Here is a 244,361-nt window from a genome sequence, read left to right as displayed (position 1 = left end):
ATGTAAATGACCTCAAAGTCAGAGCGTAGCCTTTCTGTTCAAATTTATTGACATATATTGATGTTACTATAAAAAATGAAATGAGTTAATATTTTTTTGCAAGCCTTGCTTTTATCTGTTTTATTTTTTAAGCTCTCGTCATAAACGATTAGCACCGAATCAAAGAAAAGGCTTCTGTTGAACAGTTGTTATCTCATTTCAAGCTTCGTTAAGAGAAAACAGTTGAAAGAGGCGATTCGAAACTCAATGATTAAATTCTGAATATAGCAGTATCTTTCATAATTCAGTCTACTAAAGAAAGTAAAAAACTCAAAATATTTTTAAACAAATTCAAGATTTAAGATGGAAGGAATTTTTGTTTTAGAAAGTTAACAGAAATGTATACTTTAGAATTTCAATTCTCTGTTGAAGTTGACGAAAATAAAAATAAATAAAACAGGAGGAAACACATTTGCTTTCACCCAAATTTGTTATTATTTATATTCCAAGTTAAATGAATTTTTAAGGACTTCTTATTGATATAGTCAAATCAAGTCCTTACAACAATATAATAAGATTTTTGCGATTTTTTGAAATTTTAATCACCATTGTTGTAAAGACTGGATTTGACTATGTCAATAAGGAGTCCTTAAGATTTGAAATTGGCTATAAAATTTTCAAGATTTTTAATAAGTAAGTAATCATTTGAAATAAATTATTAAAATTTCTGGTCCTTTAACTGATAATCAGTGGTCTTGACAATGAGTACCAGATTTGGAATGTCTGTAAGCGCGCGTATGGTATGGTAAGGAGCTGCTGGGAGGTCAAGACGACGCAGCGATCTTATCTTCGGTTGTCAGCGCGGGATATAAAGTGCTCATTTCATCCCGTGTCCTCTTGTCGACGCCCAATCGCACCGTTTCATCTCCGCGGACGCACGTGCGTGCGACCCAAGTCCATCCAATAATGTATACAATTGACAAAATTTCCTGACCCTGCTTTTCCTCTCGAAAAATTCAAGTTATCAAAGGGCAAAAATTATAACGCTTATCGAAATGGACGGCAATGAGAACGTCTGGCTGCAATTAATCAGACGCGATGACCCCGCGACCAGCAATAACTCAAAATTATCTCTCGCCCGTCTTCATAATTGGCGTCTGCACAAATTTATTGCCGACCAGACGTAAATCACGCTTGGTCCATCAGTTTTGTTTGAATTAGCAAATGATGCCCTCTTCAATCAATGTCACGTTTTTTTATTGCAGACAAATATAATTATACGCTTCTCTTCGACCAAAATTTTTATTTCGGATAAATTTTCTGTAGAAAAATATTTAAACTGAAAAAAGTGGTTGTTTATTGACCTCACATTTTTTCTGTGCCACCAAATGATTATAATAATTTGAAATTTAGGACTGGCCAATGACGCGTGATGTGTTAAACAAGCCTCATTATGGGTGCTAAGCATTCAACGGCCCACGCGGCCGGGCTATGAGCAGCGCCCACGCGCTCGTCGTGTTAATTCAACATGGTGCGAAATGATCGCGACGACCACGATTACACACCAGTGAACACAATCGTAAATTACAACTCATTCGCTGCTCAAATTTCACGCTGGAGAAAAGTGGTTCAATTTTTTCCAAGGTTGTAATCGATAAGCAAGACAAGGTAAATACTTAATTAGATCATTAGTATTCATTCAAAATTAATGATTATTTGTATCATAATAAATAAATTCAATCATTTTATAATTGTTCAAAAGCAAGTAAAGAAGTATTTGAATTGTATTTTGCCAAAATAATAATTAAATAACTAATTTTGTTACTTTAAATTTGGACATAATCAATAGAATTCCTATATTAAATTGAAAGTGAGGATACAAATTAAATTGAAAAATTTCTGCGATTCATATTATTTGTAATATTGCCATTTAAAACTTCAATCTTTTTTTGAAAGAGGTCGTGGTTCACGTTCACGGTAAAAACTATTTCAGCTGCCCTCTTTTTTGTTTACAAACATATAAAAATAACAAAAGATAAAATCAATTTAGTCTGCTTTTTCCTCCTTGTGGATTTTTTGCCGTGAATTTTTTCTAATAAAAGTGAAAATTGAAAGAAATTTGCAATTAAAATTAATAATTTTTGTATCAACTGTTGATCACAAAATTATTCTAAAATAGTTACGCCCGCAATGGTATTTAATTATTTTTTTTTAAAAAAAAGTGTAATTAAAGAATTAAAATAATGAATATTTTAATGTTTTTATTACAATATTTGATAGTTAAAGGAAGGTGAAGTATGAATTATAATTACTTATTGTTAGTAACTAAATTAAGTTCATCATTTTTTAAGTAATTTTTAATTTAACTGAATATATTGAAAAAATAATTGCATAATTTAATAAAAATAAAATAAACAATGAGAATAAAAATACCATAATTTTAATTATAAATTATTTAAGAAAATTCGCTTATTTGAAATAAATCGTTTTTTTGCCGCTAAATATGAGCTGAAAACAAAATCCACTGTCAGTGCAATAGTGATCGGGAAGGTATGGTGTTTTTACGCTCGGTGTTTGGCTTTTGAGGGATGAGAGAGTGGCACTTAGCGGGCTGTGCAAACAAGGGAGCACCTGTCGCCGACACATCCTGCTTGAGGGCCACTTAACGAAACGCACCCCCGTTCGCGGGCGGCTCCTTTGATCACGCGAGACAGATCAGTTGCTTATTGAATTAAAAAAATCAACACCGAAAAATCGAGAGGAGCCGCATCAAAAACGGGGGTTTGGCGCCGCGAACTCTGCCGCACCAGAGGTCGTTAGGCGATTTTTTGCGTCTCGACGGAAAATTAAGTCGTCGTGTGGGTGCAATGGCGCGTGCTGCCGAAGAGACACACGGGGTAATTCTGCAGGTCTAATCTGCGCCTTTCCACTCGACAGCGCCGCAAAGGCATATTGGTGCCCCTTCTTTTCACACCTCCTGACCGCACCGCGCCGCGCGAGAGATTTTCGGCTAATCGTCTGGAAATTTTTATCTCCACCCTGGCAGCAATTTGCCCGCGAAAACAAGTAGAATCTCCTCCTTGAAACGATCGAGAGGGTAGAAAATTATGTGCACGCGTGACAAGGCCAACTCCAGACATGTAAAAAGGATGAGGCAAACACAAAAATAATTAAGAAATGAAGTAAAGTGTAGTGATAAAATAACAAAGAATAAATAGGATCAGGATAAAAATTAAAAAAAAAAAAATTAATCAAGTTTCAAATTTAAATAACGTAAATATCGGGAAAAATAATTAAATATAAAAATCAGTTTTGATACCTTTTTTTTACGAAGTTGCATTAATTTTTATACGTGATATTATTTGAAATAACACAAAACAATAAATTTATTTAGAGTCGATTTTCCTAATGAATTTATCTTTCATTTTCATTTCATTTCAGGCAAAATTTATTTGCTTAGAATTATTTGAATAATTTTAGGGTGATTAATGCCATAAAACAAAACAAAGCGATGATTATTAAAATAAATATTTTTATTTTTTATTATAAACCTATGTAAAATATATTCAATATTTGTGTAATAATTTTATAAAAAATGGATTATTTATAATGAAACCATTAGTTACAAACAAAACAACAAACTGCTGAAAACTCACAATCAATGCCATTTCATCCGGAACCATTAAAATATTCTCTTGTCAACTTTTAACAAATCCAAGAGAAAAAATATATGTGTACCGGTCCGATAAAATCGACAAGTAAAACGTACAATTTCCTAAAATGGCTGCTGCACTGGTTCAATTAAGAGTGCCAGCAGCATTTTTATCAGAACGACTGCTCTTTTTGCGTATTTATTATTTTTTTGCGAACGCTCATCAGTGGCAATAATTCAAACAAGAGATAAAAACAAAGCGAGAGCGTCATTTTTTGCCTTCGTTATCTGCCGGAAAATGGAAAAGTGCGCGAATTATTTCATTCCACGACCGTGACAGTTGTATTTTTTTTGTTACATTTCGTCAGGGATAAATTGCGTTCACCCCGATAGCAACATATGCACCGCAGTAAACCATACAATATGTTGTGCGAATAATTGATGGCAGAATTCACACCAAAATGCTGGACATTTGGAATTTTGCCACTTCGAAAGCTAAAAAATAAATAAATAAAAGAGAGACATAGAGGTGATTAGCGAGTTAAAACGCGTTAATCCCTCTTTAAAGCGGCGCGTCTTGTTGCTGCCGTCAAACAACGGCCCTGTTAACGTAGAAACATAAAGACGGCTGTTTGTTCTTGTAATAATTTCAGCGTCTCTAAAAGGCGGTGCCATTGTTTTGCAGCCGCATGGGTTCTTCTAATAATGGACAAAAGGCGCCGACCTAATGTCAGAGGCCTCCATACCAAGCATTGCCAACCAAAAATAAAATTGTAAATGTTAATAGGCCCATTCTTAATCTTCCGAGATTAATTGTTTGTTGAGAAGTATCTGGTGGTCTATGGAGTCAATTTATTTTCATAAACATCATCTTATAAAATGACCTTACAAATATATGGGAACTTCAGTCCTGATAATCCAACGGTTAATTTATTTATATACATATAAAGGCGCCCTGGATTTCCGCTTGTGAAACTGAGGAAGTTCAATTTTTTACAGACAAGTTTTTAATAATTCATCATTAGGATTTATTATAAGATTGAGAAACAGAAATTTTGATAGATTTTGATTATTCAAACTTTTCAAATCAGAAAATTTAAGGAAAATATATTCTATTTTTAAATTGACTAGGATGTTTGGCAAGAAGAGGATTATTACAATTAATTGAAATTTTATTTGCTATACAACGTTTTCTACAAACTTCCAACTGTTTGATAACAAAAATTTAATAATCCCAAAAATAGCTTTTGATATGGGTTTTATTCAGATTTTAGGGAAGAAATGTAAAAAGCAATTTAAAATTATAATTCATTCATAGTATTGTAAAGCCTTCTTTTTTTAATAAAACCTTCTTGCATTTCTTTTTTGAACACTAAATTTCAACCTCATTCTTTCTCATTTCTTTTTTTGCAATAAAAATGATAATTTCAAGTGAACGTTGCTGCGGAATGTTTCCTCCTTGCAAGGCAATTTCATTCCAGAGATTGATTAAATCTGCTCAAACCCAGTGAAATATTATACACCCCTTTACCAGGCAATTTAGAAATAACAAAAATTAATAAAGGCCGGCGTGATATGGCGTCGTCGACGAGGCATTCGAGCGAAATTAACTTTATAAATTCGCTGCTCGTTATAAACAAGCGAGCAGCAGGTATAACGAGATGCAATATAACTCTCTGAATAAGCCATTCACTCTCGGCGGTCGTTTTTATTCACGTACATGCTATAGAAAGAGAGAGAGACGAAGAAGGAGCATCACGCCGCCCGCTTTATTACATTCGAAAACGTCTTCATGAGAGAGGCATTATTGTTTTTTGTTTCTCGTCTCTCTCTCGTGCGCTCTCCGCGAGAGGCAAATAAAAAGCCGGCCGTATCTCATAAGTCATCCCGCGAATAAAATTTATATTATTAAATACCACTGAAGGGGAGTCCAAGAAGCAGCGTCGTGCTGCCGCCGTAAAAAGACCCGCACGGAGAAACCATGATCGATTTCGAAACGTATGGGAAAATCAACTTTGAATTTTGCTCAAAATTTCAATTCCAATTTTTTTTCAGTGAAGCGGTAGGTGGTTATTTAAAACGACCTTATACGAAAAACTGGCTAGCCTGAATTGGTCTGGAAGAACGCGTTTTAATTTGAGTGTTGTGTTGACAGCGGCAATAAAATAAATCGCAGATTCACGGCGACCCTGCGATGCATGCTGGGCGACGAAATTCTCGTGACTGGGAAAAATTGAATGATATTTTGAAATAAAATCAATCCGTTTTCATCACTCGAGCAATGAAAATATCACAAAATGATTGCCAGAAATTTATTTAGGCAATTTAAATTTGGAGAATTAAAATAAAAATGATCTTGCGCACTTTGAATAATCTTTGTTTGTGAGTCGATCAATTTCCCGCCACTTAACGCTGGCGAAACGCATATATGTGTGTTTTTATCGCTCAGCACTTAATGCCCGTGATTAAAACAAATCGCGCCGTGTGCGCGCCGGTTTCGGTTTTATAGCGGTGCTAATTAACTGCCCCGCGTATACACACACGCAGAACGAACCGGCTCTTAATTTGCAGGCGAGTTTTATGAATGAAAAGAGGAGCCTTAAAAGTCTGCCCGGAGGACGATAAAAATAAAGAAAAAGTATCAAGTGAGGCTCGGCAAAATTTAGCTGGTTTTATCACCTAACAAAATATAATATGTGTGTTTGACGTACGTTCTATCTTGAAATGTTCTTTCCATGTGTGCCACTTTGGAACCCTGTTTTCAGCCATAAACAAAATATGTACAATCCTAATTCTTTTAAAACACCTCATTAGAAAAAAAATAATTTTCTATTATTAATAGCAAATTCTGCAGTACTTCTTAACTTTGGATTTTGCCTCCAATATTTTTCTAGATTTTAATTTTTAGATTAATTTGAATAATAAATGCGTTGAATTTCAATAGAGGAATGTAAAGTAGGCAACATCTTTTCACATATGACGCTTGTGTTGCCTAATTTTGACAAAATAAATTAAAAATTCAAATATTTTGATGATTTTATTGTAAGTAATTTCCTACTTCACATCATTTTACTAATTGTAATTTTCTTCTAGATGTAATTATTTTAAATTAAATTCCAATCACTCAATTACTTAATTGAAGAGAATGAGCAATCAAAACCAGTTTTGAGTTTTAATTGCGCTGCAGCCTGCTAATCGAATTAATTCTTAATTAGCCTGTTCGCATTTAATGGCAATTTGTAACGCCCTGGTCGAGAGGCTCCTGCTTTTTCACGGATTCCAGCCGCGGTCGGCGGGGACACGCATTTCACATTAACGAGCGGCCGCATAACTCATGCATTGACAAGCCGAGTTACATTCGCGCGCCGACCGGGCAATAAATATTCAATTTTATCAGAGGAATACCGGTTGTTTCAGCGCGGTGGCGCTGTGTTTTAATGAGAAAGACGCCTTATCGCGCGCGGCACGGCTAAATAGCACTCGGAAAAAAAATACACATATAAATATTCGCTGCAACGCGAAAAAGCTGCAGCGCTGAAAAACAACACAAAATACGAAATTAAGAATATGTTTTACCTTTATTGCAGCTTTCAGCAGTTTTTTGGATTGAAAGTAATGAGGTTAAGTTGGTACACAGCATAATTAAACGAAATTGGAGGGTTTGAAAATTTTATTGTTCTCAATTGCAGCTAAAACTTCACTAAAAAAAGGATGATTGAAAAATTAGTTCCATTAAATTTCACCCAATAAAACAATTTATTACATTATTTTTTAAATTATTTAACTTTTATAAATTTTCCCTCCTCGTTTTTTATGAGAAATGTTTGTTTGTACATCTACACGCAGAGCTAGACGTTTTAAACCCTTTTTAAGTCTTTGATTTGTGTAATAAAAAGAACTTTCAAATTATATTTATTTATGGACGCTCCCGCAAATAAGAAACCAGTTACATAAAAATTAAACTTTTATTCGCAACAACAGTGATGGGGATTCAATTCATTAAATTCAGCAGCAGCAAATTCAGCAAGAGCGCCTCCTCTTTTGGCTTCTTCCTTTTCGTCCGCGTCTCTCTCGTGGTTTTTATTTAATATATAATATATTTTTCGTGCTGCGATGCTAAATAAGGCTTTAGTTTTCAATTTATTTACTCGTCTCTCTCGAGCATCGCAGCGTCCGTGGGCATGCTAATGAATGGAAGAGCCGCTCCCACTACTGGTTATTCCACGACGACGACAACGAGCCGAGCAGCTGTAAGTCAGCTAATTACTGCTGAAATGCTGCACACGGAGACCAATAAATACACACGACGGCAGGATTTATGTTTAATCGCGTGGGCTGCGGCCGGTTTTAAATAAGAGACGCCTCTTTTTGTATTCGAAAGCTCTCCGCTTTTTTTATACATTATTATTTTTTAGTTAGCTCGTCCGTCGTTTGTGTGTAATTTTTCTTTTGCAAAAGGGGTTCTACCATATAATATAATACGTGTTTTCTTTTTTAATCCTCGACGGGATGGATTTGTTTATCCCGGCCGTCCAAATAAATTAAAGGCAACTTTTGAATGAGGATAAATTTTGAGAGCAGAACCACACGCAGATTTTGTTAAGCTGGCATTAAATTATTTTGTGCGTGTACAATTCAGTTTAATTCGTTGGTTAAAACAAAATGTTCATAAAAAAAGATGAAATTTCTATCAATTTTAGTTAAAATTTCAGGACTAAAAGAACATTAAAAAAAACAATGTAAATTATTTAATAAAATAAAAAAAGAAATCAGTCTTTGACACTTTTAAAAATTTAAAAATTTTATCTAGCTCATTTCTTCTAGAAATGTAAATAATTCAGTGGAATGTTCAAAATTTATACAATATTCTTTCTCTTAAATTTTTCAAAACCACTTAACTTCTAAAGGGACTTTTTTTAGTTATATTTTCAAATAAAATGTGAGGCTAATAAAATTGTTTTAGATGCTTTCTAAATTCCCCACTTGATGGCACTGGCGTTGTAATAGCTCCAAAACCAATAGAAAAAACGCCAAGCAAACAACACATCACAATAATCGTCCGAGGGGAATTACAAAGAGTGTAATCGAATAAAAATCGCGATAAACTGACGCATATACTGAGCGCACGTGTTGGTCCCCCTAACTTCGGCAGCCACCCCCGCGCTCTAATCTCCTTTGGCCCATTAGCGGGCGAGTTGGAGAGAGATGAAAAAGCGTGCGTCTCGCTTATCGGCGCGCAAATCGCCCATCACTATTCATAGCCGCTTGCAGCTGATTGTCGTTTTGTGAATAATGACGACGTGGCTCACACAGCCCGATTAACTTAAGCTGTGATTTACGAAAGGGGACTGTAATTGGTCCTCTTTGCACTCAGCTTGTTTGCCGTATCTTTGCTCAGAATCAGTCAAAATAGCTGATTTCTATTATCAAAGAATTTACGAATTATAATGGATTTTCTCCACATCCATTTTTTTATGCAAATAAATATGTTGTTTCCAATGAATTTCAAAACTTAATTGCATTGTTGTGGTAGAAATTTCTTAAAAAAAAAATCATTATTGAAGAATTCTCTTATGTCAATATATATAAGAAGGATCCACTGCATATTTTGAATTGATAAACTACCCCATTTAAAATTGATTAGTTCCATTCCCAGCCTAATGCAGTAAAAAAAGGAAAACAAATATAGAAAATAATATTTTGATCTTGTTAAGGCAAGAACAAATGTGATCCAGGTCCTGCGCTCGTCATGCGATACGATCGTCAGATTTTTATTAATCGCTCGTTCGGGACGAGGAATTTTTCTTCGCATTGTCTTTCCCGCGAGACCGTGACATAATAATAATGATTTCTTAAGGGGGGCGGCGCTTTTTATCAGCGCCAGGCATCGCGAAAACAATCCCTCTCGCCTGCTTTTGTGTCCCTTATCGCGACGACCCGTCGCTAACCGGTATATACGATATTGATGGGGCCGAGCGCGTGAGATGGGAAGAAAAATTCATTTACATTATATATTCGGCCGACCCGCGGTGACAGAAGATGAGAGGCGACCTCTCATCGGACTGGCGCCAAAGTCCGACAGATTCTGTGGGAAAATATTACCATTTCAGCCCTATATGAAAAGGTGAAAGTTAACCCTTTGTGATAAAGCGAGCCTAAAAAAAATGCACCGTAAAAACAGAAGTTTCTTAATTAAAACAAAAAATGCATTTAAATTAGTGAGAATATTAGCAATTACAAAAACTAATTAAATTGCTAGAAAATATTTATCATTTATAATTGTATTGAGACTGCGTATTAAAGAAAGTTGACTGCTCTAGTTTTATTAATTAATGAGGTTGGGATTAAATTTGTTAGGACAAAAAAATCACAAAATCAGCACTTGTTTATAGCAAAGAATTAATGAAAAATTTAGATACACAATAGAATTCCAGTCTCGGATATTTATTCATATATTAAAAACAAATGTCAAAAAATCAAAGCATATATTGTTGTTATACTTTATTGATCAATAAGCCAAATAAGTGTAAGAAGAGGAGAGAGCCATAATTTTTATGAGTTAAGTTTACGCTCTAAATGCGTTTATGAAAATTATATATTTATAGAAATATAGAAGTTTCAAACGATAAAATAATGCAAGAAAACGTCAATACCTCCCTACATGTTACAACTCACGGAAAATGAAATAAATTATTAAATTTTATTGAGTGCTGAATTATTGGCATGAGTATGTATGTTTATTTTTATATGGCGTGTGTATTTATTACAAGTGTTTTCCGGTGTGTGTGTCAGCGCGTGAGAAGATAAGGTGACAAAATTCCAGAAGCACCTGCACTCGGATCGGTCGTAAATTCGCGCCAAGTGAGAAAACCGGCACTGATAAAACAAAACGCGCAGCTGCGTCTCCTGCGTTGGCCAAACACAAAATACACATAAATATCAACAAGAAAGTATACGACTTATTTTGCGACGAATACATACAACTTCTGGATATAGAGGAAGCAGCGAAGGAAAGAACAAAGAAGGAAAAAAAATTGGAAACTCGATATATACCTTTTGTTTTTTTATTGTCGCTTTATGCTAAAATTATTGCCCGCGATGCACCCACCTGTGAGCGCCGGGCTGAATTATTCATGACGTGAGCGAGGCGGGCGGAAAATTATTTATGGGGGTGCAATAAAAGCGCAGCCACCCCGCCGACCAACCCCCTGACACCAGGGAAGTGAAACAGCAAAATTTGTAGGAAAAATATCAATTTTTTGAAGGATGGAAAATAGTTTTTTAAAACCATGTGTCATAAATATGCTTTTTAATATTTAAAAATATTAAGCATATAATATTTAATTTTGTTTGTAGAAAAAGTTAGATTCCTACTAATTTCATTTTCCCAAAATTTTATTTGATTTTCTTAATAATCATTTTATTTATATTTATTCAATTAAGTAAAAGTTTTCATAGAACATTAAATAATCAATTTAATTCATCCCATTTTCATTCCATTTTTTATCACTTCCCTCAAAGTTTTTCCTATTATTGCTCCGTGCTGTGTGTTTTTATTTATGAATTTTTCCAAATTTAATTAAACCTGCACGACCTGCGAGAGCGACACTCTGCTCTGAATAAATTTCCTTTTGGAATAAGCACCTGCACGTCTCTCGTCGCCGCTTCTTTTTCTCATATCTGCGCTTCTTTTGTCGCCGCGCTGCTCCGCTGAAAAATTACCCAACAAAAGGAATCGGGAAATTTACGACTAGAAGAAGTAATGGCTATGGAATTCCTCCTTTTCTATGAAATTTGCTGTCGTTTTCACGCATCGTCAGCGGAGAGAATTATGTGGGAAGACGAGAAAATTTCTATATAGACGGTCCGCTGACAAATGACTTTTCATTGAAAAAGTGCTGGGACAAAAAAAATAAGCGATATTCTTGAGTGAGTGTGTATAAAAGTGAAAATTGCCGGCCTCTTTAGTCATAACGGTGGTTAAGAGGGACCCTCGCGTCAGGTGCATAGAAATTCCATGCTTACATCAGGGCAGAAATTTTGGTTAAAATAATAATTCCCCTCTGTATATCTTAAAAATTATTTCTAAAATTAACAGAAACATTCAAATTCTTAAATTGAGTCAGGCCATTTGAAATTTACAATTAACTTCTCCATATTCCCTACTTCCAAAATACAAAACACAGTTTAATAATCATTAAAAAATGAAAATTAAAAAAAAAAATCATTTTAACTCTAAAATGTTCTCTCAATTTACAAATTTTATCATTATTAATTTTGTTTCTTTACATTTACAGATGTTAATCTGTGTTTTCATTTTTTATCGCAAACTTTTCAACACTCAAAATTTGCACTTAACATTGTAATTTGAGGCAGTGAGGCGAGCGGCTTTTAATTTCCTGCCCGTGTTATCTCCGCAATCACGATCCATTTAACAAATCAAATCGCTTCGGACGCGCGCGTGTAATGATGATAATCGGGGGGCGGCGGCGGTGCACGCGATAAACGCAAACAACATGCACAAGCAGCTTTATAGCCTCCCCTCGCCTGCTTGCGACAATGAAAAGAAATCCGTCTGGTATTTAATAACGCATTTTTTTCGCCGCACCCGCCAAATTGATTTATGCTCTCGGCTGGGGATTTGGCTGCTGCTTTATTGCACCGAAATATGATGTGCTCCTCATAAAACACCCTTAATACGACGAGAGACGACCAGTTTGCTTTTCCCACACGGCGCCACTGGCAAAAAACACACGCGGCAGGGTGATTGCACTAAAACTTGATCAAATAAAATAATATTATACTTTCCCGTGCAGAGATCCAAGAGGAGGAGAAGGGGGATATTATTGAGCATATTTTTAAATTGCAGCAATAACATAAAATATAACTATGAAAAAAAAATCAGCCACTTATACAATTAAGAATGTAAAATAAGGTTTACAAAAAAAATTTAAATCTTTTATATTGTATATAATTTAATTTTTTATGTCACTGGAATTGAAAAACGGCACTTCCCTGAATATGTTTTATTGTTATTTAATCTTGATTGCATTAAAATCGATAGAAATAATGAGGGATTTAAAATTTAATATAGAAAATTCTCAGAATTTCTCTGACATTAATTTTTCGAGCAATTCTTACATAACTACAGATGATTATAAATTCCTGGCCATATCAAAATAAAAAAGGATAAATTGAGTAAACAAATATAAACAAAAAATTTAAAAATATCACAATAAAATAAATAAATTATTAAATTTTTAAATTATTAAAATCACAAAATCATTTTTGAAAGTTGTCAAAATTGAATTATTGAAATTTTTAACTGGACTGGATTGATCAGTTTCATCACAACTATCATTTCTATTTTTATACTAAAAGAAATATTTAAATTTTTATTCTTTAAATTTTGTGAAGCATAATATTCTAAAGAATAAAGTTATTCTAAGAAATAATATTTTTTTTAATTTTAAATTTGAATTAAAATTAAATTTTTAGAAACGTGAAAGTATTTGATGTAAGCAATAATCACCAGAATAATTGATATAAAATATCCAGAAAAATCTAGAAAAAAAATACCAACTTTGGCTGGCTTTAAATTTAAAAGTATAAAGTTTTGAAATATTCAAAGTAAATTGGGGTTAAAAGTTTTGAATAAACTTGTTTAAAATTTAGTTGATGATGATTATTCTGCCTGATTAATTCCTTAATCCAAAATTAATAAACCTTGAAAAAGTTACGGTTTGATCAGCACTTTGAATCTCGGTCCATTTGTTTATATCAGAGGCTGGCTAAACCGGTTCGTGTGTGCTGGGCTCGCAATGAAATCAGCATGCGCACATTCATTCCGCTCGTCATCGGCATGTTAACATCCTTATCTTAATGCGCGCGCGATATTAAAGCTTAATAATAAAAAGCACGGTCTCGCAGGCGCGCACCATTGTGTCGCTCTCGATTATTCATCTCTCTCGGCGATAATTAATTAGGCCCGTCAACGAGGAGGCGCGCAGCGGCGGGTCCGCGTCAACGAAAATTTCCAAACGGACCATTTTTCACCGCGCGCCCTGCAGGGTGCCCAGGCTGAACCGGCAGCCTCTATTTATTTTGCCTCCAACCTGCTTAGCTGCCTCCCCGTCCCGCACGAAAACCAAACAAATTGATTCTTATGGCCCATTAATTGATTTTGAAAAATTGACCGTGAAAATGTTGTTGAAAAATAGCCCAAACTTCGAGAGGGCCGATTGAAAAAAAAATATAAAACCATCTCTGATTCAAATGAGAAGCGTCTTGAGAGTATAAATGAATGGTTCACTAGTCGTCGACCATTTAATTCTGCTCGCTGCGGTTAATAATGATCATCATTAAACAATACACGCCGCAATGGCCGCTCGCTTGATCAATGTCACCAATACTGGGAATTAATCCTCTTGAATTATAACGGCGATTTATGTGAATTTCATCACTTGAAACGGCATTTCTGAGCAATCATTAACATGTAAGAAAGATAATATAAAATTATAATTATCCGTGTTATGAATTAAACTGATAATTAATTTGATCAATTTGAATAACTGCAGACTTATTCTAATTCTTGTTGAAAGTGTTTTTTTTTCTATTAATATAATTAATTTGTTTCATTACTTCCCTTTCAGCTCTGCAGTTGAAAGGTAAATTATGCATAATAAATATGTGACTAATTGTAAATGCATACAAATTATGCTTTAGCTCATCGCCTATTATGGTAAAATTATTCAAAATAAATTTCTTTGCCCTCTCGCTTTTCTTAAAAGTTGAAAATTTCTAAGAAGCACAAACTCAGACGGTCTCAACTGCCTTTGCGTGAAATGATTTTTTTTCACCACATATCCCATTTCATAAAAAGACACAAAGCGGCGCTAATTGGAGCCAGACGAGGATGCATCTCTTGTCAAAAAATGTGGCCTGCACTTGTTCCCCAGTTTTTTGTTTCATATCGTGAATGCGGGGCTGGCGCCAGCCGAGGGAAAACGATCGCGATCGCCGCGTTTGTTCAAACGACGCCGCTCCGCGAGGAGAAAAATACGCCAGAGATGGAGACCTGCAGTTGACAAATTGCTCTGAATTTCTGCGCCGCCGACCCACCGACCCCCGCGGAGTGCTCAGCCGAACCCAGGCTTTGTTGTTTTTGTGCTGCCAAAAGTGAAATCGAACCTTAAGAACCTCTCCACAGCAGGCACCTTCAGCTCAACACACATATTTATTTTTTGTAAAGGTTCTACTGGACAATCAGACGCCTGATATTGAGGTTTTTAGAATATATTTGTTTGGTCCTTTCCAGATTTCTTTGAAATGCATTGCGAGAAATCATTTGAAATATTTTTTATGTTGAAATGTTCAACGAGTATTTGAATAAAATGAAATATAACTGAATCAAGAATTTTTCTGCATTTTAATTTCCAATTTAATTTCAATTTAGTTTATAGCATTTTATATTTTTTTATCTCTATAAAATTAACTTTGATTATTGCCCACATCGATTAGAAACATCACAAAGAGACTAAAATATCTGATTTTTGTCAATGTGTACTTAATTAAGAAGTAAAAATTACTTGAATTTTTAATTAGTCGACTAATCAGGTATTTAGCTGCTTTAAATGGACTGGATGTGTCAAAACTTTTGCGATTTTTTTTGTACATCCACCGTGTGCGTTAGCATTTAATTATAAAAAATTTTGATACACATTTAACTATAACTTTTGATATGTAAAGTAATGATATAATAAATTAAAAATTTAATATTAAAACATCCAATATCTCTGTCATCCCGCATGTTTGGGGACAAACCGTTTCCTGCCCGCGAATATAAAAATCCGAGGTGGTCAGCGGGTGGGTCGAGGTGGTATGTTAATTAAGGCGGTTGACAAAGTCAGCGTGTTTGGGCCGTAAATCCGTGGGATGGTGGCCGAGGGCCCGTTTCGGAGAGAGGACCGCGTGGGGCCCAATAAAAAAGCCTGTTGGTGGCGCCGCGCGCGCCTTGTAATTAACGTGAGTTTCCAGACCACCTTAAGGGGACGGTTGTTAACGACTCAATAAAAAGCGGCACTTGATGTTCTCGCCGAGATTTTAATTTCGCCCAAGAACGTACGAGCGCGAGCGTCAACATTTTAATTACGCCGCGTAACTCACCGCTTTTTATCTCCTCGCACGAAATTGGGAAAGTTGTATGGCCGAAATTTGGGCTTACACATTATGCGTTTCACTATCCGTGTTTAATGAGGAGCAGTCATAAAACGATATTATGCGAAATAAATGTTAATCTGATGTCTAAATTTGATTATCAAATGTATACAGCTTTCAAAATAATCCTTTACTTTGATAATTAGGCCAATTTTTTTTCAATTTAATCAATTTTCTTTAAAAATAAAAATAGTTTTAGCATGAAAGTCACATTGTTCCAGAGAATCATGTAATGGAAATCATTATATTTCTGTATTCATCTTGTTATATTAAAGAAAATTAACTAGGAATCCCCTTAGTGTACCTAAATTCAATTTCCCTAATTTAACTGCTGTTAGTTGGCACCCCTGAAAGATTGAAAAGAAACATTAAAAAGGTTTCCAAACTAGTAGAGATTATGCAACCTGCATGACATGCTCATCCATTAAGTTTAATACATGAATAAAAATCAATTTTAAATTTTAGAAAACACTGAAAAGTTTAAAACGTCTGTTTTTTCTATATTGCTAACTAATTTTTCCAAACTGTTCCAAACTTATATTAATATAGCGCTCTGCATAGCCAATTATATCAAAATTGCAAATCGCAACAGTGAAAACTTCTTTTATCGTTACATGAGTTTTAATGTTTGGTGTACAGTTTTTACCCAATCAGAACTCTCTTCAAATATTAAAATTTGCTCCGATTGTTGTGATACATTTTGGGCTACACAAAATTCTGCAAGATAAATAATTTTCAGTTAGTGAAAGTAGTGTAAGGGAGAATGAAAGAACTTAAAAACATTAGTGCGTTTTATACATAATTATATAAAATTACTTGAAGAAACTTGCAAAAATATTTAATTCGCCATGAATTTTACTTTTCCCTATAAAATATTTTTTTTAGGTATTTCAAATAGTTAAAATATTTGAATATAATACCTTCGAATACAAAATTTTGTGATTTTTAAATAAGGAATAAGCACAACGTGTTAATTTAAGTAAATAAAAATAACCAAGAATCATATTTCTTTTAGTGGCTTTTTAAATAAAAAAGGCGTGAAGCAAGGCTGCACACTTAAATCTTATATATTCAAATCAATAACCACGTGTGGCCGCCATATTTACGTTTACGACGGACAAAATAGGATATTAGAAAGTCGGTCGGTGTCATTTCCTGCTGGGAATGGACCGACAGAGTGAATATAAATCGCGCCCGGCTTCGGCACAAGCGATGGAAAAGAGAGGAAATTTCTGCTCGAGCAATTGCAGCCAAAAGGGGTTTCTTCTTTTCGCATTCGGGTCGAGGAATAATTTTGACAGGCGTCGATCCTAAAAATTCAATTCCGAGCCGGAGGCTATTTATATGAAAATCAGCTCTCCCTCGAAGGGTGCGCGCGATTCCAATGTTGTGTGCAGTCAGAGATGCCGGCGCGGAATAAAGCGATTTTCTCCCGGAGCGGTCGTAAATTTTAACTCGCGCCACCACCTGCAGAAAAATCCACTCAGCTCGCGAGTGCGAACGCAATTTCCACCAAGCGGCGATCATTAGAGAATGAAATTGACTGAGAACGGGAAATTTGCATTTGAAAAGAAAGATTGCCAATTTCCAGCGCCGCTCAGATTACAATCGTCAACGAGTTTAACTCCAGCAAACGAGAATTTTCTCTAAAAAGCTTAACGGCGCAAAACTTTTTGGTAAAAGGTTTATGAATTTTTCAATTCAACATACAATTTGTCAATAAAATTTAACAATTTCGAGTGTAATTACTTTTTTATTTCTTCTTCTTTGATTAAATATTTTATAAATAATTTCAGGAATAGCAGATTAAATTAATTAATTATTACTTAAAATTACTGAAAAACTTCATATGAAACATTTAAATTCATTTTAGTTAAATTTTAAATTACAAATAATATTTTTTTATTAAATATAGTTATCATAATTTCATTAATTTTTTTAACCATTTTTTGTCATGGGAAAATTTGTGAGAAATTTAATTTCATCTTCATTTGATCTTCATTTTAAACTTTTGCAGAATTACGATTAATTAAAAATTTTTCTTCTTTATTTAATTTGAAATTAAAACTCTCAACATCGTTGCATTTTTAATAAATAAAAATTATGCAAAATATTATTGTTGGCTTGGCTCATCATCTACATAAATAATCTTCCAAAATATATTGCCATTTGATATCACTGAAGTTATTAGGCGATGTGAATTATCACCCTCCGAGATGACTCATTACACAATTTTGGCCGCGAAATTTCTTCATTACTTCATTAGCATACCAGGGGGTGTAATGGGAGGGCGGGTGTTGCATTTCAACAAGCGTTTGTATGGCGCTCTGGGAGATTTAGGGCGCAATAAAATTGCCGCTTTAATAACCGCGCCGCCGAAAACATCCCCTGCTTCTTCTTTATCATTTTAATATTTTAATAACACGGCTGCTTCTCGCGGCTAATGTAATTTTCAAGGGAAAACCGATATTAACGAGCACTTTTTATTGCGCCGCGTCGATAACAACAGGCTCTGATGATGATGAATATTAAAAAATGGTTATGGCCTCGCTTTTAATTTCACTGATAACGCTCTTTATGACCGCCACGGTACATTTAAAACGTGCGATTGTTTGCGCATTAACCAAAACCAACGCCTCAGAACTATAATATAGCGACGGCAATTTAATTCTCTTGATGCTCGTTATCGTGATAATTTGAAAAGAGCAGAAAAGTCTGCTGTATGAAAAAATAAACGGTGTATTTTTCAATTAACCATTTAATTCATAATTATTTTTATTTTTTATTTTTACAAAATAAATCTAAAAAAAAGGCAATTTTAGTTATGATTAAAAATTTATGTCCAAATTTTAACAAAGGTTTAATTTCAATATTATTTGAAATTAATTATGCTTTCATAGATTTTTATTATTTGGCGACAAATTTAATTGAGAACAAATAGTGGAGGTGCTTTAATTGCACGAGTTTTGCATAAAGTCATGTCTTGTGCAGTCGTCGGAATGTATGGAGTGGCCAGTTAATACGATTATTTGAAGCAACAATAAGCCTACAAGGATTATTATTGCTGCTGTGTGCGTGAAGGAGAAGTTGTTGCTTATAATTTGACTAATAAGGCTCACATATATGCCCTGTAAATTATTTTATGCGACTTTTTGTGCACACACAAATACCTCTCTAAAATTACTTTTTTCTAATGCTATATACATGAAAAATATGATCACGGTGTTTAAAATAAAATAAATACAAATTTTAATGAATATTAAATAAATTTCTGTGACAATCAGAAGGAGCTTAAAGTAATTTCGATTTTTAATAAAATGTTATAAATTGAATTAAATTTAAAATCATTATTTATTTTTCAGAAAAAATCAGTTACTGAGCAAAATAATTTTCCCGTGGGTTTGAAAATAATTTTTTTTTAAACATCCTCGTTTTGAAGAACTTTTATTGAGAGTAAAATATACCAAATTTACATCTTTCTCGCCCTTTCATATATACATGACGCCACGTGATTTATTTCGAATCTAATCCACACTTACAATCTTCTTCTTTTTTTTTTTTAATTTGATTATAAAATCTTCGATAGCATGAGTTAGAGCAGAATCCAATTTCACAAATTTATATCCCAACGCTCTTGGCTTGACTGAGCTGGAGCGTAAAATCGATTTGATTTGCAAATTTATTTCGACCAATTTAATTTTCTGCGTTGTTATGGCAACAAACTGGCTCGCTCGGATTTGCATTCAAGGCTGCAGTAGAGAGCGCGAGAAATGGCGGCTCGTTCAATTTATTCCACTCGAGCGCTGGATTAAACGGCAACAGTGATAAAGCGGCGCGCAAGGAGCCGTAAAGGAAAATGAGAATCTCTTTCTCTCTCTCTTGGCTCGAGAGTCTCTCTCTACAGCGCGACGAGTGCGCGAATGCAAATAAGTGTTCTCTGCATGCAAATGAGGGCTGCACGTCGTTCTCCGCCGAGCAGCACGTACTATTAATTAAAACACGGCGAGCGTCCGTTAATTAGCAAGAGGTAATTGTCAAGATTCGCGCGCCGTCCGCCCACGCTAATTAAGAGCGCGAGAGAGAAGAGAACGCCTGCTCGAGAATTGGATTAATTAGCGAGCAATCGCGCTCTGGAAAATGAAAGTAATTTTAAAATATAATTCACTTCACCTTTGAATTGAAATAAATTATTATTGCGTAATTCTGTAAGAAATATGATTTTTAAATTTTCTTTTTATAAATGAAATTGTCAATAATTATATTAAATTCGAATAAAAAAAGTGATTAAATTGATTTGATTTTTAATATATAATTTAATTTGTAAGCAAAGATTGTTTTTCAAAAAATTAAATTATAAATTAACATATTTCAATTTTGAAATTACCTAAAGAAATTTAATTTCTATTTACATATTACTTTTTAATTTTTCTGCTTATTCATTCATTTATTTTTATCAAATTAAAAAAACTCAATTGTTAAAAAGATCAGATTTAAAAAAAAAACTGCATATCAATGAGATTTTTATTGAGCTAAACCAGGCTTCTTTGTCGACAAACAAAAATTATTTTATACCGAGAGTCAATTTCAAAGTCGGCGGGAGTCAAGCAGGGGTCTTTTTTGCGGTGTAATTGATAGTTAATCTATGGGGCCCATTATTATGCGACACTCTTATTTATTGTGCGCTGGGGGCAGCACGACGTTTGATTAAATTACTCGCGGGGGAGGTAGAGGGGGACGAGGCGAAAATCACGCCGGCGGCGTTGGCACGCGGCTGCGTTTATTAACTTAATTCCCGGCGCGCACGGATGGATGGATTACGTGCAGCGAGCGCACTTTGGGTCATTGTGTTGCTCTCCGTCAATTAACGAGGGGAGCTGAGCTGCTGCAGCAACAAAAGCAGCGGGAATCCAACGCCAAAGCCGCAAAGTTAAGACGCTCAGCCGCTCGATTAATTTCACGAAAATAAGCGCTCGTTCATTTTGCAAAATTGTTGATGAATAACCTTAAATTTAAATGTCCAATATCTGTAAAATATTTTTTATTTATTTCTAGAATATTGCTCAAAATATGAAATTATTTGAAAAGATAATAAAAGAATAAAAAAAAATTATATCCACTAAAAATAATATTCTGTGCTGCCTTGAAATATGTTAATACATAAATATTTCATATATTTCATATTATTATATATTTTGAAATTTGAGTTTTTTTTTTAATTTAGCCGAGAGACTGAAAAATGGCTCATTTAATCTGAATTGAATTTCTAAATTTATAAATTTGTGTACATTTATTATTAATTCAGTTGTATTAATTAATTGTTAGAGTTTAATATTTCAAAAAAATTTATACGAACCAGAATTATATAAAGTTGTTCCTTGTAATTGGATTAAGGTCGTCATTGTTTGCAACAAATTTCAAAATTTAAAGTCTCCTTAGCCACTCGGATTATTCGATTAGCATATTATATATTCAAAAGGGGGACCACCGCGAATTCGGGTGCCGCACGACTGACCATTCTACTGTCGTCGCTGGAATTCTGTGCCGAGAGCAGTCCTGGATTTATTGGACGCGGGGTACATAAGGCAGGGTCCAAGTGCACACAGCTCGGCCACCGCGAGCATTGTGCGGTGGAGAAGAGGAGACGATAATAATTTAAAGCTGCTGGCAAAGACAAATGATGCGCCCGGATAGAGACGTTCGCTTATTTTTATTTCTTTATTCCGACGCAAGGACAACAATGGATGCGGTCGTGATTTAGGACTCGGCGTGGAGGGCATGCTCATTGCATTTCGTCCACTCAATAAAAAGTTATAAGTAGTGCTCCTAGGGTTGGCCATCATGCCAGTGCAATTAGATTTATATACCAGTCTTTCCAAAGGTTTATTGAATCAAATTATTGATACAAATTAAAGATATTTTTGCAATTAACAACTTATATTATTGCTATTAATTTAAAATTTAATCAAGTTGGCAGCCCTAGTTGCTTAATAAGATATAAAAGCAAAATGGGCTTTAAATTTAAGTTTATTTCTCATTTTTTAGGTTATTCATTGTGATGAATAAAAAAAATACACGTATTACTTTAAAATTAATAATTTCTTATAAATTTAAATTATTCCAAGCAAAAATAACGTGAACTAAACAGAAATAGGCGTCCCTCTAATCTCTGATTTGAATTTGCAAACACCGTCATATGTCGTCATGTCCATTTCCGGTTGTGGGTATGGTTGTTGTTTTATACGCAGTGGTGCTCCATTTGTGTTGGTTTTTGTCACCCGATGCGAGACAAAAGCGCACTAACACAACGAGCAGAGCGCGGCAATAAATCGACGAGTCAATTCATCAGCTTATCTAGCTCGCAACTGCCAAGCGCACCGAGTTTTAATTTTCGCGCGTTGTTATCTCACTGATGGAAAAAATGGCCGCTTCCGCTTTAATCAAGACACTTTTTCAAAGTTGATAACCGTGTCCACAATTCAAATCCTTTAACACAATTTTTATTTTAAATATTCAAGGAAGTGCAAATTTATAATGGAGATTTTAAATCAATTTCGAGAATTAAAGTGGCTACTTTTTAACAAGATTTTTATTTAAATGCGGTTTAATTTTAATTTTTTCTTATTGCTGGATGCATTGATGATTTATTTTAAAATTTATTTTGGATGTTATTTTCATGGCAAATTTGGCAAAATCATTTATACTGATCTTATAAACTACTTTGCGTGCTAATATATTTTATAAAATTAAAAAAAAGGCGCCTACAACATGCAGTGTTCCCAGGCGGTCACCCATCCAAGTACTGACTGCACTCAACGTTGCTTAACTTCGGTGATCGGACGAGAACCGGTGTGTTCAACGTGATGTGGTCGTAGACATTCATAGAATGAAAAATATTTGGTATAAGACTTCTGAAACTTCATCGGCGTGGTTTGATAGCTTTGCATAACACCAATAAAAACATTAATAATTTTATTGTTATTCTTAAATTTCACCGATTTTTATTCCATAAGTCTTATTCTTGTACAATGAAAATTTTAATAAAATGTACAAAAAATAAATTATTATATAAAATTATTTTATTCAATAATTTATTTCAATTTCATCCCTAGTTTCTGGTACGTTAATTTATTTTTGATTGAATCAACCCTTGAAAATTACTTTTAAAACGAAAAGATTAATTCAGAGTAAAATTTGACACACTAATTAAATTGTTTGGACGAATTAAATATGAAAAGAAAAATGTTCCAAATAGTTTCTCAGCAAAGGCTGAAAAAATTCATCAGATATTTCAATGTGGGAGTTTTTACAGAAATCAATTAACCGTCCTGCACGAGCCGCAGGATGATGACAGAGGACAATTAATATTGAACAACGGGGAAAGAATGAATTTTTTTTTGCAACAAAGGCGGCGAATGGTCAATTTATACTTTTTTTCTCCTTCCCATCCCTCGCATCAGTGCCAACGTTTAACGAATTTTTTCTGTTCGCCGAGCAACGACCCCTACGCGAAATAAGCTGAAAGGCTCAATACATGAGTCCTCTCAAAGGGCACTTTGTAGCGAGGTGGCTGCTTTTGTAATTGCACGGCGTTAACTTCCAACCCTGTCTCTCTGCTAACAACACAATTCATACTTTGAATCTAAACAGTAGCGACGTTAAGCAGGTTAAAATACACCTCTGTTAGCTGGTGATAAAAAGTTGGACTCGACCAAAGTATAAAGTAATTTAGTTTAATAATTAAAAAAAAATATGCTTTCATTATAGGGCTTTTGATTTATTAAAATTAAAATTGGAAGCACACATTATTCTTTTTAAATAACAAAGAATGTGAAGTTTCCTACAGAATCTTTCAAAGTTGAAAATGATTGAAAAAAATTGAAAAGTTAAAATTTTTTAAATAATTTGGATGATTTGGATATTATGTTAACTAATTTTCCGGTCAAAGTTTGTTGAGAAATAATTGTAAAATTTTCTATTGAAATTATCAATCATAAGAGCTATTGACCAACTCATTCATTGCAAACTTAACACGCAAAAAGTTTTTGATCTCATGTGAGGCGGTCAAAATCGTGTAAAGTAGACTTCCCGTCAGGTACAGATGTCAAGATATTGCCTATTCGTTGGAATTCAGGTAGTTTTTGATCCCAATGCTTATAATTATTGTGTTCAACAGCAAGTATACTTTACAAGACTTTGGCAATCTCTCCTATGACCAAAATTAAAAGATTACTTATTTTGACTACGCATTTTTTTTTTTTTACCCAGGTTGCATTGAAGCATTTTTTTCCTTTAAGGCTTAGCAAAAAAGTATAAAATATGATCTTGTCCTTCTTTTGCCCGATTGGCTCTTAAACAGGTATGGAAATCTAGCCGGAAGTGAAGGACAAGAAATTGGCGTCAGTTTTGTCAGCACCCTTATTCCCGCCAGATGGAGCCAATCGCGTGCACCGGCCGAATCAGGTGCGGATCTCGAAGGGAAAGAAGAGCGGCGGGTTGCATACAGCAGGGTCGATACTTGGGTCACCATGGCAACCCCCTTGCGCGCGGCAAATCAGTGCAAGTCGCGATTGGCCGGCGAGACAATGGCGAATCGGGCGATAAACGAGGAGAAATGAGCGCCTCTCTGCGGTCGCTCGTAAAGGGCCTCCCGCCGCGTCCCTCGCCCGCTCGCGGCGCCAATCAATCATATCGAACGCGATCGTTTTTCACTGGCAATTAAATAAATATCGAATGACCCCCGCCGATCAATCAAGACGCATTTCGTCGCCCATTCATCATTGCCGCGGCGCGGCAACACACAAAACTGTTTGATTAATTCCGACAGCTCCACCGCCTCATTTGTCGGTGATTTTCAAGAAATTAGATTAATTCAACACTAATTTGGGAAATAATTTAATTTAATATACTATTTAAGTTGAAAGGCTTCCGAAAATATGCCTAGCATTATATTCTTATCTGAAAGGCAAACAGCCCAATATTTTTGGTGTAATCGGTGGTTAACAACCGCCTTGGTACGCCGGTAATGGGCTTCCTTTTCAATAGGCGTGTTAATAAATATTTGCCCTCGACTCTGGGGATCATAAAAGCGCGCGGCGGCGTTTTTTCTGCCCTGCGGACGCTCTTTTAGGAGCGCACACAAGAGAGAGGGCCATTAACATGCCCGATCCTAAACACACAGAGGCTGCTGCTCTTTGAAGTGGGCAAACTCTTGGATAGTAACAATTGATGAGAGTAGGCACTTTGGCAAACAAGCGGCCAATTCAACTGGAAAATGATTTGTATGTTTATGAGAGTTGCAGAGGAAAATTTTAACTTATATAAACTTATAAAGGCGGCTGTTTGTGAAATTGAATAGAATTCGAGGTTTTACAGCATTATTTTTAGGACTGTTAATTTTTATGCAATGTTGATCCAGTTGAGAAATTTAACTCCAAGTTTAATTTTGATTTGTTATCCTTTTGTATGCAACTATCAAGCAAGATTTTCAGCTCTGGGAACATAATTTTAGTATCGAAAAATAAATTTGTTGTTAAAAAAAAATTAATTAATTTTCACTTAAGTGAAATTTCTTAATTGTAATTAATAATTATATTGATTTATTTTTATTGAAAAATTTTAAAGCGCACAAAAACAAGGCCTGCTTTTTTATTGATTCGAAACATTATCGGGCGTGAGTCATCGTCAGCAGTTGGGTTAACTAATCGCCAATATGGCGGAGGCTAATCCTCTGGCTCGATGATCTGCGCACCGCGGGGTGCAGCCTGCGGAGGCGGAGGGGCGTCATAATTGCCGCTTTATTAGTCGGCCGTCCGCCTCCAGCTCTCTCGGCGGCGCCGATTTTCCGCCTCGATTAAGCCCTGCTATTTTATTTCACCACTCACAAAAAGCCTCGGCCAAAAACAACAAAGCTGCGTCACAAGCAAAGACATAGAAATTAAGAAAGTATCTGAATTTAATTCTTAATTTTATGGAGACCGGATTTCCTTGCAATATTTGCACAAAATTATTGCGGAGATGAATTTTCGTTGATGACGTTTTCCCTCGGATACGCAGTAATTAACAAATGTTCAAGTTAAGGGCTTTTTTCAAATCGAAACTTTGAAGGCAGCAGAGCCTCTAATGAGTTGGGAACACAGAGGGTAAACGCGGTGGCCGGACCAAGATTCGAGACGTGCTAATTAAGACTAATAGCCTTCAAAGCGGCACTCCCCAATTATGTAACGAGCGTGAAAAAACAAAGGACGAAGAAGTGGTTAATTTTGGGACCTGCTCTGGCTCGACGATGAATAGCGGTGCACCATTAATAGAGACCTCACGCTCACACGCGTGCACTCGGCTTTAAATAACTAAAAAGAAGCTTGGATGACGTACTTTTATAATTATATCAAAAATATTAGTAAAATTTAATTTCTTTTTTAATAATATACAACTAGGTATTTTTTATGAAGAAAATTATTGATTCAATTAAAACCATCAATTTAAAAAAAATTAATTGTAACAGCTGGGTTTGTGAACATCTCAATATGTAATAAAGCAATTTAGGTCAATTAACACCATGCAATTTTGTATTCACCCGTATTGTTTTGACTTGGACCCCTTTCAAAAGAGAAATATTATCAGAATAAATATTTCAATTCAATATACTTCCACAAAGAAAATTAAATGAGGCCTTAATCCTTTTTATAATGAACCGAAGGTATAATGTGAGGATTAATTAAGGTTCTATGCTCAGAAATTATTCTAATCTTCAGGCAGGAAAATAATTATTCACACTTTTGCCTTGCAGCGGAATTGTCTTTTCTTATAGGAGAGGGCGAATGATTTATGGCGAGGCGTAATCTGCGCCCTTCCAAATAATTTAACCCGACGACCAACCGGAGCAGGATTAATTAATTTCGGGGCGCGCGCGACGCAAGAGGCAATTAAGACGACGGTCTTTGCGCCTTGGTCTTATCGGGGTGCAATTAGTTGCATGGCGAAATTGCCTTTCTCCAAATCTACCCCCGCCCGGCCAAGGATTAAATCATCCGACTAACCTGCGCCGGAGGTGCAAAATCCCTTCTCCATGCTGGCGGTCGAAACTTGGTGGTTGATTTCGCTGGTGCCCAGATTGTCGCTCTCCAGTTGATCTGCAAATTTTAACTAAATTATGTGATAATATAAAAATAAGTTTTTTTATAGAATTAAAACGTTTTCTTAAATTTTCCTCTCATTAAAAATACGTTAAACAGAGGAAGATATAGATTTCATTTGGTTGCTTTATTAAACCAGAGCAATGTGGAAAACTTGTGCGTTCCACCTAATCGCAGGCACCACGTTTTCTGAGAAACACCTCTTAATCAACATAATTATTATAAAATAATTAACCTCACCAACTTGCCATACAATCTGGAAGGAAGAATTTCTCCAAAGCTACCCCCGCCGAACTAAGGATAAAGTCATCTGATTAACCCGGAGGTGCAAAATCCCTTCTTCATGCTGGCCGTTGAAACTTGAAACTTGGTGGTTAATTTCGCTGGTTTCCGCAAATTGTCGCTCTCCGGTTGATCTGTAAATTCAAATTAAATTAAATAATAATATTCAGAAGTTCATTGGTCTCTAAAACAAGGAATTTTGTATGAAATTAAGTCTATAGTTTGGTTAGCTTTTTTTATTAAAAAATACTAAAAAAAAGGAAGTATAATGTTGCTGGGTTTTCAAAATATTTTTGCTTTAATTATTTTTAATTCAGGCAATTTGTGTAGGCATTCGACAGAAATGATCAAAACAAAAAGTCTCTCTGTTATGAACATTATATAGCTTTTTATGCAAATAATTTGATTAAAACTTCATTAATATAAAAATTAAAAATTTTAAATATATAGAAAAAAGCAAGCTCTAGTAAACACACCAAAAGATAAAAGGAATGGAATAAAGCTCTATCTTTGCTTATATAAATACTGCTTTGGAGCCAGAGCAATCCTTCGTATAAATTTGTACAGTAAAAAATTTGATTAATAAAATGTTAAAATTGGAAAAAAGATATATAGGGAATAACTCCCTCACTCACTCTTTTATCAAATATACGATTTCTCTAACCGCTCTAGAAGGTTTTGGCCCTTTAACTTTGTAAAAAAATCACTCACCACACTGGAACAGACATCAGACACTACATAACTTGGTGATCTTTCCTCGTAGAATTTCGCGACTTCCGAGGGCTCCTTGTGACACAAATCACTCCACAACATTCTTGGAAACAGTTCAGGTCATTGTCAGGCACTTTTGGAGTGTTATTAGCAGTAAAATTAACGTTAAAAGTTCACTACACGACTACACATTCGACCTACGAAAAAGAAAAGAATCTTCACATCATCAGTCATGTCATTTTCTCGATTTGGCGCGAAACATATGCCATAATTATGGTAAGCAAATGACGCTATTGGCCACAACTGTCACGTGACGTTCATCAATCACATGTGTATTGTTTTGTTTATTCCTGATTCCTGATCCTGACTGATCTTGACTGTGAAGTGTGAAAATTATGGTGCGGCTCCAAATTTTCAGTCTCATTTTTGTTGTTTGTTGAAAGTTGATGGACTTGTTGCGATGTTAAATGTGCCATCAAGAACCTGTGAGGACCCTCGGGACAGTTTGAAGAAGGCTCTGGTGGAAAAGCAGGCAAGGTAAGTGCCAAAATCTGATCTGACCGCAATCCGTTCTCATTGTCAGGGGTTTTATTATGCGCTATGATGATGTTGATGGAAGGTGCAATGCAGAAAATAATCTCATTTGAATCAGATTTGCATGATTTAAATCAAAGAACTTAAAAAATGTGAACGATCAAATAATCGCTACATTTATGTCTCATCCTGGGCTCGTTCGCAAACCCCATTCGTGTAAAACATTGAGTTGAATGCATAATCTCAACTCTCAATTAAGGAATATCTTTAAAAAAAATAGAACTTTAAAGACATATTTTGCATCTTTTAAAAATATTTAGGGCGTCAAGAAAACTTAAAAAAAAACTGCTAGTCTTCTTTGTCATTGTTTGATTATATTTTGATTTATCTCCAATTCTATTGCGAATAATTATAAAAAAAAAAACGTAGAAGTTTTTCCTGTACTTTTTAATTATTCTTTTACAGTTTAAATTAAATTTTTCCAATGTGCTGAAAGTTCTTCTTTTTCAGGCCTTATAGTTATTGTGTAAATGATGTAACAGATCAAGTGTGTTTCATTTTAATCTAAAAAAAATATGGAAAAAGTTACACAATTTTGATATTTGTATTTATATGTAAATTTATTCCTATTAAAGAGTTCCAGTTAAAAAAATATTAAATATCAATTTCACCAAATCTTATGATAGAGGTCAAGGAAAGTCTAAAGTCAATAAAAATAGAGATAAAATAAATGTAACCACATCGACTGTTTTGGGTGTTGGATGATTAATTCAACGTGTGATGCGAGCTGCTCACGCGGAAAAAGGCTGACCGCTCTATAATGTAGGATTTTTTTCATCTCTCATTTGCCCAAAAGGCTGTAAACATCTGCCGTGCGTCCAAATATTTTTATTAAATAGACTCCCGACTCTGGCGGGTATAATTATTATTAATAACTTAACTTTATAATAATTTATCGACGGACTGCTCGGGTTCCCATGGACCGGGCTCTCAGCGTGATTTTCCTCTCCCGCCGCCAACTTTAATGTGATATCCATGCTTTCTGCTCTTTTCTGAACCGAAGAGAAAACCAGACCGTAATGTGGAAGACGTGTGCGTTCCACCTAATCAGGCACCACGTTTTCTGAGAAACACCTCTTAATCAACATAATAAAATAATTAACCTCACCAACTTGCCATAAAACCTTGAACCAAGAATTTACATAAAAAAAACTTAATAGCATTACTATCAGTAACAAAAAATTCTAACACAAAAGAATTTTAAAATTACGATTAAAGTAGTTTTATGATCAGTGTTATAGATGTTTATTTTTTGTTTAAAAAATTAGCAGTAAAGGAACCTAAGAAAACATCTGCTGTGAAAATAATCTAATAAATAATTGTTAATTAATCACCTTGCTGTAAAAAAAACATTCGGTTTGAAGTCTGAATAATTTTTTTGCAGAATTCCACTCCTCTATATTCGGCTCGTTGCTCTTGTCGGGGCTCTTTTTAAGCCATACATTTAAATTCACCAAGCGCGAGTGTCCAATTAAGGCAATCTAGTCATTAATTAGGCGAAAATGTATCTACAGCTAATTTGCCGCAACATAATAATTTTCGTTCTTGCTTATCTTCATCTCCACCATCCATCAAAATATGTCACCGCCGAGTCGCGGCCAATTAGCCGACAACGAGCGGCCAATTAATAAAGGCGGATTCAACCGAAATTCCTCACTCGCCCAATTAACATTCCGACTCTTCACATTAATTCGGCAATTTATTCGTCCAACGAGAAAGGCAGGTTGAGTTTGCGTTACTACAAAAGTTGTAAAAATATTGTACTTCAGAAATGAGTAGAGACAGCTAATTTAGCCACCACGGTTGGCAACACTGCGATTTTAATTTACAAGCGTGAAATATTTTTGTCCAAGACTGAAATAAATTTAACTGAAAGTAATCCTGGTGATTTTAGCTTTAATCAATAAATTTAAATATTAAAAAAAATTCAAAACATTTAATGAAGGTTGGTCCACAATTGAAAAGCAAAATTTAACGTAGAACGAATTAATGCAGGAATCATATTTATTAGCTGCTACGCACTTTGGACACATACACATATTTACACACTGGAATGTACCTCACAATAAATATCTCGTAACGAGAGTTTTTCTTTCAATAGTTCGTTTGCCCACAAAATTTCAGTTCACGAGTTTCCGCTTGGTGGCGAGCTGGCAGCGGAAACTGCGGGGGGTGGCGCGGGGCCGAAGGAGAAGGGGTGGTTGCCCATGACTCCGGCCAGTGCGGCGGCCATGGCCCTCGGATGGTGCTGATGGGCCGCAGCCAAAGGGCCAAGAAGGGCGTGGTGGGCGTGGCTCTGCAACAGGCCAAACGGCGGCCCGTACAACGGCCGGGCGGCCATCTTGATTTTCTCAATTTCGGCCTCTTGAAGGCGTTTGGCCTTGGCGCGGCGGTTCTGGAACCAAATCTTGACCTGCGTCTCCGTCAGGTGCAGCGAACTGGAGAACTCTGCCCGCTCGGCAATCGACAGGTACTGCTTTTCGCGGAATTTCTTCTCCAGTGACATGAGCTGCTGTGTTGTGAATGGCGTCCGGGGTTTCCGATTCGGTTTGTGCTTCCGCAGGTTGCATTTGAGCTTTGGCGGCTCACCATCTGGAACAAAAAATAAGAAAAACTTTATATATAAACCAATATTTAGTTATTAAGAAGCACTAGCGCCATCTAGTACTGGTTTATTTTGGAAATTTAAATTTAAGTAATTTGGTCTTGTGATATATCATTTTATTCGTCTGTTTAAGTGAAATGCATATGTATAAAATAACAGTGAAGAGGATCAAATGATAGAACAATTCGTGTTATTTAACCCCCTGATAATTCTTTCTTGAGGATAATTCAAATTATTATTAATTCTCTAGCTGCGCAGTATTCAATTCTAAATTTAAGATCAGTGCCACGGAAATTTAGAAAGGGCATGTTTGTGGATTTTTCCCAGCACTGCCTCGAGGATGACTGTATGGTTTCGGGCGGCCAATTAGACAAAAGGGCAATTGTGAGCGCCTTGATATCTCAATCACGCTCGTATTCGTTTTTTATTCCGTGCGTGCGTCCGCAATTGGGCTTAATTAAGCGGCAGCCGGCGATAATACGAGGCATTGTGTTTGCACAATGGCATAAATAGAATCGCCGTCGACACTAATGAGCCGTTTGAGCGCAACAAATGGTGGTCCGCGCCGTGGACCAAAGAAAAAAGCGGCAGCGCATGCATACATATAAGTACATTCCGTCCGATATAATATAATATCAGGCGGCGCTGAGAGAGAACCTTCGGCAGGTAAATTGGGGGAGGCGCCGCCGTCGCATGACTGGCAGGAATGCAACGCGCCGACAATCGGTCTGTTGATTTGATAACAAGCCGCCCTGCGAGTACGATTCAATAAAGCAGGATGCGCCTCTCTAGCTCGCGAATGTGAGTAATTAAGCTTCGATTGATTCGCCGCCGGTTATTAGGCAACAATCGGTGGGCTAATTGAGATAAATCATCACCGCCGCCCGACGTAAATTGAGCCAATTAAGACTATCGAAACTTCCAAATGGGACCTTAATTGAATGCTATTGTTATTGTTTATTCTTCATTACAAGAGTCGGTTAATTTACCACGGGCATGACAGCAGCAAAAAAATATTTAAGTAGTGCGATTATCAGAAGTATAAACTCCAGTTAATGAGTCTCTATTATCCATAAAATGAAAGCATTAAACTATAATTATTTGAAAAGTGACTATATGAAATTTAAAATTAGATAACTTTGATAGGTTAATTGTGAGTCTAAATGCAATTATTGTCGTTGTTTTTATAATTATATCCAAAAGCTAACAGTTTTTAAATTGCTTCATATTGGGATATAAAGTTTTAGTTTATCAATACGCATTTTTTATAAAATCAAAATTCTTCATCCAGCACCGATTGAAAAAATACATTGTATTTTCGATAGTCATATGTGACTTATTGGAATTTTTAAATAAAAATAATTTACAACAAATTTTTAAGTCGTACAATTTTTTCCCTGAAATCATAATGAAGCAAATATTTATGTAGGAAGCAATTCAATTAAATTAAATTTAAAATATATTGCATAATTTACTTTTTGTAATCCCAACAACGCAACGTTAAAGATTTTCGCTTCAAACATTTTGAATTATTTTACCTTTTTTATTTTCAGAGTTTTGCATTAATTAATGATATCTTTATCATTTTGTATGCAAAAAAATTTATTTGTAAACCAACCCGTTACACTCCATGGCTAACAAGCCGCCCTCGCAGTGGCGCACTAAGATATCTCGCTGATCGCGTAATTAATTAGCCTTGATAGGGCTGCGCGATAAAATTCAAATTGCATACACATATAATATTTATTCGCTCGGGGCGCAATTGGCTCTCGCGTGTCGTGCTTGATGGTCACGCGAGTCGCGCCGCCTTTTCTTCACCTCTTATTGCTGGCAATCGCCGCAGCTCACGGCACCCCCCGAATTTATTTGCCTCTTTCGCAGTCAAATTGCGGCCGAGATAAACGTGAGTTATGCTGATGACTTAATCGCACGACAAATACCGTTCTAATTCTGGGGACTTTTTTCTATTTAGGAAAAAAATTCTGTTCTGATTGTGGGCATGTAAGGAATTCTTTATCCTTCCAAAATAAATTATTCATATGAAACTATTTCCGAGCAATTTATTAACTTTTAATTTTCTTCCTCTATCAAAAACACGTGCGCGGATGTCTCAAGTGAGGCGGAAAAACGGATGTTATAAAGAACAATTTTTAAGAAACAATGCGATTTCCTTCTATTTGTCCCTCGGTCAGGGTCAAGGTTGTGGGAAATCGCAGTCGGTTCCCACACTGTCGGCGTCACCAGGTATACATTATAATACACAAAATACCGCCGTGTTTCTGATTTCTGATCGATCAAATCGTCATGCGAATTACAATTCACTTTTGCAGGTGCGTCGTTCTAATTAAAAATTACTTCCTCTTCAAGCCCGACACATTATTCATGAGCTTTAATGAATAATACCAATAAATGACATCATCCTTTGTGACAATTCTTCATTGTTTTAAAAGCACATAATATACAAAATGTGTTTTGAAAAAAGGTAGAAAGTTCTATATTTAATTCAAACTTTGAAGGGGCTGCAAAATTTTATTTTCTAGGAAAATTGTAAAATTGATATTTAAGCTTGGATGTTTCCCAAGCAGGTGAAGAGATGTAATGCTAAAATGATAAACGTGAATAGAATTGTTTATTGAAGTTCTGAAGTTTATGCATGCTAGCGCGGGTGAGTTATTATACGGCTCTATTTGTTCACTGCATGGCTTATAAAATAAACCTCTCTCTCTCTCTTCGTTAAACGCGATCAAAGTGTCTCTCTGGCTCAATCCGGTTTTGTTTCCCGCCAGCAGCAGCAGCTCTCTTGCTTCTTACATAAATTTTAACTCATGCTGGAAATGGTAATAATAAGAGACCGTTTAGTTGATCGCCTGGAGAGAATAAACCGGCAGAAAAGTCGCCAAAATCAATTTAATATTTTAGTCCTTTTCCGAGAAAATAATTTTAAACAAGTTTCAAGTATTAAAAATTTAAATAAATATTATGCAAATATTTACATTATTGATATTCTGTGTAATAAGTTTTTATGCTGATGATATTTTAAATGCATCAAATTCAATAAGAACTGTAAATGTTGTTTGAATCATGAGCAATTAATAATGAAGTGTCTTTATTTGTCACTCGGAGGAATTGAAAAGCTTTTTCTTTGTTTTCACAAGAATTCAAAAGAAAATGGCTCTTTCAAATTAAACATGAGAGGCCAATTAAAAGTTACAAATTGGAAGCGGACGCCGAGAAAGAGAGAATCGGTTACTTTTTTAGCGAAACAAGTTGGAAATGAAACTCGAATGACGGGATTTCTGAGCGCTGCGAAAGCGGCAGAAACTCGTCATAAAATTAAGCAACTCTCTCGTTATAAGGCGATTTAGATTTTTTCCTGCCCGCCGTCCAAACATCACAAGCTTGGAAAGCATCTGGCAACTCCACTTAAATATTATTACACGTGTTCTTACTAACTTCTATTGACTTTTCTGCTGGAATTCTTGAATGATTGCAAAATATGAAATATTATTTTATATAAAAGAACACTCGAAATGTTTCAAAACGATTTCTTGAATTTCTTCATTTAAAAATCCTTCAACCTAGACCCATTTTGAAATAAAATGTCTCTCCCTCGGGTAAATAAATTCAATTTTTTGCTGCTGATATAAAGTTTAGGGTGAAAAATTTATCGTGCTTGGCGTCCGTGCCAAAGCGACTAACAGTCCAATTAACCGGCACTTGAATGCCAAACATTTATCCGCCAACCCTCTCTCTAATAGCCAAGCTTTTAAGTCGGTGCTACCGCTTTTGAAAATTTTAAATTTCATCCTCGTTAATTAAAAGATGGATTTGCTTTTTAATTGCGCTTAATAACTCCGGCGTCCCCGCACGCCGCTTATAGCTTTTATTTCTGGCGCCCTCCGAGCAGCGCTGCCGACTGATCAAAGAGTGTTTATTTTGGACCCAATCAAAATACCTCCCGCAAAACAAATAGAGACGCTTTAGCCAAGAATCCGCTGTGAGTTACGCGCCTGATTTATTTCGAAAACCAGCCTTTCCTTTTTTATATTATCTTCTCAAGTGAGAGCGCAATGCACAGCGCGTGTTTTAAATAAACAGTTTCAAAGCCCAATTAGCCCCTAATTCACTTTGATTTGTCTCCTCTAAACCATTCCTTAGCCATACAGTGTGTATTTAAATTAATCGATCAATTATTCAATCTTGTACTTTACTCTAAAGAAAAGCATTAAGTAAGTTTATTAGACTAAACTCATCTATCATAGTAAAAGCCAAAATTATTTCACCAAAACATAGTTGACAGTAATTTTTAACTAAATACATACATATACTAATGCAAATTAAGTATAATCAAGAATTTTATGTGGTGTATGACTTTTGTTAATGCACTAAGAAATCTTTTTCATTTTAAATGGATTTTAAATTTAATCATTTAAACCCAGTTGGATTGACAGAAGTGTAAAATAGGCAAAATCATTACACAGAGGACACTCTTGTTGCCTATATAACGTTTCATATAACATCGTTTGTGTCCATTTTGATTAATTTCGAATTATTTAAAATACTTTGAAATAAAACCACAAAATCTCCTGTTAGTGCAGGTTAGCAGTAAATTTTAATCAATATATGATCAAAATCGGAGGTGCTGAAAAAGTGCTTAATTCCAGCATCAAGTGATGAATCGTTATTCAGCTTAAATCTGATATTTTTTTGTCATTAATTCTAATTATTATTTAAAACTTTGGAAACTTTGTAGCGCTTTTGTAGGAAATTAAAATCTAAATTAACTGCTGGCAATAAGATAGCAAGGACAATAAAACTTGACCTTTTCAATCTCATTCCACTTTAACTCTTTACACTATTTTGTAGACGCGCTAATACATCTAATAAAACACAGAGAGAGAATCTAATTATTCGCGGGCGTTAAATAGTCCGTGAATAAGAAACAGAGAGAAAGGGGCGGGTCTTGTTTTAATTCTTAATTATACGGGGAGCTTTGATGCAGCGCTCACACTAATAATTGCCTTTACGACCGGGTAATTAAGCGTTTAATTAAAAAAGATGAAAGAAAGGCGGGTTTCCTTTTTCTCTTCTCGTGATTCCCAGCTACAAATTATATATACGCGCCGCGCGTCTCGTTTCGTATTTTTACTTTAATAATTTTCCAGCACCACTCGAGCGGTAAAACGTTTTTTTATTGCAGCGCATCGCAGCAAAGAAAGATTTGTAATTAATTTTTCGGCCAGCTGTTTTCGCACCTCGCAATTAATTGCACGTCATTTCACATCATTTCACCGCAAATTAGTTATCAGTTAAAAATTTATAATTTTTTACACCTTCCTCATAATTATCCAGTATAAAATTATGTAAATTGAAAAGTGAAGACAAAAATAGCTATGATGAATGATAACATTTGCTTTTTTATTTTATTTTTAATGTATTTTATTGAAAAAAAAAGTCGTTACATAGATTTTAATTCAAAATTGAAATTATTTTATGGATTTATTTTTTTACCTTCCAATAATGTTGAGAGAAAATTAGTTAAAGTAGGATAAATAGCGCGGCGGCACCGGCGGCTCAAATAAAACCCTCAACAATTACGAACAATAAACATTTTCGGCTAAGTGAATAAGAAAATTTTCGGGTTCTCTTCACGATTTGAGGCCGCGCGCGCAATAAACACTTGGGCATCTCGCTTTGAACGCGGCGAGCATTCAATAAAAAGAGTGCCGCGCGTTTTCCCCGCCGCTCTTTTATTAATTTACGACGACGACAAAGTGGCTGCTGCACGCCAAGCGCCGAAACTCCTGCGCACGCAAATGCTGCAAACGCGCGGCTCGTTAACAAAACGAATTTGTCCGCAATAAAAATTTTGGAAATGGAAAAAAAAATCGTGCGCGTCTCGCAGGCAGAGTCAAAAGCAGCGGCTTTTGGGAGAAAATCAACGAGGTGATCACGACGCGGTTGTCCGACATGGAAATTAATTAATTTATTGCGCTCTTCTCACGACGCCGAAAGTGTTACTCCGTTCGCACCTCTCGGCGCTGAAATGTAGACCTCCTTTCCAACCATTACATCAAGTACATACTGTGAAAAAGATTTGCCGAAAATCATGAAACGAAAGAGAATATTAATTTATTTGAGCTTGTCAGAAAATATAACTTTGATTGCGTTAGAATTTAAATCCTGTTCTAAAAGTTAAAAAATTAATATAGAAATTAAAATAAATAAAGATTAAATTCCGTAGTTAAATATTCAAATTAAATATTCATTTCTTTCTTGCAAAAATCTATCGGGTTTCATTTTTTATTGAAAATGGAAATAATAAGCCTTAAAAATTATGCAAGTTCATGACAGAAAAAAAATGACGAGCCGCAATGAAAAAATTATTGAAAGTAAATATTTATTTCAATTAAATTACCATCTCTACAAATCTAAATTATTTTTAATTTTATCAGTCGAATGAGTTTGAAATCCTTTAATAAAAATATTAAGCTTTTTTACAATTTTTGTGTTTAGTTTTGTCAGCTGCTATTTATAATTGATTCTGGAAGTAAATCCGTCTCTCGCGTTGAAAGCACTTTTGATGTGCTCGGATTAATTCAGTTTACGTTTGTGCTGCCAAGATCTTAAGTGTAATTTGTGCGCCTTAAGAATGTTTAACAAACACGCGGAGACTTAGAGCCGCGATAAAAATACCACTCCTATACCCCTTAAAGTTGATGGATTGCTTTAGCTTCTCGCTCAATTGGCCTAATCCTTTTCAAATTAGCAGATTGGACTTAAAGTTGCTAATCAACTGCGCCATCTTGCCCAGTTTCTGATCACGGTGCTAATCGACGCACCAACCCATAGGTTTCTACTCGGTTGTGGTGCTAATTTATCTGTTTTTGAGCAGAGAAATTTCGACAGTCTCCTCTAATGGACTTTCCAACAAGCTAATTTCCAAGTTGAACACACAAAACTTGCTAATTTGAGAGAAAAGAAGGGATATTTTAAAAGAATTCCAAGGCATGTTTCAAAATTTTATTTAAATTTGAAATAATTATTTAAAACATTTAACTTCCCTCTTTTAATTTTCTGCAAAAGTTAAGATTTAAAGAAAGATAAAATAATATTAAATTTCACAGAATTGTATAATAAATGATAATTATTTTTTAAATTTCATCGAATTATGAATATGGGGTTTGGAACTGAAATTAATTAAAAACTATGAAAAATGATAAATTATTTAAAATAAAAACTTCCTCACCTGAACCAGGTGTGAGCCCATTGGCAAAGGGTGAGAGGCCAGCGTGCGCTCCGAAGGGCGAGCCGAAGGGGTTGTGGTGCACGGGGTGGAGCGGCCACGAGGCTGAGGGGTAGAGGCTGAAGGGCGTCGGGCGCACCACGTGCGCCATCAGGCCGGCGGCCAGTCTGGCGGCCGAGGGGGCAGGCGACTCTGCACCGCTGGTGCTGGGGGCAGGGCTGCCCGGCGGGGTGCCGAGGACGCTGACGTCGTCATCGTCGTCGCTGCAAACAGTGTCCTCGACCTCTTCCTCCGGGGGCGGCGGTCGACGCGTGTCGGCCAAAAGCGCGGCCACGCTGAACGAAAAGCGTTGCTTCGACGACGCTTCCTTCGGAATTTCACCGTCTTGCTGCATCACCGTCATCACTGCACCCTGCTGCATCCAGTCAACGCCACAGCACCCAACCTCTGCAAAAACCCAATTTCCATCAATTGAAATCTTGGATTAATTTGAATATCCCTTTGATTTAAAGATTCAGTTTAGTTCAATTATTTGAATTATACAAAAAAATTTAATTTGAAATTTTTACATAGATGCAGTTTATTAAAGATGGGGCAAAGAGAGGATTAATTTTTGCGTAGAAATTTGTAATTAATTTAATAATGGAGCTGTAAAAATTTATCAACCAATTTTAGATTTAATTTTCATCATTGATTTAATTAAGAAACCTGCATGTGTGATAATTAAAAGTTATGTAAAAAATTAAAATTCTTTTTGAATTCTTATTATAAGGCGACGGTAGGATTTAAAAATCTAAATCTTTTATTTTCGTCGTCAATAACTTGATTTTTTGCAGCAGTCTGGTTTAATATTTTTCACAGATTTTTCATTGAAAAGAGATCTTATGAGAAGAGAAAATATTTTAAAATATTTAATTGAGTGGTAGGAAGTTCCCTAAGTGGAAGTTGCCGAAAGTGGAAGTTGCCTAGTAAAATGGAGGCAAAAGGTGGGGCCAGGGTAGCATGGGGAGGAAATGGGCAACATCGACACATAATTTGACAGTAGCTGAAGCCAATGAGTGAATGGAAATCCACATAAGTGTAAATGTAGGTCGAAATTGCGAATTTTTGCATTGAAATAAAAAATCGCATGTACATTGAGGGTGCAAGTGGAACCTCCCGAAAGTAGAAGTTCCCGAGAAAGCTACTCAATTTCCACTTTCGGGAGTTTCTACTTTTGGAGGTATATTTTTTATATTTTCTGAGCTTTTTAAAATTTCATTGAGTGGAAGTTCCCGAGTGGAAACTCCCTAATAGTGGCTTCAAGTATTGTCGGAACTGGAAGGCAGGTGGCGCTGTTGAATCTGCGTGAAGGCAGCAACACCTCTGTTTATCAAATAGTATTCAAAAAAGGTGCACTTGCTGGCAAAAGTGGCAATTTTTGCAGGTTGTACCAGAGAAAGATACGCTTTGGCAGCTCTGGGCCTGCGAATGAAAGGAGAAAACATTATTTCTCTCCTCGGCCTCGTTTCTCATCAGCTGAGATGAAATTATCTGATTTTGTCAAACAAAACATAAGGCTTTTTTGCATTTGAGTTTTCTAAAAATGCACTTGCATTGCTTGTCTCACTAAGCAGAATTATTTTTTTTAATCTCCAAATCTCAAATGAGTTTGAAATAAAATCATGTATGATGATAAATTATTATGATTTTTTTTTTAATTATTCTAAATTATTAGCTGCATTTCATAATTTTGATTTCAATAAACACAAAACTTTAAGTTAAATCAATTGCTCATAATCAAATTCTATTAATCTAAATTCTAAATCAAATTAAAAATAGTGGAAACAACAATAAAAATACTTCAGCCTTTTCAGAGTTTTTTATGTTTAGTTTTTTTTTTTTGCTGTGTGCTCATGAACTGCATTGAATGGAAAGTAAATAAATACAAGAATTTCATAAATCGGCAATTTCATTGCTAATGTAAAGCCAATTTTTTTGGTTCAAAAAGGCACTAATTATTTTTATTAAATGAAAATATAATATAATGTATTCCATGGTTAAAATCTTGAAATATACATGTTTTGCGATTTTTATAAATATTCGTTAATATTTATAGAGTATTATATTTAATTATCTGAACTCCAGTTGCAGTCACGAAAAAATTCTTGGTACCAAATTTAATGCTAGAATGAAAATTGAACCCCTTTTTCAAAAATGAACCTTTTATTATAAATATAAGCAAAGCTATGGAAATTTGAAATCACGCTTACAAGAAATCTAAAAGTTCTACTTTGCTCTGCAGCAAGCTTACGGCTGGTTTTTCGCGCCGTTAGAATGGGGCGGGTCAAATAGTATGTTGTATTAATTGCTCATTTCTCATCTTCCAAATTTTATGCATTTTATCATTTTTGCCGCATCTATGTCTACAAATTTTAAAAAATATTCCAACGCGAGCGAAAGATAAAGTGAAAAACTTTAAAAAATTAGCATATAACTGAATAGTGCACTTTCTTTTGTTAATTATAGTTTTTAAAAATCACTGAAATTTAGCACATATTTACGCACAAAAACCCGTTGCAAAGCAATTTATAACTCTTTTTGTTTTTTTAATATTAAATTTGAAGTGAGAAAAAATGCGTCAAAAATGGAAAACTATTGAGCGTGTTATTAAGATAACCGCTGGTCAGAATTTTACGAACAAGACGTTTACCATGCAGCCATGCAGAATAATTATATTTTTTCTAAAATTTATCAAAAATCCATATTTTTTAATTTTAATGACACTTTTAATATAAAAAATTTTGAGAAAAACAGGTAAAGTAAAGATATTTGTTTAGAATTAAATGATACATGTCTTATATTTTGCTGTGCTTAGAACAATTGAAAACTGAAATGGATTTTTACCGCTATCAGCTAATTCCACAGACCGTAGGAGAGACGAATAAGATTATTATTTCCTTTTGCTGCCTCTCCTTTAACTTACATCATTATTAGTTCTTTATCTGACGGAAATATAAAACATCAAGTTAATTTAAAAGATTGAAAAAGTCATTCAAATAATTTTATTTTATGTTATAAAAATAATTATGCTTATCCTATTACCCATTTTAGTGAATACACGTAGATCTACAAACCTCTAACTACGCGCCATGCGCACCATTTGGCGATGCTTCAAATTTTTTGAAATCAATGTTTAACATTTAGAAAAAACAGTTTGCTAATTTTTATTTGATTTTCTCTAATCAAGAATTCTTAATTATAATCATTAGAGTAATAATAGTTTGAAACCGGTCAATATAGGCATTATAACCTTACAAGAAAAATTATCTTTTGCCATATTAGGTTGTATCAAAAATATTTTGTAATTAATGCTCATTGCAGACATTTTTCAGAAATATATTGGATACCTGATTTGAAAAAGAAATTTGATCTCCCGAAGAGAGAAAATTAATTAAAGCTCCTTGAGAGCTTATGTATATTTGAGAACCTAATTATTATACTTTTCGTCCATCAGACATGAATGAAGTACTTATTTTTATTTGCCGTTGGTGTCGTAGAACAGTAGACTTTTTCTACTCCGAGCAATCGCAGACAGAGGCAACAAATAAGAAAAGTGTTTAATGCTCTGAAATGTAATAATTAAATTTGAAATATCGTCGCTTACTCTGTTTAGTACGAAATAATTAAAACAAAATATAATATTTTTTTAGAAAATAATATTATTATTTTTCCTTTGCATTTTCATATTCAAAAACAAATTTAAGTTGTTTTTATTTGGAAGTCATTATATAAATTTTTTCCACGGCGAAGAGGTGCCTTCACGCAGATTCAACAGCGCCACCTGCCTTCCAGTTCCGACAATACTTGAAGCCACTATTAGGGAGTTTCCACTCGGGAACTTCCACTCAATGAAATTTTAAAAAGCTCAGAAAATATAAAAAATATACCTCCAAAAGTAGAAACTCCCGAAAGTGGAAATTGAGTAGCTTTCTCGGGAACTTCTACTTTCGGGAGGTTCCACTTGCACCCTCAATGTACATGCGATTTTTTATTTCAATGCAAAAATTCGCAATTTCGACCTACATTTACACTTATGTGGATTTCCATTCACTCATTGGCTTCAGCTACTGTCAAATTATGTGTCGATGTTGCCCATTTCCTCCCCATGCTACCCTGGCCCCACCTTTTGCCTCCATTTTACTAGGCAACTTCCACTTTAGGCAACTTCCACTTAGGGAACTTCTACCCCCCCTATTTAATTGCTTATAGAAATTTCATAAACTAAATATACAATTGAGAACGTTTCCTCTGTGTGGTTAAAAAAGCTTTAAGTTGAATTTAAAATGCGATCAATATTATGCAGGACTTTCGGGCCGGTAATTTTTTTATAACTTATTATTCGTATTTTATAATTTGATTCGCAATAAATCAATAACCTTGGAGCATTATTGTCTAAATATTTGATCAGAAATAAGGGATAAAAAAGAGATAATTAGCATAATTTAAATAATGTATTTATTGAAATATCATGGTAAGAAGCCTGACCCTAATGCTTTTTTCAAATTGAAATAAAATTATTGGGTTTATTTTTGAGCAGTTTTCTTCTGAATATCAGACAAGTATCGCAGGGATTTATTTTAATGTAATTAATGAATATCGGATGTTCGCTTACTTAGAATTTAATTTGCAAACAAAACATTGCTTGGGTGTGTGTGTTTTTTTAATTTGTTAGATGATATGCCTGTCTTACTTCCAGTCGCAAGCAAGTGTATAAATTTTATCCTGTATTAAAATTTAAATTATATGTACACAGCTTTTGTGATTGAACAAAAATTGTCTTTCAAATGAAAATCGTCGCATGCTATCTTTTGGTCCAAAGGTCCACGCACCACAATAATACGAAAAAAAACAATGTTGCAGATTTAGTTGCTTATGAGCTCCTTATTACAGGCACAAGTCAAGTTGTACTTGATGCAAAAGCTTTGGCAGCAATACAAATTTGCCCCGATTGTTATGATTCGCATCAAGTCGATCTTGTTTTTATATTCACATGAAAATTTCGCTTCGGCGCATTTTAAACAACAACTTTATTCTATTGAAAAACTGACGGTCATGGTTTGAAAATAAATAAAATATTCCACCCTCAACCCTTTTTCTCACCTTTTGCGGCGCCTGTAGAGGTCGGGTCGGCACTCAGGGCGGCACCTTTGGCAGGGTTGGAGATTCGCTCTCTCGGATTCCGCTCCTTTTCGCTCTTTCTGGCTGGCGTCTTGGGGTCAAGCTAAGACCTGACGAGGGTCATCCTTCAGGGCGGGGGTTTCTGCAAATTCGGCAAAGTGGCACCCTGGGCAGGTCGACGGCAGGCGCACGAAAGGGTCAGGGCGTCGCACTCGACACTCACTCGGTCTGTTCGCGTCCGACTGCGGCGAGCGACTGCGACGGGCCTCCGTGGGAGGAGCCGTGGCCTCCGGAGGCCCCGCCCCTTTGGCCGCACCCTCGGACCAATCGGCGGCAGCTGTTGCTCGCTAATAGACCCGTTTATTTGTACTAAGTAGATAACAAGCCTGTAATCGTCGTCGGCCGCCGCCGCCGGTGTAATTGAGAGGGGGGACTGCTGCTAATTAACGGCCCGGCGCTGCAGAATTAATTAAGCCCCAGCACAAAAGGGACAAAAGCGACGGTAATAGAGCAACTTTCCCTTTGTCAGCACAGTTTCCAACTCGAATTGCGACGACGAGATGAGTCGAGAGAGAAATTTCAGTTGGGATCGGATCTGCCAGTGCAGCGATATCAAGTATAATGAGTTTCCCAAAGCAGACTGTGATGGCACAATTGCAAGCTAGAAGTTTAAAATTGATTGAATTTGTAAATTAGAAAATAATTATCAATAATAACTGAATCCAAAGCAACAAAGCGACAAAAATAAAGAAACAGGGAAAATATTTGAATTTTATTGCTGAATTGAAATCGATAGTCTAAAGGGCCATCAAAACAGAGTCCAAAAAATTGTATTATTTTATATAATCCTTAAATTTGAATTTGGAAATTTTTTTATTTTATATATCATTCCATCTGTAACTACTTAGAATCAAAATTTGAGATTTGCGCACTTGTCTTGCTGTATTAAACTCTATTAAAATAATAAAAAATTATTCAAATTTTCATACTTTTGAACATAATAATTGAAAATATGACCAAAAAATATCAATTAATTATCATTAGTACTTAAATTACTTGAATTATTCTTTGTCTATTTTTCTCATTGTCAAACCTGCACAGGATAAAACAAAATTGGAGCTTAATTTTCGCAGCAAAATCCTTGCTGGAGCGAATAAGAGATGGAAAAGTGCTGGTTTTTGTGGTGCTGCTTTTGGGTTCGGAGAGAAAAGGCAGTCGTAAATCGTCGGCGGCGGCAATGAAAGGGCATTAACGAACGTTGCGGTCCTCTCGGGCGCCTTTTTCAGACCCTCCCTCTGCTCTCACTTGCTCTCCTAAATTAGATAATGTTTCAAAATGAATTGAACATAATGGACGCAGCGGCTCTCGTTTACTGCCGCGCGCGCCAGAGATAAGCCGCGCAATAACAAGGGCCGTTTTCACGCCCCTCTGCTCCGAATGTGCTGCCCTGTATGTTGTTAGCTCGGGCGTTTATCGATTCGCCGGCACGCACACAGAATAATCACACATCAAAAATAATAATTCGGCGCGATAAGCGCAAAAATGACGCGGGGGTGCAGCAGCGTTTTCGCTTCCGTCAGAATACATTATATAAAACGCTGCAATAAATGCACCCTCGCCGCGCCGCAGAGATGAATTCATTCGTCTCTCTCTCTCTCTCATGACCAGAATTGCTTTCTTTCGGAAGTGGAAATTGCACCGATAGGGGAACTAAGTGCGCTTACTTTTTCGGCTTTTTGTTTCCAAATGGCTCTCTCTTGCAGGTACTCTTTACTTCTTTCGTAAATGGCCACAGCAGCAAAAGTTTATGACTATAGCACACTAAAAATTTCCCGCAAATAAAACTACATCTCGATCAAATGTTTGTTGCAAATTGCTTTTTGGATTCCATGCATTAATTGCAAACGAAGCAGCACTTGATTTTTTAATATAATTTTTATTTGGGTAGGGAAATGCTCGATGAGCATTTAAGAGTTATTTTTAGACTTTCCGAGTTTTATTTAAATATTTTAGAGAATTTTCATTTTTTTTATTAACATTATATGCAACCTGCACTACTTTTGGGGACTCTATGCTATAGCACTGCTCTTAATATTTTAATTTTTGCCCAACTTACCTTGGAATGTTCATTTACATTGTAAAACTATTAAAAATTTAGGCAACGAAAGTGTCTTCTGCGTAATATATTTAGCCTAATTTACAGATAGAAGAGATTTTACTGGGAACAAAAATGTGCAAAAATTATTGGCCGTTCTTGAGTACTCAAAGGAGCTATAAAATTTTCACTGAAGTCAGAATGTTCTCATCACAAACAATAATTTGTGTGTAAAGAGCATGTTGAACAAATTTGATTTTTTTCCGTACTTCAAGGCTGCAGTGCGGCGAGTAGGCGGGTATTTATCGCCTCTCGGTGAATACTCGGTTATGAGTTTCTGTGAGTTTTGTTCACTAGCAATGTGTGCCTATTTTTCTCTCAACCAATTTTTTTTTACAATTGATTGTCCGACTTGTTTGGAGTAAAATAAAACAAAATTGAATATAATTATTACAGACGTTTTTCTGAATTAAAAAACCTGTAAATTGTATTAAGAAGATAAAAGAATCCTAATTCGTTTGTAAAATTATGTAAAAAAAAATGTATTTTATTTAATTTTGCAAAAATTGATATGAATTGCTAGATCGATGAATTGCTCTTCCTCCAATTAGCTCATTGCGTTTTCTGCTTGTTACACACGACTTGTGCAGAGGAAATAATTAAATTTTTATTTTTACAACATGCGGAAATTATTAACCTCCTTCCTAATCCATAAAATCTACAGTGAACATTTTAATCATTGAATTTTAATCGAAAAATATCTATTCCATTATTTTCTAAAATTTTAAAGAAATTATATTTTTGTCAATAGAAGGCTTCAATAAAAAAAACCTTGATATCTATCGTTATAAGATTAAATTAACTTTCCGTAGAAATTCTGGCAAAACCTCTAAAAAACAAACATTTTGTGGGCCTATTTTTCTCCATCCCCTATGTGCAGCTCAAAGCACATTAATAACCCTTTGGCGAAAAACGAAGCCGGTTCCCCTGGTGGTGCAAACGACCGCGTCGCGCGCTCTAATCCCTCGAGCTCTACAATAACATAAGCGAATGCAGATTTGAGAGCGCGGCGTTTAATTCCTGTGCTTGCGCTGCTGTGGTTTGGCGTAATGAAGCCTGAAGAGGCGCTGCTCTGCGCGTTTGTTGTTATGTTGTCATGTCGTTTGCGGTAATTACGCACGCACACGGCTTAATTACGACGTATGATATTAATAATACTGTGCGCATAGAGAGAGCGAAACCACAGAGCAAAGCAAACGTACGCAATTAAGGCGCATTTATTTTTGATGTGGTCCCTCGCGCTCCTCCCTGCGCGCAAAGCCTCTCTGGAATTAATTTGCAGGAACGAATTTCGCTCTCAAAGTGGTGAGATTTCTAAACAATTCCCTGTATATGTCATGGAGAAAATAAGCTAAAAAGGTATTAAATTAAATTTTACAAATGTTTTTAATAGTATAAATCATTTAGTTTTGCTAAATTTTCAATAAAAGTTAAAAAGGTTTTCTTTTTAAAACATTCTTTTTAAACATAATAAGTTTACCAATTGAATTAAATTAAAAATCCAATCCATAATATCACAAGAATAATTTCAATAAAAATTTTACTATCCTACAATTTTTTTCAACATTCATTAAACACTATATATTTGAGTCAATTACAATCATCATATTAGAGCTAAACACTATATTGAGTTGGCCTTTTATGACACATATAAGCGGATCTTGCTTTTATTATTTTTTGATAAATGGAAGTTTTCCCTTATTTTTTTTTATCGATTGTATGCGTATATTTGAGTGGCAGCAGAGCCGAATGTTAACGTCGTTTTGACTGCGCTGCGGTGGTAATTGAGAGAGCGCCGCCGAAGGGTGACGGTGCACATTGTAATTTTTCCGAGGTGCCGACGAGAATGAATGGGTCTCCGACCGATACACACAACCCATTAGGCCCCTCTGGCTCTCGCTGCGAGTGCGAGAGCAGCCGAGCAGAAAAACTGGAGAAAATCAATTAGGACGCACCAAAGGAGCTGGCGGCCGGCTTTAAAGGGGATGATGAACGCCGCCTTATAATAACTCTGATTTTATTTTGTTCCATATACCATAAAGAGGAATGCACAATCAGAAAAAAATTATAATGCAAAATATTAAATTAATATATTTAAAAACTGAAGAAAAAGGAACAAAAATATTAATTAAATATTATTGAGCGGGAACGGCTGTTGTTAAAATTAAAAATTTAATTTGAAAAGGAGTCACTTAAGATTTAATTGTGAAATTTCTGAATAACTTTGACATATTCAAAATTCTCAAAATAAGTGGAACTCGGAACAATAATAAAATCTGCAGCATGAACAAATTGAAAAGAAATTTGGAACAAAAAAATATTGATAAAAATCAACGTTCTTAATTGGTGGAAGATTAATTTTTGGCATAAATTCTTTTTATCAATTCTGTTCCTGCAGATTAGTGACTTGCTTTTATGCTTTTGAACATTTCGCGTTCAAGTTCACTTTTGGCTCTTTTTAAGAGGTGCGGGGTGGGTATAGTGAACGGCGGATGTTGTATAACAAACAAGCAAAGCGGTTTGTAATTGTATGAAATTGATGCTCGTCGAGGCGGCGTCTTAATTAATAGACGCTTAATGAGTCTTCAAAGGGGAACGCGAGAGCTTAATGGGCAGCATCAGTCACACGCTGCTTTTTGGCGCCGACCCAGCTGCTGTTTGTTTGATTTTTTGCCCCGACGCACACACGAGGGGCCTTTTAACATTCCTCTCCACCGAATTAGCCCGTAAATTATCTATTTTTAAATCATATTTATTCAAAGACAGCTCAGAAAAATTGCACTTTTCTTAATATTTCCAACAATGGACGCGTGTTGTCCCTGTCTTTACGCATTTAATAAAACAGACAGACTTTTTTTAAACACCTGCGTCTATTATTTTGCCTAGATCAACGTCACCCTGTGGGGTAGGCAACCATTTGACACTCGTGCTCAACAATAAGCCTACTTTACACTTAAATTAAGAAATATATTCTGGAAATTTGAAAAGGAAGGCAATTTTATTGCACGGAAGTGAAGGATTTCTTAAAAATTAAATACAAATCTAATATAAAAAGTCAGCAAAACACTAGAGAAAATTATAATACTTTTGCGTCCTCTAATTTTAATTACAAATCTTGAAAGGACAATTAGGCTCGTCTTTGTGTAATTAACCAGCGAGCAAGCGTCCGTGTAATTAAGCTTCTTTAATTAATTATTTCACTTGATTAGCACAATAAAGGGCGTGCTTTTTCTCCTTTCCCTCTCTCGGCGGAGATTTAATTTCCAGCAGCAGCTGAATGGAGATAAGGGCCAATAATTATCCTTTGTTAATTGTGCGCTGCGACGACGGAGGAGCTTTTTGCTCACAGTCCTACGCTGCTTTATTATGCATGCAGAGAAGCTGCCGAGAGAGCTAGATGTCGGAGGGCCGATAATAAAGGAAGGGGAACTCGCAAGAGACGGCCCATCGCGATCGTAGCCATGGCAACGCCGGCCGCGGGTAATTATTCTGCGCATTTCGCTCTCTGCTGGCATAAGCCGCCAGCAGAGACAACACACTGCACAACGCCCCTCTTGAGCACTGAGAGTAGTTTTATTATACACACTGCCTCTCCACGATCGGCATTTAGCACCTCGTATATAATTCACTTTTCTTGCCGAGTCAGACTTATAGCTCTAACTTTCAAAATTAAAAGTCATCCTACACCTTTTTATCATTTTTTTTTCACTGCACAAATCTGCATAACGCTCATGGAAAAATGTAGACAAAAAATGATAACTGAGATTTTAATTAAAAGTTTTTTTTATGTTTTATTTAATTTGCAAATAAAATTGTTTCAAATTTAATAATTTATAATTTAGTTGCAAATTGTGTTTAACTCAGCTAAAGTTTTTTTCTGAAAAATGTTGCACACAATTAATCCAAACACAAATGGAGAAGATAAAAAAACCCGTTTTGCTTCCAAAAATTCAATACAACCAAAATTTAAGAAAGTCAGCAAGGAATAAAATGTACAATCGTTGATAATTTATTGATTAATCAAAAGGATAGAACTTGTAATTTTATTTTGAACAACGAGGCGACAATTGATTATATTTTTCATTGTTTGTGGACTTATCAGAAATGGTGCCTTCAAACTGGTACCACTTCTGCGAAGAACAACAATGAAAACTAAATTTCATTGCAGGGTTTCAGACCCCAATGGGTTTGAAGTAAATTCTAATTATTATATTAAACGTTTGTTCAACAGGACAGGATTTCAAAAGAAGCCTCAGTGCTTTTCCCCGTCACACTTAATTTGACATTCAGACTTTTTCGTGTTTATTTTGGACGAGAGCGTTGAGAAAGAGAGTCCAAAGACAGAGAGAGACTGGCAATCACTCGACGCGATTCATCTGCGCGGAGACAAAATATTAATGGGCCCATAACTCACGCCGTAAATCATCTTTCAAAACGACTCGTGGTGTACCATTAATTAAAGCGTTAATTAAGACCCCAGCGGGACATTTTTAAGTGACACACGTTTTACATAATTAATTACTGAAATTTCAGCTCGCGTACTTTGGATCAAATGCCGTGTTTTGTGATAAGACCACAGAAAGCTGTTTGAATACTCTGCTGATATAGGTAGACAAGTTTCAATTATTATATTATTAATGAATATGTATTACAATAAAAACATACTGCATAATTATCCCATCAAAAAAAAAAGTTTGTTTAAAATTCAGACAATTTATATTAATTTTGAGTTGACTTTTTTGCAGAAAATAAATTTAAAAAAAGATACATTTGAAAAATATGCTCACCGAGCCTAAACTATCAATATTACATTTTATTTTTCGATAAGGCACTTTTATTATCATTCCAAATATCCAAATTGATTTATAATCTGGAATAGCCACCTAAAAAGTTACTCCTTGGAAAATATGCAAACAGAAAGCTGGATTTGTTAAATTCTTTCCAATTTTGTTTAATAAAATGAATTTTCACATAAATTTTGCGAACACAATCCGAACATTAAATTAAGAGTGAATAAATATGGTCTTTATTGAAAACTCAACTAAGTACAACTTTCAACTTACATCTGAGAAGGTTAAGATTAAGAATCACAATTTATATTATCACTCTGCGCGACAGGGGTTTCAAAGTGTTTTCACCTATTTTTTGAATAGTCATTAATGCTAAGTACTTATTTTTTGCACTCGGATATTTGGTTTTGCACTCGGAACCAGCTATTTTTTTTTTTTTAATTTTTTGCATTTCAAATTGAATTCGATCAAAAGTTCAGGTTTTTCTGCGCCATTCTAGCGAGGCAAAAAGGGTCATTTTCCGCGTAAATCCTCTGCTAATTGCCGCTCGTTAGCGCAGAAAAGTCTGATTAATCAAAGATTAAATTTCCTTTTGTGCCGGTGCTGCTTTTTCTCATTACAAGGGCGGCTCATTTCCGATGCGCGTTTGTTGTCTCTGCGCCGCAAAAAGCGAACGCTGCGGTAATCGGATCAAGAGCAGCACAGCGAAAAAAGCAGCAGCTTTGCAATTTCCCAATCGAAGGCAGCGCGCGCTACAAATTTCAACTGTGTGGTCTCTGCAGAGCCGGGGAGAGAGAGAAGAGAGATCGGTATCGGGCTCGTTATTTTAAATTGTTGCCACGGTTAATTGGGAGGAGAGTACAAGCGGCTCAGGTAGCACTGCGGAGATGTAAAAAGATGGGGAATTTTATTTGAAACAACGCGATGCAGACGAAATAAAACTCAACCGAGTTGCCTGATGTTCTCATTTGTGTCTCTTTCGCCCTCGGAACAACGAAAAGAGACCAGATTTCCAGCTGCATGAAGACAATATATAAAATGCAGAAATTCGTCTTCATCATTCTTTTAAATATTGTTCATTAAAGAGAGGCTTATTTCTCTTTGAATGCTTTAAATCAATATTCGCAGTACCATAAAATATGAAATTAAAAATATATTCCGAGATTCAAATCTAAAATCAGCCAGAAATCTAATGAAATTTTATTAATAAACTGGAAAATAATTTTTGCAAGTCAAACTTAATTTTAATTGAGGAAGTTTGCAAGTTTTAATTATATAATTGATCTAAATTATCTTCTTTTTTCAAAAAACATTTAAGCAGTTTATTCCATCCATCAGCTGGACATTCCAATATTTATGCACAAAATCCAGTCCCTTTATAAAAAAAATATATTAATCCACTATATAGAGGGAAACCGCGCCTTTTTCCTAATTAAATCGTAGCCCATTAGTATTAAAGCCGTGCGTGTGTAATTTGGAGAAGGAGCGACTTTGCGTTTGAGAAAAAAAGGGAGATGCATATCTCGGGCCAAAAACCACTCACGTTTACCAAAGTGAATTCCGAGAATGCTATATCGTTCCCAAAAACGGTCCAATTAGCTTTAAAACGCGCATTAATTTCTTAATTAATTTACTGGCGATGCGTATTTTCTTTTCAGCGCAAAAGAGAAGAATAAAAAGTTATTGTTTCCCCGATTCAGCAGTTTTTAGGTATAATTATCGTTTTTAAAATTTTCAAAATGCTTCGCGCTCACACATTATTTTTATGAAGCGTGCGGTTTTATCGTTTGTATTGCTCAAAGTAAAAGAGCATCTCTCGTCTCTTTCTCTCGCAAATGATGGAATAATTCGGATTATCTCATCTCGATCTCAGTCGTCTCACTCGTCTTCTTGTCGTGTGTTTGTTTTTGTAATAATGAGACAGCGCGCGTGTATAAATTACACACAACACACACGCTGTCGGGATTATTTTAATCGGCTCCCTCCGATCAACAGAGCTCTGTGTGTCGTTGTCGTGCTGACAACTCGCAACCGCCGCGTGCTCCTCTCCAATACGGAAACAAAGAAAAACGTCGGACCACCGGCGATGGGTCAATAGGCAGATTGTTTATTATTGAAATTTGGGAAATTCGGATAATATGACTTATCTTGATGTCGTTTATTGGAAATTAGTCAAAAATTATATTTTTGCGCACTGAAGACTTAAACACATATTGTTTGAATAACAAAATGAATTTTTCTAAAGATTCGATTTACTTTTTAAATTTATAATTATTTTTTATATTAAAATTCAACTTTTTGCCGTGAATAGGCATCAGTGTAAAAATCTGAACAATGAAACATAATTAAAACGATTCTCTCTGCTCTTTCATTTAATTTTAATGCTTATTTTATAGATATTATAGCGCTTTGAGAAATGCTTTGACTGTTTTCTCAATTTTTAACACTTAATTTGAATTTTTTTGTTTTGCTCTTATATTCCGCCGGTCCCTTATTTTATAAAAATTGAGAAAGCAGTCAAAGTATTTTTCGAAGCGCTATAAAAATAAGCTTTAAAATTAAATGAAAGAGCTTTCTTAACACTTAATTTGACTCAACGCATGCTTAGTATTTTTTGTTTCGCACTTATTTTCCGTCAATACCTGAAAATACTAAAACTTGAGAAAACAGTCAAAGCATTGCTTAAAGGCCTCAAAGCGCTGTAATATCTAGAAAAATAGATTTGAAATTAAATGAAAGAGCAGCCTTAACACGTTATTTGACGCGACGCAAGCCAAGTTTTTTTGTTTCGCACTTATTTTTCGACGATATACCTGTATTTTTTAAAAACCGAAAACAACCAAATCTTTGCTCGAACCACGTTAATATCTATAGAAAAATAGATTTAAAATTAAATGAAAGAGTAGCCTGAACACTTAATTTTACGGCACAATTGCTGAGTTTCTTTGCTTCGCTCTTATTAATCATAGATTCCTGTATTTTTTAAAAAATGATATAAGAGCCAAATCTTAGCCAAATTTAAATTTTCAGCAAAACCTTGAAAATTTACAGAATCTGATTATCTATGAGAATATCATTGTTTTAAATATAGAGTTAAATTTGCTGTGGGCATCTAACATCTTCCAATGCCATCAAATATTATTCAGTTCTCTACTGTTTGCTGTTCAGGATGAGCCGAGGGATGCAGGATGAACCAAAGAGCGAATATTTTCCCCGTTTGATTTCCCATATCCATCATTCACAAGGAGCAAATTTCCTCCGTGTTTTGTTTTTCTCGCGCTCACGTATATTTATTTTATCCTCCCCGGTGCATAATTCAAACGCGTTTCGAGAGAGTAACTCGCTCGCTCTTTCTCTCGTCGATTTCGGTGAGATACGTTCGGCGGAATCGGAGTATTCGATACGCGAAAACTCGCAGGCAAGGACATGAGTTACGACTTGCGTGTCGCGCTGATCCCCGGGCTTTGTTTCTCTTTTTCCTGCCGCAGATTTATGTCTTCGATTTGCATGTTATGGAAAATAGTGCCGATCCAGCACCGATCTTTGTGCATTAAACAGCAGGTGCGCCAGATTTGCACGTCAATTTCCAAGTTGAATAAATAAGAATCGCGAAAATAAAAGAGAACGACAGGCAGCAAAGCGCTGAACACAGGAAATCTAAAAAACATCAAGCCGATTTTTGCAACAGTTCTTTCAAATTTTAAGTTAAAAAAAATTATCTATCAATAAATATTATTTAAATATAGACTTAATATTTATATTTCTATATAATTAATTTAATTAAAATTTTTTGTTTTAATTCCAGATTGCTTAACCCTGATTAATATTCATCATTTTTAATTGCCCAGAAACTTTATTAATTTAATTATTTCATCTGATACTTTTATAATGGTTTCCATTTAGTTTTTAAATTTTATTTTAAAATTTAAGAGCCTTTAAATAATACTCACATTGAGAGGAAACTTTTATTTTATCCAAGAATGAAAATATTCTCGTTAATATTAAAATTAAACTACTTAATAAGTGTTAATAAATTTTTGTATAGTTTTTTTTTATTAAATTGAAATTTAAACTCCTCTCACTCTTATTTTAGTATCTTGAAAGAAAAATAGCTTTAATTTGATTGATTTTCAAGCTGTGCGGTTGGATGCTCGCTTAATTAATTTGCGTCCCTTACACAGCAGTTGTGTTTTGTCGTCTGCAGATAATTGGCTGCTGCTCAGTTCTTGGCCACACATAGTTTTCTTTTATCTCTCTGCAGGTTCGGTTTTACGCCAATTTAGCCGGAAAACGAGCGTCGTGTGTGGCGTCGGGCGCGCGGGTGACGCTGAAAATCTCCCTTTGAGGTTCGATCGACCGTGCGAAAGAGAGCTGGCTATAATTAAAGGCAATCTAATTAGGCAGCTCGCGACGTGACACGCTCATTTGACCGCTGTGCTTAATTTCGCTTTTGAATTACACGTTTCATTAATTGAATATTAATCTGGGTTGAAAAGTCTGCCTCTAATTAATTCGACTCCCGCGAGAGCCTCTTTGCAAGAACGATCAAAATACCATAACGTTTAAAATTTAATTTAACAAATTCCAATTTTACCCACTCTACTGATCAACTTGTTTTGAAGGTTTTTTGTTATTGTTGTGACTGTAAATTTTGCTCAAGTAAGTGAACAAATCAAATCTTAAAAAAAAATTGTTACATAATATTTCTGTGTTTATTAAATTGATTGATTATAAATAATTTTAAAAATTTCTTTAGGGGACGGCGGCAGCAACAACGAAAAAAATGCATAGACCACGCAGTTTTAATAATTTCTTGTGCGGACGGCGGCGGCAACAATATGAAAAAGAATGTTGCTATTATTTGCTAACATATAAGAAGAATTTATAAGGATTTATAATCGTTATTAGGTTGCAAATTTGTTGCTAATAAACACGTAATAATATAACAAAAATTAAAAATTAGTAGATTTTGTACTTAGATAGATGTGTTGAATCAAAATTATCTTATAAACTCATTGTCAATCAAGGAATCAAAAGTTTGTAAATGAGATTTACATATATTTTTATTATTGGTTGTTCTTCATAAATCAATTAATCATTCGTATGAGGTTTTGAAACTGTATTCTTGTTTGTTTTTATACTTTCTTGTAATTAAATTTTTATAAATATATTTGAATTCTGGATTGAGGATTTTTTAAATTTAAACAAACAAAACTTTAATACATGATAATTTTGTTGTCTTAATTTAGTCATTTTCATTTAATTGATTCTAATTTAATTAATAATTATTGTTTTTCATGCAATCGTTATAAGTCATATTGATTACACATAGAATTTAATAAATTTAAATTATAACGAGTTATTTGAAAAGCGGCAAAAAGTAGCAAAAATAATTAATTAAGCAGTAAAAAATAAATATTTGGCCGCAGCAATCCCTTTAAAAAAGAATACTTATTACAGGAGCCACTCTTAACTAATTGCAATCATTCTGCTGGCAGTTTTATTTGAAGGGGCTTTAGCACTCTTTCAAATCAAGGTGTATTTTACGTGCTGTTTGACTGCGACTCGTGGCTTTTTGAACGCGCTGCGCGATTAGTGAGAGTTTCTGTCTGGGCTGTCGTGACAAAGTACAAATTCCTCTAGTCTATTAGTGTGTTTGCTCGGCCGCTTAACTTGTCACTTAGCCGCTAATAGTGGCGCTGGGGATGAGAGAAATACGAGCCTAACGACGGATGAGCACACGTGCGTTTGCGTGACACCGCACACCACTCTCAAAGATCAACCGCAAAAATCATAATGAATCACAGTCAATGGAAATATTAACTCTTAAATTCAATTAAAAATACAATCATTTTGTGGAGAGGAAGTTCTTCAAGTTCCGGCAGGCTGATGAGGGAAAAAATTTTACGGTTTCCTGCGCTTTTGCTCGCCAGTGGGGCGTGAAAACGGCGATTAAAATTGCACGGTCGCGTTGTTTTGCAGGAAAATAACAACAAAATAATAATATATATGATTACCCGATGTGGAAAGAGCGGATGAAGCCATCAGCGGCTCAATTGAGGCGCAATCAACTGCCGATACAACAGGCGATCGATCGTCGAGAGCCGGATGACTAGACACGTCGCACAATAATGCTTAATTAGGCCTTTTGTTGGTCTTCTCACTTCGTTCAATGGCAGACAGAAAGTCAATAATCCACAACTATGCCGGCTAAATTAAAAAAATGGCTGAAAATTTTCAGCTTGATTAGAATTCTATTTAAAAGTGCTGCGCAAAAAGTCAATAATTTATTGAGGTATTTTTAAATTATTTACTCTAAATCAAATATGAAGTAAATGCATAACAATCATTATAAATTTTAATTTAGTTTAATTAATTGGTAACATTTGCTTAATATTTTTTATTTAAAAAAGGAGAAATATCATTTTCGTTCACTTCAAAAAAAACATTTAGATGAATATAATTCGGTCGCCCTCCAACTCCATCATTAAAACGTAAATATCTTCATCAGGAATAAAACGCTGGTCGCTCTTTTTGAAAAAGTGGACGTGTCCGAAATAGAAACACTCTCCCGCACGGAATAGGTTGTCCGGAGTTGTAATTCTGTTGTCGCCTCTCTCTCGTGTGCGTGTCGAACACATGCCGCGGTTTGTGTGCGTAGCCTTTGACTGGCGTGCAATTAATCTCCCTTCATAATGGGCTCCTAATGAGACGCAGGAAACGAAAATCTCCGCTCCGCAGCAGGAATTCACAGCAGATCTCACAATGTTCCAGCAGGCAAAAGTGTCGCTCCAATTACGGAAGCAAACGCCCAATTAACACCTCTCCGAGACTCAAAATTTTCCCTAACAACCCTTAAGTGGCAGCAAAAAATCTTGACTACCATGAATGTAATGTGAGGTTTTAAATAAATATATCCATATTTCGAGTGTCCTTGTGAAACCATAGGTAGCATTTTTGGAAAGTTGTCGTAAAAAAGTTTAAACTTTTTGTGCATATTTCTTTTGAAAAAATAATTCATTATCGCAAGAATTATATTTATTAAAATTTGTTTGAAATATTTAATTTATCTGGAACTTCTCAACTACTTTAGGTATTTTATATAAAAATTTGTTGATTCTTTGTTGATTTCGCATCATTGGCAAAAAAAATTAGACTACACGCCAGGAATAATTTTTAGGACGTAAAGTTTGATTTTATTTATTTTTTGCCATTTTTTTCTCGCAGTTTAAATGTATATTAAAATCTGCTTTCAATTCTGGTTTTAATTGGTTTTTATTTATTTCTTCCAGTGCTGCTAATGTTTAATTTTTGAATGAGAATTTAATCTTTGCATTCAACTTTAAAAAACCGTATGCGGAGCATTTCTGTAAAATGTTAAACATCGAAATAACCCTCTTGAATTTTCACGGTGTATTGAATTAAACTGGCCCTTTTGGCGGTTTGAAAATCATGACAAGTCGACAATAATTTTAGTATTGACAAAAAACAGCCACCACTTGAAGGCGTAATGGGTGTCATCGTGCGTATCAAATTTCCATTTCGAGGCGAGAAAAGCGCGGCGACACCTGGTTATATTTTATAAGTCTCGAATTATATGAAAATGGGATTCTTCTCTCTCGCTCACTCGTTGGCCGGTGAAATATGAGCAGAGGCAAATTTATTTCGTCTCTCTCGTAATCGGCGGCGGCACTCCTGCTAATACACAGAATCCGTATGCGTGTCCCTTTGTGCGTCGGAATGTCATTGAGAGGAGGGCCTCTTCGCTTCAATGAAATTAATCAGTTGTGCGCGCCTGAAAGCTGAGATTTACGACCCATTCAAAAAAACTCCTCGCTATAGCAGAGAGACTCTGTAGAGAAATTTGCTCCCACCAAATTTTTTATATGAAATGTTGCTGGTCCGGTTGCGTAAAATTTTTCAACAGCAAATTAATTATTTTTCTGATAATTTGAAAAGATGTTTAATTTCAATTGCATTTCTCGAATTTGGTTAAAAACTTTTGGAGTTTTAAACTTTGTTGCAATTTCAACTGCGAGAACCGGTTGTTGCTAAGATCGGGTGTAACCGTGTGTTAACAGTAGCGCGCAATCAAGTGGGTTTTCTTTGTGAATGCAAGTAATTTATTTATTTGCGCGCGGCGTGAAAATTGTTTTCGGCAGCGTGTGGGTTTGGCGGCAAATTTATTCCTCGCAAGAGCTAGTAGCGTGGGAAGGAGAAGCAAAAAGCAACAACAACTTTTCTAATTTCAATTTTATTAGGCAGTAAATATTATGATTATCAACATTTCATGAAAGAGCTATATGAATTTCATAAATATTGAGCTTTACTTTTGTGGTTTTTAAAATTGTTATTTAACAAATACATTTGGATAATTTTTTTAAATGAAACTTAAGACCTAAATGTTTTTCAAAGTTCAAAGTTTTAATTATTTAAACAAAATTTGCTTAGTAAAAATTAAAATGCAGTTGACCAATTTCACAAAAATTATTAAAAAAAAAAAAAAATCAGAATTTATATCCAATATTTGATATCCATCCTTTTTCGCACAACAAATTATTTTCTCATCATGATTTGACTCTCACGTGCTATTCTTGTTCAGATATTTTTTCAAACAGATGGAGTACTCGAGAGACCACCCCAATGTCACTGTATAGAATTTGTCGCTTTTGTGACGCTTCATAGAAGCCGAAGTAGAAAAAGCAAATCTCTGCTTGTAAATAATCGCACGGCACATTGTCCCTTTTTTCTCTGTTGCCAAAGGCCACAGCACTCGGTCTTACTCTCTTGGTGGTAATTGATGAGCCATGGATAATAGACTCTCTTGCAGCAGAAGGCGCATCATAAAATTTAGAGTACAATGCAGGGATGTGTAGAGAGAGCACCGCCGGCAGCTGTAAGTCTTGCCGCCAAGTCAATTTTTCAGCCAAGACTCTTTTGACCAACCGTCTCTCTTTAAAAGTCATATAAATAATTTGAAATAACAAAAAAGTCTTGATTTAATAAAGCCTCAATTTTTTTTCATCCGAAGTGATATCAATTAAATTAGACTTTATTTATCACTCGGTGTGCCAACCTATTCTCCAAATTTGAATTTAATTTATGGTTTAATGTTGTGAGCAGCCGAGAATCACACGGTGTGGATAATTTTTCGTTCCAAATTGCTCCGATTGTGCTGCGAACAATCGGCCGGCTAATAGAATATTTCCCATTCTCTCCTGTAATTTATGTTTTTCTCCTCACGGGGGCAGCCACAATGCGCCGGCAATTAAAAGAATTAGAAGAACGGCAGCAGCCTCTTTTTCTATTTACGCTTTTAGCACCTGCCCTGCCTCTGATGTGAGCAAGTCCACCAAAAGAGCAGCCAGAGAGGAAAAGAGAAACCGAAGAATAGCTCTTTAATGAACTGGCGGCTGCCTCTCCTCCACGAAAAAAATACACTTGGAAAAAGCACAAGAGACTTGTGTTATTATTTAAGAAGTCAAAAGAGGAGCGACCCAACGAGATGTACAAACTCTCTAACTACAGGGGCGGACGAAGCTCTCAGATCTCGACAAACATTAAAATAAAATAATCACGGCAAATTTCTAATAATCATTAGATAAAAATGTTTCAATTTAGGGACTGGAGAAAATGATGTCTGTTCAAATTTGTAAATATATTCAATGATCAGAAGAAAATGATGTGGAAAAATGCTTCAAAATCCGACAATAAATGAAAAGTGAACATTAATGAATTTTCTTTAAATAAGACAAAACTTTCACTCGGCATAGCTGTGGTAATCTCATTTTAAATTTAAATAATTTTATTTATTAATTTAAATAAAAATGAAGATATTTGGTTGAGAAAAATTTAAATTTTGTTAAAAAAGTTATTGAAATTGTAGATAATTTTATGGAACATTGATGACTGAAGCTATTTAGTGAAAACTTTTGCTGAATCCGCCGCTGGTGGACCTTTTTGGTAGGCCGGTGTTGTTTTTTCCCTCTGTTGGAGGGCTTTGCAGGGCAGCAGGCGGAAAATAGGGCTGCTCTCGCGCCGCGCGGTTTTGTTGCCGCACAAAAGAGCAATAAAACTCGGTACATATACTCGCTCACTCTGCGCTATAGCTGCGGCACGCAAACACAAATAAACGCAGAATGAAGAGATTTTGTTCCGTTTTCAAAGAGCGAAACAAATTCGACCCGCTTAATTGGCCTGCATTGTCCAGGCAGGAGGCGCAGACGCCAGCGTGCAGAACCGAAACCGTTGGACGTGAAAATCATTTCGTTTCAAAAACATATAAAAAAAAATATCAATATTACTTTTACACATCATTTTTAAAGAATAATTGGGGGGAAAACTTTATAAGTGTCTCAAAGTAGATTAAAAAAATTGCAACAAAAATTTTCAAATTATTTCAATAATTTTATAATTATATAATTATTTAAAACAAAAAATAACCTAAAAGTGAATATTTTGTATTTTATGAGGTAGAAAAAACTAATTGGAGAATTCTTAAAGTTTTAACAAGCGTCACCATGCTCTTTTATTTAATTTTGGGAGTTTTTATAATTAATGTGCCACAATCACAGCAATTAAGCGAGAGAAGTTAAATAGATAATTAAAGTGTGGGGCACATGTGGCTGGAGGGAGAAATGAAATTCGGTGGAGGCGCTAATTAGGAAAAGAAGTGCGTCGTCCCAGGGCCAATTAAGCCGCAAAGTGTCAGGAGAACAAACCGACCAGCGAGAAGAGAGGATTCAATTTCTCTCTACTTTTGCTGCTCCCTCATTAGTTAAATTCAAACTCCAGGAGCCCGAACGGTGTTTGTTTTATTTTATTGGGGGCCCAGCTTATCTTAACTGCCACCCGAGTCGTCGTAAAAATAAAACAAATGCCGCAGATCGGTTAGGACAGATTAGGCTTAGATTTTTATGGGCAGACGCCAATTAGACGAATTTGGGGAAAATTTCGATCGCTCAACGCGTGAGGACATAAATTTCAGAGGCTTCGTGGGAATTCGGAAAATTATTATTTTATTTCTAGAAATAATCGAATCGGAATCAAAACTAATAAATTATTCTTAATTAGCTCGGAATGAAAAAAGGCAGCTTCTCAATTTTTTTCTCTATATCTCTCTTCAACTCAACAACCAGAGTTTTGTTTTGCTCCTCTTCGGATCAAAAGAAAACAAATTGGCCCTGACGTAAATACATCGGTTCTTTGCTGACGGGGGCTGCAAAGGAAACAGGAAAAGGCGCGCAGAGTGATTAAGGGCCAATTATTGGACTGGTCTCTCTCGGGTTTCCACTGGCGCCGGCCGCAGCAAAAACGTCAGACGGGCAAAAAATTAACGCTGCGGTCAAGAGTCAAGTAATTACGGATGACCGGACACGAAATTGACGCACCATTTATCTGTTTTGCTGCAACAGAGAGAAGAGCCGACCGACTATCGGCGGTTTCTCTTTAATCAGGGTGTTTTCAAAGTGAAGAGACGATATTTACCTGGCTGCTGGTGTAGGGGATGGAATTGGTTACATTTTGTAAAGGCAAAGACCCGTATGACTGAAAATTCATACCTATATATTAAGAACCTAAATTTCAACAAAAGTTGTATTTTTTTTACTAAAAATATTAAATATATAATTTTTATTTTCACATCAATTTGCCTGAATTCAGTGCAAATATATGCAGAAGATAATTTATAGACACTTTTAGTGTATTTCATTTTTTTTTTTTATTAAACAATCTCAAAAAAATTCACTGTAAAATCAAGTCCCTCCATCAGCATACAAGCTTAAATTTCCATTGTGCCAAAAATTTCAATAAATTTGGAGATGTAATTATTGGAAAAACATTTTAATTAGTCAGCAATTCGTTTTTGAAATTTAAAAACGAGCCTTGAATTAAGAATCCTTATGCAATGCAATAACTATTAACATTAAAAATTTTATAACCCAGCAAGTAAATGCCAGATTAAGATCTTTAATGTTAAGATGTGATCACCATTGATTTCTAAATCGCCGCAATCTTTTAAGACAAGTGTTCCCCGTTTATATATCTTACGACATATCCAAATAATAAATAATAAAAATCAAAGGCGGCGTTTAATTAATCCTTTAATTACACAAAGTGCGATTTTTCTCCCGTGCGTATCCGAGAGAGATTTATGATTTAATTATCCAAAAATTAATTAGTTAATTAAGGAAAGCAATTAACGGTGATCGCGGTGATTTGTAGCGCCGCGAGGTGGAAATTTTTATTTGTAATTTGGTCGCAGGTGCGAGGGGGCGTGTCACGATGGGCAATAAATCGGCTGTTTACACACTTTGACCGCTAATTGCGTCTCTCTCGGCCTCGCGGGCTTCATTAATCCTCGACGGCCTCGTTTTCCCTTTAATTCCACCTTAATTAGTCATTAATTACATTTTCTCTGTGCAAAGCTTTCCTGCACGCAAATTGATATAATGCTTTTATATAAACACACAGTTTGACCGGACTGACCCATATTATATCGTCGAAGGAGAAGTCGTTCTACCTTATTGTGAATTGTTTTATTTAAAAAAGTCTCCGATACAAACTTTCGGAGCGTCGCTTTTCTTAATTTTGGTGCTGCTAATTGGCAGGAAAGAGACGAGACGGCCACTGGAATAATAAAACGCGCCTTCCAACGAGCTGCTTCTATATATCTAGTAATTTAATGTATGCGCGTGTGTGGGCCCTGACCGCTCCTTATTATGCTTATTAGCACCTTTTTCAGCCGCCACCACTTCTGGATGTAAGACGCTTTGGCGCGAAAAACCACCAAACAGTTATAAAATTATGTTTAAACTTCATTAATATAGAAACACAATTTTATTAGAGTTGAAAATCTTTCAGTTAATGTCAGAAAATGTATAAAAAATAATTTACTTGGGAAAGAAAAATTGTGAAATATCAATTATTTGCAGCAATTTTTTAATTTATCTAAAAAAAAATCGGGATATTTTTGTAAGATATTGTCATTTAAATTAGAATTTTACTCACAATCAGTAGCTTTTTCAATTTTTTTTTTATTTTGAAGGTGATATCTTGAAGTTTTTATTTTTATTAATTACAGTGAATTTTTAAAACTGATCTCAAGCTCGTTTGAAAACGGACAAAAAGGTCCGTGTCAGAGCCACCTTGGCGCGAGACCGGTAGCCACCTGATTATGCAAATGAGTTTCAGTCGTGGCTTCTAATAAAGCATCTCGTTGATAAAATCATCTCGTCTTCGGCCAGCACCGCAGCAGAAGCAGCTCATTTCACATTCAAAATAAACAAGACCTGCGCTGTCGAACGACCGCCGTAAATTCTCACTCCTAATTAAATTAAATTCCAACGACTCTTCTCTCTCTCTCTTGGTCGAATGAGGTGCTTGTTGTCGCGACGGACACACAACCGAGGGCTATTCACTTCCAATGTTGGTGGGACGAATAATAACGATGCAAATATAAGCCTTAAAATTTGTTGATAAATGTTTTTGCAAAAAATTAGCACACCACAGACTATATGAACGTTTTTTAAACAAAGCAAAGGTTCATTTTCCAAATAAATTTTGATAAGGTATTTTACATTTTTAAATATTACTCATAATTTTTAAAAGAAAACAATCACTAAAATCAAAGTTAGGGAGAAAGACATTCTTGAAATCCCCAATATTATTTGTTTCAATTTGAAACTGAAATTAAAATACTTTGATTGTATTGATTTGTAAAGTTAAATGAGACTTCACACAGAATTTAAATTTAATTAAACATAAAAATTGCAATGGTTTTTTTATGATATGAAATAAATATTGTTCTTAAATTTTTTATCTTCAAAGAAACATTAATCATACTTTTTAATTTGCTTCTTTTCCGTATGAAAAAGAATAAATTATGAAAAAAAAAAAAACTGTTAAAAGTTATTTTTGTTTTCAAAATTAAAAACAATGGAATATTTTTTAAACAAAAAATTTTAGAAACAAATATTTCCGTTATTTTTTTTTTACAATTTATTCCTAATTTTTTCTTAACTTTTGTATATAGCATTTTTGATAAATTCTAGTGCATGTCACCATTATGTAGCCAAAGCGGCAGTCCTGCCATGACACCTTGAAGCATCGCAGTCAGGGAATCACAATAATGGCAACAATAAAGTGCTTTGCATTATTTGTCCGGCGCAGCTGCAAAATGTTCCGCACCAGCGCGTCCCTGCTCTTTTTGACATCATTAAAACGCGACGCAGGGTCTATTAAGCGCGACAGATTTATTTACCCCCCGACCGGTGGCCCATCATTTGCCCCGGCAAGGCGCGGCAACCCCTTAGAAAGCGACCTTTATTTAGTTTGCGCCTATTGATGGGCCGGCAGCTTTTATATTATTTGTCGGCTCGGCTTTTAATCAAGAATAACTCGTTCCCCAATGGTCCCCTTTTAAAAGAGAATTAATTACTTTTGTCATGGAAATTTATAATTAAATACAATTAGGCATCTAATGAATCAGAAATTTCAACTAGTGTTATCAAAGTTGATCAAATATCATAGAAGCAAAAAAGAAAAAGATAAAAACATAAATCCAGAGTACGACATTTAAAATATTATAAAAAAAAAATACTAACGAAGCATAAATGGGATTTAAATAATTTGATTTTGGTCTAAAATTGTGTAAAAAAATGAATTTATGGATTGTTAATTTATATTTATACAATAACAACAATCATATAAATTGATATAAATAATTGAAGACAATGTTCAGTTTGTATTTTTCTTTGAAGTTTTCGCTATTTAAAATATTTTATACAACAATTTGATTTTTTTTTTTTTTTTAATTAAAAGTAAATTTTGAATTTATTCTTGTATTGTAACGTCAAAAAAATTACTTTCGTTTACTGAAATCGTCACGATATAAAAAGGTAACTGTTATGAAAAGAGATATACTGATGAGCACTTCCCTTTCATTTCAATCTGACCTTTTGGGGCAACTCCAGAGCAAAGTGTGAATCAGAGGGTGGGAAAGTCGAGTGAATTTTTCCCCGTTATTGAGTGGGATCGAGATTCCGATGAGAATCCAACGCGATTATTTCACGAGAAAGGACGACACACTGGAGGAATTTCATTCACGGCCGCGCGGCTTTTGATGGTGCCGCTAATCGATTTATCCGTCATGCGTTTAACCAAGTAAGCTGCACCCCTGCCCGTCCCCGCCTGCCGCCCCTTTGATATGGCGCGTCCCCTTCGGCGTGAATGGCCACTTAGGGAGAATTATGTAGCGTGTAAAAATGCCACTCGTCGTCTTTATTTATTCGATTGAATCGAATTGGCAGTGCGAGAGCTGGAAATGAAAACTTTCCATGAGCAACCCCTCTCGCGCGCCGATTGCACAAAACGCGCCACTTTATCATCCCTTTGTAGCGGATACACACTTTGATTCACTGCAAAGGGGAATGAATAATAATATATAAAACGTTTCTGTGACACTGAATATGGAGTTTATTTTATTCGTGTAATCGTCTAATGTAGCTATAATCGTCTCCGGCATGTGTCCACATCTGTGCTGCCCTATTGAGTTCGTGATTTTTAGAAATTGATGCGGTCTTTTGAACGTCAGCTATATATGCGGGATAATAAAAATTGAATGAAAAGCTAAATAGAATATCTGATATATGATGGTGTGTGTTTCAAAATTAAATTCTTTTTTCTGATAAGAGCAGATAATAAGAATAATAACTGATATAAAAATAAAGTTCAACCAGCTTACAACTTCGAATAATAAAAAATTTGAATCTTCAATGCTAAATTACAAATTTGATTTGTGTAATTAAAAAAAGCAATTGTCTCGATTTGAAAACTAACAATTTCACATTCGGCAAACGTTTAAAATCAATTTTCATCATAAATAGTTAATACGCCCTTAATTCCAGTTCTAATTATTTTTCCACACAAATTTTTCTCTACTTCAAAAAAATGTTTAGAAATTTTAAATAATGTTTGAATATGCCAATTTTTTTTTATTGGAAAGTTTAAAACGAAAATAAGTTCTTTAAAAATATTCCAAGACTTTTAAGTTTCAAGTGTTAGTGAAAAATTACAATATTGACAAACAGGCAATCATCTTGTCTCCTCTCTTATTCCTGCGTTCCTGAATTTTGGGGTGTTTATTCTGCATCATCTCAATCAATGCACTCGCCCATAGAAAATCAGCTGCTGTCAAATTCCGTTGCTTTTGGCTCTTTCACTTTTCGGCCGCGAGATTGGCAGCAGTAAAAAATTTCTCCCTCATTGTGATCATTTTATTGTCCGCTGTCAAAAGTGGCAGGAGTGCAGCATGTGACACAAAATCGACGGACTGACTGACTCGCTTTTCATATAACCTTTTGAGGTAATCCACACGCGCTAGAGCGACCTGTGTGGCCGCGCAAAGAGAATCGGTTTGTTGGGAAAATATTTGCTCCCCTGACAAGATCGCTTGGGAATTGTGCCGGATTTGCATCCAAAGCGATAACGGGTTTACAGTTAAGAATTTTCCACACAAACAAACAGAAAAAAACGGGGCTGCGGACGAAAAGAGAGTAAAATAAGCTCCACCACATGTTTATGTTTTGGGTGCCAACAAATAATACTCGCACCAGTAAATTTTTTTTCTAAAAAAAGCATTTATTAATATATTTTTGTTTTATTTTTACGCAATTTAACAATTTCAAATTAAAACACATTAAAAAAATTTTAATTTCTAATTGGGCTAAAAATTTGAATTTTTTTTTCTTCACTTTTATTTAAAATATTGATAAAATATTTCCCAAATTTAAGCATTTTTACTTTCTACTGGAAACTCTATCGTTATAAAAAAAGGAGACCAAACTTTCACAACATCTCTGTGATAATTTATAAAATTATATTAAAAGGCGGCTCAGCCTCATCTGATGTAAACGTATCAGTAATTACATTAAACATCTTGCGCTCTTTGGCCATAATTTAACGCAGCAATCTTCTCAAAATTACGGTTATTACCGCTGCGATATTAAAAGAGGCGCTATACAATAATTACGGACCAAATTGCCCCAAATGACTTAATTCGATTCCGCGCGATTAATTTCGTCGCCGTTCGCGCGAGATCAATTTTTCACCGGCGTAATAGAAGAGAGAGCATTATTATTTCATAAATATAGCACCTATATAAGCAGCTGCGCCTCAATTCTCTCTCTTTTTGACTCTGCAACACGGAGACGAACCCCTGAATGCATTTATATTTATTTGTTAATAAAGCGAGGGTCCATTATGCTCTCGGCGCGGCAGTCAATGATCGCGCAGCGTCACGCTCGAGGGAGCAAAAAACAGATGCTCGGATGCTCGAAGGGGCCCCTCGTCGCCTCTTCCTTTTGCTTTGCGCAGATTGAATAACAGCTTTTTAATACGATAACGAGAATGTTTCTATTCACATAATCTGATCATCAAAATGTTTTTTCTTTCCATTTTGGGAAGTTAGTTGGCTCTGCACAGACCTGATTATTTCAATTTCCGGTTTGATTATTCTTAGATTTGAAATAATTAGATCAAAGATTGAAAAGAATGGAATCAAATAAAAGAGAGGCTAAGTTTATGCTAATAATAATTTCACTTTTCACACATACAATTGCACATTATGTAAAAATTAAAAACCAAAGTTTAACTTAATATAAAAATTCAAAAAAAAAAATTAATCTCTATATGAACAAGAGCAATGTCACTTTATATTTATGAAAATTATTTTTTATTTAATTTCCTGCTCTTTTTAATGTTGTGATCCCCAAATTATTAAAGTTGTATGGTTTTCAATTGGAAATTTTAAATTTGTGAATGCAAAAATTCATATTTCTCTTTGTCACAGATATGAAAGATTAGCTAATTTGCAGGAAAGAAAATTACACATAATTATCGATTAATTGAATGAAAGTTTTCACGGTCGGAATTAAAAGCTGAGAACGCGCCGGCTGCATGTATAATTTTCCTCGCCTTGACGGAAAATTACTAGGCGCTGAGCGACGCGCAAATAGGGATCAATCGAGCCGGTAATATTTCACAAAGCAATTTGCCTCCATAATTGAGTTATGAACGCGCGCACCGGACTATTATTAAGCCACGCATTAAATCCCAGTCTTGTTTATCGTGTCGTCAGAAAAAAATATATAATTAAATTTATATATCTAATCTCAGCTGTTCACTTCCGGCTGTTTCTAAATCTGAACTGATTATTTTGCGATTTTAGGAAGTGACTTGAGAGCTGATAAGATTAGGAAAAATAAAACTTAGTGCAGCAAACTTATACAGAGGCACTTTTTTCATTTGGCCTCAAAAATGCATTTGAAAACGGGCCTCCACTTGCTTCTGGGAATTTCCTTACACTCAGAACCTTTTTTACCTTTTTAATGTTGGATTTACCTTCAAAATAAAGTTAAAAGGGTCTCAATAGCTCCTGTGAGTTAATGTAACTCTCAGATGAAGGTAAAATGTTTCTAACCCTCCCATAGAGTACATCCAACACTTGTGTGAAGGTAATTTTCCCACCGTACACAGAGCAGTGCAACCAGACTAAAGAGTAGTTTTAACTCACCGTGAAGGTAAATTTTAAAATACTTGAGAGTAGTTTTTATTTCTCGTGAAGGTAAATTTTAACGCACTCAGTGGTTGTTGGTACTCCTTGAGATGTTGAATGCTACTTTGCTTAGTGTTACTTTTAACTTTCATATTCAGTCACATTTATTTTTCTTATTGGGTTGTTTGAACTATAAATAATATTCCAGGTTTACCGAAAAATTTAAGTTTATTTTAAGAAAACCATCAAGTACAATTGCAGGCATAAATATTAGATTTTTAACAAATTACAATAATAAAAAGTTGCATTAATTAAACTTACAATTCAACGCTGTTGCTTGTATAGCTTGTTCCAATTTGATGATGGAATTTGGCGACCTTCTTTCTTCATGAACACTTCACTAAATCTACAAAAACTGACCACTGAGAGTACCAGAGAGCACTTTTTAAATTATGACTGCTGGTTTATTTTTGCAAGTCCACTTCCTTGCGCAGAAAGAGCCAAAACTGAATAGAAGGAGCACTTCTTGTTCGTTGTAGATCATCAAATCCTAAGAAATTAAGCCCCTGAAACAAAACATAAAAGTTCAAAATATTAGTTTCATTTATAGAAATTAATATACCATAAAATAAAAATAAGAAATAAAAAAAATTATTATTTTACCTGAACAGTTTTAGTCCTTTTGTGTGTCTTGTTTGCATCTATTGCCGATGTCAACTGCGCAGGCTGCAACAAAATAATAATAAAATTCAATTTTAATTACTGGAATTTTTTAAAACGCTAACAGGTGTACAATACCTGCAGAAAATTCCATCGAAGGTTGGTGAAATTCGAATAAAGATTCAATCTGTATTGCAGTATGGTTCTCCTAAAACAATACACAAGGGGAAAATAAGTCATGATCGGCTAGTGTTTTTTCAAAAATTTCTTACCAGGGAACTTCTTGGTTGTGTTGGTCTGGTAGTGTCTTCCTCAGAGCCGAATTTCAGAGTCAAATTTGATTAAAATAAAACAATTTTAAGGATGACGCCGAAATGTGCTTCTTCGTGCAGGGCGCAGAGCTCAAATGAGGAGGCAGAAGATGCTGACATAGGGCGTCTGTGCCGCGATTTACTTCTGGTGAAGGTAAAATTTACCGTCACTCTGGGTTGACGTTACTCTGCGGCATTGGGTTATAAGCCAACGGACGCTACATTTTGGCGGACTTTCTCAGATTTTTAACTTTCCATGAAGGTAGACGTGATTATTTGAAAATTGTTGCGCGGGAGCAGAGCTTCAGTTTTGAGAAAATGCTAATTATTATGGAAATTTGGTGATTCAGCTGGCTTGTAGAATTTTAAATAGGTCAATAAAAAATTAATTTATTATTTAATGTAAAACTCAGGACATAAATCGCTATGATAACATTTTAAAACCATTTTGAAGATATAGGAGCAGCGAATATTTTTTGAGCAAAAATTTTATTTGCAGCTTATGTGAATCGCTGTAGATATATGTATATTGTGTTCTTTGGAATTTGTTCAATTTCGTCATTTCACATTTCCTTTCAATTTGAAGTGGGAAATTAATTACTATCTACATTAAAATTGTTTCAAATGTTAAATTACTCAATTTAAGTAAAATTAACTAATTTTAAAATACTGTACAATTTTCCGTTGCAATATTAGCCTTTCAGTTTTTTTGAAAAGCTTTTTTTTAATTACAGCTTAAAAATATTTTTGCTTATGATTTTTGTGCAAGGAAATCTTGGATTTTTTAAATAATTTTTCTAAAAGACCCAAATGCAATGATTGCATGAAAATTCTAAGTTTTCTAACCTTTATGTAAAGGTAAAAGACACATATTTGCTAAGGTAGATAGACAGATCAACTTGTATGAGATGTTAATTTTTACCTTCACTCAAAAGTTGGGCAAAATCATTTTACCTTCACGCAAACGTTAGGAAGCATCAAACAGCATCCAACCTACCGCGACAGTAAAAACAATCTATGCGCGCCAGTAAGAAGAGACGCTGCAACATTTAGTGGAGGTAGAATGAACCCTAAAAATATTTAACTCTTGGGCGCGTCAAAATTTACCTTCAAGGAGAGTAGAATCAACCCCTTCGACAGTTCATTTAACACAATTTAAAAGTTAGAAACGCGTTAACTTTTATCGAAGGTAAATGGGGTTCTGAGTGTACAAAGTTGTTTTCTTCGGGCGGAAATTGACTATTCGAAAATAGATGTAAGTTTTCATTTTAACAAATTTATTAAATTTTTTATTGTTATTTCGCACGAAGTTCCACTGCGGACCATATCCAGATTGTGTCATTAACCAGTTCAAGAGACTCGAGTCCAACAAGCAATGCCCCAGCAAAATCAAGTCGCCCGAAAATGAATACAACAAAAGGAATTATGATGGTTGTGACTGCGGTAAGAAAAATTATTGAAAGTTTAAGATTATTTTTTCAAAACGGATATTTTAGAATGTGGTCAGAGTGTGCATAATTATATAGAGATGGATGCAACCTCAAATAAATTTCCATGGGTTGTTCAAATCGCTGATTGGCGCAAAAGCTTGAAAACTCTTTGCTCTGGGACTCTCATAAACGGACATTATGTGCTAACCACGGGTAGCTGCGTGGCCAGTTTCAAAAAGTGAGTAGATTTTGGTATCTGAAAACAGAAGAAATTTTGTCACACTTAAAAAAAATTCAATTCAATTTAACGCTGACCAAAAGAATTTAAACATTAAATCTATAAAAATCATGTAATATATAAAGTTTTATTTTTTTTAGTTTTGTCCTGAACACCTTTTTTTAGTAAATTAAAACTCATGATTTTGATGTGAACAATTAAAATTATTATTGACTGCAATTCTGTCGTGTTTAACTTTTTTTTATTTTTTTTTTTTATTCTTAATGTGTACTCTATATTTTTTTAAGTGTACCTTTAAACTTGATTGTCATCACTGGTACGAAAAAACGTCTTGCAAACGAAATAATTTTGCATGATCGTTACAATCCAGCGTCATTTGAGAACAACATTGCCTTACTCAAATTTTTGATGCCATTCAACGTGATCCCAGCATGTCTACCATCGGAAGGTGGCTAAATCCTAATTTACTTATCTCTTTATATACAAGAGTGATTATGTATTTTTTCATTTTTATAGAAATTTCCTTTGCTGGCAATCAAAGTGGAGCCGTTTTCGGTTGGACTCAAAAGAAAGACTTGGAAACGCATGGGACAAAATCAATAGCAAACAGATGGGGTGAACTTGTTCGGTCACCAGTGCTGGTCACAAAATGTGGCGACAACCAAGTGCACTCCACTGTGCTCTGTGCCAGTGAAAGGGATTATAGTGATGAATCTAAAATATGCAAGCAGGTAAAAAAATAATTAAAAATTTATGCAGTTCCGGATATTTTGAAATAAATACAACGATTTATTATTATTAAATTTCGACAGAAAAATTTTAAATTGAAAAAAAAGGTTTTGAGAAAAGGCATATAATAATATATATAATTTTTTTAGACCACGGGTGGCGGTCCGCTTATTCTTGCAAAGCATCCACGCTCTAGATTCAAATTGATTGGTTTGTGCACAACTTAATTAATATGCAACTTTGTACAAATGTTTAATTTGCTTTTTAGGTGTGAGTAACATTGGTGTCGAATGTGGCGACGCTGCGGAAAAAATAATCACTTTTGCTGACATTCAAAAGCACCTTGCGTGGATGAAACGCATCACCAAGACCACCTGCATCACTTGTTTGAAATAATATTTGAAATGAGAGCGAATTTAAAATTTATCATATTATCACAAGAAAAAAAATCAGCTTTCCAAGACGATCTCTGGGGTTACATGTATATATAATTATATGTGCTTTAAAATCATATATTATTAAGTTGTAGATTTTTTTCGCTGTAAAAATATGTAATATAATTGCCAATACGCAGAGAAGAAATACTGCCTCTTAGAAATTTATCTTGTGGACTATGTTTTATTATTTACATTATGTTAAAAGTTTACTAATTTTTTTTTTTTTTAATTTCTACGCTCATTATTTGTTATAAAAGCGAGCATCAGTTATCAGTTACGTTATTATTATTGTTGTTTTTTATTCAATTGTTATGTCAGATTGCTTACGTTCAAAGTATTTTAAAGAACCTTTTGTTTTGTAATTTCATTTTATTGATACACTTTTTAACCAAAATGCATTTGCAAAGAATAAATTAAAATGCCATATGATGGTATGTCTTCTCTATGTTTTGAGAATAGCCAATTTTCATTATTTCCCCTCCCAATTAGGGAGCATCGTTAGAAAAAAATGTGTCTAATTAACGATGAGGACCCTAATTACCGCTGCTAATATGGTAATTAGCAAGCGCACCTGCCGCTCTTTGAATTAATTAATCGGTTTTCTTGTGCGCTGTGTGTCATTTTTTCTCTTTATTTCAGCATTTCTTTGGAATCCGCCGCGCCGCGCAGCTAATTAATGGGCCGACGTGGAGGCGAATTAAATTAAACTCGGCGCTCTCTTGGTTAATTGACGTGGCATCTCATTCAGGTCACGTGCAACGGCCGAGTATATAAGAGGATCATAATTGAAAAGAGGGATTAGATGAAAGAGAACGGTCCGCGTATTTTATTGTAAAAACAATGAGACAGGGGTCAATTATGGAGTCAGAGCGAATAACTCATCGCTATAAATTAATATTTAATAATTTTATAAGACATAAAAGGGGAAATTATATACGTTTTTCTTGTGGAATTCATGCATCCTTGGAAGGTAAACAGTTTGCATTTAGATGCAAATTGCTTGAAAAGTGCATTCCTCAGGGACACCCTGACACAAAGGGCTCTAATCTGCTGACAATGAGTGACAATCCGCGGCCAGTCGAGTGGACGAAAGAAACTTCGCCACACAAGTCGCGAGTCGCGGCAGGTAACGAAAGTCCCTCGTTTACCTGTCGCCCCCTGACCAGTCCAATTACGCGCCGCCGTGAATAGTTGGAATTTTTATGGAAATGTCGTCGGTCCGTCTTTCAGGATCGCATAACTGTTAGTTTTCGGTTTCCGCCTGAAGGATCACATGCACATGTGAAGAATGGGGAAAAAACATAATAATTTGGATTTGACACATGTCCTGTCAAAAAGTCCAACTTCGTTTTTTGTCATGGCAAATGCAAAAGCGCTGCACTCTTGGCATTTTTTAAATTATTTTAAATCTCTCTTAATAACATAAAACCACAAAATTTGTTATGTTTTTGACTGTAAAAGCTATTTTATTTATTTTAAAATTTAAAAATATTTTGACAGCGGGGCATTTGTTATTTTTAAGAAAATAATTTAATTTCTTAAAAAAATTTCTCATTTTTATATTATGGAGAATTTTAAAACCACCTTTTATTTTAAAAACATATGTTGCAAAATTAAATTTCAAATAATTTAAAGTCTTTCTCTGTTGAGAACTATATAAATCTCAATACCAGAATCTTTTTTTTTTTTTTTAAATTTATTAATTCATATATTGGAAGTCTCGAGTTTTGTATAGCCTCATTAACGAACAAGCTGAATCTTTTTGTAATTCTTTTCGAGAGAAACCTTCGAACGTATTATCGATCCGATTGAACTTGTATTGTATAATAAGTGGACGTTGAATTGTCTCGCTGTGGTTATTGATATTATTGCGGGTCGAAGGAGCAACAATTCAATTACGAGGCACATCGCATTATGCAGCAGTCGCGGGGCAAAAAAGCGATCATTGGCTGCATTCGCAATGAGCACGGCCGCAAAAGGGCCTAATTTAAAACGTCCCTCTCATTCATTATTATTCAGCAGCAGCGATAAATTATTGCTTTTGATGTTTCAATTATATCGAGCTGCTTAATTCCGAACGGAATGATATAAGTTTTTGTTCCAACACGGCTCTCAACCGCGATCGAGTCGAAGAGAACAGTATAAATTATAAATGTTTCTCTCTCTATCCGCCGTGTATGAAATTTATATTCATCCTTTTGTAAATTTATGCGTCACGAATCTCGCCGTCGACGCCAATATTTAAGTTCTCATTCTTTATATTTAACATCAACACATAGATCAGAAGAGGCTTTGTTTATCTAAAGAGAGGGGAGGCAAATATAAATGTCTAACTTAATGCTAATGCTCAAAATTTCATCTTTAGTAATTTCGATTTGAATTTGCAGCTCGTTTTTCTTAACAAAAATAAATTTGAAGTAATTTATATGCAATAAACACCATTTGAAATATTTTTGTTATATTTTCAAAATTATATATGTTGAAATAAAAGGTTAAAGAAAAAATTTTGAAATTTATATTAAGAGTTGCTCAGAAAAAATTTTAAAAGAGGTAAACTTTTGTAAATTTTATATTTTTTTTTTGCTGTGCACAAATATTTGGTGATGATAATTGATATTAAAAGAAAATTATTTTTGGTATAGATTTGCTCCGTTTCTAACCATATAATTTTTTTTTAGTAAATAATTGTTTATTTTCAACCAATTTGTGAGAAGGCGCAGCTGAAGCGGTTTATCAGGATTTACTTTTCTCACCCCATATACATTTTCAAGTGAGTGCAGCAGCAGCTTTTCTCGTTTTGTCCTGATGCTCCAGGTCAATTTTCGTAATAGTCGATTAGTGGAGAGAATCCCATTCAAAGTGTGACTAGATTCTTTTTCTCAAAAGGACGATTTTATGTCGTGCTCGAAAAATAACTTTGATGAAGTAGTTTTCCTCCCTTTCCAAAGAGCAGCAGGCCAATTGAAAAGGAATCACTCTGCATTCACCATAATAAAAAGGCGACCGAGAATATAAATACGCATTCTCGCGCGCGAGTTAATATAACCGTCGGGTTCATTGAGGAAACGGTGCTTTGTGTCGAATACATAATAATAATCGGAGAGAGAGATCCGCCGAAAAAGGAGCTTTTTACGCATTCAAGAGAGCGGGTCCTTTGTGACAGGGTAATATATCGCGGGGGAGGAAGAAAACTTTATTCGATTCACATACATGCGCGCAGAGGGTTGGAATTCCTTCTCAGCACCGCAAAAGTCACAATATTGGCCGGTCAATGAGACCGTATACCCGCTTGAATGAGACGCGCTGAGTCATTTTTTACGGTCAAACACGCTGTGATATCTGGAGCGGCGATTCATTCATTCAAAAGTGCCGAAAAATGCGTCTTTTGTAGAGAAAAATTCTTCATTGTGCGAGAAGATAAGTGTGAAGTTAGTATATTGTCGTTCATGACTTTTAAAATGTTTTGAAAAAGTACTTAAACATCTGTATGAGAGAGTCGATCGGTGTTGGAAAAAGTATAAAGAGATAAATACTTTTCCTAGTTGATTTAGAGGTTTTTTCTGCAGACCACAAAAGGTGCAAAATTTTTTTGTACCTGAGACAGAAGAGTCATTTTTGAGTGGATTTTTACCAAAGCCAGCAAACTTTACAATTAAATTCGAAATGATTTGATTACATAATTAAAAAATTATATATTTTGACGCTTATGTAGTGTAGCACTTTTGGTGATAAGTTGGCAGTTTATAATTTTATTAGTATAAAAAACAGCTCACAAATCAATTTTTATAATAATCAAAAGATATTTCAATATCTCACAAAAAATTTAATGGAAATGTTGATCTTTTATTAATTTATTTTGTTCATACTTTATAAGGAACAATTATTCTCCGAATTGAATGAGCAGTTTTTAGTGGCTGAAAAATTTTGTATTATGCAACCTGCACTCTTGGAGTTCTGAAATAGATCCTTTTAATAACTTCTCCATTTTAAAGGATGCTAGTTTCTTATTGACATATTCAAATGAAGTATTTCCAACAATGGTGGTTAAATTTCCAATAATTGCCAAAGGCTCCTATTCTTGTAAAGACTTGCTTATAGGCTAATGCCATTAAGAATTCATTATTAAAAGAGTTAATAGGCAACAAATGCTTCATCTGTATATAAAATTCGCCTACTTTAAAAAATCCTCCCTGCAATCATTAATTAATGATAAAAAAACTGGCTTTTTTTCAATTGCAATGTATTGAGGATATATGAAGAGGACTTTTTATGGATATTTACGAATATTTAAAATTGTTGCAACTCACAGCATATTTTATATTTTAATAATCGCAAGAAATAGACTGCCAAAATTAGAAATACAAATTACTTTTTTAAATTTATATCTTATCAAGAAATTATTTTACATTAGAGATTATTAAAAGATAATGTGGACATAAAATGAATTTTGATAATGAAATTTTAACTGCTGCATTTAACTCGTACATATTAATTGGAGCTTTACATTTGACAATTAAATTGCACAGCAGATATTTGGATCAAGAACTTTGAGAGATCTTTGAAAATTTCAAATTAGAAAAAAATTTATTCAGAAAATTTTTGCTGTATTTAAAAACATATCAGTTTGCAGGTTGGAGTTTTTCAAATTATTTTCTGCCATTGAAAAAGATTCCATTTTGAAAGTTTATAAGGTTCTAAGAAACGAATAATAATTGTAATTATCTACCTTAGTCGACGCATTAAATTTTCATTTATTTATTATAATACACTGGGGCGTTGAGTATGATAATAGTTGTCTCTGTTCGCACGGAGGCGTCGTTTTTCCCTGAGGTGTATTCATTCCGTGCGCTCTCTCGCTCGGTAATTGAATTCGCGCTAATTGACAATTAAACGCGTCTGCACGGCAATCGAGTTGGAAATCAAGTCGAGTGCGACGTAAATAACGCGCCGAGGGGCGGAGCGTGGAGCTGGGGGCGGCGTCGGCCCCGGGGGCGGCGCCGAGCGGCAGCGTCGCTGGCCGAGTGCCGGGCCTCCGCAGCCTCCACAGTGCAGCGGCGCCGCTTGAGCGGAATGGTTGCGGCGATGACCACCACCAGACGCATCTCGTTCAGCGTCGACGCCCTTCTCGGAGGGACCACGACGTCGGTTGCCCCTGAGCCCCGGGCCAGCCCTGACGCACCCCCGGCCAGCCCGGACTCGACCTCGAGTATTTCCATCGGCAGCCCCCCCAGCAGCCCCCCTGCCAGTCCGCCGCTCGCCCATCCAAGGGCGCTCCACCAGCGGCCGCCCAGTTTGGCCGTTTGGCCGCCGGGCTTCCCTTTGGCACCACCTTTCACCTGGATGCCGCACTTTGGTCAGGCATCGCCAAACAGTGAGTTTCGCATTATTTATTCTTTTTTTTTGCCAAAATTTTTTATAATTTTTATTGCTCAAAAATTTGTTTTTCATTGTGAGAAATACTCTTCCTTCCATTATGTAAAATGATATTAATATAGATGCATCATTTGACATTCAATGCAAATTTTCTAATTCCCATAATGTGATATTTTATAAATTTGCGTATCTTAATTGATCTCTCTGGCCTTCCTTATGGTTTTATAAACTTATCTGAAAGTAGGCTTAAGCAAAGTAATTCAAAATAGATTTTTCAAAGGTTGCAATATTGAAATCGATTTAAATTATTTGAGATCTTTGAGGACAATTAAGATTTATCTGTTATTTAATTTTGCTTATTTCAAAAGCATTTAATAAAAATTTAAATATTATCTTATTCTGGCTACAGCTCAAAAGTTGGATATTTTCACAATGAGGAAACAAATCGACTTGATTAAATTTCTTTAGATCATCTCGATTGTTCTGAATGATAATTGTTATTTAAAAAATATATTTGATTTATTATATCGTAACTTATTTCCTCCTCTTTGAATAGAAGTTTTGTATTGGTTCAGTCATGAAAATATTGAGTCAAAATCCACTTCTTTGTATGTAGTCAATAATTTCTCAATAATTTCATGGAAAACGCTTCTCAATTTGAGATAACATAATATTATATTGTTTCACAGTAATTATTGTGTAAAACTAATGTTATTAAACAAGGTTCGGCAAATATAACGTGTTCAGGATAGTGATAACAAGATAAGAGAATATAAAAAAATGCAAAATAAATTATTTTGTAATCAAACACATTTTAGCTGGCCAAAAGAGACAATAATTGGTTAAAGTATATAACTTTTTTTACAAAAAAAAAGAGAAGCTTTTGACTCCGAGCTCAGAATATGCCAAAAGAGAAATGAAAATATGAAATTCAGAAACAGAAAGTCATGTAAAATACAACTTAAAAGATTGTATTTTTTAAATAATTTGTGCAATCAAAACCGATCAAAATTCGAATAAGTTTGCTATACATTTAAAATGCAAAAATACAGCTTGTATTTTTTACCCTTTTTATTTTAACTTATCTTTTTCTCTCTTTGATAGCTATAATTTTGATTCCTTCAGTTCAGTTTTAAACTTGTATAAAAAAAAAAAATTCAAAAAATTGTAATTAATCCATTTTTCTCTCCTAGGACTGTCTCTTGGAGGTGGAGAAGGTGCTCCTCGTCTGACTGTGGGTCCCATGCGTTGCACTTTGCGGAAGCACAAGCCGAACCGGAAACCCCGGACGCCATTCACAACGCAGCAGCTCATGTCCCTGGAGAAGAAATTCCGCGAAAAGCAGTACCTGTCAATCGCCGAGCGGGCAGAGTTCTCCAGTTCGCTGCACCTGACGGAGACGCAGGTCAAGATTTGGTTCCAGAACCGCCGCGCCAAGGCCAAACGCCTTCAAGAGGCCGAAATCGAGAAACTCCGACTGTCCGCTCGACCTCTCCTTCCACCCTCGTTCGGACCCCTATTCCCAGGCCCATTTTTCGCCGCCGCCGCGGCGGCCGCCCTTCAGCACCACCAGCACCATCGACCTCCACTTTTCCAACCTCCGCCGCCCCCACGGCTTGAATAGCCCAAATCACCTCATTAAAGTGTTGGACCCAGTATAGGAGCCGAAAACCGGCCTTTTAACAAAAGTGAAGTCAAATTATCTCGACTGCACGGTTTTTTTCTTACAAAATCAACCGGCTTATCGCAAAAAATGCACTGCGGGCCACATCCGACTGCAAGCAGATCTCAACAAAGTGCGCGACTTTAAGGTGCCATATATAAACTTTCCCTGCGGATCGAACTGACAAACGAATGCGTGTACAGAAAGAAATAACTCTTATAAATATTAAAAAAAGAAAATGTATACCGATTAATGCGTAAGTTCGATAATATGTATCGATAATAATTCCGTAATGTGATGTTCTAGCATTTAAGTGTAAATTTAATTATTGTAAAACTGTGTGAAAAAAAAGAAAAGTTCCCTAAAATTTTAAAATTAAAATTTAATGATCTACTTTGTTGGTTCTGAAATAAAATTTGTAAAGTTCAAATCCTCAAAAAAATTATATGGAAGTCATTTATTAAAAAAAAAAAAACACCGAAAAAAAATAAATTAAATTTTAATTTCAATAATATATTGCAAATGAATATTTATCATCATCATCATCTCTCTTTAGAAACCCTTTCTCAACATTATTCAGAAAAAACCATTGATTTATTGGGATTCATTCTCCACTAAAAGTAAATAAATGGAAAAATCTAAATAAATATATTTAATTTCAACTGATAAGAAAATTCAATATTTAAATTTTTTTGTGTGAGATCAATAATGTAATTTTGATTTTATATAAAATACATGGAGAATGAAATAAGCTGTAAAAAAACGAGCTGCTTACGAAAGTACAAAAAATATATTCCAAGCAAGAGTACCAACCTAACACCGTTTAATTGGCTTTGTCAAACAATACAATATATAAGTCATGCGATGGAGAGCAAATTAGAAGCAATATTCCGCCATTACTACCGATTAAAAAACAATTTCCCGTGAATTTAACGTATCGCGGTTGTCGAGCAGCGCAAAAACCGGCCTGGGAATGCTCTCGCAGTTGAAATTTTAACGAGCGCGCACACAGAGTTTGGAGCGTTCTTAGGCAGGCCGGTCACGTGCGAGAGGCCGCGGTGCGGCGGCGGCTAATTAGACGTACGTACACGCGAAAAAACAACAGCGGCCACGTCCACCCTCGGAGACAATGCAATAATTTATTTATTTATTACTTCTGGCGGAACGGACGGACAACTATTTTAATTGGTGCATGCGGCGAGCGCGGAAAAAATCGCGCGCCACTCCTGAAATGGAGAATTGCCGAGAGAGAGAGAGAGAAAGAAGAAAGAGCGAAAGAAAAAGACAGACAGGTGGTACTCAAGCAGCGGCTGCCCAATAAGCGCTGACAAATAATTGGAGCCGATTGCGACAAATGGTGAATGACAATTGCATCAGGCGCTCAATTATTTTTGAACTGAAAATTATTTGTTTCATTAATTTTGCAATATTAAGAGTAAAATCTGTAAATAAATCGAAAAATCCAGTGAATTTATAATACAAATTATACAGAATTTTTTTCTAGTTCTATGCATCTCAACAATCAGAACAAATTGTGATTGTTACGATTTTCCAAACAATAGAATAGTTTCATGTTGCTTGCGATGTTTAATATTTAAATTATAGAAAAAAGAAACTGACTAAAGCTTTTGGTAGTAAGAAATGGAAACCTTGATTTAGTTAATTATTTTTTATCTATTTAAATTTTTAGTACGATTTGGAACTCTAATTTTGAAAACTTAATTTGGTGGTGAAGGAAAATACAATATTATTGAGTATTTTCTTAATATTTTTTAATTGTTTATTTTATTTTGGGTATTTCAAAATAATATATTAATCTTTTATACATGCGGCCTGAGGTTGGTGAAGTTTACAAGTGCGAAAAATTTGCACAACTGCTCGATTGCTGCAAATTAGGACGAGTGCTGGAAAACGCTTCGATTTATCTGCTGCGAGAGAACGATCGTTTTCGGGTGTATTTTTTCCCGCTCGACGAGTCCAATTAGGCGCTCGCGGTTGCTACTGGATTTTTCGAGGGAGCGCATATACAGCAGGTACGTCTTTTAATTAATTGGCCACTGGTGCCCCCACCCGCAAAAAAGCATCGCACGAAAAAGTACGAGCGACGCGAAAAACGAGTTTCTTTCTTACATCTTGATGCCAAGAAAAAGAACCCAGCCTGCCGCACCAAGCTGCGGAAAATTCACCACTTTTTGCAATTTCTAAACTTAAAAAATACATTTTTGTAGCTCTTATTGATATTAAGGTTAAAATGTAAATTATTTATAGTTTTAAAATTTGGCCGAAAATATTTGAAAACTTCTATTTTTATTTAAATTCATTAAGATTTTTCTTGGGTAAATATTTTGATAATGAATACTTTAATTGTTTAAAATAATGAATTGAGCAGGAATGCCAACATTGAAAAGTTTTCCAGGTAAATGTCTAAAGTCGGTCGATTGGTCGCAACTTTGGAGAAGAGAATTAACAAGGCCTAATGGCACTAAATAAGCAGCAGAGATGCCAATCGGCGGTGCTGCTGCCGCTACACCCACTTTGCTGCTGCTTATTATACAGCAGCAGCAAGGGATCGACGGTAGCCGGCCGGCGCTGTCCTCGATCGTGTTTGCAATTTATTGGCCCAATTAGCAGTACACTCGAGAATAAATATGTATACGCGTCCGATAAAAGTAATGCACGATCTGTTGCCTCAAAGAAGAGTTTTCAGGCGGACGGGCAGCATTCGATAGCACACATTTCGTTCTCCACGTTGCCAACATTATTTATCTGCACATGACGTCAAAAATGCCTTTCCACTCGAGAAAAGTAATTTGAAACGGTTCGTTATCTGAAAGGTTGGTATCTCTAGCAAATTGTTTCTAATTATAGCAACAAGAATATTTGTTTTTTAAACAATTTTATTCAATATATTAATTGCTAATATTTAAAATATATATTTTTTTTATTTACTAAGTTATAAAATTAATTTTTAACTAAATTACAATAATTATTTAGCTCAAGATTTATATTCCTATAACCTAAAATTTAATACAAATTTTAATTTTTTTTTGCTATATATATTTTAGGATTGATCAATTTGTGCATATCATTTTTTTAGCATTCAAATGCTATTTTTGGGTCAATCAACTTGTTTTTTTTTTGTTTTAGTGAAAAATTATTTAGATCTCCTAAAAATTCTTTAGAGTAGTAATTTTTATCAGACAAACGTATCAGCCACTGAGCACAATGGTGCAGCCAATGAATGTGAATAGTGTGATTCGAGAATTAATAAAAATCAGAGTTGATTAAAGCGGAGTGTTTGTAAGAATGACTTTTGGGGGCGGGGGTGGCTTGATCGCCGACAAACCGCACGCGACCGCCGGCTCGATTACCAGCGAAAGCAGATTTTCGGCCCCTCGCCAGCCAATTTCAATGACAATGCAGTCATGTTTGGCAAAGGGGGACGGCGCATGATAGCATATAAATGTTAATAAATTTTGTAATCATCCCTCGCACGTCGCGTAATTGAATCTTTTTCGCTCCCACGGGTTTTGATTACTTATTCCATTGCTCTGTAAATGGAGATGACAATCAACCCGAATGTTTTTATCACTGCAGTATTTTTTAGTACAAAAAGTCATTTTTTTGTTTTAATTTTTACTTACAATTAGAATGTCTTACATTCATAAAAAATAGCATATTATGAACGATTTGTCAAAATTTGTGTGCCTTTATCGTTAATTTGTTAATAAATTTATTAATTAGTTTTTAAAATATAATACTGTCTGTAAAGCGGCACAGTATAACTTCCAGGCTATTAATTTATAATGCCACCTTCTTTGATTACTAAAAAATAATATGGATAGTAAGAAAATGTCCTGATGATTTAAAAATTAATATATGTATTTAGAATTTTTATCATTTAAATAGAAAACTAAAATTTTCAATTTATTATTTAATTAGTTAAAAAGGATTCATGTAGGCAAGACAAACAGTATGTACACGTTTCTCTATTTTATTGAGACATGCATCATAGTCATAAATTTTGGCACTTGTCGTATTTTCTCTGTATATATATTCCAATTTTGAGAGCAATTCAAGAGCAAACAATATAAAGCGTTCACTTCCAAATTTGAAATTTTGTAAACGCATGCAAAGGGGTATACAAAGTTGACAAGCTGAGTGGTGAAACGCAGGGAGAGAGGGCGGTGGTTGTTATCGTCCGCTTGTTAGGCCCTCGTCGCATCGTCGTCGTGTGTCTCGGCTGCAATTCCTGTGCTCGCGCGCGCCAATTTCTGCGCGTTCGCCAACCACACTTGAGGCCTGCACAGCCATGCCTTCTCCAAATAGTGCGAAATACTCTAATTTTTATATCTTTGAAAGGCACAAAATGCTAAAAAAAATTAAGCTTTCATTTTTTTTCTACCTGTTATAAAAGATTTTTTTGATTAAATTATGAAGAATTAGGAAAAAATGAAAATCTTCAAACATATATCTTCAATTTTTTTTATCCATAGCCTCACTCGTATTACTTAAAATGCAAATTTTAATAGAAACAATAAAATTCAACCAAATTTTCAGCTCTTTGCTATAAAAACTGCCTGTGATAAAAATTGCAATGTCAAGCGGCAGTTTCAACACTGAATGTTTATGTTATAATATTTTTTGTTTGCAAATTCAGCAAAACGTATTGCAGAGAGTTCATTATCAAGGCCAATTTTACTTTGAAATTTGCATCAGACAGTTCCTTTTCAACTCTCACTCATAATGGATCTATCGGTGCTTCTTGCTTTTTTGGTGGCAGCGTTATTTGTGTGGCTACCCTGTAGCTGCATCTTACTGCCCAAGGTGCCCATAGTCGGCACCCCTTTGCAGACGGCCAAACAATTCAAGCCATTTGAAAAACTTTTTCAAAAAAAGACACCTGGACTTTTAGGTATGTTAAATTTTTTTAAATATTTCAAATATTTATTTGAAAAATAATTTAAATAAGGATTTAAACCGACAAAAGAGGATCTCCTGCGACGAGAGAGTCCTGACGCATACGACTCTGCGTCAGATGAGGACGCTTCCGACCCTTTAATCTACCAACCTTACGACGTCAAGTACGTTGAATTCCTAATTAATCACCAGGAGACGGATTTCGACAGAGAAACTCTGCGTTATTGGAGAAAGGACGCCAGAGAGAATAAATTTACCAATTTTGACCCGTAAGTTTCCATAAAAAAAAAATAATAATAAAATTAAATTAATATTTCCTATAGTGGTCAAATCCTGATATAATTTTTTGAGTTAATTTGCAAATTCTGCGTTTATTTAAAGCATTCAAAATTTTTATTATTTTAAATTCCATTCAAAACCAAATCAATTAATTTCCTCATTACAGGACCTGGTAAATTTGGACAGCCATCCAAGTAAATTGTAAGACATTTTATTGAGAAATAAATTGCAGTCCTTTGCCGTCCTCCAATATGGCCGCTTTCTTTGGGTAAACGGCACCCTGTGTGTAGTGTGTGTGTAGTATTATAACCATAGACGGGCCCTATCTTTCATTCACGCCGAATTTCTTATTCCAATTTCCTGCAGCGTCTGTCACCGCGAGCGAGCGAACTAAAATGAGTAATTTTCTGATAAGCCATCGCGAACGTGCGCGCATAAAAGGCGGGGTTACATTGTCCGCACCGCACCCCAGCTCTCTCTCCAATGTACCCTCGCACAACAAGAGGAAGCAGCAGCGTCGACGCGGCGACGACGGCAATAAAACTGCTCGCGACGCCGCTGAATTGAGAGAGTTTCCAATTTCGCCTCTTTTGTGCGCAATTTGGACCGATTGCCTCCCCATTCCGCTACATAATACAATAAGGGCCTGTGTATAAAAGGGAAAACAACTCTTGCAAATTATTTTGCACTTTTGGAAAATTGAATTATTTTACTTTCTCGTGAAAATTGCGTTATAAAAACGGTGTGATAACTTTTTGCTGCGAAAAGAAATCTTGAAAAATGCGTCCGAGTAAATATGTGGAGGCAGGGTGCGGTGCCTGTCTGCTAATCGACGTATAAATCATCTTAAGGGGGTGTGAAAAATTTGCGCGAAAAAAATTACCGCTTATCTGGTGTGGTGGTGCGGCGCCCAAGGGTTGTAATTCGGTCCGGCAAATAGACCTGATGCTTTCACGCCGCGGCCAGAGGCAGATAAGCGACCCTCCAGCAGGCACGGACTGCCTTTATATTTTGTGTTTGCAACCTTGACCTTGATTTTATTTTGAAAAGAATATTACCAAAAGCAGTAGCTATTCTGTTTAAATGAAAAATTAGGCTGAAAATTTCTTGAATTGAGGACACAAATAATTAATTGAAGAAGTATATTATAATGCAAAAAAATCTTGGCTTGACAATTTATCAGATTCGTTGGAAATTTTACAAGATAAATAATTAAGAAAGAAGAAATACATTTTTTTAAGAACTCGTTAAAAGGATTTACAATTAGCACCACTTTCAAAACGAAATTTTTTTTTTTTTAATATTATCTTAATTCAACCTGAAAATGTGAAAATTTAATTTAATCTGCTGGAATTAATCCACTTCTTTCATAAATCACTATTTCCGAAAGGAAGTGAAACCTTGACTTATTGTCAGAAGTTACTATGCAAATTCCGGCAAATTCATCGCTTCTCATTTTTTTGGTCCCTCAAATTTTAATTGGAAATCTCCATCAACCATATTTGGTGAAATGTAATTTTTCCAAATTCCTGTAAATTTTAAAAAAAAAATAATATTTTTGAATTGCATTCTTGGTCAGGACGAACAAATGAACTGATGGCTCATTTTTTTTACTCAAATTTCTCCGAGACCCTTCAGATTCTCCCTTTGGGGGCCACAGTCCGTACCTGGCAGGCGGGTAATAAGGGCTGTTTGCTTCCATAATATGGTTAGCGAGCGCCGGCGGCAACTGCTGGCGTTATCAGGACTGCCATTGTGCTTTGAAAAGAGAGAGAGAGAGAGAGAGAGGGTGGCGGCCATCAAGCGTCGACGACATAACAACACACGCTGCTGGGGCTGCAGAAGGGCAATTTCCGCAGCCCGATTGGCTGTCTTCCCTTCGCGCAGTGACGTCACGTTTATATATTGGCATCTCCTGCTGCTCGAGAGCGAAAATTGCCTCTGTAATTCACACGAGCGCCGCTGGTTAATCTGCATGCATTAAATTCCAGCACGCCCCCACTAAGCAGTCTCTCTCGTCCCTCGCCAGATCGATCCCCGCTGCAACCTGCCCTCTTTGAAATTCAAATCGGTGGTTTTAAATGAAATTAACTAAAGTACTTTATTTAAACCTGAGCTTATGTAAGTTGCACACGTGTTGGGCGAGTGAAACGTGCAAAGTGTCGCGTTTCTTTCGCGCCTCCCGAGGTACACATCGTGCCGGGGTAATTAGCCTACGAAAAGACAAATATTTGCGTTGCAACCGGACGCCCAATTACAACACGACCACTGGCTGTCAGTCAAATTAAAGTTAACGAGCTGCCGTTGTAATTAATACACGCTCAAGAAGCACACAGCCTAATGATCCTCTTCATCGGCTGCGATAACATCTGTTTTACACTTGACTAACCGCTTGCCTCCGTTTTCCTTTAATTCATCTGTCTCAAAAGATTTTTCCAAAAAGGGGGGAAATTTGTTGGCAAATCTTCAAATATCAAAAGAATTTAAGTAGACGTTAATGTCCATTTTTATTATTTATAAGTTCATTGTCTTTACTGAATGGATATATGTCAAATTGCATTGATTAATAATCCCTTGTTAAATTCTTTACAACAATGGTGGTTACTTTCAAATTTAAAATTGTCTTCCGATAATTGCAAATATTAAATTACATTGCTGTAAAAACTTGTTTTTCACTATGTAAACAAGTGATTCAAAGGTTTCTAATGAATTGGGATTATTTTAAAAATCTAAAAAAGGAGGAAATGAATGAAGGATTTAATTAAATAACTTTTTTTTTTTAATTTGCTTAAATTTGCAATAATGTTCAAAATTTACGTTATTTTCAGTTTGATTAAATTTGCAGTAACATTTAAAAGAGTGAATGGTGTAAAAAATGTGGGTTGTTTCCTATTGGGTATGCTCATTTTTCCTCTTTTTAAAAGAGTTTACAAATCGTCTCTGTTTTTCGCATTCTTGTCATTAAATCATGCAACACAATCACCAAAGCTTCCTTTCCAAGTATTTAATCAATATAATTTGCAACCAATGTCTGATTTCTATATAGACTTGAAGGTATCGCAGGAGAAGGAAAAACAATCAAACGTTGACAAAATTCTGTTTTAGGTTGCGCGGGTTGCATAACGTTTTTTTTTTTATAGAAATTTAGTAAATTAATTTATCTGTGTTTTTTTTTTTGTATTTTGTTACTGCTTTTCAATTGTTTGTATCGAATTTGTAATAACAATTTTATTTACAAAAAACTTCGCATGGCCTGAGTGATTTGAAGTTGCGGGTTTTTTGCGATTAGCAAGGCGGGCATCTGTCTGGTGCCGCTGGGTGTTGGGGCGGCTTATTGGAAAGCAATTTCTTGCCCCTGGCGGAGAATATGGGAAATTTGTGCTGTTATCGGCCACTTTCACTCGGCTGCCTCGAGGGGCCCTAAAGCTTTTCTTGCTGCAAAAATGGAGTCGCCAAATGAACCGCAGCGGCGACGAGAGGTCCCCTTCAACAACCGCAGAAAATCACCGCCTATCGCCGCCGCATCAGACGTCCCATATTGGCCCGAGGATAATTCCGGACAAAATTGATGCCCACAAAGGTTTGATAAAAAAAAAGAAGTAAGAGGTGAAATTTATGGAAAATTGCGATTAATAAATTAATTACAAAATTCGGCCAGAGGGATTACACAATTAGAATTAGCGCGGAGCTGCTAATTGGAAATTAAAGCGGCGGTTAATTAATTAGCGGCGGTCGATCGGGCCTTGCGAAGGTGTGTGCGTTCGTAAAATTGGTCTGGCGAGATTTATCGCCCAATTAGTGTGCGCGGCGCTCAATAATGGACCGGTTGTCTGCTGACCACTCTCCAATCGAATTTGCAGCCGACTCTTTTAACGTGTTGTTTTTACTTATTTCCATGGCCGTCTAATTAACATTCGACACTCAAACCTAACTAAGCGTGTATGGGCACCGAGTCAAATTTAAAGCTTGGATTTTTCAAGAGCACCACACCACACCAAGGCCACTTACTTGCAATCTATAAAATTTAAAAAAAGGAGAGAAAATGCTAATTAGCTAATATGGAATCAAATCAACCTCAGTGAAATGTTCATTTTAAAGAATGACTATTTAAATGATAATTATTCAGTCAAATTGATTTTTTTTTAATAAATGCGTTTTTAAAGAGCTCTACTAATATGGTAAAATAATTTTCCAGCCAAAGTATTTATAATTTTTATAAATGATTTTTAAATAAGTTTAATTTTGTCAAGTCAAAAACTATTATTTACTTCTATTGTTTTCTGAAAATTTCTTATAGAAAAAATTGTTTCCATTGTTATATTGGCTTTTTTCACTTGTTAAAACATTATAATCACAAAAAAGAAACACGAGAAACAATTTATCGCAATACAGGGCAATTTTTGATGTTAAACAATTAGTTAATCAAATAATCGCTACCATTTTCATGGAATTTCCTTTAAATAATAACTATACAAATATATTTAAATTGAAAATAGGCAACTTTCTGAGATTTAAAATATTTCAAAGAGAAAATTAAGTTTTAAAATTTACTTAGGAAAATAAAATTGGAAATGTAACTGAAATTACAAATTTTAAACATTCCATTGATATCTACACTTTATTCTTACAAGCAATTTATTTGCGTGGTCTCTATGTATGAATTATTTTCCTTCAAAATCAATCCCACCGAGAGGGCCTTTTCATCAACGTCTCCTGCCCTTCCGTGTCGACAGCCGTGTACAGACCCATCCGTTCGTGCTGGGTACGCATGTAGGCCATGTAGCCGATGCTGACACTCAGGCCCACCAGTCCCAGAGCCATGATTATTTTATTCTGCAAAGCAACTATTATGTAAAAAAAGACTAAACTTTTAATTCAGAATTATCAAACCGGTTTAGCGTAAAGCTCAAAATTTGTGGCTCGGAACAGGGTGGACGAACGCATGGAGCGAATTCCATCTCCAGGCTTCTCATTCTTGCCCTCCATCGGCCGGAAACAGCCCTCAAACGAGGTCACCTAAGGCAAGGGACAATCCGGCATCCTCGAGGTTTTTGTTTTGGTTCGCAGATGGTAGATTTTGCTGAAAAGGTACGTTTGGCGCCCTCTAAACGTCGCCGCTCGAGTTCGGCTTTCACGAGTAGACACCTCACTTCCTCTGACGGCCTTTAAGAGAACTCCTGAATAGCAGTTTAATGGGGTCTGTGGCGCGAGGGGAAAAAATTAATATTATATCAAACAACAATAAAATAGGTCGAATTGAATCAATCAATTTCATTTTTTGATCACTATCAGGCGAGCTCAAAATTTTTCACATTTATCATAATTACTCATCTGATTGATCAAATTCAAATCGTTTTTTTCTTCATATTTATAATAGTAATAATTTGAGATCAAAATTAGTTTAGTCCTAGAAAATATTTTATTTAATTTGATTCAAATGAAAAAAAAGCAATCAGACCGTCATGTTTTAATTTGGCCACAGTTGGAGAATTTTTTCATCATTTTTACCACGCGGGTTGTATAAATTCCGAAACTGCAGGGGCCGTCTGAAGATCAAGTGACATGCGGGCTGCATACTTCAATAATCTGCAGGCGCCAGTGGTGCAGCTCTTTGGGGTGCTGCAGGTTGCCTATATTTTGTTTCTGTAGTTTTTTTTTTTATAAAATTGCATAATAAGCAGAATGATATCAGAAAATTAACTTCCATTATTTCAAAAAAAAAAAAAAAAAATACAGTCAGCTTACAAAGAAGCCAAAACGTTTATTAAAAGTTCATATTATTTACCTTAATATTTGTGTTTTAGTTTTAATAGAATAAAATATTTCTAGTTTAAATAACCTATGTTGTAATTGCTTTATCTAAAATTTTATTGCTCAATACAAAAATTCCAAAAATTATGTATTTACAAAATACATATTATATGCGCGCGCTTCCTCACATACAATTATATCCCTGACTCAAGTACAAATTATTTCACTGTTAAAGAATCTCCACGTGCTATAATTGTTAATTTCAACATAATTTAAACTAAAATATATAATTTACAACTTAAAGTATTTTTTGAACAATTTGTTTTTCATAAAAGTATTTGAAGTTGGCGTGCTCATGCTGGGTTGCATTTTATGAGGGTCAATTTTGAGCTACACAAGCAATATCTGCTCAAAAATTTTCTGCGGTTTTATTTTAGCGTTGACTTCCTTTCGATCCACTGCTATAAAAATGGCGCTATCAGTTTTGTTCAAAATTGCAAGATGTGAATACAAAACCCCCATTGAAGCCAACAATAATAATATTTTTTGACTCCGCAGAACAGAAATTTGCAACAATCAAACTTTTGATTCGATTTCATCAGATGAGTTTCTCTTTAAGTAAAAATACTTTTGGCAAATTCACCAGCATCTGCTGGGTTGCTGAACGCTGTGGAGGGTGGCGTAGGTGGGTTGTTCAAAGTCGGTCATGAGCTGGTGATGACTGGGGGCGGCATACGCAGGCGGACAGAAGTATGGGGGTGGCTCGAACGGCTGGTGGTGCACTGTGGCCGAAATGACATTGTTGTTGTTATTATTGTTGACACTGGCAGGAGGCGGCTCTTTGGCGTAGACGCATCGGCTGGGGGCAGCGTTGGGGGCGGAACTCGCGTCAGGAGGGAAGCGCTTGGACTTGTACCGCCGATTTTGGAACCAGATTTTGACCTGGGTGGAGGTCAGCTCGAGTTGAGCCGCGATTTGGTCACGTTCTGGCGCACTTAAATATCTCTGCTGGTGAAACCGTCGCTCTAACTCCTGTACTTGCACCTTAAGATAAAAGTTTCAACAATTAAAATTGAAAAAATTACTCCCTTTTTAAATTGAAACCAAACCCAATATTCAACCAAATTTATAGAATGTTACAAAAGACAAAAACATTTCTGCTTTTAATCATAAACCAGAACTCTAATTTAATTTGATCTTAAAACATTGAGTAATAAAATAATAAAATTGTGTTTCTTTGCTCGCCAGAATTTTACAAAACTTTTCAATAAATAATTGAAATTTATAGACTTCAAATATTCTCTGATATATCCCATATTAAAAAACTTTCTCAAACTGCTTACCTGTGAAAAAAGTACTCTGGGTTTTCGTTTGATCCTAGGTTTGCTTGTTGATTCAGATTTTGATTTCAGAGGTGTTTTTTCAAGTTTTGCTGCATCTGCCGTAACTGCAACCACGAATTTGCCAAATTTTTATAGAAAATAATTAAAACCTATCTTTAGGAATTAAAATCCTTTATTGTAAAATAATAACTTCCCCACAGTATATAAATAAATTTTATGAATTTGAAAATTCAAGACCATATGAATATGGAAATGAAAGTGACTATCTTTATTTACATCGTGCGCCCCAATTTATAGTTTTTTTACGTACACAGGCGGGCTTAACGCACACGCGTGTAATTTTATATGTTGTGCATCAGCGGATCTTTACTGCCTGATGGACGGTCAGTGATAAAAAAAGAAAGAAACGAAGGCGATGTTGCATTAAATTTTATTCATCGCAATTACGTCACTGTCGAGATTCCGTTTCAAATAAAATCTAGGGCCGCTTGCAAACAATCTGACAATGAGACTTTCCTTGTGTTTTACGGTGCTTTAATTTAGGCTTTTTAATATTTTTTTTTTTAATTTCATTTAGAGGAAATTGTTTGAATAATTCTTTAGGATCCAACAAACTGAAGAATCATAAAATTTCATTTAAAAATTACTTTAATTTGAAAACCTATGATATTTTTGTTTGGAATTAAATTTTTAATTCACAATTCACCTCATTTTTAAATGGCTATAATTTAAGAAATTAAAATTTATTATTCATAATTGGTTCTCCTAAGATATACTGTTTTAATATAAACAAATTTTTCGCATTCGAATAATTACACCGCAATACAATTAAATCTATTTTTTATTTTCAATGAAAATTATTCCATTTAAAAAAAAAAAATAGCCTATATGTCTAAAACCGATTATTTAAAAAAAAATCTTTGCCAGTTGCTCAAGATTTCAATTTTGTAAAATAAGTCCAAGATTGAGTAGTTCGATTTCTTTGTAGTCTAACCTGGTGGTGGCAGGTGTGGTTGGACGTGATCAAGTGGCGCGAAAGTCGCATGTGGCGGCACTGAATCCTGCCAGCTCAGGTACTCAGGGTAGGGGTCGAAGGTCGGTGTGCAAGGGTCGGTGAAGATGAGGTCTCGCATGGCGTAGGAGCAACTCGTCGTCTGCTCGCCCAGCATCTTTCCTGCCAATGACTGAGACTGACTAACTTCTGGACCGATCATCTCTCGGCTGGTCGAGTTTCCCTCCCCCTCCCCCAGGCTGGAGAGTGAAACCCAAGACAGCCAAATTAGCCGCCTTTGGGGCTTAATGGACAAACAGACGCTGAACAGAGACGCAAAAAATAATATAGAGCGGGGTGCGTTCGTTTTTTTTCACCCCCTAGGCTCGAATTTTATTGCTGGGACAGGGTGAGAGAAAGGGAGCTGCTTTTTCGGTGTCACCAAAGCAGGTGGTTGGCGGGCGACAGGGATTTGAAGATTCCATTTTTCAATTTTTTAGTTCCAAGTTAAGATTTATTGGCTTTTTTCATTTTTTTATTTTTACTTACTTGAAATTTGTGTACATCTCATTATTTATAATTAGGTATTTAAATATTGCCTATAATATTTTTCACATATAAAAGTGTATAAAACAAATTTAGTAGGATGATTTTTTAAATAATTTGAAAGGAATATATAAATATCTTCCGCAACATGATGTCCTTAAATATCTATTTTGAGTTTGAGCAAAATGAAATTATTTTAAAACTTGCACTAAAATTTTTATTCCCCACAAAAATGTTATGTTTTTATGAAACAGTGGCGGTAAAGATCGATCAAGATAAGACTTAAAAGCTCCTCAATGCATCATACACATCACACACGCGATATGGGTGAAAACAAATTTCAAACTTTACGCTGATGGACTTGCGGCGCCTTATTGTGTGCGGGGGTGACTAAGGATCGACCGACCATGCATGCAGTCGTGGCGCGCCGCACATAATTCCACAACATTCACAGTTAAAACGCCAAACACGTGTTCACTTTAAGTGCAACGGCGGCGCTCAGTCGAGCCTTCGAATTTTTACAGCGCAAAAAACGCATTTTAACACGTGAATCTCGTACACAAAGAGAACAATATCAATGCGAAGCTTCACAAAACAATCTGGTTTTTAGTTGGAAAGAGAGTTATATTGGCTTAGTATATATGAATAATAATTGTTATATGTTGAAACAGATCTAGCATTCAAATAGACAGCCGTCTCTATTGTCAATATTATATTAAAAAAAGAGGCAGAAAATGTTGAGAAGTTGAATGAAATTCGGAAGCAATTATCCGATCTCTTTAAACTGAACGTTAAGATGAATTAAATTTTAAATTATTGTCTGTCACACCAAAAGAATATGCAAAAAAAAAATTATGCCAAAATAATAGTAAATAACTTTTATTCTGTCCGGTTCAAATCATTTCAGCATTTCAGCTAAAAAGAAGGGTATAGCGGATCTAGAGAATAAAGTTTAAAAAGAAAAGGAAATATATAACCAACTATTATTTATATTATTAACTTTATAGCTTCAGTTTTCAACACTTGTGCATAAATTTTGGTTGAATTCAATATTTAATTGATTTTGGAATGTTTTCACAGTAAAAAATAGGGAATTTTTATACATCCTCTAAATAAAAATTAATATTAACAAAAAAATCCCTAATGAAAAATGAAGACCACACAAGACTATATAGACAGAATTATTATTGATATTTTTTTATCTTCTATCATATTAGCTCTTTCTGTATATTTTCAAAACATCAAAACCACCAAAATGAATGAGAGGATCGACTTCCAAATTTAGATTTTTTGGCGCCATCCATATAAAGGATGGAGGTGGTGAGTCCGGAGGTCCCGGCCGGTCGAGGCGCAACGCGGATAAAACGCCAGAAAGCACGGGAGTCGCGCTTATCGCGTTCGGCCGGGGCTTTTAACCGGCGAGCTTCTGCTTCTATGCATAAATAATAAATTATCTCGCCTTTTAATTCACTTTGTCCGCGTGTGTGTGTGCCGGTTGCCTGCTCTCGCTGCCGCGCGGCGAGAAACATTTATTTTCGGAGCAAAACAGCCCCGCGCGTTGCAGGTTGGAAATTTATTCCCCGACCGGCGGATTATCTGCCTGCTGCCAGTGGGAGTACATTTAACAGACCAACACGTCGCCCAGATAAGCGGCCGCGGGCTAATTGCTTTGATCTCTGCTGTCGCTCGAATTTCAACCAGAGACTTTCTTCATTTCTCCTTGCGCTGCACCATCTTGCGGGCCTGCTTTACCACTTTTGGAGTTGAATTTAAAAAAATAAAATGACCGAAATTTTCATCCGAGTTAAAAAAAATACAAATTTTAATAAAAAATTATAATGTATAACTATATTGTTATTGAATTATAAAACATCTTTATTATTAATTTTTTTACAATAAATAATAGAATTATTTTATTATCATTATTATTATTAATTATTTTCATTATTTTGTTTAAAAAAAATAAAATATGAAAATTGGTTTGAACACAACCAAGTGAACAATTATTAATATTAAATCAAATTTTAAATTTTTAAATAATCAAAATTTCTTATCATCATAACTATAAAATTCGGAAATTAATTTTACTAGCAAAAGCCTATTCAACGTATAATAAATTTTCTTGTTATCATTTTTTTTTATTCTTTCCAATTTCTGTAATTCTTGATGGGTGGGCAAATTAATAGTAAATTTATTTATAATAACATATAGGATTAAAGAAAACCTCTCACAATCATTAGCTTTTAGTTTTAGTTAGATTTTATAACAAATTAATTTCAAGCTAACAAGCACTAACAAGTTTTGACCTAGTTTAAATCCTGATATAAAACCAATCGTTTATTAATAATAAATTTTATACGTTTTTATTTTCAAATTTCTAGGTTTATTTACAAGCAATAAAATAATTTTTTTCCTTCCAGTTTTTGCAAGATTGTTCATTATTATTATTGGTATTTATTTCTGCAGTTTTGCAATATTCAAGAAGTGACATGTCTTTCCCAAGCAATTTTGAATTGTTCACAGTTTTATCTATAAAAAAGATTTTTTTCTCCAGTTAAAAATTTTCCTGCTTCTCTATCTTTTCAACTTTTTTAAAAGCCACATTGCCGCGCGCCTTGTAGCTGGAGGCGTGTTTTCTTTCTGCGCTGTAAAAATTAACTCGGTTCTCACAGGAGGACGCCGGCGCCGAGAATTTCTCTTTTTTGTCCTGCGAACCGCGCACCAGACTGGCGGTGGGTCTGGCGGAGAATTAAGAAGTCGCAGACAAAAGAGAAGCGCTGCGCTCCAGAGGCGCCTTTCTTGAGATGACATCCAGAAGGCCCCTCAAACCATTTAACTGCCCCAGATTTTTTAGAGACCTGCCGCCACAATCTCGCACCCCTATTTACACAAGATGGCAAAATAAACATCTCAATTACCACTTAAGATTTACAAAAAAATATTTTTGAGCCATTTTTCTTCTTAATCCAACAAATATATTAGAGATTAAATTAAAAAAATAATGCTTCAATCCTGAGGTTATAGGAGTTGTTATAAATTTGTCAGGACTTTAAAAATTCATATTATTTCTGGGAATAAATACATTCAATAAATTTCAGACTGCAGACCTTTGAATTTTAAAAGAAAAAAGAAACAATCAAGTCCATGAAAGTGGTGATTTTTTCTTTGCAAAAAAGTAAAAATCAAATTTTTGGTTTATATAAACATATGGTCTTCTTTTTGCTATATTATGCAATAAATTTTATAATTATTTGCCTTCATTCTCTTCATGAACAGTTGCCCAAGTTTTATGTTTCCAAATTGTATAGAAAGAAACTATTGTTAAATATTTATTTGTTAGGCGTTTGGCATTTAAAAAAAAAATTTAGCATAATGAATTATGATAAACGTCTATTATATTAATACATTTTCTATTCTCAATTCAACCAGCCAATTTTAAAGTAGTTGGAGAAAAAAATAATAGTAAGTCTTTTCTAGAATAAATAATATGGCAAATAAATAATTAATTTAATTTTGCTTCGCAAATCGCCGCCTAACGTAAGCTGCACTATAAAAACATTTTTAAAAACATTGTAATCTTCACCGAACCCACAAATACTGATATAAATTTTTAAAATCGTCACACTCTCATATTTTTTTCCGGCTCACGATTATATGACTGATACGATAAGTCAATATGTGATGGCCGTTATGAAAATTAAATCACTAAAATAACAAATTGCATACGAAGTGCATTACAAAAGGCTGACGCAAACGCTCACGTTGAAAGTGGCCCAAATGCATTGGGTCGACGCTCTTAAGGTCGAGATTGTCACACGCGGCCGAGGAATTCAGCCCTTACAGCACTGTCTCACAACCAGCGGCGTAACTGGGATGATAATTAGCAATCAAAATTTAATTTCGCGCCAATTATAACAAAATTTCTTGCCTTAAATTTTGAGTAAATTGATATCATTATTATTTTTTTATAAAATGTAAATTGAGATTTAATTGGCTCTCATTAAATAATTTAATTTTCATAGCAATTTCATACAAATAAATTGACGTTTAAAATCTTAAATTAAACTGAAATTATAATTCAATTTTCAGAGTTGATGTTTCTTAAACTAATGAAATTCTAAAATGAACGAAAAAATTTATAATTAAGTATCACAATTTCATTAAAGATAATTTAATTAATAATTGAAGTCGAGGTTCGCCCCTGGCGGCGGCGGGGCGCGTGCCGCCGAACGGAGGGACGATAGGGGCGGACGAGTTTACTTTAGCAGAGTAGAGCGGGTATGAAGTCGCTCCTTCGACCCGCGGCCACCGGCAGAGTAGCAGCAGCACACCTTTTGCAGTTGATCGTTGCATAGTTGCCCAAAGAAGACCCAAGATGAACGCTTCGATCACCGACCCCGTGGCGTTCGCCAAGGATTTCATCGCCGGTGGTGTGTCTGCCGCTATCTCCAAGACAGCCGTAGCCCCCATTGAACGTGTGAAGCTCCTTCTGCAGGTCCAGCATGTGTCCAAGCAGATCGCTGCTGACAAGCAGTACAAGGGTGAGTGACCTTCATTTACCCCCTGGAAAATATACCCGATCCGGGGCTCAATGTGGTCGTTATTGATTGGGAAAAGTGGCCTAGTTTTGAATGAGAGGGGCTTTTGGCTAAACCTGGCTGAAGGAAAATCTGGGTCAAAAGCAACCCTCATCTTTTTAGGGGGTGGAATAATCAATAGAATTTTTAAAATGAATCTTTCACATTGTAATTTCAAAATTTTTATGTGTGAAGGAGAAGAAATATAGAGAATAGTTGAAGAAATGAAAAAATGAAAGGGTTAAAAGACAATTGCAGCTATTTTGATAAACGTTTCAATTATATAACAATGCGGAAAGGGTGTTCTTTGCCAAATATTTTTTTTATGAAATTCAGTTTTTTCCAGAGTATTCTTGAATAATTGGAGGGCAGTTTAAGATACCTTAATAAATTTAAACTTCTTTAAAATTAAATCTGAATTAAATTAAAATATTTTCAAGATTATTGATTATTTTACTGACCGAACGATTCGTTTGAATGTCAACCAATGACGTTTGTCTCATTTTTATTCTGCCCTTATTTCATCATCCATTTTTTTTTTCAATCTTCCTCCCCTACTATCACTGAAAAAAATCATTTTTTAAGTTTTTGAAAATACTTTTCAATCTATTATTTTATTCCTTACTTGGCGATTGCCCATTTAAGTTTCTTGAGGGCGATTAAGTGAAATGAAATCGTTGCCCTTTGGGCTTCGCAAAAGGGGAATGCGGTCGCGACGTGTGTGATGTGTTCACCATTGGCTCTCGCGGCGGCCCCGAAAATAGTTTTGGCCGCTTTTGACTCACATGACTTTGGCGAAAAAAGCAGCCCGGTTCTGACGTCATTGGGAGACAACGGTGCGAGGAAACCGCCGCCCGTCGAAACCCCCGGCGCGCGCCGCAGGAATCCCGCCGACGGCGAAAGTGCAAATGCTGCACTTTTCCTTTTAGAATTCCACTTTAAAACAATCCAAAGCAGCAGTCCGATGTCCTAATTAAAAAAGACCATTTGAAGTGCTAATTGTAATAAATAAAAAATATTGAATATTTACTTAAAAAATTATCAATTTACTTCAATTTAGGCTCTTTATATTATTTTCATTCAGAAACTTTTCACTTAAAACAGTTTAATTCAATATATATCAATCAAAGCTGAAGTTCTAGAACATTTTGAGGGCGTTTTGTTTCAATCATGCGCTGCTCGAAGCCCAGCCAGCAGTTATGGATTTTCCTTCTCCGACCGAGCTTTCTGCATCGAAATGTGGGACGGCTGCTTTTTTCGAGCGAAGCGCGTTTGATGCGGCGTTTGCATAACACTTGGCCTTGCTCTTTATCACACCTTGCTGGTTGTAAACTAATGTGCAAACAAAAAAGCTCTGACGAGCAACGCGTGAAAAGCTCAAATACAATACAACAAATCACCTCCCAGTCCCTATGTATAATTGCTCAAAAATGAAGTATTCTTTTAAATCAATTGACTAAATCTAAGCATTTTAACTCTATATTCCTTTTAATATCTTTTAATAAAATTAATTTTTTTTGTTCTAATTAAAAATAAAAGTTTCGTTGTCTAAAAATATTTAAAATTTGTTACAAAAAGGCAGTTTTAATTTCTTTGCCTCTGTTTAATTTTTTTTTTCACAATTTTTGAAGTAAATTGAAAATTTCAGTTATGAAACGTAGGACATGTTTGTAGCTCGGACGCGGCGATGGTTGCCCATTGCACTTTGGTGGTTACATGTGACCCACTTCTGACGCGGTCGATCAATGGGCGCTTAAAATTAGCACCGCGCCGGTCTATATGCAACCGCCTGCATCAGAGCCCGCGAGAGAACAATATCAATAGCTCACATAATTGCACACACACGCGTGTTAAGAAAGAGAGCCACAGAACGACCGCGTCCCAATAGCAGCCGTCCGAGGGCTATTCCTGGCGCTGGTGGCTCGCCAGCAGCCAGGCCTCGTGCGCCGGCGGACAGACGCACGCTTAAAAACCGCGCTGTCGTGCGTCCAAGGCCAACAATTCGGGCCCATCCGGTGCGCCAATTTTTTTCTGATATGTCCCATATTGATTCTGGATTATTTTATCACAAAATAAAAGTGCTCAAACAAATTGAATGAAAAAATTATAATAATTTTCTCTTTCATTTTTAGACTTGTTTTGAGCATAATAAAAAAAAATATGTACCAAAAAATGAACTGAAAATTTAAAAAATTTAGCAAAGCAAACCTTAAGAAGCCTACTTTCTACAAAAAGTTTTTGGCAATTTTTTCTTTAGCCTTTTATGAAGTTTACAAACCTGCACAACAAAAGCAAAAAATAATTCTAGAATATAAAATTCCTTAAATCTTTTATGGCTTCATTTTATTGAATAAGGTTCACATGCAGATCAGTAAATTAATGAAATTAAAATATCTCAATGCATATTTTCCCCACGAATTTCAATTTTCCCAGGTTGCAGGAAACTGCAGAAAAAATATCATCATTTAATTAATATTTTCAAATTTTTTTGTGAAATACATCAAAGTAAAATATTAAAAAAAAAAGTGAAAAATAATGACCACCATTGAGATCCGGAGAGAATACAAATATTAGAACACACTTTTTTTTTTTTTTTTTTTTTTTTACTAATTTCTACTCTTTTGGTGCATTCCAGGTATTGTGGACTGCTTCGTCCGCATCCCCAAGGAGCAGGGCTTCTCCAGCTTCTGGCGCGGTAACATGGCCAATGTGATCCGTTACTTCCCCACACAGGCGCTCAACTTCGCCTTCAAGGACAAGTACAAGCAGGTCTTCCTTGGTGGCGTTGACAAGCACACCCAGTTCTGGCGTTATTTCGCCGGTAACTTGGCGTCTGGCGGTGCCGCTGGAGCCACCTCCCTCTGCTTTGTCTACCCTCTTGACTTCGCCCGAACAAGGTAAAAAGTCATCAATTTTAAATAATTTATTTAGTTTATTAAAGAATATAATGTTAACTACTTGGAAATAATTGAATTTTATGGAAAAATCACATTTTTTTTTTAATTTAAAATTGGTTATGAATTATTAATTTTTGCAATGTTTCATATTATACACAGGTTAGCTGCTGATGTCGGCAAGGGAGGAGCCCGCGAATTCACTGGTCTGGGCAACTGCATCTCAAAGGTGTTCAAGTCTGATGGCCTCTCTGGTCTCTACAGAGGTTTCGGAGTCTCAGTGCAGGTACTTTAAAAACTTCTGAAACTTGTTTAAGTTCAGGCTTAATCAAAATTGCGTCCCTAGGGTATCATCATCTACCGCGCCTCATTCTTCGGCTTCTACGACACTGCCAAGGGCATGTTGCCCGACCCCAAGAAGACCCCCCTGGTCGTCTCATGGGCCATTGCACAGGTAAAATTTTTCTTTACAAGTTCCGATTCTTTACAAGTTCCGAAACTCAAATAATTCAGAAAAAGAAACAATTGATACAAAAAATTGTTACTTATTTTTAAATTTTAGGGTATTTATTTCATTTTATACTAAAAATTTATTTTCCTCCTGGCAGACTGTGACCACCGTTGCTGGCATTATCTCCTATCCCTTCGACACCGTGCGTCGGCGCATGATGATGCAGTCCGGCCGCGCCAAGGCTGACATTCTCTACAAGAACACCCTTCACTGCTGGGCAACCATCGCCAAGAACGAGGGCACTGGTGCCTTCTTCAAGGGCGCTTTCTCCAACGTTCTCCGTGGTACCGGCGGTGCCTTCGTGCTCGTCCTCTACGACGAGATCAAGGCCCTCTTGTAAACCATCCCGGAGTCAACCGAGTCCGCTGACGGGTGCGACGGGGTGTGCGCCCGCCGGCGGACGCGCGCCTGCCCGCTGTAGTCCTAGCGCTATTTTCGTTCCGAGCTCAGGAGTAATTCTTTTCGCCGACGCACGCGAAAACCAAGCGACACCGAACTATGTATATATATTTTGACCAGAAGTAAATTATATGCTGCAGATAAAGAAATAAAAATGATGGAAGGCCTTTGAAAGACCAGAAGAAACGAAAAAGCCTTGTTTCAATTCAGTTTTCATCCTCATATCAATATAGAACAAAAAACATCAGCCAAAGTGATAATTAACTCAAAATCATTGAAATGTTTGAAGTTTTGACGATAAAAATTATGTGCTCAAGTTATTTGAATTAAGCTGAAGAAAAAGTAACAAGTATGGTTTCAAATGATCGAGTTATGAAATTTGATGTGACACAATTGGAACTAGTCCGTTACTATTGCACAAGATGAGATGGAATTAGAACATTATTTAGCTGAGCCACAAGTAGAACAATTGTAAAATTGAAAATCTATTGTTTAACTCAAATCACATCATTTATTAATAAACATTTAAGACCTACTGACTAAGCAATTTGCCAGCTTCAACAAATGTCAGTCGCAACCCACTTTTAAACCCCGATAAGACTGAACATTATTTACATCACTCACTTCTTGAATTTTCTCAATTACTGCGTGTCAATTATTTGGATTCACAATTAAATTATGTTTAACTTCTCCATGCCGTTGATGCTTCAATGAAATCTTTTAATGCATCTGATCATTAGTCAGCATGCTCATGGTGGACTTCATCAGCCTCTCTCCAAACTCGCTTCACTCCGTCGATCATATGGCGCCAAAGAGTAGAACGTAATGCAGCGAAAATACCGCAAAAGGCTACAAAAGCCCAGGACAGTATCAACCACTGATCTGTGGACTGCTCCACTACATTTGGAAGGGGCCCAGCAAAGTCTGCTGAATACACATTCAACATGCCTTCAGGCTCGATTCCTGAAAATGAAAGAAATTATTTAAAAAATAAAACCAAATTGGTTCTTTTCACTAACCAGTCCACTTTTTGACAAACTTTGCAAACATCTTAAGATTGTAATCAGTCTCATTGAAGCGAGCGACGGGTCGCCCATTGTGAAAGAGAAGGAACGTTGGCACACCGACAATACCAAACTGTGTGTTCCAGCTGAAAATTTGACAAAAAATTCGATTGCAATCATTCGATTTGTATTTTCGAAGGACTTGTTCAAACACTAACAAATAAGCTAGAGTTTACTCGGACGATATTAAGTTTAGGAGGAGAAAGTTACTAAACCTGTAGTGCTTCATTGAATCAATTGCAGCAAACTTCACAGCTGGGAATGTCCTTGGAAGGGCATTGAAGAAAGGTGCGGCGAGACAAGAGAAAGGACACCAGCTGGCGTAAAACAGAAGCCCAACGCATCTACCAGGTGTCTTTCGGCTGGTTACATTGGCCTCGGTTTCAAGTAAAGCCAGAAGACCAGTTCCATTTACAAGCTGTTTAAAACGAAATTAATAATTATAAATTTAATAAAAAAGCTTTATATTTATAAATACGTAGTTTTTCATTGCAAAATATAACAATAAATTATTCAAGAATTTAAAATTGCTAATTCACCTCGACGGGAGTGGGTCCATCAGCGTATGGTTTGCAAGCAACAGAGAAGGTGCTTGTTGCATTGGCTGCTGTGACGTTCTTTTCCTCGATTGTTGGATCCACTATGGGCTCACCGACGGGGTTCTCCTCTGTAGCAATTTCACCCTCTTCCACCAGCACTTCCTCGTTCTAAAAATGCAATACATAATGTTTAATACGTTCAGTTTTTTTTAAAAATTTCTAAAGAATTCAAGAATTCAGACCTCGCCAGTGGGCAGAAGATTTGTGCTGTGGTCAATCTGCTCAAGACTGGCGGATGATTCAGCTTGACAAGGACAGAGGCTATAAATAATTGCCAATAATGCACCTAAAAAAAGGCGAAATTAAAAATAATTGAGTTATAAAGAAATATTTAATGAATTTAATTCTTACAGCCTATTGCAGGAAACAGCCCAACAAATCTCATTTTGGTTGGATTTTGTTCTTATAGTTTTAAATGTTAGAATTACTAGTTTCTTGCGGCATGACTTTTAACAAAAATTAAGAATTTTTACTCAAAAGTCGCGATAAACGAGTTGCTTTCAAATTGTTTACATTAAAACGGCATGGGCACGCCCACTACTCCGCTAGATGGCAGCACCAGTTATGGTTCATTGCAGAAGGGTTTATTTTTATGAGATCTTTTTTACGTCACATACCGCGAAAGCCGAGTGCAGCAGAGGAATATGGTAGCTGGTACAAATCTTTTCTGGAAGAGCCTATTATTGGCGGGAAAATTCAAATCACGCATTTGTTGAGATAGGTTCGTGCTGTAGAAAACATGGCCGCCGAACGCATTCTCCTCGGTGGGAAACTGCGCCGCCCAGAGAGTTCCCGAAAGTAAGATGGCTGCGATCAAAACAAAGTGCCAACCCTAGTGCACCTGCGGTCTAGGAATTCGCGCCGAAATTTGCCAAAATTGGACTGTTCGGCAGTCGACAACGCTACAGTTGATTTGGAAAGATTTTTTCTAAGGTCAAGAACGTGCGTTTGGCTCCGCAGCAGCAACACCGTTGACGAGAGAAGACTCGAAGGTAGAGACATTCGCGGCGCCGACCGCGGATTTCGACAGCGGAAAGTCATCATTCGGCCCGACGACGACCTCGCGCTGTCAAGGTAATTCGTCTCGATGATAATTTCAAACTTTTCAGATAAATATTTTCCTTCGTTTGGCTCATTTACGCTAAAAACGAGATGTTTTGCTCAAGGTCACCGCCCCTTCTTGGCTCGGGAATATTTTCAAAATCCGTATTTTTCAGCAGATTTTACTGTAAATTTTGGCTTATTTGTCTGGTTTGATGGCATAAAATCAAAACGTAATTCTCCTCCGTTCAAATCTACCTATAATTCTGCCTTGGAGTGGAAATTTTTTCAAACAATCGTGAAATTCAAATTTCCAAGAGAATATGTTTTTTATTTTTCTACTTTTAAATCGCTACTTGGCAACCGATCTATCTTAGGTGTATTATTTATCTAATCTTCGCCAGCATTAAATTTATAAATATTATCGTTATTGAGTATCCTTTAAATTCACAATATGTATTTATTTGCGCAACTACCACAATGCAAACCACGTTTCCACGTCAAATGGAAACATTTATTTTGCCATTTAAACGTAAACGCCCCTTTGGACAACAAAGCGAGCCGACCGCACTTGAGGCTTGTTTTGAACGGATATTTTATGACAATTAAGGCGGATGTAACAGCTAAGACGTCAAGAAAGACACTCAAAAGTTGGCAAATCTAACCAATATGGTAACGACACGGCCAACTATATTGAGGAAGGCCAACTGCGTCGACAGATCCGCAAGCGTGATTTTATTATAAGCCTTGTCCTGTAATGGTATTCATAATACGTTCATACAAACTTTTACTACTTTAAAAATACTAATTGATTTTTTTTTTCTTTGTTATCGGACCATCAAAATTTTAATGATTTGTTAATTATAATTTATTTGTTTCAATTTTGTTCATTTTATTTATTAAAAAATATTATTATTTCTTTTTATTTTGATTTGAGGGAATAATAAAAAAAATCAATTTATTTTCAAATATAAAAATGAGCCCAGTAAAATTGTATATAAAATAAAATTTCCTTTACTATCAGAAATAATTTTTTTAAGTAATGTTTTATTTTTCCAGGGAAATATTTCATTCGGAAACCTAAAATCTTATATCATAGCAATATTTTAGGCAAAGTTAAAAAAGGAACTAATTACGTAATCTCTAAATGAATGCAGGAAAAAATTGTTTAAATTATTTCTATTTTCAAATAGTTTTTCAAACAAAGAAGGTTGCAAAGTGTGATCTATTAATATTTTGCAAACGTTTGTTGTCTGCCATAAATTATGAGTGTCATCATTTTTTTTGCGCGACTTAGGGTTATGCTAGACGAGTAGATTTTGCAGCTTACGTTCTCACTTTTTCTGCCAGTTGTTGGTCGCAAATACACAAACTATGCTGCGATTAGAGACAGCGCTAGACAAATGAGGAATGTGGCACAACACCCGATATGGTTATTTTTCAGGTTAGACCAACATCCAACATAATAATTCATGTCCACCGAGAGGAATTTTACATATTTCTTTTTTGCTTGAATCTAATTTTAAAATGAATCTTAAAACTTTCAAACATGTTTAAATTATTATTAATTTACTGTTCAAAGTAAATTTACTTTTATCTTTGTTAAAGAGCAGGTTTTCTTTGCTCCTTTTATAATTTCCTCCAAAGTTTCAGGAAACTTTCAGAGTTTAAAATTTCGAATAATTATTTTTCCGTTTTAAACGGATTTCAGACTTATTTTTGCTTCCATATGTTTCCTGAAACAAAGGTCTTCTTATTTGCAGCTCTGTGAATGTTTACTTTGAAAAGTTACCTCGCCTTCTGCTTGTTTTGAAATGATTCACGTCTCAAAAATACACCCGATCTGCAGATTGCGTCATGCTCCTCCGAGTTATCGATCTGGAGAACTTGAAAAAATAAAATTATGCTAGATCGGCCACCTTTCTATGTTGTCACTACATTTGAAGAAGCCGCGCTCGTGCCCAAGAATTTTTATGCTCCAAATATGTCATGTTGTTTTGCAGCTGCACAACCTCTTGGAAAAAATTTCGCCTCATTATTTATGTAATCAGTTATAATGGTGCCGCCCTTGAGAAGGCTCTTCAGAAAATAAAGATCGATGCATGATGCCAATTATTTTTTCCTATTTTATTTTTGTTATATAACAGATGCTGTAACATTGCTGAATTATAAAATTTATATTAAATTCCAATCTTGTCAAAGGTTATCAAAAACTGGCCTCAGATTTTACTAAAATTGTCATACAAAGTTGCAGAAAAATTTGATTATTTTTCAAATATCAAAACGTTTTTTGTGTTTCAAAGTTTATTCAAATTAAAAAAAAAAAAAAAATGACATGAACCTTTTTCTGTGAAATTTCAATTAAACTTGAAAAAAATTTAATAAATTAATCTGAATATTGAGGCGGATACAAATTAGGGCGGTGCCCTAATAACGCTGCATAAACCTTCAAACCATTATAATTAATATAAAATTTTTTGCTGGCAGGTGGAGGAACTTCGTCTCCGAAAGGTGACGTCGTTATGACCATGGAGGAACCGGGCACGCCGTCTACGACGGCGTCGTCGTCGCCGCCGCCCGCGGAACCTCTGCTTGATGACGACGGTGGAAGTTCTCCAAGCAGGAGCAGCGCCGGATCTTCCACTTCCGCTCCGTGAGTCTATTATTTTTCCTTGAATTTTTCAATTGCTGTGCAAGTTTGTTCTAATTTGCGAAATTTGAATTTGATTGGGACACTCTTCTAATTGAAGTCAATTCGGGCGCCAGTCCAAGTAGTGGAAAGAAAAAAAAACTGATTGTGAGAGAGACCGAGTGTACAGCAAAGCTGAATTATTTTTATTGTTACTGCCATTGCGAAAGACCTTGGCAACATTGTTGCTGCCCTCTCTGAGCCCAACCGGTTCTACTGCAGCCAATTTTAAATTTAAAAAAAGCTTATGATATTTTGAAAAATCCTTGAAAAGAAAATAGTATCGGAATGAATTAATTTTCAGATTTATATTGTTACTGATATCATGAGTTAAACCAAGAAGTTTTGTTTTGAGTATTTGGATTATTTGAAGTTTGTAGATGCCTTGCGCTATTTTTAGAGATTGCAGGTGCTAAGATTTCACAATTTCAATGTTAAAAATCCATCTAGAAGAAGCTCATGGGTTTTGGCGGTTCCATAATATTTATTATCGTAAAATTGCAGGAGTTCCATAGATTTCTCTCCACATTTTAAGCATTATCTTTTTATTAAATAATTTTTGCTCTAAATCGTTTAACACTTTTCTAGAATTTCTTTGAATTTAGTAATAATTTTTTAATATTTTTAAGCCAAAACTTATATTCTTAACTTTCAATCAAATTTAAGTAAATCATAAAATTTCAAGCAGTGCAAAATCAGTAATTTTTGTATTAACAGAGTCATTGGCAGAATTTATTAAGTTTTAAATTAAAATTCTTATTAAATAAAAAACACTGAAATTAAAACTTCAATTTTAGGTTTTATTGTTCTTTACTTTTTCATTGCATCAAAAATTATTCTAACCAAGTTTCAAATTTCAAGAACGAATCGCTAATCTGTAATTGTTGTTATTGCTTATCGCTGATTGATTACCTAACAATCAAGATGGAATTCGCGTAGTTTATATGATCTGAGAAAATATCAGGCGAGACGTGCAAAAGTGCGTCTCAAATTTTTCGCTGTCTCCGATTTATAATATCGGGCGCATCGATGTTTGCGTGACGCGACAGCGGGTAGGGCGCCGGTGCGAGCGAGCAGCCGGCAAAGGATCAGTCGGTCCGCGGCCTTCGTCAGTGTGCGATTGGAAATGGCGTTCAGTGCAAGTGCGACGCAAAGTGCCCTATTTTGTGCGTGTCGTGCGAGTTAGTCCAAGTGCAAAAATGACCAACCCAAACATTGAAAAATTCCTGCCAAAAATGGAGTTCGCTCCACCTCCGACCAGGTGAGCTGACGACGCCCATGCGTCCGGTGCTCAGAGCCGGTGCCTTAGAAGCTGAGGAATTAAAATAATGCTCTTTGGTTTTGTGAAGTGATTTCCCTCAGGCCTACGATGGGTACAAAATTAACTCGGAGTTAACCTTAAATGTCATAGAGACAGAGGCTGAGTTTATCTCAATATTTATTTATTTACTTATTCTTAGCTTAACCTTCGAGGTCGTCTTAGCACTTTTCTGTTTTTAAGACGTACACGATTTGGCACAAAATGTGAGACATTTCGCACAGGCCGCCCCCTTGGGCCACTCACGCAAAAACAATAGCCGGGAATGTTCTTCGGGTGTCTTAAGGGGCCGCTTTGTGATTGAACCGGGCGGCTCTTGTGTTTCGCAACGCGACTTGCGGCCACATATGGGCATAATAAACAGGGCTGTCAAGATCTTCAAAAAGCTACTGATAAAATTCAAATCGTTGAATAACAAGTTATGCAAAGGTTGAAGCACCGCTGACAACAAATTACGCTAGTCGGTCATCTTCCATTATATCTAATTTAGTCTCTTTAGAGGACAAATGAAAGATAATTTTAAACAGATACAAAGCTTACAGATTTTTTGTTTGATCGTCTTCTTGAAATTAACTTTTAGTTCAAAATAGATTTCAAATTGCGTAGATCAGTATTTTTATTATGCACAAAAAAATGTCTTTTTTTTGTACTTAGAAATATAAATTCCAAGAGTTATAAACATTGGAAAATTTGTTTATCAAAATTATCGAGTCGAAAGTCAAGTTTGTTTTGGCGCATAAACATTGCGGGCGGCAGAATCAAAGAGTACTATTTAAAGTGGTTTATCTCTCAACCTGGCATTGGGCAGGTTCGCCAACGTGACGCGAGTTTTGCGCTGGGAACCCGCATGTTGGCCCCTTGTTCGTCAGCAGAATCGAGGTCGCCTGCCCGCGGCTTAATTATCATCAAATCAGAGCTGCTGTTTTGATGTGTGATCGCTCTCGGTGGACCCTCGGCCACCGCCGCGACCGTCCTCTGCCTAGCTTGACTTTGAACCAGCAAACAATAAACAAACGCCGATGACGGTGGCGCGAATTCTGAAAACTGATCGTTCTCTGAATTTGAAAATTGAATACCCGTCCCTGGCCCTTCCGCAACTTCCAATTAATTAAATTAATTCAATATGAAAATCTTTACTTTGATGCAGTTTGATTAAAATTAAAATTATATTTCCTGGCTCAATTTGATATCTTCTCCAGTATTTTATTTTTTTTTTATTTTTGCGATAAATATATTTTGGTTGCATTTAATTGAAGAATTTTTATGAAATATTAAAAATCTGGCCAAAGCACTCTCATTACAATTTGATGCGGATTTACTGTGGTTTTAAAGTTTGAATAATCAATAAATTCACGGCCAGAGGACCTTTGAAAATATTCAAATTGGCCGTTTAAAAATTCAAACGATGTACTGGAGATTATTATTACATGCACGAAGCTGAATTGCATGCCGCGGTGGGCACGGTTGCGGGACGAAGAGGAAAGTGGGTGTCGGTTGGCGTGCAGACGGACCGAGAGCAACGCGTTGCGCCGTAATGTAGGTCGCGACGACTGCTGCGGAACAACGGCGTAATTACAATTAACAATTACTGCAACGCCCACCTGAACTGGAAGCCATTTTGCTTCATACTGCGTGTATATATGGATGCAAGAACTGACCTACCATCGCGCATTTTAAATTTTGCTGATAAGAATTTCTGTGCTGCTGGCAGTACTGCTCGAAACGTATTTCAATTTAATGCTTTGATTAGGCTGAAGTTGTGAAAATTTTGTCTCATTGATTGAAGTTGTGAGGATTTTTACATTTTCATAAGAATTTTGTTAGTGCTGGTTTCAAATCTAAATTTTCACAGAACAAAGTTTTTCAAAATTCAATCATAATATTTACTTTTTTTGGTTTATATTTCGTCTTTACTTTCAAATTTTATTAAATTGTAATGCTTTATAACATGTCTCACAATAATTTTCAAAAATAAAACAGCAGATGATGAAAAAAAAATTCTCGATAAATCTCTAGTATTAGTCAGTTAGCATTGCGTTTGCTCGTGAAACAGGGCCATAGTTTGAAGACAACGATATTCTTTCTATTCTTATTCTGATAAAAACAATTCTTGCTAACATATCAATGATAAGCTTCATTCTCAAATAAGAGTTTTTATTTATTTAACAATGATTTTATATTTTACTGAATTATATTACATTAGTAGCAAAAATTCAGTTTATTGGTGTACCACAAGGCAATCACGAGATACGTGATCAAAATATTCAAAATTATAAATGAACAAAACAAAATTTGAGGTAGAAAAAAATATACACATACACTAGAAAAATAAAACCGGGCAAAATCTTTTCTCGAGTGGTTTTATCTTCGCAACAGTCAATTTTGGATTTTTCTTTTTTTTTTTTACCCAAGAACATGAAATAAGCTGCCAATTTGAAATATAACATCTCTGAATTCATTTAAAATCTTTAAAAGTGAAAATGAAGTTTCTATAGTTTTTTGTAGTCGTTGTTTTGGAACCTTTTGGCACTTTAATTTTTTGATGAAATAAAATCCGGCTTACTTGGTGAAGATGAACAACTTTATTGTTTCCGCATGATAAAGAATGTCCTCGCCTGTCAATCGTGAGACCGGGATTCAATTCTCTGCCGGGGAGGCTTTTGCGCAGGGATTTTCTGTATCATGCAGAAACAATAAAGTCGCTCATCTTCATCGAGGAAGCGGATTTTATTTAATTAAAAAAAATGAAACAGAATTATATGTTTTTGTAAATTATTAGGCCTATTTATTGTCCACATAAACATTTTTATCTAAAATTAATCCAAAATTCATATATGTCCTGATATATTTATGAATTCAAAGATTGACACTTTATACTAGCATTTTCTCCCAAAGAAGTCAAAATTTAATAAACTCAGCAATAAATTTTCTTTGTTATTTGTTCATATTAAAACCTTAATAACATGCATTTGACATCAGAAAAAAAATACTTGAAGAAGCAAAGCTTACTGTCAGACTCGCTGTGTTTGAAAATTCTTTCCGAATTCCATCAATAGTGCGCTAAGAGATATAATTACGAAACGTGCGATGCAGAATTTATACCGCCTATTTAACAAGTTTGTTTTCCATATTTGAAGTTCGGTTGAACGACCGCCCGAGATTGAATTTTGTGCAGTTTCAAGTGTTGGGTCCAACAGATTAATTGGGTTTGATTTTCAATTTGACCTAAAATTTAATTTTGGCTCAAAATTACTAAATATTAATTTGCAAATTTTCTAACTACAGAATTTCAAGTATCTGTGTTGATTTATTTGGGCAAAAATAAAACTATATTTGAGATTATTCTAGCTGTTTTTTTTTCCTTTTTAATTCTGGATGTAGAATCTGTGAAAGTACTAGAGTAAAAATTATAACAATATAAAATGCAAAGTCATTTAAAATTGGACCTTTTGTTAACTATATTACATTTAATGAATTCTCTAAAGATATTCAGAATATTTGCTAAGTCGGTCGAGATGTGCGAGTAACAATTTGGTTAATTAATCCTGATAAATAATCAATTGATCGATTAACCAAGATGCTGAGCGAGCAAGGAAGGCAGAGAAAAGTGCGCAGTTTGCGGCTCGGCTGCTGATGGCGGTCGTCGGGTCGGTCAGAAAATAGAAAGCGGCAGGCAAGGGGGCCGAAGAAACGGGAGGGGATACCGGTGGGAGGGCGATTGGGGCACAACAGACGACTTGTTGCGCTGCGTAACTGGAGAGAACCAGCTACTTTTGCAATTTCCAAATTTCCAATAAAACCCATCAGACTGAAAAGTATAATAGATTCTACTGTGTCAAATTTATTTTAAATAGAATCACATTGCATTTTCATAAGTTTATTTGTAAAAATTAATTTAATATTGTCCATATTATTTGTGATTTAATATTATAAAATTTTTAAAATATTTTGAAACTACTTTTTCAATCAATGAAAATGATTGCGTTGCAAATTAATTTCATTCAAAAATCTGCATCGCGTAAATGTAATCGGCCAAAATTTCATATGAGCAGTTTTGTTGTCACGTCAAGAAAGATTGGAGAACCGGTTTGCACTTTTGAAGCTTGAATAGCTAGAATGTCGTTCCGTTTAGCCCACAAATTGAGCTGACCGCACCGTGGCACTTCCATGTATCCATATTTTTTGGCAAACAAGTACAAATTAATAGGGGGAAAATAATATGTTGATTTGTTATGTGAAGCGAAAACTTGTAAACTAAAATAGCGTATTATAATTTTAACCTGACGTAGATTCATTTGATTTTTGTCAAGTAAGTTAATAAATTCATATTAAAATCTAACTCTCCCAGGCTCAGTTTTCATTTTGTTTCAAAGGGAACTCAAATATTTGCATAGCAGAATAATAGGAAGTAGTTAAGCAATTCTTTTTGCCAGAATATTCTTTCAGATCATGTAAACCTGACACAATATTAAGTAGACAGTTTATTCTTGTCACTGCGCCCGTTGCATTTATTCAATTTTCTGTCGCTTGTCCGTTTGTGTGTTTTGAATTTAATAATAACTATAAAGACGTTCCGGTAAAGACACACGTGTGCATTTCTCAACATTGAAAACAATAAGAGGGAAACCAACCAACCAGTGTCGATTACTGTGAAGCTGGCTCAAGGTCGCTTTAACGACTTTTCTTGTAATAACACCATTAAAATTTTGTATTTATTCAAAATTTGGCCCCTGATAATGTTAATATTTTCATATATCCATATCTTGATAATGATTTGTGGCTCTCGTCCGTTTAAAATAATTATAATTGCTTCTAGTGATATTTTATTGATACATCTGCGGGAATTCTCTGCCCAATTATATCAAAAATACTTAAATTTGCAAACTGCTGTAATATGATTTAAAAACCTTTTTTATAATTGAGTACCTTAAAAAGAATAAATTATTTTTACAAACTAAATTATTATTAACAGTGAGAAAACTTGAACCGGGATTTGATTGAATCTTTATAAGAGGTTTTTTCTTGTATGACGTATGACCAGAGTAAAACTACAATATTTAATAATCTGCGCCATTGTAAGAGATCTTTTAACTCAAAGCAGCAATCAGTTTTTTTCTTATTTTTTTTTTTTTAAATCCTGAAAGCCGTTAAAAAATCGTCTAGCTTTGTTTGCCGTCTTGTCCGAGTGCATCAGTGAGGCCTTTTGTCTGACCTGCAACGGTCTGCGGATCGATCGTCGCGTTGCAGTCTGCACTGCACTTCAGCCCCCTCCCCGTGTCAAAGGCTTCCTCGCGACCCATATTTTTCTGCAGCTCGGGCCATTTTTGCGACTTTGATTAGCATATTGAAGCTGAATTCAGCTCTCGATTGATTTGGAAAAATTCATTATTGCAGAAGCCTTATGAGTGAGAATGAAAAGGAAGTCTAGCACAACCTCTTCATCATTAATTTAATTCCTATTTGTAACTGAACGTCATTTTGGCTTCGCATTGAAGCCGTTTACAAACGTCATACTTTTTTGTTATCATTGTTTATTCTTCACAAATCAGTCATACATGAAATAAAGAAGAAAAAAAGTGCAAAGAAACGGCAGCAAATATTTCGAAAAAGTCGCTTTAACGCGAAGCTCAAGAGAGGTCCGCGCCGAAACGGTCCGCAAATACTTTCATAACTTGATTTTCACCATTTTTATGGAAATTTGCTCATTTATTGCTTACAAAACTTCATTAAAATCAGTTGAATTTTAAATTCAAATTAATGTTTTCTTTTAATAGATATAAGAAAATTTATAAAAGAAATCATAAATTCAAATTGTTAGAGACTGAAAAATTCTCAAGAAATTTAAGCAGCAAAAAACTTATTAATTGCAAATGAAGATAAATAGTATTTTTCAATTCTCTCCTATCCAATTTTTAAAATCATTTCCAAGTTCGGAGTTCAAATAATAATAGTATTAGTGATTATAATATGTACAAAATTAAATAGAAATAACAAATGAAAACTTCCAACAAGCAGAATCTCTTCTCCGCCAATCTTAATTTGAGATCTAATGGTAAGGGTTGATGTTGAAGATGTTAAAGCAGTTCGCAGATTTTGAGTGCTTCTGAGGTTTGCGTCGCGTTGGCCCAACAGATAATCAGATTTGGTTGCGCAGTCGTCGGCCTTGGCGCATTTTTTGTTTGCTTGCGTCCACCACTTCCTCCGCAGCCTCTTCTTATCTCCTCCTCGTTCCCACTGCCGTCTATGAGCAGCTGCGCGCCAAATGCCGCCGCCACCGACGCCGAAACACACACTAAAAACCCCCTTTACAAAATGCAAATACACGCGATAGCAGCCAAATGGAACCCAAAAGTAAACGGGGGAAATTGTCGGAGGAGACAAATCAACTTTTTGTCTCCTTTTATCAACGTGGTGTCTCAAATGATTCTATGAACTTCCGGAGCTTTTTTTTCTTACTCAACAGTTAAAAATGGAAACTCACTATTAGAAAATGTATTGTTTCCAGTAATTCCAGTCAAAACCTTAACAAAGTTGTTCATTATGATACACACAAACACTTGTACCACTTCCGGTTAATTTTTCTCTTACAACATTTTGAAAAATATTTAATACGGAAGTGATGTTTTGAAAGATTTGGTTTTAGTATTATTTTTTTATAATACTGCTTAAGCTCATCATTTTTTGTGGCGTTGCGATAAAAGTTCCTTAATCGCCGTTTGGGATTTTCCATCAAGGCAGCTGCGTACCGCATGCAAATTGAATTTCGCCGCTGGTGCCGTTTACATTTTCGCAATTCAAATTTGGGGAAGTGATGGCGTTGGTCAATTGAATTGCTAATCATGTATGTCAAATCAGAGCCAAGTAAATATTTAAAATAATTTCGTATGTCAAGAGGTTTGTTTTGAAAATAAAATCAGAAGCAAACAAAGGAAAGTCTAATGAAAAAAAATTATTGGAAGGAGAAAAATAAGATTTGTTGTATGAGGATGAAATATGCAATTAACTTTAATTTATTGCGCCGTTTTCTTTTGTTCTGCATTAAAGGAGCTTGTTTTATCTTTTCTAGTCTTGTTCCCAAGGCAAAACGTTTGGGTGTTGGGAGCCTAGTTGAAGTGGAGCGGAACGGAAACAACCTATGATAAGGTTGGCAGTATGATGCTGTTGCGAGTCGCGACCTGCGCCACACGTTTGCAATTGTCGAGCGCAATTACTCACTCTCACGATCGTTTCGTCGAGAGGCCCTCGAGAGGATCTAGAAACAATGGGTGGCCATTTTTCTATTAAACTTCTCCGACCACTTTGCATGTTGCGTCTACCCGCATAATAAAATTATAAATCGAGAAACTTCCACCTTGCGAGGGACATTTAATATGAAATTAAACGGGGTTGCTGCTTCCGCAACGCGATAGGTTTGTTTTGAAGAAAACGCCGCCGAGGAAAATTAGAAACCTTACAAAGATAAGATAACATGTGTATGGTGGAGAACTTGTACTGTTGCGTTTTCACTGGTTGAATGTAGGAAAATTAAATTTCAGTAACTTTTCTTTCGATTGCAGCAGAATTAAAATTAAACTTTTTAAAGAAATAGAGTCAATTTTATTCTAACATACGTTACGTAATTTCATTCAATGGAAAGGGATCTCGCATGAAGCTTGACAATTAACACGCGTCCTTTTATTAATTAAATTTTGACGTGATGACTTTTTCGAATTTGTGAGTAGCACTGAACAGCACCAGCACGTGAGCGGCAGCATATTAGGATAAACGCGCGGGGCCCCAAGAGCGAGCGAATTGCGTCTCTAATTCTGGTCCTCCGCATGGGTTCGTTGGCCTGTGTCGCTCCCCTCTCTCCGCTCGATTCCCCACTTCCATCAGCCCTTCCTCAACGCGAAAAAACGTTGCTTACCGCGGCGGCCTCGAATCCACGATTCATTTTCTCAACTCACCTTATAATTCCCTCTCAACAAAACCTAAAACCACTTTCGAGTGTATCGATAATCGATTTGATAATGCTAAATTTTAGCTGAGGCTTTTGAAGTATTCTTCGACGGTCGCCTGAAACGTGGCCGTTTAACTCGCAAGTCTTGCACCAGTTGGCAGGAAGCTGTCGTAGCAACAGTCTGGACTTATGTTGAAGTTGTTTATAATAACACAGAATTAAGTCAAGTTTTTGCAATTTCCACCCACACAAGGAGTTTGTTAACAAAAGAAATTCTACACTGACAACTTTGGTTTTTAAAATCTGTTGTTGATTAAAAAAAAAATATTTTGCAAATCATTTAAATAAGCTCATCTGAAAGCCATAAATGTAGACATTTTAACTTTAAAATTAATAATTGAAAAGGTATTTCTTTGCACTTGATAACATCAGTAATTGAGGTTTTTATTCGTTCGTTATTTGATTATACGTTTGTTAGTGATTGTTCTGACATGAGAAGCGGAAACTTCGGATATGCACAAACAAATTTTAAATTGGCTGGAATGAGGGTCAATTATTGAAATGGTTGTGTTGCACCAGCAGCGCCAGTTGCATAACTTCCAGGCAGCTGGTGGATCGATTGCTGCTGGTGCTGCCGCTCGACGCCTCCAAGTGGGGCAGGTCATGCCACCCCCGCTGCCACCCCACCCCTACTTTAATACCCCACCCCGCCCAAATGAAATGAAATATTCGCGAGGACTGTGGTATTTTTGAACGCCACAAAAATAGATTATGTAATAGTAAATAAATTTAAAATGATACATTAAAAAACAAGTTAATGGAATTACGAGTGCTAAATTTAATCTTCTTACTATTTCAATTTTGTAATTTTTCTAATAAATATAAGTTGTTTTTATATTAAGGAAACTAATAAATGCTTCAAATGTGTGATTGCAGCACAAGCCGTGAGATGCGAAATCGGGCTGAGAAGCAGCGCCGAGATAAGCTGAACACATACATAGCTGAATTGGCGCAGATCAATCCCTTCATCAGCGGTAGCGACAAGAAGATGGATAAGACTTCTGTGCTTAGACTCTCCGCTGCATGGATGCGATATCAAAAATGTAAACACTAATTTTTTTATTACAAATCCTAAACATGTAGAGTAAAAATTTGTTAAAATTCAATGCATAAGATATTAATTTCTCTTATTTATTTGATAATTGCATTCTTAATCCATATTATTAAATTAATAATGTGGGTAATCCAAGGTAAAAATCGGTCAAATTTTGATTTCGGTGAGATTGATCCAAAAAATTACTAAATTATTTGAAAGGAAAATAGTTATCTCTTTTAAAAAATTTTGATAATAATTAAATTAGCTCTATTGCAAGTTTTTAATAATTCTTCTGCAGTTGGGCGTTTGGATTGCCATAATTTATGTGCGGCGAATTATTGAAATTTTGAAGTGAAATAGAAATTTTTCAAAATTGAGACTGACTCTTATGCTGCTAACTGTTTTAGACTGCGATGCCTTGGACACAAACAAGCCACAGGCTTCAAGCGTCTTCGAAAACAACAACAGCATCAGCAATGTTAACAACAACAGTAGAAGTTTGGACGCTGCGTCCTCATCACGTATTTTCTACACGGGCGATTTGCCCATCCCTGAAAACCTGACTGAACACATGCTTGAGGTAAAAATATTTCATCTCAATTTTGGTGTTTTCACTCTGACTTCTAATTTCAAGGACATGAACTGCTTCCTGCTGCTTGTGTCCTCGACTGGAAAAATTGTATTTGTCTCCTCATCGGTTGTGAAGCTCCTGGGCCATTCGCAGGTGAGATGAAAATCATTATTAAGTGTATTTTTAAAACCGCGAAATGTTTTGTCTCCCCTTTTTTGGCTTCTCTGCAAATTGATCTCGTACTTATGGTTTTATTTTATCCTTCATATAAAAAAATCCATGTCAAATTGTCAATTCTTGAAATTTTGCCTGCTTCACTAACTATACAAAAATAAAATTTGCCTTGTTCCTCAATTTGCTTCAATGTTACGAAATTTCCCGTCATGTCTGATATCCTCTAGCCCTCTTTGTTGTCCTGATCTTTTGCGCGTTGTTTTTGTCACACGAGCGGGGTTCACTGGCGGCGTTGCCACAGCAACGCTTTTTCAATCCGCCCTCAAAATACACCAGGCCACGTGCGGTGCTTGATCAGGTCAAGGGCGGTTTTTCAGACGATGTTATTCAATTATTTTTTCTTGGGTTAACTAAATAATTGGAGATTTTTATTTTTTAGAACGATTTGATGGGACAGTCGATATTCAACATCACCTGTCCGAATGATCAGGATACGCTACGTAAGAACCTGCAGATGGATGATGACGATGAGCCAGGACCAAGCACAAGTAAGTTTTGATATTCATTTTTTTTTAAATTAATAATTATAATGGTTATCCGGAAACAACATAAAATTAATATATCATATTTGCTTTTGCCATCAGGACCTGAGCCAATGCGCCAGCGTAAAAACTTTTTTGTAAAATTGAGTCAGAAGTCTTCAGGCCGAAGCGACAGCGCCCAGTACGAGATATTTCAAATCATTGGCAACTTGGTGGTGTTGAATTCCGTATCCGGCAGTACAAACACCGATACCCACTCAACCCAGATCTGCCGAAAGACTGTTGGTGCGTCTCGAGCATGCAAAGGTAGTAAAACATTCTTTTTCAGGTTGATAAGTGAAATGAAAAAAAAATTCTTTTTATCTCCTGAAGAATAGGCTCTAAGAAAATTTTGATCCGTGAGAAATACAGAAGGGTCATATAATTATATTTTGAGGATGCACAAGGTGGTGCTGTTTGCATAGCATTATTAGTTCTCAATCACGCCGTTTGACGGGTGAGGTCACTTTGGCCATTAGGTCGGCTGCAGGTGGCCCCTCGATTTACATTCCGATCATTTCAATTCGGCACGTGCGCTCATTTGTTCTCTCCGTTTTTCGCTTGCACTGCGCTTTAATAATTTTGCAATAACTCCAAATTTGTTGAAGCTGCATTAAACTCCTATTAGATCCAAAATCACACAAATTTATCTCACAGACTGTCTTTCAGTTGCAGGTGTTTCAAAGATTAATTGTTTGCTGGACTGAATTTATTTTTTATTTGATTCAATCAGACGGCGGTCAGCAGCAGTCGGGCCAGTCGGACTTGGTACTAATGGCTATTGTAAAATCAGCCAACCTGCACTCGAGCGATTTGGTGCGCATGGATGCCAATAAGGAGGAGTATTTCACAAGGCATTCTCTTGAGGGTGAAATCATCTATTGTGACCAAAGGTTTGTATTATAAAATTAAAAAGATTCAAATGCACAATAGTGATGAACATAAATTTACATTGTGCTTTATTTAAGATCTTTTTTTTATATTTTCCATTACAATTTGATTTAATGCATTTATTTAATTACAGGATATCTGTTACTGCGGGCTACATGGTTGAGGAAGTTTTTGGTGTGTCTGCCTTCCGCTACATGCACCATGATGATGTTAATTGGTGCATTGTTTCACTAAAGCAAAGTATGTTTCAATTAAAAATCCTAATAATAATTGTTTTCAATGTATCTCCCGAGTAAAAAATAATAACTTTTTACTTACCATTTTGTGAAACCTACTTCCAGTGTACAGCAAGGGTGGTGGATTTGGTTATTCAACGTATCGACTGCAGGCAAAAACGGGCAATTTCATCTTCTTGCGAACGCATGGATACCTTGAGTATGACAAAGAGTCCAACAAACCGGTGTCCTTCATCTGCATCAACACGCTACTCTCCGAGGAAGAGGGTTGGCGAGGTTTGAAAGAGATGAAGCAACGCTTCTCTGCCAAAGTCAAGAATCAAGGGGCCATCATGCCAGCTTCTGAGGATGAGGAAAATATAAAAAAGGTAAGTTCATCTTGGTCAGTCTTACATTTTAATAAGACCACTTACTTCCTTACTTGCATCCTTTTTTTTTAATTCTATATACTCAATGATAATTTGTATCTTTTTTTTATTGCAACCATTTTTTAGAATAATTCTTAGTTTTTAGAAATTAAACTTCTCTTGAAGCAAAATTGTTGTTGCCGTCCAGTCCAAACTGCCATAAATTAAAGATCCACTTTCTTCACAGGAGAATGATACAACCCTAGATGATGATAAGATTGATATGCTTGTTGAAAATCATCTGAGCAATGTATCACCTTTGATTAAGTTGTCATTAGATGACGTACCTGATCCTGAATATGTCAAATGCGTTGTTGCCTCAAAGCAACTCCCGCCACCAAGCGTAAGTTGCAGTTTTTTTTTTTTTTTTTTTTTTTTTTTTTTTTTTTTTAAAGAAAAATTGCTACTCTAGTTTACTAAAGGAGAAAAAAATGTATTTTTTAAATCATCTTTTTATTTTTTTATTAAATAATTAAAGTAGCACCATTCTTTATAAATATTAATTCTCTTGTTAGGTTTCGATCAAGTCTGCGCTGGCAAGTAAGCGTCGAGATTCGGTTCCTGGACGAAGTCCACAGCACAGTGTGGCCTCCCCTCGGTCCCCTGCAAAGGAGTTGCCACCATCACCAGTGGCGCTGCCACCGCCACCACCACCGCAGACGTTGTCTCTGCAGGCTGATGTGTTTCAAACAGCCAAGGGCACATGTCCGAAGAGACCGAAGGTTCCAGGACGTCGGGGAAGACCTAGAGGCTCAGGAGGCATCAAGCGACGGGCGGCCCAGGTGGAGTCAACTTCGACAAAACGGATGACCCTCGAAAGCACTTTCGAGTCCTTTGACTCCGAAACAGCACTACAGATGGGACTTTGGGACGTTGACACGAGTCCACTGCTCAGCTCCACTGCAGACTTCCTGGACCCTCTCCCGCTCTACGATGATAGTACAGGTACTTGCAATTTTCCCATCATGCTAAAATTATATCACAAGATTGTCTTGTTGGGGATTAAATAAGTAAAATTATTGTGTAATTTTCTTATTTTCTTCAATTTCATTTTAAATTTAGTAAAAGCGTAAACAAAGCACTAACCTGAATTTTATTATTATTTCCAGACCTGTCGTTGTTGAGCGAATTGCAGGATGACCTTCTCCTTCCAATTTCACCGTCACAACCAGATATTCGACATCATCACCCCGCCTCCAAGGTTATTTCGGTAGGCATTGAAGACTTAATTTACTATTTGGTTTTCTATTTTAGCAATGATTAACTTGACAACAAAAATTATTTATTGTCTCAAAATCTAAAAAAAAAATATAAGTTAGATATGGTATTCCATAAAAAGTGCTTAATTTAAAATAAAAAAACTATATAACTGTAAAAGATAGCAAGGGTTTTAAATTGTTCAAGATATAGAAAACAGCTTCATATTAAATTTTCAATAATTTAATGTTAGCTGATGAGGCTAAATTGGCTTTTATAACTAGTGTGTAACATGTTTTTCTAGTCGAAAGAAAGAAATCATTGGGATTACCTTAGTATGGGTTTCCTGGGACTCAAAGATTATATTATTGACTGAATTTTTGACAGTCTGAAATATTTGCAGTTTAATTGCAAATATTATGTTTCAAAATCAATCACACACCGTTAATAATTATTTGCATTCTTTTTTGTTACAGAGAGATTCCCTTGATGAGGCGGGAGTATTGAACCATCTGAAAACAGATGTTGTATGAACAGTGTTTATTTGTGTTTTGTTTCCATATGGACAATCGTGTATGATTGCAGCACCTTGTACTAAGAGTAGGCTCTACTATTATTCTATGTAAATGCTTTTTTCGGCCGACATGATTTTTGTATAATACGAAGAAAAAAAAACACACTACATCAACTGCCTAAGGAGAAGAAAAAGAAACAAACGCGACGCTGCTTCATTTTGCTCACATTTTAGACAGAAAACAGAAGAACTTAAAACGTTTTATATCGCATAGATCTTAGAACTGATCAAGGCTAAGCGGCGTCCTCATCCCTGAAATCAGACATTGCTTAAAGATATATTTTTTCAATCAAAATTCAGTAATCAAGAATACTTTAGACCTGTGTCTATACATTTCATCCTTTTTGTCCACGTTCGTAACTACTGAGCAGGCAGCTTGTTTTCAAATGACTTTTGCGGGCGCCGCCGCTAGCGCAAATTAATACAGCCTATTATACAAGAACACAAACATAATGCTGTAATCTAAATAGCGTAAATGATTAATTAACTAATCGTACTGAGATTGTTTCGACTGAAGAGAAATTATGGTTAACCTCGATTATTAAATCGCCCCAGCAGCGTTGAATTCGAAACGTAACGACTGAATTTTATCGTAAATAATGGAAAAAAAACTCGGAGTCTTATTAATCTTAGGCGTATAATTAATTATATTGTATGAAATCATTAGCAGATATATAATTAATAATTGAATAAGGAAATCTTGTAAACAATTTAGAACTACTTCTTGTAAGAAGATTGGCTGGTGGTTTCAGTTAGGGTGGCAAACTTAGCCTCCAAGGTTATGCATAATGTTATTGTTCTTACAATTCTTTCTATCGTGCTGCTTTGTTATTTGTTCAAATATTTTACTATTTTCAAAAAAAAAGTGCGCAAATTCTGCTCTATCCGTATGTAAATCTCAAATTTGCACCTGTTTAAAATCTAAAATGTCTTTGAATATTGTAAAGAAATTTTTTGATTATTTTATCATAGCAAAATATTTTTAATATTCGGCACATTTTCGAAAGATTTTTTTTTAAACAACTACGATGTCTTATATATAGCAGCACCCTGTTTTATTCATAATGTATTATGACTGTTCTTCACATAATTTTGAAATTGCGTGCGCCTTGTTTGCGTATGGCGTCTTTTTACTTAGTGGTTTTAATTTTTCAAAACAAAAATTGTGTATTTAAAATTTATATGACTATATAATTATTATAAAATATTGAAATAAAAATGTATTTTTCACAGATGTGCTGCTGCTGCTGTATACTAAAATGTAATTCAAATTCTGCAATTCTTAAAAGCGGAAAAAGTATGTTAGCTCTGCTCGAACCTCTTAATTTGATTGTCAGTGGGATGCGCAAAGTCTTGGATTATTATTCAAAAAATTTAAAAAAAAAATTAGGAGGTTCGGGCGGAATCGGCCGCTCATCAGAAGTGTAATGTGGCGTTTTTTACATTTCCTCACACCACTCAGGAAGGCGTTGGGACTTTGGCAGAGGCACCCAATTGTATTTTTAGTCAACTTCATCTTTAAAAATTCAAAGTGAAAAAATTAAAAATTGAATTTGTATGCAAGCAAAGTCCCAGGCCGGCAAACAGATCCCATTTTCTCGCTACAATGTTGAAGAACACTCACGACGGACTAATTAATTATTAATCAATTAATTGCTACAAAGACTGATGATATTGATGATAACAAAAAGAAAAAAAATACACGACTGCGTGCCATTAAATACCTCATGTTTAACTCAACTCTCTTTATTTCTGAACTACTTGTCGATTTTCCTGCGGCTTTGGATTTTCAGACTTTCTTTTTATTTTGGTTTTCGTTGCACGTACGGGTCTGTTGTTAATTGATTAATCACTTTGCTAATTTTCCAGAGGTAATTTAAATGTGAATTTTGTTGCTGTTGCCGAGCATTTTCTCATTTCGCAATCGATATGTATGCCACTCATTTTCACTCTCACTGAAAAACATTTGTAAAGGAAAAATGCCATATTATGTACGAGGAAAAAATAAAAATGAGCTGCGAGTTTAGTAAAATAATTTTGACCTTTATTTTCAAATTCTGATTACCGCAAATTATTTTAGAATGGGGATTCGAATGATATTAATTCAAATATTGCTGAACGCATTTTCTGTTTTATTTATAAAAACATTGTTCTTTTTGAATAATATAATTTTCAACAAGCGTTTTTGACACTACTTCTTATGGATCACACAGGTCCAGAAGATGAAAAATAAGCAAGAAGTTTTTCTCTTCCAAGTCATATTATGTGGACTAATGACTACAATATTATGAGTAATGAGTTTTTTTTGTTTATTTGTATTATATACCAGAATACTTCCTTCGTAGCTTTTATTATTTTTTATTTCACTGTCGATCGTTTGTGAAATGTGTTATAATAACAGATTTTCTCGTTTTTGACGGGTTGCTTAGTAATGGACATACACGTATTACGTTTTAGATTTTGTTCATAGAGGCATTCTACATTAATTCCACAGTGAACTTTGTGGTTTAACTTGCACTCACCCAACTAAACCTACGAGCAAGGAGTGGGGTGCTCTACGTGGAAACCATCAATAAATTAGAAGAACTATCATCAAATGGTTAAATTAACCAATGGATAATGAGGAAATATGTATTTGCGTTATAGAAGCAAATTGCAAAATCACGAACTTTTTTTAAGTTGTTTGACTCTTTTACTTCCTTCTGGGCTAAATTTTTATACAGACCAAAATTCTTCTTTAGTTATAATTAATATAAATAAAAAATCGGTCAAAAGCAAATTACAAGTTTTTGAGAAACTTGATTTATGAAAATTGCAAAATCACTCCAGGAAAATTTGTAATTCAAGCCTCTCAAATATTGATAGGCTGAGAAAATATTCCGATCAATTATCACTTATATTACGCAAATACACACAATTATCAAGTATACAGTAGTAGTTCAACTTCATAATAATAATAGTTTCCTTCTATCACATCATCAGTTAGTGTTATTTTGTAGATTATGCAGAAACCATACAACAATTTAGGACAGAAGCGTGTGCTGAAGAGGAAAAGTATTAGAATAAATTGCTCGGTGTGGAAGACCTGCAGCTACAGACACGTCACTTAATTTGTTTGTGTTCATTTTACAAAACAATCAATTAACAGGACAAGACGCAATGAAAATAAAATCTCGCACCATAAATAAGCGACCAGAGCCTTCCAAAATGCGGGCTGACTAGATATTCATATAATAGGAACTAGCGTGAGTTTTGATTGCATGATTGAGTCAAAGTCTCAAAGAAAGAAGAAAAACGCAAAAGCAGTGTTGTGTACAAAAATAATCACTCAAACATTCAATCAAAATGCTGACTAGAATGATATCGAACTTAAAAATTATTGATACAAGTAAGAAGAGTCCCGATTTATATATTCTGTACGTGCCCGTATCACAAGAAGGCCCTGGCGCGTGTTTAACTTGAAGTTCAAGTCTTCCTGGGTGGCTGCTTGATGCTCAAAGTCTTGTTGGTCTCGAGGTCTTTGCTCTTGGGGGGCACCACCGGTTTGTTAGGTGGGATCGGGGGAGGCGCCCCTCGGCCCGCGGCAGGGGGCACCAAGGGCGGTTTCTTGGCTGCAGCTGGCAGTGGAGGGGCGACCGCACTTTTCACGTGGTACGTCACCCTGCCGTCCTGATTGGTGCTTGTGAACACCTTGGTGCCTGGACTCGCCTGCAGGCTCACGTGAGGGGACATCTGCACCACCTAGAAGGAGAGTTAAATATTTTAATTACGCTCACTTTTTTTAATAAATAAATAAAATTTTGTTTAATTTAAATTTATGACTAAGCACAAACCTGTGGAGATTCTGCAATTCTTGAAACTGGTGCTGATGCCACACTCCTGGCTATACCAGTCACTGCAAATTAAATTTATATTTAGTTAAAACAAAATAAATAAATTTATTTCTATATAGATATAAATTTGGAAAATTTATTTTTTAATTTAATAAATAATATTTTTATTTCAATTAAAAAAAAATGCAGATTTGTTTTTTACCTGGGGCGCTGACGGGTTTACTGGACACCGTTGCCGTTGGTTGCACCACTTTGGTGACCAAGGTCGAAGAACTCTGCGGTCTTCCCATTGTTGCAACCTCGGCAAACTTCCTTTTAAATGCCTCCAATTGAATTTCCGCTTCTCGAGCGCTGCAAAATGTATGCTTTATTTTTTGTTAACTTTTATTTTATTAAACCAACCGTTTTTCTTCCTTGGCCAGGGCTGCTTTCAGTTGCTGTCGCTCAACCTGAAAGGTTGCGTGGTGCTTTTCAAGATCGGCCTCCATTTGAAGCGCCCGCTTGCTCTCCTCTTCCAGGCCTTCCGCCATCGAGTCTACGCGCGCCTTTTCTTCACTCAAAATCTGGAAATTAGAGCAACAAAAAATAAAATGAAATTTTTACTTCGAATCAAGAAAAATACTTGAGCGAGGTCTTCGGAACGTTTTCTCTCTTCAATGTACTTCATTATTACTTTCCTTCTGTCTGCCAAGAGCAAGAGGACAATCTGCTTCTGACGATTACGCTCCTCTTCCAATTGCTCTTGAATTTTCTTTAAATCTTCCTCCAACTTCATCTTCTCTTGCTTTTCAACTTCCAATTCCTAAAATTAATTCAAGATATTTTCAATTAATATGATTATTGATTAACTATTTTTTATCCTTAAATTTCAAGATTTTTGTTTCTTTCTGAATTCATTAAAAATGTTATGATTTACAGATCTACAGAGATATAAATTAAATTAAAATTGGATAAGCCAAGGTTGGAAATTTTCTCAGCATAAAAAAGCCCAAAGCAACTTTTTGACAACTTAGCTATTGCCATTAAAAAACTTTTTAGTAACATAAAAAAATAATGAAGAAGTTTGGTCGAGGTGGGCAATCATGACCTTTCAGTACTTCTCATCAATATTTTCTTTCCTCCGCCGTCATAATTTATATGGGCCTCTCGTGCGCCTGCCGTTTGCGGCGTCGAGCTTTTTGCCCGTCTCGCGCGATGCGCGGGTTGCCTATGCCGGGCCGACGCTGGCGAGAGAAGAAAAGAGGCTTTGTGTGATGGCAATATAATGGGATGAGGCTCGTTCGGTCCGTGCCGGCTGGGCTCTAATGAAATATGCATTCGGTCGGCAGACAGAGCAAAGAGAGCGAACGTACGTGGGCCGATACTTGACCCAAATCGTTGCTAATTCCAATGATTTCCAGCACACACGCCTCCCCCTTCAGTGGCGCAGAAATAATTAATAGCGAGGGGCATCCGACGGAATTAGTCGGTCGCTACAATAATTCCATTTGTGACGAGCAAAAATAAAAATACCAAAAGAGCTTAAAAAAATCATTTAAATTTCTCATATTCACTCAAATAATCTTCAAAAATCAATAAAAATAAATCACGATAACCCCCTTTGACGTCGTAAAAACTGCTTTGTAAATAAATAATAATTTTGAAATATATAAAATAAATAATGCCAAAATTTCCTTACTTGTCTCAATCTTGCCTTCTCAGCTTCCGACTCGGCGTCGTCCTGCATAGCGAGCTTCATCTTGTCCAGCTGATTCACCACCTGCGTTTTGAACATTTTTCTAAAAAATTTTCTTCTCCATTTTTAGACGAAATTCCGAACCTGAACGTGGCGCTCTTCCGTCTCCTTGAGCACCTTGTTCATGTGCACCTGCACGCGACGGTTCTGCACGATCAGGTTTTCGAGGGCGGCAAGTTGGCGATCGGCCAGGTTCTTGATGGCGCCCTCGTCCACCTTGGGGCCCCGCACCAGCGAGCCGTCCCGCTGCAGGGCAGCCAGCGATGAGGTCACGCGGCTGCTGCCGATCAGCAGTTGCTTCACGCGTTCGCACTGAAAGTTATATTTTGGAAAAAAAAATGAAAAGGAAAATTGATTTTAGTGTTCAAGATAAACTGAAAAGGTTTCAACCTTTTTCTCAGAATTAAAATCATAATCAAAAATTTATAAGTCAAAATAATAAAAATATTTTCAAACTATTTGGATAGATTGATTAGCAAATTCAGTTGCAAATGATTTTTTATTTTGCCTTTTTTACCTTCTTGTTTTTATATTTAAATAATTATATCAAATTTTAAAATACAAATCCTCGATTTTAGGATTCTGCCATTAGTTTATAAAAATATACAACTAATATTTTTAGGAAATTATATAGAAAAAAAAATCAATCAATAGCTAATTTAATTTCAATAATTGACAGGGAAAGCGAAAAACTTGAAAACTTTTAACAATGCAACAAACTTTAATTTTATTAACTGTTTGAATGTCACTTTTTAATATTTTTAACTTCTCTCTCTTTCTCTAACCTTTGATTTATAAACTTCTCGACATTTGAAATATCACGAAACTTTGAGAAAAAAGCAATGTGCGGAGAAAAAGTTCGCTGCACCCTAACTAATTCGGGCGCCTGTCACGCGGTATTCAATTTGGTCGTGGGCACGCGAGAAACGGACTCGGAACTTGCGCTATAAATTCTGAGGAACGGTAAAAACGCCAAACGGCTTCTATTTGCAGTCGAAACAAACACACAGCCTGACATTTGCACCAAATGGTTTCTCGGCTGGAACGGGAAATAATAAACAACGATTTCATTGTCATAGTAAAGGTCTAGAGAGAAAAAAGTCATTTTGTTTGACTTGCAAATAAAGTTTGCCAGCAATATCTAAAAATAACTTCAAGGTATTTTTTTTTTCAATTACAAAAAAGGAAAATTTATAAAACTTAATTTTAAACTGTTAAAAACTTAAAAATTTAACTTCTCAAATTGCAATAATTTATTTCAATTACGATAATTATAGAAATTTAAGGATTATTTAGAAATTCATGTAGATTATTTTTTTCTTGATTAAATTTTATGAATGTTTTTCTTGAACGACCACTTTTAAGTAATGATTGCGACGCAGTTAAATGACAGGCTGCAGTTTCGAGATTTCCAGATTTGCTCACTTTTAAGGCGGCGATGACGACGTCCCTGGCCTGCAACTCTCCCTCCAAGTGGCCCAGCAACTTGAGCAGGTCGCTCCTGCCCAACTCCACCTTGGGGTTGCGCTGCGTTCCGGAAGAATTAGAGAAATTAATTTTTGCTCGGGTACAAATGTCGGAGTGGGCACCTTAAGGGTCTTGTTGCCCTCCTCGGCCTGCATTCTTCGGTCGCGGCTCCGCACCAGTCCTCAGCATGCCCCCGGCCGCCTCACTTGCGCCGTGGTCGGCTCATTTTGGGCCCATTTCCGAGTGCGCTGTCCGTCCGAACAGCTTGCAGACATTCGACTTGACTTTTCAACACACACACGGATCGACCGTCATTTGTTTGTTCGCCGTGCACGTCCCACGTCGCTGCCTCGCGCACCACCGACGAGCACCGCGGGGTTATTTTTGGCCAGCTTGGGTCCATCTAGCGCCTGCCTGTTATACAACCGGGTTCGAGCGCTTGCCATGCAGGTGGCCTACCCATTGCTGTTCGCAGGCGCGCCACGCCACAAGCAGCTTCAAATAACTCTTCTTTTATTCTCTCTACTCATAGCAGCCTCAAAGGCATTATTTCTCTTAAAATCTTACCAAAACTTATTAATTTTTAACATGAGAATCAGAGAAATTGTCAATCTTTGAGGTTGCAAAAAAAAATATTGTTAAGATATTTGTATTGTACGATCAAAGCCAAATGGCAAATGCATCCTTTAGTTCATTTTAATAAACACAAATTTCAATTTCTGAATTATTAATTTTTTAAATACTTTTGAGCTGTTCATTTAGAATAAGGATTGATATTTTTTCATTATACAATCTTCATAGTTTCATGATTAAAAAATTTTTAAGGCTACAAAAATGAATTCACAAATTGTGACATGTATATGTTTATATCTCCTTTAAAACTATAGAAATTGAAGCAGAGATATCTGTATAAAAATATAAATGTGTTAAAATGGTGAAAAATATTTTCCCTGAAAGAAATTTTTTAGTTAACGGTTAACTATTGTTTATAAAACCTTTATTTTTCTTTTCATTTTCAGAGTTTTGTAAAAATAAAAGAACAAATCCTATAAATCTCTTCTTGCCTCGCAGCAAAACTTTACGACCCCATCAGATTATCCTTAGTTAGTAAATTGCTCTGTGGTACCAACTGGGTCGCAAGAACCTACCTGTTCTTCACAGGAAACTTCATTTACAACCACGTTGCCTCTGGTAAAAAAAATAAATCTTGGAAAGAGATTCTGCTGCGTTGTTTTCATCCTCGTTTATTTCCAGCAGGTGACATCGATTGCCGCCGCAGCCCTTTAATTGAAATTGTCTGCGTGTCGCGCCGCTGGAATTAATTAATTAAATGCAGCGAAGGAAGAAGAAGAAGAAAAAGGTGAGTGAACAAAGATCGAAGGGAGGGATATGGGGTGTTGTAGCCGGAATAACAATTGAAACTGCGAAACGTGATGTTATCTCGCCCGCCACGGTGTGTATGTACGTTTTATTGGTTTCCTTTACACTTTGCTTACACCTAGGAGATGGTTAATTTACATATTGCTCTACTTTCCTGCACCGAGAAAGATCTCGCTAAAGTCCTCTACAAGCTAAACGTGGTTAGACACACAGATGAGACACGTGAAATTAACACACACTTTGTGTAAACATTACATTTTGGCGTATATGGCACATTCTAATTAGACGACAAGAGTGGATTAAAATACACAGTGTATTATAGTATTCTTCTTGCTTGTTCTTATTCTTACGCATTCTGAGAATCAGTCGATTATTTAAAATGTTTAGAGAAATAATCCTCAATCCATTGGACAAGAAATCGGCAATTAACTAATTTTGATACAATATATATTATTTCTATGGAATCTACAACCGTTTAAAATTAACAACTATGTGGTGAGTAATAAATTATTTGAAAATATCAGTTTGATGGAAACTTTTACTCAAGATTTGATGCACGCAAGCTTAAATTTAGCTAGAAAATTTCTGTTAATTTTGGCAAAATCATTTATAAGTTTTAAAATTTATTTATTCAAATAATAGTGCAATATGCATCAGCCTTTGAGATTTTTACTTTGAATCGATAAATATTCTATTTTGTCATTTCATTTTTCCATTTTCTTTTAAAAGGCTGCCCAAAAAGGAACTGTTATTTTTTACTCAATTTAAGCGCAAAAATAAATAATTTTTTTGTCGCACTTAATGATAAATTTGTTCTTGTACAAAAATACTTTCTTTGTATTTCTCTCGCTTCTCTGATAATCTACATAAATATAGTCATGCAATTGTATACTTCCTCCTAAATGCAAGACACGGATTTTCAAGACACCAACTTTGTGTAACATACCTCAGCTCTACTAAAAATTTGCAGATATTACATCGAGTCTTCTTTTAAATGGCAAGATTAATTTTCTCAATTTTTTTTCCGTTTATCACACCGACATGTACATGAGTTTTAATGAGACGAGGAACGACTTCGTTACAATTCACAGGAATTTATGATTGCGAATAATTATTCAACATTGAACATAAAGTAACTTGAGATATTATTTTGACATATTATATTTCCATTTAACCTTTGGCATGGTATAATGATTAGAACTGTTTAATATTTTTATTTAGGATCAACAGCAACAATTAAAAGTATAATTATACTACATGTCATATTTATTTATATTTGTTTTTCTAAAAAACTTATAATTCTCATAAAAGGATCAGAGAAACGATGTAACAAATGTGCGGCTTAATTTGCAAGGCCACGTTGAAAAAAATCAAAAGAAAAGTAGCCAAAATATAATATCAAAAAATTTTCTATTATTTTAATATTTTGTAAATTCTTCGACTTTACCTAACGAAACCATTAAGGACACTTGCAAAAAAATCCTTCAATTTCTGCCTAAAATTGTCTCAATGTCTCCCATGAATACAATATTTTGATGTTATATAAATTATAATCTAACTGAAGTTTGCTGAACTTATTACTTTTGTTAAATGTTTTTGTCATTACATAATTACATTATTTTTTACCAAGCTCCGCTTCGATTGCAATAAAATAATTGGTATTGTCAGTACCACAATATTATACGAATGTAACAACCAACAACAATTCCTAAATAATCTTTTGAGAATCTCAAAATTAAAGTTGCCCAGCCTATTAAATAAATTTTCAGCCAAAAAAGGCCATTCACAAACGATTATTTAGGAATTAGTGTGAAAACTAATTTGCAATCAGAAACGTTTGCATTCTTCGTGGCTCAGCCGTGTCATTTTTGTGTGAAAATCAGTCTTCTTGCTTAAATGCCTTGTTATTTGTGTTCATTCAAGAGTTTGTGGATTCAAAAGGTCAGACGTAACTCTCGCCCTTGGCCTTGGCATCGGCGGCGTTTGAGGAGGCTTGCCTAATCAAAAAGGACTGTTGCTTGCTCCTGACACTGGCGGCGCAGACGGAGTGGTTGCGTCGCCAGGACGCGGCCGACTCGCTGGACGATGAGGTGCGTTGCGTGGAGCCACTGGAGGTGCCGTTTCGGCCGATGAGCAGAGAATCTCCAGTGCCGGAAGTCCTCGTCGCTCTGCGCCTCAATCCTCGCTTGACTCCGCAGAGTCTGGCGAAGCCATCCCTGAACTTTGAGGACATCAGGTTGTAGAGGATCGGGTTGACGGCCGAGTTGAGGTAGAGCATGATACGGCAGAAGTAGAGCAAATTGTAGTAACCCTCGACCCCAAGTGACGCCATCGCCTCTGGTGGTGCGATTATGATCCACAGGGTCAGGGCACGGAAGGGCAAGAGGCAGAGGAAGAAGGAAAGGACAACAGTGCCGAGCATCAGCACCACCTGCCGGCGGTAGCGCAAAATGTGGCCGTTGCAACCACGGTGCGAGGACATGGACTTGGCCAGGGCCGGATTGGCCGTCAGGCTGCGCGCGATGATGGAGTAGAGGACGACCAGGATGGCCAACGGAATGATGAAGAAGAGCGAGATGGTCGAGATGAAAAAGCACACCGGCCAGAAGTCGTCCGCTCTGGTGAAACATACGGGCACCGTGGTGCCGTCAAAGTACTCTTCAAAGCTGTACTCGGCCACCGCCAGAATCGGACTGAAACAGAGAGAAAAATGGCGCGAGGTGCTTTACTGGCGGTAAGGAGAATTGGACCACTAAAGTGCGGTTAGTTAGTCACACTCATTAACACCAATTGGCATGCAAAGTTAAGAATTGTGCAGTTTATTCAATTTCACAGTAATATTTTAATGTAATTTTAAAATTTTTACTATTAATAATTGGATTAAAACTGAATCTAACATTATTTTTTAATTTATACAGCATAATTTGATTTTAAGGCCCAATTAACCCAGCTAACAGGATATTTTTAGCCGCACATTTCAATACCTTTTTCAATACAGCGGGAAATGTGTATATTTTAAATACTCAAAATTTGAACCCAAATTTGCAGTTTCGATTATTATTGTAAAAAAATCCAATTAACCCATTAATGAAGTATAAAAATATATTTTGAATTAAGGAAAAAAATGGTATTTGAATTTGGGTTGTTTTTATAGTCTTGTAAAATGAGATGTTCTATAATTTATAATTTTTTATTTTAATATTTATTTTATTTCACTCAAAAAATTATTCTTTTTTATTCTTCTGATCTTCCAAAATTGTTTCGCATGTTCTAGAAATGTTTTAGAAACATTAGTGACATCAACTTGTGAACGATAAACATCAAACATATATCAGATTTAGTAAAAAATCTTTTCGGTGCAGTGTAAATTCTGTTGGCTGAGAGACAAATCGGGTCGGTCGATATACAATGTATGTCTCTCTTATCACATCCCATTATTCTATTTCCTATATTTGTCGAAAGCCGACACCAAAATTGCATGCTACATGTAACAAAGACACACACATTCTGTAACAGTACGGGTAGGCAGATGACGCGATGGCGAATTGGGTTGCGGGGTGAAATTTCAGTTAAGTGGTGCAGCGCGGGTGCAATCAGCGCACAGACATCTCGCAAATTGCTTTCCATCACCCGAGCCGCGCCGTCGGTGAACTGCAATACTTTTGTGCTAATGGAACGCGACGTGCGCGGCAATCAGCACCGATATGGATATAGACGGATATCGAGGCAACAAAACACCAACAATGGGCACAAACTGTACAAAGAGCAGATAACAACACAAAATCTCACATAAAACCAAACACTCTGCGTATGATATGATAATGACCTAGGCACACACAAAATGAAAACATCAAAAATTAGATATAAATAAATTCAACTCACTTGAACGGGCGTCAAGAAAAATTGGGCACAGACGAACACACATATTTTTAGTTAAAAAGGGAATTGATTTGTTTATTCCAATAGATCATCACACTTTTTTTAATTACGAAGGTAAACACGATAAATGGAAATTGATCGATGTATCAATGAATGAATGTTTTAATGAATTTAGTAGTTCACATTTATCCAGCCCAAATATAACAAAATTTGGGCGATTTTGATTCATTATTAAAATAAATTTTTTTGCCTGGTTATCTTCTTCACCGATTGACTTATTTTTATTTCTTTAATGCTAAAGTTACTGTTATGTCAGTCGAAAATAAGTAAAAACTAAAACTAAAAATAATTTACGTAACATTTTATTGATTTCACTGTAAACTAAAAATATCAAAATTGAATTATCTGTTCTATGTGATTTTTTTTTTATCTTTTTTCTATTGAACTGTTTTCATTAATTTTGATTATTAAAAAAATCATGCGATATTAAAACTCCAAATGAGCCTCACAAAGGATTTCCCTCTGTGCATTTACCTCCGAAACAATAAAAGAGGCGAACTACTTTTTCGTTTCCTCTGCGTCCCCAGCAGAGGGAGTCGCGATTTTTATAGGATTCGAGTCGCGCACACACGTTTTAATGCATTTGTAATATTATTTACTATCTCTCGCCGCGCGCGCGAGTGCAAGCGCGATAAAAGCGACGCGTCCCTGGAATACAAATCAGCAGCCGGTCGCGACAGGAAGGCAGGAAATGAAATGACGAACGAAAGGATTAAGCGTGGGATGTAACGTGACGATGGATGCCGCGCTGAATCGCGTTTATCGCCCGAGGTCGGCTAATGCCACCCCCGAGTGCCATAATTCGCGACACTTTCACCTCGACGAGGGAAATATTATCTGCCATAAGGTTGCATAACTTCAGAATATCGTTCGGAACATATTAAAATTTCCCATCTTATTGCGGGGTAAAATTTATCTGGAGTTCTTTTTATTTCTAGAGAAGTTAAAAAGTATGGGAATCCGGAAGTGTAAGAAAATTTCATTATCTACAGATATGAAAGTTATTACATCTATAAATTTACAAATAAAAAGGTGAATAAAGTTTGCTAAAGTTTAATAAAACTGTGCTCTAAATTAAAAATTTAAAATCTTCTAACTGATTCAGATAAATATATCAATAAAATAATAAAATTTGATGCAATTTCTATTATTTCTTTCTCCGTTCTTCATTACTTTTATCAAAGAAATAAAATAGATTGTATTTTTTAATTTGTAAGTTTTCATATTTCGTTTAAAATTAAAATATTGTAAAATGACTGGTGACATCAAAGAACTTCATAATCACTATGACCTGAGAAATCATATTAAAATTGGGATTGTTAAAATTCTTGATTATGATTGTAAGTTTCACAACAGTTGCTTTTTTTAGATCATATGAGCACAGGACAAAAGCTAGAAAACTCCTGATTATGCACCGATTCATCATATTTTTTTTTTATAATTTTGTAACTCCGAGAGTCACGGCCGTTTTAATAACAACAACAAGACAGATGTTTGGATTAAAAAAATACGCTTTCAAAAGTAGTTTCTTTTCAATACACAGTCATTCATCTAGAATATTTTTTTTTTATCATTCAGCATTCTTATGCTATTCCAATAATTTAGTTGATCAAGGGAAAAAATTTTATTTTTAGTATTTTAAATTCACGATATTTTATTCATATCTTCTCTCAAGAGTTTTATTATGGCACAGCAAATAATTTAAATTCTAAAGAGTACGTTAGGTTATTTTAAAACAGTAACAAAAAAATTTACGACTGTCATAAAACAGGAATGAATCGTTCAGGACGAGGAAATTGCAGCAGATATAAGGACGGTATTTATTTATGTATTTTTTTCCTCATATTTGGCTCTATAACTTAATCCCATAAAGACAGCTGGCTTGTCGGTGGGGATATTTTATTAATATTTCCCAGAGTCATGCGAGCATGAAATTATTATTGCCAATGCAAAAGTTGTCGTTCCGAAGAGCAAGTAGAGAGGAAGAGGAAACAAGGTGGAGTTGTCGATCGGCCGTAAATAATATAGAGGCAACGAGCGAGTGCCGACCGGGGCGTGTTATTTCTGATAAAATACCTATCGGGTTGGGAGTGATTTATCGCCTCGTCCCAGAATGCAATAATAACCGAGTGCTTTATTGACAATATACCCTTGGTGCAATTTATTTTTCATCATATCTCCCCTTCCGCTTTGCAGGAATTATTGAAAATAAAGCTATCACAATCAACACCGACAATTACAAATAGAGAACAATAGAAAAACACTCAGCACTACATATTTACATGCACGTATGAAAAAAAAATATTATTTCTAACTCATTTTCTGCGGCCGGAGTGACTTACCGGTCGGAGTAGGACTTACTTCCTTCTAACGGACCTAAAAGGGTGTCAGTGTATGATAATAAAATGAGCGGACGTGTGTGTTTGTCACTTATTTAAGAGCAGAAATGAAATATTGCGGACGCTCATCCATCTTGAGAGCTACGAGCGCAGCAGTCGCTTTATTTAAACGATTTCGTCCTTTCTCACAGCAGCTGCGGCGGGATGAGGGAAAAAGCTGCTGCCCGACACGTCTTTTGTTCTAGAAATATGGGGCACAATTCTTTGTTGCGCGAGAGAGAGGCGGAAAAGGGTGGAAATGGCTTTGTTCAGCTGGAAAGTTACATTTGGGCCTTTTGTTGAGACGTGACCGAGGTGACCGAGACAGTGCAATTTTCGAGTAGTTAATAATTATAAAAAGCACTTAAGGGACTGCAGAGATATGACCCGGCCTAGTTGTTGGTGCTGCAGATATAGGATAACAGAAATGTGATGAAGACACAATTAAAAAAATATTGAATAATACAACAATAGATCGCAGAAAAGAAAAAAATAAGATGCTAGATTATTATTTTAAACTTGATCTGTCCGTCTTGAGTATGAGCTTGCAATAAATTTTAATTTTTTTTAATTATCCAAATCATCATATGAGCCAAAATTTTACTAATTTAAAAAAATTAATATCTGTTCTAATAAAATAACAAATATATTTCTACATTCATAAATTAGATTATTAAATAAAAAAATCAACAATTAAAAGAAATTAATAGTAAAAACTTTTACCAAAAAGCTTTTTGTTTTTAAAAATATAGTAGCTACATAGGAGAGTTGCGAGGGTTGCCTACATTATCTACTGGATTCGAACGGCAGCTTACATTCTACCTTATCCACCCGAAAAGAGGTCCCTCGTGTCCCACTTCGCTCTAATCGTCGGCAACAAGAAATCCGCCTGGCTGCCGCTGGTGTTTATTCGAGTCCGGCGACGGCAGCTTCCTTTCGTGTGAGCGCACACATTGCTTTTAATTGTGATCAATTTAAAAGTCTCCAAACTACTGCTGTGCTGCACGTTCGTATATAATTCGAATTAACTACCACCACTATAGCTCTCCAGCAGCTTCAACTCCATTAAATCCAAGGAGTGCTCAACAAACGTAATTGCATCAGCAGCAAGCGACGGGACAGATCCGTCAGTCACTTCATTCCTTATTTGAATCCGAGGCAACAATTAGAAAAGAACAGAACGAAAGGAAAAGAGAAATTTGCGGACGTCTTCGGTTCTTTTTCTCAACTTAATCGTTTTATTTCGACACGAATGGAACCATTTTTTTTTTTGACAAACAAAAATATATTACTATAGAGATACAGATCCATGCACGTAGGCCCGAATTTTGCACATTTTATTTATTTTATAATTTTTTGATAAGTACACAAAAATAGTATATCATGAGACATCTCCACTTCTAGGTGAGTTTCGTAATACGCAGAAAAATTATTTTATATTTATTTTTTCTTACAACATTACACTTTGGGGGAATGAATTACGGTGAATGTTTCTCTCGTTTTAATTCACGTGTTAATCACCAAGGAGAGACGGAAAGATTTGTGTGAAGATGACACTGAGTGGTTTCTTTGTGAATGTATTTTTTTGCACACAACAAATGCAGCAACGACGAAAACACCGTACAGTATAATGATTGATTGATACAGCTTTGATTCGGCTTTTGAGTGGAATGTAGAACACAAAAATATTTTATTCATCGACACAAAAAAACAAACATGACAGAAAAAACAGCTAGCAACGACCGATTAACACGTTTTGCACATAAATGACGATTGCAGCAGTTATTTGGGTTGTTATAATATAATGAATTTCGGAGCACTGGTGGGATAATTTGTTCTTCACTTAAAAGCGATCCTGTATTGTCACTCCACAGTTCACACTTTGCACGAGAAAATTATTTCTTTTTGATTGCTGAAAAAATCTCCTGCGTTTTATGATATTTTTCTTGTAAATCCGGTTTTTAAAATAATAAAAAAGATTCTCCTTACAATCTCATCTCGTTTAAAAAATACTTCCTCAGTCTTGATGCGAGCGATCCCTGAATATAAAAGAGATATACAGTAATTTACAGTGATTACAATAGACGTAGGTATCATAATATTCAAGTCACCAGGACTCTCCATTGTTTTTAGCACAATATCTGAGAGTGGAGAGAATCACTACCACGGGCGGACTACTATTTTCTCATTTAAGTATTTTCCATTTTATAGAGGTTATGATGTTTTTAGGGAAGATATTTATTAAAAAATGCGGACTTTGAGAAAAATTTACAATCAGTCGTATTCGCTCCAAACGTGGTTTCGAGTAAATATCTGATAAGCAGAATATAATTTTAGCGGACAATTGCGATTAATTTAATATCATTTGAAATTCTTGCATCTCGTAAAAAAACGCGCTAAATATTATTCAAAAGAGCACCAAATTAAATTTTGGCTCATAAGATAGCAAGTTTTTTGTTTTCAATTTTTATGTAGGTTGAAAAGAAGTTGTTGTTGGTTAAAATTTTAGGTTGATATCATAATTTTAATTATTTCATATATACTTCTGTGGAATTAAAAAAATTCAATAAAAAGTAGAAGTGTAAAGGCTCTAAAATTTTGTAGTAGAATCTCACTATTCATGGTGATTTGAATTTCCTTGATGGGTTTTGTGAGTTGTTTATTGTTTAAGAAAAACAATATCCTGCCCTTTCTCTCGACCACCGCCGAGAAAGCTCATGAAATATGGTTGCAGCCCGCAGCCGAAACATGTAGAGCAGGATACCATTTTTCATAAGCAATAATGAACTCACAAAACCCACGAAGGAAAAGCCGGCTTTAAATTCAAATCGCTTAAAAAACTGTTTTGGATTTATAAAATCTAGTATCATGTGCATTTTTTTAATCCCTGTCAATAAAAATTAGATAATTTTATTAGCAAAAATCAAATTGCATTGCACTTTTCACAAATATTGTGTGAAATTTTTACCTACCACACTATTAATATATTACAGTGATTTAAAAGAGCCAAAAGGATTCATTAGTTAAGCTTTTTGATTTAGTATTTTGAAAAAAAAAACTGTTTTAGAAATCAACAACAACGTCTTGTATACCTCATAAATATCCACTAGACATATACATATAAAAAGATGAGAGAGAATATTTTACTACGCAGATCTGCGATTGGATACAGTGTGTAGAACGGTTGATGAATTTGAAGAAAATTGAGAGCTTTATATAATTAATTTTTGCAGAGAAATCATCTCTAGACGTAGCTTTCTGGCTGAGCGTCAAAACTGCTTTGCCTGACGGTGAAGCGGGCCAGGACGGCGGCCGAGCCACTGGTGGCCGTGCCCGGCTCGAGACTAGTTGAGGGGTTGCGCACGATGAGCGACTTGCGAGCGGCGCCGTTCTTCGGGCTCGAGTTGTTATTTTCTTTGGCGTCGACGGCGGCGTGCGACAGCCTCGTTGAGTTGTGTCGGTTGTTGTGGTAGAAGCTCGAGTAGGAGAGCGACGTGAGGGTGCCGTTTCTGGTGAAGACGGTGCCCGACGACATGCGGGTGCTGGCGGTGTCTCCACGTTGCACCGTCGTCAGGTCACCGGCACTGCCCTGCAGACGACGCAACTCGCTACCGCGCCTCCAGCGCCCTCTGCGGCGCCTCCGCAAACCGAACAGCCTTGAGAAGCCGAGACGGAATTTTGAGGACATCAGGTTGTAGAGGATCGGGTTGACGGCCGAGTTGAGGTAGGTCATGGTGCGGCTGAAGTAGAGCAGGTTGTAGTAGCCCTCGACCCCGAGACGGAAGAGCGTCTCCTCAGGCACCACTATGATCCACAGGGTGAAGACCCTGAACGGCATGAGGCAGATGAAGAAGGAAACGACAACTGTGCCAAGCATCAGCACCACCTGGCGGCGAGCTCGCAAATTTGAGCTTTCGCCACCTTGCTGTTGGCCGCTGGTGCTCGAAAGGGTTCCCCCAGGGGTGCCGGCAGACTTGCAGCCTGGATGGCTCGGTTCAGCCATCAGGTGGCGGGCGATGATCGTGTACAACGCCATCAACACGCACAGGGGGAGCAGGAAGAATACCGAGATGGTCATGATGAAGAAGAAGGTGGGCCAGAACGAGTTGGCTTGCATCAGACACACGGGCACCTTGGTCGAGTCGTAGTAGTCAAGGAACTTGTACTGGGCGATCAGCAGGATGGGGCTGTCAACATAGAGCGTTTTAACTCGGCGACGCAACTCTGGGGTTGAGAGAGTCGGAGAAAGAGGAGAATAGAGGGGTTGGTTGTTAGTCGCCCTTGACAAAGCCGTGTTAGTTCATCTCTGCACACCATTGTTAGAATTTTTTGTAAAAAAAAAACAGCCGATTTATAGACTCAAACAAGAAGACATGTAACTCGAAAGCAGCAAAGCCTGATGTTCATATATTCAGTTAAAAAAGTCGTATGATAAAGTTCACACATTATACAGAAGTTTGAAAAAAAGCTAGGAAGTAGATGTTGATGTGCGCTCAGATATGATTAAACAATTACTTTTTATTAATTAACAACGGCACTTGTGCTTAATCACGAAAAACCATTTTCATTTTGGTGAGACGAAAATACCTCTGTTTAAATATACGGTTGAAAACTCGCACGGCACAAAAAAAAACATGTTGAAACAAATATATTATTTTGCACCTTGCACTCCTGTACATAAGCCACTTTTTTTCATTAAAATGAACAACATGGGGGAGAGAAAGGGTGTGAAAACGGTGGGATTTTCACGTGTACAACAAAGGCCGTGGGTGTATGACACGGCTCCGTTGGGTTTATGCATTTTGGCGACCTTCCAGAGTTAATGGAAAAGTTGTGAGCAAATGTGATGACACCCTACGGGAGCTGCAGGGGCACGTGTGGACGCTTGGGGAAAAAACGAAAACCACAGTTCATGTGATGCTTTTTTATTTTATTAAAATAGAAGGAATGATGCTGAATACTTTTCTTATTGAAATAATTTTGGCTCCTCCATTAAAATTGGTGATTAATAAATAAGAAAATTAAAAAAAAATCTAAAATATATAGAAAAAGATGTTAAATAAATTTATACAAATAGGACAAAATAAATGTTTATTATTAATTATGCATGTTGCATAATACTTTGGCTAGTAAATTTTTTTTAGAGCTCTTTTATTTTAAAATTCTAAGTAATAGGGATGATTTTTAATAATTCTGTTAGAAGGTAAAAGCACTTCAACCTTAATTTTTCCACTCGGGAGTTCCATTTTCTGGCTGGGAAAAGCGCTTGATGCAAAAATTAATAACAACGACACGGGCGATACGTAATAAAGGCTGGCGGTGCTGCTCTTTGCAGCAAATCCTTTGTTCCACAATCGGAGTAATCAGTGTCACGTGCGTGTTGAGCAAAAAGCCAGCAAGTGAGTAAAACTTACTCCGTCGAGGAAAATGAAGTCGCGCCAGCCTGGGCACGGCAGTAATCGTAAAGTAAAGCAACTGACGAGAATTGCGCTCTGGAGCTCGCTTGGACGCACCGGACTTCATTTTGCACAGATTTTCTTTTCATCTCGTTGGAGAAAAATGCTCGAATTACGTTGGTTTGGAAAAAGAAACTGAGGCAAACATTGGGTCCATTATGGACGGGGCAAACAAATAAGAAAAAATATTTGAAAGACGTCTGAGGACAATTTCTTGTGCCCTGTGAGTTTTGAAAGGTATTTTTGTCCTTTTATTTTCCAATAGAAAAACGTCACACGCGAATCTGCTCTGTCGCTGTGTTTTCAAAAGCTGACGTAAGAGGATGGAAAACAAGCCACTAGCCGAGGGCAAGAAAAGAGCAAAGTTTGCGCCGAGTCTCCGTCGTCGCCTGGAGAGAAAAACGAGAGACATTTTTCGCACGGTTTGATTTTCGCAACGAAAAGAGAAAAAATTGAGAAAGTTTTCTCATTAATTAGAAATTAGGGCGAAATCGTAGCTCTTTTTGCAGAATTCTGGGGACACAAAAGGGGAACGATAAAGAAGTTGAGAAGGTTGAGATAAAAAGTTTTTGTGCGAAAAGGCTGCTGTTTTACACGGTCTTCGCCATTCTTATCGACAATTCAATGTGAATTACTAACAATGGAAGAAGTCCTGATTAGAATATTAACTTTACGAAGACCTCATTTAATTAATATAAACTGAAACAAAATTATTATTATTAATTTCAAATCTCCATAAATATTGGTTTAATTTGAAATATAAGTTTAATAATTAAAAAAGATACGCACTAAAATTCACTAAATTAATTAATTACTTTGAATCTAATTCATTTTTAAATGAAATTGGAAATAATTTTATTTTTTACAAATAATAAATTTCAACATATTATTGTAGTCTTTTTATTTTAACTAAAAAAAAAAAAAAATGCGTAACTCTTAACAAAATTCAAATCCTAAAATTAATTAAATAATTTTTGCACTCCTAAAAGTCCTAAAATGTAATGTAAAATTCATATGAAGCCTTGAGGTTTATTTTAATTATGAAATCCTGTTCAACACCCCACACAGTCTCTTCATTTCACGTTGCTTGACGCGTTGCTATTCAATTTTGTAGCAGTTATTATCATGAAAGCGGCGTTGAATTGAAATGTCACTCGGTACGTGCGCCCAAGCTTGACAGATTGCCCGACCCGTACATATTTATTTACTTTACTTTGTATTACACGCGTGCATATGCTAATTCATGAATAATGCAGGCAGTAGCGTGTTGGTTGGAAGAGAGTTGCACAAAAACCAGAGAGCCTGTTCAAATCGCTTTCACGCCTCTTCGACTTTTGAGGCCTCGCGCCACACCACCGTCGTCTCTTTGTTACTAAACGAGACCAGTTTCTGCATGAATGATTCTCAACCCAAGCGTGGATGTCGCAAATGGTAAAAATTGACAGTTTTTCTGTGAAAAGCGGAACATGCACGATTTGAAATTGTAATTTTAATTGGGAAATAACTCGCATTCTGTTTAAGTGTTGCAACGGGGCAAATATTTATTACAATTTAATAAATAATTTCTTTCAAAATATATTTTCTATGAAAGTACATGATTTTTAAAATTTCTTAAAATCGATAATTTGCTTAAAACCCAAAACTATTATTATATATCAATAAATTACAAGTTGAAAGATTCATTTTACCAAACATGAATGTTTTGTATACTTTCTTTAGTAGAGAAATAAAAACGCGGTTAAATCGTGCGTATATAAAAAAAAATGTAATACTTCCTTAATTGCACATTATGCAGCCTAGCCAGCCCACGAAAACTTTTATGAGGCCGTTATTCACACCAAGATAAGAAAGAGCAAACATTTTAGTGGGTTAGATGAGCATTTTGCGAGGCGCGCAAAAGGTCGAAAGCGAAAATTCGCATGAGTCAGTTATGCGTGGTAATGAAAACGAACTGAGGTTCTCTGCTGATGAGACCGTCGTTAAATAGCAGCCAACGCGAGAAGAGGAAATGAGAGGCGCGATATATTCGTATTCCGGCGATAGAATCTGCCACGAAAAAGTATTTATAGCAAGAATAAAGATTATGGAGAGTGTTCAGAAGTTCAGTAAATTAATTTTAAAAAAGTAATAAAAGAGAAACTTTTAAAATCATAAAGAAATTGGAATCTTGTATTATTTTAGTCCAAATTAAAAAGCAATTAAATTTCACCATCGTCCAAATTTTTAATTTAATTTTTTAATTAGAATATCGTTAGTACGAGTTACGAGTTAAAAAAGTGAAGAACAAACGAAAATAATTAAGTCGTTGAAAACCAAGAGAATTGAAAGATTTTGATCATATTTTGTCTTGACGTGGTTACTTTTAGGAAGGAATGCAAGAAGCGAGATTTTCGAACCGAGTATGCCACCCGCTTACCTCGGCTGTCGGCCCAGTCACATACCTCTCTCCACTTACTTACCAGGCAGAAAAAAGTTCTCAAATGCAAACGCATGACGTTCAGCAAAGTCTCAAAATGATCACCACATTTAACCACAAATCAGACAAAAATATTTACAGCAGCCAATTTGCTCGATTTGTCTTTTTCACGGATATTTACAGCATCAACCGTTCAAAAAGCAGCCCAAACTTTATGTATAATGCAGATTATTTGCAGTCGGTATAATTTTTATATATATATTTACACACGTCCAGGAATAATAATTGATGATGATGGTCAGTGGTAGAGGTCAAATGAACAGAACGAAAGGGGCGTTATGTACAGGGGTGGCGAACGCACATTTTTTCCCTTATAAATTTAATTTTCCTCAGAGCGAAAAGTTAACTTTGTTCGGTTTGAAAATTAGTGCCCTCGGAGAGTTTTGAATTTGGTTTACCTGGTGAACACGGCGGCGAAGACCCACGCGAGCACGCAGATGAGAAAGGCCCTCGCCTTGGTGCACACGTAACCGGCCTTCAGGGGCTCGCAGATGGCGTAGTAGCGTTCAAAACTGATGGCCAGGATGGTCAGCACCGAGGCGTGTGCCACTGTCAGCTCAACAAACGGCACCGCTTTGCCTGAAACAGAGAAAATATTCACAAATTAAGTAAAAATTAATGTAATAATATTTTTATTTCAAATAATTTAATGAAATTAAAAACACCATTCACTTCAGTTTGTAAAACAAATTTGATATTTTCCAAAATAATTACCGGATCATTATTTGAATCGATACTTAAAATTACTTTTACTAATTCGTACGACTTTATTTTTTCATGGCTAAAATATTAACAATATTATACGGTTTTCAGAATATTAAATTTATCTCTGTTATATGTCGGAATTTTCCAGACATAAAATGGCTGTGTGGAAAGTCAACAATGATTCACTGAAGCGGAACCTTGCGAAATTCCATGCGGCAATAGAGTGAAAGCAAAAAGCGGTGGTTTCGTCTCCTCGTCCGCAGGGAAAACTCAGCCACGTTCTTTCTTTGTGCTTTGCTAACCGTCATCTTATCACAAATTCCTGCATGCACCTGAAGCGAGAGACAAAGTGAACAAAGCTTCGTTTATTGCACAAAAATCTCTAGAAGGTGGAGAAATTTTATATATGAAAGGATAAAAAAGATCGGCGAGGAAATGATTTAAATCTTACAATTTAAGCGAAAAAAGACGAAATATGAAATTAGATATGCAATTATGCATACAAAAACAAATTTCTCTTTTAATAATTTTGAGTATTAATTTACTTTTAAAAAAGCCAGATAAATTTTTAAAATAACTACTGTTTCTTATAAAATGGGAATTTTTCTGCTTTTTTTATTTCATTTATTAATTCAGTACCAAACTTTTATAATGTAATTTTCATTTCACAGGACATTGTCCTGAGAAAGAATTGTAAGTAAGAATAATAAACAAAATAAATTTTTCGCTATTTCCATACCTCGATATTTTTTAATTGCCTAAAAAAGAAGGAAAAATGAAAAAAATTATTATCAGAATCCCTTTAATTAAGCTTTGTTGACTAATAGTAATGCTTAGGAAGATTAAAATTCCATTTTTTTAATTAGTTTTTAATCTGTCACTGAAAGAAATATTTCCGTGGTCGGTCAACTAAGGGACATAATGATCCAATCAATTATACAGCCATTGTCACCGCGTCGGTGTCAAACGCGCTGTAAAATCGCAATTATCCGCTGATTTTTTTATTTGCACCGCGACCAAACGATCCTGAATCGCTGTCATTGCATGACAGTAAATCAGCCATGCGCCAATACGCGCGTGTTAATAAACTGCAGCTCTACGATCGCTCCGGGGTTGTTTTTTTATTTGTTTCAGTGCGATGGATGGAACCGTCGTCGCTGCTTTGTTATGCTTGCGCAGCCAATAACAAAATTCCGCCGCCGGTGAAATTGGAAAATTCCTTTCCGCGCCGGTGGATTTGGTGAAAAAACTTGCAAGATTGAAGGATGTCTGCGTGTCACACTCTACAATTGCTATATTCTTGTTATAAAAAGAAGGAAAACGATTTCAAAAGGCATTGAAATGCACAAGAAATTTGGTATGAATGAAAAAAAATAGAATCTCCTTCAGTTTTGAGATTAAATATTTAACCCAAATTAAGTTTTCCCATAAAAAAATTGAGCGTTTTTACAATTAATGATCTCAGAAAATCGTTTGATTTGAAATTTTATACTTTTCTAGGAATGATTGTTTCTCATTGTTTCTAAACTCATCACTGGAAATTTTTTCTATACATAATGGCTGAATTTCGTTGAAGGAAACTAAAATTTTTTCCAGAGCTAAATTAAGCTGAGGAAGGATTAACCGATTATTTTTAATTTATAAACGAAATGCAGAGTTAATTTTTTTTAGAATGAGTTAAAATAAGTTAATTAATCAATTTTTAGATCAAAAATTGACTAAAAATTTTGATCTCCAGTAAATTTTACTTGAAAATTTAAAAATAATTTCCATCTCGGGAAATTTTACATAGCATCTTTAATTTATTCTACAAATTTATTTGTTCTTATCAAAATCAAAGTGAATAAAAAGCACGCAATTTTTCCAGTCAATTTATTCCTTTATGAGACCAGCGAGTCTAGAAATTGGGCCATGAAAATAGATCAGATAAACGTGTGCACTTTGTTTTGTGCTTCCGACCACAATACCCGACGGGCAGCTCGAGTCTTATTCTTTTCCGCAGGCTCTCTGCTCCTCTGTAAAGGGCTGCTGGGAAAAGAGGGTTTGATTTACAACTGGTCGGCCGGCGAGTGCAGCTAAAAGGAGCTCCTAAAGAGTGCGGTTAGAAAAGAAGAAGAGGTGTTGATGGTCGAGAAAGGGGGACGAAATCGGGAGTCACATTTCCTTCCGCAAAGATTTTCATCTCGTTGCTTTTTCCACACAGCAGGCCAGTAACCCAATTCACACGCATTCTAGCAGAAAGAATTGGGGGAAATTTGTTCCTTAAGGGTTGTTTACAAAAGCTCTTTGTGTGGACTTTGGTACTTGGACGTTTTGAAGGTGACGAGGATGAATTTGAAAATCAACTTTTATCGCTGGGGAAAAAATAATTATTTGAAAGGACAAAATTTAATATTCTATATAAAACTGATAAAAATTTTAAATTAAATTACTACTTCCGTATTAAAAAATTTCAAAATTTTTTGTAAGATGTCGTTTGAAAAGTATTCGAAATTGCATCATCAGAGAATCTATTTTCACCTAGCCATGGGCAACAATGTTAAAGTCTTGACTAATAATTACCCTTGTGAAGTAATGACACTTGGCTAAACTTTTGAACGCGCGTTTATATCTTTCAAACACATACTGTAGATATTCCCAAAGTTTCTCTTGCCAGCAGAGAGATGTGGGTGTGCATTTTTCATTCCCGACGGAGAACTCAAGAGCAAAAGCAGTGGCCGTCGACGAGCTCAATGAGCAATATGGGTCAGAACTGAAAACGTAGCGCCGACTGTGAACAAAAGTATGCGTTCCTAAAGAGCTCCCTGGAAATCAATTCCGAATGTTCGTATATACGCAAGCACACTGTTAACTATCTGGCATAAAAGCTGGGATCGATTTGAATAATGAGATTCTGCGTCTGAACAGAAAGCAAATAACGTTTGGTTTATAAAGAGCAAATACGAAAAGGGCAGTGAAAAAATGACCTTTTTTAAAGGTAAAAATTTTTAAAAAGCACAAGAGATAATTTTTCAATAATATAAAAGACAAATCAAGGTAGTTTCATTATTTTTCTAGGTATTTTCTAAATTGTGTGAAAAGGAAACTATCAAAAATTGTTAATAAATATGTAATTATTGCAAAACTGAAAACATTTTTGTCATTTTGAAAAAAACTTCACGTTTTTTAAAGTTCATGCAATTTTCAAAAAATTTTGTCATTATTATTGGGCCAAAACGCCAATGTCTAGGATATTTTTTTTTTAATTTTTTATTTTAATTCAAATATCATTTTTAAACAATAATTGATTTTAAACATAATCTTAAATCCATTTTAAGTTTGCAAATCCAAATAATTGATTAATTGTTTGCCTCAGTGCACTTCCCAGACTTTAGAAAATTGAGGATTTTGTCTCTAACGGCAAAGTACCAGTCCGAGGCTGTTCTGGTTGGCAATGAATGGGGTGCGAATTGAACGGTCGGCCGCAAGCAGGCATTCCAACTGCACCGAGCGCGAGTGAGAGGCAAAAAGCGTCGTTTGAAGTCTGGCTAATGAAGTGTTACTGACCTACGCCAAGGCTGCTCTGCTTGCCGAGGCTCTGTGCAGAGTTTGTATGCATGAGCGGCGATGGAGTTTCTCGGAATCAGAAACACGCCGCCAGAGTTTTGTAAATAATTGTAAACGTGTGTGTTCGCGAGGAGAGTGCACGGCCGCGGTACCGAGATAATCAAGACCGAGGTGCAAATAGACCGACCAAGAGAGAGAGAGAGAGAGATTCGCCGTCTGACAATGAGAGGCAAATGCGCTGGATAAACACGCTGGCAGATGAGCGAGACAATTAAGACGAATGTTAAATAATACATAATTGTACTATTTGAGATCAGGTAATTGAGTTTGCCTTTCACTGAGAAAATTGTGTCTACTTCACGAAGTTGTCATGATATAATTTAAACCGGACACCACAGCTTCATTATTAGTATTTAAAGAGAAATTTAATTTATAATTTCACAATTTAAAAAAAAAAAACATGCTAATTAAAATTGATTAAAACTATTGTTTTAGTTATTTTTTTTCTTCATAAAATTTTTAACACTTTTATTTAATTTCATGTTTCTTTTTAATTAAAAAAAAAAATTATAATTTAATTTTTTAGTTTTTATTAAAAAAGAATTACTAGATACATTATTTTTAATGAATAATAAGTAATTTAAATTTTAATTTAAAAAATATCAAAATAAAAATTGATTTGTTGAATAATGATGAATTTTATAGCTGTACACATTTTTTCTTCTCAAGGACCAGCATATAAACACGCAGCGATGCGGCAGTTTAGCGCTGACCACGAGTGTGACACCGAAAATTTCCTCTCGCCCGTCTCATGAGAAATTCGCGTCACGAGCCTCTTCCTTCTTAAGATGGTCCTGCCGGCCCCATTCAATTTGGTCGGTCGGCACGAATTTGATACATAAATTGAGTTATTTACAACGTGCAGCCTCTGCCACGTGCAACGCAAACGAAATAATAAAATGAAACCGAGAAACCGCACCGAGCTGCTGTGGCGTAACCGCGTTTTCTCACCAGCAGTTCCCGAGCAAGTTAGAGTTTGGCACTAAACTTCTGCCGGAGGGCGACGGATAAGAGCGAGGACTTTCAGGGCATAATTGGATAAGGAGGACAACTTGCTCATCACCCGAAGAAAAACTGATTTTTCGCTACATTGCTGAGGATGTGTAAAAATTTGTAAAGCTGAAAAAATTCTAAATAATTTGATTTCTATTCCACATTCTAGCCTATCTACAGTAAAAATTATCAAAAAAAATTATAATTAAATAAAAAATATAATAAGTTAAGAATTATATCTTATTTTGAAAATTTAAGTACTACACAAATAATTATTGAAAATAAAGTAAAAACTTTATCCCTTTTTTTGAAATTTTACAAAATTAATTTAAGAATTTTAACATTTTTTTTACATTTATTTAATTTTATTTCACTTCCCTGATTGAATAAAAACCTACATAATTCGATCTACTCAGCACTTAAGTTTGCTCGGCGCTCTTTGCAGAAATTCGCTCTGCTGTGCAATATCACGTCTAACAAGAGCGGAATCAGCAGTAAACTGCACTAATTGCGGGATTAGTAATGAAATTATGCCCGTTTGTGCGAGTGTGAGCTCTAAACCTCGTCGCTGCAGAGAAGCTTGTAATTGCACACATGACAGTAATGCACGTTAAATATTCTCATTCAATAATTCAGACGCTGAGTGCATTAATACGGTAAATTAGCAAAAGAGGATCAGCTGGTCGCGCTCTCGCTAGGGGCAAATATATCATCACCGTGCTTTGAGTTTCTGCAGTCGTCAATGGGGAGCTTTATCGCGGTGGATTACATAACGGAACGACGCATACAAAATGCGAGCATTTAAACAAGAGACGAGAGCGGCAAGTTACAAACGCAGCGGGTGCACTTGAGCATAAATTCACTTGCATGAGCTGCTGCCAGCAAGTGACAGAAACTTTTGAAATGTGTAATTTAATCCCTTCCATATCGACGATTGTTCATTGAATATATTGATACAACCTTATTTTACAACATTGCAATAATTTTTTTTTTTTAATAATATTTTCATCATCTAATAATTTATAAAAAAAAAATGCCAACTTTTATTATATCCAATTTTTATTGATTTTTTCCATTAATATATAAAATATTTTTCAAATTTCTTTAACTTTATTAAAACCAATATCAATTATATTTAAAAAAAATTCAAATTATAAAAGTAATTAAAAGTTTCGAAATAATTTATTATTGAATTCTTTATTAATGTTAGAAGACTCTAAAGTGTAAAAAATGATTATCTTCATTCATTTTTGTAGAACATCTATCTTGAAAAATATATTTCAAAATTTTTATATATATATTATTCTGTTCCGTGCGTATTTTGAATAGAGGAAAATCGCGAATAAAATCCACAAGCCGCACTGAATTCAGCGGGATGAATTCCACGAAGCAAGCGTTCGGTCGCCATACCGCTGAATAAACTTGCTCATTGTCGAGTGTGTGCTCAACGTATGCATCTCCAGTTGAATTTAATACGGCGCTCTCGGAGAATCTGTCGACCGCGAGTATTAAAGCCCAACTCGTCCGACGTTGCAGAATGAAAATCCACCGCCGTGCATCTGCAGTCAACTGACGACTGCTGTGTGCATGATTTGTCTGCTGGGCTGATTTGCGGTCTCAAAAAATACATGCACGGAGATTCACCTCGCCAATATTTTAACGTGATTGCGCAAATTTATAATATTACCTACTTTTAAAAGTCTGACGCAATAAAGTTGTTAGCGGGCGAAAAGGTCAAATTTGTACTTTAATTTTCTGCGGAGTTCAATAATTATGAAAATAAAAAATCATTTTTATAATTTAAGATGAAAACTTAATGAAAGTTATTAACAGTTCCCAAAACGATGCATTTTTTTAAAATATGGAATAAAAAATGAAATTTAAAGAGTTTATTTTCCATTCCCCCCATTTTTTTTAATTTACCGTAGTTTTAGAAATGGATATATTTAATTGAGAGACTTTGTATGAAACTTTGATTAATTTTTAAAAATATCCAATTATGAAATTTCATAATTCTCATATTTTCACAAATTTTTAGGCAGAAAAGGAAGTATTAAAAAAACTTCCATGTAAAATCTTTAGAATTTTTAGAATTTTCTTCAATTTTAATATATTTCATCTGGCAAAGGAGTGGAAAAGCTTGACGAGCTCAGGTGCCTGTTGAGCCGAGTAATAAGAGGATCGCGTCCTCCAACTCGGGCTTATTCTCTCACACCCACCGTGCCCCGAGCTGCTGGCAGCACTCACGAATGCTAATGAAACGAACGATGTTCATGCGCCTTTTATTATTTCCCCCGCGCATAACAACAATAATGTAATGCATGTACTGAGCACAAAATTCCACAAGGCAAGACAACTTTCCTCTCCGTCTCGCAATCAAGTGTGAAAACTCGCGTGTGTTATTATTCGAACGCGGATCCTCTCGCGAGCAAAATAACGCCGAAAAAGGCAAACGCTAATTATCTCTGCTTGCGCCTGCAGAGATGAAAAGATGAAGGAAAAGGGCGTTAGGTGTATAAATGCGATGCACGAATGAAATCGTAATTGTTTCGACAGAGATTATTATTAATCGCCCTCCACGCTTTTTACTAGCGGACAAAGTTGCGCGAGAGGGAAAAATAAGACTTGGTTAATTAGCTTTAATATGCAACCACGGCACAGGCGACTAATGAGTTATTGAGTAATTACACTGGCTGCAATATAATTAAGAATAAATTAATTTTGCGGCATGTATGGTAATAATTGCATACGACACTGTATAAATTGCTTTTAAATTATTTTTCTAGCAAAATTTGGAAGTGTTTATATATTTTTAAAAATAAAATTTAATTTCGTATTGGAATTCCACGATCGAGGGTTGATTCATGGTGAGTTTAATTGAAAGTCGGCTTTTCCTTGATGGGTTTTTTGGGAGTTTTTATTGTTTTAGAAAAAAACAATATCTTCAAATATCTTGCTCTTCATTTTTCGGCTGCGGGCTGCAGCAATAATTCGTTAGATTTAAATCATTTTGACAAGAATAAGTACAAAAAAAATTAATCTTTTAAAAAACGTATTTCATTCAAACTAACAATTTTTCGTGAAAAATATTTATAAGTTACATTTTTATACAAAAATTTTTTAACACAAAAATGTCTAAATTTTGTATTTTGTGATGTATTTTTCTCGTTCTTAAATCAATGAATTTATAATATTGTATGTATGGATGATGTATTTGAACTGAGAATGCCCAATGATACATTAATAAACACAATTTGCAACTAAATTTGACTAGTGATTTAAAAATTTATTTTGTGTAAAAATGAAACTTTAAATTGTTTTCCACAAAAATTGTTAATTTTAAATTAAAGAATTCATTTTCCTTTACTTCCAATTACCAAAACATGTATAGCAGGATAATGTTTTTTCTTAAATAATCAACAATTCACAAAAAACCCATCAATGAGAAGCCGATTTCAAATTCAAATCTTCACATATATTTTATTTAAAAATTTATCATTAATTTTTTCTGCAAAAAGATCTTAGATCTTATTTTAATTAGTGAAATATTAGAATAGCAACTTGGTCAATTGTAATAATAAATTTTGATATTTTCTGCCGATAAATTGTGTGTGCAAAGACTTGATATTCCGATCAATTTCCATTGGAGTAAATCTTCCCAAGATACTTTTTTGTTTTTGACATTTCGAAGCAGCGAGTCGTTTTAAATGTAATATATGACGTGTACTCGTGTCGGGCACGAGTCCAACGTTTTTATCTCTCTGGGGGCGCACTTTTACGACTCAAATGCACTGAATTATGCTTGCAAAAGCAACACAGGCGGCGCCGGATCCGCGTGGAGCGGCGGTGGGTCCACGCGAAATTTACTGCTTTTTAATTTTAGCCCGGCACACCGCTGCTTTTAATATACATTATATTTCGTAGCGACGCACGCTCTTCAAAAATTTGAAACTTGAAGTTCCAATACAACTTATAGAGTTTTAGATTTTACAATCTTTGATTTTTAAGGTTGAAAAATTTGTGTACTCAAAAGAATTTAATAAGTAGAAATCAATATAAATATGAATTACAATTTATTGATATAAAATAAATTAGTGATTCGGATTTTAAATATTAAAATCCTCCACCTATTTTCAAATGAAGTTGTAAAGAGAATGCTCAGAAATAACAAAATTGTCTCTCGATTCCCATTCAACTCCTCAACACGTGTGCGTTGGTCGTTTTTTAAACGTCGGTTAAATTTAGAATCGGGCGCTCTCTCTAAAGTGTTTTCATAAGTCACTGTGCGCGAAATTAGAGGCAATTGTCGCGTCACCTATCATCGTCCCGTCGCCGGCTCCTCTTCTTCGCAGAGAGATAATATATGTTTATGAATCTCTTGGCCTTTGCCTCGCCGGCTGCTAATCGAGCCGCAAAAAGTCTTTGCGGCATTCCGCGTCTGCCCACGCAGCCAAAACATCAACACACAAGGCAGAGAGCTTTTGGTGACAACATCTCGGGGTGCTCTTGAGATGATGGAGCGTCGTCCTCATCAGCAGCCACTCATCTTGCGCTACTGAGAAAACTTAAACTGCGCAGTTTGGTAGAAGAGGAAATGTGTATTAAAGTATAAAAAGTTTTTAGCTCGGACGACGAGAGGCAGGTAAAAATTTTTGGGGTTTCAAAAAGAAATTTATCAGTTATTAAATCTATAATATAAGTAAATGATATGACAGAGTTCAGGTTAGAAAAACCTTCAATGAGATTGATATTTTGGCTTAAGTTGGAATCAAAAGGATATTAACAGAAAAATCAGTAAATTGTAAATAATCAAGTTTAAAAAGAAAATTATGCAGCGCACTGTAGCTCAAAGTTATTTGTTGATATAAAACAATAAAAAAAAAAAACATGAAAAAGTAAAAAAAAAACTAAATGTTACATTATTCCATGATTTTTGTAAGATAAAAATCAAATTCGTCTTTCAATTAAAAAAAAAACGAATCTGTCAAAATAATGAAAGCGGTTGAGGAAATTTTGATTTCTTGCTAGTGAAACGGCTGGCGAGCAAAATCAAGTGATAAAAAGTTAGAATTTGAATTGATTAAACAACTAAATGATTATAAACACGTATAAACATATCGTGCACGCTGCCTTGCACAAGTAATTTTTACGACCGAAGACACGACTTTGCAGGGAGGGCACGGGGCGGCTATTTTCATGGAAAGAGAATGACGCTTGCTGCGATTATTTTGTTGCCTGGCGCCGTCCGCGATTTTCAAGTATGAAAGTTTAACGACGGCCACCCAGCAGCCGCAGCCGATTGTAAATGTCACGGTTATTGTCCCTCTGTTGGCATGGAATGATGTTAATCTGCTTCCTTTGAACCACAGCACTCCAATTTATTTATTGAGCACTTCAATTTTGCAGTTTGGATTCGTTAAGGTTGGCTGAGTTATGGAAATTGCAAAATTACACTACTTTTCACATTTCATATCTGTCAGAAATCTTGCTTGTTTACTTTACAAATATGTTGTACCATAAACTTTATTATATTTATTATATAATAAACTTTTCATACGTTTTCTTGTAATATTTTGCAATTAAATTTGAAATTTACTCCAGAAATAGTTTAGAATAGTTTTTGTAAATTTTAAATATATGAATAAAATTAATCCATTTTTAAGTGATTTTATTATTTATGTCATCTATAAAATTCCTTTATTTATTTATTATTTATGAATACTTTGTATAAAAATCCTTGTAAGTGGAAATTGATTAAAAGAGATTGAAAAAAGTAATTTAAAAGCAAGTTTAAATAAAATTTCAAAGATATCTTCATAAATTAAAGAATTAATTTGCATATTATTCACCTTCACATTTAATTTTTATTTTAAAATGCATTTTTTTTCTTCTTAATTTCTTAATGTTACATATTATTTTTACTTGATTTTGGATGTTATTTTAGTGGCAAAATCGAGATTTGTATAATTTAAGAACCATTTCATAAAATTTGAAAGAGCGCCTACAACATGCAGTGTTCCCAGGCGGTCACCCATCCAAGTACTGACTGCACTCAACGTTGCTTAACTTCGGTGATCGGACGAGAACCGGTGTGTTCAACGTGATATGGTCGTAGACATCGATGTATACAAAAATATTTGGTATAAGACTTCTAAAACATCATTGGCGTGTTTCCATAGCTTCTGCAGTATACACCCCAAATAAAAATATTGTTGCTATTTGGTACATTTCAACGATTATTATTCAGTATTTAATAATAAGTAGTTACTTGTATGAATGTAAATTTTTTTCAATAATTTATTCCTATTTCCTCTCAAGTTTATTAATTTTTTTATTGAATCACCCCTTGAAAATAACTTTTAAAACAAAAAGAATGAATTCAGAGTAAAATTTAACAAACTTTAATTAAACTGCTTGGACGAATTAAATAAGAAATTAATAATTTTTTTTCTCTGAAAAACCTTGTAATTAAATTTGACCCTTTCGGGGTTAAAAGCAAGAGTTGCGATTCGGAAACTGCTCCATTGGCATTTTGCAAGTTTGTGCGAGTGCAGAACGATTTTGACCTCCTTTGCTCTCGACTCGCGCTACCCCTCGTAGCTTTTACTCTCGCCGAGACGAAGACATTAACCTTTTGCACGAAATCGGCCGTGTGTCTAATTGGCCCGTGAAAATTATAATATCGGATCGGTGTGTTATAATTCACCTTCATCACGATACTGCACGGCTTCTCTTGACAAATCGTGCGTTTAATTAGGACGGAAGGAATTAAACACAGGAGAGAGCGAGAGCGACGGGTTGCGTGCCACCAGGCCGTGTAATTTCGGCATTGTTATTAATAACTAATAACGTAATGGGTGGCACACGTCAAAATTTAATCCGCAAATTGCTCGGCAGACGATTCAGACGTATTTAATTATTGTTCCAACGTTGCGGGCGACGACGTGCAAAAATGCGATGAAATTAAATTCTAATTTCGACCCGGTCCCAAATTTATGGATTCGCGTGATTCCGTGCAATGCTTTTTTAAATTGCAGTCTTTCGTGGCGCGCGTGCGACAGTTGGATTGTTTGCCTTATTATTAGCGGCCGATAAACGCGTCGTATTCCAGCGAAATTGCAGCGATGATTAATGAAAAGCCCCCGATCGTTAAAAGCAATGCGGGCTGCGTATCAAATGTCGCCAACTCTCTGTCATTAAAATAGTTTGCAACCGTTTGTTAAATCAGCATCAACAGTTGCGAAGTCAAATGAGCAAATTTGAAATGCAAATTTTTGATCCAGCTTTGTTTCCACTCCTCCCTATTTAGGGCAATTTACAGTGAGATGAACATTTGAAATTGTGATCAGCACCTTTAATACTGTAAAAGTTTCTTGATAGAATTAAAACAGTGGAGATTCACTTTAATTTTAGTGAATGCTATGAAGGGAAATTAATTCAATGAGAAGAAATTAAAAAGAATTGTAATGAGATTACTTAAAAACACGAATTATCCGGAATTATCATTTTAATAAAACTTCATTTCATGCCTTGCATTTGTTTCTGTTCTTATTACAAAAATCTTTATATACAAGAGTGAAGCGAATTTGGAGTAGATCAAACTTAAAACTTTCTACTTAATCATAAAAATTTACCGCTATTGAAGTTGATGTGTCTTTGAAGTGTATCTGGCAAAACTTGCATCTGGTGTGCAAAAATAAATAATCCATTTGCGGAGTAAAAGCGAAACGTCGTCACCTCTAACGAGTCTTTTCAATCGCGCCGCGTGTTTTATTGCCAGTCGTAAACGCGTTGCTCTCTCTGGCCGCAGATCCAGTCATTTCCTTGGAGGCAACAGACACGCAAAACGCACTTTGCGGGGTGGGTGTCAATTCAAAGAGATTTTCTGAATGCAGATGTCCTCTTTATCAGAAGAAAGTAATAAAAGAACTTTCAAATTTTAACTAAAAAAATAACGTAATTATGTCAACGAATTTGCGAAAGAAAATTTATGTCTTATTTTCCAAAATTTTATTTTCACTTACAATATGTTTTAACTTGTCATTATTGAAAATGTGATTTAATAATAAATTATATCAGCAATGTTGTTATAAAAATTAAAAAAAATCATAAAATTTTCAGTTATCTTGGAGGTTTCTATTCAGCTCTCTTCGAAATTAGATATTTAAAAAAATTTACAAATTTCAATGTTTCTTTGATGATGGTAAAAAAAAAGAAGATGGAAACTTAAAAGTTTTATCGGAATTATAATTTAACTTTTTGCACGACGAGATTAAAAAAAATAAAATTTTAAATTGAAACCATTTTTATGCACATCTTTTACCGTTACTTCTCATTTAATTTCCACGTTTTGAGATTTCACGCCAGAAATAATCAACTCCCGTAGCACAAGATTATTGTGAGAGACGTGTAGGAAAATAATTCATATATCTTTGAGATCAGCCGAGTGGCGAAATTCAACTTTTCAAGTGGCAATCTTGTGCGCAAACAAAGTGGCAGGCATGGAGACGACAGACGGACGAAACGCAAAAACCCGGAGCGCCCCGTCACTCGCAAACCTCATTTTCGCCATCCAACTAACTCTGCGTTCGCCAACTCCTCTTCAAGACCGCCAACGAGTTTTCTTCTGTCTCCTTCACGCACATACCGGAGAGGAGATTTATGGCGATTTGCGAGCGATCCGTAAAAGGACGGCGTTTTGACACCGAACAAGATTAATCGCCTCAACGACCTGTGGAGCTTTTTGACCACCCAACAATGCATCCCATTGTTGTTGAGGTATTGGGCGTTTCCGTGTAGGAGTGCCGGGCGCGGGTTTGGCGAACACTCAATTAAGGGAAATTATGATGCTATTGTCAGTTGCCTTCAAAGAGTTATTCAATCTATTTCGAGAGATTACACTTCATAAAAATATTTAAATAGAAATTGAAAAAGTATTTTTGATATTTTTGAATTTTAATTAATTTGTTTCTTTCTTCGATGAGTGTTTTATAAGTATTGTTGCATTTCATTAAAAAAATTATCCTCTGCATAGGAATTTAAAATCAATTAAACATCAATAACTTTTTTCTGTACTCACAAATAAATACTATTTACTTACCTGTAAAAAATTTCAAAAAATTTTGTTTATTCTCTATGTACTGAAATATCTTTGGCTTCAATTAGCCACAAAATTCAGGAGTATTCCTTCCATTAATTTAATTATGCCATATTTCACCACAATCCAGATGAGTGCCCAAACCCAAATCTGCAGATAAAATAAATATGTGTAAATTTATAAGCGTACAGAGGAAGTTGATGTTGCATCCCAGCGGCCAGCGAGCGATAAGTTTCCTCTTTACTCCCGCGGTTGGTCGGTCGTAATATCTCAAGGGAGTTAAAAATTTACACCAGCGCGCGCTGCCCGCCGTAAGACTCGTGGAATTACCTCTCTGGCTCTTTCTCTCTCTCTCTCTCATTATAGTATTATCACGTGCGGAAGATCAATTCTCGCGTTTTGTGCACACTGCAGGAAAGGGCGGAAGCCTCGGCGGCTCGCAATCTCGTCCGCCCTTTTGCTCTCCGACGCCGCGCGAAAGTGAACAAGGAGCCAAGTAGAATCGACTCCTCCAGATTGAGCTGAGCGTTTTCACTCGAGTGGATTGATTATCTGCGTCTCTGCAGTGATTGCCATCCAGCCGGCGCGCAAATCCGAGTGTGAACGAGAACGAACCCAAATCAAATTAGCAGAAAATGATACGTCTTAACTTAGTTAGCTGTTCAAAGGTTTCAAGGAAGATAATATTCTGAGCTGGAAGTTTTTAATATAATTATTTTTAATGTGAAAAGAGAATCAATTTGGTTTTTAAATTTGACCTTTCGAAGAGATTTGAATATAATTTTCTCTACTTCAAAGTTTAACCGACTGTGTGGCACAGTGGTTAGTGCGCTTGGCTGATAGTCTGGAGGCCTTGGGTTCTATCCTGGCTAGGGTCAGGGCTTGAAAAAGTTCTGATTCTGACCAGCTAGTTCACAGGACTACAGAAAATCATAGGAGGTGCATTAATCACTGCGACAGGCAGATTTGGGAGGAATTGCAGGCATTTCGTCTGCAATTTCGGCTATGCTGTCTGGTGTTTTCTGCGGTTTCCATCAGACATTCCAGGCGAATGCCGGCATAGTTCCCATTCATAGGCCGCAGCCGCTCACCTTCCTCATCCTTCAAATTCCCAACATACAAACCCATCCTACACTCCCTTCTCCCTGGCCCAGTGGGTCGCAAGGTCACCGTGTTATCGGCCCCGAAAGGGGAGAATCCGAGTTATCGGCCCTTGCGATTTAGCAGCCTGTCTGCTACCGCTGGTGCCTTTCCCAAGAGGGATAAACAATTAAAAAAAAAAAAAAAAAAAAAACAGTTAATCCTATGTAAAAATCTTCGCAAACAGAAAAGCAGTTGAGGTGTTCACATCATTCTGGGCCATGGATGAATTAAGTTTACGACTCCAAAATTTAGAGGGTTATTGATTAATCAATTATATACAGATATTAAATTTATAAAAATTATAATTGTATAATTTCTCTAATTATAATTTTATAATATTATTTTAGTTCAATAATAAAAATAAAATATTATAAGTCTTATTTTATTCTTTGACTTGATTATTTTTTTATTATCGCATTAAAATCATAACCACATAAGAATTTTTTAGATTTATTTATATAATGTTCATTCGATATACATTCATAAGTTATAAATAAGAGAAATTTATATAGTAAAATTATATTTAAATATTGCATTGTGAAGTTTCAAGTTAGTCACAATGGAGATACCATTTAATGAGAAATTAAATATAATATGGACTTTGAATTTTTTAAAATAGAAATATTATGGGTTAAAAAGAATAAGTAATAATATTAATAATTTTTCTCAAAATTGATTCCCCTGATTGATCAGCTAATGATAAGCATGATTGTTTCTTTTCATAAAACGTCACCATGCATATTTTATAATTTTCTGCACGATAAAATCTCCCCCCCCTTAATTCATACACAACCCTTTTAGCCTTTTCATCTAAATTCAAATTCTCATCTCCGGTTCTTTTCATTTTCCTCGAGTCAGCAATTGGGACGAGGAAATGTATATGCATGGCGCCACCGACCAAATTGGCAGACGTGAGAACGAGCGAGAATTTTTTGTGCCAAATCCCCTGCCCTTTCGCCGCTTTTTCGCGAGGCAGGGAAAGAGCGCGAAATTGGTCTCCGGGCTGAGCGAGCGGGTGTTTTTAATTCCGAAAAGTGCGCTGCACCGAAATAGCTTGTGCCGTTGGATGAATGACGAGAACGTGGCCCACCAGTCAGAAATAATCGTCTTACACTCGCTTGGGGAGAATTTGCATTTCCACGGATTTTTATGCAAATCACACGGCCTTGGCGCGCGAGTGGCTGACCACGCGGAAAGCTGAAATTAATTAGGCGGCCCTTGGCTGCTCTCCCGCGGCAAAGAACACTCGTGTGACAGGCGTGAATGATGCGAGATTAACTACAAGAAGAAGACCAACAAATTTTGCCTTTTAAACACTATTAAATTTCAAAGATGAACGCAGAAATTTTCAATCAAATTCTTTACAGCATAAAAAAAAAATGATTTTTTTTCACCAATATCTCACATTTTTTTCAATTTCATTTTAATTAAACCTTTCTAGTTAAACAATAACTGAAAATTAATTAAAAGAAATTTAAATTGTGAATAAAAATTACTATTTATGAAGAATTATTCCAATTACTCAAAAATACTAGTATCAAGAAGAATAAATTCTATTATTCTTAAAATTCTTCAACTAATTTGATTGAAATCCATTATCAATTTTATTTTATTTGAAAAAATCAAAAATTTTGATACTGAAAAAGTAACCGTTGAAAAAATGTTTTGCAGTGGCAATATCAGATTTGATCTTCTTCTCCCTCTTCAATAGTTATTATTAAACTTTTTTTCATTTTTTCTCCTCTGTGCTTCAACCACGATACTCATCCACAATGCCCGTGGCTGTGTATTCGGCGAGCGCCACTGGTGGTGGTCACGGATAATGTTGTTTACATTGAAGTAGGCCGTAAAGAGCGAGCTGAAAGGAGATGCGCCGATTTTTTATTTGCAGAGCGTGTGCAGTTCTCCCCCTTTGCTTTCTTTCTTGCTGTTCTTTGTGGCCCTAATGTGTATTTTTGGGCTCTTTTATGTGCGAAAAATGCGCGTCTCGGCTTGGCTTGGAAAGGCAAAATAAACACACACGAGCTTCCCTTCAAATAGTGCGCAGAAACGCCCAACAATCGCACGTTTCGCCGAGGGTAATAATAATATAAGATGACTGTGCATTCAACGTAGGACGAAAAGTGCTTTTTCCGCAAGAAATAAATTTTGCTTTGAAAAGGGGTGAGAGTTATTTGTATGTGCGGTCCAGATATTTCTTAGCTATATTGAGCTTTTTTATATCGCATAAAAAAATAAGATTCCCAAAGACTCGCCACAGTCACGATTTCCTGGCATTTCTTTCTTTCTTTATCATTGATTAATTACAGTTGTTCTTTGGAGAGTAACAGATATAGAAGAATGTTTTGAAAATGAAATATACTCTAGTCTTTAGGGCTGAAACGTTTCATAATCTTCTACTCAAATTAGATCCAGGATAATAAAAATTAAGCTTAACATGATGGAATTAATACAAATAGATATAATTTAATTTAAATAATTTAAATTTATAGTTAATTTCTATATTAAATTCTATTCCTTAATCAAAACAAATTAATTTTTTGTGAGAAACTTTTTAACTTGGGTTGGTATGAATCCTGAATGGTATGAAGTGAAAAAATAAGTCGGCTTTATTTGCAGGGAAATTTTTAAAGATAAAATTTTACTAGAAAAATATATAATATTTTCCTTATTTTTTTCAGTCAAAAATCGTCGATGATGAAAAACGTTTACAGTTTTGTTTGATCGTCGATCTGATAGCCCACCGAAATATAAATTTCAGAAGAATTTTATCGAAGCGCCATCAATTTTTTTTAAAGACCTGACGTAACTAAACATGCGCGTAAATAGCCGTGTGCGATCGGCGCTGTTCCTTCCGTTATCGAGGAGGCGAAGCATGTGATTAACTACTTTGGTCGTTTAAGGTCAGGCCGTGTGGGAAATTGTTTTGGGAGGACGGCCAACTCGAGAGGCTGAAGAGGAACATCCTCGTAAATAACAATGCCTGTCGAAGGTGTTCAATCATTTTTGAATAAGCGCATACCTGTGTGCAGGGGAGTAAAAATATAAAATCATGCATAATTGATGCCTCATTGTTCCTCGCGGCCACATCTTTGTTTGTCATCTCCAACAACTTCAACTCACAAATTCAGTCATGCTCTATCCATGCAAGATCAATATGATGTAAAATATTTAATATTAAAAGAAGTTTATGCAAAATTTAATACGAAAAAGAAGCTTTAATTGAAAATCATTAAAAGTATTTCTCAAAATAATAATTCAAACACAATTTAATAAAATCTAATTAAAAAACTAAGTTAAATATGATTAATATAATATTATAATTCAAACTGGTTATTAATTTTAATAATTCATAAGAAATTAAAATTTAAAGATATCAAATTGTATAATTATACCATTTATTTTCAAAATTTATGGCTTTTGTACCTTGTAGAATTGAATGGTATGTACTTTTTTTCTCTCAAAAATAAATCAACAAGAGCCGATTATATCCTTGACGCTTTTAATTACCGGTGTCTCTTGAACAAAAATTACAAGCTTCTCGCAATTTTACTTTAAATCTTCAACTTTAATACACCACAGGACAGGTTTTATCCGACATTTAACATTGGAAGGCATCATCCATTTATTCCCAAATTTTATGATTAGTACCTCGGAGAACAACAGCGAAAATTGCCGCTCGTTAGCTGCTTTTCCTCATTATGAGTAGCGCCGGCGAAATGTGCGGCCAAATAGGGCCCCTTCCAGATCGTTATCGGGACGTGCGAGATTTAAAAAAGTTGATGCGATATTTATTTTCTTTCGTCGGGCCTGAAAGAGATTTACGGCGTGCGGCTAGTTTTTTAACTGCCTGGCCTATACACACCGATAAATAACCCCTCCTTCGAAGAATTAAACATACAAAATCAATTCCGCGACAGGAATTTCAGGTGATTCGTCATTTTTCGAATAATAATTTCGCACATTTTCCGTGACACATGAAAATAAACGTCTGTTTGTGGGCAAAGCTGCAGATTAATTCGTTATTTGTTTTTTGATGCGAGTATTTATGAGAGGTCCATCTGTCTCTGGCACAAACAACAAACATCGCTCTTTCTGGAACGCGCGGTGGCGATTCGTCTGAAGTTGGAATGTGGACGAGGATAGATTTGCGAGATTAAAATGCTATTTCTGTCACATTAAATTATACGCATGCCAGCACGATAGGAAACGCATTAGGCCAGTCTGAAATTTGATTTACTGCGCAGATTTTTTATGCAAATTTCCATAAAAAATCAAATAAGATTTGCAACTTAGAAAAATATATAAATGTAAAAATTTTCTGTAACGAGAAATTCAAATTAATTTTTCATTAAAAAAATTCAAATCATTCTTGCGTTTTAAGTAAAATAAAATAATACAAAAAATTAAATATACTGCTTAAATTTTTTGCTGTTTAATTAGATAAGGTGTATTTTTTTTTTTTTACTTTTATGTAAATTAAGCATAATAAGCCAGCAGGATCTTTTTAAATTGGCACCAGCAGCAAAACGCAATTCGCTAAACGCTAATGTGGTTGCCGTCACCGAACGGTGTTTTTATTCAAATGACGCGACGCGGGACGTTCAAGAATGGTCGTTGATTTTTATTACGTATGTGTCGTGTGGAAGAAGCCGTTCAATTATATATTTATCCCATTAATTGGTGTTCACACTGCGCGTCCGTACGTGTGTGTCTGAGTTACTTTAAATATTTATCGAGGCACGCGTGACATGTGTATTATTATCCCTTATAAGCCGAACAGGAGGAGTGCCTCTCGTTTTACCTTTTTCAATGAAAACGGTGCCCGCAAAGTGAGAAACGCTACTTTAATTAGTCTGATCATTATGGACGTTTGATTGCAAACATCAGGGAAATGAGAAAGATAAATGTGCCGTAGATAATTGGATTCAAAAATGTCAACAGGACATTGTTTTTCTCTTTTCTTCTAGATTAATTAATTGTAAATATCCTATCCATTCCAGAATGCAGTAATATTATTATTGTACTTTACATTGTTCATTTTGTGTTTTACATTAAAATTTTAAAAAAGATCTTTTTATTATTATTTAAATCCAATCCTTCGGGTAAAATTTTCCCATAGACACTACTCTATATTTTGAAAGTACTTTAATGCAAGTTTATTTTTTTTCAGCTCTATCGACTCCAAAGAGTACAATTTATTTGAAACCTCAGGCTGTACGTAATTACCCTTGGCTTATTACGAAAGCCCGTCTATTTAGTCCATTCCGCTCTTCTCGCGAAAATCCCCTGTTGTGCGATTCGAACAGCTCTATAATGAACGTCTCTCTCTGGAGCACAGCCCGGCGTGCTGTTTATCTTTCGCACGAGAAAAGCTTGCAGTTCAAAGGAAGCAAATCTATTTTTGCTTACACACAATTATTCCGAGAGCCGATTTATTTTTCTTCAGCCTTCCTCCCGCTGAATTTTAAGTGGCCGCCTCTCTTTCTCTCGCCTCCAACGATCGAAAGAAAGAAGATCCACCAAGTGTTTTGCTCTTTTTCAAAATGAAAACACACATTTAGCTGCGCGGCGGATGTTAAAGTGTGAACATAATTATGGCGGTTGAGTCAACACGGAAAACACGCAGAGAGAAAAGTTTCCAGGTCAAAAGAGCGACTTTGTATCAAAGGCAAAGGGGAAAAATGGATGATTCAATTGATTTATAAAAGTAAGTTAATTAATTATGTAAAATACTTTGTGTTCGATGTTCGATAACTGAATGAAATCTGTAAAATGAAAAATAATTTTAAAGTTAATATAAGCTTGGAGTAAAAAGTTATAACTTATGTAAAAACTATCTCAAATTAATTTCCAAGCTATGCATTAGAAAGAAAACAAATCACGTGTATTTTGCATCAGATTACTAATTTAACTTTAACATTAATAACGTATGGTGGTTTAATTTCTAAGGTATCCAGGAATTCCAATATTCCAATTAATAAAACCGACTTATGTAAAATCACAACATTTTCCCACAGGATTCTTCAAATAATTTAATTATGCAGTTTAATTAACAGGATTAATATTGTGCTACGTGCTAAGTATGAAAAAATTATAAATGTTATTCCTGAAAAACATTTCAAATGAAAAATTGAACTTTTTTTAATTAACAGATTTTAAGTAAAGACCAAAAGTAACATACATGGAGCTGTAAACTTGATTGATCAAATAATGCAAATCGATAAAAAAAAAATTAATAAATCGATATTCATTTTTCTACGATGATGATAAGATAATTTGCTTTTGTAGAAGTTGAAAGGATGAAAATCCGCGGTTAATTATTGAACTGTCTCTCCGATGCTGGAGTTCCTTACGCAAGTACAGAGAAAATTCAAGTGTTGATTAAAACTCACCGCAAAGTCTCAGTATTTCTCCCACCGCAGCAGCCCTTACTAGCTTGTTCTCGGTGATTTCGAGTGCACTCATTTGAAACCTGCCGCTCTCTATAGATGCATTCCGGCGCGTCTTTAATTAAAAAGCATCAGCAGCAAGAGATAAAGAGCCGCCGTCGGAAAAAGTTGAACTCCTTTCAACGCGCTGCACTCCACCTCTGCTTTGAGCTTTCAGCGAGCAAAAAATGAAAAAGAAAAAACCACCGGCGCGAGGCTCTTAAAGAGACCTAATTGATTCGCGGAGAGCAGTTCCTGGAGCTCTCGTTGCGTTTAATGAATTATTATTAAAAGACGGTGTGGCGTTGGAGTATTGAGTCATTGACTCCAGCACCGGCCGGCAGGCACATACACTCGCGAGCTGCTCACCTTTGACCGCGCGATTGCGTCATGTATGTATTTATTGTGAGAGTCTCTCTCGGGCATGCGGACAAGTTACGCTGCACCAAGAACACCATGCCACGTAAGTGTACGTAAGTTTGAAACAGCGTGCTGGAGATTTTTCGCTCATTATTTTAATGTGTGTACTACAAATTCTGCAGTGTAAGAATGCTAATCCGCGTTTACTGAATACATATTTCCTGGAAATCCTCGCCACCTGCTGAGAGGTTCCGACCTCAATTTGGAAGATGCTGTTCAAAGTTTCTGGGCAATCCCTTTATTCATCAATTCATCCGCTTTAATCTCACTTATAAGAAATTTATAAATAATAATTACGGAAAGAAATAACTTTTATCTTTGAACTTGGATTTTTTTTCAATAAGCAAAGTTTTTTGAGTAACAATGAATGCAGTTTAAATTGAATTTAATAATTTCAAATTTTACAAATCTCTGAAATAAGTAGTTTTAAATTATTCTTTAAATTTTACGTTTATATTTTACAATATCAGGTTAAAACTATAGTGATAATAAAATTACAAAAATTTAATTCAACGTGAAATTTTTAAATTTTAACTTTTGCCAAAAAGGAAAGATTTAGCAACAAATGTTGTTTCTTACAAATAACTAAGGAAATTAAAAAAAGACGAAAATCAGCATCAAAGTTAATTTTCAAGTTGAGTTCATTCTAAAGTTGCATGAAAGTAATCCCAATTCCCGATTTGATTTTCTGTTCTTTGTTTCTTTCTGGATGCTTTTTGTACAATTCCGTCCTTTTTCCCCTCGGCCGACGCGTGACAAGTTTGAACAAATCCGCAGCAGTGCCAATTTTCCGCCAGCATTGGACCGTGTTTCGCCTTTTCCGGCCAATTGGGCAGTCGTCGAAAAATAAATTCACGAATTCCCAGGCGAGGAGAGGGAACAAACATCGGCAGAACGGAAGAGTCTCCGAGGGGCAGTCGACGCGACTCCCGCTCGGTCCATTTGCTCGGACGGATGGAAAAATCGAAGCAAACCTTTGAATAACATTATTCTGACGCAGCCCAAAAGGCCATAAACTATGCAAATAATTTAATGTGGGAGGGGCTGGCGGCAGGAGATTTTACCATTTATTTTTGCATACTTTTGCCAGTGCGCGGATAAATATTGTCAGCCTGTCCTGCTCTCCGGTGAGTGATGAAAATTGGCACTTTGCTCGATAATATTTATGCCCTGTTCGCCGCAGATAGGACAGGAGCGAAAGCCGTTTTCAACACGTTTGTTATGCGTGAAACCTCTTTTCGATGGTGCTGAAAATTTATTTATAAACTTGGTTTTTGATAGCCAAAAGTATGTACATGAGAGCTTTACAGTCAAACAGCAGACGAATTTAAACAGGAAAGAGGCAAGACCCTACTGTTTAAGAGACTGACGTTTTTACAGCCTCTTAAACTTCAATCCAAATATTTGAAATAGTTGTGTATTAAAAGGCTTAAAGATTAAAATAATTCATTGTGGAAGTTAAGGCAAAAAAATACTTCATTTTGTTCTACACTACTTCGAATTTTTTCCAAAAGTTATTATAATAATAAAGCTAATCGTTGGCTTATCAATGACTTTAAAGTTGTAATTAAACTAACTATTAATAATAAAGGTAATAAAGTAAAAATTGTAATTAAGTTTTAAATATTTTTCTTAAATTTTATCTTTTTTTTAATATAAAATATTACATTTAATACATATTTATTAAAAAATTTAAATGAAAAGCCAATAGTTGAACGGATGTAATGATATTGCAACAGTGACCATAAGTTTAAATGTAATTTATACATAATGATGTTTGCATTCTCAATTAAAACAAAATTTTGAAATGAAAATAATACCGCACCACCAATAGCTTTAGCACTGTATGGATTTTTAAATAATTGGACTTCAATTATAATATCTCTTTCTCTTTACGAAATTAAAAGTTTATATTTTGAGCTTATGTGAACAACTGTGTTGTGTTAATATAGTAAATTAGACTAACTGAATAAACCTCACAAGTTAGGCAAATTGCGCGTGCACGTGGAGATAACACTGCGCAAATGAACACATTTCCCGTTTGTAATCCCAAAACTAGCTGAACGGTCATTCTCTGGCAAGTGGCGCGGACTTTCGCAATGCAAATAAATGGCGCTTTTCCTCACTTGAAGGGCCGGTGTGCGTGCGGAAGCACATTTGGGCTGCTCATTTGCTCCATTGTTTGCTCACTTCCATGAAAGAGCTCGGAATGGTATTCACCAACACGAACGCAGAAATTTAGTTATGAAAAAAATTTTAAGTATCGAGCTGGTGTTTGCTTTCAATTAGGAAGCCGCCAAGTTGAGAAATAATCCCCGAGCGGGACAATAAATTTTCGCAACGGTTGCTTTTCACGTCTCAATTTTTTTCAACGCTGCCAGCCCGACTCTAATTTACGCTAAGCTTACACATAATTACAGGCTCCGATCGGCGTCTATGTCATAAAATAAAAATCGAAGCCGGATTATTTTTCCTAGTGCGGCTATTTCAATTTGGCCGCGAGAGTGATTTAGCGTCTCGAGGCGCCGCGAGAGTTGCCAAAAATTATATTGTCCGTAATTAAAACGAGTCTCGGTCGCGGGAGAAGGGTGAAAAAATTTGCAATTAATCGGAGGCATGTCAAACCGAACGGGCAGATTTCGCGCGCGGAGAGCGATAATTAATTTCTGTATGGAGTGGACGACCCACATTTGGAATTAGTATGTTGATGAACGCAAAAGGTGTGTGGTTTTATGATATGGGATTAATTTCATGTTTTCTACGACGCAAAAACCTAAAAGAAATTAATGCTGTAATCCTCACAATTTATTTTTTAAGATAATATACGCTTTAATATTTCTAAAAATTATTTAACTTGTCTTTAAAAAGCTAATAATTTGTAAAATATTCTTTATTAATTTGTTTTTTAAAATTGATACGTTTGATGTATTTTATGAGACTAAATTTTTTATATCTTATAATTCTGGAAATTTTCAGCACATTTAAATTATTTCAGCCATACCATAAAACTATATTTGAACTGCATTTTTCAAAAGAAATTTGACACTGCAACAAATAAAAATCCATTATAAAGAATAATAAGTTTTATAAAATGCAAACAATTCATCAGAAAGAATAAATAAAAGAATAAAAAGGAAATTATTTTCCATGTTATTTCCAAAATGAGACCAAAAAAATCAATCTCTGAGCAAACTCGTTTCTCACAGCCCTGGAGGGCGATTACAATCAAGAGGACAATAATCGGGTCGGAGAAGACGACGGGCAAATCATAAAGGCGGGAGCGGCGACCCGTAAATGAAGCGATTTATTCCGTTGTTTATGTGAATAAATAAGAGAGTAGTGCAGTCTGCTCGACGGCGAAAGGAGGCGAAGAGATAATGCAAAACTGCAAATAGGTTAGCAGCAATAGCTGCAGGCCGTCGGCGATTTCCCATTTTCTCTCCCTCGCGTTGACACATTCGGCGCTGCTTGCACATTGATGCACTGTTTCCAAGCGCATGCACGCCCGTCCTGCTTTTGCATCCGCATATTATGTACCTTCGACCGGCAAAATCGATTCCGCGCGTGCATTCGTGGTTTTTCGCCCATGCCTGATTTGCCAGCATTCCGCAGAGCCGCAGGATGAGCTCGCGTTTAGCAAGAGCGAAATATGGTAACGCAATACGCATTTCAGAGAGGTGGTTTGAATTTCAAAATAATCATCAGGTTGCCTTTTAAGATTTTTTGTTTGAAATAAGTAGGAAAGAAAACACTTTAATGCAACATTTGTAAGATTAAAAAGGATTTTGAGAATTTTTAAAGAAATTAAATTTGTGTTGGAATTTTTTGGATTATTCGCTACAATTATTGAGGCTTTCTATAAAATTATTAAATACATAAAAACAACTTTCTAAGAAAAAAAAATAAATTATTTTTGTTAAACTAAAAAACTTCTTGTTTAGGGGCTTTCAACTAAATTTTGAGCTCAAAATGTCATCTTTTTACATAAAGATAAATTTATTTGTTAAAAATGATCATTTTTTTTTTTAAATTCTTGTAAATAATTCTAGTGTTTTTCGCTCACTGTTTTTTCAAACAAGAATGATTTTTCTTTTTCATTTAAAAATGCTAATTATATTCTTGCTGCAAGCTTGCGACATTCAAATAAAGAGAGATAGACGCAGGATCAAATTAAGAAATTCTATTAATGATTAATTCCCTGCCGATTAGATTATCGAGGCGACGAGAAAACGTCTCGCCGTGTGACTCTCTGCTGGCGTCAATGTGTATGTATGCTAATCCCGTGCCAATTTACATATTAAATCGGCGAAAAAACACGGCGTGACAGGCGTCGGACCAACATTAAATGCAAATTAGCGCAGATAAAAGTAGCAGCGCAGTAGCGAATAAACGCGTGCAAATAAATATGTTCTCGATTACACCGTGGGATAAATTGCGAGCGGAGGCGATTGATTGACGGACGCCGTATGCAGCTCCATTTGCAGAAGCCGCATTGGTATAATGCGCCGTGCAAACAAGAAAAAAGAAGTTGACCGGCGAGACGGATCGGCAGATTGTGCAGCAGGGATTGAAAAGACGGCGGACGTTTCCTCATTTAGATTAAAAAGCCGCCGACGTGGAAGGAAAACATGCGTTTTGTAATTTCATCTCTTGACGGGTTTGCGCACTCGTTTCATTATTATGTGTGTTACGTTTCCATAAGGCTTGGTTAAAAAATCTCATTTTAAATATAATTACTTTTCACATACGTATAATGCAATATTAATTTATCAAGTGATTTAATTAAAAAAAAATTAAATAATATTTAAAAGCATTGGAATTTTATATTGCACATAGATGATTTTTATAATTTGCATAAAATCACTAATTATTTACCCAAACTAGAAAAGGTTTTAAAACCAATTCGAAGGAATCATTAAAGATTTATTGTGATTTTAAAAAAAGCAATGGTGCGCACAAAGTTATATTAAAATACTTATATTATAATGAAGACTTATAATGCATCTTTATTAATAAATTTGATTCCCGTTTTTTTTTTGCTAGGGCAGGAAATTTATTATTTTTGTTGTTAATTTGTCTAATATTGTTACCTCACATTGTTTGCACTCAATTTTTGAAAACAATTCATAAAATTTAAATTATAAAAAAATTGCAATTTCACTAAATTTTTAATTCCACTATTTTCTTTTTGACGTTTTGAAGTGCTATTCAAAATAATAACTATATGCATAGGCAAACCTTTTTGAGGAAATATTAAATAAATTGAATAGTCTTGAGTGGCAATTATTATCATCACATCAAAAGTTCGCACTTCCTCCCTTGACAATTCAAGTGCCGATTAGCCACTCGCTGTTGCCACTTTCAAGACGATTAAAAGGCACTCCCAGCGGAGGTCAAGTCTTCTGCACACTTTTGCAAGTCGATTCGCGAAATATTTGCCGGTGCTGCGCGTGAGTGATTAAATGATTCACACTCGAGCCGGTTATTGGCGCAACGCGCTCGATCCCTTCTCGGTATTATTTGTTCTTAACCCAAATTGGCGCAGCGTGTTTGCTCGCGCGCGCGCCTCGGTGCCCAGAGTGTGTTATTAATTGAAGAGTCGGCATCCTGTATTGAAATAAATCATCGAGCGGCAGCTGCACATCATTGCGCCGCATTGTTGTTTTGCTCCAGTGCGGCCGCGTAGACATTTATTAGCGCTCGTTGCCTATTTCATTCGAAATTAAATTCCAATTATTGTTGCAATGCATAGCCAAGCGATTGAATGAGAAACTGATATATGGCGAAATCGGGTCGAGTGCGGATCAACTTTGCAAAACATATTGCTTTTTGAACCTATTCCGCGGAAAATTATATTTATCGGTCACCATTTGTGCCACCACCGGTAACGATACCTGTTTAATTATTGATAATTGATCTTTCAATGATTTATTTTGAATGAAAAGAATTTCGTTCTTAAAATAGAAAATCCATCAAATTAAAATAGATTAATTCAGGATTGACTCTTACCATTGAGTAGGCGTGCATATGTATGGTCTCAATTTCCGAGGCCCTCGCGTGAGCAGGGCATTAGAATTTCCAATTCGGAAGGGAAGAAAACTACAAACGAGCCACGAGTCTAATAGAGTTGCTGGCCAGAGTTCGAGAACCTCCAGTCGCGCGTGCTCCTTAATGCTTTTTACGTGTTGTTACGTCGTTTTATTTTCTAAATTCGGCGACAGTGTCCGCGACCCGGCGCATATATATTATTATTAGTTGGCCATTACAGCAATTAGGAGCTAGAGCATGTCACGCGAAATCACGTGTCACCAAGTGCGAGCCTATGCTTGGCTGGATTTTGTTCTAGCGTCAATTAGCCACGGACTGCAATCGTCAGTTCGTTTTAAGTTTTTTAAACGTTGATAAGATTTCTCTTGGAATTTGAAACTTATGCCAACAAAATGTGACTTTTTATCAAAGCGGATTTATAATTGTTCTTGTACTTACTGATAAATCAGGAACCACGTTTATAGGAATAATAAAGTTTACTCACCTGAAACAAGAAAAATTGAAATTATTTATTTTTAATAAAAAAATTTAATTATATAATAATTTCATGGCGTCCATTTTATGATAATATTATGTTGTCAACTTCATATTATGTTAAATCATGCAATGCACATAAATTGTACTAAATTTGATCAAAAGATTTGCAACTATTTCCATTAGTTTTTTCATATTTTAGCTGAAAAATAATTTTAAATGTATCAATTTAAAGAAAATAAGGTTCAAGCTATCCCTTCATTCTGTATGATGAAACTAATTAAATTTTAATAATGTTGAATCCTATTATTGTGGAAAGATACAAAAAATTTGTCTAGTTATTTCTATCTCTTGTGAAGCTACCACAGAGCTTGTCAGGGTGATTGATGCAGTTCTAAGTAGCCATTGGAGCGGTGATTACATTATAAAAAAAGTCTGTATCACGAGTGAATCTTCCTCAGCACATTCCAGCAATCTCACAATCTAAACGTGAAAAAATCTCGGCGGTTAATTAAGATGCCAGGCGCTAAAGTGACGCAAGCGTCAGACTCTCGCATTACAAATGCATTAGGCAGAAAGGCGCGAAAGCGCACTCGCTTGATAAATTGCATCATTTTCCGCCGAGCACACGAAATATACAAACTGCGAGAGAAGAAAATCACTCTCTCGGCAAGGTTGCTCGCGGAGCAGCCGGGTAAACTGTCAGTCACTGTATTATTAGAACGTACTTAACCGCTCTCACCTCGGCTAAGTATGGTGAATTTGAATTTATTGCCCGGCAGAGAGAAGACACGGACGCTGACCTCGCCACAGAGGATAAATTCGTTTATTTACATCTGCGAGAATGCACGTTAAATGGTCTGTTTCGCTGAATTTTCGTCCAATTGAGAAAATAGTCGAGAGGTTATTACGCGAATCGCAGGGAAATTTTCGCCTATTCATCTTGGAATTTATGCTTTTTGATTGTGAGCAAAAATAGCTTTTCGGACTCAAGTGTACTTAACTTAATTTTTAGCCCTTTTGAAAACTGCCAATCAAATGCTAAATAACTGATTTTTTTTTTAAAGATTTAATCTATCTTATTTAGTTCACCTGAAAGTGAACTTTTGACCTACAGCAAATTTTTTTAGAAAAATAAATTTCATTTTCATTATGTGTTGAAAATTTCAACAAAAGACAAATTGAATTGAAACCTACTGATTATTAACTAACACTGAAAGAATAATCGGATTTACTCTAGGAAATGCTTGCAGAAGACAGACACCCCGTGTCTTTGCAAAACTCTAGGGCAAATGTCACTAAATCCGCTTTCCTTCAGGATTTACGTTAGGCGCAAGCCTTAAGCGGATGAAAACGAAAAGCTCTTTCACACCAAACGCTTTTCTTTTTTTTTCTGTCTGCCAGATACTTTTATTGTCCGGCAGCCGCGTGCCTCAAAGAATGACCCTGCGTTTTTCATGCTTTTTACGAGGTGCCCAAGTAGGCTTGGCGCCCCACACTGAAATATTTAATAATCGTCGGCGTTTTCCACAGCAATTATTGCTGCCGAGTGCTTTACGGCCGAAGGAGAACATAAATCATTCAAAATTATATAAGTGGAAGAGAGATGTGGGCATTTCGTGTAAGTGACGTTTGTGTATATTGCAATAATAAGGCGAGGGAATTGAATGAAAATAGCCGGCAATGACAATTTGCTGCAGAAAGAATTTCCCGGAATTGGAAGAAATGTTCCGCCTCCACAGTTGCGTGGGCGGCTAATAATAAGAGTTAGGCTTCTTTTCTGCCAGGATTGTCAGAGGTCAAAGCGATTGAGCGGAACAAGCTGTTAGTGAGAATGGAGATTGAAGGGTTTGCTTGGAAAATGAAAATCGTAAATATTTTCTGCACGTATAAATTTTAAAAGAAAAAATATGTAAATATTAATATTAAAATGCAACTGTAAATTTTTTGGTAAATTTTTGTTGTTGAAAAGGTTTACGTTTTATTTCTTTAAAGAACAAAAATCAATAGAACTGGGCGCATTTTGGCAGAAATTTGCATTTTTCAGCGATTGTCCTCCGGCACGCTAACGAATTTCATTTTCCGGCCACCAGATTTATGCAGTGCTTCAGCGTCACACCCGCTGCCTACCTCACAGGAGATGAGTTACGGTCGCAATTATTGCAGGAATTCCGCGTCCACCTCTTTGCGGCTGACGGCCGAAGAGATTTATGATGGAAAGAGTTTTCATTTCCTAACTCCGTGAAACGCCCCGCAACCAGAAAGGGACAAAATTAATTTAGAAAATTGAAAGCTCTGCCTAACGAATGTATAAAAATTGTAAAAATTGTCAAATTGATTTTTTGTTTTAACATTCTTTTAATCAAATTAAATTTTCTAAAATAAAATTCGCAAAACGCATGAATGGTTGTGTCATTTTAATTCATTTGTTTTTATTTATCCAGATGCCAGTGGATTGGCAACAAAGTAAAAAGCAACTAATCTGTACCGTCACAGAGTAATTGCATAAATATTTATTCCAGCGAAGTCTCCGGTTTGCTCATCGAGGCCAATTATACAAGCTTCAAAGTGTCCGGATGCGTTGAAAAGCAAACATAGGCCTTTACGATTCACCAACCGCGCTCAGAAAAATAAAGGAGTAAAGAAAAAAAGGGGGTGAATGGTCTCGGGATGACGTGTGTATGCAAAGAGTTCGACAGACGTGCACTGCGTGTTGCATAACCGCAGAACGGCACACAGGCGAGATCCAACCCCCAGGCCAGGCTGATGTCGGTCAACCACGCACAAAGCAAACTTTCGGACGCAAAAAGCGACGATGAATCGCAACTGGCTTCAAATTAGCTTGTCTATGCAAACTCAAAGTTTGATGAACTTTCAAAGTGCTATTTGAGAGACTTGCAAATGTAGGTTGAATCAACAAGTCTTCCCATTAGCTATGAAAAATGAAAATTTAACACAAAAAAATGTTTGTTTTAGGTCAACTTAAAATATCTTTGTCAAAATTTTTTTTTTTAATTTTGGCAGAAAAACTGTTCATTATCTTCTTTATAGCGCAAAATGTTTCTTAAAAAGTATTTAATTAAAAAATTCAAATGCTTCTATGGCACAATTATGTATTATTTTGCATCTTACAAAAATCAAATAATTTTGAATTTTGACTTAGAGATTCAATCCCATATAATATGTTATATGAAATTTTTGAATAAATAGTTACAATAAAAAATCATTAAATAGCTGTCAACAGAAAATTGGGATTTATATAAAAACGATAATAAGTGTCATTGAAATTTTATCCCAGAGTGCAAATGGAGTTGGGGCGAACAATGTTCCAACATGCTCCTTTTCATTTCCGCATCCCTTTTTCCCTTCAATCAATAGTTAGTTCATTCTGCCTCAGCGGATGCAATTTCAATTTCTCCCAACGCTGCTCCCCATGCTTGCTTGCTTTTCTTTCTTTCAATCCCTCGGTATCTCCATTAATACCGAATGGGGACAAATGTGATTGAAGACGACGACGGCGGCACCACCATACACTTCATGCATGCCAATAAGTCATTGTACTCTCTCACGCACTGACACCGGCCACAGCCAACGAGAAACGAGGCACAAAATATAAATGCATGCTCGTTATGCAAGGCAAAACTAGTTTCACGGCGACCGGCTGCCTGACGAGCAAACGCCAGCAAGAAAATATTACCAACTATATACTGCATGTGCTATTCGAGATGGATGCTCGCAACTAGGTCTCGCACGTCCTTCACTTATTGGCAAAAAAAAATGGCTAGCAACTGCCACTGGCGCGCTCTAGAGATTGTTAAAGATTCTCCAGACAACCGGAAAAGTTCAAAGTTTATGCTAAAAAAGCATTTTCTATCAGTTTTTCTAACAGATTTTAGAGAGGCCCTGATTTTTTGTTTAAAACCAATTAAGGAATTTTATAAAAAAAAAGGCGTTTCCAAATAACTCCGAAGAATGAAGATGATTTGGTTGTAAGTTATTTTCAATGAACAAAAACACCCTGAATGATTTTAATCCCAAAAATCAAACAAACATTTTGTAGGCAGCGATGATTAAGAGATTCAATTTTTGTAAATACGGCATATCAAGATATTTACATGACCTTTAATTAATTTTAATTTATCTAAAAATTCAGTTAATCCCTTGTTTTCAATTAATAATTAAATTCAACTACAATGAAAAATTGGAATTCCCACTTCATTGTTGTAATTTCCTTCGTCACTCCGCTTATTTGCTTTTCAATCTGAAATTCAGTGTGAATAATTATATAACTGTGAGCATTTCACGATTTGATCTTTAGTGTCACGATCACGACTGCGTGTGTTCTTTCGCTGGGCACGTTAGTTGAATTATCGGCGGCTGTCAATCGTCGATTGCGATCGCAGACGTGAAGAGTGCCTGGGTGAAGTAACAATAATTATACAAAGCAGCGTGTCGTGAGCTGCTTCTGTTATGCAAATGCGAATATGACGAGGAAACACAATGCACACGTTGCTCGGGTCAGTGCTACATTTGAAATCAACAGGCAGCAGCTTGTGTGTTTGCCAAGCGCGTTTGCATCGGCAAATGTTGTACGCGGCGAGCGTGCTCCGTGTCTCTAATCAACGAAGCGCACGGATGCTGAAAAACACACCCACTCGAAGCTTCTAATCATTACAAGCCATTTGCTACGGTTCTATAATAATAAAAATTTAATTAGAATAGAAAAGTTAAATTCAAAATTCATGCTTTAACCGAAAATGTACCAGACTCATAATAATAAGAAATAGGAAAAAAATTTAAGCATGTATTATTCCAAAAAAAATTATGTTCATTTAAGTTAAAATTTTTTGTATTGACTGAGAAGAATAAATAATAACAATAATTAATTTTTTTTTAATTTAATTTTCTTTTATAATATTTCATTATTTCCATTTATTTTTAATTTAAAATTTTATTTTATCACTTAAAAAATTTAAACTTAACAATTTTTTGGTAATTTTTTGTTATTTTTTTATAATTAACATTATTATTTGAAGTATATTTTCAGTCTGATCAAAATTTGTAAATAAAATAAGCAATACATGTATCAAATCATATTAATGAATGAATGAACAATAAAATTGGAATCCACAGATTTTTTTAGCAATTTCAACAATAAAAGCAAAGCTATGAATTTATTATTATTATTATTTTTTTTTTTAATTTTGATAGAAAACCATTAAACCTGTAACCATTTCAAACTAAAATTTCGGTTTATCTTGAATATAATTTCCATCCAGTCCTCCCCAAAGCTGCAGATTACTCTTATCTTAATGAAACCCTTAAGCCCTGCAAGCTGCTTGGGTTTGGTAGGCAAAAAGTTAATTAAAGCCAGATAGAATTAAAAGCTCTCGCGCCTAAGGAACAAGCGGCCAGAATCACTGCCGAGGCGTGAAGGGAAATTTGCCAAAATAGCTGCCCCGAGTGTAATGTATTAATTACATTTCGCGGGCCCCTCTTTGTGGGAAAAGAAGAGTCTAGCTTTTGAGGCGGTTGTATTTTGTCACCCGGCCGAGATGCAAACGACTTGAAAATGGAGGGCTTTTGTTATCTCGCCATTCATCCTGCTCTGAAAATAGGGGCGCGTTGTAGTCAAATAACAAATTGGCTTCCAACAGTTGATGTATGTTGGCGAGCCAAAGATTTATTGCGGCTTTTTGGACGCTTTTCAAGCTTTTATTTAAAGAGGGGGAAGTATTACAATTTAAAATTGAAATTTTATGGAGATTGATGAACTAGAATTATGAGAAATAAAATTAAAAGATGCTAAAAATATGTTGGAAAGAATGTTATTTTAATGAACTAAAGAATAATTGAAATAATTAAAGATGATTTAAATTTACAGAAATATTATACTTCATTTATGAATCTTTGCTTTGAACACAAAAGTCGTAAATTGGTCCTTTCAAAAGAGCTTCCTTCTCGTTATGACAATTTCAGAGGGCGAGTTTTTTCTTCCTCGGCGTCTTCCATTGAAATAATTACGGAAAATGGAGCGAGGAGGATGACGTGGGGGCGTAAATTAGGCGGTCCGGGCGCCGCAAGAAAAGCCTAATTGATACCGTGGAGAGTGGGGGATGATTTTTCACGCGAAATTATTGCTTCGAGAAGAGCGACGAAGACTTTTTGTGGCTTTCTCGCAGCACAGCGGCGCCCTAGATATAATGATGATTGCCTCGGCGAGAACATCCCCGGGGAATCTGCCTGTGAAATTGGGCCACGACAGCCCCACGGCTTCCGGGAGGGAGGGCAGATAAGCAGCATGTCCCTTTCTGCGCCTCAAATGTGCATTATAGAGAAATAAAACGCACTTTTTAGGAGCTATAGGGTGTGATCTTCTGGAAAAAAGACACTTTTACAACGCAGCTTCCACATCTAACTTGGTTTAACTTACCGTAAGAGGAAAGTCCAGGGCTGGTCTGCAAATTTCTCTATGATTTAAATTCTTATTCAAGTTTTTAATCAATTAAATTATATTCCAGACTATGTTTTTGGGTTGGTCACTACTGCATGCACTGGCTGGTTTTTTAAAAAAAGAAATTTTTTTCTGGTTCAATTTTTTATAGGGAAACACGACTAGGGCGTTAATCAGTGCCCTCTATTTTAAAAGATAACAGTTTTTAAATAATGTGGTCATGCTTTTTAAAGATAATAGCAGGATTAAAAAACGCCAAAACACCCGTCTAGGGATAATAACTCACGCTGTGGCGAAATGTTTCAGCACCAAGGAGGATAACAAAGGACGGCCGATATACAACCATGCATTGGCTTCTTGTGATAATTATGCGTTAGAGAGCATCGTGGATCTAACTTCGCAACAAGAGAGCGATTTGAAGCAGCAGGCCTTAATTAAGAAGCGCGTCTACTCTTGTTATGATTTGCCCATATTTGGAAGTGGACGGAGCAGCGGAGAGGACGTATGTATGTGAATATGCTGGCCTGTGTAATTACACCCAGAGAGGACAAGATTTGTAAAAAAAAATTTAAACACAAGAACGGACGGGGAAATACGCACGGTTTGGAGAGAAATAAGGACGAGTCGCGGAGAATAAAGTGTGAAATCGCTCAAATCGCCGATACTTGAGTATTGAAATTTCGAAAGGGAAGCAAAAATTGGCAAAAATGAATTTAATTTAAGTCCAAATAGTGTTGATGAAAATCAATTAGAGGCTTTTTTATTGAATTCATATATTGATTTTAAATTTTTTTTGCTAGATTTGCCTATATGTATAGCTTAAATCTTTTCTTTTATTTCCGATTTGTAAATTTGGTGACTTCAATTTGCCCATTTCATTAGAAAATCGTATTATCTTGAACTAAAAATTATGTAATTAATTTAAATATTATTATTTGTCCACATTGTTTACATTCAATTGTTGAAAACAATTTATTTAAAAAAAGAAATTCTTGGATAAAACGACACCACCACTAGCAAGAATTTTGGTAAAACTTCCGAGATCAAATTATAGAATTATAATTATTTCATTTTGCAAACTAAATCATAAATTCAACACGAAAAACAGTCAATTTTATTCAATCAGACTTCTTCAAAACGGCATTCTAACAATGAAACAAAATTCTTTGAAATTTTTATTTGTTTGTTTTCTTGATTTCTAAAAGAAAAAACTTTAATTTTTTCGTAAAAAACCTCAGTATTTATTAATACAAAATAAATTAGTCGCCACTTTATGAACAACTCAACGTAAATCCTTGCCCAAAAGTGCTGAATTCTCTCTTGAGGATAAATTTTAATTTTTGTTGTGTCACTGGCAGACGCAAGCAAGTTAAAAAGCCCAAACCTTTTCACCGCTTCTCTTTTAATGCGAAATCCTTCACGTTCTACGCTTGTGCCGAGAAAAGGGAAATTCCTGCCCACGAAATTTGTATAATTAATTTGGCTGAAATAAACTGCATTTTTGCGCCTCAATAAGGACATCTCACGGACCCGACTTCGACGCAAAAAATCTCTCAAGCCTTTTTTAATTTTTTTTCTCTCTTCAGCGTAATGCACACTCAAAGGCAGGAATGAATTTTACATAGAGAACAATGAGGAACAATCAAGTGCGCGTCCGTTGTTTATGTGTGACGCCAAAAATTCCCTATTGTGCGGCGATTGATGATGTCAGAGAGATAAAAAGAATCGGTTTCGCCAGCCAGCCGAGCCGGAGTTGCAAAATTCTTTATTTGAACAGCAGAGGGAAGCTCGGCAAGTTTTGGCCCATTGTTGTCCGGAAAACAGGGAAGCCGCGAAAGGATGCACAAATGAAAGTTTTGCTTGCGAAAGTTTCAATCTATCGGGCGGTCGTTCCAAAATCTTTAGTCTCCTACACATTTTTAGCACGATCAGCAAAATTTCTGCTGGCTGCGGTGACTTTTCTTGTCAATGAACAGAGCACAACATTTATCTCTGCCAAGTATAAATTACCGCAAGTAACTTTCTATTACTTAACAAGCGATAAATAATTGTCAAAGCAAATCGTATATCTTATTAGAAGTTCCCCTTTCAATTTCTTTGAATCTTAATTTTGTAATGAAAAATTAATAAACGAAATCTGAAATTTTATATTAAATTTTATCAGATAATACAACCATTATATTCCAATATAAACATATTTTCCAAAGAAAAATTCACATTTGAGGAATTCTTATTGCAAAAAAAGATAATTATATTTTATGAAATCTCCAATAACCTGTAACAACAATAAAGTTCACTGATATTTTTTCATTTTTTTTTTTATATCAGTAACTCCATAATTAAAAAAGTTTTTTCCAATATCTCTTCAAGTTTAACAAACCATTTACGTGGAGAGAGTAATTAAAAGTTAGCAAAAATAAATATATTTTACACGCTGTAAGTATAATTATTAGTCCCATGCTTCTGAAAGCCGCTTGTAAAATTGAGCGTGAAATCGCAATTATTCAAATGGAACGCGCGTTTCAATCAGCGTAATTGACAGAGACCACACGAGAGATTTTCAATTACCTCTTGCTGCCGGCCAGAATTCTGAAAATAAGCATTAAATCCCACCGTAAATTTGTAAAGCGACGAGATTGATTAAATTTAATTGGAGAAGCAGAACAGCAGCAATTCTCCCTCTTGAGAGAAAGAGGCGCCACCGAGCAAAAAGTAACCAGGCAAGAATGTAATTAATTATTCCTTCTTCCCACGTGTGGAATTTGATTTAAATTAACCGACGGAGAATCGACCTTAATGCGCCCACGCCCCCGATAGGCCGCTGCTTTTTATGAATGGGATTACTCTGAAATTTAGGAGCCGCACTTGACGCCCACACGTATGAGGATGAACCAAACTCTGTTTGCTTTGGTGCCTCGAATGAAAGAGGATGATTCCGTGGCCAGATTATGGCTGGATTTGCGGAGTGCCGTGAAAAAGTCAAGGCAGTTACTTCAGCATTTTATTATCGGAGCGTACAGGCAAGTCTGAACCGTCTGAACCATACAAAATATGCAATAAAAATATATTTGCGCAGCAGAATTCAGCCCCGATCTTCTTTACTAAAGAGAAGAAGAAAATAGGATGGGAAGCATCTTGTGAAATCAAAAATTTAAAAAAATTTTTATCTAGTGAAAATTTTATAAGTAATAATTCCACAACGTAAAGAACCCTTTAAAAAGGGCAATAAATTAAAATTTTCATTAAAATTTTCAACACCGATTCCGAGTTTCAAAATCTGCACTTAAGTGGAATTGAAATTAACTAATTTATGCACTCAAAACCTATTTAAATTTTTGAATTTTTAATTTGGAACCACACAACTCAAATCATTTGAGAATTATAATTCAGATTTTGTATTATAATTTAGCAATTTGAACAATTTGATTATTTTTTACAAAATAAAATTCCAATTAACATTTCCTTTTTATTTTATCGCTTATTTATTGTGTAATATTCAAATATCTTATGAATTGGTGAATAAATTTAATAGTAACATTCTATTCAAGAGCTTATAATTATTTTGAATAAAATCAATGACATCCCCCGCTATTTTTTTTTATAATAAAATTATTCTTTGGTAAAAAATAACTACTTTACCAGATGTTGTAATCAATATCAGTCTGTATTCTTATCTGCCCAAGAGAGTCAAGTGGATTTTTGCTGCCACGTAAGCGTGAAAATCGCCTCTAGCTGTGTACTTTGGCGGCGAGAGTAAGTGCGCTCTGTATGTACACAATGAAGTATATTTGGTGTCAATCAACCGACTTTTGCCTGCTATCACATCATTCGGTAAAAAAATTCTTGTAAGCATTTCATACAAAGAAGAGTTTGTAATTAACCAGTTAGATTGGAATCTGTGGTTTTTGTGCGATTCGAGAATAGTCTTTGCGTTATTATTATGATAATCTGGGGGCAGACAATGAGGGGCACGTCTGAAATATTACACCTCATCAATCAATGACACCGAAATTGAGCATCAAGATGAAGAGGCCGAATTCGCCGCCGCCAACTCGCTTCTTCTTTTTCGTGCGAAATTGGCCCTTGTTTGTGGCTGTCACGCCCTGTGGCTGATCTCGGTAGCTCGGGTGCCAAGACTTGTTAGCTCGAGCGTAATTTATGCGACGTGTCACTTTTGCTCGGGGGAAAAATTGCGCGCACATTCAAATGAGAGGCTCAATTTTGTGATTGATGGCGCTGCGAAAAGTCGCAAAATCCATCGACAACTGCGGTGATTTTTCAAAATGCTAAATAAAAAAACAATGCAACAAGCAAACAGCAGTTTGTAAGATTGATGAGAGACGAAATTGTTGCCGAATCTGGCAGACGCCTTATAACCGGTGGCTTTGGTGAGATTGATTGATTTGTCTTCGTTTTTAAGTCGCCAAATGGCAAGCTTTCAAAATATTTTAGACTAACTCTGACAAGACTTAACCAATTGAGCATTAATCATCGGCAAGCGAAAAACAATCCGTCTCTGATCAAGCAAGAGTCAAGATGAAAAATTGATGATGATTGAAAGTTAAACAAAGGGGACATGTTTTTTTTTTCAACATTTTCATGAACAAATTAAATGACTGATGGCTAAGGTGATTTTTCAACATGTTCTGTGTGAATTAATAGTTTTTAAAATGATGGATTTTCAAATGAATGTCAATTTGTTACAGAGACAATTATCAACAGCCCAACCAATTCATACTAATATGTTTAATTGTAAACATTGCAATTGTTCTATAATTTTTTTAAGGTGAAATTAAATAGCAGTTTTTCGTTGCCTTTTTAGTCAATGTTGTTAGGGGCCTTAGGGGCCACCAAAAGAGTGTTTTGTTTTCACGTTTCATTTTAATTATAATTTACAAATTGGGTATATTGAATGAAACCGTTTTTTGCTCCACCTCTTTGAGAGCAACAAGTTCAAATTTCTCACCGCGTTCATTTCATTTTGAAAGCCACAAACCCGCAGTTTGACAAGTCACTTTTGTTTCGACCCATTATTCTTGTTATACCCCCACACACTTTCTTGGTTTTTTACATCATTTTTCGTAGGCGTGAAAACAACAAGCGGCGCGATCGAAATCCTACGTATCGATTTCACGCCTGGCCAAGAAAAGTTCCACTCGAACAAACGCACTGCAAATAAATTTTATTGGATGCGCGAGGCGAGCAAATTGCTGCGGCGCTTAATCATCCACGCGGCGTCTCTAGAAAAGCGCCATGATTTGTGATGTAATTGCGCAGCAACGCACTCGCACACGTGTTTTGTATGTAAATATTCTTTGAGTGTGGTCTGAGGATTTTCTTTGATGCGGCCTCGATCTCTCGATGAATCGGTGATTTCCTTTTATGCTGCACTTTGCGACGCGATAATGACGGGCGGAGCTCGCGTGTTATGCACGGTCGTTCTGCATTAAATTCACGAGGATGCAAAAAAAATGGCATTATTGCGTCGGTGCTTTATGCACTAGACACTTTTCCGCGTTGCGCAACTTTACACAGCGATTTAGTGCAAATTGCATTTTCCGAGCGCAAGAAGATGCGCTTTAATTACATGGGTGGTTAATTTTGTACAATCTTGATTTTCTGTTCCAGTCTGGTGTACAATGGCAACATTACAACATCGTAAGGTTTTAATAATTGCAGTGAACAGAGAGAGAGGCTATTAGAGTAGGCTCTTTATGAAGAAGAGTGAAGCAAGAATTTCTCAAACAATATTTCGTGTTTTCAGAATATTCAACACTAAAAGTAAAATTTTTAAGATAGCTTAGTCTAATTCTTACCCTAATAAGACCTTCTGAATTAGAGGCAATTGTTAATTATGGCTCGAAAATGCAGTAAATTTATTTCTTCTTTTACAAATATTTAATATTTTTTTCTTATGGTAGATTCATTATAAGCAAATTAAAATCATTGTGAAATCAGATTTTTTTTTAAATAATGTTTTACTTGGTCGCAGAGTTATTGTATTGCTTCCGTTTCCAAAAATACTTTTAAACCAAAATTTCCCAAATAATGTATTTTTAAACAAATTTCTTAAATCCGTGATTTCATTTGAATTTTTGTAACTTGATTTCTGTGCTATTCAAATTTTAAGCAACTTATATTAGTTCATTTATATCTACACAGGTCCAGAGGGTTAAAGTGGCAACAAATTTTGTAAAAATGTAATTCACATAGAACTTAGCTCTGTATATTAATTTTATATTAAATTTTAATCAGCTCTACTTTTTTCATCAATTGATTTGACCCAGCAAATCGTTTCTAGAGTAATTTTTCAGCGAGCGATAGAAGAAAGAAGTCGACTGAAAGTGATGGTTTTTTAGTTTGAGCCGAAGTTTTTTACTTTTTACATCTAAAGCAGACAACTCCCTGTCAATTTCGCTTTCATTGAACAAGACCTATCTCTGTGTTCAGCCCACTGAAATCTATCATCAGTCAGAGCGTGTCGTATAAAAGTCCGAACGTTTGGACAACTTCTTGACACGTCGCTCCATTAATTTTAGGGCGTGCAAAAAACCCTTCCAATTTGGGACGAATTTTTCCGGACTGGCGCGTCTTGAGGGAAGGAAAATGGAAGTGTCGCTTAGTCTTCATCTTGCCTGCGTTGACGCATCGGCCGAAGATGAAAAAGTTATCTCTCGGGAACAGCTTGCAGCAAACGAAAAAAGCGATCGTTTTTCCGCATCGCACGTCATGAATGCTTGCTTTTTATCATGATTATTTAGGCGGTGCAAAGTAGTTTAAAGCAATAATACAAAATTTTTAATTTTAAATCAAACTGTTACAGTGGTTTCCATTGAATTAAGATGAAATATTACGTAAAATAATTTTTTAATTAATTAAAAAGTAAATATTAATTGAAATTTAAAAAAATGACAATTTATATAAAAATTTTTATGAAAAATTTCATCAATTTCATTTAACATAAAATTGTAGAGAAATAACTTGCAGATAAAAAAATTAATTAAAGTGAAACCCAATAAACATACTTTTGAAACTAAACAAATCCAATTTTTAGTTACTTTTAATTTATTTTCTTTAAACAGTGTTTTTAGATAATATTCTAAATTAAAATTTTCTCCATACAAAATTTACTTTTAAGATACATTTAAGCTGAGAAGTTTGATTACAAGGGTAACATAGAATTACGCTAAATTTAGTCAAATTACAAAGCAGCAATCCAACACACAGTCGTGTTATTACGCCGTGTAATTTTAAAGTCGCCGGTACCAGTGTCGAGCAACATCAGTCTGCAAATCACCGGAGCATAGCTGCCGGCGCAGAGGTGGAAAAATGCTGTGGTAATCGGATCCGAAAACAAGAAACGTGGGTTTTGTGTCGAGCTGGCTTACTGCACGGCTGTCGATGGAACATGCGTGTTTTTTAAAACAAGAAAAATGGACGCAAACATCAGAAGTGATCTTATTAAAATTCACGCGTGTTGGACGAGATAAAAATTTATAAGTGTGCGTATAACTTTTCAAGGTCCACTGGTGCGACAGTTTATGCTAATTCTCCGGGCGATTCTTGATGTCCGACATAGCGGTGGAGACAGGATCGGCTTTTTGAATGAAATAAACAAGAATGACGGACAGGTGGATAAATTTAGAAAAGGAATGTAAAGTATAGCGAAAAAATCAACCACTCATTCAAGAAAAGAACCACAAACTTAAAATATCTTTCTTTAATATACGAAATTGAATATTTTGATTGCTTCTTTCTTAGTTGAATGACTTTTCAGGAAATTATTTGATAATTTGAAAAAAGCTATGATTCAATTCCACAAAATATTATTTTTTTATTTTTAAAAATTAACGAAATACAAATTTATGAATACAATAAATTACATCTTTAATATAGAGACTCATCGCATTAGAACTCATAAAAAAAGAAAATTGAAATTGAGGAATTTTAAATTTAAAAAAAATCTCATTTATAAGTTTATGTTTTCAAAATTGTCATTTCATAAAATTTCCTGTTGTTAACAAATTAATAAATGAAACAGTAAAGTATAAGTCCTTTCTGTTAAGAATTTATCAACAAAAATTAAAGAAAATAAGTTTATAATTTAAGCTGAAATGAGTGATTATTTATGAAATTATTTAATCCACAATGCAAAGAAACTACTGCATGAGATATAATTCATAAACACTTCTTGGTAGAAATTTCTTAATCAAAAGGACAATATTTAATTTAGTCTTAGTAATTTGTGAATGAGTAGTTCAATTAATTATTCTTATTCATTTTAGTGAGTTTTTCCTACTTGAATCGATAAATTATAAAAATAGTAAATATAGAATCGGCTAATACGAAACACGCCCTTTTGATTTATGGAGCCGACAAAGAAGAAAAACGTCATTTGGCAAAGCATATCGGATGACTTTCGGACACACTGAGATCCTGCACGTCCCCAACAACAATAACAAATAATGCCAGGCCTAATTCGCGTGATCTTGATTAATAACCGCGTCGCCGTTACGATGGGTGCCAATGGAGGCGCCAAAAAAGGCCGATCGCAATCAATCTCTGCAAACCACCCGAATATATACCCGAGCCGCCGCATGTCTATTAAATCCGCGCGTGATTTATCATCCTCAGATGAGCGGCAGTTGTCGTGCCGAGACTTTGCGAAAATATAGCGCGTAAAAAATGACTGCGTGTGGGTCCTCTTTGATGGTGTTTTGCAGTGTGAGGGAGGAAAGAGAAATATATAAAGTGCGGTCGGTCCATTTGGGCAAAGACGACTCCCATCAGTGCTTGATGAAATAAAATTTATGGCGTGCAAAATGTGATGCAATTCTGAATTTAGAAAAAAAAATCGCCAAATTAAATTAAAGATATGCATTGGAATTTCCATTATTATTTTTACTTTCTAATTTTGGAATAAATTTAAATAATAATAAACAGGAATAAAAATATAATTTAAGCCAAATTTAAAGCGTATCAAATGATTTAAGGAGAATTTAAAAATGAACAAAAGAATTGCTAGTTTTACCGACTTATCTCGTCTTTTGTCAACTTCATGATTTCCAAGTAAAATCTTTTATGCACCGTTTTAAATTTCCGCGAGTTGCGTGCGAGCCAAAAGATCAGGCGGGTCCATCTCTTCCAACACTGGTCGCTCTCTCTGCTCGGAATAACAATGTTGTGCATCAAGATCGGAATGCGATAGCACAAAGAGGACGGCACCTAATAACCATCCGCGGGAGCTTTTTTGCGTCTCCGCTTTTAACGACCCGGGTCATCTCTCAGAATTTTTTGACCCTTTTGTGATGCTTCTCCTTTTTTCAATCACCTCTTTCCTTTGCCGCAGCCGCGCGAGATCGACAAGTAATGAAAAGATTTGATGCCCGGCTATCAATTTTTACGCATCTCGTCCCGACGGACGCCACTTCTTTCTGGATTACAAGCACACAACATCAAGTGAGAGAGGATAGGGCCTGAGAGACGTTTGAGACTTCTGATTGTCGGCCGAAGATAAAACACATTTCGCACAGATTCAATCTACAACTTTTTATATGCGTGAAGCAGTTGAAGAGAAAACTTGAATTTTTATTTTTAATTTGGTAATAATAAGGGCTATAATAATGGAGATAAATTGAAATTATCTCTGCCATAATTTACAATTTAAATGACGTAAAGAGTCTTGATTTAAATTTGCACTCTGAAAGATTTATGTAAGTTTAATCTACCAGTCTTTTTAAAAAATGGTCCCCCATGTTAAAATTAGTACTCACTAAAATGCAGTCCAATCCAAGGATAAAGTAGCAAATTTGATTAATGAATACTCACCTGAAACAAAAGGAGAATAACGAATTAGTTTTTAAAATGGAATCATGCACATAAATTAATTTCAATTATTTCAAATTTTTAACGGAAGTTAAAAATAAATTACTCAATACAGCAATTTTATTTTTAAATTTTGTCGCCTCCAGTTTAAAAAAAAAAATGTGCTCTTGCTAAAGGATTGCAAACTCAATTCCTGTCTCTAAAACTAACTTTAGTGCCTTTCCTAAAATGACGCTGACAAGTAAACATTTCGGCACTATCCACTCTTTTTGCGTTAGTACACATTCTTTTAATTTATACTGCGCAGTCGAAATTAGTCTTAAGTGTCACGTAGTGGGTCGACAGGCGTGCTGCTGCCAAATTTAATTAAGCGTGTGGGCCGAATGGAAATAAATGCCCGTCAGCACAATACACGGCCAACAACAATCAGCAATTACCCTTTTCGGTCTTTCGTGCGAAAATGTACTGCTCACCAGCACCATTAGCCGCGACGCGAATAAATAAATTCTCGTGTCGCATTTTTCAGCTCTCTCGGCGCAGCTGGGTGGCGAGTTTTACAAAATACTGCCGTGTATTTAAGTTTCGTCGTTCTCATAAAAAGTTCAGCGAAAAAAGTGGGCGACCAATTTTTTTTCCTTCTTCATTCCAAGCAATATTTCCTCGGCGTGTTCTCTTTACGGCACCACAGCGCATTATTTTTCACGCGTTGAGAGGCAGAAAAGTTAATAATCAACTCCCTCTCGGAGCCAAAATGCGCAATACGCGCCGCCGAAATTGCCTCGCAAGTCGTCACCCGACCTTGTGTGCCAAAATCTAGGGCAATTTTGCGTCTTTCACAGTTTTGACCGTGTCTTCCTACCCTTTCTATAAAGGCAGTTAATTTCCCTTAAAGCAAAGCATAATACAAAACAAGTTTGAAGGGATGTGTTCGTTCCCATTCTAGCTAATTATTTTAATATACTCGTTTTAATAACATGTAATTGAGGAAATAAATTGAAAATTTTAATAATTGTATAATTGGGAAACACCTAAATAAATATTGTTGAGAACAATTGAAATTAAAAAATAAATTATTATTATTTAATTATCATTCTATTTTTTCTTCAAATTATTACATCACAATGTTTACATTCGATTGCTGAAAACAATTTATTTAAAAAAGAATTGTTGGACAAAAACGCACCACCACTAGCAAGAATTTTGCTACAACTTCCGAGATCAAAAAGACCCCATCCGCCGCAGTGAGCCTCATTGTCAGTTGACTTGGTCTTTGAACATATCTCGATCAATTTAATTATGAATCGATATAAGATTTTAAATAGAGCAATTTTTAATAATTATACTGGAAACTGTTGCTATAATGACCTTATGGAGTTTGAAATGAAATCTGAAAAAAATTGGAATAAAATTTTCTTAAGAAAGATTCTACAAGATTCTACATAGTTAGAAGTTGTTCAGCTATCAGACTATCTATTTAATTATAAAATATCAATTATCAAATAATCATTTCAAAGTCAAAATCTTATTCTAATTTAATAATTATGCAAATTCTTTAATAACCATATTAAATATTTAAAAAAATTTTTATTTAAAAAATATTAATTATGATGAATTTCATACGAGGACGCGCTAAAACTGCCGATCGAAATACAACATGGGTCGATAATTTTTTCAATGATAACCACCTGTCCATAGGTCACCCCCATGTGGTTAAAAAAAATCCCAAAAATTTTTTCGAATTTTTAGAATTTTTTTTCAAAAAAACTCAAAATTTGAGTTTTTAATTTTTCTATGAGATATAAAAACTTCTAAACAACTTTTCTAGACTAATTTTGCAACGCCCGACAACTTTTCAATGCTGACCAAACGTATACAAACACGTTTAAGGTCACTTTCAGACAAATTTTGACTTTGACTGAAATTTTCGAAATGAACGCCCCTTTGGATTTTTTTGCAGGTATAGGAAAAAATGTAGCCCATCTAATTTTGAATCGATATGGTGATTTCCAGAAATATATTATTTTTTGTTTTTCTTTTATTAAAAGGTGAATGAATAAAAACGTTAGATTTTGGGTTTCCTAGTGAGGAGTGAAATCTCGGAATTTGCTTCAATCGTCCGATTAATTCTCGCGGTAAGAATTTACTTTGAAATATAACTTTTCTAGACGTATTTTTAGTTTTCCAACAATTTTTCAATAGTAACCAAACGTGTACATACACGTTCAAGGCCATTTTTAGACAAATTTTGATTTTAACTGAAATTTTAATAATGAACGCCCCCTCCGATTTTTTTGTTGGTATAGGAAAAATTGTAGCCCATCTAATTTTAAATCGGTATGGTAATTTTCAAATGTATTTTATTTCTTGTTAAAATTATTTTAAAATTAAAGTAAACCAACTCCGACCATGAGCGTATTTTCAGCGCTTGAAACGCACAAAACCTAATGTTTTTATTTGTTCGCCTTTTAATTAAAGAAAAACAAAAAATATTAAATTTTTGAAAATCACCATATCGATTTAAAATTAGATGGGCTACATTTTTCCCTACACCTGCAAAAAAATCCAAGGGGGCGTTCATTTCGAAAATTTCAGTCAAAGTCAAAATTTGTCTGAAAGTGACCTTAAACGTGTTTGTAGACGTTTGGTCAGCATTGAAAAGTTGTCGGGCGTTGCAAAATTAGTCTAGATAAAATGTTTAGAAGTTTTTATCTCTCATAGAAAAATTAAAAACTCAAATTTTGAGTTTTTAGAAAAAAAATTCTAAAAATTCGAAAAAATTTTTGGGATTTTTTTTAACCACATGGGGGTGACCTATGGACAAGTGGTTATCATTGAAAAAATTATCGACCCATGTTGTATTTCGATCGGCAGTTTTAGCGCGTCCTCGTATGAAATTCATCTTATGCATATTGCAGTTCTATTCATTTGTAAAATATGATTTATAAATTTATTTAAAACTACTTAAAATAAATTCTAAGCTACATTTAAAATCAATTGTTGTATTAATTTTTCAATATAAATGTTTTGTTTAATTTTTTCGGTTACTTTTTCTTGTCTTTATGTCCTTAAGCAGATTTAGACACAATCGGCAGTTTAACTTTGGCCCACCTGTCACCTCATTCTTCTCCAAACTCGACCTTTCGCCTCTCTTTCCATTCTCTCTCCCTCTCTGGCACGCGGCCCGAAAGAGGCGATCGCGTGCCAAAATCCAGCCGAACGTGCAATAAATAAGACGCTACACCGCACGCGTCCCAAAGCTAAATCGCGACCCCTATAATCAACCCTCCAGCAGTCCGAATCGCTGCGCACGCCGAGCAGATTTATCCGTTGTGCGCGAAACGCACGCACCCGACAAGAAGCAGCGGCCATGAATCACGAGTGCCAAATTATAATCCCATTTGCAGAGGGCGCAACAAAAACAAGCGTGGCGAGGATGCCAGTTTAGCATTGGTGCAGCGCAAGGAAGAAAAAGTAACACCGCCGTCTTCCAGTCGCGAATACGTGGCTCGCTCGTAATTTATCGCTGCAACGCGACGGACACTCAACTTTCTTATACAATTTTTTTTGCCAGTATTTTTCACGGCCAATGTGTTGATAGCGAGTTAAAGTCGCGCGACGGCAAAACATTTGCGTGCACGTCGATTTTTACTCCATTAAATAAAAAAAAGAGCAATCTTTTCAACCTGCGTGCTCGAAGATAATCACTTAATCAGTAAATTTACCGACCAAGAGTGTGATTATATTTATTAATTTACATTTTTATTAAAAAAATCTTTATAAACAAACAGCCAATCATGCACAAACATGAAAATAAATTATTCTTAATATATGCAAATATATAATAGACAAAGAATAAAAAAATTGTATGTTCAACTTTTTCAATGCTTTGTTATAATATTAGAATAAAAATAACGTGCTATAAAAGAAACACAATTCATTGAAGAGATAAATTTTGATTTAAATACGTGTCTTTGAAAATATTTTATGAATTATTAAACACATTCTTTTTATTTTAAAAATATATTAACTTTTTATTGTTATAAGTTTTAAACTTTGAAATTATAAATTGTATATTTTATTAAATTAAATATTTTATTTATTTTGAAGAATTCCGTTGATTCAATTAAAAATTAGTATGATTAATATAATTTGACTAACTATGCAGTACACAGCAGTATTTAATAAATTTCTGATGATGATAGTAAGATAATTAATATTTGATTTTGTTTTAAAATTCTGATAAAGAAATTGCTCCATTTTTTAGGCATTTCATGAAATTTGCAATATATTTTTATAAAAAATAGAGTTAGCAAATTAATATAAGTTTAACTTCATAATTATACCCTATCTTACTATTTTTTTTATCTGGCAGGATACATATCATTGGAGATAATTTATGGAAAACTTTTCTATTTGTTTAAATATTTGCATCTAAATCTCCACCATTTTTACAGCAATTATGTAATTTTAAATTACTTTTATATCTCGCCAAGCATTCAACTGAAACACACTGCCAGGCAAATTCCAACTGAACTCTCTATAGACCGTCGGCGGCACTCTTTGCAAATGGACTTTCCGGTTATGAAGTTTCAGGACAATTATAGCTTGGGACATAAAAATGCTCGCGCCATGCAAGACCCGTTTGGCTTCGGTTTTCATCCTGGCAAAGCTCTTTTATGCCTTTCCTCGGCCCAGAGCTAGTGGAGTGAAACATAAAACGGCAGCCGCCAGATCATAATAATAATAATAATATGCGAAGATGAAATCCTACCTGAGCTCCCGAAGGGCGAAACTTTATGATTTCACCCCGTCAAGGTATCACCTGCGTTCATATATATTTTTTAAATATTTTTTCAGCTTGGGCGGTGGCGAAAATTGATTAGCGCAATAAAGGTGTCCTGCCGGCGTTGTTCTCATTAAAAAGCACCCACGCACGCGGTGGCACATAAAAATTACGACCGGTACGCTAAGTGGACTTAATTCATTATTATTTATTTGAGTTTAATTGCGTGTCTGATTTATTAAGAGCTGGGCAAAAATTATGTCCGGAGAATTTCTCGCTGATTTTAATCTCGGCTACCGCACGGCGCCTTTTTAATTGCAAAACCGGATTTTCTGACGCAAATGTGTGCAAAAAAATAAAAATAAAAATTGGTGAGGAGAGATGGAAATTATGTTTCTGGCTGCCAGGTCGTAGGAAAGTGATTTGATTTTTATTGCGAGCGGCTCTTTCCGATCGTAAAAATGATATCCAGCGGTGGATTATTATGTTTTTGTGTGTGTATATCTGCTTTCAGGGCCCACTCTCGTCGTTTTTTTTTATTGGCACATAATACATCGGTGATGCGCGCTGTTTTTGTGCATTTGCTCTGCTTTGACACGCCTTTTTCTTTTCTTTCCATTGGCAAATCACAGATAAAGACTGCGAGTGTGGTTATTTCGGGCGCCGATTTTATGAACGGGGACAAAGGGACGGCGAACTGTTAAGCTAGGAATGCGTGTCATGTTGTTCGGCCCTCAGAGAAGAAGGAAATAAATTCACAAAAGGGACATGGGTTTGGCCCGCGATTTGCCAATCAATTGAGATTTTCGATCCTCCGCTTGTCAGATTATAGATGGATTTTATTTTAAAGACTTTTTTATTAAGCAATCAATCTCATGGCAGATTTTGAATTCCACACAAGTTTGAATACCGTAATGCATTTGACAGTTGGAATTGCAAATTTTCTGTAGGGAAATAGAGATTTTTGTGATTTTTTTTCCCCAAAATTCAAATCACTTAGGATTATTTATAAATTTTAATTCATATAAACCACCTAATGCCTATTTATTATTTTTATTATAATTAGATTATTTATTATTAATCAGCTGAACGAGGAAAATATTGTTTTAACTCTTTTCTCGGAGGCAAAAATAGAGCTAGTAGTTGGAATTGGTCAAAGTGTGTCAATTTTTTACAATTAAAAGCTGAATATACAAAACAAATTGGATCCTTTTTCAATAATTGAATCAAAGCAGGGTGTAGAAATTCTACAGCTATTTTTAGTACAACAACCTCAACGGTTGTATTTTTCCGCATGAGCACGACTGACTATAAGCCGTGCTTAATGTAACAAATTGAACTCATGTTCTATTTTTACTGCCTCTTCATTTGGAAAATTGAAATAAACTTTATCCTCTTTAATGAGGAAAAAATATCCCAGCTACGCTAACAACAAAGTTTACTTTCCGTGACGAAACTGCACATTTTCTTCTGCATTATTTGTCCGTCAAAGTTTAAAAATAAATGGAACGTGCAGTGCCGACGACTCCATTAGTTCCGAAACATTTTCCGTAATCACCGCTCATTGGCAGACGTGCGTTTTCGCGACGGCACTTTTCCGCGTCTGCGAGCGCATTATTATTTTTTCTTTCTGTGAATCTCAACACGCGGAGAGGCGCACAATTTAACTTGCGCAATATTATATGTATGCACCAAGCAGCACACACACCTTTCACGTCTTACTTCAGCCCCGTCGTGTACAGAAAATGTAATGGAGAGAGGAAAGAAGAACGCATGTATACGTGGGAGTGTTTTGAAACTTTTTTTTTTAAAAAATGAGTGAAGCTCAAAGAAAATTTCACGCTGCACAGGGTGGTGTGCGTTTGAGCGACGCTGCAGCATGCATGCTTTTGACAATGCAAAAGAGGGTGTGTGAAATTTTCTTCTGTCAAGACGATGCAAAGTGCACTCGTCGTTCTTACCACCCCTTTGATGAGGAATAAAAGAAGGCTAAACAAAGGCTTTTCTTAGTGATATTTTTTAGATTGGAACCATGCGAGTTTTTCTTGATTGCAAAATAAAAAGAAAGATCTTCAAAACCCACTTATGAATATATTAAATATTTCTTCAGGGAGAAATCCTAACATATTTTAAATATTAAGTATGCAAGTTACGAACTTGATCGAAATACATATTTTAATTTTACTATATTTATAATCAAAAATGCAATAGAATTTTATAAAGTTATGTAATGAGAGACCTTTGTGTTGGAATATTTTTACAATTTTTTAGTTGTCTCTGAGACATTCAAAACAATTTATCATTTTATGTCATCCACCCCTTTCTTGATAGCAACTGAAGCCATAAGCATAAAAAGAGATTGTGTTATTTTCCAGGAACAATCCTGCCGTCGGTTTTTCAATTCCAAAGCCGGAGGACAAACAACTTGCAACAATTTACGTGCATTACGCGTAATAACTTCTCGCATTGCCGAGATTAGAGGCGCGCGTTGCTCTAGAGAGGGAGCCGAGTAGTAGCTACGGCCGGATAAATAAATAACATTATATAATGAAGGCTGCTCGGCGCGCTAAGAGGAAGATGACGCCTAGAGATAATAATTTTATAGCCGCGGCGCGAAATAATTTAGGCGCGCTCAAGCAAAGGTGCCGGTGTAAAGTATCGCGCAAATTGCGCCGGGAAAGACATTAAAAACGAGACTGCAAACGAGCGCGCGCGTCTTTTGTTTGCGGCCCTTTATCACCTTGCCGCGCCAAATGAGCTCGAAAGTTATATCCAGCAATTTGCCCACTCGATGCCCCACTTCAAGAAAATTCGCGTCTCGCGTTACCGAATAAAAAACGTAAAAAGCCATTAATGGCATGCACATATCGAATTTGCACGATTTTTTGCTATTTTCATCGCGATCTAATTTCGTCTCCTGCACTCAATATGGACGAACTTATATTTTTATTTTCTATTTCAGGGCTCAAATTTCGAATTTCCATTATAGATGGATAAAAATGATGTAAGAATTTCTACCACAGAAAGACGTTTGCAGCTTTTCGTGGAATAATATTAAAAAAATAAGGCACTCTCAAAAGTAAACCTCCTCTATTAGCGAGTTTTCTATGACGTTAAAATTACTAATTGTTTCCATTATTCAATTTTTTCAACAGAAACGAATTTGCCGTTTATTACCTTCAATTAAAATTCGCGGGATGTTTCTTTTGACAAAACCACTACCTGGAATGTCGTCCAAGGCTCCTTAATGTTACATTTTTCTTCAATGCGCCTTGAGCGTCCACAAACGAAAATACCCTCCATTCAACGGTGCGACTGTTTGGGGATCCCCTGTCTTTATTCTTTCTTTTACACATGCCAACAGCACATGTCAAGTTCAAGATGTATAAAAAAAGATGGGTCTAAAATCACTGCTCTAACTGACTATACATGACTGTACTGTCCGTCTCTCTCTGCCACCGAGTGTATATTTCGGGGGCTAATGCTCTCTCTCACTTTGAATAGGAGAGAGAGGGGATATTTTTAGATTATCGCCCAAATAAACCTGCGCCCCGAGCCTTAATCTTCACTTGATTAATCTGCGTGCCCTCTGCGTAATCTCATTTAATAGAGCAAAAGCTATATAAATATTTTCAGAAGGTGCGGATTTATCCAAGCAAAACCACAACTAAAGAAATGCGAATTATAAACTGAAAGAAAATCATTATTTATTTAAATTCATATTTTAAAGCTTGAAACTTGTGTAGTCTTTAAAAAGTTTAAAAAAAGCGATTCCAAATATATTATGACGCTTGTTCGAAATTATTTTTCTACACGATGCATATATCAATAATAACTAATAATTATGTTAACATTGTTATAAAAGTTACCAATTTATAATTTGTACAAAAAAAACGTTATTTGATTTTCGATTTATTATTTTACTACCAAAGCAACCCTATGATTAAGTTATTTTAATAAGGAATCAAATTATTTGTCATCGATATTGTTGCTATATTGGAAGAAAAAAAAATCATGATTATGCTTCCCCATTCTCAATGAGAACTCTTTAGGCTTTTTTTTTTAGCAATTATTTGGAGTATAAAAATTAACAAACAATAATCAAAGATTGGGCGCCATGAATAAGTACTAAGATGAGGTAGTTATCACTTCAAAATTATTCTTGCATTTCTAAATTTTAATTTGTAAGACATTATTTCATTTATATTTTCCTCTTTTGATACATTTGAACTTTATGGCGGAACTAAATTCAGCACTAAATCTAAAGTGACGATCGAGCTCAAGCCAGTTAGTGTGCAGTAAAAAAGGCTATTTGCTTTTTTCAGAGAAAATAAACTATTAAAGCGACGTACGACGTTATAAAACGGAGCTTATGCTTACAACACTCTGCTTGTTTAGCGAGGATTTTGTGATAATTATCAATCGGAAAGTCGTGTTCCTCCAATAAAACGCTATCCAACTGCGAACTTTCCTTTGCTTGTTATGCAAGCTCGCGGAATGCGGCGGCGGCGGGCGGAAAATTTCAAGCTACCGTCCGTTGATCGTCCGTCTTGCTGCCGAGACATGCGAGCAGCTCATTAATTTAATTGCACCATAAAGGAGGATTTCTCGAATTATCCCGTCTGCGTGCTGCCCTTTATATTGATGACGGGCCCAAGTCGCTGCGACAGGTGACATCAATCAATTCGAGCAGCAGACCAGCCAGGAACGAGTTTTTGCAGGCCGCGTCAATTGAACTGTAAATAAACGCTCGCACGACCTGCTGATTTTCGGATTGATTGTGTTTGCCTATTTGCGTGCTCCATCATCGGTCCAATCTGGCCGGAAAAAGAACTCGGCCGCCTTCTTTCGCGTGTTCGCGGAATCGAGCTCCGAATGAGGCTCTCCTCGCTGTTCAAAGAGTTGTTTGCTCGATTTTTAACCGGACGAGTAGTTCATCAAACTCTGACGGATATGAATTGATCATTGATCGATCTGATTGTGAAGTAGTTTGGAAAATTAATTCCAAAACGTTTCATTTATTTAATTATAAAATATTTAGAAATTCTAGTTTGACCATAATGGAATTATGTCTGATTCAAACATTCTTTAGTTTCAAACGAATTATTTTACAAAGTATTTATTTTATAATTTTAAAAATCAATAAAATGAAAATTAATTTCTACAATTCGATATAAAAGTTGCTATTTTTAAGATTTTTTTTACATTAGAAGTTCTTTTCTAAGTTTGGTTTAAGTTTTATGTGTATATATTTTTACAATTTTAATCTTTAGTTTTCATTGCAATATTGACAGATATTTAAAAAATGTATCATCATCAAAGACTACATCCCTATAACTCGAAAGGTTTTACACATTTTTCTTCCTTTTAAATCGAGTACTTGCAGAAAATATATCATTCTTTTTACACTGTTATATACATTTATTATTATTTATTTCACCTCGTATTTTTGGTACTCGCTACAAATCGTGGTTCAAATCTGTCATCAATTGAGTCTCAACTGGACATACACGAAAAACTTGAAAATTTACGATGCTCTCTTCGCAATTCAACACCGCAAAAGAGAACCATTATAAATCATTTTCAGCTGCAACTGCGACTACCGGTTTAACTTCAGATTTGCGAAAAGCGGCGTTTTTCGGACAATAAACGTCGACGATAAATCTTTGGCGCGCGGAAAATTAAAAAAAGACTGCCTCGGAATAAATCATTTTCTTGAAGACGATCTTATTTGGCGGCGACCGGTGGGGCCAAAAGTGCGTGAGTTTAATGGGCCGGATTGTGACGTCAGAGAGAGAGAGCAACGAGATTCACTATATTCTCTTTCTTTTTCCGCGAGAGAGCGGACTAGCGAGAGTGAAATAATAATAGCAGCAGGGTGATGTGCAGAATGTAAGAGATGAGTAGCATCGTGGGCTTAATTTCTGCGTGATTTACGGCTTGGCCAGCGTTCGAGGCGGATTCAATTATTGCGGCCTTGCCAAAGTGCAAGCAAGAGAAGCCGACGACCGGCTTAAAAGCTTTGTGCTTTCAGCCGCGTGGATCCCGCCGAATCGAGACGGAAAAGTTTCGGACGCCAAAAAGATCAGACAATGAGATCACGGATTAGAACATAAAGATTTTGTTAACTAAGGCTTTGACAGCAGTATTTTTATTCTAAGATAATTGTCAGAAACTTTTGCATAGCATTAGAGATCTTTTTAATGCTTTATTAAATTATATATTTTGTTGATAAGATTTACTTTCAAATTTTATCAAAATCTGATTCAACATTAAAGCATAATTTAATATTTATTTTTTATTTGCATTCGTCAAACTCATGTTTAAATATTTTTAAATCCTTGAAAATATGCATGATTTTTTCCTTTTATTTTTCCTCATTGCTTCAAATGTAATTCTTTTCACTTACTATTAATTCTAGTAAAACTTTATTGAGGCAATAAATACGTGGTCTCATTCATTAAGACTTATATTGGACGTTCAATTAGAGTATGAAAACAATCCAGCCTATGAGGCCCTATAACGTCAATTTGCACACACTTTAAATCCTGTTTGCCTTTGCCATTTTTTTCCATCAACCTTGTGGGCGCCCGGCGTCGTTCCGAGAAGAAAGCAGTCTGCCTCTCTTGATAAGCACGCGAGTAGTGAGGCTAAATTTGAATAATTATGTTGGGCAGCATGTTAATATCATCTGGAGGAACGCGAAGAACTTTCATCATTGTTGATCGCTTGGACATTTATTATGCTCAAAGTAAGATGCGGCTTCCACAGCAGGGAAGTGAATAAATGCTCAAAGTAGAAAATATGTAAAAGAAATAAAATTTCAATTAGATATTTTCTTTATTTGTATCTGTTTTTTTATGAATAATATTTTATTTGATTTATTTTACAATTTAAACCATAATTACAATGGAATCTTACACGCAGATTTAACTATTAAGTAGTAAAATTTCTAAATATTATATCAAAAAAGCAAGATCATGTTATTCAATTTGAATTCTAATCCATAGAGGTCTTAATAATAGTTTTAGCAAAATTCTTGCTAGTGATGCCGTTTTGTTCAAAAATACTTTTTTCCCGAAAAAAATGTTTTCAAAAATTGATTACAAACAATGTGAAACAATTCGACAAATAAACAATAATTTCTAAATAAAAAATGCAATATTTGTAAATGATTTTTCATTATTTGTTCATAATTACAATTTATTTAATTTTTGGTGCGGCATTTATAGAGACATAATAAAAAACAAAAAGTCATTCTAAATATTCTGAAAATTTCTGGCTAAAAAATTCTGATTTCCCACTGCCCCTGGGTGCGTATGCAAAGCTGTCGGGCTCGTGTCTGGCCCGGTGCAATAACAATAACTTTGAGCTGAACGACCCGAGACACTGAGCGCATGTCGACCGACGACGTCGTAATCTCAATTCCTCCCTAATTTACGCTCGCAGGCCCATCCCCGATTCGCACTGCTTCCGTGTGTGCGTCGTCTCGGCGTTTATTTGCATTCTGTGCTGTTCGCGCACCGTCGACGTTTAGTCAAATTAATTTCAGTACGTGCTAGGTGGGCGACGAGCCAAGCAAATTTGCACGTGCCGAATTTGTGAAAAGGCAGAACATGATTATTCATATCATAATGCAGAAAAGCTTTCGGAACTAATGGTTTCATAATGTTTTCAAAACATTACACTGCATTTTTCATCAGACCTATTTAACAATATTAAGGGATATCAAAAAATTGGCATTACCTTAAAATAACCCTTTGGATAAACCTTGAATTGACTTTGCACAATTAAATACGTTTTATGATTTATGAAAAATTGGTTCTCACATTATTTGAAGAATGTAATAATTTGTTCAAATAAAAATTAATTTTTGAACTTCTGAATTTCTTTACCAATAATAAAAAAACTGAATGACATAAAACTCTTCAAGCAATAAAAAAATTTGTATTTCAGATTTAAAAAAAAAATCTTATTATAAAGGAAATTTATAAACATAATAAGTTACAATTTTAAAGTTTAAAAGTTGTTTATATACAAACAATATTTGCCACATTTAATTGTGTCACAATAATTTATATTCATTATTCGAAGTTACCATTTCTCTCCCCGCAGAAGTTCAATTTGTTAAAGAGAATCAACAACTTTGCAAGATGTAAACCGAAGGATATTCTCGGCTCTCACGTTCCGCCACTTAAACACCAAATGGACAACTTTACCTTCGATATTATATTGAGGCAGAAAATTGCCCTGTTCTCCAAGAGCTCATAATAATAAATTTCAATATGACCAAATGAATCGGCAAAATATTCACAAGCCAGTTGATTAAATTTTGCATAAACATGCCAAACAGGAGCAAATAAAATTAACTTTGTCTCTGCTCTGGCCAATGCAGAGATGCAAATCCGCAGTTATTATTATTCAGAATGTAAATGGTAAATTAAATGGAAGCGGTTGGCCAACGTGAGCTGAATTAGCGTAACAAGCGTCACTCACAAGATACAGGGAAAAAACACAGAGATCATCTCATCTGCATTGAAAAGAAAATCTCCGTCAACGTTGACGCCTCTCGCGGTGGCCCTCGACGGCAACAAAATAATAATTTAAATTAAAAAGAGGAGCGGTAAAAAGTAATTAATTACGATGATATGATGCTTGTGTAATAAGGTGCCCCACCGCAGATGGATGATATATAAGTTTCGGAAGAGGCTCTTGAAATGTGTGTTCAAAATAAACACACTGGTGGCCAACTCAGTGGCGCGGACCATTACTAAAGTAAACATCCAGAATGCATTTAAAAAGACTCTCTGACTAAATTTTCTACAAAATTTAAAACGAAATATTTGAAAAAAATATTAAAATTTTTTTAGGGCATGAAAATTAGATGCTTCAAGAGTGTTATCTTAAACCCTTTAAAAGTAATAATAATGATAAAATTATTTTATTGTTCAAGTATGTATTATGTTTATCAAAATTTGTTTTTAACATTGCTAAACGTTAAAAGATGATTTAATAATTTTTCAATATTATAATTTTAATCTTAATTGAACACAATTTTAAATAGTTTGTGCTAGTTTCCTTTGAAAACTTAAAATTTCTAATGTTTTTTGGCAGCACATAATTTTTTTTATATAAAATGAACACACATTCTCAGTGTGAGGCATCAAGCACCATCAGCATATTTCTTTGCATAAATTTAATTGAAAAAAAATCGTGAAAAAGGAAATTATGAATTATGATTCTCTTTTCGGCCTTCAAAAGTTAGGAATTATTTTTTTATTATACGCTTGTGCGTTTGGTGCTAAATCTGAGCTCACGATTCGCGATTTCCAAAGGACTAATTGGCCACATTACGTCGAGGAGTGTGGAGCTATTATTTAAATTTGTAATTTCCGAATATTACCCGCCTGCATGCATGGAAATTCAATTTGCGCGCCGTATAATGACGACGATTCGCCGCAAACCGCACTTTATGGGCTCTGAATTTGGTATACAACGTTTAATCTTGCTCGTTCAGATCGTGAGACGGCGCCCAAATGTGAGAAAAAGACGCTAGGAAAATTGTTCACGTCCCGGCGGTCGAGTCGCTTTGAAGACGCGCGCGATGCCTTTATGAGATCATCCGCGGCAAAATAAGGAGCTGAATTACAAATGAGGCGGTTGTGCAACATTACAACGCGTGAGTACGCAAAACGTACGCCGAACGTAAACGCGCACAGGAGCGCAAGGGCAGTAGTTCACAACAAACAACGGAGAGAACGACACGACGTTTTTATTCAAATTATGGCCGAAGCAACGCATAAATTAGTTGAGAAGAGCAGACAAAGCTCAGTTTTATAAAGTGAAACATTATTTGTTTTAAACTGTACAGTGAAGTAAATAAATGTATTTTTTGATGTGAGAAATAAAAATTTATGAATTTCTACATTTATTTAAATTATCAATGCATCGCAAATTATAATTAAAGAAAGTGAAAACTTTTGAGGATTCAAATTTTGAATTACAAAAGCTTTAGTCTAAAAAATATTTTCGTTAAAATGTACGAGTCATTAAAAATTCCTTTTTTAAGGGCTGATAGTGCTGAACATCTTCTGGTAGCTTTCAAACCACTTAAGGGTTTAAAATAGACTCAGCGTTGGGTTAAAAATGGGTTTATTTTAACTTTTTTTAGAAGTTTCTTACAAAAAATTTTAATTTTACAGAAAATGAGACAACATAGTTGTTGAATCTTTGGAACAATTTAATAAAATTAATGAAGCAGGGCACTTTATCTTATCTTCTTTCATTTCAAGTAATTTTAAATTAAAAACCGCACCTGCCATCAAAGACAGACTCTTGCAAAAGGAATTAAGTAGAACGTTGCAAAATGTCCATCCACATTTACAAACCTTTCAGAAAAAAAGTTGTAATTCAAACACTTATAAATGGAAAAGTTTTGGTGAAAATTGAAAAATCAATGAGATTGCGAGCTTGTCTCATGACTCCCATGCAAATTAGTGTACAATGTTTCTAAGGCAAATATTTTCAAAGAATAGAAAAAATTCAAAATCACAATTGATTTTGTTCCGTTTTTTTTTTTATGAAAATTAAATTCTCATAGAAGCTTAAAATTTTCATAGTATTTGAAAATTTGTTTAAGTTGAGATGATTTTTCAAATAATTCATATATCATCATTCAATCATTTAATTGAATGAAAATCTTCTTAATTGGTTATCACTGCAGTGCCTCTCCTGTCCATTTTTGGTTCGACGCGATGGTTGAATGCACATGCAGCTGCTTGCATTTATTATCGACACAAATCACGGCGCAATATCACGTCCCTCTCCTGTTTTATTATTTATACATTCTGCTGCGAGTTGTGAATGGGCGGGCGGCGCCGGCCGGGATTCCAAAACCAAAACCCACAGAGATTTCTGCCGACCATAAAACGATTCCAACACATCAGAGCGGATTGTTGCCGAGTCATTTCTCGCTTGTGGCTGGAAACTTCCTTTGCATTGCTAAGACTAATTATTTCGCGGTAAAATACGCACGTCGGGTTTATTTGTTTTGGTCGCCTAACAAGACGGAGGAGGACAATATCTGTCCAATTAGTTGCAAGAAAACGCAGCAGTGTTGTCGCCATATTCGTGAAGTGACTCTACGAGTTTGCTTCTGAGAAGAGGAAAAACAAATGAGAGAAGCGCCAATGCGTATAGTTAATTTGAAAACAACCATCTCATTAATCTAAGAGAGGAAAATATATTAAGAAAAAAAAATTTAAATGTTTTTTGTTTAGAAAAAGTCAACAACTTTTTGCATGTTTGTGCCATTTATCTTCAAACTAAGTAAAACTCCCATCGACAAATATATGCCACAAATGCACGATAGAATTTAAAAATTAAGGAATAATTTTTTACAATTCAACACCACCCAATTAACCGCAAACCTTTCAATTTAAAAATAATAATAATTCGTGTCACTTGTCATTTATCTTTTAATTGGTGCTGCTGACCTCCTTTTTCACACGCACGTGAGAGGCGGCATAAAAATTAAGTTTTTTTTTTATCAAAGTGTCTACGTCATGCATTTTCTTTTGAGGTAAAACGCCGACAACCCTAGGATTTTTCAAAACTTTTATGCCATTCGCTAGCTTTTGGTTATTTCAGTGACAAAAGGGCGGCGGTGCGTAGTCGTTTCTCAAAAGCTGTAAAGTGGATTGCGTTTATCTTTTGCACTTGATGGTGGCACGGCAGCAATTAAAGGCGTTATCGCTCCAGTAATTTATGTGCAGCTTCATATAAAAAGCCGCAGCTAGCAAAGGAAAGCAACGAAAAATGCGGGCCTCAAAATTTCGGTCGTGAAATTTTTATTATAACCGCAAGATTTCCATGAAATTTTAATAATTTGCATTGGGGAACAAATTTATACTTTTAGAAAAATTAGTAATTTGCATTTAATTTGTATTTTTAGCAGGTTTAAAAGAGTAATTTTTTTAAGCAATATTTAATATTTTTTTACTTTATATTTAAAATGAATCGAGCCTCATGCTGAAGTAATTATTTTTGGTACTAAATTAATTATAAATTTTTACGTTGTATAATGAACAGAGTTCCAGGAATTTATATTTTGTTTTCAATTAATCAATTTAATATCAGCAAGTTTGATCGATTCAAGCAATGTCTCCTTTGTGATGCGGTGTGCAAACCCCATCAACTATTCAATTATTAAAGAGCCGAAAATTTTGCACCTCATACTTAGGCGAGATAGCATCAATTAGTTATCTAATTGAATCGGCACACTCGGTTATGAGAGAGCGGCTCGCAATTAATCACGCAGCGCGCGCGAAATGAAATAATGAGTCAGCTGGACCGAGACAGAACAATGAGCGAATAAATATAAATAAAGGGCGATAAGCGTCGCGAGTTTTGACACGTCGTTTCGGAGAGAGCACAATGAATTTAACGGAGATGGACGAGGGACCCACCGTTGGAGAATGAAAAAAAAATAACATACAAATACTACACGCAGAGGCCCGTGACAGAGGCCAAATATGGTGCACGGGGGCACCACTCCTCCATTGGCGCGGCGAGAAGAGAGAAGAAGCCCCGGTTCAATTTATTGCGCCATTATGTGCATACGCAGGTTTTATTTTATACACACTCTCCAGCGTGTTATGCATTAATATGTTGCCAGCCCATAAGCCTATATGGCAAGTGGAAGTGGGGATTTATTCGGCGTCTCGGCAGTGACAGCATGAGATGTGATTGCCGCTGCACTTTAATAGTCCGATTTAATTGAATTTTATCTTATTTGCCTACCACACACTCACTTCAGACGTAGAAGATTGCATTAATAAAATGGAAATAGAGAGTATAAAGTGGATCGTTTTTGTCACTGTTTCCGACTCACTGCAGCTTGCACAACTGAGATATTACGCTGCAGCATTTTCATTTGCAAAGAGATTTCTCACATAAAGATAACAAATTGCCAAAAACGTAACTGTAAGTTAAAACGTTTAAAAATCTCTTTTTATAACAAATAACTAATTTGTTTGTTTTTCAAAAATTGAATGTACACAATGTATTTGTAACAATGTGGAAAAATAAACAACAACAATAATAATGATATAAAAATGAGTTATAAAATATAAAAAGAGGCCGTTACTACGTTGTACTTACAAAAAAATATGCGTATTTTCTGGTTACAGTAAACTTTAAGAATTTATTAAATCATTCAATCCTTTGAAATTGTGAAAATATTTTACTATAAAACTAAGCCAAGATATTCCTTCACATTGTCTTAAAATTTTGAAATTTTATAAACTGTATGGTTTAATTCCAGAATCTTCATTGTTTAATTTGAAAACTGGAATTTAAAAAAAAAAATCTACTTAAAATCATAAACAAGTAATAACCGTTCATAATAAAATTTGGAATTCTTAATTGATCAATGAGTTATTGATCCAAAAACTTTATTTCAAATTTTGTGTTTTGAGATGCATTTCCAAAATATTTGAATTGTTATCAATGAAATCAAAATCAGACGAATTATTATTGATTTATCTCCATTTTCTCCATAATTCCGTTACTTGTCTAGTTCGTCTGCATAAAAAGCAATTAAATCTACTTTTAATGAATTTTTACTTTTAATTATGCTGAAAACACGCAAATTGCAAGTATTTTTCCATTCAGCTGATAGTAGAGGAAAGTTCACAACCTTAATCAGACACACCGTCACTGCAGCCTTCAACACTTCCTTGGCTGCCTGCCGAGCGGAAAAACTTATATTCCTAAATGACTCATTTCTCATTTTCCTCCACCGACAGTCATAAATGATGACAAAAGTTGAAAGTTGCGAAAATTGAGACATTAAAAAATATCAAGGGAGGAAAATTTGAAAAATTATAAAGCCGTGTGTTAACCCTGCGTTGCAGTTTCCGGAAAATCCACCGCCCACACTCTCGGCCCAGACGGACATTATTAACAATTAAGACTGCGCCGCATCATTTGTCTCTGTCATAAGCATGCTTGCACTTAAGTCATGGTTGCGATTAAAAAATTATACCTTCCTCGCACGCTACTTTTCACGTAAATTGTTCAGAAAGCTGCGTGGCGGGGTATCGCGGACGAGGCGCGATACGAACAAAAGCGAGCGCGGTCGCTTCCTTGCGCTTTTTCCGCCGACGTGGAGGGTCAGAATTCAGAGCAGGAGCTCATGTAGAATGTGTACAGAAAGGAAAACGTACTATCAAAGTTTTCTGTCAGACGTTCGGTTCTTTTGTTCTACAAAGAAGAGAAGATTCTTTCTGATCCCAGGAGAATTTGTTTATGGAAATATCAAAGGGTTTAAAAAATACTGACTTTGATAGATGAAAAAATGGAAAATAAATAAATCTGGAGATATATATATATCGTAATTATGATTTTGTTGTATTTCATGCAAACCCACTGAAAATTAAAGTTTTTTAATAATTCAAGTTTATTTCTACCCAAGATGTAAAGAAATTTTGAAGATTATCAAAATTAAAAAAAAAATCGATTTATCTGTTTTTTAGAAAAAACCTGATTTTAAAATTATATACCACCTTAATTACCTTAATTATAATGCATACTATTTTCAACTTTTTGTTGACCAGATAAAATCAAACATTTTATTTAAGATGGGTTTCTTAATTTTGATCAAAATCTCAAGCTTTTAACTTAAAACTGTTCGCAGGTGAGTGAAAAAACTTATAATTTTAATTTAAACTTTTGTATTTTGCAATTAACCTGATAATCTAAAATCAAATTCTCTGAAAATACTGTTCATGTTTTGGAAAGGTAATTATTCGCAACAACTCGAATTCATTGCTGAAGCTAGTTTCAGAAGAAGATTGTTTCTGCACTTTGGGTAATTAGAGGTTCGCCAAATGGACAATAGAAAAGAAAAATCCGGCACCCCGCGGCGAGGGCACTCAAGCTTTGTACTCACACATCTCCTCTCCAAGGACCCAGACCTCAGGGGGCGAGTTGACCTCAACGAGCACGGTGGGTGTGCAGACGAGCAGGACCATCAGGTCGGCGACACTCAGGTTCATGAGGAAGATGTTGGTGGAGTTGCGCATGTCCTTGCTCTTGAGGATGACGATGGGCACCATGACGTTGCCGACGACGCCAATGCCGAGGATCACGATGCAGAAGATCATGGAAGTGGTGCGGATGTAGCTGGGGAAGACTGGCCCCCCGGCCACCGAGTCGGCCGTCAGGTTGAAGCCGTAGTAGGCGGCCGTCGTGTTGTTCTCGGCGGCCAGAGCCGAAATCATCTTGCCGGCCGTCTTGCGACTGTTACGGATGCTGCAGGTCTAGCGCGGACAACTGACTGGGCGCATCATCTGCATCTTTCAGCGGGTCGAGCAGCCGCCAACGACGGCCGAGTCGAGACTGAGTGCCGGCCTCGCCGGCCGGCGGGCAGGTCGGCTGCGCGCGCGACACCAGCCAGCGCCACCAACGTCCCGCAAACATACACACGCACCGCGGCCTGCACCTGTCGGTCCGTGGATCTGCGATGACTCGCGTAATGAGCTCGATTGACTTTTATTCCGACTCCATGCAATATTATATTGCATTTAATGTTCAAATTAATGGGACCAGTTTTTGTGGCAGTTCGTGCGAGTTGGAAATAAAAATAAATTACGAGAGATTGAGGAAATTTTATCCTCTCTTTTCAACTCACTTATATGGTGGCTTTGCAAAATGCATTTATAAATGAATTCTTCCAAATTTTATTCAAAAATAACTAGAATAGATTGAAATATCCATATCAAATATAAGAAGCTGATTTTTTGGTAACTAGTCAAAATGCATTGAAACGTTAGAATTTCATTTCTTTATATATCATGTTACATTATTATGGAAAATTACAGGCACACCATAAGTATTGTAAAATAATCACGTCCTTTTCAATCTAGAAATAAGTTTATATTTTTGCAAGGAAATAATCTAAGATGCACAGTAAATGTTATGATTCTATTGGTATGCATAGAAAGTTAATCGGAGTAAAAATATTTACTGGAAAAGACGATTTATAATATAAATTAATATTGCCTAATGAAGCACTGATAAGAAAAGAAGAAAGTAATTAAATAATATTTATAATTAAATATTATCACATAAATTATAACAATATTATATAAGATATTTTTATTTAGATTATTATTAAATTTACTATTTTTATTATTTTTTAATAATCTATTTGATGTTTTCTAGTTTGATTCTGGTTTGAATTTATGGTTTTGGAAGAACATCAATTATTTCAGAAAGCCGAAATCTATTGCATTTTTGAAAATTATCATGTTTTATATAAAAAATGTATCTATATTAACGTTTTCATTGACACGCTAAATGAATTGAAAGCATTCTGATATCAGCAGACTATATAGAGCATCACTTTAATTAATGCAAATTATCACCAAATGAAGTTCTTAAAAAATATTAATTTCAACTATCCAACAAAAACTTTAAACATACCCTCAAGTAAAACAATACAGAAGTTTTGCTAATATGAAGCAAAAACTAAACAGGTCTATCAGTGGCGAAGTCTCAATTTACTCCCCGCAAGGCATCTCAGCTGGTGTACTAAAAAATAATTAGCTGAGTGAAGCCAAATGAAACACGCAAAGTATAAAATTTAGTCATATGCATGTCGATCTCGTGCCCATTTTACAGTATAGTTTTAAAATGAAACTAATTAAGAGTGGCTCTCTAGCTTCTCCTGTCTCGTCCAATATACGACGGGAGTAAGAATTCCTGCGCGCAGAGTTAAACGACCTTTTTAACATACGACCACTCCCCTTCATTACCAGGCACATTTTTTTCTATACCGCGACGAGGGCTTTGAAAAAAAGCAGCTCAGACAAAGAAAGCAAAAGAAAAATTGCTTATAAAAACTGTAAAGTGACAAAATTTATGTCGTTCTATAAAGATTTCGAGACGGTCCACTTGGCCGCTGCCGACACATTAAGAGCCAAAATAATTTTCGATTCACTTTCGAGCGAGCCAAACACCGGTGCTGTGTATATTTAATATCGCGCAACAACAAGGCCACGGAATCGAAAATAGCAACAATGGGGTGCCGCAAACAGGCGAATTATTTCTGCTAAGGCTGTGTGTGCGCACACAGAGTCCTATCGGAGTTTGCTGGCTGCGAAATCTGGAGCGCCTTCGGCAGTGGCTTGGCGCGGCTCCAGAAAAACACATCTTCCTCGGTCGCCGGCCGCAGGGTTCAACAGTCAAGAGCAATTATCCCACCGCTTCATCGAGGAGACGGACGCTTTTGGGGATTTTAGAGACGTGATTTGCGAGTCACACGTGTTTCGGTCGATAAGAGGGAGGCATTTAATGGATCGTGAGGGTTCCTCAGATGAATTTTAGGGGCAAATGCAAACTTCATTTTTATAAATGAAGTAAAAAAGGAATATAATATATATTCAATTTTCACTTCATTGAATTGGTTTATATATTGGGCATATTATTTGGATATAATTTGAAATTTGATCAAGTTCTAAACCATTTCAGTTCATAAAAAATGGATTCATTTATAATATTCGCCAAATTTATATTTGTGTTTATTTAAAATTTTTGAGATTCCCTGAGATTTCACAACAGATTTTAATAATTTGTCAAAGTTTCCAAACTGATTTTGATTGCGCTGCTGATTAATGAGGAGCATCTCTATACTGAATTAAATTTTCTGAGCCATTTCCCATTATATCAATGTAGATATTTTATTTTTTATTGTTGTTATTTTGCCATCTTGATTGGGATGATATGAACGTGATTTGGTGAAATTTTTATAAATTTTGTTCGGGCCAATTTTAGAAAAATCCCGTAAGAAACAATGTTAAATTTAAAAAATTTAGTTCTTCCAATGATTTCACTTTTTTTTTATCTACATCTCCTTAGAACTGATATTTACAAACAAATTCGAAAGTGGAGAAAAATTACCATCAAAATTAATTGTACATTCATTTTTTTAGCAAAAGCCTCTCCTTAAATTCTTACTGATTATGAAATAAAAATAAAAGATCCAAAACACTTATGAAATAAGACCCTCACGAGAACTGACGAGAACCCATAAAAAGTATAACATTTGCTGCAAATATCTCTTGTCAACGCACAATAGTCTGGAAATAAACGACATCAAATTAATAAAATTAAAGAGCGGCGTGTTTTGCCAGACACAAAGACTCCATTAAGGGACGCATTAAAGTCGCTCTGCAGTTGACACATTGTATTATTATATTTGTATGAGAAAGAGCACGCCCGCCTCCAGATGTTAATTGCACTTGGCACCGTGTTCCATACGAAAGCGCGGGCGAGAGAGAGAGAAAATAATATATGCATGTGTGTGTGCATGCAAAGGAGTGCACCAGGGCAATCGATCATCTCCGAACGGCGCATCGTGTTTGAAAACAAACGTCAAAACGGCCTGGAATGTTTTACAAGAGAGCGCCGTGATGAAATGCAGAGAAAAATAACAAATAGCGTCTTTGAGCATAAAAAACAGGGCTGTCGCTTTTTACATGAGGAACATCAGTCTGAAAATGCGTCGAGCTGTTATTTTTTTTTATAATCAAATTATCATGGGACAAATCGAGATGCTTAAATGTGACGAAAAAAACTCAAGCCAATCCATTCGTCTAACATATATGCAGGTAATGTTGTTTTATAATTTTGAAATTTGGCATTGGAAATTTTTAAGTGATATTGTTGATTGAGCATTAGAATAATTACTAATTTTCAAGAAATTTCAATTGTTATTTCATGAGCTTTAAATTTTTTTAAAATTGTGGATTTAAATTTTATTAATCAATTTGATACATACATTTAATTGATTTTTAATTATGTAATTAATAAAAAAATTAAATAAAATCATTGGAAGGTGTCAAAAGATAAAACAATACAAAAATTCTACTTTATAATATTGATTTATGCTGCAAATTTTAAAACATTAATTGAATTGGTCTAGGAAAAAATTCTACAATCTAATTATTTTGCAAGATCTGAAGATGTAATTATATATTAAATTATTAAAAATTATAATTATGAAAATAACAAACTATGAATAATTAAAAAAAGCTACAAAGCGCAATCATTTTGTATGCGAGACTTTTCAAAAGAAATTCTTCCGTGTTATTTCTTTGTAAACTTTGCAACGAAGTACAAATGAATTATTAGCCTCAAGGAAAATTACTTTGCTCAATAACAAGTAGAAACAATTTGTTGTAAATCTTAACGAGGAGCATCAAAATAATTACAAGACAAGCAACCGCAACGGCGGCGTTTTTTTTTTCTTTCGATGTTTTTTTTATCTGCCTCATTTGCGACCTCGCTGATGGAGCGGACGGTTTTAAGCAGAAGCACGCGCGTCATATGAACGCTGCTTAGTTTTACCACACGGTTTTACCCATTAGCGAACAAATGCATATTTCTACAATCATTCATTGTTTCCGATCGGTTTCTCAAAAACGCATCATAACCCAACCTCTACAAAGAGCAGTTGTGACGCACCAACTTTTCCCGCATTTCGAGGATGAGTTCCGCGAAATTCTGCAACCGCTGCCAAGGTGAACGCGTTGGGTGCGTTACTTACCGGTCGCGTGACATAAATTAGCAGTTTGCTGGGATTTCTCTGGTGAGAGATGGGTTAAATTTAATATTAAGAATTACCTTTTTCCTCGTGGCGTTCCTTAAAGGGAGTGCTAATGGTTTCTGGTAATGAATAAATGAGTCGCAAAACGTGACGAAAGACAAAATTATACAGAGCTAGAAACTTTTATGCAAGAATTTTTAAATACTGTTTTAGGGAATTATAATTAGTTGACTAGAATATTATTTTACAAAATAATTTAGCTCTTTAACATATTTAATATAAAATAATTAATTTCAATTTAAAATACTGTAGGCTTTTAATTAATTTTTTTATATTTTGAAGGCTAAACTTACTTTGAAAAAAAAAATTATGTTTATTATGCAAAATAAAATTTTAAAATTTATACTGCAATTGGAAGAGCGGTTCCTGGTGAATGGATTAATATTTAATTATATTATTGTTGAAATCATTAAGTTTTGCAATTCCATTTTTTTAAATATGTGTCAGAAGTTTAAGATCATTTAGGACGAGAGTTAATAAATTAAATATAATATATCTTTTTTTCGGAAGAAATATTCGTCAAAATTACATGTTTTTCGTATTATTTATAACATAATTAGATTACATTTAAAGTCCATATATTCAAATAATTAATTTTATTTAATCGTTACTTTACTATTTAAAAATCAGTTTTTAGAGTTAAATAAAATTTTGAAATCTTAATTAGACCTGGATGGTTTAAAACTTTTTTTTTAATCAAATTGTTTGTACACTCGTATTCTTTACAGAAATGTAGTCACTTCCACTTGAAGCAGTAAGCAAATCAACTTGGTGCTGCTCAAATGCAAATAATTTTTATTATCCTGTTCACGCGTCTTTCTGTTTATGCCGAGCAAACATTTTTTGCATTAGGCAGTTTATTCTTCAAGTGGAAAATACAAAAAGCGTGTGAGAGCATCAGTGACGCATAGAGAGCCATTTTCATATATTTTTATCGCCTCAGCCCATCTATTTCGAACAATGCTAAAAATTCGCCATTTATCTGCCGCGTAACGGCGCAGTTTTGCTGAATTTATCGGCGATTCAAGCCGAACATGCAAGGGAGCAAAAGTGGGCCATAAATCAAAAGATCAGCCATAAATTTTGCAAGGAAATAGGCATGGTCTGTAAGTAACAAAAATTGCATGAAATTTGCACAACTGGCGTTAAAAAAACTATCAAGCGAACAGCCATTCTTATAGAAGCAAAAAACTACAACTTTTGGATATAATATCAAGATTCTGCTTGATTCTTTTATAATTTAAAAAAAATAAAAATTCTACTGCAAGTTCCATTTGCACTCAGGCGGCAAAGTTCAACCATAACATGGAGTTAATTAAATTCCCGTATGGCTGCGAAAATTCCATGTTTTCGCAGCGGCTGCTGCCAAGTAAGAAGGAAAGAAAGAAAGAGTTTCCTCTCCACCAGTTGTTTTCGAGCGAAATTATTTTATCACTCGAACTCGTGAGCCAGCAAACTTTTACCATAAACGCACCACCCTGGTCTAATACGAGAGCAGGAAGCACATTACTAGGTTTGGCACTGCGAGCGGAGAATAGGGTCGTCCTACCCCAAAAACCTATGCCCATTTTAGGTGATTTAAGATGTGAATAGCATTGCCAAAAAGCACGTTAAATATTTTTGGGGTGAAACTTCGCCTATCAAAAGAGGTGATATTGGAATTGAAATTATAAAGGGGTTCTTTTATTTTCCTTAAAAGAAAAAAACTTTTCTGAATAATCTGAAAAAGAAACCGATTTAATAAAAATTATCGAGAATAATAAAAGGGCATAAATTTAATTAACTTTGCTCTCCCAGTATTAAAGATAAATTTTGTCCCTCTGTACTAAAAGATAAAAAAAATTTACACTGCTTCCAATTTTCCTGTCCCCAATTCCTTCGAGATGTCGTTTTCTTAACGTTTTAAAAAGTCACTCAAAGACTTTATCATATAAGATCTACATTAAAGATCTTTTCAACAAAGCAAAATTAGGCAAATAATTAATATTTAATAATTAAAAAAAGTGAACACTCAATTTTTTTTGTAATTTTTAACAATTTAAATTTAGTTTGTTAATATTTTAATACTTTACAAGACAAAAACAGTCATCAATAATTAAAAAAGGAAAAAATATTGACTTTTCGCGGCTGCACTTTAAATTTAAATATAAAATTCGCCTTTGTAATCCAAATTAAAAATATTAGTAATTGTATTCTCTCCAATCTATTATTTAATTTCAATATACCTTTTGCTTCATACTTGGCAATAATTTATTTTATTTCTTACATTGCTTTTCTCGTCGGTTCTTTCATTTTATTATACCTGGAGCACATATCATTAAACGTCAATGTGAATTCCCAAGAGAATAACTCATAAAATCCTTAGGTACTTATCGCCTCGAGTATAAGCAAAAGTAAAATATATATTGTGTTTCGCTCTCTCTCCTTTGAATAAAATATCTCATCATCTCGCAACGAAACAACCACCTCACGCATCAGCATGTTTTCTTTTAATTCCCTCGTCGTCCGGTGGGCGGTTGAAAAAGTTGCGCAACGAGAATTCGTGCCATGTCTATAATAACTCATCAGCACGTCGATACACATCTTTTAAGTGGGCGCCTGGCCGAGAAAGAGAAAATGCAATAAAAAGGTCCGGCGAAGGTCGACTGTCCGCACGACCTTGCCGTCGGTGATCGAGAAGATGACTCGGGCAAATGAGAAATCGCGAATGGCCGGCCAAAGTTTTCTGCTTTTATCTCACGGGCGGTGCCGCGCACACATGAGACATAAAAGAAAGGGAGTTTTTATTATATGGCAAATTCCTTCCTTGGACATTTTCCAATAATTGGACGGGAAGACACAATGCAAGTGCGGCAAGGGGCATCTGCATTTCATAAATTATCCCGTTCGGATTGAATCCGAGAGAAATATTGTCGCAGTCATAAATTCTGAACCTGCGATTTATTGGGAGCTTGGAGGTGATTTTCCAAAGGAACTCACCAACATCATTTCCCATATTGAACCACGACCTCTTCAGCTAAATCATAATGAAATACTTCACTTTGCATTTAATTTCCTGTAACTTATATTGCGAGAAATTACTGCTAGTTTTTTCCTATTAACAAAACATTATCGTGATAAAAAGAAAAAAGAAATAATAAATGTTGTGCTTAAAAATTTCTCAATAGAAAATGTGAGAGTCGATTAATTAAAAAAAAATTCAGCCCACTAATGTTTTAGGCATTAAAAAAAATCTAAATTAAAAAAATTCCATTTTTGCGGAACTTTGAATTTACAAAATTAACTACATTGTTGTGCCTTTTTTATTTTGATATATATAAAATGTGATCAAATGTATTAAAATTTTATGAAATATAGACAAATTAGCCACAATTGATTGTAGATTATTAAAACAAAGAATAATAAAAAGAGCAATATTTAATGAAAATTTAAAATATAAATAAAATGAAATTATACTTTATTAAATTCCGAATTTCTTATCATGTCCAGATTTAAATCGATCTGCTTCCCAAATCGCAGCCTCCAGATTTACGCTGGCTATGCCCTTTGGCACCATCTCGAATGGATAAATCCATCATCTCTTGTAACAACATAATTGCTCCCTCACGCTCGCAGGCTCGGATCGGGTTCTCAAATAAATCAGATGAGATAAAAGCGGTAGTAGGCGACGATAAAATAAACAATCCGTACATAAAAGTGCTGCTTGGCCGACGAGAAAGCAAACGCACATCTGCGGCCAGCAAAACAATTGGCAGCTGCGGGGACGAGAAGAGATGCCGCCGCAATAACAATATCAACCGAGGCGACCAAATCACTTTTCATGTGTGCGTGTGCAATATACGAAGGACGATTTTCTCGCAGTTGTGCCATAAATGCTAATCTTACGGTAAACACAACTGCCAGATCGAGATGCTCATTACAAGGGTCGATCAAGCAAGAAAGAAAAATGAGAGAAAAGTCGTGTGCAAGTAAAACTGCAACTGCTTTAAATATCTAAATCAAGGGCTATTCGGTTCTCAAGTTTAAAATTCAATTCACTGAAGGTTGAATGCAAATTTTTTTTTAAACTTTCACAAAACTTGGTCACTGACAAAATACAAACTCATAATTTATTACCAACAAATTATTTGTTATAATTAAATATTGAACTATTCATTATCAGATATTATTTTTATTTCATTTTCCTATATTGATTGATTGCGAGATTTTGTGTTATTTCAATATATAAATAAAAATGTCAATATGAAACAAAAACATACATTTTTTATATATATATATATATTTTTTTTTATTTTTTTTTTTATTTTTTACAACTTCTTATGAGATAAAGTACAAATTTAAAAACTGAGGAAATTTAACCATGGAAAAACTTTGCAACTGAATATGCCCCCAAAGTGCTATGAAACGACAACGATCACGACTCTGCCCTGTTGTGCGAGCCAGAGGTTGAAAAACCGCCGACCGCGTATTCCTTTCTGACTCACCCACTCGCTGCTTTAATAATTTATCGCGGCGTCGTGCCTCGAATGAAAGCAATAAAAATGCAGCTAACCTGACCATTGTTGAGACGCTTTTTCCCGCCGGGATTTCACTTTTTTTTTCATCTCGCGTTTTCATCCACTCTGACTCGGAAGTTACTTTTTACGATTTAGGGATGAAGGAAAAAAAATCAGCCGGCTGTTGTTTCTTGCACAAATTTCTGCGAGTGGAACAAAGGCCGTTTGCGAAATTCTTCCTTCTAATGTTTTTCTTTCCTTAAACTAGTTTTGGTCTGGCGAACATTTCTCATGAGCGCAAAAAAAAGAGCGAGATAAATCAATGCAGAGTGGCTCCTAGTCATAACTTGAAGAATTCGCAGCCACACACGGCGTGACTCCGAGTAATCTAATCTCCGGCCGGCGACCAGGCAATGGGTCACTGTCTCCGTACTCGGATTTCAGAGCCACTCTACTTTGGAGATGGCGCAAAATTTGAGCAGTGCCTCTGCGGTTCTGCCTGTCCGTTACTTTAAACAATGTTTTTTTTTTTTTTTTTTTATAAGCGCATCGCATTGCTCGAAATTGCAATAACATAACTAAAGTCAAAGACCAACAATTTTTCAGAAGATAAAACATTTTAAATTACTTGCTAATGAAAATATATTTGAAAAACTGTCATCTTTTTAGAATTTAAATGTAAATAATTCTATTTAAAAGTTAAATTGATTGAAGTAAAAAAAAAATCCAAATTTGATTTCTTTATTTTTTTCATTTTCGTTTATATTCAAGAGCAATCACTCAATTTAGTGAACTATACATATAAAAATAGTTGGTTTTGTTTAAGAGTAAAACCATTTTTTTTGTACCAATAGAAAAGTTTTTTAATTTTAAATAAATTTGATCAATTTAATTAACATTGAATGTAATCCTATATAATCTTGCTTCCAGACTCAAACAAACATAGGCGACGATTAATTTATAGTTTACTTTTTCTTTTTAAAAATATCATTGTGATAGAAATAATAAACAATCAGTTTCTATAGTTCACAGTGTTTCACTTCACATTTAATCAAAAGTTGAGATATATTTTTTTTTTGCGCAGAGGGTGCGCCATCAGCAAGTGACCGTGCAACTTTCTTGTCGGCCTTGCGAATATTAATATCATTTGCAGAGACGTTCTCCGTTCGAATGAACCAAGAGAGGCGTGAAATTGCGCGTTTCAAACTTTCTGCCCTTTCTGCAGGCATAAGAGTGAGCCTAATGAAATTTTGGTGTCAAAAGTTTCACGTTGCCTTAATTAGCAAGAAGTGAAAAATTAAAGAAAAACAAAGGCCTGGAGTGAGACAAGATATAACAAATTTCAAACTCTAAACTTCAAAGCGAGGAAAGTTTTTGGATTTTGGAATATCAGTTAATGTAAAATAAAATTTAAAATTGTGGTTTCCATTTGATAAACTCCCAAATGTTAAATATTTCAAAAGTAATTTTCACTTGACAAAGTCCTTCTGAATGCGGACCTCTCTTTTTCTTTTCTCACAGATAAACTTTAATGAGAAATGTTGAGAAGAAAAGGACCTGGCACATCATGAAGTCAGCCAATTAGCAAATTGAACGTCACTTCCAATGATCAGCCGTTTGATCGGCAGATTAATTAACGCGATATGATCAAAGGAGGCAAATTTCGCTTTCGGAATCGTCGGCACGGACGGCACTTTTCCTCTTTTCTCGCGAGCAGGGGTGCGAATATAACACGTTTGGCGTTGTACAAGGTCGACCTTGAGCTGCGCAAGATGCTGGTCGGTGGGGCGGAAAGTGCAAATGAGATGTGCCTTATTGATTCCCCGTCGCTTTCTTCGGCAACCAACCGACTCCTTTTCCTATGAATTGCAAATAACTCTAGTGTGCGGAAAAAAGCAGCCGGCTGCTGACACGCTCAGGAGTCCAATATTACGCAGGAAAAGTTATAAATGCGAACAGGAGATCCAATTTGAACTGGTTGAGAGAAGGACGATTTTCCCCCATATACCGGAATTGGACTTTCACTTGCGAGCGCTCATGTTTTATTTATGGGACTTTTTATCAGGGTGTTTTGCAAGAAAAAAATGCAGATGAATGCCAGCGAAAATTTATTACTTTGAAAAAGTAATTCATAAGTATGTAAAGGGAAGGAATACTAAAAGTACTTTAATCAAACTCTCATGAAAATAATGCGAATGATCTTGAGAGTGACTCTGAGGTGATTAAGTTATAAGATGAATGATAAATAATGGGAAAAAAATTGATTATATCATTTAGAAATTTAATTTAGAACCTAAGTTTAAGAGTAAAAATAATATTGCAGTATAATTTTAAGAAATTAACAAACAAGACCGCTTTTAATTTCGCAAGCTTCAATTAGGTTTTGAAAGTGAGCTTTAGGGATTTATAAATTTAAATGCAAATCTTCTGTAAGTCTGTCACAATTTAGTAATCCTTGTATTCATAAAGTTACTGGAACAACATGCCCGTTTTCTTAACCCTTTTCCCAGCAGCTAACCATATAAGGGAAGGAACATCAAGAAACTTGACTTCTCTCTTCGCCGCAGAAGCCTAAACTCTGCTCCATTAGAGCTTCCACATCCCCAAACAAAACAAATGTGTCTCTCCATACCAAGAGGGAATAATAGAATTCCTCTGTCGACCGTTGATGATGTTGCTTTTAAAAAGGCGTCCGGTTTGTTCGCGATACTTTTACGACCTCCTCAGCCGCGCGATAAGCAGCTTTGTGACTGAGTTATGGTCAAAACATTGTCTGTATGTTGATGGGATCTGCAAATGTAGAAAAAAAGTAAAAGTGCTGGTGACTGCTACTCTCGGTGAACTCTTTTTATTGTCGGTCTGTGAGTTTTATTATCATTGCTCCAGCAATCGACGCTTATTTTCTTCACACACGAATCTTCTTTTTTGCCTTTTACTTTTAGTGCCAAGTAATGTAGTAAATCTTCCCCCACATGGCTAGCCAATTTGGTCTGGACTTAAATTTTTCAATTGAATTTTTTCATTCCATTAAATTTAATTATAATAGAGGGGCTTCTAACTGCCCGAGGAACGTTCTGGAAAAAAATCCAAGAACTTTCATCATTGCTTAGCTGGTGGTGCTTCTGAGGGATATAAAAAGTAGCTAAAATGTTTATTAATTTTATGAAGTAAAAAAGTTGAGAAGTCCTGCCAGGTAATTAAAAACTTGCAGGTGTCCACCAAGCTCCAAAACGAGTAATAAAAACTTGCAAGCGACAATAAAACATTCACCTTTAATTGAACAAAAAAATGTTATAAGAGGTGGTAAGAAATTAATTAAAATTCGATTAAAAATATAAAAGAGGCATGCTTGTGAGATCTGAATAAAAATGCATTTTAAGCAAATATTACAGATTGATTTACAACTTTTAAAAAAATAGTCATCCCTTGAGAAAATGTTTCCCTCGAGAGAAAAACTCAAAAGAAAAACGGCAGCCGCCTACTCGACCTTGTCAGCCTCGAGACAAACACTCGCTTTCTTCGTCGAGTGTTGTTTGCTTTTATTTCTAAGGCAAATAAAATTACTAGCACTTTCATTCTTCTTCAGCATTGCATTGTTTCTGCGTGGTTAGCAACCCGCTCGACACGGCTGCTGAGCGCGTTGCCTGCATCGGCTATGATTAAATGCAAAACGCGTCCGACACTGCTCGCATCAGCTGCATTATTTCCATTTTCCATGTGTGTGGCGTAATTGATTTGCGAGCAAATTTTCTTTTCAATGCCACCGAGCGTGCGAGTTCCTGTGTTTACGAGTTTTGTAGGAAAATTCATTTGCACACATACATACTCTAGTGGAAAACACACACACACTGGTGCGGGAGATAATTTGCATATTTTCAATGCCAACGTTGATTTCACGCGCGGCGCTTGGATTCAGCTCGCGTTTTGAATTCACCGAGTGTATCGGATGGTTTGTGGTTTTGCACGGCCAGCTACTGAAATGACGTCAATTGATTTAATTATGCATACACAAATTTAATTGACAATGAGGTTCATTTACGTGGAATTCTGTAACTTATTTTCATTAGTTAAGTAGATTGCCACTTACTCTAAAAATAGGAATTTTTTTTATCTATTTTGTAATATTCAAAGAAGGATAAATTTAATGAATGAATTGCTGATCAATAATATCGACCATATTTTTGGTGTTTTTTTTCTAAGGGCTTTTTATGTATCATAAAAGTTTAAATTCCATATTTCAGATTGTTTAAGATTTTTAATTATCTTTATGTATAACTCCAATTTAATCTGAAGGAGCTTCACAACGTTAACTGAAAGGAAGTTATTATGTTAAATGTATGTAACAATTATTTTTTCATCTGGTATTACGATCTTTTGCAATAATAATTGCTATATAATTATTTCTGCCTCTAATTTGATAAAATAATCTTCTTATAACATGCATTATATGTATATTCCATTAAACACTTTATTTTTACAAAAAAGTTTGCAAAAATTTGATTTAATAACACAAATTAAGTTGCAAAATATTGTTAAAAATAAAAACATTTATTTAAAAACCATCTTTTAAAATGAATGAAATTATAAACCCAAAACTTATTGTTTTTGAAAATTGTATTTCATCCTAAAATAATATAATTTAATTTAATATGGATTATTTATTCCACCATATTTTGGCAATTTTTATCAAAATATTAAGAGCAAAACTAAATTTCTGGAATTTTACCACAAAACCACTTATTTATATTTTGAATAAAATTAAAACTTATGATGCAAAAGAACTAAACCAAAAACTTATCAATAAGAGTGTGTTTTATTAATAAAACACAGCTCAATGTTTTCTCAGTTAATCAATCGGGCGGCTCGTGCGTCAGCAGGAGCCTTTCCTAAGTTAGACTCGCGTGTGAGGTCGCAAAGCCTGTGGGGGTCGCGAAGAGTGTGTGTAAGTCAGGCGAGATGGTCACAGGAGGAAATCTTGAGGCAGGATGCCGAGTCTTAATGAAGTTTGCCCAAGGACCGCGGGGGCCACTCCCCGCCCACCCAACCGCGTCGCGAGCAAGATAAACACGGTAATGCAATCTCGGAGTCGTCGTCGTCGGCCTGGTCGGTGCGCGGAGAAAGAAAAGCTGCTGGAAAGCAAGATTGATGGCGCTTTTTGCGGTTTTAGAGAAATTACATGGCAAATCCGATTGGACGACAAAAGCGGAGAGCATCCCTGAACAATTGGAATCGAGATTACTTTTTGCAAGAAAGGTCGGCCGGTTCTCCGAAGTGCAGATTGAAATCTAGGCGTAAAAAATATAAATTAATAACGGCTAAATTCATGTTTAAAAGTAGAATAGCAAAAAAACATATTTACGGTTTATTTTAGTTCAATCCTAAAATTGAAAATTTATGTTTGTTGGAAAATTAATTTCCGTAATTTTAAATTTCAGCTATGAGCTATAGAAATAAAACTCTAAACATAGTTTCTTTCAAACAGAAAGTATACTATGGATAAAAAAAGTAATGAATTTTACCCCATCCTTGAACGGGCACAAGGTAAATGCTGCTATAAAAATGAATCCTTTTTACTCTCCGTACAAAAGTGACCAGACCACCGCCGCTCTCAGCCAAACACTTGCAGCTCGTCGTCTCTTCTCGGTATACATTTTATGTGGTTACTTGTGTGTTTGTGCACTCTCTGGACATAAAAGACTTACGGCTGAGCATCACGCTTAGGCACGTGGAATGAGAAGAAAAAAACGCAACCCGTATCACTTTCATCGGAAAAGGCCACTTTCGCTCGCACACGTCATCCGTTTATTATGATGGACGATGAAAAAGTCTCGGCTTTCTCATTATCAGACTTCCATTACATTTTGTCTGCGTTCTTTACCTTCTCTCACAACCAATACAATTTTTTTTTTTTTTAATTAATCTTGGCATTTATAAATTTAATCAAAGGATCGGGCGGAGCTCCTCTTGGAAATGAGGTGCTATTCGGAATTTCCTCATAGCAATTAAATTCTATTGCATGAACGCGTCGAGACGACGGCTTTTTCCACCACCAGCTGGTATTTAACATGCAGCTGGGATGTCTTTGTCCCAGTTCCAGTAGTGTATAAGTTGCTGACCAGCCGTTCACATAACTTCAGGGGTAGAAAGAAATTGTTTCCAAAAATACAAAATACAAAAATAAATCAATTAAAATTTGTTGAAGATTTAAAACTGTCCACCAACTCTTTTATTTTTTAATTGTGCATGCATAATTGGGTGTATTGACTTGATTAGTTAGATTATGGTGCCATGTTCATTCACGACACAGAAATATTAAAAAAAAATTTAAATCATTATCTCTTATTTAAATAATCTCCTTGAAGCGTTTTGGATAGGAGGTATTCAAGAATCCAATTGGAGCTTTTGTTACAATAATGACAGATGAGAATTAACATCAAGAGTTCACAATGCAACAGAATAATTTTTTTTTCGTAATATTTTCCAAACTAAAAAATTTCCTCGCATATGAATGGCAGCTTCGCAGTAGTGGCTGAATTGAAATTGAACTTCGGCTTCCCACCATCAAGGAAAGCGCACATAACCTGCGACCCACCGTCATACGCGGCCGTGGGATCAAAATAAATTAAGTAACTGGTGTTAAGTTTTTGCGGTAGAAAATCCGTCTGCGTTTGGCAATCGTAGCTGAATCCGCTCGTCACGTCAACGACTATGGAGTTTGTCATCGTCCAGAACCGATTTGAGTACCCGTTAACGGAAAGATTTCCAACTTCAAAAAAAGAGGCTATAACGTTATAAAGAATTTAAATTGCGAATTGATTTTGGGAAAACGTACGCCCCACCGCCTGCATGCATTTTGTGGCTGCAAAAAAGTTTGGCGTGGTCAACAATCGCATTCCGCGCTCGCAACAAAACTTAATTGCTTCTAGATAATTGTACTGCGTCATGAAATGAAATTAGATTGTTTTTTTTTCCCCACTTGACAGACTTACACTTGCAGCTTGGTATTTGACATGGTAAACTTTCAAATCGCTGCATTTGCAGACCCACTCTCCGTTGAAGTAGTCGACGCACGTTGAAGCGTCTAAACATTAAAATTTAGTTAATTTTATGTTTCTAATTAATCCACATACTCAGATTCAGCGATGTTAGATTGTTCCTTGCAACTACCTGCAAACAAACCATTCAAATCAGTAGATTTAATATCTTGAATTCCATACGTCAATGGTGTAGCTAGTTGAAGAGTTCGCGCATCCGAAAGCCTTAGAAACGAGTTCATCATTCTGAAAAATAATACAAAAAAATCTAGCAGAGAATAACGATTTTTAATCCGAATTGATCACGTCTGCCGCCTTCTTATCCAGGTCTTTAATAATCTGGTCAAAAACCGCCGGCGACTTGTCCCTGGCGCACTTTGATAATTGGTACGCCTTGTCGCACTCGTCCATTCCATCTTTATTTTTTATTTTTTTATTATTTTTTTTTCAAATGATCTGAAAATTCACAAGTTTTATTATTGCACTCGTCCACGATGGCCATGTTTTTCATCAGCTCGTCTGCGTTTGTCATATTCAAACTTTCCAGCATTGCGAATATATCGCTCGCCACAATCTTCCCACCGATCAGCTTTGTTAAAATTTAAAATAAATTAAGAATGAATGTCGTTAAAAAGTTATACCAGGCCCACAGCGTCGCCAACACAATGCAAAAAGCACTAAAAATATAAATGTTATTATTATATATTTTTTTTAATAAAAATAACTCGGCACTTTTATCCGCATATCAAATATCGTCGCATTTCGCAGCAAGTCAATTTCGGCTAATATCATTTTTCATTAAATTCTTCACTAAATGATAATTATATCAGAAGGATAATACTTGAGGTGACGTTGAATATGAATGAACATTCGTCCACCATCGCTTGCTTTCCACTCTTTGACTGAGGGTTGCCTAATTTCTAAATTAAAAATATAATTTTCAATTAGTCAAAATTACTCTTCTGAATTTAACATATTTTTTAAACCTCGCAAATGTATCTGAATTTCTTCTGTCCATCGTAATCGGCGAGCAGAACTTGTCCGTTTTGGCTCCAAATATGCACTGCCACATAGTTTTCTTTTCCTCCGGCATTGTCTGGCTGTCCGGGCAGCCACTTTGCCTCGCCGCGGAACAACCGTTTTGCAGAACAGAATCCGAAAACCGACTCACAGCCTTCGTCCGACCCCGAAGTCCAGAAAGTAGAATTTTGATCCTCTGGATTTATAAAAGTTAGAGAATAATTCATTTATTTTTCTCTCTTGCCATTCCTCACTTGGCTGAGGTTGCTAATGCTGGCCAAAGCGTCGTACTTGCGTTGCGCGTCTAGACTCAGCAGGGACATTCCTAGAGCACAACAAGCTTTCGTCGCTTCTAAATACTTTACAAGGACAATAATTTAATTTTATTAAAATCAGAGTTATATGTACAGTCCTGGTGTCATTTTTGTAGCTGAAGAGATAGTTGCGTAGCCTGTAGGTAAACAATTGGCCATACAGGGAAACGTCTGAAATCGACTATACATCAAAAAAAGGCTTGAGAACAATTTTAGACCCGTGTTCCTAAATTATTCCCTTTATCAAGAATGTTTTCAATTCATTTTGAAATTCATAACCCAATCTATTTTCATATACTTTAGTTTTAAAATTGATATCATAAAAAATACAAACCATAAAAAACAAGCCAACATGTGTGCGCTTTTATACTTTTAAATTTTTTTAAAGTGCATTGAAAATGTGGTTTAAACTTACTCTTTAGAACCATTGATTTTCCATTAGCTGACGAAGTAAAAAGCGTTGGCTGCATATATATTAATTGGGACATTTAAACAATTTTGAATGGAGGAAGGGGGGATTTTACGTCTTTCTGGCATGTGATGTTTGGGCAAACAGGACTTGTGCATTTAGGACCTTTTGTGGGTGGACCCTGATTTCATGAAATTTAATTATCACTTGAAAATAATTTCAGAAATTTTAACCTGGCAGGCGAAAATGGTTTTGTCCGAGCACCGCCTGCCGCTGATCGAAACGGAGCCGTTTTCTTTTAAAATTTTCATTTGGACACAGTTCTGGTCCTTGGCCAGGCTGGCCAGGGGCAAGATGTTTTGCCAGGGTGCGGAGCCGTTGGCCAAACACCACCCGAAGGTGCCACTCGCGAGATCCTTTGCGCCGCCGGTCCAGTAGTTTATGTTGAACTTCCAGTTCTTAGCTTCAGAAAATTTGGTTTTAATTAAAAAAATAATCAGAGTTTTTCTAAAATGGAACCTTGGAGTTTCATGCAATCGATCTTCTCTTTGCTTTCGAGGGCAAACGGCTGCATTTTCAGGCCAAAGCACTTGTCCGAGTTCTCATGCCAAGTGCCCTGAAAATTATTATGAAGAAAAAAGAACAATAGGAATTTATTGGGACCAGAGATTTTCCTAATAAAATGGTTTGGCCACACGCGTCCAACCAGAATCCATGCAAGTCTGGATCTAATACATGCCAAATTATAATCAAAATTATAAGATTCATAAAAACTGAAAACCGGCAAGCTCTTCATTAGTCGCAAAAAGGGACCTCTGTTTTGATATAGTAAAAAATTATTGCACTATTGTAGCAGGAAATAATTTTTACGTTGACTGCTGCGTTTTCGTTTGCCGTACATTTCCCGACCACAGCTGGCTACACCGACAAACCGAATGGAAAAATGAAAACAGATTTAGTAAAATTAGAGCGCGTGGCGTACGTTGATGGTTGTCGAAGTCGTTGGAATTGTTGTAGTTGTTGAAGTTAAAAGATGAGTTGTTAATTCCATCGTGCCTGGCGAGGTCCCATTGGTCGAATTAGGAAACACTGTCGTCAAATCAGAGCCACTCGAGGAATCTGCTGATGCTGATGAAATGCTGGTTTCTGAAACCTCGAGGGTGATCATTGCAGATTGAGGGGTTGTTTTCATAGCAGAAGTTGAGCTCAATATTTGTACATCCAAGGCAGGTGAAATTGAATCAGCGGAAGACGGATTTTTTTGAACCAACTGCACATTAAAATAGCTCAAAATAGCTGTAAAATAGCTCAAATTTTCAACTTGAGAATTACGTCAAATGAGGACTGATCGATTGAACTCGGGCTGCCGTCGCTAAAAGTTGACAGAGGCAAATCACTCGATTCAGCAGCAACTTCAAGCTGTGTGGTGCTCCGTTGTTCGTACGGTGAAATTTCTGAAGTTCTTTGAATTCGTGATTCTGTCATATTTAAACTGGTTTTCTAAACGGGATTTCATACAAGTTCATAAATATTTAAAAAAATAATGAGATACAAATTTGTTGATGAAGTATGCGGGTTGTGTGCGACGATTGGTCGAGGCGACAGCAGAACACTTTTTTCTGCCACAACACTTGATTATAATCTGGCGTTTCCTCGCAGCTCTTGATGCTGCTAAATTTAATATTATTCATAGCAGAATTCAAAACAACATCAGCTTTCATTCTTTACCTCCGAATCCTTTGTTCCGAGCAGCATATCTCTAAGGAGTGAACGTTTTGGAGATTTAAGGGAGAATACAAGTTAATTTACTCACTCCAGAATTAGTCTGAGTCGCCTGAATCAAGACTGATAGTAAAATTAAACTCTGAAAAAGGTCGAACCAGAGTGGCATGGCAATTCTATATGCAAGCAGGTTCGGCCATTTTCCGCTCATCACCAGATTTGACTGTTTAGCACAACAGGAAAATATTTTCATACTGACGCAAGCACATCCTGCGTGCTACTGAAACTTCCGAACAAAATACAAATAATGACGACCAATAATAAAAACATGGGCTAGATTGTCTGGAAATGTCATATTTACTTTTATATTTTTATAAATGAAAATCCTAAGAAATTTTTAATAGATCCTTGGATTAAAAATTGCAAAAAACTGTTTTTATTTATCTTCATTGTTTGAACCAACCCTTGAAACGAAGTACTGAGAAATAATAAACAACGGGCAGTTAATGAACATAGCTTGCCAAGAAACTTTACAGACTTGATAACTCGCACTTGCAGCTCGCGTTTGCCCTGTTGCTCAACGGGGCTGGCAGCACCGGCGTAAAAAGCAGTTCGCAATAAAACGCCGAGAGTCAATCCCACACGCTTGTGTGCCAGGAGCTCCGTGATGCGAAAGAAGTGCGTTCGAATGAAATAAAAAGCGGTGCATGCACTGTGTGCTCCGGTTGAGAACGGACGAACGGTGCACATGTGTGCGGTCTTTTCAATTAAGGACGCACCTGCACGCAATTCCGTCATCAAACATTAATTTGCTGCGACTCTATCCTGAAATTGAAAAATCAATAATTTTGTTGGGAAATAATTTATTTAAGTTTTGTGACTTCGTTTTGTCTGAATAGTAAAATATAAAATTCGTTGTTTTCAAATTAAAATAAATTATTTTGATATACCAAATTCCTAAATAAATTTAGGCAATTCGAATTGCAAAGAAAACGGAGAAAACGACAAAATCATTGCTCGAAGCACTTTAATATCTAGGAAAATAGCTTTTAAATTATATGAAGCAGCCGCCTCAACACTTAATTTTACTTGCCGCAAGCTGAGTTTTTTTTCCTTGGCACATATTAAGCGCAAAATCGTTTAATATTCAAAAATTGATAAATAATAGATATTTCGAAAAAATGATTTAAAATAAATTTTTACCTTTCAAATTTTCACACAAAATGATAAATTTAATTACTGCATGATTTCTCTGAGTCAAAAAAGAAAAGTTTTAAAATTAAGCATCTCTTTGTACATCAAAACTTTTGGCTTTTACTTTATAAATTTTTAAATAAAATTAGAAAAAAATTATTACTAATAATAAATTAAATAAGGAAATTTTAACGATAAACGTGGAAAAAATCCATTTATAATTCCAACATGCCAAATTATATACGACTGTTTCTACTGCAGCAATTTCTATAAACTTGAACGTTTGAAAAGGCGCAGTTAAATTTTACTGCTTTTGCAAATTCCTCTGTTTGCACTTGGGGCTCCTATGGAATAACGAGGCCTAGCAAATTTTGGCTGGAAAAAGATGCAAATGAGTCCGAACCAGTATCCGAACGCGCCAACATAGTCATTAAACGCGCGCGCCTCAAAAACAAACGCGGCGATCGAGTCGCACCCAAAGGCATTCCGTAGCAGAGAGAAAAATAAAGAAGCCGTTCTTTATTCTTTGCAAGGGATATTGTCTGCGTTCTTAGAACGGAACTTGACTGAGTGACTTGCTGAGTGATGGACTGGCGTGCAATAAAAAGCGGCGCGCAATAATTGCTTCTGCCGTTCTCGATCCTTTTGTACGCGCAGAACAAATAGCAGTCGCTTTGGTGAATGTTTTAATGAATGGCTGAAAATCATCCATTAGACTTTAATTAATGCTGCAAAAAAGATGCTATAAAATTGTAAAACGAAAAAAAGCAAAAGTTTTAAGAAGATTTACACAATATCCTGGTATTAATCTCAAATTATTGAATTATGAAATTGGCTCTTAATAAAAATAAAAAAAATAAAAATCGGATTGTATCATTTTAGTGAATGCCGTAAAAATGTATTAAGTTTGTCTGAAACTGCTCGCAAGATAGATAATAGATAAGTAATATTGTATTGTATAAAATGTATTCTTCTCCTGTTAAGTCGTACACATGTTGTGTTTAATAAAATTTTCTAATCTAATCTAATAAAAAAAAAAAAAAAAAAAAAAATGAAAACAATATTTCAAAAACAGTTTATTTTTCAAATATCATTAACAATTCTTATAAACTACATAAATAGTTGATTTGCTTTTTTTCATTAAAATTATTGATTTTTATTGCTTTTTATAAAAAGAAAACCATATTGATTTTTTATTTTTAAAACCGTATTTACAAAAATAATAAAAACAGGTACATTTTATATTTCTGTAGGTCCTGAATTTTTCAAGGTTATTTGGAACTTAGTCGCAGCTATAAAAATGCAATTTTCGACTCACTGAACTAAAGAAAAAATTATTATGACACTCTGTGGATGCAGTTAGAGCGATGAGAGAAAGTGCAGTTATTTACTTCCGCTGGAAAAGTTCTGAGAAAAATAGAAAAAGTCACTTTGTTTTATCGTTTGGAAGATGTGGAGTGAAATTGCTTTTCCTTTTTTCCTTGCTCTCGAGGGGAAAATTGAAAATTAATTTATCATATTATCTGGGGTTTTTTGCCCCATGCAATAGACACAATATTAACACCAAACGAAAATAATTTTAATTTCATGGGTGGAAAATTTTGTTAGAAAGATGGATTACCAATTTTTTTTAAGTGTATGAAATAAATTATAACAAAAATCATTATCAATAGGAAATCTGTTGCAACATAATAATTAAAACATTACTTTTATACTGGTCATAATTTATATTTTGGGTGTTTAAATTTTTTACTTTGTCCTCAACCTATTTATATTATCTCTTGCTTTGGACAATTTTTCGTCTACGATGAAAACAAAACACATGATCTGACTCAACGTTGCCATTTAGAGATTAAAAATCAAAAATAATATTCTACGTCGCCAAACCATATTTTATATTTATGCTTGTGACGCACACCAGCAGGATATAACAGGCGTTATCAGTGTGGTCGGCAACTATATTGATAAGGACTGAAACATTTCCTCACTGAAATTTGCTCACTCGCCCGAATCAGACACAGTTTAATTTTATAGCGATCAACATGGAGTTAAAAGATCCAACGTTTTGGGCCAAGTTTTGTGAAAGCGTCATAAATGTGGTGTTAGTTACGATCTGCGCGCTGGTCGTGCCCATCATTGTTGGCAACGTGATGACTGTAGTTGCCGTTTTCAACAAAGCCAGACTCAACACGCCATCTAATATTTTCATAGTCGGTTTGGTGGTTGCAGATTTACTGGTATGAAAACTATAATGCAAATAAACAATTCTATAAATTTTAAATTTAAATTTTTTGGTTAATTATTGGATTAATCATTTAAATTTTTTAATTAAAGAAGTTTTTTTATACACATTGGTCGTCAAGAAATTAAATTTCTTGCAATTTCAGTTTAATCAATTTATATTCTTTGGAAATTTTCCAAATTATTTTGGCAAAAACAAATCATATGCACTAAGGATAATTTACACTTAATTAATTGATTAAAATTTCAGTTGACTTTATCCATCCTCTTAGACGCGGCGATATATGCAACCATCCAAAATGAAAAAGACGCAATCACGAAATTAATGGGTTTCGCTGTGGCCAACAGCCAGCAAGAATTAATAAAAAAACAACTAAAGTTTGACATGTTCATACATCGCGCTTTCCTAGCTGTTTTGGTGCCTATTTTTGCAAGTTTCGCCGCTTCAGCCTGCATCTTGGTGTTTTTTACTCTCGAAAGACACATTGCGGTGGCGCACGGCGACGCTCACCGAACTTCCATCACAAAAAAGTATAAAACTTTTAATCATTTAATCACTTTTAATTGCTATACCAGATAATTATTAATATTAAATAACAAAATAATTGACTAAAAATAAATATTTTTTAAATTTATTTTTCTTTTTCTTTGCATTTAATAATGAAGTTTACCACTGAATTATATTTACAAATATTCATAAAATGATAAAAATTTCAGGAAATCTGTGACGGCCGTTCTGATATCTTTCATGCTTGCTGCCCTGTTCACCATTCCACTTTTTACCTGGAATCAAGAGCAGAAGGACAAAATTGATCGATCTTGTGACCAAGTCTACTGGCACTTAATTCGGACAATTGGACAGGGCTACTATATCATAGCAAACCTGCCTTTGTATGTAATCATCATCATTTTGGTCCTGGTAGTCAGCTCGCAATTGAAAAATGATTGTGGCAAAGGCATGCCAGAGCACGTAAAATCAATGGAGGTGATTTTTTTTACGATTTTCTTAAAATTATTTTTTAGCCACAAACTTTTCGCTAAATCAAATTTTACTTTTTATAATGATTGAAAATTTATTAATTTGAGCTAACTCTTTTAGGCTGTGAGGTTATTGTTGATCTGCTTCATCATCTTGTGGCTCCCATTTGTGCTTTTCATCGCACTGGTCGTGAACAAAATTCTACAAGTGCACTCTTTCTTATTCTTCGCGTTTTCCATGCTTGCAATAGTAATAAACTGTGCGTTGAGACCCATAATATATATGCGGAAAATGCCATATTTTGGCAAAGCATTTCGACAACTTGTGTGCTGCAATAGAAAACGAGTGCGGTACGGCAGTGTTTGAATTGTTTATAAACAGGAGTATCAGATCTCAGCTGCCTATGCCACGTGGCCATTCCATTGGCCTGATCATTGTGGATAGCCTAATAACACATGTGATTAAATTAAATGACTTAATAGTAGATTAAATTTTAAATTAAGAATGAAGAATCTCATAATTGAGTTAATGTGAATATTAAAATAGGAAATCGGATTTGAAACTTGTCACATAAAGTTTTAATGTGAGCGTGCGGATTTCTTGTAGATCTGGCTGAATGGTCACCCACCAGAGCCAGATAAGACAAAATAAACTCAATAAATTGTTGTTAATTGAAATAAGAAAAACGTGGTTTTTAAAAGTATTATTTTATCATTTGAATGTCAATTTTTTCTTTAGAGTAAAATAAAATGGCAACGCTTAAATAAAAATAATATTGAATTTTCTCTCATTCACCTCGAATATTTTAAATACCCTTTAACTTTTATATTAAATTTTATGGTTTTGAGTGAAATTTATTAATAGAAGTTCCCATTTTTTAATTTTCTGAAATTGTACTGAGTATTGACGTTATCCAATAATATCTCTCAAAGTTTTTGCAACTCTGCTTAAATCAGCCATTCTAAAAGTAGTAATTGTCGGCCAAATTAGTACGAATGAGCCCAGCGCGTGGAGAGACATAGCTCTGGTGCGGATGTTTTGCGTTATGTAGACAGTAACCGTGCGCAGAGCATCTTTGACAAGACTGTTTGAGGCCACCAGGAGGTCCATGAGTGACGCAAGCAGATTATTTTTCATCCTAGAAGATATAAAAGAGATTCAGAGGTGGAAAAAGACGCAGTTATTTGCTAAAGGAATGTTTGGACTGAAGCAAGGCGCAATGTATGCAAATGGCAAGTCTATTTTCAGAATAAAGCGATTTGCTCTGTGAACTTGTGAGTGAAGCTGGGAAAGTTTATTGACTTTATCAGTTGTTAACGGCTTGAAATGCTGGTAAACAGGGAGACTCGAAAGAAAACTAAAATGTGTGTTATTTGAGCTTACAACTTACAAGGCGAAAATTGTAATTACGTTGAGGAATGCCGTTTAAAATTATTTACCTTTTTATTATCAAAGATTCATTTTAAAGAATTTAATGATGAATTAATCAATCAAAATAAAAACTTTTTGGTTATAAGTAATAAGTGATTAAAATTACAATTTTTCACATGCCTCAATGACAATTGATAAATAAATTGCTTTCTATTACAAAGATTGAAATATACAATTAAAAAATGATTTGAAAAAAAAATGCTCGGTTGAAAATCAGCATTTACAAGTGTGTTTCTGAGATATATTATTTTAAAATTTTCTTCTTAACTATAGCTCCGGTAGTGAATTTAAGTGCCTCATTAGTATATATTGTTTACAAATTATTACCAAAATTTGTGTATACACGTGTCCCAAAATGGCCAGAATTAAATAACCCGCTCCCCTTTAAGAGGAAGGGAATTCGTTTACACGTCATTTGCCCCCTACGGTTCCTCGTTCTTTTCGGCTGGATGGGCACGTGTTGCTCTTCGTTAGCAATCAGGTCACACGTGTCGGCGTTCCTCGAAAAACAAACCGCCAAAAAAAAACAATCCCCTGACTAATTGGACCGCAGAATCAGCCCGGCCAGAGAAAAATAAAAAAGAAACGTTCGATTCGAGAGAAATTTGCTCCCGACGTCTGGGGAATTAAAAGAAAGGCTGCAATTAATGAATCGAGCAGGCTGGCTGGCTCCGAATTTAGATGCAACTGTCGACTGATGTCTGCGGTCTAGCATTTTGCCCTACACGCGTGGCGCGCGGGTTGCCTAACGACGCTAATTGGTTAAATCGGATCCAAGCAGGGAAGGAGAAAAATTGCGGCGATGGAAAAGAATGGGTCTTTTGTTCTCTTGAGCTGATCACGATTGAAACTCATTGTATTGAGCAATGCAATTAATTAATTAGCAGCGTTTTCATGAACGTTTTATTCATTAAATTTTCCTCGTTCTGACATTCTGATGGAAAAGAATAATTTTTTTTTTTAAATTTAGTCATTGTATTTATCATTGAAGAAAATTTCAAACATAGGTAAATAATAAGTATGAAAACTGCAAAAAAAATTAATAGTAAAAGATAAATAAATAAATTTTGACACCTTTGTAATTTTAAATTTTTCCTGATGCAAATTAATGTTAAAATTTCAATTGAGAGATGGCCAAATAAATATTTATCTTCACACTCTCCTGTTTGCACAGTTCCGACACTTGTGGTGTTCCGAGAAGATCACTTTCCACTTGGCTCAATCAGTTTCATACCACCCTCACTTGTGTGCTCTGCGAGGCAAAAACCAGCACCGCAAGAGAGGGGCTGTATCAATCAGGACACGAAATGCTCATTTAACTCGCCACCTGCCGCCGTCGACGCGTCGTTTGCAAAATTGCTGGTGGGCGGTCGCGCAATTGAATAAGATTCTCATTAGATCCGATAGCGCTGATTGATGAGACAAACGCCGCACACAGAAGCCGCAGAGTTCACAGAGAGACGTATTCGGGTGGGTGGTGCTTCATATCGATCACTTGTGTTCAAGGGTGTAAAATTAATTGCAAACTCAAACCCGATGGAAAACAAGCTAAAAAATTTCTGAACTATAAATTTTCTTGCTACATATTGAATCGAGAGAGAAATAATATTTCATATCTATCAAAGATAAAAGTTTGGCCGAATATCAATTTTTAACTTCAAATTTAAGCAAATTAACTTTAAACTGGAATATTTTGTCTCATTGCATCGTAAATGCAGTTTAAGTAAAACGAAAATAAATTAAACACGTAGTTCCTATTTTATCTTTTTTATTATTGATTTCGTTTTTATTTTCCCAATTTTTACCACACTGTTTGCATTTAAGGAAAAAAATGTATTTAAAAATGAAAATAAATGCTACACAAAAATATGAAATAAAGTAGTAAGTAGTGGTGCAGCAACTGTTTAAACATTGAAGCGGAATGATGTTGAATGTATAATAAAGTTGCTGCCGCCCTGCTCCCGTCAGTGAAAATTAATTTCCTGCTTGAAAATGAAAATTAAAATAGAAAAATATTGTGATAAATTTGATTTCAGATAACAAACATCACAAAACAAAATCAATTGTGCTCTAAAATTTACATTTTACTTAATTAATTTCCACGAAATTTAATTTCCGTTTAATTTTATTCAGCTGAGAGATTATTTAAACCAGATTGTCTTAAAATAATTTTTTTCTTAGTTTTGTTAGAAAAATTTAAAAGATCTAGTACAATATGCAAAAATAATCTTCTGTCATAGTCGGTTGGTAATCGGTTTTTCTTATGAGGAAAAAAATACTCGATTTGATAAAATTTAGCTTCATTATTACACGTTAAATGAAAACTCGTGCCATTCTTCTGCAACACAAGTGTGGCAATAAAATGGCAAGGTGAACTTTGCAGCATTGGCCTTGGTCGAGGAAATGCACACCGGTGTCGACGCCACTTTCTTAATGTGTTGCCATTAATTCACATCAGCTGTGCATCGAAGCGAACAGCTATTGGCGCACTTCCCGCAACCGTCCAGCGAGAAAATAATTTGCACAGTTGCAGTTTTAACCTGCGTTAATTGCACCGTTAAGCGCTCAGCAATTGATTAGACTATTGAAGTTAACTACGGAATGATTTCTAATTTTAAAATCATTTTTTCAAACCTATCAAAAGAAATTTTGGTATTGCTACAATGTTTAAAGTGTTATTAATTATTTATTAAAAATTATAAAATTAAATATATTGGTATAAAAAAGTGATTATGCAAATATCTTTAATAAAAAAAAAAAAAAATTTAAATTATTTATTTATGAATATAATGAATATTTAATGTTAAAATTATAAGCTCTAACGATCGTAAATGATTATTTTCCTTTACGCTTTGAAAATATATATTATTATATTATAATATCATCAAAAAATTTTAGAGTTAAAAATTTCAGCTTCAAACTTCAATAAAAAAAATCAGATCTTATAAGCAAAACATTAATTGATTGTTAATAATTCAAATAAAAAAGTTGCACTTAATTGCTAGAATAAATTTCAATCTGCGTCATTTCAATTCAATTTCTAAAAAAATATCCTCTTACAATTAGATAGATTATTATCAATTGAAATTAAAAATTAATTAGATACACTATCAACCATCATTTCCTCTTCCAAATCATCAAAACCTGCAGAATGATGCCGCTCGCTTTGTCAGTGTAAAATGAGGCTTCGCTTGCTTATATTTTGCGCTCTCATTGTGCTTTTGGTACATTATCGTTGAATTTCTTTATCAGCCTATTTTAATTTAAATTCAAGATTTATGCCACCTTTGCTGAAGCTCAGAAAAAGAAGGAAAGAAACAAGGCAAAACAGCCAAAGAAGAAGGCTAATGTGCTTAAAAAGAGAATCTCTAATTTGATACCCACTACCAAGAAGGCGACGAGCACCAGCATCATAACGTCGTCACCAACTTCACAGAAAAGTGCAGGGAAGGCTCAAAAACAGTCTACCAAAATCCCTGTAAAAATTCAAAGACCGGCACCTGTACTTGCAGAGGTTCCTGGTAAGCGTTTGTTATACAATATTCATAAATATTTTCTTGAATTTTATTTCCATTTCAAAGATAATCATTGCGATTCGGTATTAATTTTATTTTACCTTTCTCCAAATACACTAAAAATTTGTAAAATTTAGGCATCTTCATGCATGTTCTGTGACTTCAGCGCAAGTTTTTTTTTTATTATTAGACAGATCTTAAAATTTCTCATTATTTTCTAATCCAGAGTCTGCATTTTAACGAGACTGGCAACATGATTAGTAATTCATTTTAATTCCAGGAGTTTTTATAATTTTCAATCAATTAGACAATAGTATGCAAAATTATATCTTGCTGCAGTTTTACAAGGCTGAAGAACAGACCTACGCTATATTCAACCAACACTTTGTAACTATAATTAATTAGCATTGATAAATGTAAAAAAATTAATAAATTTAATAATTTATAATAAAAGCGAACTTGGACCGATAACTGGAAATTTTGCTACTCTATAAACATGCAGCCGGTTATGTTTCAAATAAATAGCTCTGACCACTTCCGTTTCACAAAAACATTGAAGGGTATAAAATAATAATTGCTAATTAACATAAAAAATTCTTATCAAAAACAAAATGTATTCTTAAGATGAACTGGGTGAATTAGTGAGCTTGGGATACCAGTTCTGGTTTGGTGCGTATTTTGACGCCACCCAGTGGGTCACGTGCGAGGAGGAATTCCTGGCAGAAAAACTACCATTACCTTTCAACTTTGGCGAAGGCGAAGTTCAAGAATGTGCATCTATTGTCTCGGATGGACGTGTTGTCAGGGCAAATTGTGATGACTCGCTGCGATTCGCTTGTCAAACAAAAAATTCAATTGTAAAATTATACACTGAGAAAACTGTTGACTTTTTAGACGAAAATTATTATTCCAGCCAGAATCATCACAAAGCTGCGTTGCAAATTGCAGTCTTCAAAAGTGCAGCTCAATAGTGAGTTTTTTTTTTTATAAGATAACATTTTTACAATTGATGGGAAAATTTTGCCAGACGAAAAGGACTAAATCTCTTGAAGGTTTATTTCTTGTCTATATTTTTTCAGGGAAACATAAAAGTAATAATTACAATTTTGAAGATCTTTACCTTGGTGGACTTTGGGTTTATGACTGCGATTCCTATTATTTGTTTTCATCATATTCGGTGGGAATTTACTTTTATTTTTCTCAACATGAATAATAAATAATTTAATAATAAAAGGCAAACATCACTGAAGCACGTGACGTATGTTGCTCACTGGGAGGAAAGTTGGCCTCCTTTTCGACCGAATTTAAGCAAGAGTGCTTTAATAACTTAATCAAAGTTGACTTTGAGCCTGAAATGATCGACGAATTTTGGACGTCCGCTTCGGGAATGGACTGTACGAACTCGTATCGGTGGTGCTACGGGAAAGAAATCCGTCAACCGAAGAATTCATTTTCATGGAAGCCGTCAATTTTGCCCAGTAGTGGCAATGGAAGTTGCGTTTCTCTGAATATAAAACGCGACGATGACCTAAAAGTTATTGAAACAACGTCTGCGGCCATTGGAGAGGGTGACGTTTTGCAGTTTTACCAAAACAAGTACAATGAGGATGTCTCTTCCGCACTTGAACGGCCTGACTTGAATTCATTTGCAATGGAAAATTGCTCTAGCAAAAAGAAATTTATATGCGAGGTTGAATTTTGCCATTTGCAAAAAAAAATAAGTTTTAATTAAAAATTTAATCAGCTTAAATTCTTGAAAGAATCTCCAGAAAACGCAATAAGTTCTTGTAGAAAGTTGCTCAATATTACTGATGGTAATTTATTTCCATTGTATATAAAATTAAAATTAAAAATTAATTTATTTTTTAAAATTTAGGAGAGTTTGATGAACTTAAAAACACAAGTAGCTATAACTTAAGGAAAAAGGTTCCACTTAATGCAAGAGAAAGAATTTTTATTAATATTAAGTTTTTAGTGCTATGTAAAATGCATAATGGATCTAATGAGTTTGGTAAAAAATTAATTTAATGAAAAATAATGATTAAATGAATAACAAACTTATTTCAGGCACAAAAGACCACACTGTTGGAATATCAAATACTCAAGTTTTCAATTTTGAGTGAAGAGTTAACTTTCTCAGTTTTCCAAACGTGCGGAAAAGCTATGAGTAGGAATTATTTGAAAATAAAAATTTGATTTTTATCGAATAAAATAGATCACACAAATCATTGTGAGGCGGCATTCAGAGCTTTCAAATGCTTTGAAAAACAGGCACCAGTGTTTGCCAGGCAATTCAAATTCACATTTTTGCTAAGTATGTACCTTTTTTTCAATTTTAATGCTACAAAGTAGATTTATTTTGACAGGCAAGGCTGTAAGTTCAAAAATTGCAATTTTGTTGTTTGAAAAAAAGAATTATATTATATATAATGCATATATAGGAACTGGCCACTTACCGCCCACGTGAATGCAATTCCGCTGATGGCGCGGCTGATGAATTCTTCTTTAATGTTGGATGGAAAACATAATCATAATTTGGGTCAAATTTTAATTAATTTTCTGCTAAAATTTAGACAGCCCAAGCAGCTAACGGTTCTTTGGTCAAAGGACCGGACGGAAAATTGTGGTTCAAATCAAAATTTAAAGAGTACCATGTAAGAAACTACTGTCAAGTATTTTAAAATTTCTTCATTAAATTTTTGTTCACAAGAATTATGAAGACGCACATAAAACGTGTGCACTGTTGTACATAGGTGGAACAAATGATTGGGACCTACCAGCGTTTATTTTCTACAAGGATTTCAAAGCATTTTACGATTGGATTGAAGGTACATTCAAAAGAATGCAACAATAATAGAATTATTGATCATAAATTATCTTTCCCCAGGAGAGAAGTCTGACAATTTAATCGCGCAGACTTTTATCGATAATAATAAAGAGAGGTGGTGCACGGTTAGGGGACCATCTACAGATGGAAATTACACGAGAGTTAGATACGAATCAAGTACGAATGTGCCACTGGTAATGAATTTCACCAAAATGCCTTTGGAGACGCTCAAGGTTCCGACTTTCCTTTACATGCCTAAGGGCAGCGACTTTAAGTACAAGCTGGGCGTTGCTTGGAAAAAACAAAAGCTGCAAGTCAACTATTTTTATTGCCAACAGATTTAGTCACAGAAAATTGGCGGCTATATTTGTAACCAAATAATTATTGATCAAATTGGTTTCTCAGAAAATTAGCAAAATTCGGATGCAAGCAAATAAATTTTAATAATGAGGAAATTAAAAATTGGGCTCCTCTTTTTAATCTCCTTGCTGATTAATTAACAATTTAATAATGTAAACAAATATTATCAGATATTTTATGCATGGATACTAGCAATGGAAATACATTTATTTTATTTATTTGCAAAGCATAGTATTTTTCTTTCGTCAAATCAACTGAATTAATACAGGATTCGCTTTATTATAGTTTGGTACCAAGTTATGTAGAAAATTTAAAGTCCGCATATATTCCTCTTTAAAATAATAAATTTCAGAGGTGACCTGTAGATATTTGAGATTTGATGTATTTCATATTGAATGTATCACTGACAGACGTGGAATTTGCAATTTGGTTTGCTGCAAAAACACAGTTTTTTGCGCGCTTTGCTGTCGCAATAAATGTTTTGAGCGTCGGTTGCAAACGAGCGTGCGTAATAAAACACGAACGCGCTGGCATGATTAAAAAGCAAAAATTACGCGCGACGCAAAAGCACTCAGCCATCTGGAAGGAGGCTAAAGTGGGACGGCTGCGATTGCCTTTTGCATGTCGGTCGAGTTCCTGTGAGATGAGAGGTAAATGAATTTGTCTTCTTATGCAATTGCCAAGTAAAACACAAAAAAAAAGTGTGTTTCGTAATTTGAATACAAAAAAAAAGAATATAAATTGCATCATAATGTCTATTTAATTGTATAGACGTTTTCAATATAACAAATAAATTCTCGCAATTTTTGTATACAACAAATGGAAATTTTAGTTCAGTTAATACATTTCCTGCTTTGTAATATATTATATTGCTATGTATTTTATTACAGTCATGGAACTTTTTTTTTAAATTCAAATTTTAAAATATATAAACTAGTACATGCTGAGTCATGGATTGAATTGAAGAAAAGGTTGGTTTTGTCAAAAGCCCTGAGAAAATATTGCGGCCGACTTTCTCTGTTCAGCATCAATAAATTAATCCTATCAATTCAGTTTCAGATATATTGCTTAATATATTGTGGACAAAGTTTTATCAATATTTCTTTGCATTCAAGCGCCAGGACAGGTTATGCTTTTCTCAAATTCATTAGGGCTGCAAAGTCGCTCATTCTGACGGAGATGTTTTGAACCAGCACTGACTTTGTACGTGGTTCACCCTCCGCCAGATGGAACTTCACTCTCCAGGGTGGTAGTTTCAGCTTCCCTTGTGCACCAGCAGATGCACTCCACCTCCAATTAATATTATAGTATAGTCATGTTATTTTATAAAATAATATTTTTTACCTCATATTAATTAAAGGTCCAAATTACTTCTCTTGAATTATAACATTTCATGAATATTTTATAAATAATAGTTATAAAATTAATTTTGATGAATTTGTTTTTTAAGACACTTTTCAAATTTCACGCTATATACTCATAAAAAAATTGCTGTTCTAATTTCTATTCAGTTTAAATATATAATATACTTTGGTTGGAATAACTTTTGTAGGGAAATATTATGAAAGGGAAATTCATCCAACGAAATTTGCTCTGAAACTGGAAGAGCGTATAAAATAAAATTTTTGATTGTTGTCAGCAGCTTTTTAAAATTAAGAGCAAATAGAAAACATGATTTAGAAATTGATGGAAAAAAATCAATATTAAGCCATTAAAAAATTAATTCAAATTTTTTTTACATATTAGTTTATGGCTAGAAATGTTAAATTTTTAAAAATTAATGGCAGTCTAAGAATAGCATATAAATTTTTTGCAGATCAAATAGCCCAAAGCAAATAATTAATCAATGTCAGCAGAAAACGAGAAATGGAACACTTCTCAATTGTCAAGCAAGCTGAAAACTTCGTAAGATAATGCATAATGCACATATCTAAAATAAAATGAAAGTAAACACATTCATTAGAGCAAGTTGACAAATTGTTCGATTTGCTAAATTATGT

The 244,361-nt window shown here is 35.3% G+C and overlaps 14 protein-coding genes, 1 long non-coding RNA gene and 2 other non-coding genes across 19 annotated transcripts; 7 read left to right on the top strand and 10 right to left on the bottom strand.

Annotated features, from left to right (window-relative positions):
* Positions 1 to 22,602: 22,602 nt before the first annotated feature.
* Positions 22,603 to 22,721, bottom strand: LOC132193282 (5S ribosomal RNA). The gene has a single exon (XR_009441431.1). It is a non-coding gene; the product is annotated as a 5S ribosomal RNA (ribosomal RNA).
* Positions 22,722 to 30,550: 7,829 nt separating this feature from the next.
* Positions 30,551 to 43,835, bottom strand: LOC132192449 (homeobox protein vab-15-like). The gene is made up of 3 exons (XM_059612419.1): positions 43,560 to 43,835; positions 38,421 to 38,864; positions 30,551 to 31,158 (listed from the first exon to the last, which is right to left on the bottom strand). The coding sequence occupies exons 2-3, from the start codon at positions 38,836 to 38,838 to the stop codon at positions 30,692 to 30,694; spliced, it is 885 nt and encodes a 294-aa protein (XP_059468402.1). The 5' UTR covers positions 38,839 to 38,864; positions 43,560 to 43,835; the 3' UTR covers positions 30,551 to 30,691.
* A 25,503-nt stretch (positions 43,836 to 69,338) lies between these two features.
* Positions 69,339 to 70,122, bottom strand: LOC132192982 (uncharacterized). Its single transcript, XR_009441388.1, has 4 exons — positions 70,008 to 70,122; positions 69,874 to 69,943; positions 69,739 to 69,801; positions 69,339 to 69,641 (listed from the first exon to the last, which is right to left on the bottom strand). It is a non-coding gene; the product is annotated as an uncharacterized LOC132192982 (long non-coding RNA).
* A 1,057-nt stretch (positions 70,123 to 71,179) lies between these two features.
* Positions 71,180 to 72,870, top strand: LOC132192786 (complement factor I-like). The gene is made up of 7 exons (XM_059612908.1): positions 71,180 to 71,301; positions 71,357 to 71,489; positions 71,543 to 71,714; positions 72,002 to 72,162; positions 72,231 to 72,445; positions 72,593 to 72,653; positions 72,712 to 72,870. The coding sequence occupies exons 3-7, from the start codon at positions 71,575 to 71,577 to the stop codon at positions 72,837 to 72,839; spliced, it is 705 nt and encodes a 234-aa protein (XP_059468891.1). The 5' UTR covers positions 71,180 to 71,301; positions 71,357 to 71,489; positions 71,543 to 71,574; the 3' UTR covers positions 72,840 to 72,870.
* Positions 72,871 to 77,938: 5,068 nt separating this feature from the next.
* On the top strand, positions 77,939 to 80,363 carry LOC132192620 (homeobox protein MSX-2-like). The gene is made up of 2 exons (XM_059612659.1): positions 77,939 to 78,251; positions 79,447 to 80,363. Exons 1-2 carry the CDS (start codon positions 77,951 to 77,953, stop codon positions 79,875 to 79,877), a joined length of 732 nt encoding a protein of 243 aa, XP_059468642.1. The 5' UTR covers positions 77,939 to 77,950; the 3' UTR covers positions 79,878 to 80,363.
* Positions 80,364 to 84,634: 4,271 nt separating this feature from the next.
* Positions 84,635 to 85,390, top strand: LOC132192918 (uncharacterized). Its single transcript, XM_059613146.1, has 3 exons — positions 84,635 to 84,831; positions 84,889 to 85,105; positions 85,282 to 85,390. The coding sequence occupies exons 1-3, from the start codon at positions 84,663 to 84,665 to the stop codon at positions 85,289 to 85,291; spliced, it is 396 nt and encodes a 131-aa protein (XP_059469129.1). The 5' UTR covers positions 84,635 to 84,662; the 3' UTR covers positions 85,292 to 85,390.
* A 4,316-nt stretch (positions 85,391 to 89,706) lies between these two features.
* LOC132192686 (small integral membrane protein 8) lies at positions 89,707 to 90,190 on the bottom strand. The gene is made up of 2 exons (XM_059612767.1): positions 90,006 to 90,190; positions 89,707 to 89,948 (listed from the first exon to the last, which is right to left on the bottom strand). The coding sequence occupies exons 1-2, from the start codon at positions 90,099 to 90,101 to the stop codon at positions 89,793 to 89,795; spliced, it is 252 nt and encodes an 83-aa protein (XP_059468750.1). The 5' UTR covers positions 90,102 to 90,190; the 3' UTR covers positions 89,707 to 89,792.
* An 882-nt stretch (positions 90,191 to 91,072) lies between these two features.
* On the bottom strand, positions 91,073 to 93,377 carry LOC132192931 (homeobox protein LOX10-like). The gene is made up of 3 exons (XM_059613171.1): positions 93,204 to 93,377; positions 92,210 to 92,313; positions 91,073 to 91,910 (listed from the first exon to the last, which is right to left on the bottom strand). The coding sequence occupies exons 1-3, from the start codon at positions 93,340 to 93,342 to the stop codon at positions 91,506 to 91,508; spliced, it is 648 nt and encodes a 215-aa protein (XP_059469154.1). The 5' UTR covers positions 93,343 to 93,377; the 3' UTR covers positions 91,073 to 91,505.
* Positions 93,378 to 98,032: 4,655 nt separating this feature from the next.
* On the top strand, positions 98,033 to 102,320 carry LOC132192745 (ADP,ATP carrier protein-like). Its single transcript, XM_059612842.1, has 5 exons — positions 98,033 to 98,287; positions 100,959 to 101,220; positions 101,380 to 101,503; positions 101,564 to 101,671; positions 101,826 to 102,320. Exons 1-5 carry the CDS (start codon positions 98,122 to 98,124, stop codon positions 102,066 to 102,068), a joined length of 903 nt encoding a protein of 300 aa, XP_059468825.1. The 5' UTR covers positions 98,033 to 98,121; the 3' UTR covers positions 102,069 to 102,320.
* A 295-nt stretch (positions 102,321 to 102,615) lies between these two features.
* Positions 102,616 to 104,334, bottom strand: LOC132205949 (thioredoxin domain-containing protein 15). Its single transcript, XM_059635352.1, has 6 exons — positions 104,142 to 104,334; positions 103,973 to 104,076; positions 103,731 to 103,898; positions 103,407 to 103,609; positions 103,147 to 103,277; positions 102,616 to 103,090 (listed from the first exon to the last, which is right to left on the bottom strand). Exons 1-6 carry the CDS (start codon positions 104,173 to 104,175, stop codon positions 102,864 to 102,866), a joined length of 867 nt encoding a protein of 288 aa, XP_059491335.1. The 5' UTR covers positions 104,176 to 104,334; the 3' UTR covers positions 102,616 to 102,863.
* A 237-nt stretch (positions 104,335 to 104,571) lies between these two features.
* LOC132205948 (circadian locomoter output cycles protein kaput-like) lies at positions 104,572 to 124,539 on the top strand. 2 transcript variants are annotated; one of them, XM_059635350.1, is made up of 14 exons: positions 104,572 to 104,864; positions 107,319 to 107,484; positions 117,714 to 117,880; positions 118,281 to 118,453; positions 118,508 to 118,597; positions 119,058 to 119,166; positions 119,263 to 119,466; positions 119,933 to 120,092; positions 120,224 to 120,330; positions 120,432 to 120,694; positions 120,921 to 121,076; positions 121,249 to 121,678; positions 121,843 to 121,943; positions 122,407 to 124,539. In XM_059635350.1, exons 2-14 carry the CDS (start codon positions 107,354 to 107,356, stop codon positions 122,461 to 122,463), a joined length of 2,148 nt encoding a protein of 715 aa, XP_059491333.1. In that variant the 5' UTR covers positions 104,572 to 104,864; positions 107,319 to 107,353; the 3' UTR covers positions 122,464 to 124,539. The 2 variants fall into 2 exon arrangements, with proteins under 2 accessions (XP_059491333.1, XP_059491334.1); XM_059635351.1 differs by lacking the exons at positions 104,572 to 104,864; positions 107,319 to 107,484 and adding an exon at positions 108,617 to 108,781.
* Positions 124,540 to 124,595: 56 nt separating this feature from the next.
* LOC132205850 (CTTNBP2 N-terminal-like protein) lies at positions 124,596 to 130,143 on the bottom strand. Its single transcript, XM_059635177.1, has 9 exons — positions 129,662 to 130,143; positions 129,498 to 129,599; positions 128,157 to 128,384; positions 128,016 to 128,096; positions 126,960 to 127,139; positions 126,740 to 126,900; positions 126,540 to 126,688; positions 126,338 to 126,399; positions 124,596 to 126,245 (listed from the first exon to the last, which is right to left on the bottom strand). Exons 1-9 carry the CDS (start codon positions 129,692 to 129,694, stop codon positions 125,970 to 125,972), a joined length of 1,272 nt encoding a protein of 423 aa, XP_059491160.1. The 5' UTR covers positions 129,695 to 130,143; the 3' UTR covers positions 124,596 to 125,969.
* Positions 130,144 to 130,460: 317 nt separating this feature from the next.
* On the bottom strand, positions 130,461 to 210,537 carry LOC132192547 (thyrotropin-releasing hormone receptor-like). Of its 2 annotated transcripts, none has more exons than XM_059612548.1 (3): positions 210,101 to 210,537; positions 145,567 to 145,747; positions 130,461 to 133,612 (listed from the first exon to the last, which is right to left on the bottom strand). In XM_059612548.1, the coding sequence occupies exons 1-3, from the start codon at positions 210,429 to 210,431 to the stop codon at positions 132,862 to 132,864; spliced, it is 1,263 nt and encodes a 420-aa protein (XP_059468531.1). In that variant the 5' UTR covers positions 210,432 to 210,537; the 3' UTR covers positions 130,461 to 132,861. The 2 variants fall into 2 exon arrangements, with proteins under 2 accessions (XP_059468531.1, XP_059468530.1); XM_059612547.1 differs by lacking the exon at positions 130,461 to 133,612 and adding an exon at positions 136,022 to 141,423.
* On the bottom strand, positions 156,471 to 156,589 carry LOC132193280 (5S ribosomal RNA). Its single transcript, XR_009441429.1, has one exon. It is a non-coding gene; the product is annotated as a 5S ribosomal RNA (ribosomal RNA).
* Positions 210,538 to 225,780: 15,243 nt separating the features above from the next.
* On the bottom strand, positions 225,781 to 227,692 carry LOC132205704 (uncharacterized). The gene is made up of 12 exons (XM_059634954.1): positions 227,614 to 227,692; positions 227,336 to 227,565; positions 227,191 to 227,269; positions 227,082 to 227,131; positions 226,991 to 227,026; positions 226,818 to 226,938; positions 226,656 to 226,765; positions 226,533 to 226,595; positions 226,446 to 226,482; positions 226,305 to 226,396; positions 226,148 to 226,250; positions 225,781 to 226,096 (listed from the first exon to the last, which is right to left on the bottom strand). Exons 1-12 carry the CDS (start codon positions 227,690 to 227,692, stop codon positions 225,801 to 225,803), a joined length of 1,296 nt encoding a protein of 431 aa, XP_059490937.1. The 3' UTR covers positions 225,781 to 225,800.
* A 5,314-nt stretch (positions 227,693 to 233,006) lies between these two features.
* Positions 233,007 to 234,992, top strand: LOC132192578 (beta-1 adrenergic receptor-like). The gene is made up of 4 exons (XM_059612602.1): positions 233,007 to 233,245; positions 233,500 to 233,780; positions 233,967 to 234,234; positions 234,349 to 234,992. Exons 1-4 carry the CDS (start codon positions 233,051 to 233,053, stop codon positions 234,592 to 234,594), a joined length of 990 nt encoding a protein of 329 aa, XP_059468585.1. The 5' UTR covers positions 233,007 to 233,050; the 3' UTR covers positions 234,595 to 234,992.
* A 3,846-nt stretch (positions 234,993 to 238,838) lies between these two features.
* LOC132205703 (uncharacterized) lies at positions 238,839 to 242,433 on the top strand. Its single transcript, XM_059634953.1, has 22 exons — positions 238,839 to 238,883; positions 238,934 to 239,180; positions 239,241 to 239,257; positions 239,312 to 239,341; positions 239,401 to 239,434; positions 239,482 to 239,561; positions 239,629 to 239,734; positions 239,799 to 240,031; positions 240,088 to 240,144; positions 240,202 to 240,226; positions 240,287 to 240,351; positions 240,409 to 240,864; positions 240,919 to 240,988; positions 241,051 to 241,100; positions 241,150 to 241,185; positions 241,242 to 241,341; positions 241,390 to 241,522; positions 241,554 to 241,563; positions 241,616 to 241,684; positions 241,748 to 241,828; positions 241,885 to 242,002; positions 242,062 to 242,433. Exons 1-22 carry the CDS (start codon positions 238,839 to 238,841, stop codon positions 242,343 to 242,345), a joined length of 2,346 nt encoding a protein of 781 aa, XP_059490936.1. The 3' UTR covers positions 242,346 to 242,433.
* Positions 242,434 to 244,361: the final 1,928 nt, after the last annotated feature.

The sequence above is a fragment of the Neocloeon triangulifer genome, unplaced genomic scaffold (assembly GCF_031216515.1).
Source record: "Neocloeon triangulifer isolate White Clay Creek 2 clone unplaced genomic scaffold, ASM3121651v1 ptg000003l, whole genome shotgun sequence".
Classification (NCBI taxonomy): Eukaryota; Metazoa; Arthropoda; class Insecta; order Ephemeroptera; family Baetidae; genus Neocloeon; species Neocloeon triangulifer.
The sequence above is the reverse complement of the archived record's forward strand: the minus strand, read 5'-3'. Positions and strand labels throughout refer to the sequence as shown.

What these genes read in the sequence shown, in the direction of transcription:
- LOC132205850 (XM_059635177.1), bottom strand. Translation starts at nt 129,694, where the DNA reads ATGCAGGCCGAGGAGGGCAACAAGACCCTTAAG. An exon ending in AGGGCAACAAGACCCTTAAG is followed by an intron (nt 129,600 to 129,661) that starts GTGCCCACTCCG and finishes TCCGGAACGCAG; the next exon opens with CGCAACCCCAAGGTGGAGTT. An exon ending in GAATTGCAGAATCTCCACAG is followed by an intron (nt 126,246 to 126,337) that starts GTTTGTGCTTAG and finishes CTCTCCTTCTAG; the next exon opens with GTGGTGCAGATGTCCCCTCA.
- LOC132205948 (XM_059635350.1), top strand. Translation starts at nt 107,354, where the DNA reads ATGACCATGGAGGAACCGGGCACGCCGTCTACGACGGCGTCGTCGTCG. An exon ending in TGACTGAACACATGCTTGAG is followed by an intron (nt 118,454 to 118,507) that starts GTAAAAATATTT and finishes TCTAATTTCAAG; the next exon opens with GACATGAACTGCTTCCTGCT. An exon ending in GCTCTACGATGATAGTACAG is followed by an intron (nt 121,679 to 121,842) that starts GTACTTGCAATT and finishes TATTATTTCCAG; the next exon opens with ACCTGTCGTTGTTGAGCGAA.
- LOC132192786 (XM_059612908.1), top strand. Translation starts at nt 71,575, where the DNA reads ATGGATGCAACCTCAAATAAATTTCCATGGGTTGTTCAAATCGCTGAT. An exon ending in TGCGTGGCCAGTTTCAAAAA is followed by an intron (nt 71,715 to 72,001) that starts GTGAGTAGATTT and finishes TATTTTTTTAAG; the next exon opens with TGTACCTTTAAACTTGATTG. An exon ending in CTCTAGATTCAAATTGATTG is followed by an intron (nt 72,654 to 72,711) that starts GTTTGTGCACAA and finishes TTTGCTTTTTAG; the next exon opens with GTGTGAGTAACATTGGTGTC.
- LOC132192931 (XM_059613171.1), bottom strand. Translation starts at nt 93,342, where the DNA reads ATGCGAGACCTCATCTTCACCGACCCTTGCACACCGACCTTCGACCCC. An exon ending in ACCACACCTGCCACCACCAG is followed by an intron (nt 92,314 to 93,203) that starts GTTAGACTACAA and finishes TCGTGGTTGCAG; the next exon opens with TTACGGCAGATGCAGCAAAA. An exon ending in CCAGAGTACTTTTTTCACAG is followed by an intron (nt 91,911 to 92,209) that starts GTAAGCAGTTTG and finishes TTTTATCTTAAG; the next exon opens with GTGCAAGTACAGGAGTTAGA.
- LOC132205703 (XM_059634953.1), top strand. Translation starts at nt 238,839, where the DNA reads ATGAGGCTTCGCTTGCTTATATTTTGCGCTCTCATTGTGCTTTTG. An exon ending in CGAGACTGGCAACATGATTA is followed by an intron (nt 239,435 to 239,481) that starts GTAATTCATTTT and finishes TCAATCAATTAG; the next exon opens with ACAATAGTATGCAAAATTAT. An exon ending in ATTTGTTTTCATCATATTCG is followed by an intron (nt 240,352 to 240,408) that starts GTGGGAATTTAC and finishes TAATAATAAAAG; the next exon opens with GCAAACATCACTGAAGCACG.
- LOC132192578 (XM_059612602.1), top strand. Translation starts at nt 233,051, where the DNA reads ATGGAGTTAAAAGATCCAACGTTTTGGGCCAAGTTTTGTGAAAGCGTC. An exon ending in TGGTGGTTGCAGATTTACTG is followed by an intron (nt 233,246 to 233,499) that starts GTATGAAAACTA and finishes TTAAAATTTCAG; the next exon opens with TTGACTTTATCCATCCTCTT. An exon ending in CGAACTTCCATCACAAAAAA is followed by an intron (nt 233,781 to 233,966) that starts GTATAAAACTTT and finishes TAAAAATTTCAG; the next exon opens with GAAATCTGTGACGGCCGTTC.
- LOC132192686 (XM_059612767.1), bottom strand. Translation starts at nt 90,101, where the DNA reads ATGGAGGGCAAGAATGAGAAGCCTGGAGATGGAATTCGCTCCATGCGT. An exon ending in TTGAGCTTTACGCTAAACCG is followed by an intron (nt 89,949 to 90,005) that starts GTTTGATAATTC and finishes GTTGCTTTGCAG; the next exon opens with AATAAAATAATCATGGCTCT.
- LOC132192918 (XM_059613146.1), top strand. Translation starts at nt 84,663, where the DNA reads ATGGATCTATCGGTGCTTCTTGCTTTTTTGGTGGCAGCGTTATTTGTG. An exon ending in AAAGACACCTGGACTTTTAG is followed by an intron (nt 84,832 to 84,888) that starts GTATGTTAAATT and finishes AATTTAAATAAG; the next exon opens with GATTTAAACCGACAAAAGAG.
- LOC132205704 (XM_059634954.1), bottom strand. Translation starts at nt 227,692, where the DNA reads ATGTCCCTGCTGAGTCTAGACGCGCAACGCAAGTACGACGCTTTGGCC. An exon ending in CGAGTGCAATAATAAAACTT is followed by an intron (nt 226,766 to 226,817) that starts GTGAATTTTCAG and finishes TAAAAAATAAAG; the next exon opens with ATGGAATGGACGAGTGCGAC. An exon ending in TGGATAAGAAGGCGGCAGAC is followed by an intron (nt 226,596 to 226,655) that starts GTGATCAATTCG and finishes ATTATTTTTCAG; the next exon opens with AATGATGAACTCGTTTCTAA.
- LOC132192745 (XM_059612842.1), top strand. Translation starts at nt 98,122, where the DNA reads ATGAACGCTTCGATCACCGACCCCGTGGCGTTCGCCAAGGATTTCATC. An exon ending in TGCTGACAAGCAGTACAAGG is followed by an intron (nt 98,288 to 100,958) that starts GTGAGTGACCTT and finishes GGTGCATTCCAG; the next exon opens with GTATTGTGGACTGCTTCGTC. An exon ending in TCTCATGGGCCATTGCACAG is followed by an intron (nt 101,672 to 101,825) that starts GTAAAATTTTTC and finishes TCCTCCTGGCAG; the next exon opens with ACTGTGACCACCGTTGCTGG.
- LOC132192449 (XM_059612419.1), bottom strand. Translation starts at nt 38,838, where the DNA reads ATGCAGCAGGGTGCAGTGATGACGGTGATGCAGCAAGACGGTGAAATT. An exon ending in TGGGCTCACACCTGGTTCAG is followed by an intron (nt 31,159 to 38,420) that starts GTGAGGAAGTTT and finishes TTTTTGTTCCAG; the next exon opens with ATGGTGAGCCGCCAAAGCTC.
- LOC132205949 (XM_059635352.1), bottom strand. Translation starts at nt 104,175, where the DNA reads ATGAGATTTGTTGGGCTGTTTCCTGCAATAGGCT. An exon ending in GCTGTTTCCTGCAATAGGCT is followed by an intron (nt 104,077 to 104,141) that starts GTAAGAATTAAA and finishes GCCTTTTTTTAG; the next exon opens with GTGCATTATTGGCAATTATT. An exon ending in ATGGACCCACTCCCGTCGAG is followed by an intron (nt 103,610 to 103,730) that starts GTGAATTAGCAA and finishes CGTTTTAAACAG; the next exon opens with CTTGTAAATGGAACTGGTCT.
- LOC132192547 (XM_059612547.1), bottom strand. Translation starts at nt 210,431, where the DNA reads ATGATTTCGGCTCTGGCCGCCGAGAACAACACGACGGCCGCCTACTAC. An exon ending in GGTCCTTGGAGAGGAGATGT is followed by an intron (nt 145,748 to 210,100) that starts GTGAGTACAAAG and finishes TCTCTGTTTCAG; the next exon opens with GCAAAGCGGTGCCGTTTGTT. An exon ending in TTCGCCGCCGTGTTCACCAG is followed by an intron (nt 141,424 to 145,566) that starts GTAAACCAAATT and finishes CTATGTTGACAG; the next exon opens with CCCCATCCTGCTGATCGCCC.
- LOC132192620 (XM_059612659.1), top strand. Translation starts at nt 77,951, where the DNA reads ATGGTTGCGGCGATGACCACCACCAGACGCATCTCGTTCAGCGTCGAC. An exon ending in TGGTCAGGCATCGCCAAACA is followed by an intron (nt 78,252 to 79,446) that starts GTGAGTTTCGCA and finishes TTTCTCTCCTAG; the next exon opens with GACTGTCTCTTGGAGGTGGA.